At 40.9% G+C, this 245,745-nt stretch overlaps 4 protein-coding genes across 10 annotated transcripts; 2 read left to right on the forward strand and 2 right to left on the reverse strand.

Moving 5' to 3' along the window:
* Positions 1-10,227: 10,227 nt before the first annotated feature.
* Positions 10,228-17,720, reverse strand: si:ch211-125o16.4 (neuroblast differentiation-associated protein AHNAK). Its single transcript, XM_046402027.1, has 5 exons — positions 17,535-17,720; positions 16,229-16,312; positions 15,923-16,043; positions 15,600-15,775; positions 10,228-14,532 (listed from the first exon to the last, which is right to left on the reverse strand). The coding sequence occupies exons 2-5, from the start codon at positions 16,229-16,231 to the stop codon at positions 10,666-10,668; spliced, it is 4,167 nt and encodes a 1,388-aa protein (XP_046257983.1). The 5' UTR covers positions 16,232-16,312; positions 17,535-17,720; the 3' UTR covers positions 10,228-10,665.
* Positions 17,721-27,283: 9,563 nt separating this feature from the next.
* Positions 27,284-45,279, reverse strand: exo1 (exonuclease 1). 2 transcript variants are annotated; one of them, XM_046402028.1, is made up of 14 exons: positions 45,055-45,279; positions 43,428-43,624; positions 43,177-43,296; positions 37,139-37,262; positions 36,750-36,887; positions 36,163-36,375; positions 34,965-35,152; positions 34,714-34,816; positions 34,418-34,631; positions 33,605-33,791; positions 31,188-31,728; positions 30,929-31,018; positions 28,720-28,913; positions 27,284-27,538 (listed from the first exon to the last, which is right to left on the reverse strand). In XM_046402028.1, the coding sequence occupies exons 2-14, from the start codon at positions 43,586-43,588 to the stop codon at positions 27,427-27,429; spliced, it is 2,385 nt and encodes a 794-aa protein (XP_046257984.1). In that variant the 5' UTR covers positions 43,589-43,624; positions 45,055-45,279; the 3' UTR covers positions 27,284-27,426. The 2 variants fall into 2 exon arrangements, with proteins under 2 accessions (XP_046257984.1, XP_046257985.1); XM_046402029.1 differs by lacking the exons at positions 27,284-27,538; positions 28,720-28,913 and adding an exon at positions 29,004-29,380.
* Positions 45,280-47,977: 2,698 nt separating this feature from the next.
* Positions 47,978-59,710, forward strand: yipf4 (Yip1 domain family, member 4). The gene is made up of 6 exons (XM_046402031.1): positions 47,978-48,258; positions 50,790-50,943; positions 52,437-52,608; positions 57,721-57,798; positions 57,913-58,023; positions 58,894-59,710. The coding sequence occupies exons 1-6, from the start codon at positions 48,201-48,203 to the stop codon at positions 59,029-59,031; spliced, it is 711 nt and encodes a 236-aa protein (XP_046257987.1). The 5' UTR covers positions 47,978-48,200; the 3' UTR covers positions 59,032-59,710.
* A 35,265-nt stretch (positions 59,711-94,975) lies between these two features.
* Positions 94,976-227,596, forward strand: birc6 (baculoviral IAP repeat containing 6). Of its 6 annotated transcripts, none has more exons than XM_046402032.1 (73): positions 94,976-95,423; positions 105,273-105,454; positions 115,662-115,799; positions 117,337-117,530; positions 117,956-118,067; positions 119,580-119,662; positions 119,876-120,101; positions 120,228-120,397; positions 125,549-125,607; positions 125,775-127,427; positions 130,324-130,473; positions 130,590-130,815; positions 132,682-132,842; positions 133,044-133,175; positions 133,629-133,760; positions 133,913-134,079; positions 134,917-135,050; positions 135,305-135,466; positions 135,631-135,762; positions 145,489-145,586; positions 145,673-145,820; positions 146,043-146,176; positions 146,645-146,791; positions 146,873-147,060; positions 148,171-148,479; positions 150,662-150,761; positions 150,989-151,203; positions 151,302-151,510; positions 155,526-155,878; positions 156,007-156,226; positions 156,751-156,887; positions 157,081-157,218; positions 157,635-157,762; positions 158,452-158,583; positions 159,582-159,797; positions 159,884-160,067; positions 161,392-161,595; positions 162,877-163,010; positions 164,360-164,513; positions 164,607-164,723; positions 164,897-165,057; positions 165,426-165,552; positions 165,655-165,765; positions 167,222-167,480; positions 167,600-168,165; positions 168,916-169,091; positions 169,200-169,296; positions 172,719-172,913; positions 173,030-173,230; positions 173,357-173,636; positions 173,719-173,975; positions 175,062-175,170; positions 175,453-175,689; positions 176,198-177,053; positions 177,277-177,420; positions 179,893-180,022; positions 181,101-181,232; positions 184,723-184,884; positions 185,030-185,203; positions 191,226-191,425; positions 192,636-192,969; positions 193,737-193,954; positions 195,282-195,446; positions 197,412-197,583; positions 201,791-202,019; positions 203,257-203,402; positions 204,991-205,101; positions 206,200-206,417; positions 211,402-211,563; positions 215,942-216,019; positions 216,429-216,617; positions 221,506-221,640; positions 226,395-227,596. In XM_046402032.1, exons 1-73 carry the CDS (start codon positions 95,213-95,215, stop codon positions 226,572-226,574), a joined length of 15,000 nt encoding a protein of 4,999 aa, XP_046257988.1. In that variant the 5' UTR covers positions 94,976-95,212; the 3' UTR covers positions 226,575-227,596. The 6 variants fall into 6 exon arrangements, with proteins under 6 accessions (XP_046257988.1, XP_046257991.1, XP_046257992.1 ...); XM_046402035.1 differs by having other exon boundaries at positions 175,110-175,170; XM_046402036.1 differs by having other exon boundaries at positions 162,967-163,010.
* Positions 227,597-245,745: the final 18,149 nt, after the last annotated feature.

Raw genomic sequence — 245,745 nt, forward strand, 5'->3', positions numbered from 1 at the left:
CAGCAAACCAACTGTTCACAGCATTTACTAAGCGAGAAGCAACATGCAGCGGTCACTTCTCCATTATATTGCTTTGGATGATGTCATGCTGAAGGATTAAAGTAAATGAAAAGAACAAGAAAAAGAGGAAAGGAAGGTGGAAGGTAGGTAATGACAAGGCTTACTCCTGCAGTGAATTGGAGTTGACCCTTGGAATGGAACCAGACTTGTGTGCAAAACGTGGTTGAACGAGACAGAGGGTGTCCTTTCTGTCCTGTAGCTTTCAGATATGCCTCTACATAACATGTGCAATGATTACTGTGATGGCCCAACCATTAAGGTGGAGCCTAAGGCTACCAAACTGATGGGATGTTCTTGCTAAGAGAACACCCTGCCCAGGGGACTAGTAAACATGGTTGTGAGTCAAGTCAGTTTGAGACTAAATTGTTTTTGTGTTTTGTTGATGCAGTCTTAGATCTTAAGATCTCCAGAAAGCTTAACATCTTTTCACAACAGGGTGCATGATGATGATGATCAGAGAGGGTCAATGACTCACACATGCCCTCAACAACTCTTTTTAAAAATGGGTTAATATGGGATGGCATGTGTCAGAGTAGGTGAGGGCAGAAGAACATCATCTTTGGAGTGGAAAGCAGCTGTAGAATCTTATACAGAATTGATCTTAAACTTATTAAACTTATATTTCTCACTCCAAGAAACATCACTCAGGTGATGTTCATGTAACTACAAAAGCAAAATAACTTATAATTTTGGCTTTTTGCATAATCTCGACTTGCAGGAGCAAGTTGAGATGGGTACCAAAACCCAGCTTCAGACAGACCCAAGGCTACAACATAATTAAGAAAAAAGATTTCATGTATATTATTGCCACACAATAATTTTTTCACTTCACCAAATATGTGCATTTTCACTGTTGCCAACCCAGAAGACAATGCTGTCATTCGGGGCCTAGGAGCAAGGATTGTGAGCAGCTGTACATGCTGCAGCACACACACGGTGGAGAGAACTAAATGAACAAAGTTGTGGTTACACTTCACCAGAGTTGATCCCGACAGTGCGCATTGCTGCAAGCTCAACAAATCCTTTAACTTGAAGGAGCAATCTATTGATGAGCAATGAGCAATCTATTTAAACATCTAGTTTTTGACAGCCTAGCTTGTATGTCTATGTAGGCCCTTAGTCATTCAGATCATGGTAGTTAAAGTGCTAGAAGGAAAGGTAACTGGATTTCTTTTAGATTAGTGTTCTGATTCAAGCTGTGACCAAGGGTGTCCTGGTGTCAAGTGCACTTATGGATACCCTTATGTTCCAACATGGTGGTTCATGGTTCAAACTGTGACTAGCTCAGAAATCCAATAACTGAACATCCCTCGGATCAGATCAGGCAGGCCATTCCTCCCAACCACACCCCTTAGAACAATGGAGTCCCCATTAGGGACATCCTCCAGCACCTGTCCCAAGGACTTGAAAAAGGGTGAGTACTGTAATTATAATTTCAAATTTTGTTGTGTTCAACTACTTGAGATGCCCCATCTCCTGCTTTCTCACCAAGATACCAGGTATTTGTGTGTTTTAAATTGTGATGTCTAGACCTCTTAAACCTCCTGCCTGGATACAAAACCCTACAGGATACCCCAGGTGTGAGACACACCCTAGGGCACAGGCTGGCAACGACAATTTTCATTGACCTGCCAGATGATTCCAATCACATTTGTTTGTTTTTTTCCAAGCGCATTTTTTTTATTCCACTTCTTTCAATTCCTGCCTAGCCAACAAGGCCCCTGATATTAAGCAAAACAAACAGAATACCAGATGCAAGATTTGCCTTTTTAGTTTATGCTGTCTTTATTTCACTAAAACTAAAAAGGAAAAGTTGCATGACATAGGCATTCTGTGGTTTTAACTTTAACTTAACTCCAGGCCACCTTAACTTCAAGCCAACAGTCCGTCTTCAAAATATTTGTGTCAGAGCGACAAAGAAAACAATATTTCTAATTATTTAACAAGCCAATAATTGTGGCATAACTCAGTATAGTGCGTTTACACAAACTAAAATAAAATGAAGCAAGACGATGATGAGGCAGTTGCTGCAACAGAGGTGGTGGTCACGGATGCTCCTGAAATGAAAAACATGAAAAAGAAACATTTCAGACGATTCACTTTCATGTAATTATTTGGGATAACCTACTCACCTAATGGGAAAACTGGTATCTTCTACTCTTTGCAATGTTTTTAATGTCTGGTGTTACAGACGTCACTGTGTTCCGCAGTTTATTTTATTTATTTATTTATTTACATTTATTTATTAATAATTTATTCATTATTATTGCCAATATTGACCCTTTCACAGTTGCAGATGACTCAATAGAGAATTAAATTCAACCTAAAAGATACTACTGATGAGCTTGTGCATATGCCACATGGTTTGTTTATTGTCCATCCATCCATCTTCTTTCACTTTATCCGGAGCCAGGTCATGGGGGCAGCAGCTTGAGCAGGGATATCTAGACTTCCCTCTCCCCAGACACTTCCTCCAGCTCTTCCGGGTGGACCCCAAGGCGTTCCCAGCCCAACCAAGTGACATAGTCCCTCCAGCGTGTCCAAGGTCTCCCAGGAAGGCATCCAGGGGGCATCCGAAACAGATGCTCGAGCCACCTCAACGGGCTCCTCTCGATGTGGAGGAACAGCGGCTCTACTCTGAGCTCCTCCCAGGTGACAGAGCTCCTCACCCTATCTCAAAGGGAGCACCCCACCACCCTGCGGAGAAAACTCATTTTAACCGCTTGTATCCGAGATCTCGTTCTTTCGGTCATGACCCAAAGTTCATGACCATAGATAAGGGTAGAAACATAGATTGATTGGCAAGCTGAGACTTTCACCTTTCGGCTCAGCTCCCTCTTCACCGCGATGCACCAATACATCGCCAGACCACCTTTTTCCGGTCGAGACCCACGGCCTTGGATTTGGAGGTGCTGATTCGCATCCCAGCCGCATCACACTCAGCTGCAAACCTCCCCAATGCATGCTGAAGGCTACTGGCTCGAAGCAGCCAACAGGACAACATCTTCTGCAAAAAGCAGAGATGAAATCCTGTGGTTCCCATACCGGACACACTCCGGCCCCTGGCTGCGCACAGAAATCCTGTCCATAAAAATGATGAACAGAACCGGTAATAAAGGGCAGCCCTGCCAACGTGCACTGGGAACAGGTCTGACTTACTGCCGGCGATGCAGACCAGACTCCTGCTTCGGGAGTACAGAGACCACACAGCCCTTAGCAGAGAGCCCCGGACCCCATACTCCTGGAGAACCCCCCACAGGAAGCTGTGAGAAACACAGTCAAATGCCTTCTCCAAGTCCACAAAGCACATGTGGATCAGTTGGGCAAACTCCCATGAACCCTGAAGCACCCTACAGAGGGTATAGAGCTGGTCCAGTGTTCCACGACCAGGGCAATAACCGTATTGTTCCTTCTGGATCCGAGGTTTGACTATCGGCCGAATTCTCCTCTCCAGTACCCTGGAATAGACTTTCCCAGGGAGGCTGAGGAGTGTGAGCCCTCTGTAGTTGGAGCACACTCACTCGGACTGAATGTCCAAGGCCCAAGATCCCCCGGAGATGTGAGTTGACGACCCCTCTGACAGAGGATTCCACCAAACGTTCCAAGCAGACCCTCACAGTACTTTTAGCTCTGCCAAGTCTGTCCAGCTTCCTCCTCCTCCAGTGGATCCAACTCACTACCAGGTGATGATCACTTGACAGCTCAGCCCCTCTTTTCAACCGAGTGTCCAAAACATATGGCCAAAGGTCAGATGACACAACCACAAAGTCGATCACTGACCTCCAGCCGAGGGTGTCCCGGTGCCACATGCGCTGATGGACACCCTTATGCATGAACAGGGTGTTCGTTACAGACAAACTGTGACTAGCACAGAAGTCCAACAACAGAACACCACTCGGGTTCAGATTGGGCAGGCCGTTTTGTTTTGTTGCCCTTGCTCAAGGGCACATCAGTCAGCTAATGGAGAGGGGGAGCTTTTTTTTCGCATTTATCACTCCACCACACCCAAATCTTTCCTGCCTGTCCGGTGGGGGAATCAAACCAGCGACCCTCCGATCACAATCCGCTTCTCTAACCTCTAGGCCACGGCTGAGAGGAGAGGAGGTAAGAGGAAGAAAAGGAGGTGGGGAAATAGAGATGGTGGTGGTGTTGAGGAGGTGGGGAAACTGCTCAGTGGATCATGTTTGTGTCCCCCAGCAGCGTAGGCCTATAGCAGCTTAGCTATGATAGAGATTTAAAGATTAACAGTTAGTCAGCCCTATTCTACCTGTGGCTGTATGTCAAGAAGTGACTGTAACTATACCTATCAGCCCTACACACTTTATTTGAGGCTAACTATACGCTTTATTAAACAGAACGGTTTTAAGTCTGGTCTTAAAGGTGGAGGTGGTGTCTGCCTCTTGAACCCAGATTAGCAGCTGATTCCAAAGTAGGGCTGCCTGATAGCTAAAGGCTCATCCTTCCATTCTATTTTTATGAATTCTGGGAGCTACAAGTAAACCTGCGCTCTGTGATCTGAGTGTTCTAATGGGAATATATGAGACTATTAGATCCTGCAGGTATAGTAGAGCTAGGGCCTTATGTGTAAGTAGGACAATTTTAAAGTCTATTCTGAATTTTTTTGGAAGCCAGTGAAGGGAACCTCAGACGGGGGAGATATGATTCCTCTTCGTTTTTCAGCACCACTCTGAGAGAGGATCCTCCTAATCTTAGCAATATTACAGAGGTGAAATGAGGTGATCTTAGAGATCTTTTTAATACGATGGATACTGTAAATGACATGTCCTGATCAAAGATAACGCCAAGGTTCCTCACAGTCATACTGGAGGCCAAAGTAATGTCATCCAGAGAGAGTGAATTATAAGCTATTCTAGTTCTGAGATGTTTGGGACTAAAAATAATGAGCTTAATTTTGTCTGAGCTTAATAAAAAAAATTGAAGGTCATCCAGTTCTTTATGTCCTCAAGACATGCCTGAAGTCTGACTAACAGCTTTGTTTCTTCAGGCTTTATGGATAAGTACAGCTGGGTATCATCAGCATAACAATGAAAGTTTATGCCATTTTTCTGAATAATATTTCCTAGCCGGAGCATGTATGGGGTGAACAGGATTGGCCCGAGCACTGAACCCTGTGGAACACCGTGATTAACCCTTATACATGAAGAGGAAACATCATTAACGTGAACAAAGTGAAATCTATATGATAAATATGACTTAAACCAGCCTAGTGCTGTCCCTGTGATCCTAGTCTCATGTTCTAATCTGTGTAATAAAATGCTGTGTCAAGGGCAGCACTGAGATCCAGTAGAACAAGTATAGAGACTGTCTGTGGTCTGATGCCATGAGATAGTCATTAGTAACTTTAACCAGTGCTGTGATGGGCTCTGAAACACTTCAAACAGACTGTTCCTATATAGGTGTTCATTTAACTGATTGCAACCACCCTTTCAAGTATCTTAGCAAGGAATGGGAGGTTGGATATCGGTGTATAGTTTGTTAAGATGTCTGGGTCAAGTGAAGGTTTTTTAAGTAAAGGTCTGATAACAGCAGTTTTAAACCCCTGTGGTACATAACCTGTTGTTAAAGACAAGTTGATCTGATCTAATAAGGAAGCGCCAGTCAGAGGAAAGACGTCCTTGAAGAGCTTAGTTGGGATGGGGTCTAAGAGACATGTAGTTGGGTTAGATTTATTAATGCTGGAGGTCAGCTCAGGGAGGTCTGGGGCAGAGATCTTGATTGATTTTTTCTCTAATGTTAGTTATTTTAAGGGTGAAACGGTGGTGTAGTGATTAGCACTGTCACCTCAAGAGGGTTCCAGGTTCAAATCCCCGTATGGACCCTTCGGTGTGGAGTTTGCATGTTATCCCTGTGCCTGCATGAGTTTTGTGCGGGTACTCCGGCTTCCACAATCCCAAAAATATGCACATTAGGTTAATTGGCTATTCTACATTGCCCCTAGGTGTGAGTGTGAGAGTGTGGTTGTCTGTCTTCGTGTGTCAGCACTGCGATTGACTGGTGACCAGTCCAGGGTGTACCCTGCCTCTCGCCTGGTGTTAGCTGGGATAGGCTTCAGTTCCCCCCTCTCCCGCAACCCTGACAAATAAGCGGTATAGAAAATGAATGGATGTTAGTGAATGTTAGTGATTTTATTGGTGAAGAAAACACATAAAGTCTTCACTAGTAAGAGCTGCAGGAATACAAGGCTCAGCAGCGCCGTGACTCTTCGTCAGCCTGGCTACAGTGTTAAAGAGAAAACGTGGGTTCTTATTTTGCTCTATTAATGATGAATAAAAAGCTGTTCTGGCTTTATGAAGGGCCTTTTTATATGTCAATAAACTCTCTCCAGGCCCTCTGGGCCCTCTGGGATTCAACTGATTTGAAGGAGTACCACTTCCTCTCCATCCATCTTGATATGCTTCAATGTTTGGATATTTGAGTTAAACCATGGAGCTAGCCTCCTCTGATTTGTAACCTTCTTTTTCAGTGGGGCAACCATATCTAAAACTGTGTGGAGATCTGTTTAATGTGTGTGGAGAGTGGCTGCAGTGTTGTTGACAAAGCAGTCAATTTCTGCAGGAGTAATATTTAAATCAGCGCATTCTGTTGTAGTGGTACATGGTGTTGAAGGGAGCTGTGATGGGATTCCATCCCTAAATCTGTCTACAGTATTCTCAGAGAGGCATCTGCTATAGTAAAGCTTTTTGTTGTGTGCTTTTAGGTCTGTTAGAGTTAGTTCAAAAGTTATAAGTGAGTGGTCTGAAAGAAGAGGGTTTGGGGGGCAACTAACAGGTTCTTAGTTTCTAGGCCGTAGGTGAGAATCAGGTCAAGGGTGTGATTATGGCAGTGTGTTGGTTCATTCACTATCTGAAGGAAACCAATTGAATCTAAGAGTGAACTAAAGGCTGTCTTAAGACTGTCAGAGTCAGCATCCATATGAATGTAAAAGTCACCCATTATAATGATTTTATCTGTACTGAGCACTAAACTAGATAAGAAGTCAGAAAACTCAGACAGGAACTCTGAGTAAGCAGCAGCAGGTGGTCGATACACAACAACTAATAAAACTGGCTTTTCTGACTTCCTGTTTTGGTGAGAAAGGCTGAGAGTGAGACTCTCAAATGAGCTATACATAGATTTAGGTTTGGGGTTAATCTGAAGACTGGAGTGGTAGATTGCTGCCACTCCTCCTCCTCGGCCTGTGGCTCGAGGAACATGATAGTTAATATAACCAGATGGAGTTGATTCATTTAAACTAACATATTCTTCATCCCGTAACCAAGTCTCAGTGAGGCAGAATATATCAGACTGATGATCAATAATTAGATCACTGACTAGGAGGGATTTAGAGTGGAGGGATCGTATATTTAACAGTCCACATCTGATTGTTCTAGTGTGTGTTTTTATGAGGTTATTTTGATTAACACTTCTTAACTTTTGTGCTAGTTGGACCTCTGTGTTCTGTTGTGCTTTTCTTTTTGTGCTCTCTCTGTTTCCTTTTCTATTTTTGTTCCTTTTTTGCAGAGCCTGTGTGTGGCAGGGGGTGTGACTGGCTCCTCCTGTTGGCAGCTGAGGCACACCTGGGTTCCATCAGCCTATTCACTCCACTTTATAAACCTGGCTTTCACTCCTGCTTGCTGCCAGATTATTCCACGCGCTACCTCTACCTCTGTTCATCAGAGTTACCTGGATTCTCCTGCTGAAGATTTCTTTCTGTCAGCCAGCTCCCTGTCTCCACAGCCTGCTTTGTTTCTGAATTTAGTTTTGTGGAGTTTATTAAAAGAACCTTTGTTGACTCTCACCAGTGAGTTTGTCTCTGCTTTGGGGTCCTGGTCTTAAAAGAATTTAACATCTCCCATGGTAACGAAACGGGTAGTGGCCTTTTTGGGGAAAGGTGTATGTTAGAAGCAAGAGCACTGAAGTTGCTGTACCTCATACTCATGTTTCATGTGTATCATACAGAATAAATTCCCTCCTTCTGGCTGGCAAGATATTGGTGTCATTCGCTTTCTTGCTCCAAGAACAACACAGCGCAGAAGTTTTAGCCAGGTGGTGATGTGACAAGTCAGACCTGTTTTGTTCTCTCCTTGTCTTGAGCGTGTATGTATGTTGTCTGACTACTGCCTTAAGACAGGTTCCCCTTCCCGTAAATTTCATTTTCGAACTAAAACTAAATGTATGAAAAGTTTTTTTCAGTTTAAATCTAATTTTTATTCAGTTATTCATTTATTCATTTTTATTCTGAAATTCTTTTGAATACATTCTATTTTCTATTTGTAACAATATTGTCTATCAACTATTTTCAATTTTCACTTTCATATGTGTTTCAGTGTTATTTTTGCATAATAATTATTTTTTTCAGTCGCAGATTTTGTGTTTTCAGATTCTAGTTTTACAGTTTTAAATCTTGTTTTTTTGCTTTTAGAGTGTTTTTTTTCTGCTTTCAGATCTGTTGTTCACTTTATATGTATGTCTGGCCCAGCTCTGGCATGGGAGGGCATGGCATCAAAAACTGACGCCACTGATAAGGTTCTGTTTAGCAAGCCATTTTAAACCGAACTTGGCACCAATAGCAGTATACCAGCAATAGACTATACCACATGGTGCAGTTTGACGTATACCACACTTTGTTTGACGTTTCCCACTTCCACATGCAACTGTGAATACAGCGAAATATTGGCTAGCCATTGTTTGTGTCATTGTGAGAGTTTCAGTGGTAGAAGAAGTATTCAGTATTCAGATCATTTACAAGTAAAATTATCACATGGTCAGCTCCTCTGTTCTGCTCGGTTAAATGACTGTTTTTGTCAATGGATACTGCATTCAAGCTGACTTAAGTCATTTAATCAACCCAGTACAATAATTCAAGCTATGTTTGTTGATTCTAGAAGCAACTGAAAGTGCTTTTTAAATTATTTAAGTCACATTTAGGTTGACTTGAATCCAGAATCCACTGACAAAAACTATCTGAATACTTCCACCACTGAAAGTCTCACAATGACGGAAACTAACTAGCCGATTGAGGCAGGGGTGCTCCAGTAACTCCTGTGTTTACTGTTTTTTATAATGGAGTCTGGTTGCAATTACCAAGTACTCTGTTTTTGATCAATAGTTAACTGATTCCAAAGATTTTTATTCCTATCAGTCATTGACATAGGACAATAAGGTCCTTGTTATCCTTTCAGTTGTGAACATATTTCATTTGTCACACAATAACCTATTCGTTTGGGATATTTTCCACCACACATTTTGGCTGTTTGATGTATTCATCTGGTGAACAACAATGCATGACGCTGGCCAGTAGCAAGGATATGCCAGCTAACATACACTCTCTTAGTCCTTTGCTCTTATCCTGCAATTGGTGCCAAGTTTGGTTTAAAATGGCTTGCTAAACAGAACCTTCTAGCATCTAAGCTGATTTGGCTCCATACATTTCCAGCTGCACACCTCCAGTCTCTTCCCTCCAATCAACTCCACCCTCTGACTGCTGCCTTAAGACAGGTTCATTCTTCCCACCTCTGCCAAATTAATTTGTCACCGTCTGTGATACAATGTTTCAGGCTATGTACTTGTGCTTTGTACTATGTGCTTTTTCATAGTGGAAGTTTTAACAACTCTTACCTCTTTTGTCCCAGGTCTATTGTCCCTCTCTGCCATACTCTGCACCCAGTTCTGCCTGCTTTTTTAAGTTTTGTCTCCTATATCATTGAATTTTTTTGCCAAACTACTGAACCTCACCCGCCACACATACTTTATGGATTTTGGATCTCTGTTCATTGGAATGATCCTGTTCACACTATTGCCAAATCTTGTAATTAATTTATTTTTCAATATTCTGTGGAAACATTCTACTAATATTCTTGGAAGTTAACTTAGTATTGCCTTTTCTGTACAAGCCTGTTTAGTTATATCTAGTGGATTTGTATTCTTGGGAAACAACAAGTTCTTGTTTGCTTTACCTATCTTAATATCTAAATATCGTTTTGAGTAATTTATTTATTAAATCTTTAAAAACATCATCTCTTGACAGTATGTGGTGTTCAGTTCTTTGGGATCCCCCCTTTGTTACAACTAGATTATAACCTTTGCATAGATCCTTTTACTTTGGATACAAACAAGTGACAGTAGTTTTATTTCCCTTGTCTACCTTCGTAAAGAATAACAAGCATCTTGATAATAATGAGTTATTTATTGATCAAGAATTTAACAAATACATTCACACATGAAATTAGCATTTAAATTTTTTATGGTAAAGTATGCACTTGTCAGAAACCTAAACAGCTCACTATGATCACATGCAATACTGAGGAAGTGTAATTCTAAATCAACAATGTTTAGAAAAGGAGCTTATATAAATAACAGAAATTTACACATTATAAAAATAAGTCTTTTCAGGCTTTTTTTTCAGGCTTTTAGGTTACGCATAGTTATTAGACAAGAAGGATACTGAAGTTGGCATTAACTGCAAAAAACTGTGGCAAGTGTAAATTAAACAATTGTCTCTTTATGATCACAGGGTGACTGAATAAGTTTAGTTACATGTATTTACAGTGTTTCTGGACTGAAGCTTTATATATACATATATATGTCAGATTGCCCCAGCTGGAATCAGTCAGCATCTGAATCTTTAATATTAAGGCCAAGCATATTGGAGAGGCTCAACGACAATTTGTCATTTTCCTCTAACGTTGAAATTTCTGGGGCTACGAGGCCCAGAACAGACTCTTGCTTTTCCACTTTGAAAGTACCTCCTCTAACCAAAGAGAAATCTGCTGTTTCTGTAAAGACATCTAGACTTGGCGTGGCAAGCTTTAGATCAGTATCAGTTTTTGCTTCAGTTGGTGAGATGTTAGCTAAAGGTGCTTTTTCTTTTGCTATTTTTAATCTCTCCATAATGTCAACCTTTTCTCCTATCTTTGATGTTGCATTCACTATTGGCAAGCGGATTCCTTTGCTGAAAACATAATCCTTTGCCTCTGTGTCAAGCTTTGATAAGCCAAGGTTATCACCAATTTCTCCAGTACCATCAATGCTGTTCCTGGGTAGTTTATGGAATTTGAATGCAGGAACCTCCACTTCAGTGTTAGGTACATCAGTGTCAGAGTCAACACCACTTCCTTCTTCATCTGTACCTGAACTAGATTTTAATCCCCATTTGAAAGGCCATCTTAGCTTAGTTTTTGGAGAACTTTTAACTTCAGCATCTGCTTCAGCTGTGATATCCATTTCAGGGTTGTTGAGACTAGCCTTCACTTCAGGAACAGAGGCACTGACATGAGGTGAACTGATTTCTCCTCCAACACTGGGACCTTTGACCTTAACATCGGATAAGACTTCAAGATTTGCACTGGTATCAGCCTCTCGCGCTTTTATGTTAGAACCTGAAAAGTTAAGCTTTGGAAGCTTAAAATGTGGCAATTTGGACTTTTCAAGATTGGCATCTAAATTTGGGGCTTTCACGTCTATTTTGGATGCTTTCATATCTCCCTCTACCTCTGGTAGACTCAAGTCTACCACAGGAACAGAGATGTTGGCATCTGCTTTAGGAACACCTATGTTGGCCTTTGGTGCCTCTATTCCAGACTCAACTGAAGGATGAATACTGGGAACCTCTACTTCAGCACTTGAAAGACCAAGGTTTGGAAGCTTAAAATGAGGCAATTTAAAGTCACCCAAATGGGAATCAAAATCAAGATCTGGTGATTTTAATTGTGGTGATTTCACTTCATCCTTTGGCACTATGATGTCTTTGTTTGGTGCTGAGAGGTTTTCATTCATTTTTGGTGAAAACAGGCTGAAATCTGGTGCTTTCAAGTTGAGATCAGGTACCTGGAGGTCTGCTTTTGTTAAATCCTGACTTGCTCCCTTTACATCAGCTTTGGGAAAGTTAGGGTCCACATCTGGACCCTTAATCTTTGATGGTGAAAGATTTAAGTCTACTAAACTGATGTTAGTTTGGGGGCCTGAAAGGTCAATATCTTTTTTCAAATCAGCATCCAGATCTAGATCTGGTGTAGTGAGATCTCCTGTAATTGTGGTGGCAGAAAAATCCAGATCTGAAGTCTTGAGGTCAGCATCAACTTTGGGCAGCTTGAATTTTCCAGCTGAGACATCAACTTTTGAAGATTGAAGGTCCACATCAGGGCCTTTGGGGTCAGCTTTTGGCAAATTAATGTCAAGATTTGGTGCATCAAAACCACCTTCAACTTTTGATGCAGATAAAGAGAGATCTGGTGCTTTTAGATCAGCATCTAATTCAGGACCCTTCACTTTTGGCAATTTGAATTTTGGTAATTTAAATTTGGGTTCATTAAGCTTACCATCAGGTGTGTCAAGATCAAGATCTGGAACATTAAGATCTACATCTGGAACTTTGAGATCAGCATTAGGCATACCGATATTAAGGTCTGGAGCCTCAATACAGCCCTCAGTTTTGGGTGCTGAAAAATTGAAATCTGGTGCACTCAAATCCATGTTAGGTGCCTTTAGTTCTACATCTGGTACATTCAGATCAGCATCAATATCAGCCTTTGGACCCTTAAGTGTGCCGAATTTTGGTTTCTTGATGTTGAACCATTTGAATTTTCCAGACAGACCTTCAACATTTGGAGCATTAACGTCTAACTTGGGGCCTTCCAGGTCAGCTTTTGGTAAGTTTAGATCTGGTGCATTTATCTCACCATCTATCTTTGGAGCTGAGAGACTCAAGTCGGGGGTCGAAATATCAGCATCTAAATCAACATCTGGACCATTAACCTTAGGACCTGAGAGTGACAGCTTTGGCTTTTTAAGAGTGGGCCATTTGAACTTCCCAGAGGGAGGCTCGATGTCAACATTTGGTGCTTTAACGTCAACATCTGCTTTGGGTAAATTCAGATCAACATCAGGTCCATCTAGTGATGCCTGAGGACAGAGGCTGAGGTCAGGCGCTTTCACATCAGCATCAAAGTCAACATCTGGGGATTTCACCTTTGGCCCAGAAAACAGGAACCTTGGCTTTTTGAGTGTTGGGAATTTGACTTTTCCAGAAGGGGCCTCTATGTTAACATCTGGTGCTTTAGCATCAACATCAGCTTTTGGTAAATTCAGATCAATATCTGGTGTACTAATCTCACCATCAATTTTTGGAACAGAGAGATCAGCATCTGGTGTGCTCAGATCTGCATTAAAATCCATATCAGCTTTGGGGCTATGAAGTTTTGGTTTCTTCCACTTCAGATGAGGCCAGTTAATTTTCCCTGACAGAGCATCTATGTCATTGTCTGGGACCTGAACATCTACGTCAGGACCTTTTATGCCAGCTTTTGGGAGATTCATCTCTGCATTGGGTACATTTATGTCACCCTCAATGTTTGGAGTTGAGAGATTTAAATTTGGGTCTGCATCTATGTTTAAGTCTGCTCTTGGGCCTTTGGGCTTCTTCCATTTCAGATGAGGCCAGTTGATTTTACCAGGTGGAGCCTCTACATCAATAGTTGGGGTTTGCATGTCCAAATCAGGGCATGTAAGGTCAGCTTTTGGCAAATTTACATCTACATCTGGGGCATTTATTCCACCCTCCACTTTTGGAACAGAGATATCTGGTGTGTTCAGATTTGCATCTAAATCCAGATCAGCTTTTGTGCTATGAAGTTTGGGTTTCTTCCACTTCAAATGAGGCCAGTTTATTTTACCAGTATCGGTTTCAAGATTTGGGGTTTGAACATCTAGATCAGGGCCTTTGATGTCAGCTTTGGGTAAGCTAATATCAATATCTGGTGTACTTACATCCCCCTCAATCATTGATGTGGAGAGGCTGGCATCAGGTGCAGACAAGTCAGCATTTAAGTTGGCATCTGGTCCTTTAACTTTGGGACCTTTCCATTTGAGATGGGGCCATTTGATTTTTCCTGAGGGTACCTCAGTGTTTGGTATTTGTAAGTTTACGTCGGGACCATTCAGATGAGCATTTGGCCTATTTAGGTCCAAATCTGAACTTTTAAGATCTAATTCTGGAACCAACAGATTGAGGTCTGCTGTGTCTAGATTTCCACTGACAGAAGGGAGATCTACATCACCGGAAACATCCATTTCTGCTTTTGGTGTTTCAAGTTGAGGCAGATTGAAGTGTGGCATCATGAATTTTGGGGTCTTGTGTTTTAGGTTGCCAGTTTTCATTTCTGGTTTCTCGATGTCAAGCGAGGCACTGGGAGTGTTGAGCTGAGGAGTTGAGACCTTGACATCAGGAGCTTTGAGGGGGCCATCCAGATCTCCTTTTATACCTGGATCTGTCAGTCCTAATGAGGGCATTGTGAATTTGGCACCAGCATCCGTTGAGGGCTTATTTAGATTAGGAAGGTCTCCATTGAGGATGGGAGCACTTATTTCAGTCCCCAACCCTTGCGCAGAATTTAATTTTCCACTCTGGCCATCAAGGGAGACAACTGGTGCCTCAGCTGATGCATCCATTGACAGATCGTTGTTTATGGTGAGCATCTGTTGGTAATGAAGTGATAAATAATGCAGGTTAAAATCAATCAACATCAGACAGGGTCACTTTCCCAAAATTGCAAAAAATATATTTCTGTGTTATATATTACAATAAATAGCAATTCAGATTGGGTGTCGTACAACCAAGTTTACAGATTGGATTGGGATTGAAACTACTTCTAATTTTTTTCTTTTTAAATGAAGAATCAGCTCTCATATAACTCTTTAGAGTTTCCTAAGGCCTGTTGATTGTTTTTCTCCCAGCCCAATGAAGGAGCATGATGATCTAATCACTATCACGTGTTACTAGGGTGTGGTCTATAAAATGTACCAGTGCCTGTGTCCCACAATGATTGCTGACAATGAAGAGGGATTAAGGGCCAGAATATCATCACAATTAAAGAATTGCACATTGATTACCACCAATATTGAAGCCACTGACGGGTGAAATGAAGAAAATTAATCATATGTTCACAATGCATTGTTCTACAGGGAAACCTTGGGTTCTGGCAATCATGTGGATGTTTTATGACACACACAAACCTAAACCACACCTAAACATTACGGACCAAATCCCATAGCAAATACATCCAAAATTTCACACAAGGTGGGGGCCCCCCACTTTGCATGAGGGTGGATTCAGCTTATTCTGGTGCATCCCACAAATTCTCAATCAGGATGGGATTTTGGGCCATTGTTATGGTCCTTGAGACATTCCTGAACTGCTTTCAAAATGTGACAAGGTACGTTGTGGGGAAAGGCTGCTGCTGGTGGGAGTCATCACCATGGAGGGCTGTATTTGGTCTGCAATGTTTAGGTGGGTAGTGTGTGTCAAAGAGTCAAAGGGTAGTGTGTGTTTCCCTGTAGAACATTGCATTGTAAGCATATGATTCATTTTATTCACTTCAACCTGTCAGTGGTTTTAGTGTTGGAGCTGATTGGTGCATGTGGAGCGAAAGTGTGTGACACTACAAGCACAATTCTATTTGCCTCCATTGCAGTGAAGTAGTGGCAGGAAAATCAAACTAAAATAAAATTCGGGGATTAAAAGCTGAACCAATTGTTGTGTTTACCTCTCCAGGATTTTTGAGACCTAATCCAAAGGAGCCAAGGCCAGCACTGGCACTCAGCTCCTTTTTTGTTAGAACCTTCATGTTGTTATCATATGGCTCCAGGACCTTCAGGATGTTCAGCACTTCATTTTTGTCGAGATGGTCTAGATGTATAGTGGCTGCAACAATTTCATCCCCTGTTACAAGTAACAACAACACTTTAAAATCAGTAAATTTCTATATATCTTTTTTTCACATCATTTATCTAGAGACACTGGTTGAACTCTTCTAAATTGCACCAAGAATAAAACACAAGTGTCAGCATCCACTGACTTTTCTTTTACCTGCTTGCAGGCCACTCTTTGCAGCGATTTGTTCATCTGTGATTCTGGTGATGATGACTCCTTTCTCTGAGTCATCCAGAACCAGGCTTTCTGAGAAACTTCTATTCTTATTGTCTTCACTCTATGTATAATAATGAGTTACAACACACAAAATAAGACTGGTTTGTATCATTCTGACACTCTTGAATCATGGCTTACAATGCTTGCACTCCAACTATTTCTACTTATTAAGTCAAGGAAGCTTACAGATACATATATTTTTATAATTGTTATCATGTAATTTGTATGTTAATTCTTCATACTTACCATAATTTCTTGGGTGTATTTATATCCATGTATTTATGCTAAAATACAATAAACCATTGAAACGTCAAACCTCAGCAAAGTTATCTGTAAAATACCAAGAAAAGCAACGTTAGTTACTAACATTAAGTTATGTTAATATAACTAAAATCAGCAACATAACTATAACATAACTGTAAGTCTTCATTGTTCATAAGACCCCCTTTCTGCTTTCATTTTGATGTTTAAGCCTTCACAAAATGTGTTTACTGTTAAAGTACTGTTCATCTATACAAGATGTCTAAAATGTTAGGTAATTCCTGATATCTGACCCCAGATGGCAATAGCACAAACAACAAAAGTCGGTGTTGGACTGCAGCACTAGCTGAAGACTTTACAGACTCTAGAAATCTTTTCCATCAACTGTCATCAGCTCTCACTGAGGTTCAGTAAACCCCTCTATCTACACATCCCTGCACATGCTTGGAGTTCTTCACCTGCCTTTAGCAGCTCTTTTATTTTCTGACACTGTCTGACAAAGAAACTATAACGCCCACACAGTATAACTTCACACTTCAGGAATTCAAATCCTCTGCCAGGTTGGTTCAAGGGAATGTATGCATCTAAACCAGTTGGTTGGGATGCATTCTCAATGACTTGCCACCACTCAGAACACACACACACAAACACCACTCCTTTCAACCACACCTTGGTAGCTTGACATCTAAACCCAAATGTAATATATTTGCAGGCTTTAGGGTTAGCAATGCTGTGTTATGAAACAAGTCCCAAGGAAAATGGAATCAAGGATTATTTTTTCTTTCAAATGAGATCTATACTGTCCTCTAATAGTATAAAATTAAGTGCTTTTTAAACCCTAGCAATCACAGTTAGACACTCATCTGAACTCAGCAGCCTTGACATATTCATATGGTTTTGACAGAAAAATTTGCAGTGAGTCATGGCAGGCACACAAAAACAGCAAAACGTTTCTTGAAGACTTGGACCATAACGTATCAAAATCTCAACTTGTAAACACAGTTGGATAATTTTACAAGATCATATGCAATTCCAATATATGTCAAGAATATGGACCTAGAATGTACCTGTTTGACAATTTTAAGATTTCTTTATTATTATTTATTTTCCGTAAGATCAACCTCACAAGACTGATCTGAAGCTGAGTCAAGAATTTAAAAAAGCACCTGTTTATGTAATTTTCTGAAGTCAGTAGCAACCTACTTTTTGAACAATGTTAAAACAGTTATCCTCCCAAATAATCTCATATAAACCAAAGAGATTAAATAGATAATGTATTTGATGGACTCACCATATGCTGCTGCCAGAGATTCCTCCACCTAAGACAAGCCCAGGGAGAGATGTCTCCTCTACAGTGTGTTACTGCTGCTCTGTCAGGCAGGATAGGATGGATCTGTTGGTTAAATGCCTATAAGCTTGAACCCAGCCAGGAAAACTGGTTAGACGGCATCAGTACCGCCTCTCATAGTGCCCCCTTTTCCCCCTTACAACAGACATGCTCACACTCCCACACAGAGACACAGACACACACACACGCACACACACATACACGCCTTGACTTAAAACTGTCACAAAGAATGACTTGCAGGGCTTTTGGCAGCCGAAACCTGACTAGAAAGCACAAGAGAGAAAAATACCACTGCTTAACAGGACTAACCAGGTTTACAAAGAAACAAACATGTATCAACATTGTCTCACAAATGAACACTTCACTTACACACTTCATTTAACTTCCATTTTGACATCTGGCGTTTTGAATTTGAACATGTTTCTTACAGTCACTTTTTGACGTTGCCTGGTTAACACTCAAATTTTATAGAATCTGGGTTTATAGTGACTTTAGATACTTTTCCTGTTAAGATTAAAAATGAATTAAGATCCTATTAAAATACAAATGAAAATAATTGTTATGGATTAGACCATCTAAGACTTAATGAAGTAGTAAAAATTAGCTCCACCACAACCAATTAGAACAATACATAACTACAAAACAAGTTTCAAGGTTTATTTATTTGTAGTTCTACAACACAGGGTTGCATAGCAAAATGCACACTAAATTCCCTTTATTAGGGTGAGTTAAAGACAAGAGACAGCAGCAGGGTGAACAGGCCGTGGCTGGCATGAGTACTGTATGGATACCTCACCTCACTAATATCACACATACTCGCTGCGGTTCCTGTCCTGGGCTGTGCACAGATGATGCCAGTTTGTGATGTTTCCTGTCAGCATGATTTCCATCACTTTCATGTAAAAGTGTGTTTTCAAGTCATCTATTTTGTCTGAGGTTCTTCTCTTATGTAGTAAAGTATGTGTTGCAGTTCTTGTGTTAGCACACTAGTGTTCTGTTTGTTTTGGATTTGCTTTTGTCCTCTGTGTGCTTTTCTGAGATGTCAGTGATTACAGACTGGGCGAGATCGTTTGCTACTGCAAGATCAAAACTGGAGGTGATCTGACATGAATTTGTTTGTTCTGAATACATCCTCAAGATGAATGACATGCAACATAAACTTCTGGCGTGGGTTTGATTGGCTGATGTCATGTGAGATAATCTGGATTGCTGGGAGTGTTTTCTTGACTGTCCAGATTGCATAATACTTACATGCCCATCAAGTGACACATAGCTTCTTGAGTTCTTCTGACAATAAACACATTTATTAATTAGTCAACAAAACAATCTCACCACAAAGTTCAATTATTTTACTTTTTTTGTATTGTTAATAACAACGCTTGAGATCAGGAGTTCATTATTTCATAATCTTGAAAAAATGAGTTGGGGTATGTCAAGATAATAGGAAACAAAAGGTTCTTTTCTCTTATCACTGAGAATTTTCATCACTGTTTAGCAGTTTTTGTCAGCTGTTGTTTCCAAGGTAAAGAATATACTTTACTTTCATTGTCGAATTTTAAACAATGGATAAAGATTAAAACAGAGTCTATTTTTGTTTGTTAAATGGCTGTGGTATAAAAGCTATATTGTGTGGATGTGCTGATGTAAACAGTAATGTACTCTGTGTTGTGTTGTAGTGTTCATCTCCGTGTCATCCATTATTTCATTGCATTGGGACATCACTTAAATACTGTTTTATCCTCTGCATTTTCCTCTTTAACTCTGCAGTAGTGGACAATAGCTAAGTACATTTAGTAAAATATTGTTTTGACTCTAATACTGATATTGTTTCTGTTTTTAATGTTACTTTTTCTAAGTAAATCATCTGATTTTGATCTGATTGGTCTAATTTGTTTGCTCTGTGTTTGAGCAGTGTTTCAGTTTCACATAATTCACAAAAATATACAAGGGACACACAATAATATAAACGCCTATCACTCTAATGGAATACAATATGATGATACGGAGTGAATACTTCCTCTCCAATAGAAAGATAGGGTACCATTTTTTTCTGTGTCAAAGACATGCTGATTTAACCTTGTACTAAACTCTCAGACCATCATTTAAGGCATTTCAGGTATTTTCAAAATAATGTTACATGAACATTGGCTTTACTTAGAACCATACTAATATATGCATCATTAGCCACTACCCAGCCCATTCAGTCAGTTATTAAAATGTGGTGATTGTGCATCAGAGAAATAGAGAAGGGTGGTGTCAGTGAATACAATGGATAAACAATGAGCAATAGAAACTACGTTAAACTCTCACGGGCGAACCCACAGATCTCTTCTGTGGGTTCGCCCGTGAGAGTCTTTCTTTAATGTTAAGCACTTTTTCTAGCACAGCAAGTTCCTTAATGAAGGACGTGCTTTATTTAAAATAAAATCCATTCCCTTCTACATTAAGGTCAAAGAACAGTGATTAGAGGGAGACAACATCATGTGACTTTCTCATGGAAAGGTTCAAATCACAGCAAGATGTTTTTGTCATTATGGTGTATTTCTGTTCTTTTTTTGAAGAACACATTTTTGCTTGTCTTATTTGAGAGTTGGAGAATTGCTACTGTTATTAGATCATAAAGCCCTATGAGAAAATTAATGTGATATATACAAAAGTATTCAGACACACCTTATTATTACTGAATTCAGGTGTAGTATGGGGCTGTTTTTCAAGGACTGGACTAGGCTCTCTACTTCCAGTGAAGGGAAATCTTAATGTAAAGCTAAAGCTTTGTAAGCAACCTATTTAAAAGTGCATGAGCACGTGACCCTTGATAAGTAAATGAATCTGAGCAATTTTGAGTTTAGTTTCTGTCTTTCCAGTCCTCCAGGTAGACTTTAGTTCAGATAGGAGGAATGTACCATCACTGCATCATTGATCAGCATGCAAGCTGTAAGTGCTGATTGTTGGAACTAAATCTGTTGAACATACCTTATATAAAAATCTCTGGGGAAGCTTCCAGATGTAACGGACAAGACAAAGATGGTTTCATCATATCAAATCATGACCAGTAACATTAAAAGAATACAGTACCCTGCATTACAAAATGTGATGTCCCTATTTTTCAGACAATAATGACAAATTTGTGATTTTGTGTAATTCATATAAAATTGCAGCCACACCCAACGATGTAGTATAAAAATCTGTGGCTTATGTCTATGTGATCTCTGTGGGCCTCCAATACATCAATCAATTACTAATGAATGAATCTGCCACATATTGTGAACAACAATCTTCATAATTACTGAGATACTTGGAGATCAATCAGCCATTGGGGAATCCAAATTCGGTATGTATAATTTTCAGCAGAGGAAGCCCAGTATAATTTTTGACACCATTTTTTTTAATTAAGACCCTCCACATGCTGGGGTGCTGGATAGCTACAGACAGATTAGGAGTATGGAGAAAGAGCTGAGGGAGCACAACTCTGTCAATGCAAGGACGGCTTTCTCAGTTGAGAAGCCTACCTTGAATTGAGAATGACGGGTGGTGGTTGTTATTGAGGAATATGCAGACAGATGAAATACAGGTCTCTCTTGGGTTCAGTGTGGCATTATACAGTTTGTTCCACAGACTGGGAAGAGATGACCAGGAGTGAATGGTCAGAAAGCCTGAGTGTGAGGAATGAGGATGCTGGTGGAGTCAGAAGGGGCCAGTGAAAACCACCTCAGTTTTTAGTTCATTGAGCATCAAGTCCTAGAAATAGTCAGAGAGAGGCTGCATGCTCTCATGATGACTGAGGTCTATGGCATTTTAGTGGATATATCATCCATACAGCAAAGAGAGGAGATGCCATGCTTCCTGTTGAGATGACCCAGTAGAAGCATATATAGAGATGAGCAGAGGCATTAGCACAAAGCTCTGAGGAATCCCACAAGTAATCTGGGCAGAGGAGGAAGAAACATTCCCCACACTAACTTTTTTTGCTCGTATGACTTGAACCAATTTAGGACTGTTCCCTGGATCTCAGGCCATTGCTCCAGTCCAGTGACAGTCATGATCAACCATAAATGACATGCTGCACTAAGCTCTAAAAGTGTTCAAGTAACACAGTCCCCATCATTTGCTGTTTGTAGCAAATGACTCTGAACGTTTGAAAAAGCAATATTGGTGCTGTGCTGTTATCTAAGACCAGATGACTTTAGATTTTAAAGCCTTAGAGGTGTGATTCGTACTTGAAAATGGTTGAACTTGCTGGTGCGCAGCTTTTATGCTCCCTGGGCGCTTGATGCTGCCCACTGCTCCTGTGTGTTTCACTGCATGTTGCAGGGTGCATGTGTGTGTGTTTCAGTCAGTGATGGGTTAAATGCAGAGAAGTAATTTCCCAGCTTGGCATTAATAAAGTAACTTAAATTAAAAAAAAATTAAAGCTGAAGGTTAACACTAAAGATTAAGAAACAATAAAGGAAAAATCATCCAAAAACTATTCATTAAAATAAGGGCACATGTGGGTTTCTTTCATTAAAATCTTCATGACTTTACACAATAATTCACAGTGATTACTGTCCATAATTTTACTTTTTGTTGTTTTGTTTGTCTTTCATTTTACCAGGTTTTGCATGAAACCCTGAACAGGCACCGAGAGTGCAGCTAGTCATTAGACATCTGTGACATGTAAATATACAGAGAGGTATGATGGAAGTTACTCTAGTAGCAGTGGCTGAGAATCTGCCTTCAGATTGTTAAAGATGCACAGCAAAATTTCTCATGTAAAACTGATAATTTTCATTAGACTTTTCTTTTCAGAATGAGAAACAAGATTGTCTTCCACAACTCCAGACTGTCAGCATGGCACTTTTCACAGATTTTGTATTTGTGACACCACTGGATTTGGTAATATGCATAACTTGGATTTGCCTGTCAAATGATCAAAATACTGACTGCACATTGAGAATGAGGGGTGGATTTTGTTGGTATACATCTGTTAGCTGAGGGTGTTTCTAGAGTCAGAAAAAACATGGGTCCTCAATTCATGTTTCATTCACTGTCCTCACTTCAGGTCTAAACTTGTGCTTTTTAATGAATACCTGTGGATCAGTGCAGAGTATGCTGTGGTCTGTTAAACAAAGACACAGACAGATACGCCTCCTCTACAGTTACAACAGGGCAACTGTTATATTTGCATTAGTCAACTTAACTAGTATGTTGTTGGCTTTGCAGCACTGGATTTTGTAAGTCAGTCAACAGCATTGCTGGCATAGTTGGCTTTCCTCTTAGCTCAAAGCAAAATTCTTTGTTTATCAGTGCTGAACTGTGGTGCCTTGTTAGATGCAGTTTGGTGGGCGGAGGGTTTGTGTGTCATACGTGTCTCTGTTGAGGTGAGCGTTTAGACATTGCTGTCCTGGTTATGGTGTGCAGTGTGATCTGTCTGTGAGGAAAGGCATGTCAAGCATGTGGAGAAAAGTGATCCAGCACTGAACCTGACACAGACACCAGCTCATTCATTCAATCCAAGTGCCAAAGGTTATATACCTTGTTTGGTTCATTGGCTGTAAATTCTGGACAATTCTGAGTTTGGGCCCTTCAGAGCACCAAGATGGTCTTTTAATAAATAAATTAGGCTGAATACTGTAATCTTAGATTGAATGTCTTTAAATTTGATTTCTTTTAGGAAAACAAATTCATAATAATAAAGTTTTCCTGACAGTATGGAGAAAGCCCCCATATTTAGATGATGTTAGGAAATAAAATTGACAGGAAGTATGACTGAGCAGGTAACAGAAGGAATAAAACATGAAAAGAATAATTTCTTTAAAACATTTAGAGAAAGATTCTGGTCAAAGACTGGTGAGAAATGTTCTAAGGGGATGCATGACTTCAGTATCTGTTAAACCCCCACCAGAGTCCTGCAACAAAAGGGTTATCAGATAAACCTGAAGGGTTGCAAAGTGATTTACATTTATTCAAATGAAATAATCACAAAAGGGGCAAACACTCCTTTGGTGAAACTCCTGACAACTCACTGATATTTGCAAGGTGCTGAAAGGTTACCAGTACATTGTTTCACAGGTGTATTGTAAGTGGGGGTAGACATCATGTACATGCCAGTATGTAATTCAGATCAAGTGTGTGAGGGAGCCTCAAGTCCCAAACCAGGACTGTTAACTGTATCCAGGCCAAGGAAATCGCTGTTTTCTACACCCGATTAGGTTATTTCTAAATAATTTGTTATTTAGAAAAAAAGGTACCTAAATTGTCTTTAAAGTGTAATACTTTTTAATTTACAGGCCATAGGAGTATAGCCATTGCTAGCAATTCACCACATTTTTACGGTGAAAACTTACAATGATGTGGTTTCCTTCTGTGGTAAAAAGATGGTAAGAAATTGTTCTTCCAAAACAAGGTGTCATTAGACAATAGTAGACAAGACAAGACAACTTTAGCAGTTACATAATTTTGTTTAAGTAAAACAATGCAATTCATTTCTATACATTTTTTAAAGTAAGGGACCAGATGGCAAGTTGTAGCAATGGCATTAAAACTTAGCCCACCTGTGACCTTACACAAGACAATAGAAACTCTTGACGCTCGGTTGTGGAGTGAGGCTTTGCTCGACACAGATGTGGTAGGTGTATGTTTACTGCATATAGAGGCCGATATAACACAAGCTGGATGCATTTGAATATTTGGTGAAGTTGTTTATGTGAACAGCACCATTTTATATGAATATTTTAGGATATAGATGTTGCATATTGAAAAATGTGATCCCATGTGAATGGAAGAGTTTCTTTTATAACGGTAAGCAGAGCATTAAAGTTAGGGTTTAGACAGTCCTATAATAATATGAAATCCTGCTGTTATCAGCTTATGGGCCTTACAGTTTTGCATGATAGTCATCAAACTGTATAGTATCTATAAAGAGTATTCATCCCTTTGGATATTTTCTCGTTTTATTGCTTTTGTAAATGGAATCACAGTAATATAATTTGGCTTTTTTTGAAAAAAACCCCAACTTTTTTAAGTCAAAGTGAAACAGATTTCTACATGATAATGTCAATTAAATAAAATACACAATCAAGTGATTTCATAAATATTCACCCCCGTTAAAGTGACCATTCACAATTAGGGAAATGGAGATCATCTGACTGCAGTGAATTTGTCTTAAGTGACTAGTATAGAGAGACCTGTGTCTAGAAGGTCCAGTCACTGGTTAATTAATTTTCCAGGCTACAATTAGACCATAAAGACAAAAGTGCAACTCAGAGAAAATGTTACTGAAAGTATAAGCAAGGGATGGATACAAAAAAAACTGCAAGTCACTGAACATCCCATGGAGTTCAGTTAAATTAATCATTAAGAAATGGAAGGAATATGGTACATGAGTGAAACTGCCTAGAGCAGACTGTCCTCACAAACTGAATGACCATGCAAGAAAGAGACCAGTAAGGGAGGCCACCAAGACACCTACGACAGTATCTACGATATACTGACTAGAAGGGAAGGAATTTATGCACATTTATCACTTATTTTACATTATATATATTTAATTAATTGAAATTATTTTGTGGAAATCTGTTTTCACTTCGACATTAAAAATTTAGCTGATTTTTTTTTTTTTTTTGTCAAAAAAGCCAATTTATATTGACCATGATTCCATTTATAAAATGAATAAAAGGGGAAAACATTATAGGGGATTCATACTTTTTGGAGACACTTCACTGTGTGCAAAGTACCAAACTGCGTGAAAGCTTACCTGGTATTACATCATATCAGTCCTGAATATACTAATCATAATGACAATATATTTAATGAATTAATTAATCATTAGTTTTGATCAATCTGTCAAATTCCTTGAATATACCGAAATGTTAGATTATTTCACCTACTTCTTTTTCCTTCTTCCTAACTGCTGACATTTTCAGAGATCCTCTTGTTTATTTGAGTTTAAGCCCTTCAGAGAACCTCAGATTCCAGCAGTTCTTTGTTTACTGAACTTCAAACATTTGAAACTTTAAACAATTATTGTGTGTCTAAAAGATCTGCCTCAGAGTAATGTGTATACATTCTAATCCTTACAGAATAATAATTAATATGGGCACATATTGGTGTGTGATCGATTTTGGATTGTTTGCTCAGATATTGCTCCAACAACAAACTTTTAGTCAAAGAGATCTGGTCTTGATGCGGTCTCTGCTTGTGTAAAGTTTTCAAAAGGGAATGCTGTGAAACTGCATTCTTACCATACTGTCATGCAGAGGAGAGACACAGTAAACCCAGACGTCTAATTCTTCAGCAGTATTCCATACAGGTAGGGAGACACACCCCTACCAATGCTCAAAATGCTAAAAATGCCCCCACACGTTGACATAACAATATAAATAAATATATATATGTGTGTGTGTGTGTACGTATTGTTGTATTTGTTATACAGCAGAAGCTTTACTTACATAAATAGCTTCCATTTCTAAATCCATCTTCATTACATCTGCACAAGCATGAAGCACCTAAACATGCCACTAATACTGCCTCTTCGCTTGTATTGTTCTAGATTGAGTCCTAACTCGGAAACATGTGTCAAGGTTAAATCAGTCAGTGAGGCCACTGGCCCTTGTGCAATAGATAAAGCTGGTTTAAGAGCGACTGAAGCATGTCTGGTATCTGGATAAGCTCAGGTATTCTGCCCCACAGCAACACTGTGGAATGACTAATGTAATAAAATTTACTTTGCTTCTCATCCATCTTTTTGACAACACTTCAATACTGAGCAACAATTATCATTAACATTAAAGATACAGCTGAAATAGGGACTAAGGTCAACCTATAATTCTGCTCAGCTATCACTTCTCGTGCACAGATTGTTTTTAGTGGAGTTATACATTTAAATGTAAGTTGTAAAACTTTTGTCCTACAGAAATGTCATGGCCACGTTGGTGAGTATGGGAGAAAGGTAAATACATAATGCAAGTACCACAGGCAGTGTCAGAAATGTCAAAGAGACTTACTCATGACATCTATTTTAAATTCTCTAGTGTTAGCCACCATGACTTACTGTTTATTCTAGATAAAATAAATCTGTTTTTGTGAGTAAAATATTGTAGCGTATAATTATGTAATCTTGTATGATGACAGTGAATTAAACCTGACAAAAAGTAGAAATCAAACAGTTAATTAGGTGCATAAAATATGGGAAATTCAAATAAAGTAGCATTTCTCCAGTTTTGAAAATGTTGGCCACAACCAGTATATACCTATAGATAAACCTGAAGGGTCGAGAGCTGGTTGGCATGATTTGATTAGAAAGAATCTATTACACGTTTTTTTTTTCCTAAGATTTGTGTTATTAGTTTGTTTTTTTTCACCTTATGTAAAAAAAAAAAATCCAGTTTAACCTCATCACTTATAGAATTATTAAAATGAAAAAAATCTGGAAATGGAAAATTATTCCTTAATGGAACTGAAAAACTCAGTGTGCTCAGGCCGGCAGCTGAAGGTATTCGATACCGTTTTGAAGAACGCCGGCCACATTCCTCAACTTGCATGCGGGTAGGGCATCTTCAGTAAACACTCAAGTATGTATTGTTCATTTTTACAGCTGGGTGACACGTTCTTTGACTGCTGCGCTGAAGCAACAGACAATAGCAAGAAGATGTGATGTAACCTCAGTTAATACAACTTGTTCACAGTTAGAAAACTTGACACCAGTCATGAGGTACATTTGGATCAGAAGACAATTGCTTTATTAAAACTCTACATCAACAAATACAGGTTGGTGAAATACCTTTAACATAAATGGTATGTTTAAAAGCTTCACTCTCACACAGTGCAGCATTGGGGGAAACGTTAAAAGCATCTATCAGCAGCTGCTGATTAAGTTCATGTCTGTCTGTGATGAGATGGCTGGCAAGTTGTCTTTGACTGGAGACATCGGTTCAGCCTTCTTACAAGGAGTCATCTTCTGGGAATCTCTGAAAAACACAAGAGGAGTTGTTTTCAAGCAGCTTCACACTATGTCGGTGATAAAAGCTTGTGCATTGTGCAAGCGTTGAGTTTTGTAGACATGCAAGCTCACTTTCACAATTTGCAGCAACAAGACAGGTGTGTGTGCATGCAACTGACATATATTAAGATGGAGGACATTCTACTTCTTCCCACTGCACAAAAGTGAAGCCAAAATATCCCAGATACAAGAGCTGCCATCTTGTGCTTGTGGCGTCTTTCGGAGCTTGTGACTGTGCAGCAGTGATTGGGTGGTGGAGCCACAGAATCAGGTTCCAGCCCAAACACTCATCTAATCGCAAGCAGCTCTCAGCTGTCAACTGTCACACTTCACCTGAACATACGGTACTGCAAAAGTTTTAGGAGTGAAAAAATGCTGTAAACCAAGAATGCTGTCAAAAATATAAATAATAATTGTTTATTTTTATCAATTTACAAAATGCAAAGTAAACAAACAAAAGAAAAATCAAAATCAAATCAACATTCTGTGTGACCACCCTTTGCCTTCAAAACAGCATCAGTTCTTCTAGGTACACTTGCGCACAGTTTTTGAAGGAACTCAGCTGGTAGGTTGTTCCAGACATCTTGGAGAACTAACCACAGATCTTCTGTGGATGTAGGCTTCCTCACATCCTTCTGTCTCTTAATGTAATGCCAGACAGACTCGATGATGTTGAGGTCAGGGCTCTTTGGAGGCCATACCATCACTTCCAGGACTTGTTTATGCTGAAGATAGTTCTTAATGACATTGGCTGTATATTTGGGGTTGTCATCCTACTGCAGAATAAATTTAGTGCCAGTCCTACGCCTCCCTGATGGTACTGCATGATGGATAAGCATCTGCCTGTATTTCTCAGCATTGAGGATACCATTAATCCTGACCAAATCTCCAACTCCATTTACAGAAATGGAGCCCCAAACTTGCAAGAAACCTCCACCTTGCTTCACTGTTGCCTGCAGACACTCATTGTTGTACCGCTCTCCAGCTCTTCGGTGAACAAACTGCCTTCTGCTACAGCCAAATTTGTTTCCATGTCAGAGGTATGGCCTAGAAGTGTGTGTGTGTGTGTGTGTGTGTGTGTGTGTGTGTGTGTGTGTGTGTGTGTGTGTGTGTTTGTGTATCTTTGTTTATGAAATAATACAATTTTACTTTTTGAAGCTGAAGTTTTTCCAGAGGCTGCTGATGGTGGCCTGGACACCAGGCTTGTTCTCATCGTTGGAGGGGGTCTTCTTCCCAGAACCCACAGATTTTTTCCTCAGTCCACTGGCCCTGGCTGGACCCAGTGTTTGCACCTTTGCTGCTTGATTCTGGAGGCTGGACATTGGCTTTGACAGACCTGAAACCTGGTAGGAGATAGACCGTACACAGGGGACAATATTAAAACACAGGAAAATTCCATTCTATGTTTTACTATGATAAAAAAAAATGTGAATTGTAAATAAATTGTATTTATGAACTGTAAATTGAATTAAAAAAAAAATCCAAGAGTAAGATTCATCTATCCATCCATTTCTTTTGCTTATGCATGTCATCTGCAAAAGGTTGAGATACAACTATGTACAAAGTTGCATTACTTCTACTGAATGTGAGGTTCAACAATCTGGGAGCAGCTTAGAATAAACTTTCCCAGGAAGGCCAAGAAGATACCCCAAAAACTGGAGAGCATCCTCCAGTTCCCTTTATCAAAAATGGGAACCACTCCACAGGTACTGTGTCTCTGACCTCCATGTGACAACGAAGAGGCATGTTAGCCAAGACTGCTCAGCAATGTCACTCATGTCACTAATCACTGGCAAATGCAATTTTGTATCTGTGAGGGGTAAGAACAAGGACAAAAGACTAGTTATAACTGTTGAAATGATCAAGTAAAATTGTAAAATTTGTCCGGATTCTGAAGCATCACTTCCACTATACCAGGTGATATAACACACATTGAAAGTCAAAAGCTTGAGTACATCTGCTTAAAGCTATCGTTTTCATGATTAATATTTTATTGTACATGTATGCTTATACAAACTGACAAGTGAATTTTATCCAATTATGTAACAAAAATGGAAAAAAATTAGCATGATAGTAAGGGCTCCAAGGAGTGTTGCTCTCTCCAGACCTCATTATTCTTTCTTCTTATTATTATTTTTTCTACGTTCATACAGCAAAAAACTTTAAAACAAAAATTCACAAATCATCTATAGTCTTTGCTGAACTTATCCAAGAATTTTTTTTAAATTTTAACATTTTTAAATTCAACGCCTGCGTCTTTAGGCTCAGTTTATAGAACCATTCATAAGGCAAAACTGACTCAGAGTGACACAGCCCTGGCATATTCCACCCCTAGAGGGAGCCGCAAATGTGAAAAGTTTATATCTTGTAATAGGGTACTATAATAATTAAAGTGGGTGTGACTTTATAGAACCACTGAATTGTGACAAAGGTTTGCCTCACTGCAACTGCCTGTCACTATCACATTTTTCAAAAAGGCAAACTCAGTTAACATCTACAGTACATATCCCAACATCTTCATTCAAATGTACCAGAACTGACACAGACATTCTCTTTTTATATAGTTTAAAAACTGCATATTCAACTGAAAAATATCTAGGAATGTAGGCTTTTGTAACTACAAACGAATTTAATTTCACATTACTTTGTCAACTTAAATACCTGGTGAACAAGAAGGATACCTTGCAAATGAAGTAATATTAGGCTAATGTTATAAACTTTTATATTTTCACAAAGTTGGTCTACATTAATTTAAGTTAATAATTTCAACTTTCCACATACACCCCAGTCTGTTTACCTTTTGGAAATGAATTGAAAAAAACAATTCTCACTTGAGGAAATAGCCAGCCAGAGTGAAGAGGGGGAAACGAGAGGGGTAAAATAGATGTTGCAGTCTCTCGAAATTACAGTACGCATTTATCAATCGTCATCACTGCTTGATATTTGGGTAAAGGCAGGGAAATGAATCTGCCACTATGACTGGTCATAGTTACATAGTTACTTTGGTTAGATGCTGCTGCCTCATGTTGTCAGACTTACGTACTGCACATGATCAATGAAACTCACAGGCATCGCCAGCTTTTTGCATCGTTTGGAATGACAAGTTATACCAGCATACTTGATACACATTAGACAAAATGCATGGAAGGTTGGATGCATGCTAATGAAATTCATTAGAAATTCACAGCTCTGTACCACAGCCTAACAGGCTGTCACAAGCCTTCTATTCCTCTGTTCAATGGTAAAAAAAAACCTCTGATATATATTATTTCTATTTTATATTATATTCGGGATATTTATTATTTTTAAGAGTACCTAAGATTCAGCCAATTATCTGCAACATGTTAGGCAAACCCACCTTTGATTTCAGTTTACCAGGTTTCTTATCTGCTTCTGTTAAGTGTGTGGAACCTTGCACTGGCTCCATATCTTTGCTTGAGTTCATTTCCTGAGAAAGCACATGAAAGACAGAACACAGTAAGAACACAAATCCATGATACCAAAATAGCCTTCTAAACACTAACTGATGAGTCATGAAATGATGATGATGATATGTATGAAGACTGATGCAAAAAGACGGGATGTATTGACAGGGGTGGAGCTTTGTATGAACATACAGATGCAGCATCCTCCTGGTAGGAAAGGCACAAGTCATAGGTGGGAACTTCCTCTTTGTGACAGGGAGAGAGCTGAGGCTGGGACCGTGAGAAATAAATGCTGTCCTGGAACGAAGGGGAGTCTAGGAGGTTGTCCTTTCCCTCTGAGTCAGTGAAAGATGGACATGGGGGTGACATGTCTCCAGTGAATCTGTGGGTCTTTGTGAAAGAGGAAGAAGTCTCTTTCTTATACTGAAACTGTTGCAAAGTTTCCAGGCCTGAAGTGGGCTTTGTCAATCGTTCAGTCAAGGTGAAGCTGCCTGACCAGTGAAACAGTCTGAGGCCCTGACTGCTTGAACTGGGAGATGTGGTACTTGGTGATGGAGGTGGACTGGGGGTGTCCATAGGTGGAACATCAGGACCATCGCTGTCATTGCTCTGGGTGCTAGGAGAGTCGTTCTGAGTGGGAGTCACAGCTTTGGGCTCCACAAATGGAGGTAAATCTTTTTGAGCAAATTCTTCTGTGCTCAGATTGTCTACTGAGCTACAACTGCTGAAGAATCTACACAAGAGAAAAACACAACCACGTCAGGGTAATATACAGTGTTAACATTGCTACGTGCTAAGACTGTGTGACTGTGGCAAAAGTGATGATCTTGATTATTTTGGCATATTATTGCATACAGACTGCGGCTAAAATTAGAGTACCTGTCAAATAATGTGCATTCTGCCAACGACTGACTCACTGATGTAAATTGTTGGATGGCCCAAAACTTTATTTTTATTAAATTTATTGGTTTTAAATTATACATTTCCTTTTCTCTCTCTCTCTCTCTCTCTCTTTATATATATATATATATATGTGTGTGTGTGTGTGTGTGTGTGTTTACCTTATACCTTATATTGTTTATTGCATTCTATTCAGTGTACAATTTGTCAATTTTGTTTTTAATGATTGTTAAGCACTTTGGAAACCTGGTTTTTGAAAGGTGCTAAATAAATAAAGTTATTATTATTATTATTATTATTATATAGTGTACATTTCAACTGCTTCAATTTCATAAATTCAGCAATATAATCATGCTCAGTAGGAGATACGTTTTGTTTTTTTTTTGTTTGTTTTGTTTTTTATTAATGGTGAGGGCAGTTAACAGAAGTGTTGGACATAGGGAGAAAAAAATAAAAATCAAAGAAGTCCATTTAGAGAACATCATAATGTCTAATCTTGTATTATGATTCACTGACAAATAAAATATTGGTGCAACGGATCACTGCTGATTCGTGAACAGCAAGGTTCGCCCTACACGGTTCGGTTCACACGTGAACTGCGGATCGCTGTATTTAAGTATGAAATGCTCTGATTGATATAAAAAATTGGTTTTTCCGATGTGCCGGACAACACATGAACGCAGCATTACCTAAACAACAGTGTGGTAGCATGACAAGCAGAGGAGTGGAAGAACCTGAAAAGTCTTCCACATCATTGAAGTCGCCCGCATGGGAGCATGTTCGCTTCCGTGTAAAATATGACGACGATGAAAGAAGGGTGGTGTACCAAACTGTGTCGGCACTGTGGCCCCAGTAAGTCATACGAGTATGGTAATATTCAAATACGGCCACTCATTTGAGGCGACTTCACCCTGCTGTGTCACTGGCGGAAGCGAAAAAGAAAGAAAAGAAAAACCATCAATGTATCCCTGCAGCATTGAAGCAGCCCTCTTTACGGAAGCCCAGACCGGGCTGTTACCCAATCTCTTGGGAAAAACAAACTCATGTATATATTGTCATCTCAACGAGAAATGAACCAAACCTTGACTCAAAAACCCCAATAAGATCCAAATCGTGAGTTTTTCATTTTAATCAGAGTGGATTAACTGGTACTCTGGTACAGTATGGGACACACATAAGGTTTGGTTTGGTTTATAAGGTTTGGTTTGATTTGATTTAACTTATCACTGGACAAACCAGACAAGGATACGATCAGAAAGTCTTTCAGAGTTTGTGGACTGTCTGGAAACTGGAGAATCATCTTCATCATACATCAAGGTAAGCTGCAGTGATATTAATATTTAGACAATATCCTATTTTGTGAGATTAGATGTTGTTTGGAGCTGAATCTAATCTTTATTACATATTTCACCTTGCTGTAAATAGGAATAGCTATCAAAGTTTATATTTTGAGTACCTCAGTTATGTGTTGTTTTTGTGCTGTGACACCCAGGTATAGGTACCCTTCAGTACATGACTATTTGTACTACACGCAGGTTAACTGATCAAACATGTAGACTGGCTTGGCATTGTTGATACATTACTGAAATATCCTATTTTTAGGGTTCAAACCCTAAAGAGGCAGAACTCTACTGCGTCTGTGCAATTTATCATCATCATTATCAGGGTTCACACCAGAATACATTGGTGTGGAATTCCTGTGATGTCACCTGCTGCATGTAGCCTGGCTGTCCCCCACAGCCTCCTGGTTCCTTCTCTGCAGCAGGGTGGCAAAGGGGTTGCGTGGCTGAAGCTGCCGGGTTAATGTTTGTTTGTCTGGCTGCTGATCTGACCTGGATCGCTTCTGACTGAAGGCGGAGTACTGCTGCATCACACCCTGGTCTGATATACTGCAGTCTGGAGACAAAAGACAAGTGAACTCCACATGTCCCAATAGGCTGCTTTTACCTTTTTCTGTTGTATTATTCCTATTCTGCAGATTGCAGTATTTTTGCGAGGCCAGTTACAGAGGTGGATAAACACATAATGACTGATCCTTTATCAGCTCAGTTTATATCATTTCTATGATCAAATATTTCCAAGTGAAGAGAACAATCTGTGAAATAATGTTTTCTGATAATGCCACAAGTTAATGAACTTTCAGACAAAAACTACATCAGTATTGAGCAAACTAGAGTCAGAGGTGAAAGCGAACAGATACAAGTGGTAGATTAGTGGCTTCAGGACACAAAGACTGAGATGCTGAAGTTTTCACCAATTCTGTCTTACTAAATTCCAAATCCATTTTTTATGAGATTTTTATCTTCATTCTGTTTTTTTTTCCAATTTACGGATAACTTTTCGTTTTGATTTAAACTAATTTCTTTGAGCTGAGCTGTTTTATCCTGGAATCAATATGATCAAGTCACCAGAAATAACATCTAAATATATAAACAAATTAACGTAACCTTCAGTTGTTTAGTGTTATGTTGGTTAAGTTGATGTCTTTTTATTAAAAGGCATAGAGTAAGTTCACAGTTCACCTTCTCTTGGCCTCTTCACCTGCAGCTCTCTGCAGGGCAGCTTCTGACCTTCTAGGCAGATGACCCTCTCCTTTGCCCTGGTGGAGGTAGGCCTGGCTGGGGAGGCAGGAGACCTGGGTGTAGCTTCACATGCTGACTTGAAGCCTCTGCTCCAGATACTAGACCCAACGGGAGCTGCTGAGTCAATCCAGCTGTGGCTGCGGTGTTTTGAAGACTGAAAAGACAGTTGGAAAGTTGTTCTAAGTGAAATGTGATGCTTCATTTTGATCATCCTTTCATTGATTGTGATCTGATACCTGTGGAATGGGTTTGTCTGGATTAAAGTCATCTATCATCTCCATGGTGTTGATATCAATGTTTCCCATGGCCATCTGCAAGCCTTTGTCATCTCCCAGATGACTGAATTCATCAAGGATTCAATACTATGCAAGTGATGGAAAAGAATGTACAATTTCACATTTCTAAATCAAACAACAGCAACACTAAATCATTTCCATTGTTTACAAGGGTAGCACATTGTCAGTTGTGATTGAGAACAAGAGGATACAGTCCAGCATAACTGAGGGTGGACACATCAATGTGCTCTGGGTATGGGTTGAGGGGTACAACCTTCCTCCTCACAGGATCAAACACCAGCTGGTAGAGGAAGGTGTTATTGGCTCTGATGAATCCATCAATGTACTGTTCGGGAACCACTAGGTTCATCTTCAGGTACTGGCCCATCTTTCTGATCACCTGGCAGGAAAACAAGAACCTCCAATAAACACAGAAGCACTGCTACAAGTTTTTACTGAGACAATAATTTTTATGTTGATCTTATATTAATGTGATTACTGACTCCCTTCTGTGTACATCTGCTGACTGTTTTATCAAAACATACCAGTAACTGTTTAGACAACCTTTCACCATTCTTCAAAATGTTGCTTGACTTGAAATGCTTACTTATGATGTATACTTTTACCCTTAATACTTATTCATGTTTCATATTTATTGACTAAAACTAGAACTTTCAGGTTGTGCAACTCTTATTGTCTAACTGGAATTCTTGTCTTTTATCCAATATTAAACACCATTCTTTACTCTGTGACTAGATGTATTAGAAACATTTATGGTTTTGGTTATGCAGTAGCACACAAGTTGAAAATATCTGAACTTTTCAGAAAAATGAACTTTTAATCATACATTTGTGTTTCCAGAACTAGCTAAAATAACCACCTAAACGAAACCGCCTTTGGAAAAAAATTATAAAGTGTACTTTGAGTTTTTATTTTGGCAATGCCATCAGCTGACATCCTGAGGATGATTTATGACCTGTACTGCAGCCAGTCACCAGAGGACAATCAAGGTGTTTTGGCTTTCCTTGGGGAGCTCTCATGTTTTCATCTTCAGATGCAGTCAGTGATCCCAGCAGAAGGTATTGCTTTCTTCTCCACTTCGTTTCATATTAACTGGCTGCAGTAACTGAGCTGCATCTTCTCTTACTAGCAAATGGTTGATTTATAGATGGACGTGCATCAAGGACAGCATGTTGTCAATTCACTTCAAATGGTTGATTTATAAATGGATGTGCATCAAGGACAGCATGTTGTCAATTCACTTCAATTCCTCTCTCATCCTCTTGGAGAATAATGTGTAAAAATCTTTGTACATTTTTTCCAACTATCCCTATTGTAAATGTAGCACTTTGGAATACCAACCCCAAAGAGTTACCTTGCTAAATGCATAGTCCAAATTCATTGTCTCACCTTCAGAATATCAGGGTCTCTGGCCAGCTGCAGCAGCTTGCAGGCCTTGCCCAGGCCAATGCCATGCAGGGAGGGCAGATAATCACAGCCAGATAGGATGCACATGTAGCGAAATTTCTCCTCAGTGAAAATGTTCCCCAGAGAGCGACAGCGGCCCAAGTTACTTTGGTCTATCTCCAGGCCATTGCCGTGCTTGTCCATTTTAAGAATCACCTGCGCAATTGTGAAAGGCAATTGATTACTGAGTTGGTAGCAATGGTATGAGCAGTGATTCATGTGCCTATTTCTTAAAGATTGTGTTTGCTTTTTCAGTAATATGGTTTTCTGTAAACACTACCAACACTGAAACATTCTGATTAGGTTCTTTTAGCACTAACTAAGCACTTATTTAATATATTCTGTTTCTCTTTCATGGGGGTTAGCTAACCTTTTTGTTGTTTTTACCATAGCCCACTAAGTCTGCACCAGAGCCCCTCTCTACATATACAAACTTTTTCCAGTGTGAATGACACAACCATCAGGTTTCCTCTATCTTTCTACATTTGTATGCAGTTGGCAATGCAACCCCTGGGTCAAGAACACGGTACCTTTCTACAGCCGAATGCCAGCAGGTCAGAGTCTTCAGTGATGACAGCCTGGGCCAAACCAGATTTTGTGAGGTAAGCTAACTGAGCATCAGCTTCATATGGAGCCACAATACAGTCCACCCCTCTCGCCCTTGCAGCCTGGTTTGAAAAAACAAGACAAAAACATTTCCAACATAACTTCACCAAAATGCAACTTTCTTGATAAAACCACAAAGAATAAAATATAGTAACATTTTTGTTAGAAGAGAGCAGCACGTGAATCTGTAGGGTTCAAACGGTTGCTCTGTACACAATGACAGCTAAAAAAAATGCAGTGATTTGACTAACAAATTGACTTGGAAGTCTTCTTGACTGATGACTCAAATCAGCAACAATGACGAAGTTCTCACCTTAATAAGGTTGTGAGCCATGTTTGGTGTGATGTTAACACAGCGGGTGAAACAGTCTCTGGCCTCAGACAGCCTGCCTTCGCGTAGTAGCTGTCGGCCTTTCTGAAGGTTGGCTTCTCTGCGCCTGAGAGGTAAAATAAATGCAACAGAATCATGAATGGAACACGTGTAATGGCTGTTAGAAAGAAACTTAAGTAAGATTTTAAAACAAAATGAAAATTAAAAGTGAAGGCTGTGTTACCAGATAATGACATCACACCTAGAAAAAGACAATTCAGTGGAAATGACTAAGATTTTTTTTTTTGTGGAAGACATCTGAAGCTCAGTTGGAGTCAGTGATGATGCAGCAGCGAAGAGAAAAGCTGAACAGTCACAGATACAGCTCAGCTTCCTTGTTAAGAAAAACAGTGTCTTTAAGAGGTTGATGTTAGTGTTTCTGCAGGGGCTGTTTCTCACTTGTCTACAGGTCTGTACATTCTTCTCCACACTGTCACTCACAAACAATGCTGCACTGTTTTGGAATGCAGTGCTTCTGATAAAGGAGGCTTTGTCTTAGCATGCTGGTTACCAGGTATGAATCAAACTGGATTATTGTGTATGGCAAAGGCCACCAGCGTTTCTGAGGAAAACTGGATAACAATATAACATAGTTCTATTTTCTGTTATTTCTGTTGTTCACACAACCAAAATGGAGCACTCCTGGGAGTGCACAAACATGGCTTCCACCCCCACCTCCGACCCTGTTCTCGATGCCTGACAACACACAAGGCACATACTGTAATCCTGCACCCGAGGGTGAGCAAAACACATTCCAACCTAGAACATAAGATTCAAGAGTCTTTATTGTCATTATGCAAGCATAATGAAATTTTGTGCAGATTCTCAGCTTAAAAGCACACTTATAAATAGTCAGAGAAAATTAAAATTGCACACTTAAGAGAAAATATAAAAATCTAAAATACAAAATACAAAATGAGGTAGATAAAAAAAAAAGTGCACTTAGTGCCAGACTATGTGTATGCTGTGTGTGTGTGTATGCAGATAGACGGGGGAGGGTGTATGTGTGAAGTCTTGCAGGGTGGTGGGACGTGAGTGTTTCACTGTAGGGGGGTTATTGCTTTAACAGCTCTGGGGAAGAAGCTGTCCCTGAGTCTGTTGGTGCTGGTTTTAATGTTCCTGTACCGCTTTCCTGATGGAAGCGGTACAAACAGTTTGTTGCCCGGGTGGGTGGGGTCTGTGGCAATGTGTCTTGCCTTCTTCTGGACTCGGGCAGTGTAGACTGAGTCCAGATCTGGTAGACTGCAGCCCACAATCCCCTGTGCTGTCCTCACCACCCGGGCTAAATCTTTCCTGTCCTGTGCTGTGCAACTGCCATACCACACAGTCACACTGAGACACAGGATAAGAAGGTCAGGGAGGGACAGGATCAGAATCCTCAATTCCAATTCAGACCGCAACAATTCAACTTTCCACTAGTCCAGACGAAGATCTAATGCTGCCGGCTCAAGTGAACTGAAGATCATTTATGTGAGCCCACAAATGAATTTACCACCACCGTAGGTGTGTCAGGTGTTCCACAACATGAACCGTTTTCACAAAATTCTAATGTAAATGTCGAACGTGCTGATCCAACACGCTCATTTCTGATTTCAGATGTGAGCCCATCATGCAACTATACACTGCACACTGGGCAGTTTGTTTTTGACTCTCCCCGATGTAAAAGCTCCATTTGCATTTCAATTTTTGCAAAAAGCAACAAACTGTTTGTATTGCTGGTCTGTGCCAAATTTTAACATGCTCTCCACTTTACAGTCACCAACATTCAGCCAACTGCAAAAACCTCTCCTCCTTGTTCAGCCCTGATGTTGACCATGAGGCCTCTTCTTTACGGTTACTGCGCCGCAGCCCATAATCCTTCAACACAGTACGGGCAGGTGGCCGACAGCACCTTAAATCAACAAAAGGTGTTGGTGAGTGAGCAGTGTTTGTTTGTTGGTCTGTAGGAATGTGCTATGCCTTTCAATTGTCCAACTTACAAGGCACATTGTCTAACAGGACAGATTCTCGCCCACACATCACAGTTGCAGTTAGGGCTGTAGCGATACACTAATCTCACGATATGATACGATATACAATATTCAGCTCACGATACAATCACGATATTCAGCCAACGATACGATTCGATAAATAATTCAACATCTTAACAGAGTAACTTAATGCCCACAGGCTCTGACCTACAAGTGAACACAAAAGCGGTGACGTTTAAGGTGTGCTCAAAAGTTGGTTGTATTTCCTGAGTACTTAACATTGGTGTGGCACAACTTGCACGCCGAAAGATTTCAATCTAATTCGCCACTTCCTCTTTTCTTTTTAAATCCAGTGCCATCCAAGTACTCCCACACATCTGATTTTAATGATGAAGGTGCTGCGTTTATATTCGCCATTCTCAGTCATATACATCGGAGAATCGATAAAATCGTACAGCCCTAGCTGCAGTAGCTCCTGGCTGTGAACCTGTGAACATGGTTTCAATGTTGTGCACTGAAACAGGCTGTGCCGGGGACACACACACAATTAGTAACACATGTAGGAGGAATTTGTACATGTTAACCTTGGATGAACACACTGTTTTGCCACCAAACAGTTTTGTTACCAGCCAGGACCCTCCCTCTGAGGTTCCATCTATATTGTGGGCAAAATACAAATATCATGTGGGTCTTTTAACTTCAGCTCCCCTCATCAGGTCAAATTAAAACCAAATGCATCACTACCAAGGATCAAACAGTATTACACACCACCAAAAGCAGTTGCAGACATTGAAGGTGTCATTCAGTCCTTGATGGATCAAGGCATAATAATTTCAACCACTAGCCCATGTAACACACCTATTCTGCCTATTCCCAAACCAAACCACCCTAATGAGTGGCGCTTTGTTCAAGATCTTCAAGCCATTAATAATATTGTTGTTCCCCCTGCAGCAGTTGTGCCTGACGCAATACAATTTTGCACAGTTTTGACTTCATTGCCATCTAACTAAACTTGCTACAGTCGCTGACTTAGGTTCAGCTTTCTTTTCCTTGGAAAAAAACAAGTGATTGTGAGCAACCTCCCCGTGAAGAACATGAAGACGTACAAGAATACCTCAGTCGATTTGTTATGATTAAAGTAATTCCATGTTTATGTTGTGTGATTTACTTATTGTATTAGTTGATTGTTATGTTTGATTATGATTGATTGCATAGAAACACCCCTCCCAAACAGGTCTGTCTCCCTCCACACCATTGAGGGTTTGGCCTCCCAGCCAGCTGGTACCAGGCCAGTGATCACTCACTGGGCGAGTCTTGACACATGTGCATAACACGGTCTTGTTTTTGCGGATTCACCAATGAAGTAGACACTCAGTCCCTTCCTCATAGGGCTCAAAAGTGTGACCTAGCGTGGAGTGGGAAAGCCGCAATGCATTGTGAGCTTTGCGGGCAACTGAAAAGTGTGTTTACACTGCGCGCATGCGTAACGTTGCTTGTGTTCTGTTGTTTTGTTTTCACAAGTTAAAACATGCAGTGTCGTTATCCGCCACAATCGTTCACATGATCGTTCTGTAAATAAAAACAATGGGGTGAGATTTTTTTCATTTCCAACATGGAAGGAAAGCCAAGGACCTCAGATCTGTGAGCTAACAAGGAGACACCGAATGGCCTGGAAAGCAGCCGTGAGATGACAAAACATCACTTTCAACGCAATCACCCGACACATGTTGGTGTGTTCATGGCATTTTCAGACTGATGTTGGTGGTGTTTTTCTGGAAATAAAATGGATGGCTGCTAATCTTCCTCTGCTTATTTCTATTTATCCTCAACATCAGTCACTGATATGTCAGGCACAGGAAAATCTCCTCACCTGTTACTTGCTCATATGGTGACAAACACCAGGCCTACACTTTACAAATAAAGTTAATAAAACTATGCCTGATGGTGATAATAAATATTGTAGTTCAGTAGCAATGTATTAAACTATATTCCAACTACTTTAATTGAGCTATAAGAAGTCCTGTGAGACCATGCCATTTACTCAAACAGTAATGTCTGAACACTTCTTGTTTTAAAGCCTTTTCAGTTTATTGCAAACCTTTTTGTGCAGTGACTCTGTTAAAGTTCCAGTAACAGTGAAAGTAAGGTGCCAAAAGCAAAAGACAAAAGCAAACATAAATAACACTGCAAATGAGGTAACAACTGAAAATACAATGTGCAAACCCAAATAAATATCACTATCACTATTTTACTAATTTGTTGGAGGTACCGAGCCTTTGGAACAGGGTCCAGCTTGTGTCGGTACGGTCCATTTCCTGTCTCTTTTGTACGGTCCATTTTTTCATGGTGTGTGTGTGCGTCTCTCTCTCTCAGCACCATATCTAACGCAAAGTGATGTAAACAAAAATGACTCACTAATGAGTCACACCTTGGCTCATGTGACCACAACAACTACCGTGATGGCACGAAGTGTCAACAATCCTCAAGACCACTTAAAACGTGTGGTTATCCAAACTGGGCCTTCATGAAAGGTAACAAAAAGAGGACAACAGAGAAGGAGGACAACAGGAGGAAGAACATCACTATTCCATACATTGCAGGAGTATCCGAGAAACTCAGGAGGTTTTTAATAAAAAACAGATCCTGGTACATTACAAACCCAGAAACACTTTAAGACAGAAACTGGTACACACAAAGGACAAAACTCCCAGACACAAACTAGATAACGTGGTATATGCAGCGCAGTGCAGTCAGAGCCAACACCTCCGGACAGGACTCAGCAGTCCAACTGCACCTCAAAGCCAAGGGACACGCATTTGAAGATGACAAGGTTCATATTCTAGCCAGGACAACAGGTGGTTTGAGAGAGGAGTAAAAGAAGCCCTTTTTGTTAACCAAGAGCCTTCCCTCAACAGAGGAGGTGGCTCCACTACAACCTGTCCCCCACTTACAGGACCCTCCTGGCATCTCTGCCCAGGAGATTCACAGCCCAGTCTCATTCAAATGACCCTTTTTACTGTAACGACTCAGGTGGCCACAACAACCCAATTAACGACATGAGGGGTGGAGAGGCCATCAGAGCCCTTAACGACGACCACTTCAGGGATGAGCCTATAGGCTTACGGCCCCTTTTGTTTAGGCATTCAGTACCCACAGAGGTTAAATACTCTGCACTCCCCACCAAAATTTAGAACTGAAGAAGCTTCTTGGATGAGAGGTGAAACATCTTCAAGCACCCTAACAAGTCCAGATGCCCTAAGAATCTACTACACAGACCATGACCAGGATGACTGAGAACCTTCACCGACATGTCTCAACTTTCCAAAACAAAAAAGTTTAGAGAAAGCCCTTCAGGTAAAAAGCAAAATATCTTCAACTATTTAATAATCAGTCCTGTGAGATCATTAAAACACAGTCAGGTTGCTTACAATACTCCAATCAGTGAAACTTAATTATGTTATTTGTCAACCTTATAGGTCTCACGAGGGTAGAAAGCAAACCAGAATGACTTACAGTTTATAAGATCAACGTGGGTTGTTGTTGTTGTGCCTTGAAAATGAACCACAAAGGTCAAAGGTGAGAAATATTCATTATTTGGAGAAGACAACCTCTTGATGAGCTTAGTGTGAATAGTTGATTGTTAACTTCAGATATCTGGATTTTATGTAAAGTACTAGAAGAAGATGGATAGTTCTGCACACAACCCAGTGAGAAAGAAAGGTCTTCCAGGTTAAGACAACTCACACTTTTTGTTGTGTGATTAACTGTTAAATGAAATGTGCAAACATTTCATGTGTTATTAATACTTTTGACATCACTTTGGCATGTATCTACAGTTTGCACTTTAGGGACAATCGATAGGATGGGCTTTTCGATTTAAAATAACCATATGAATTCATATGAACGTTTGTATAGATTTTTAAAGTGTAGAACTAACTTGTGAGGTCATAGATGATTGCTCAGGACATGAGTCATGCATCCATACACTCATTGACAAATGTAAATACTCACTCTCTGCGAGCCTTTTCCACCCCTTGTTTTGAAGGCAGACTGCGTCCATCAAACACTAAAATTGGTTTAACTCTGAAGGTCAACAGCATGTCCACAAATTTCATGCAGTACAACACATACCTAGGATTTGACAAAATGACATTACAGTTAGTTCTGGACGTTCATTCTCCATTACAAGAACATTGTAAAGTGTTAACACATTTCTGAACAGATTTTCTTTTTCATTCAGCAAGACTAAAAGAAATAATTACTGATTAGTTGGTTCTCCTTTAGCGAGCTTCTCAGCACATGAAAATGCTCCTTTATGCAGCCAACAGTAAGTGTCCACAGCCACGGTCTGGTCTTTGTATTTTTTCACATTGATGGGCTCTGCTGCATCTTTGATGAACTGCAGCAGTCCAGAGATTCCCATTTTCAGCTGCGGATTTGAGCAACACTGATTCTGAAACTGTAGAAAAAAAGGAAAACACAGACAGAAACAACTTATCGCGTTTTCGGTGAGAAAAGATATATCCACCACTGTCATTCCTGGTATGCCTACAGCCGCTTCATTTAAAAGATAAAAAAGTGCAGGGGTCAATGTTGAGAACTGTATTTGATAAGTTTTGTCAGAATCTTGTCTGCCCACGTATGTTGACAGATGACAGTGACAAAGCATCTTCACAAGCAAATAAGTCATTCTAGTGTTTTTCTTTTAAACCCATATGGTTGATATTGACCTCCAATAATGTGTCTTTCTGCCTTCAAATCAGTTACAATAACGCAAGAACCTTATCACTTCAGATTAAAAGGGTCTTTATCTTTACATATGGATATTTAACACGAGACAGCTGCATGCGGCTCCATTCGCCCACATGTTATGATTGTTGACTGACAGATGCTGAAAAAGGCCACATCTTGGGAAGGAGCAAGAATTTTAGCATCCAAAGACTATGGATTTGCAGAACATATTGACGCTTGTCATGGATGACTGAGTCTTTGCTGTCCAGTTTCTCTGCACTGAAACACTGCGAGGTAAAATCTGAGGCAGTAATAACGTTTGGATCAGTTTATGCCTTTACACTTTACAGACTGCAACCAGTGGTTAACTTTTAATTTCCATCTCCTTTTATCTTTTAGTTTTTGGAATTTGTATGTTTTATGTTTGGGTTCCTGGTTCAACTGCTGATTCCTCACTTTTAAGAGATGCCATGTGTTATCTGAATACAAACCTGGGACCTGTCATCACGCTCTCTGATTCATGAACAGGTTAATGTATCGAAGAACACAACATTTTCTAGTGCCTTTAACGGCTGCTTTAGATGAGCAATGTTTATAACCGTTTGAAAATGTCCACTATTTCTACTGACGTGTCATTTAAATATGTTTGCTTTTAGACCCCAAATTTCGCATTTAATTTAGCTTTGAAGTGACCTCATACCAGTCACAGGTTACTTTTGTTCTTTTGTTAACTAATCCTGTCAGACCTCGCACAGAATTAAATCATCACTTAAACTCGTGTTATCTAGATTTAACCAGCCAAAGTTTAACGTATCAACGAACGTCCTATTTTCAGGTTTAGTACTTATCGGTTAACGTTATTCACGCCATCTTTACCTACCAAAACGCAAGAAAACGTTAATACCAAACACAGTTTCAAGTTGAAATTTCAGGTTACTGAAGACCTTCAAGGGGAAAATCTGTGCGCCGAATTTAAAGGAAAAACTCAAAAAAAGCACAGATGTTCCAGGCTTATTATAAGACCCGTGTGTTGTTATTAATAAACCAGTCACCATTAAATTGTAGGATTTCATATAGTAATCTACGTACGGTACCCCCCATCACAACATGCCAATAACTTAACTGTAAATGTGCAGAAGCGACAGTTTCTTTACTCACATAACGCTGACGCCGATGCTGCAACAGATGTCCGCAGGAATAATGCACACCCTGAAAGCGATCACAAGTAAAAACAATACTTGCTTGCTTTAAAACTCATTTCTTTTATTTTCATCCACACGGGCAGCTCGTCTAGGTACAGGCAGAAATGAGTTTAGTTTTAGCGGCAAAAGCAGCGATTTAGTATGAGCTGCTGCAATAGGTCAGATCATCGTCGTCATCATTATCATCATCACCATCTTCGTCGTCTGACGTTTATTAGCGGTTGATAAACAACGTTATGGTACATTACTGCCACCAACTGGTATGGAGTGCGCTAGCACGCTATATCTACGTATATAATAATGTAATAGGATTTGATAACAAACGTCTCCCGTGCTCTTCCTTAAAATGTCTATGAGGTCAAATTGAACTTTTACTTCCCTGAGACTTTTAACTGTATTAACTCTTTCTGTCTCGTATTTCTTACATAGGACAATTACATGTTTTACCATTTCTTCCTGTTCACAACAATCACATCTGCCTGTAGCATGATTCTTCTTTCTGTATAATGTACTGTTTAGTACAGTATGTCCCAGCATAAGTCTTGATATTACCCTTTCATATTCTCTATTTCTCTCTGCACTCCTCACTTCTCCCACTTTCCTTTGAATTCCATAAAACCATTACCTCTCTTTCCTTCCTCACTATTTTTCTTTATATTGGTCTTTACTTCACTTTCAGTATTGATAAATTAATTAAATGTTTTTATGCTTTTTAAATTCCTTGGCTGTCTTATCTTTCCTTTCATTCCCTATCACACCAAGAAAAATCACTATTTATCCCATAATTTGAATTCTGTGCAGTGATTGCTGAATTAAAATATCTGGTCTGCTGTCTGGGTGACTGTACTATAAACTGGCTAAATATGAACTTAATGAATAATAATGCAAGCATTTCTGCTGTGTAAACTGAAAAACTTTCATTCATTCTTTTCACAAACTGAAGCATGGCTTGTTTGTGTGGGGTGGTCTTGGGATGGTCTTGGGGAGGACTGTGTCCTTTTAAATGAATCCTATAATTTAATGATAGCAGCATTCTTCTCGTGTCTAGAGGCATTTCTCCCACTGAACTTGTAATGCTGCATCTGGGGTTGTTTTAACTCCGTACTAAGTTACAAAATTTCCTCCAAGAGTGCCTCTCCTCTCCCCCCTCTCCCCCCTCTCCCTCCCAGGCGGTCACAGCAGAAGGCCGTCTACACTGAGTCTGGTTCTGCTCGAGGTTTCTGCCTGTTAAAAGGAAGATTTTCCTCGCCACTGTCGCCAAATGCTTTCTCAGTGTGGGGTTTTGACCTGTTTTTCTCTGATTCTCTTCTTTTTTCTTTTTTTTTTTGAATGTGTTTTTTTACACACCTGTAAAGTGTCTTGAGATTACTGTGTTATGAATTGGCACTTTAAGTAAAACTGAATTGAATTGAATTACCAATTTCCTTATCATTGATATTGCTTCTCCTTTTGCAAAAGGGATTTTTTGCAAATTTGCAAGATATAAGTATTATTTAATCTCAGTGCTCTTTTAGCTGTCTCATCTGCTTTCAATTCAGTTCAATTCTTTCTCATTGCCCTCGATACCTGTGTGGGCTAGAATCCAACAAAATTGCACATCTATTCCAAGTTTCTGTATCCTCATCAGTATCATTAATATCTCCATCTTCAAATCCTCTCTGTTCTTTACTTTTGAATTCAAACTTAAGACAGCTGCTGAGTCTGAGCAAATAACTGCTCGCTCTGGTCTCACCTCTTCTATCCACTGTAAGCCAATAATTACAGCAGTGAGCTCTGCTGTGAACACAGATAGTTTATTATTCAGTCTTTTGCATACTGATATGTCAAATTCTGGTATGAACACTGCCGCCCCTACATGCTTCTAGCTCTTTAGATCAATCTGTATAAATCGGAATAAAGTCATAAAAATTATTCCTTAAATATTCTTCTACCAAGTGTCCAATGTTCTCCATCCCTTTTCCCCAGCCATTCACATCTCCTATTGATGAGTTTCATATGTTGGTTCTGGAAGGATCCATGGAGGAACATTACCCCAGACAACATCTAGGCCATATTTCAAGCTGTCTAAACCATGTTCTTTTGCCTGTGCATTAGTATGCCATCCAAATCCTTTCCCTTTGTGTTGTTTTGAATATTCCCAACATTCACATAGCACACATGTTGCCGGTGGTCCCTCCCCGGAACCTTTCACCTTCACCCAATAAGTCAGGGATAGATGTGTTCATCTGAGCCTCAGCGGCAGTTTGTTAGCTTCTATCAATAACGCATTTGTAGGAGTTGTTTTAACTGCACCTACACTCAGTCTCACTGCTATGAACTGGACTCTGTCCAATTTCTCCAGGTCACTTTTAGCAGCCGCACCATAAACAATACACCCATAATCTATACAAGACCGGTTTAAAGCTCTCTATATATTTAAAAGTGATTGTTTGTCTGCTCCCCACTTATATCACATAATGTGTAATGTGTTGTTTACATTTTACAGGTGTGTAAACAACACATTCAAAAAAAAAAAGGGAGGGGGGCACTCGTTAGTTAGTCCAGAAAGAATGAATGTGAGCTTATGGAGCTGTAACCTCAAAATGTAACTTTTATAGGATAAAAAGAATCCTGGCAATTTCTATTATGTTTTCTCTATAAGCAATAGAAACAATACATATAGTTCAATTAGATTCGATTTTCGCCGCTTACTTTCTAAGTATTTGTGGCATGAAGATATATGGGTCTGATATCATTTTAATAAATCAGAATTTGCGACTTCCTTTACAAGAAACTGTACAGATTGAAGGCTGCTAGACAAGGTCCAAGTTGATGGGAGCTGTGCGCCTGCGCGCCGTGCTGCTGCCGCCTGCTCTCGTCCGCTTTCCGCGCGAGGCGCAGTTCAGCTCGAGCGAGCCTGTCATCAGAGACGTGTCTCATTTCCCAGCTTCCCCTGCATTTCCTGCTTTGACTCCACCGCAGAAGCCAAAGCGACAGGATGAAAACAAAATGCTATACCTCAACTTCACTGATGAGCTGTGAACGGCATTATTAACACCGGTTCGCTAAAAGTTTATCTAAAACAGTTGTATCTGAGGCGTGTGATAGTAATTTAAATTTATCATGCAGTTCTCTCCCACCAACGGAGATTTCACGTTCGTCTCCTCCACAGACGCGGAAGGTAGGTTCATGCTAGCGGAATTCCATGGCTAGCAGGCCTTAAAAGAGCTAACGTTAACCTGTTTTGATCTTTTATTCTAGTTGACATAAAGTAACGCAATCACCAAGGTTCAAACGCATTCAGTCTAAAAACACGTCTGACACATGGGCCGACACTACTTTTTGAAATGACTAACGTTACTGTACATTATTTTAAATGAGCTAACACTTGCTGTTTGACTACTTGCAGCAACATTACTGATGCGCGTCATTGACGAACGTTGCTAATAATGATCATTTCTTATTCTTATTCCTCCCTAAATGGTTATGTGCTCAAATGCTGGCATAATGTCAATTGGGAAGAAGAAATCCATTTAGCCAAAAGCAGCAACAGACCAGATGGACATGTCAAGTGTTGTCATGTTTAGGCAGGTGTTGCCAGCTTTTTCCAAAATATAATAACTAGCTCTGGCTCAAAAATCAACTAAAGTCAAACAGTTTATAAACGAAATAGCCTAACAACACATCATCACCAGCTAAATTGACCAGGTGAAACCATTTTAAACATTAGGGTTACTCTCAAGACCATATTACTGCTGTAATGGGCTACTGGTGCTTGAATTTCCCTTGGGATCAGTAAAGTATCTATCTATCTATTTATGTATATAACTATTGCAACAAAGTACGAGTACATCTATTTGGATGAATTGATGTGCCTCACAACAATTCCCAATTCAGCCTGTTTATAAATAGGTTCTAAGGTTCTAGTGGTAGTTACTGGTAATAGGACCAGTAGTTGGAGTAGTTGTAATGTTATAATTTTACTTCTTACATGACAAAGTAGGATAACAAAAGTGTAATTTTGTTCCCCCAAATTGACTAAGAGACATTTGCTTAATTGCTTGGGGAGCTCTGGCCACACATGCTGACTGCCTGCACATAGCGCAAGAGAGAGGAGGGGAGTCTCAAAACAGCATGCATCCGATTGAAATACATTATCAAATATTTGAATGTATTTCTCACTTTTTTCCTCATGTCGGAATAAGTTACTTACTTACTTGTTACTTGTCACTTTTAGAAATAGAGTCTCTAAGAGGGTCTGACAACTGCAAATGTAGTGAGAAAGTTGGCAGCAAAGCTCAGGGTGGGAAGCTCTCATGTCCCACTGTTGTATTCCAGATGGGAAAAACATAAATTCTAAAATGCACATCTTGGATGCATTTTAGAATTTAAGTCAGCAAGGAAAACACACTGAATGTAACTCAGCTTCTATTTGTTCTGCCTCAAGCACAAGACTCTGTGCTTTCCAGTCCCCATCGATGAAATGGGCAGTCACCATCATATAGGACTCCATTTGAAGAGATGTCCACTCGTCTGTGGTTAAGCTCAGTGCCTCGCTGTGCATATTAACTCTTAAACTTTCTCTTTGAGTCCCTCATATTTTGCAGTTAGTGCATGCATGATTGTCTGGCATGCTGGCACTGTATATCCAGGTTCCAAAACTTTTAATAAGTTCTTAAAACCTTGGCCCTCCACAACACCAATGGACCTCATATCCTGAGCAATAAAATTGACAATTCCTTCTGTGATACCATTTTTGCATTTGGATGATACAGGAGGCTTACCATCCAGTATGGTCTGGGTGTATCTGAGGGATGCTGCGGATGGGTGCATCTGCAGTTATTGCAGTAACGATTATTAGACTAATACATTGAAATATGCCAATTCTGATGTGTTCATATACTCAAAACGGATGGAGCAACCTAACGCAGACAAGTTAGTTTACCGTTTTTAGGTGGTATGCCATGTTTGTTGTCGATCTATGATATGCAAACTGTTGCTTGAAAACTTTACATTCGACTTTTTTGCCTTGATCTATTTTTATAAAATACTGCCACACTGACGATGTCTTTGACACGGTAGAGGAGGACTGACTGTAAATGAATCGCTGAAAATTAAATAAATATTCTTCAAACCACGGGACCTAGGCCTTCTAGTATGTTCTTCAATCTATCAGTCGCTAGCACGATGGACTAAACCAAAAGAATAACGTCCTGTAGTTATTGCATATATTCAGACTCTGTGCTGACAATAGTTTGATTAGACTGCAGTGAGGGCCCTCTCTGCGTGTAGGCATCCATGCAAAAAACACAGAACTGCATTCTGTAGTTGGACCAACAAACTCAGAAGCCACGTAAAGGACTCCATTTGATGTGTTTCACAACATTTGGAGTCCTTTTACCAGCATACGAGTTGGGGGTGCAGAGAAGATCGACATTGTTCTTTTGTACGCACTGCCCACTTCGTAATGATACAGAACTGGTCGAAAGTCAGCATAGTTTGGTGCTTTTTAACTAAAGACATGGAAACGGTGAGCTCCCTTAGGCTGCATCCAGAGTTAAGAACTGATGGTCCACCATACTCTTTGATAATAATGTGATGCTAAACATTCATATTGTGTCTGTGGTGTCGTCATGTACTGCTTCTTTATGTATTTGCTCCAGCTCAGCTATTTGCTGTACACTGGTTTATGATCAAACATGTTCTCCACAGAGCTCAGTGGCACCATCAGTGCCCAGGACATTAAATTAAACATGGGCATGGAGAGCGGTAAAGACCCATATGCCACCATGTTCCTGAAGCAGAGAGGCTACGGCTGGCTGCTGGAGGTGGAGGAGGATGACAATGAAGAGAGCAAACCTCTTTTGTGAGTATATGTTGTGTCTTTTTGTAACTCATGCCTTTATTTTATCAGAGTTTAATGTTTTGTTTTGTTTTGTTTTTTTCATTAAAAGCATGGCTTTTGTCAAGTGTCATTTGTTTACAGTCAGGTGGTTGTGTTTAGTGGATGTGGCTATATCTTTGGTGGAGGTGCTAATAGCTGTATTAGCTACTAGTACTAGCCCCACCCTCAGAGATACTCTGAGAGGGGAGAGAAACTAGTGTGACCATAAATGACAGCAAAATGCAGTTCAGACTAATGTCGAGCTGATGTTGAGGACTGAATCCATGAAATTGTCAGAGAACACAGTCATCAGTTGAATCAAGGGTCTTTACTTCAGTTTTTACTTTACTTTAACTGAAATAGTACAAGCAGTACAATCAGTACAGCAAAATTGTGCATAATTCTGTAGTTCTCTGTAATTCATCTCAAGATCGGTTCAGATGGGTGTATGGGCAGGAACTTGATCCCGCGACTCCACCAGTGGATAACTACAGTGCATTTGCAAGTTCCTAATCAACTTCAATGGTCTAGTTCTCTTTTCCTCCCTTATGAGGACTTGTATATAGCTGTATATTGTACTGTGTTTACTGTACTTTGTAAATTGTTAATTTATTTTGCCTCTATATTTTTTTAACTGTTATAACTGTTTTTGCACACATTTTGCACTCTTTTTCTGTTCTTGTGAGCTGCCACAACAAGTGAATTTCCCCACTGCGGGATCAATAAAGTTCATCTTATCTCATCTTAATGCGCTACATGGCAGCACTTGTAACTGGGATGTTTTTAGCTTATATCATATTTGTATTTGGAGTAAGTGGAGACAATTGTCTTACCACTTCATGAGGCTAATTACTGATATCAACATTGCAGTGGTACAAAAATTACAAAAATATCAAGTAGACTGTGCAGTGTCATGAAATACAGCGAGAATCTCAAATGTGCTGCATAAACCTTATAACAGTAATACAGTTTACAGTTTACATCAGTAGTGAATTCTGCACTACTAGTAATGGCAGAAATAATATAGTAAAAGATAAGTAGATAGAAACAAACCAATAATCTCGAAATAAAATCTGAACATTAATTTTGCTGAACGTGACGAATTCACATCATAACATAAATCTAATTTCTAATGATACATCATTAGAAGGTGTGAGAATTGACAAGATTTTATTAATACATATTGATTCTGCTTACTGATTCAATTCCTAATTGAATCCCTTATTGATTCTTTTTCCTCCAATTTTTTGTGTGGAAAAATTAGGTCTACACAGGTTGTCACCTCCAGAACAATCTGTTTTATCATTTCTGAGTCTACACAGTGTAGAAATAAAAGGAGAAAAAGCACATGCAGGTGACTTGGGTGACTTGTTGTTATTTTGTCTTAATACTTTTTTGTGGTCAGACTTGTATTCCCCAGTCTGTCTCAGTGCAAAGCTTCTGTCATTGTAATTTTCTCTTGTCTGTGTGAACAGAGAGGAGCTGGACATCGACCTGAAGGACATCTATTATAAGATTCGATGTGTGTTGATGCCAATGCCATCACTGGGTTACAACCGACAGGTGGTCCGAGACAACCCGGATTTTTGGGGCCCTCTAGCCGTGGTGCTACTCTTCTCCATGATCTCCATCTATGGACAGTTTAGGGTGAGCAGGATGCAGTTAACACCCCTGTACCATCTGTTTTCGTTGAATTCAACCATGTTTCCCACAGCATTAAAATCATTGTGTTAAGTTATGGTACTAGGCTCTTCTTCAAATTAAGTGCTGTTTTGCAGAAAATTGAAAAAAATGGTTGTGGGACATACAACAGTGGAAAAGGCAGAGTTATCTTATTTCAAAAGAGTGCATAAACCACCTGAGATGCAGCATCTCGTTTTCCATGGGGGTCCTCAAACGCAAATCATCAAGTTAACAAACATTTAAGCAACTAAAATACAACCTAGTAACAACAATATTCATTTAAAGGCTCACTCACCATCCCATACCACACATACTACATCTGTGAAATTTGTAGGTGAGTGAATGATGAGTACTGATTTCCTTAGGATATTCTAATTCCACGGTTTGTATCAACTCAATGGTCCAATTTTTGTATGGTTTGTTTCTGTAGTTTTAAAGTGGTTTATCTGATAACAAAGGATAACAGGAGGATAACACCTGATATCAAATCTAGATATAATTCCTAATTTAAACTACTAACAACAAGGGAACACAACTGTGTGAACATACCAATATTCATAACTTTAATATCAACGAACAGTATAACAAATACATCAAAAACTCTAGAAAAAGTGTTGCAAAGGCTTTGCTACACATGAACTGGCTTCTTATATTGGCTCTGAAGCTCCACCCAGGATGCAAAAGGTACACTGGAAGAAGATAGAGGGGAGGGGACTATCCCCAGCTCCCCCTCAAATATATGAATCATGTTGAACTTCGAGGAAAATCCTTATGAGGTAGTGTGCAGAGGTCGGGGTCCATCCTCCTTATGACTATGTCACCACTCTGATGCTGCCCTCTGAACTTAAGAGACGTTTCTAAACTTTCCCAAATGGCCATGATGCACAGGTTAGATTGGGGTCCATAACAATGGCATTCAAGGTGAGACGTGGCTGTTGGTAAATAATGTTTCACAGAACTTGGAATTGATCAGCAAGCAATTTCCTTGTACCCAGAAGGTCAAGACGAGCATAAACTGCTTGAGGAAGGGCTGCCTCCAGCCGCCCCATGAGAAGATTAGGAATAATTGGGTCAGGATCATATGATGACAGGTATGTTTAACACTGCACTGATAGACTGTTTGATTGCCCAAGGTCATTTGTAATCCAGACTTAATAGGTCTCACCTCTCGTTCTCAAGTTCCCTCAAAGTGAGGAGCATGAGAGGAGTACAATCACTCCACCCCCACCCAATTTTTTTCTTGCCGGTCCAAGGGAAATTGAACCGCCAACCTTCTGGTCTCAAGCCTCTTCATAACAAACTGTGGAAACAAAGATAGAATCTCTAATAATGAATGCATGTAATGTTACATTTGTAGTGGATACTACATGTAAATGAATATTAAGCTCTCATCACCACTTCCACTGATTAATTAGTCGATTTATAAAGTAGGAGAAAAATGAATCACATCAAACAAATCAAACTTGAAAGTTGTAAATTCTGTTTACTGTGACCTCCATCTCTGTTATAAAGGAGCAATAGGGGTGAATACAGACCACTAAGTGCATGTTTGTACAACTAGAATGGATGAATGAATAGGTAAATTAACACATTAATGCTGTCAGTGAAAGAATTAATGAATGAATGCTGCTGAAGACAAGTCAAAAACACAATGAAACAAATAACTACAGTGCCTATAAAAAGTTTTCAGTCCCTTGGGTGCTTTCCCCTTTTATTTATTTTATCAATGGAATCATAGTCAATATAATTTGGCTTTTTTGACAAAAAAAATTACAAAAAAAACTGTTTGTCAAAGTGAAAATATTTCCACAAAATAATGTCTGTTAATTAAAAATATATAAAGTAAGATAAATGATTGCATAAATATTCAGTCCTTTCAAGTCAGTATACAGTAGAAGTAACTTTTAGCAGCAGTCACAGCACTGATTCTGTATGGATAGGTCTCAATCAGGCTTACACATCTGGACACGGCAATTTTACTACATTCTTTGCAAAACTCCTGAAGTCCAGCCACAGGTTCTTTATTGGCTCAAGGTCTGGGCTTTGACGCAACCACTCCAGAACATTCACCTGTTGTCTTTAAGCCATTTCTGTGTAGCTTTCGTTGTGTATCCTGGTTCATTGTCTTGCTGGAAAATAAATCCTCTCCTGAGTCATTGTTCTCTGAATCAGATTATCCTCTTGGATTTCCTTATACTGTGCTGCATTCATTTTACCCTCTACCTTTACAAGCCTCCCGGGGCCTGCTGCTGTGAAGCATCCCCACCGCATGATGCTGCCACCACGGTAGGAATGGTGCGTTTATGGTGATGTGCAGTGTTTGGTCTGGACCAAACATAGCGTCTAATCTGAAAAGCTCAATTTGGTCTTATCAGACAAAAGAACCTTCTTCCAGTTAAACTTGGAGTCTCCCACATGTCTTTAGGTGAACTCTTGTCAAATTTAATATAAGTTTCTTCACATACAGCTTTGGCTGGTGAAGAACCCAGGCAACAGTTGTATACAGAGCATCTCTTATCTCAGTTCCCAAAGCTTTTAAAGCCTTCAGAGTAGCTGTCGGTGTCTTGGTGACCTTCCTCACTAGTCTGCTTCCTGCATGGTCACTCAGTTTGTGTGGATGGCCTCCTCTAGGCAGATGAACACAGGTGCCATATTCCTTCCATTTTTTTAATGATGGACTTAACTGAACTTCAGGAGATGTTCAGTAACTAGGAAACGATTTAGTGTCCATCCACTGACTTAAACTTTCCAATAGCCTTTTCTCAGAGTTGCTTGGTGTTCATGGTGTAATTATAGCCAGGAATACTGATTAACCATTGACTGATCCTTCCAGACACAGGTGTCTTTATACTGCAATCACTTGAGACATATTCACTGCACTCAGGTGAGCACCATTTGACTAATCGTGAGACTATAAGACTTTGCTGGACCTCTGTTGAATTAGGTCAGGCACATTAAAGGGGGTGAACATTTATGCAGTCACTTATTTTACATTATACATTTTTAATTAACTGGCATTACTTGTAGAAATTTGTTTTCACTTTGACATTAAAGATTTTTTTATTTTTGTCAAAAAAGCGTAATTATATTATTATAATTTTGTATTATATACAAAGCAATAAAAGGGGAAAACATCCAAGGGGGTGAATACTTTTTATAGGCACTCTAACTATCTAACTAACTTATAAAACAAAAATATTTTTTTAACTCTGACAGTGCACATGAAGGATGGTTAATTGCTACTTTTTTGTGTTAATGAAGGCTAATGATATGGTGAGTTTCCCAGAAAGACAGTGATCTTCAGATTGCCATGGTAACAGGCAGATGATTATCGCTGTAGGTTCACTGAAGCATGCCATTCACTGTTAAGATGCTAGAGCTCAAAAGTCTTAAAAGTCAATAAGTTAACGTCACAAAAATAAGAGATAGCAAAATAATAGATTATTCATAGGGCCTGCTTGGCTTTTAGGTACATCTTTCTTCTCAGAGTAGAGTTTCTTATGGAGCTTTCTGCTTGCAGCAAAAGTGAAAAGGGACAGTATCCAAAGGGTTCGTGACGAACCCATGGCAGGTCAACACCAAGAGGAACGCACAAAGACAGTGGCATGGGAAAAAAACAAAAACAAAGTCAACATGTCTTATAAAGTGTTTTTAGTGTAGGAGGCAGGGTTTAGAAGACAGATTATCCTTGCTGCTCTTTTGAGGGGCTGCAGTGATTACTAATTCATTCCTTTGTGGAGAGAAAAAACTTGCCTCTGAGTTTGAAGGGGAATAATTTTATTTCTGTAGATTATTTGAAGGACATGCGCTAGCAAGTTGTGGACTGCAAATGTATGTGACATAACAAGCAGTGGAAGCACTTAAAACTTGTAATATTAATCAAATTACACAGAAGACCAATACTAATTTTTTTTTCATTCATGGCTAAGACTATACAGTGGAACAAATCTAAAATAATACAAATCAAACTCAGACCATTGTTAAATAATTATACTGGTCAGTATCAGATATACTCAGATAATAATAGATTTTGATTGGAGTTTTAATTTCACTACATCAAAATGATAACACATTTTAAAAGACAGTTCTGACAATGCCAGACACTGGTGACTAACAGCAACACAGAAGGAATACAGCAACCACAATTTATGTCTCTAAAGAGGGTGAGCTAGCAGAAGAATGGAGGATAGGTCATCCAGGTTGGTATGGTCTGTATCTGATGAGAAAACAAAGGAAAAGTTCAATTCAAAACTTGTCCATTTTTCTTCTTTATTTGTGAGAAGAGGCTGGATTCTTAGTCCTGTTCAAGGTCTTTGTCTGACATTCTTTGTTCCTTTAGGTCAGCGCACTTTCACAAACAGACTTATTAGAGTAAAAATAAAAAATGTCTCTGAAAAGATTTCGATTTTTCTTAGATTACTGGGTCTGTTTCGCAATACATTTGATCAGTTCCTGCAGTGGAAAAGCCTTTTGCATCCCTCACAGTCTGGAATAAAATGGAGAAGAAATCAATAACTCCTGACATGTTCACACAGTTATAGAATAACTAAACTCCAGAGTCGTGACTTAATTTCCACTATCCTTGAAATTCAAAAAAATGTGTGTAGAACGTGAAAGTATCAACTTGGGCCAGATGGGGGGCGGCTGCAGCGGCAGCGTGGGGGGTGGCAATCCAGTGGTGTTTTTGGAAAGTAAACAAAGTTGAACTACAAGCTGAAGCTAGCCTGCTACCTAACAACTGTGTCAACACAAAACGGAAAATTCAAATGCTTTCTGCTAAAATGTCCAGATTTGGACCTGAATCAATCAGTAAACCTACTAAATACTTATTTATTATTGCTTAAATACTTGTTGATTTTCAACAGAAAAAAAGTGGTTTAGGTTTAAATTATATTTATAAAATTTCAAAAGCATTAGCAAGTTCAATTTAAAGACGTCAGAATTCATTTAAAGACATAAAAAGTGCTGTTCGTTAGCATACATTTAATTGTATAAATTGTATGTTGTGAATGTTACAAAATTGTGGTGGTAACCTCTCACAGTTTTCAATCTTGACACTAAAATAATACTCTGCAGGTTGTGTCTTGGATCATCACCATCTGGATATTTGGATCACTAACAATCTTCCTGCTGGCTCGTGTTCTTGGTGGTGAGGTAAGTTCAACAGACAGCTGCTCAGCTTCTACGGCCAGTCTAGATTTATTTAAACATAATTCAAACTTAAAACGTAAGAAACATTTTCTTATGGAGTTGTGTTCTTTTGAGCAGGTATCCTTCGGCCAAGTTCTTGGAGTGATTGGATATTCCCTTCTTCCTCTCATCGTTATAGCCCCTCTGCTCGTAGTGATCAGATTTGAGTTGGTTTCTACACTAATCAAAGTGAGTCAGAAAGCAAACATTTACGGTCATTTGTTTTTTATGTGGTATAAAGTCTCATCCCACTGTCCTTGGAAGTGATTCACTTCTAAAGGCAACAGAGGGGATGAGTATTAAACACCTGTATCTGTTGTTTTCTGTGTGAAATCCTACAAAACCTGTGGTACTGACATTAACTCTAAAGAAAACTTTTTTTCATGTTAAGTACGCAACATGGTCAGTGGGGTTTTTTTTGTTTGTTTTGTTTTTACACTAGTTTTCCTCATGTTTTTTGTATAACGTCTAAGGTTCCAAGCTAGTGTTGTTGTTTTTTTTTTTTGGTTTTTTTTTCAGGAATCTTTTTTTTTGCAGCCTTTCTTAAAAGAAAAAAAAAACTTGTTTCCTTGTATTAATCAACCATCTAATGACAGATAGCAAAGCATTTGATATGCTTTATATTGTGTACATAGGGAGTGTATGGCTGAGCAAGGGAGATAGTGAAAATGAATGCAAGGGGAACAGAGATAAGTTGTTGATCAGGCAGTAAATCATTTGTGTATATTAAAATGTGTCAGCTAATAAATACTAATGTAAATTAGTAAGTTAACATGTAAGTTCATCAAACCTTCAGACATACTGTCCAAAGCTAGAACTTGATAGTTAACGTACAGATTGCAAGACTGAATATCTTTTGTCCAAAAACAACATCAAAACACAGAAGCAACCAGGAATAGGTTTGTTGGTAATTTAGCAAGGTAAAGATCTCTAACAAAACAACTTTCATGAAAGCACCAACCTTCTTCATGTCACGTGATCTGAGTGATATTTGTCGTTCGATTACATATATTGATGAATATGTGTAATGATATTTTCTGGTCTGTTCCCATCTTTCAGCTGTTTGGAGTGTTCTGGGCTGCTTACAGTGCTGCTTCACTGCTTGTTGGAGATGAATTTAAAACGAAGAAGCCCCTTCTCATATATCCCATTTTCCTTTTGTATATCTACTTCCTATCACTATATACTGGTGTGTGACTGGATGAATTGAAACTGGACCTTTCCATGGACCCTGACCCTGGAGCATGGGGTAAAAAAAAAAAAAGTCAAGCTATGGAATCAGAATTTTTATAAACAGTGTTTATTTCTTGTTTAAACTCTGTTAGATGCTGGGGATGTTGGGAATATGTCTTTAGTCAATAAAGTGCATATGGCTTTACAGTTTAAAATATGGTATGCATACTTTTGTTCACCAGTGCAATACAGCACCCATAGTCCAACATTTACTTTGTAGTTCATGAAGCAGGAATAGTCACAGGGTTGTATACCAATTTAATGATGATGTTTTTACTCCTTATCCCACTGAAGAGTGTGGTGCCAAATATTTGTGTGTATATGTTTTTGTATGAAGAAAAGAAAAAGACACGGCACCAAACAGATTGTTGAGCATAATGTTCACTGTTATGAACTATATGTACAGAATTTACAATGAAAAGTGTTGATTTATGCTTTTCATTTTTCACAGACTTGTTTTCTTAATTTCAGCAACAGAAGCAGGTTGACTGAGGCTGTTAGTGTGAGATACAACAGTGCATTAAATGTGGTGCCTTGTTTCCCCACCCCTCTATCCTGTTTGTCAGCTGTTTAATAGAGAAATATAATCATTTGATCAACAATTTCGGGGGATGAATAAATTAATAGTTTTTTGTCGCTTGAACATGTGGTTTTTCCTGACTGATTTGCTGCATTCTTGCACAACTAGTCACACTAATACATTACCCAGTGCAGTATATTGCAGCACTCTTAAGATGGTCTCAACAGGTTGGTTTCACCAAAAACATTCCATTAGTTGACTATTAGAAATTCAAAAATAGCTATATCTCAATTCCATTGTTCACATGAATTCTATAGGTAAGATAAGATGTGGAGAATGTAATATTGTTACTGTACAAGTAACTCAATTAAGCATACTCAAATATGCATACTAATTAAGACTTGAAAGAATAGATATCCTGCTGATCTGTGCTTTACCAGCAAAATACCAATGTTAAAGTACATAAAGTATACTGTTTACTGCATGTTCGCTCTAGGCATAGCCTACTGGCATGCACCATTTGCTTATTAGTATTAATTCCTGAAGTGCAGCAGAGGGTGCTGTGAATGTTATGTTGGTCAAAGTGAAATTTTGATCCAATAACCTAAAGTTAAAGTTATTATAATTCATCCTGATGGAAACATAAATGTCTGTACCAAATTTGATGGCAATCCATCAAAACCACATGCAATCTTCTTAGTGGTGCTGGAGGAAACTCTTGAAAATCATTAGGACACACAGTCTGGGAACCACGGGTACATCTCAGTTCCCTTTTTCGTATTTTCTTGCTCCTGGCTTGAACCGCAGGTCTCTCTGCTCCGTGACCTTGGCATGAGCAAGGATACGTGAGAGGAGCCCTATCCACATCCCTGTCCAACAGACTCGGATAAATGGCCCTTTGAATTGGAAAGGCAGAATGCTGTACTCCCCCCAAAACTTTCCAAAGCAGGATATGGATATGTTTGGGTTGCCCTTAGACAAAGATGAAAGCCCAATAGCCAGCTGTGAACTACTAAATTTTGGAGGATCATTTATTTCAACAAAAAAAAAAAAAACAACCCAGGATGTGATTTTATGGGAGACAAAAACATGAAATAAGCCTGCATAAGTAACTGAACAAAGAAATCCACGACCCTGCTAAAACTATGCCAGAGTCTGAGCCGTCGATCAAAGCACATCCCAGAATAACTCACGATAGGGTAGCCTGGCATGAGTGTCAAGAAAAATGGTTGGTAGACAGACTCAGCAGACATCTTGACTTCCAGCTGCTGAAAATGTATTCACAGTGTCCTCCATTACATGTGTAATTCAAAATATACATATATACAAAGACAAATTAACTCAACAGAAAATAAAGGCATGTGATAATGGCAGCACAGTCTCATCTTCGCTCCCGAGCAGCAACAACTCTATTGCTTATATAGGATGTTCAATTCACAACGATGTTGCCTCAGCCAGTACCATAATTATCGCAGTATGCTCATAACCAGGAAGCCACATAACATTATAAGACTTACTTGAATGCTCATGACACTACTCAGTGACATTGTACAGGAGAGTAATTTACACACATTCAAATTTTCAACTAAACCAAATCAGACATTGCCATCAAACAGAAACCCCCTTCACTTAGTTTAACCCAGCGATGTTAGCATGACATCACCAACACTATAAAAACCAGGAAATGCAGGGCGGCTTTCTTTTCAAACGGTTAACCTGCATGGTGGGTGTGCACAAAAGAACAGTGGTAAGTATGAGCAAAGACACAACTGAACCTCTAACAAAATAAAAGTAACTTAAACTAACATATGACTTTGTGTTTGCTTTAACTGATGCCACCTATGATGACATGATGACACCTATGCTTTGATATAAACTGTAACGTAATGCTAACACAAAAAACCTGGGATAATCAGGTCAAATCAAGAGGTTTTATTGTCATTCAGCCATTTACAGTAACAGTGAACAGTGAAATGAGACAGCGTTCCTCCAGGGACCAGGTGCTAAACTAGAAATTAGATACACACTGTACAAAGTGCAAACCAATGCAAGACTTTACATAATGCACAGGACTATACATAGTGCACAAGGACTGTGCAGAGTATACACAGCACAGAGACAATACAAGACCATACATACTGCACAAAGACTATAGATACAAACAACAAGGGGCAACAGTGACCAGAACATGGTCCTGTTATGGAATGTTTGAGACAGCCATAAAGTGCAGGTAGGGACAGTATTGTATACAGTGTAAACAGTACAAAGTGCAAACATTAGTAAACATTACGAGGTAAGGTGACAATGTGCATGCTTTGTTGTGTAGTGAACTCAGTCCAGCCTCTGACAATTGAGTAGTCTTATGGGTTGGGGGAATAAGCTATTGCTTAGTCTGGTTGTAAGAGCCCAAATGCTTGGGTATCTTTTCCCAGATGGAAGAAGAGTGAACAGTTTGTGTGATGGGTGTGCAGGGTCATCCACAATTCTAAGGGCTTTTGTGGATGTAGCATGTGGTGTAGGTGTCCCTGATGGGGGGAGAGAGAGACCTGATCTTTTCAGCTGTTCTCACTACCTGCTGCAGGTCCTTGCGATCCACTGCGGTGCAGTTACCATACCAGGCAGTACTGCAGCTGCACAGGATGCTCTCAATGGTCCTCCTGTAGAATGGGGTGAGGATCCAGGTGACTTCTTGGGCTTTGGAATGATGGCAGTCTCCTTGAAACACATAGGAATGATGTCACAGCTCAGGGAGATGTTAAACATGTCTGTGAGAACATCCACTAGCTGGTCTGCACATCCCTTAAGCACTCTCCCAGGAATGTTGTCTGACCCAGCAGCCTTCTGTGGATTTTCCCCCACCTCTTCTTCCTCTCCCCTCCCCTTCGCTCATCAGCTCGACCTATGATCCAGCATTTTACGTCAGTAACTGTGTGTCCAGTTTTCCTCGTAGTTTTGTGTCTCTCCCTCCCTCTCTCTCTCTGTATCTTTCTGCAGGTCTCTCTCAGTCCAGATCTACATGCTGACCTGCATCCAGCCCTCTGACAAACCCAGTGTCTACTGTCAACATCTGCCCATGTTGTTCTTCTATGTAGTGCTATTATAATTAGCTTAAACAACATATCAGCTAATCAGCTTTCTAATGTATGATGTATATTTCTCTCTCTCTTTCTTTCATCCTCTCTGTCCTGTCTACCTCTTCTTCTCCTCTTTTACCCGGTCGAATATCAGCAGGATGAAGTGCAATAGTTCAGGCAACTGGACGTGATGTTTTTCCAGAAGACGTTTCACCTCTCATCCAAGAAGCTTCTTCAGTTCTCAGTGATGGTGGGGAGTACTTGAATATATATACTGTAGGTGTGACAAAAGGCAACTGGGAACAAAGGTGCCTCAGGTGCCTCCTATTGAATGGACCATTAGGGTCACCTGAGGAAGTGTTAACGGTCGTGAGGGGGTTCTGATGGGTCGTTAACACCCCCGTCAGAGTGGTATTGGTCACATGCCTCTTTGATGTGTGAACCTGGTGGGAGCAGGTGAGAAGTGAATCTTTCTCTCTCTCCATCGTGTTTTCCCCTCTCGCTGCAAAGTCCACATTGATGGAACTTAGGGAGGACTGCCTTGACATCCACATGTTTGAGATCTCCGGTCATAATAAAAAGTCCATCCAAGTGTGAGTTTTGAGCTTCACTCACTGTCATGTAAAGTTTATTTAGCGCTACCTTAGCGTTTGCACCAGGGAGAATATACACTGCAAATAAAATGGCCTGCATCTGATCATGAAGAATTCCACCGCCATAGAACAAAATGTGGAGACTAAGACAGTTCTAAGAGTTCTTGCACCGTTTTGTGTTGATGTAGATACATAAATCGCCGCTGCGAGTCTTACCGCTCAGAGTTGCGCCCCTGTCAGCACAGAACAGGGCTAGTGAATGGTTGTTTGAAGTTGGGTGTAGTCCAGTTTGTTTTCCAGGGATCCTGCATTGGTGAGTATGATGGATGGGAGAGCCGGCATGGACTTCTGCCCACTTCCCGCGCTTCTGCTTCCTCTCACACCGCTTCTGGTGTCTATAACCCCAGCCAACAACATCAGATAACGCAGAGGACTTAGGGGATGGCCTCCGTAGCAGGTGACGGCTGCATAACGTTACGAGCAGATCACTTTCTAGATCAGATAGTGATCCATTTCTGATCTGCAGCAGTGTCTGACGGTGTCAGGCATGAACAGTGACTGTTCCGACATTCATGTGACCAAAATCGTGCCACAGACCAGGGTTAATACACAAAGTAGCACCATAGTTGACCCAGAGAGGCTGCTGCATTCTACTGACACACCACCATCTTGGATATCTACCTTAGTTAGTAAAGCAATGTTACTGAAACGATGGCAAATTAAACAAAATGAGAAATATGGTGTAATGTCTAAAATAACCGTGACAAGTTGTGAAAGGTTCTCACCCACTTTGTGACACACTTCAACCTGAATCCCAGTTATGAACAAATGCAGCCCCTTAAATATTCAGCATCCTACAATAGCAACTCTGGGAGGACGAAGTAACAGTATTCCTGCTGTCACAAAAAACCTAAAAACAGAAATAGAAACGATGAGATGCAGCAAGAAGAAAGAAAACAAAACAAACAAAATTAGAACACCTAAAGGTCAAACTACCCAAACTACACCTGAAGGTCAAACTACCCTTAGTATGAGATCCTAGGATAACAATACAAAGTAGAGGTAGAGTTTTAAAAACAGAAAAAATGTCCCAACAGTACAAAGCCAAATACCAATGATAGAGAGTATCTGTCTTGGACGGGCAAGAGGAAATAACTTTTAACAATTCAGTTTATTTTCAATTCACTTCATTTATATAGCGCCAATTCACAACAAACCCTGACCCTATCTCATGACACTTTCCAATTAGAGCAGGTCTAGACCAAACTTTAATTAAATTGTAATATAGAACCCAGCATTCCCTCTTGAGCAAGCACTTGGTGACAGTGGTGAGGAAAAACTGCCTTTTAGAAGGCAGAAACCTCGGAGCAGACCCCGGCTCAAGATGGGCGACCATCTGCCTTGACCGGTTGGGTTGAGAGAGAGAGAGAGAGAAAGATAGACAAAGAGAGAGGGGGGGGGCTTAACAAACAGGCTTAACAAATGCAGAGATGCATAGCCACAGTAATAATACCAGAAGTACTGGAACTGTAGATAATGATAATGACAGTGAAGTATACAGGAGGCACTATGGTGATTATGATAGCAATATTAGTAATGATAATAATGGTAGCAGCTGCAGCAGAGTAGTAATACAATTAAAATAGATTATGACTAAACAGTAGTAATCGCAGTAACTTTTGAGCAGGAGCAGGTCCAACCACAATCCATGGGAACCTGTGAGACGAGAAAGCACAAGGACTCCAGGGAAGAAGTTGGGTTACTGATATGCATTACAGTTTTTCACAATTGTTAAAACACATTTTTTTGAATCCTCCTGTCCTTTTCTCAGAATTCTAAACACAAAACTTTTTTCTCAAACTACATTCACAAAACCTCTGATTTTTTTTGCAAAATCATACCATCACCTCAAAATAGTAGTTTTACATGTGCTCAAAACTGAGCAATGTTGTCAGATCTTGCACAAATCGGACAAAATAGAAAAACTGCTGAGCAGTCATTAAACACTACACCAAGAAAATGAAAACACAGTGGTCAAGGCATGTTGCTTATGGAGAAATGTTTATTGGTCACAATAAAGTATAGCACATGCATTTTGTATCTCCAAATGTTGTGGCCGTGCTTGTTATTCAATGTTCTTTAATGACTCCTGCTGGTTATTTACCACAGTGCAGTGTTACTGTTCTGGGTTCTCTAGTGACTCCTGTTGGTCATTTACTATAGTGCAGTGTTTGAGCACTGATTTGTATTTCCTGTGTAACAGGAAGTTAGTCCAAGCAAACTAAAAATGGCCTGTGTGCTCTAGTGAAGCTGATGTGTGTTCATCTGTTGCCATCCTTCGTTCATAGCCCTTGAGAAAGCATCACCTGTAAATTCATGCATTGTGAGATGATGTATCTTTGATATAAGCACATTTTCTTGACCACTTTTTGTTATGATGTCTGTGAATTTAGTGGATCACTTGGGATAGCCTTTTTTGGTTTATGTATACTAACAGATTAGTTCATTAATTCTGTAACACTTATTTTGTTTAATACTTACCTGCTGATCATGCTTATGTTATGTGATATGGTGTAAGTGAAGTTTACCAATATTGTTGTTTATGTATTTTTCAGTTTCACACTTTTCATATGAGTAAAGCATCTCAACATCACTTCATGGTCCTGAGAGTTACTGTATGGATCTGTTTAACTTGCTGGATAACTGAAGGGGGAAAATTCAGTGAGGCCCATAAACCAAAAGTAAAGACAAAAAATATTTCACAACTCAGTGGATTTAGCATTTACTCTGCATTCAAACATAAACTATAGTATAATAGGTACTGTGGGAAAAAAATTATGCTGAAATTAACAAATACAAATGAAAGTGTCCAGCCTACGTTCAAAGGGCTCTCTGTAAACTTGTTTCATTCGTATCCTGTTGCAATAGAGGATACGGTCAGTGGTGGAAAGGCCCACACTATTGATTCCCTTGAAGTCTGTGCGTTCCTCAATAATTAGTTGCTGTATTTCCTGCAGTGTAATGGCATTGTTTTAATGGACAATATCAGCTATAATGGCCTCCTGCTGGGGTGTGAACATGGGTGTCCTCCTACCCCTGTATGGCAGTCTTGCAATTCTGCAGAAAGTGAATGTGCAAAATATATGTAATGTAATGTTCTGAAATATATATACAGTATACAGTAGTACTTTAAACTTTCAATGATAAAACAGTACAGTAAAGTAGACTGTTCTCATGTCTGAATCTCTGGATTATGGTGGACCCAGAATCGGCTGATGTTTGGCTGGACTCTTTGGCCTGCCTCCCTCATGGTCATGCCATGCACCTGTAGATGGTCTATGACTGTAGCCCGAATTTCATCAGAAATTGGAACTCTTACTCTTCCTCCTCCTCTTCCTCTTCCTCCTTCTTGTCCTCTGCCTCTACCTCCTCTTACACGCACTCGTCCTCTGTGTCTCTGATCCATTGCTGTCATGAGCTTGCAGGACCAACCTGCTTGCACTCCAAACTGGCTTATATTGGTTGTCATGTTGTCATGACATGATGAGAAATAAGTGTGATCAATTTTGAATTGTTGTGTTCAACGAATGACACGTGTTTTATTTGTGTTCATATTTTGCCACTTGTTGTTACCGTTATGCATCACAAGTGCATCACAGTGACAACTGTGTTTTATTGCATGAGAATGTGTTTAGAGTTTTGCAAAAGGAAGGACTGAGATCTGCAAATAGTGTTTTACTAGTTGAAGATAGTTTATGGTTTTGTCAAAATGATGCTCAATTCAGCAAATGAGTTTAGACAACTGAGCAATTGATTCACACAACAGAAATTATTGTTACAGTAATGAGACATAAATGTATGCAGAAGGAGAGGGAGAGGAAGAAAGAGCTCAGTGCGTCATAGGAGGACCCGCCGGCAGTCTAAGTCTATAGCAGCATAACTAGGGGCCGGCCTAGGCGAGTCCTAACTATAAGCTTTATCAAACAGGAAAGTTTTTAGTCTACTCTTAAATATAGAGAGGGTGTCCGCCTCCCGGACCGAAACCGGAAGATGGTTCCATAGTAGGGGAGCTTGATAACTAAAGGGCCTGGTTCCCAATATACTTTTGAGGACTCACAAGTAGCCGTGCATTTTGGGAACGCAAAGCTCTGGTGGGATAATAGGGACCTAGAGGTTGAGGGTCAATGGTGGGCTTGTGCTTCCTCCGTACAGTCACCCAGCCTCCCTGGTTTCCTGCCTGCTCGGGAGCTACCGGGGGCAGGCTAGGAGTTACACTAGATCACTCCACACCGGCTAATGGGGGCTGACTAATTACAAGTAGACCTTGTTTCCATGGTGCGGAGCTGCATTTCAAATTCACTAAACCTCGCCTCCAGTGGCACAAGTAAACTACATTTATGGCATTTACCATTTTCACTAAAGTAGGCAGAGTAATAGTTAAACATGTGACACACCAAGCAGGAGAGAGCAGGAGAGCGAGAGGAAGACAGAGAAGCCATCGCTAATGAACAGGCTAAACTAGCTTAGCGGAATTTAACACATGCTAATCGGTTATAAGATTAGCGTGAAATTACTAAAGTGAGTGATAAAATGTATGACTAGAACAGGCGGTCAAAGTAACAATGTGAAATTACTAGCTATAATGAATAGTAGAACAACTTAAGCGATATTAAAGTAAAGCACAGACGGAGCTACTGAACACCAGTAACATCCAACAACTTGTTCTGCAACAAGGCTAACCTTAGATGCAGAACTAAGCCCTCTCATCAAAGAAGAGATAGAGAGGAAGATTTTAACTGATTATGCATTTTAGCCTTGTTCAACAAAGTAAGTTAGAAGAATCTCAAAATAATCCCAAAAAGACAGTGGCTCAAGCCTCATAGCTGTGGTATAACTTAAGAAGGTCAGGAGGCCCTCACTAACAAGATCAACAAACAGAACGAGCAGGCAGCATCATTTCACCAAAATCACGAAGAGAATATTTCATACATTTCAAACATACTTCAAGGTCCAAGGCATCCCTACCTCCCAACAGGGCAGCAATCTCCCTAGCATATAGGACCAAAAGGACCTTAGAGTCATCGTTGAGTAATCGTGATTAAATTGGATGGAATTGAAAGTGAACATATTGGGAAAACGCAACACAACATCACAAACCTTTTATAAAGAGAAACACTCACAACATGAGAGAGGAAAAGATTAATTGAGAGTCTTTATTCAGAAAAGATTTAATCAGCATAGCATAATAGAAAATGCTACTGCAAAGAAAGGAGCAGTAGAATGAGTACCACTAACTCAGACTAACAAAAGGTTGACTGCTGGCATAGGTCACTCCCATAAGCCTATCCCTCATTCCTGTCATTGGCATAGCCAAATATGCAGAGCAGGATGGTTACTACTTCCTCCAAGTGAGGGGAAGTCATTTTTGTTGCCCAACATAATGGAAAGACGGATGGCCTGGCTAGCTCCAGGCGGAGCATGATCAGGGCCCTTAACAATGTGAACGTTGAGAAATAGCTGCTGTCAGATTTGGCAAATGCTACTATCTTTAAGGGAAGTAGGTTAACAAAAACCTCGGGTGTGGATGATAAAACCTACATGTGCATGAAAAAGGTCACTTACTTATGAGGGACTTACCCACCCTTCACCACAATGACACTGTGAGAGTTAGCCAATTGACTAAATACACTCTCCATGTGGTTATATGGAGAATGACCTCATTGATGGTCTGGACGACACCTTCACCACTGGGTCTGTCCTCCAGTGGGCCCACCACCTGCATGAGGAGTCAAAGGTGTCCAGTGCAGTGTGGATCTGACAGCAAAGAAAGGCAGGGACCTTGGCGGCCCTATCCCTGGTTGGTGAAGCTAGCTGTTGGGACATGGAATGTCACCTCATTGGCGGGAAAGGAGTCTGAGCTTGTGCAAGAGGTTGAGAGATACTGGCTAGGACTCTGGGAAGGGGGCTGGAAGATGCCTATCAATCGGTCAGAAAGTCACCAGTGCTAGTCACGGTGGCAATCCTTGAACCTGCTTGGTGGACACTGAGGGTGAAAGGTGCCATCAAGCTGAAGAAGGAGTTCTACAGGGCATGGCTGGCTTGTTAGACTTCTGAGGCAGCTGACAGCTACCGGCAGGTGCACGGCTTGGTGAGACCATAGAGAAATACTTTTGGGTGGTGTCAAAGATATTGTGGCAAACTGTCCAACAACGCAGGAAAGGGAAGCAGCACTTTGTTCACACTGTTTACAATGGGAGTGGAGAACTGCTGACCTTGACTAAGGACATATCCTGGCAGTGGAAGGAATACTTTGAGGATCTCAACAAGATTTTCAAATTTTTTTTCAGTTTATTTATATAGCTCCAGTTCACAACAAAAGTTATCTCATGACACTTTCCAATTAGAGCAGGTCTAGACCAAACTCTTTAATTTACAAGATACAAGATTTTATTTGTCACACACACAATCATACCCGGTAATAATATGCAGTGAAATTCTTTTTGTCCCTGCTACCAAAAAATAAGTAAGTAAAATAGAATTAATAAAATTAAATATTATAAACTAGAAACCTTATAAAAATGACAAAATTAAAAATGTGAAAATGTGCAGTATTTACATGTACAGTACAGTATTTACATCTATCTCCTTAATTCTACCAACACCCTGGAGGAAACATAGCCTTGGGGCTTGGGGGAGGCTCTCTCATCACTGGGCTGGAAGTCGCTGAGGCTGTTAAACGACTCCGCAGTTCAGATAGGGTGAGGAGCTGAGGAGGGTGGGCATCTGGGAGGGGCTCAGAATAGAGCCACTGCGCATTCACAGCAAGAGGAGCCAGTTGAGGTGGTTTGGGCACCTGGTTAGGATACCTCCTGAATGTGTCCCTGGGGAGTTGTTTCGGGGAAAACCCAGGACATTATGGAGGGATTATAGCTCTCATCTGACCTGGGAATGCCTTGGTATCCTCCCAGACGAGTTGGTGGAAGTGGCTGGGAGAGGACAGTCTGTGCTTCCCTGCTGAAGCTGCTGACTCCGCAACCCAGATTCGGATAAGCGGAGGAAGATGAGACTAAAAATACTTTTAACCTACCGTATTTTCCGCACTATAAGGCGCACCGGATTATAAGGCGCACCTTCAATGAATGGCCTATTTTAAAACCGTTTTCATATATAAGGCGCACCGCATTATAAGGCGCATAGGATAGAAGCTACAGCAGTGGTTCGGGTTGCGTTTTGCGTCCACTAGATGGAGCTGCGCTAAAGGGAATGTCAACAAAACAGTCAGATAAGTCAGTCAAACTTTATTAATAGAATACAAACCAGCGTTCTGACAACTCCGTTCACTCCCAAAATGAATAAACAGCTGTGTTATTATTTTTCCCGATGTAATGTCAGTGACGTAGTATTTTCGCGACACAGTTTATCTTTTAACAACAGCACGGTATAACAGGTAGTGCAACATTTTTATCACGTAGTGGACGTGAACTTTTCCTCGATTCAGTAAACACGTAAAAGAGTCTGATACCGTTACGGTAACTCAGACGTAAGTGCAATAACAATATAGTAACTCTCGAAATATTGCAAAGCAATAACCATTTGACAATAACTCAATGTTGCTCAAACGTTACTGTCCATATTCACAATATGACCAACCTTGTTCAGTTGTGAACACACAAAAGAAACACGTAAAGCTCACTTTATCAGTTCATTCCTCATCCACGAATCCCTCGAATTCTTCTTCTTCAGTGTCCGAATTGAACAGCTGGGCGAATACGGCATCCAACATGCCCGGCTCGTTAACGTCGTTAACGTCGTAAATTTCTCTCAGCCACTCACTCATCTCTTCTTCGTCCATGCATCCCTTCGAGTTAGCCTTGATAATGACGCCGGCTGGAAAGTCTTTTGGCAAGGTCTTCCTCTTGAAAATAACCATGGGTGGTAGTTTCTGGCCATTAGCCTGGCAAGCGAGAACTACAGTGAAGGACGACTTCTCATTCCCTGTGGTGCGAACATTCACCGTAGTGCTCTCGTTTTATCCACAGTGCGCTTAAATCTGTTACTTCGGCCACGCCCCCTGACTACGGTAGCCACGATTGACCAATATTGATCCATAGATAAGGCGCATCGGATTATAAGGCGCACTGTCGGCTTTTGAGAAAATTTAAGGCTTTTAGGTGCGCCTTATAATGCGGAAAATACGGTACCTTTGTCTGGAACAGTTGTAGTCAAATATTTAAGTTTAAACAGAAATTATTCAGCATTGCTATTCCTATTTGTTTTTTTTGTTTTTTTTTGATAGTGTTAGAAAAAACAGGCTTAACAAACTTTTACTTAAATTTTACTATTGTTAAGCTTAACAAGAACATTTAGCAAGAACAGATCCACTTGCTTTAAAATGTCAGGTCAATGAACCTTGCACATATGTCAAACTGGTCCACAGGAGGGCCGCTGTGGCTGCAGGTTTTTGTGCCAACCAACCAAGAGCACACCGTTTGACCAATCAACTGTCTGAAGACGGAGATCAGTTGATTAAATGAGTCAAGTCTGGTGTGCTGCTACTTGGTTGGAAAGAAAACCTGCAGCCACACCGGCCCTCCTGTGGACCAGTTTGACATGCCTATGAAGAGCACCCTTTTTTCTGTCATATGGACAGATATGTTATGTATAAGTAATACTAAATAATACTAAAATATACTAAAAATACTAAAAGATAAAAATTGTGACTGATGGCTCCTGTCACACCGTGATGAGGCATTTTGTCTTGTTTTAGGTTTATGTCTCGTTATTTCCTTTCTGTAAGAACAAGAATTTCCCTTCAGGGATAAATAAAGGAATTCTGATTCTGATTCTGATTCCTGTTTTATTTTGAAAAGTAACTCTCCTCTCGTTTCAGGTCACTTGCCCTTCCTCATGTGTCTTCCTCATGTGTCTGATTGTCTCCCTGATAACCCGACTGCATCCACCACTTCCCCATTACCTCCATGTGTTCAAATAGTCTGCGTTTCTCGTCTTGTGCCAGTGTTTCGTCCTCGTGCGATCACTCCAGCCTTTCCTCAGCCACAGCCATAGCCTTGTCTTTGCCTTGTTTTCTGTGAAGTGAAGTGAATTTTTTTTTGTAATTTTCATAGTGTAGGTTTGCTTGGTTTAGGATATATTGATAGACCTTTGTTCTTTTCTTCACTTATTTTCATAGCCTTTTGTTTTTATTTCCTTCGAGATAAATAAGGTTTCATAGCAGAGTGTCTCTTATTAGAGGAGACACTCTTCAGGAGTATTTTTTATAGTATTTGGGTTATTCTCACTCTGTCCTGGGGAAGTCCAGGAAGTGCTCCGCATCTGAGTCCTGCCTGAGTCTGAAACTGACAGTACACGCTGGCCAGTATGGACTTAGCGGAGACACCCCAGATGGTCACGTAGATGCCGCAGATGGCAGCTGCTTTACGGGAACAGGAGGCTTGTTTGAAATGCCAAGAGGAATTCCAAACTGCTATGGCATCTCACATTAGTATCCTGTCCAACAGAGTGCAAGACCTTCTTGAGCTCTTGGTTAAGCCCTTGACTGATTCCAATGCACTTGAGACCCAGGCGACTCTCGCTCCAGCATCGGCTACACCCATTGGGGAAATCGGAATCAGACTGGCCCCTCCCCGAACCGTACTCTGGAGAGGCGAAGCAATGTAAGCCTTTTTTAACTGATTGCTCTATTCGTTTTGAATATTTTCCCCAAGCTTTCCACACTCTGGCGGCGGAAAGTGGATGAAACTCCGCCATCCTGTACAACATTTTTCAAAGGTCTGGCTCATCCTATCCAGGAGTTGATGGTCCCTCTAGATCTACCCTCCGGATCTGGACTCTCTCATAGCCCTTGCCAGGAACTTGGTGCTCAGCGGACGAGCGGGTTGACAGGTGTGAGGAAGTTTCCTTGCTCTCAAGCTCCGGACGGGTACTTTTTTCCTCGTCAACCTCCGGGGCCGCCTTCCCACTCACCATTGGAGGGAGGTGAAGAACCCATGCAATTAGGGCGAGCTCATCTCATGCAGGAGGAGCGGTGGCGTCGCCATCGGGAGGGCAGGTGCTTCTACTGTGGGGAGTTGGGGCATGTGGTTGCTGCCTGTCGGGTCAACATATCCACAGTGGTGAGTCAGGTCTTGTCCATTGGATCCATATTATGTAAACTCCCGCCGGTTAAGGTATGGCACCACTGACCTCAGTGCTCTTATAGATTCAGGGACAGATGAGAGTTTAATGGACTGGAGTCTAGTCTTAAAGATCGGACTCAAGACAGAACAGTTAGCCAAACCATTCAGGGTTAGTGCTTTGGATGGTAAAGAACTTTTTACAATTACAAACCAGACTGAATCACTAGAACTATCCATCAATGAGTATAAGTTATGAACTTTTACGTGTTCGAGTCTCCTTCTCAGCGTTAGTCCTGGGGCACCCGTGGTTAAAAAAATACAATCCTCACATAGTGTCAGGAAGGTCAGCGTCGCTGACACAGAAAATGCAGAACCCCAATGCAGAGTGAAAAAAAGGGAGTTGCAAGGCAGAGGTCCAAAAATGTTTAATTAACTAATCAAACTCAGAAAGGCACACTTACTGTGACAAGGGAATGGCATGGCATGGCAAGGGTATCCTGGCAAAACATGAAGACAATGTGAAACATTCTGACACAGGTGACTGGGAACACGAGGACTAAATAGACAAGACAACGAGACACAGGTGACATACATTAGGAGGGGGAAGGCAATCAGGAAAACCAAAATCAAAGCTACATGAAAACAGGACACACAGAGGAAGAGACGCTTTCAAAATAAAACAGGACATGACAAAAAACCTTGAACATAACACATGGAACACAATACACACATGGAACGCAAACATTGCCAACTGAAGCTTGTCTAGTATGTCACAACTCACATCCAATGCGACACTAAAATCCTAACAGGCTTGAAGGTCTGAGTGCAACTGTGATTCAATAGCCATGTTAATGTCCGATATTCTGTGTTCAACCGTGTAGCGGGACAGTTGGAGGTCTGATACCATTCATTTTAGCTTGTTTTCAGGAGACAAGATGGTATGTGGTATGAAGGTATGTTTTGACGACTACTCGTCATTGTATGGCTTTTTAGCCCGTACAAGGTTCCAAGCAAATTGATACAATGCAAGCGTTACGGTGCTTCATAGTTTTTGGAACAACTGTGTCAGCTTTTCTGCCTGACCTTTCAAAGTGACCAACTTGTGCTTGTGAAGTTAAGTCCCCTTTGGAAATTCCTGGTCGATGTTAGCATGGAGTGAACTTAAGTGCCGCTGAAGAGTTGAAGCTTTGAAATGTGCTAATGATGCCTGCCATAAAAGGCAGAATGGCCTGTCATTACGTTCAACAATAAAAAAAAAAAACACTCTCCCACTCTGTTGAAAACATCCTGTGTTCATCATCATATGCATTTTTTCCCTGCTATTTTGAGAACGAACTTGGTAGGCCTACACTACTCAATGGTTTTTCCCTCCAAGTCATTTGCATCAACGTGCATGCGTGAGATGCACGTACCATTAAAAACACAAACACAGAATTCAACATGAACGTAAGAGCCGCATGAAACCGGGCAAAGAGCCGCATGCAGCTCGGGAGCAGCGGGTTGGCCAGGCCTGTCCGAGAGTTTTCCCTGCTTTTGGCTTAATTTCTGTCTGTATCCCAGTGTGGTATGCATGGGTGTTTTAATAAATTCATAGCACTAATCTGTACTTTGACAGCTGCTTCCAGGTCTCTTCCACATCCTGCTCTACCTCATTGGCAGACACACTGCAGAGATATAGAAAGCCTATTGCATGATTAAAGAGCTGTGTGGGGTCACCTGATGCAAGTGCCCTTGGTCTGAAATCTGGCTCAACAAGCAGTTAAGAGGATCGGCCTCAAAATTGAACTTCTTGCTAAACCATTCCGGGCCAGTGCTCTGGATGGGAAGGAATTATTCACTATCACGCATAAAACACAGACTCTGGAACTAATAATCCAAGGGCATAGGGAACTCATGACTTTTTATGTTTTCAAGTCTCCTTCTCAGGCTCTGGTATTAGGCTATCCCTGGCTGAAAAGACACAATCCACATGTAGATTGGAGATCTGGACAGATTCTAGGTTGGGGAAAAGATTGTGAGGGTCTGTGTTTGGGCTCACTCACACCTAAGATCACTGAAACCTTGATTAATGTTGTTTCTACTGACTCTGCCACAGACCCTGAGTGCCCAGACCTAAGATTCATGCCCACCTGCTACCACCATCTCAAGGAGGTGTTCAGTAAGTCCAAGGCTTTGTCACTTCCTCCTCATCGTCCCTATGACTGCTCCATAGACTTGGTTCTGGGATTTACTATTCCCAAGGGACGCCTGTACTCCGTTTCCGGTCCGGAAAGAGAAGCTATGAAGGAGTATATCCAGACCTCTCTCAAGGCTGGTCTCATTCGCCCATCCTCATCACCAGCTGGAGCAGGCTTTTTCTTTGTAGAAAAGAAAGATGGGTCACTAAGGCCATGTATTGACAATAGCCCTCTGAATGAAATAACAACAAAGAACCAGTATCCTCTGCCTCTCATGACCTCTGTATTTGACCAGATTCAACAGGCAAGCATTTTCACTACACTAGACCTATGTAATGCTTACCATCTGATTAGGATCAAAGAGGGTGATGAATGGAAGACAGGCTTCAACACACCCAGTGGTCACTATGAATACCTGGTCATGCCACTTGGTCTAACTAACGCACCTGCAGTTTTTCAGGCCATGATCAACGATGTTCTTCGTGACTTTCTTGACCAGTTCAACATCTTGATTTATTCAGCGGTGTGAGAAGGTGAGCACCCTCCTTCTCACTGTCTCCCACGAGGGACGCGTTTTGATAACGTGGCCTGCGAGGCAGCGTCGGACAATTAAAATTAAAAAGACTTTTCGGACTTTGTGCCGCATGTATACGCGGATGCGTGTGCGCACACACATACACACACTCGCACGCACACAGAGAAATGGACTCTATCGTCAGTTTATGTATGTTTTAAATGCTTGGTGACATGTTTGGCGTGGCATACGCCATGGACGCTTCGGCGCTGTAAATTCAGCCCGCTGCGTCGCTCACACACTACAACCACAACTCACCCATGTCAGTTTTCTCCCCGGTTTAGCATCCAGGCGTGTGGTGAGGTACCCACTACTCGTCCACCTCTTCAGTTCAGTTTGCAAAGACTCTGGTTTGTCATACACTCACAGTCACCTGCACTCCTGGTCCGGCTCCACTGCTCCTCTGCGGAAGCACTCGCCGCTGCAGGGGCGGACTTTATTGGGCACGGGGCAAGGGGGCACGGGGCAAGGGGGCACGGCCCATTGCACTCAAGGGGTTTTTATTTTTCTATGGTATTGGCTATGTGGTGTTTGTGAAAAATTATTGTATGGTGTGTAAATATTTGGTGTGTGGATACATTTAATAATGCCTTATTTATTTTTATTTTTGTATTTATTTATTATGATTAGTGTATTGAATGAACCATTATGTTTGTTGGTAGTCCCCTCTATAATGGTTTGGACCGTTTGGGCTCAACAAGCAGCCCTATTTAAAGGAGCCTCATTTTGCTCTTGTTGTTCCTTGGGAGAACTACTATGTGCTGTTGTGAGAGTTTGTTATCGGTGTTTTTGGTTCCTGCATTGTTCCTGAAAACCTTGTGTTCCAGGAGAATAAAAGGGCATTTCCTGGCACCTGACGCTTTGCTGTCTCCTACTTTCAATCTCTTCTGCCTGAATCCGATCTTGCCGAGACCACTCTGGTCCCTCACAAGCGGATCTGGAAACTCACAAGGTTCATGTTTCTAAAGTATTAAAAAGACTCCTAGATCATAAACTGTTTGTCAAAGCGGAAAAAAGTGAGTTTCATGCCGACACCATCTCCTTCCTGGGCTTCATCGTAGCCCCTGGCAAGGTGCAGATGGATCCGGCTAAGATTAGCGCGGTCGCTGACTGGCCCACACCCGATAGCTGCAAGAAGGTTCAGCAATTCTTCGGGTTTGCGAACTTCTACCGGTGGTTTATCAGAGGTTTCAGCGCCATAGCTGTGCCACTTCACGCACTAACATCCCCCAAAGCTCGCTTCCAGTGGTCTCCGGAATCGGCATTCCAGGTCCTCAAACAGCGCTTTACCTCAGCACCCATCCTCACCCTGCCAGACCCACAACGACAGTTTGTGGTGGAGGTGGATGCCTCCAATGAGGGCATTGGGGCTGTGCTCTCCCAGAGGTCTGAGCATAACGACAAGATGCATCCCTGCGCATTTCTTTCACAGCGGCTGTCCAAAGCGGAGCGGAATTACAATGTGGGCAACAGAGAACCGCTGGCGGTCAAGCTGGCTTTGGAGGAGTGGCGGCATTGGTTGGAGGGAGCCAGCCACCCGTGCATTGTCTGAACGGATCATGAGAACTTGGAGTACATCCGCAAAGCCAAGAGGCTTAATTCTCACCAGGCCAGGTGGGCGCTATTTTTTAACAGATTTAATTTTTCTCTGTCTTACAGGCCGGGGTCCCAGAACATCAAACCTGACGCCTTGTCTCGGCTATACGACCCCGAACCTGTTGCCAAGGAACCAGACTCCATCCTTCCGTGGTCCTGTGTGGTCGGATCAGTAACTTGGCAGATAGAAAAGGAGGTAGAGCAGGCCAATGGTGTAGTTCCACCACCTAGTGATTGTCCTGAAAATAAGCTGTTTGTCCCAGCAGAACTACGATCACGGGTGATTCATTGGGCTCACACCTCTCTGCTCTCCTGCCACCCGGGAGTTCGACAGACGTTGTTCGTCATCTCCCGGAGGTTCTGGTGGCCGTCCATGGGGGCGGAGGTCCGGGAGTACGTTGGAGCTTGCTCGGTCTGCGCTCGCAACAAGACTTCAACTGGACCTCGTACGGGACTGCTACAGCCTCTGCCCATCCCTTCTAGACCATGGGCGGAAATTTCTTTAGACTTTGTCACAGGGCTCCCGGTCTCCCAGTGTAACACCACAGTGCTCACTGTAGTTGATAGGTTTTCTAAGATGGTCAGGTTTATTGCTTTGCCCAAGCTGCCGTCTGCAAAGGAAACTGCAGAAATTATGATGTCACATGTCTTTAGGATTCACGGGTTCCCACAGGACATAGTTTCAGACCGGGGACCCCAATTTTTGTCTTATTTTTGGAGGGAGTTTTGCCAGCTCATCAGAGCTAAAGCCAGTCTGACCTCTGGTTACCACCTGGAGGCTTATGGCCAGACCGAGCGCCTAAACCAGGAACTGGAAACCGACCTCCGCTGCCTGGTGTCCCAGAACCCGTCGACATGGAGCAAACACCTGGTCTGGGTAGAGTATGCCCACAATTCCCTCCCCACCTCAGCTACTGGTCTGATGCCTTTTAAATGTGTATTTGGCTACGATCCTCCTCTCTTCCCGGAAGGAACGAGCCAGAGGGCTCAGTTCCTTCTGCTCATGTTCTGCTACACCGCTGCCGGCGGATCTGGGCGGCTGCCAAGCAGGTTTTGATTCGCCGGGGGAATCGGGTCAAGAAAGCTGCTGACCGCAGGAGGAGACTAGCCTACCAGCCGGGCCAGAGGGTCTGGCTATCTGCCAAGGACCTCAACCTCAAAGACTCCTCTAAGAAACTGGCACCGCAGTTCGTGGGTCCTTTTCCCTGTGAATCCCGCCGCTGTTCGTCTTTGCTTGCCTCGTTCTCTCCGAGTTCACTCCACGTTCCATGTCAGTCAGGTCAAGCCCGTCCGGGAGAGTCCCATGGTCCCTGCGGCCCCTCAACCTCCCCCTCCGGAGATTGTGGATGGGGGGCCAGTGCACCAGGTGAATCGGTTGCTGGCCGTTCAAAACCGGGGCTGCGGTAAGCAGTATTTAGTGGATTGGGAGGGCTATGGTCCGGAAGATCGGCTATGGGTTCCCTCTCGTCACATTGTGGACAAGACTCTCATCACAGACTTTCATCGGGACCATCCTGGTCAGCCTGGGTCACTTTCCCTTCCTCGTGTCTTCAGTCGGATTGTCTTTCCGATTACCTGATTGTGTCCACCTGTTCCCCATTATCCCTTGTGTTCAATTAGTCTGCGTTTCCCTTGTCTTGTGCCAGTGTGTTTCGTCCTTGTGCATAGACTCCAGCTCTATTCTCGCCACAGCCACGAAATCAGTCTTCGATCACCTTTCTGTTCTTGCCTCTGTTACACACTGATTTTCTGTTGTACTTTTCATAGCTTAGATCTCTTTTGTCCATAGAATAGTGTCAGGTTTTTGTGCTTTGCTTTTGTTTTCCTCCTTAAGAGTGATTTTTAGTTCGTTAGTAGTTCTCTTTGTAGATAGTAGTTTTGTCCTCAGCTTTGCGAGTGATTTTTGGTTCTCCGGTTAGTTTATCATTTCTAGTTATTCTTTCCTCCTATGGGAGCGTTTTCAGTTGAAGATAGAGTAGATATTGCCCTCGGTAATCTTAATAGCTCTTTTGTTTTCTCTCTAGTAGTTTTCATAGCCGCGCTTCTTCTAAGGAAGACTGCCACAGGTAATTTGATAGCCTATTGTTTTATCACTCTGTGTGAGAAACTCAAGACAGAGAATACGAATAAAGACAGCTGTTGTGCAGCTATCTCTGCATCTTAGTCCTGCTTGAGCCTGATTGTGACAAAAAGTAAGAAATAATATTTCCACAACCAAACCACCAACCGTACACCATCTGTTTACTGTTTACACCACAATGTCCAAGCCCGGTGTACGTGAATGGTTGTGTGATGTACCTTTGCAGGCGTCTATGGACGTGTATGGATAGTACGTATGAAGATTTCTTTTGAAACTGTGTTAAAACACTTGTCTAAATAGATATCATTTTTTTGGTTTAAATTCCTGTTTTCAAAAATAACAGTGTATGCGTGGACTAAGCCCGAAAAAGGAGATGATAGGTTGGAGAAAACAATGGGAACAGGGCACATGCAAGGCTAACAAGGTTACAAGATACAAGAGAGGTTTATTTGTCACACACACAATCATACACGGTACAATGTGCAGTGAAATTTTTTGTCCCTGCTACCAAAAAATAGGTAAGTAAAATAGAATGAGTAAAATTAAATATTATAAAATAGAAACCTTATAAAAATTGTACATGCAGTATTTACATGTACAGTATTTACATCTAGTGCAGGTGGGAGTAGGACTGTCCAGATTCACGCTCACTGTTGAGCTGACGGATGGCCTGGGGGAAGAAGCTTTTCCTCATCCTCTCAGTGTTGGTTCTCAGGCAGCGGAACCGATGGTTGCTGCAGGGAATGTGAGGAACTAAAGTGTAAAGGGAAGGAGAACAGGAAGACAGGATGGAACCCTGCAAACACAACAAAAACCAGAAAGAACCATGACAGAATTAACCTAAATACATTTCTCAATCATGACATCGCTACAGAAGTAGTTAAAAGAGCTGCAGACAAAGCTAAATGAAAGTTTCCAAAATATGCATCCAAAATGAAGATTTGAAATCTCCACATCTCTTAGAGGTCCTCTTTTATCTTTTCAAGACATGCTTTCATATGGTGTAATCCATTGTTAGTATAGTATACATGGGGAATTCTAATATCCTGAACAATAAGCTCACAAAGTATTAACACTCAACAAAAATAACAAATGTAACACTTTTGCTTTTCCTCCTATTTTTCACCAGTTGAATGAAAAGTTTTAAGACTTTTTTTATGAACACAAATACTTATTTCTCTCAGATTTTAAGCACATATTTGTTATAATCCATGTTAGTTTGCATTTATCCTTTACCGAGATAATCCATCCAGTGGTAATAAAGCCAATGATAGCTCATGGAGCAGCATTACACATCATATCCACATAATGAGTCCAAATATAAATGCATGCTAGTTTTACTAAATAAATAATAATAAAAAGTCATCCATAAAACTTTTATTTTGAAATTATATTCCATGGTAGCAGACACCACTGTAAGGGCCTGTCAGTTCTCTCTCTCATATTTCCTTGTCTGTCTTCCCATTTGTTGTGTTTTGGTTTATTATATCTGTCTAGAGCTGGGGTGTGGTGACCTACTTACCATTCAGCCTTCCCAGTTGCACACCTGTTGCTCGTCAGCCTTATCAGCTCCACCTCAACTCTGCAATGTAAGAAGGTGGCTCATTCTTGACATTTCTGTCAGCTAAGTGGCTTTTAGTCTGGTTTAGCCAACCCAGCTCATCCTCTGCATGATGAGCTGTGGCAGCTGAGCAGCTCATTCAGCCACCTACTCATACCACCCATACTTTGGGAATCAATAAAGGGTTATCTTATTTTATTTGGTCACATAACAAATTGATGACAGTAATCTTGTTCTAATCTTCACCACCTTAAAATTATGCTGATAGATCTTCTGTGCTGCTGGGTTGAAGATGCATGTGAAGCATACACATTTTAGAATTTGTAGCTTTTTTGTGTTCTGTCAGGATTGGCCTTATTGGCCAAGCATGTGAACACACACAGAGTGTACTTTATCAATCAAAAAATGTCAGGCTGGTATGATGCAGTTTATTTTGTTTCTGTTGTGGTTCATAGACTAACACAAGCTAAACAGTATTTAATCAGAACACAAAATAACACATTAAGTTATTTAGCAAAACAACATGAATATAATGCATTACTATGTTTGCACCAGAAAGTTATAAAAATCTATAAAATAAATTCAACATTGGACACAAATAAATTCAATTAACATACCCATTTCCATTCTCCACTGAAGCCAACTCCTGTTGTCCTACTCTTCACATTTATCTCCATCACTTGTTTCTCTCCTGGTGTTTTGTTACCTTTTATGCACCTACTGTTTTTTGATGTGTTTATACAATCCTTTCAAAATAGACTTCAGTTTTCACGAGAAATAATTTGTGTGTGATTGCAAAAATAGAGAGAGCGCGCGAGAGAGGGAGCGAAAGAGAGAAGGTAAGTTGTTGAGCATGAAATGGTTCAAGTTTAAAATGAGTCTTCACTAAGGATTAATTTGCAAACAAAAGTAGAAAAAAAAAACGAAAAAAATAGTCCAAAGCACAAAACATCCAAAGATCCAGCCCAAGACCCAACACAGAGAACTCTGTCCAAAGAATCCAACGACAGGCGCAGGCAGCAGCACCCACACGGAAAGAAAATATATGAACATATATGTTTTTTTAATCTATGCTACATATATTTTCCTACATAAATGCATATATTAGAAATTAAACCCCTACATATATGTCTTTGCATATATGCACACGTGTATTTGCATATATGCTATACATATATATATATGTAAATATATGTGTGCATATATGTATATATATGTACAAATAGTCGAAAGACTGAAAGACTAAGATATATGTGAGGGGGGGCAATTGTACACATAAGTTGGAAACTATATGTGGCACAGATAAAAAAACATGTATGTTCATATATTTTCTTTCGATGTGGGACTGTATAGTGAAAAAGGTGTAAACAGCGCGATGCAACAGTGCCGCTCTGCTGTTGCATCATGTACATCTATCCATCCAGTCTGATAAACTGGAAGACTAAGTTTCCATTTTCAGGGGACTGAATGAGATACAGACATTAGGTTGTTTGATTATGTAATCTTATTCCACTTCCTGTTACAGATATGAGATGTAGTTGAAAGCTCCAAAAATGTCGTAATTGTACTTTTAAATCTGTTATGTTATGCATAGTGTTTTCATGGTCTAGAATGAACGTCCTTACTGAACAACATACTTCTGTTTTGTCAACCATATGGGGATATTTTTTCCAGCAATATATATGTATATGTAAATGTAAACAATGGCCAGTTGCATGGAGATACCAGGAGCAGCCGAGGTTCTTGGCTTTGCTTCCATGTTGGAAATGACAAAAATCTCATCCCATTGTTTTTCTTTACCGAAGTGATCATGTGAATGATTGTGGCAATTAACAACACAGCACGTTTGCACCAAGTTTTAACTTGTTTAAACAAAACAACAGAACACAAGAACAGCGCCACACATGCAGCCAGCTTAAACACACTTTTCAGTTGCCCGCAAAGCCCATAATGCATTGCGGTTTTCCCACTCAGACCTATAGCCTTCTAAGTCGGGTGTCTCGCTTTGGCTTTATGAGTAGGTAGTTCACCTGTCGCTGCAATGTGGATTGAGTTGATGATAGATGAACGAGTGTGAGGCCACTTTAAAAATTGCTGCATGCAATAAAACAATCAAAAGCTATTGTCTTATACATTGAATTTTCTTCTGCAAACCTCAGTCTGCATTGAATTAAAATAAGTACAATTATAAATACATTTTGTTTGAACATATATGCACATTACATCATTTTCAAATAAAGTGAGATATAGGCATTATGTATGGCATATATGCAAAAAGTCATAAATGAGCTATATATAAGGCATTATGTATGATATACATGCACCAGACTGTGGCATATATGTGGATATATATAAGTCATATATGGCACATATATTTCCTATATATCCACATACATGCACATATATGACCCTAAATATGGCATACATGCATCATATATATATTATGCATATATTTGGATATATGTTAATATATTTCCTTTCCGTGTAGGCAGGCCAGTGAACCTGGCAAGAACAGGGTTTAGTTTACACCCAACAGTTGTAAAATACAAATGTGAGCCTAACTAAACACCACTGAAGTAGACAGGATGATCTGAAAAGGTGGCAAGGGAAAGCCGGCCTTAAATATCCGCAGGTAGAAGTGGATGATTGGAGGCAGATGAGAGTCAGGTGTGCAGGTTAGCAGCTGATAGGGAGACAGGTCCAGATACAGATACACTCACTCAAAAAAGGGGGAGGGAAAAAAACACAGAGACAACAACAACTGCAAGAGAACAATCCTGACACTGATGCTAGAATTGTTCCTGATTTGAGGGACAGCATTACGAAATCTGAATGTGAAATTAACATATTAAAGAATACCTAAACCACCTTTTCTGTTGTAAATCAATTTAAATAGATATTTAGCAGAGTTACTGATAGATTTAGGTCCAAATCTTAACATTTCAGTGGACTGTATTTGAATTTTCCATTTCATGTCAGAAATATGCGTAGCAACTGACCTTTACAGGTTGAAACCCAGTTATTACTACAGCCCATCCCTCCCTCCTCTGATAAAAACAAGGTTTTGCTTTGCCAACCCTTGAGTTAGGAGCAGTTTGAGTGGATTATGTGGAGTTAATATTGTGACTGACTTGTTTTATTGTGACGTTAGCATAGATACTTTGGTGTTAAATTTATAGTTAGTGTTTATAGTATTCAGTAGGTTAAGTCAGCGATTTTACTCTGTTTTAGAGAGTTGTTTGATTTAGCTTCAGTTATTTTTAGTTTTCATTGGCTAGTGGTAAGATGGGTCAACACTGTTGCTTTCTTGGCTGCAAAAACACCACTGAACTGTCACCACATGCATTTTTTTTTCTTTCGTGTATAGCAGAAGTTAAGTCATGACTCTGGGGTTACTTTTTAAGCTCTCCAACTGAAAGACTGAACTTTTACTGAACATCTTTTTCATTCAATTTTTCACTTAACATTGAATCTCCCTCTAATGGCATGAAAGCAATTGCCCATGACCTCATCAGGTCCAATCCAAAAACAATGCAATATTTATTACATTACACCACATCCCACTTTCTCAAAGTCGAAGAGAACATTAGCTGTGACTCGTTAAGGTTCTTTTCAACATAAGGTTATCACAATACATATATTCCTTAAACCTCTAAACTCTTTTCTTTTGCATACTCAAATAAAGTCACACAGCATTCCATAACAGCGTGGTCTCTTATTTAAACATAACATCCAAACCACATATCTTAACCTATATTACCTTAGCATTTTATATCATTCAAATTTGCTTTTTTTCTCATATATATATATATATATATATATTTTCACAGGTTTAGTCAGTTTGGTTTCTATATTTCTCTGCCTGACCTTGATCTCATGATGTCAGGTGTGTTCACAGACTTTATAGCTGGCAGAGGAGTCTCTACACCAGTGTCTGTTTCAGGTAGGTGTTCAGGTTGTTGCTCACACTGTGACCCTGACTCTGGCATTGGAATCAGGTGGCAACAATTCCGCCTCAGTGTCTGTCTCTTGTGGCCCCTTGACCAGGTAGGATCATGGGCTGCTGTGTATGGATGTCACTTTACTATGTTCTGCTGCATCAGAAATCTAGATGCTGAGCTGGGATATCTAGATAGATAGATATTTTATTGATCCCGAGGGAAATTCAATTCTCTATGTATCAAGAGAAGTAGTCAACCATTAACAGGTAAGTCTTACCTCTTAAGATGAAAAGCTCTATGTTCCCTATGTGGAACTTTGGTTGGCATCAGGGGCTCTTTTGCATTAACTCTCTCTTTGATACATTCTCTGCAGTTGAATACCAGCTCCCTTATCTGACTGCTCAGTCCAGGCCACCATACAGTCTAGCTAGCCCTCTCCCTGCATTTCACTACACCCTGGTGGCCTTTGTGTATTTTCTCAAGCACAATATCTCATATTAGCAGGTATGACTAACCCTGAACCACACAGGAGTAGTTTGTTATGCACACTCAGGGTTGTAGGGTCAGGTAGTGTTTGACTGGCCCTTGTAGCTGAGTCCTGTCTGGCCAGCCTTCCACACAATATTTCATGACTTGTGTGCAGACTTTATTGTCCTGTAGCTGTTCACTGAGCTCTGTCAGATATCTGTTGCTAGTCGGGAGAATTTCCAGCAAAGACTCCACACAGATGTTTGTCTCTTCCATTAAGTTATTGTCACACTGGTAACTGCATTTTTCAGTGTGGAAAATGTGAGAGAGTATCAGTGTGTGTGTGAAAGATTGACTAGGAGTACCTCATTTGGTGCATCCTGAACCTCTGTATTCGTGGTGGCAATGCATCCAGAGCCTCCAAGTAGGCTCACCAGAGGTTGATGGTCAGTTTCGAGCTCAAAGTGTAATCCTGATATGATATCGCTAATTCTCTTCACAAGTCCATGTCAAGGCTAGTGCTTCTTTCTCTACCTGGACGTATTGCTGTTCTGTCTCAGTCAGCGACCTGGAAGCATATACGACTGGAAACCACATCTACGCAGCAGTACTCCCCCTAGCCAATAGGATGCGGCATCTGCTGATATTTTCAATGGTCTGTTGGGATCATACAGTTGGAGAACTGGTGCAGAGGAGAGCTCACGCTTCAGACTGCAGAACACCCTATGCTGTTCGTGACCCCAGCACCACAGGTTCCTCTTGGATAGGAGGTCTTTTAGTGGCTTGTACTTTTCAGACAGGTTTGAGATGAACTTACCAAGCTGATTCACCATTCCAAAGAAGCTCCTCAGCTCAATTATGTTTGCTGGCTCTCTCATGTCTTGTACAACTTTCGTTTTATCTGGGTCAGGTTTCACCCCGTCTGCTGAAATGATTCAATTCAATTCAATTCAATTTTATTTAAAGTGCCAATTCATAACACAGTTATCTCGAGACACTTTACAGATGTGTAAACAAACAAACAAACAAAAAAAAAAAACAACAAAAAAGAAGAGAATCAGAGAGAAACTGGTCCCAGGGCAAAACCCCACACTGAGTAAGCATATGGCGACAGTGGCGAGGAAAAACTTTTAAAACCTTTTAAAAACCTTTTAACAGGCAAAAACCTCGAGCAGAACCAGACTCAGTATAGACAGCCTTCTGCTGTGACTGCCTGGGAGGGAGAGGGGGGAGAGGAGAAACAGGGAGATGAAGAGAGACAGGAGAGGGGGAGATAGAGAGAAAAAGGAGAGGGAGAGAGAGAGACAGGGAGGATAGAGAGAACAGTGCAGAGCAGGAGCAGCAGGATCCGTGCAGGACCATGGAGAGGGTTCTGGATCCAGCAGCACTATCAGTGCAGTAGGGAGGGCCATAGAGGGCTCAGGATCCAGCAGCGGTACCAGGCCTCAGGAGGGCGGGGTAAACGCTTCTGGGTCCAGCAACATGCTCCGGAAGTGCTGAGAAAAGATGGAGCACAAGAGCTTCGGGGGAGAGGTCGAGTTAGTGCAGTACCGGTGATGGGACATGATGAGTGAGTCCCCCTGCTCTGAAAGCTCGGTGTCTAAGGATCTCCCCCAGCAATCTAAACCTATAGCAGCATAACTAGGGGTTGGTCTAACTATAGGCTTTGTCAAAAAGGAGGGTTTTAAGTCTACTCTTAAACATAGAGAGGGTGTCTGCCGTCCAAACTGAGGCTGGTAATTGGTTCCACAGAAGAGGACCTTGATAACTGAAGGCCCTGGCTCCATATTTACATTTGGAGATTCGTGGTATTACCAGTAAGTCTGAATATAAGGAACGCAGTACTGCAGAGGGCTGATATGGTTCAATGAGATCAGTTATATATGATGGTGCCAGACCATGCACGGTTTTTGTAGCTTAGGAGGAGGATCTTAAATTCTACTCTAAATTTTACTGGGAGCCAATGTAGAGAGGCTAGCACAGGTGAAATGTGGTCCCGCCTCTTAGTCTTAGTCAGGACACGAGTTGTGGAGTTCTGAATGAGCTGGAAAGTCCTGAGGGACTTTATAGGGCATTATGACAAAAGAGAGTTACAGTAACCCAGCCTAGAGGTAACAAAAGCATGGATGAGCTTCTCAGCAGCATCTAAGGAAAGGGCATGCCTGATTTATGCAATGTTATGAAGGTGGAAGTAAGCAGTCCTCGAGATTTGCTTTATGTGAGTGTTGAAAGACAAGTCCTGATCAAAGCTAACACCCAGGTTCTTTACAATGATGCTAGAGGCAGGAGCTAGTCTGTTATGCAAGGCTATATCATTAGCTAAAAATTGTCTAAGGTGTTCTGGACCAACTAGTAGAACCTCAATTTTGTCTGAGTTCAACAGAAGAAAGTTGTGGGTCATCCAAGACTTAATATCTGCAACACAGGATTGCAGTTGTGTTAGCTGATTGCTTTCATCTGACTTCATTGATAAATACAGTTGGGGGTCGTCAGCTGTGAGAAGGTGAGCACCCCTCTTCTCACTGTCTGCTGCGATGGACACTTGGTGATGACCTGGTCTGCGAGGCAGTGTCGGAGAACATAAGACTATTTGGTCTTTGCACATGTACACACATACATACACACACACACACACACACACACACACACACACACACACAGATGGACTCTTTATCAGCTTGTACATATTTGCTTGCTTGGTGACATAGAGACTGTGTCTGTTCCCGACCACTTAAATTAATTGAACCAAATTCAAAAAGAGGAGTTATACATAAAAATCTAATAAAGATCAACACCTCCACAGCTACAACAAATAGGAGAATTAAATGTGGACTGTTAAATATTAGATCTCTCTCATCTAAAGCTGTACTAGTGAATGAGTTAATATTGGACAATAATATAGATTTATTTTGTTTAACCGAAACCTGGCTTCGGCCAGAAGAATATGCCAGTTTAAATGAATCCACTCCCCAAAGTCATATTAATACTCACATTTCTCGAGACACCGGCCGAGGAGGTGGAGTTGCCGCCATTTTTGACCCAAACCTATCATTTAGTCCAAAGCCCAAAGTCAACTACCATTCATTCGAAAGCCTTATTCTTACTCTCTCACACCCTACCTGGAAAACAATACAACCAATTTTTATTGTTGTAGTGTACCGCGCTCCTGGTCCATACTCTGAATTTTTACTGGAATTTCCAGAGTTCCTATCGAGTCTGGTCCTTAAAACTAATAAAGTTATTATTATGGGTGATTTCAACATCCACGTGGATGATAGTAATGATAGACTTCGCGCAGCATTTATCTCTCTCTTAGATTCAGTCGGCTTCTGTCAGTGTGTACATGAACCCACTCATTGCTTCAATCACACTCTTGACCTTGTTCTGACATATGGTATAGATGTGGAACATTTAACTGTCTTAACTGTATTTAAAGAAACAGTTCTATTGTCATTAACTTCAGTATCATGCCCCCATACTAGTGAACAATACAATAATCCCTCTCAAATCGACCATTTCGTGGACAGTGCTGTAAGTTTACTAAGGACAACTTTAGACTCTGTTGCTCCGCCAAAAAAGAAACTCATAAAGCAAAAGAAACTTGCACCCTGGTATAATACAGAGGTTCGCAAATTAAAGCAAAACGTGCAAAAACTTGAGAGGGAATGGCATTCCTCCAAACTTATTGAATCTTGCTCAATCTGGCAAGACAGTCTTAGATCATATAGGAAGGCCCTACGGACTGCCAGAGCAGCCTATTGCTCAAAATTAATTGAGGATAACAAGCATAATCCCAGGTTTCTCTTCAGCACTGTAGCCAGGCTGACAGAGAGCCATAGTGCTATCGAGTCTTGTATCCCTGTGACCCTTAGCAGCAATGACTTTATAACCTTTTTTAACGACAAGATCTTAAACATTAGAGACAAAATTCAGCACCTAATGACCTCAGCTGGTACTGATGTAACATCAAACACTAGTGTCTTAGAACCAACAGTAGAAACAGATAATCATCTTGACTGCTTTTCACCTATTCCATCAGCTATATTCACTTATATATTCATCTGGTACAGAAACTTTCCCCCCTTGGTCTGAGTCACACACTTGGTAACTGGGTCCTGGACTTCCTGACCAACAGACCTCAGACTGTCAGGATTCACAACTTCACCTTCTCCTCCATCACACTCAGCACTGGTTCCCCCCAGGGCTGTGTGCTGAGCCCCCTCCTGTTCACTCTGCTGACGTACGACTGCTCGGCATCCTAGCTGTCACGTAGTGAAGTTTGCAGACGACACAGCAGTGGTGGGACGCATCAACAACAATGAGTCAGAATACAGAGAGGAGGTGGAACACCTGGTGCAGTGGTGCAGAGAAAACAACATCTGCATCAATGTGACGAAGACCAAAGAGATGGTGGGGGACTTCAGAAAGGACAAGTGCCCCACCCCTCCCCTGCACATTGGAGGAGTAGCTGTGGAAGTGGTCTCCAGCTACAGGTACCTGGGTGTGCACCTAACCGAGGACCTCACCTGGAACACCAACACTTCCCGGCTGGTCAGGAAGGCCCACCAGTGTCTCTACTTCCTCAGGAAGATGCGGCGAGCTGGGCTTGGGAGCTCAGTACTGAGGAGTTTCTACCACTGCGCGATGGAGAGCGTCCTCTGCACCTGCATCACTGTGTGGTGCGGCAACTGCACCGCTGCTGAGAGGAAGGCTTTGCAGAGGGTGGTAAAGGCTGCACAGAGGACCATGGGGGGCAGCCTCCCCACCACCTCAGACCTCTACACAGCACGATGCAGGGGAAGGGCCCTCCGTATCATGAAGGACTCCACCCATCCTGCACATCGACTCTTCCATCCCCTCCCCTCAGGCAGGCGGCTGAGGAGCATCCGGAGCAAGACCACCAGGCTCAGAAACAGTTTCTTCCCCGACTGCTGAACTCCATCCGTGCCCTGTAGACATAAGACATAAAAACCTGGATGACTTGCAATTTCTTACTTCTAAATTCTGACAAAACTTAAGTTATTGTTCCTGAACACCTTAGAAACAAATTATTCAATGATATAACAATGCTAGATGGCTTAGCGGTGGTCTCAAGCTCTACTGTAAGGAATTTAGGAGTTTCCTTTGACCAGGACATGTCCTTCAACCCACACACATCGAATATTTCAAAGACTGCATTCTTTCACCACCGCAAAATTACAAAAATTAGGCACATTCTGAGTCAGAAAGATGCAGAAAAATTAGTCCACGCATTCATTACCTCCAGGCTGGATTATTGTAACTCCCTTCTATCAGGCTGTCCAAATAAACCTATAAAGACTAAGCTAATCAGCTAATCCAGAATGCTGCCACAAGATTACTCACAAGAACTAGCATGAGAGATCATATTTCTCCTGTACTGGCTTCTCTACATTGGGTACCTGTAAAATTCAGGATAGATTTTAAAATTCTCCTCCTCACATATAAAGCCCTGAACGGTCAGGCGCCATCCTATCTTAAAGAGTTGGTAGTTCCCTATTATCCCACCAGAGCTTTACATTCCCAAGATGCAGGGCTACTTGTGGTTCCTAGAGTCCTCAAAAGTAGATTGGGAATCAGAGCCTTTAGTTATCAAGCTCCTCTACTATGGAACCATCTTCCGGTTTCGGTCCAGGAGGCGGACACCCTCTCATCATTTAAGAGTAGACTAAAAACTTTTCTGTTTGATAAAGCTTAGTTAGGACTCACCTAGGCCGGCCCCTAGTTATGCTACTATAGGCTTAGACTGCTGGGGGACCTCCCATGACACACTGAGCTCTCTCTTCCTCTTCCTCTCCTTCTGCACACATTCATGTCCCATTAATGCATATCACTAACCTAATTTCTTCCCTGGAGTCCTTGTGCTTTCTTGTCTCGCAGGTTCCCATGGATCGTGGTTGGACCTCCTGCTGCGGTCCTGCTCGAAACTTACTGTGATTACTACTGTTTAGTCATAATCTATTTTAATTATATTACCACTCTGCTGCAGCTGCTACCATTATTTTTGTTAGTAGCATTGCTATCATAATCACAGTAGTACCTTCTGTATACTTCATTGTCATTATCATTATCTACAGTTCCAATACTTCTGATATCATTGCTGCTGCTATGCATCTCTGCTTGTGTGCTCCTTCTCTCATGCCCCATCCTCCTCCCTCTCTCTCTATTTGTCTGTCTAACTTTCTCTCTCAACCCAACCGGTCAAGGCAGATGGCCGCCCACCTTCTAAAAGACAGTTTTTCCTCGCCACTGTCGCCAAGTGCTTGCTCAAGGGGGAATGTTGGGTTCTCTATATTACAATTTAATTAAAGTGTTTGGTCTAGACCTGCTCTAATTGGAAAGTGTCATGAGATGACTTTTGTTGTGAATTGGCGCTATATAAATAAACTGAACTGAAAAACTGAAACATATAATCAATACTATATTTGCAATACCTAAATGAAATTTGACTGTTTTGGTATAGAAGTAGGCGTAAATAATTACTTTAGCCACTTAGCCAGCTCTATTGACTCCTGTTCATTGAAGACTACCTTGCGAGTGCCCCCTAGTTGAATTGCAGCCAACTTTCGGTACAATGGGATTAATAGGTAGTTGACAGGCTGTCCATACAAGGCCTGTGGTCTCAGTCACAAAAATGGGGAGGTTTGTGGACATCCGAACTTAACCTTTGATGATAAAACTTCACGCCGACCCTTACCTTCTTGTGTACGCGTAAAGTATGCTCAAATTTGGGCTTTAAAGGCTTTGATTGTACGCATAGAGTCTGGGGTTATTATTGTAAGATGAGATTTATTTTTGTGAGGACATACTCAGTACATTGTCTTATTTTTCATTGTTTAGTATTTTGAGTCTACATAATTAACTGTTATTACATTTAAATCTATGGTATTTTGCTGTTTAAGTTTCAATGGGAACTATGTAATATTGCGCACTTTACATGCAGGTATGGTTAAAATTAGCGGAGTGATATGAGAGGGATTCTTTTCGGTGGGCAGTGTTGAGTGTTGGTACGCTTGGTTCGGGCATGAAAAGAAATAATAAAGAAAGGGATTGAATGCTACAGAAGAGGTCGTCTCCGTGCTCTGACTTCACCCACAGCCCTTCAATAGCTTAACGACCTGACACGTAAGGCAAGACTTACAAACCTCCAAAAACGAACCAATAACTGTGCCTATAGGACGATGAAAGTTGGTGGGGTCTGCGGTTGTAATGTTGTTGAAATGTTTATATGTTATATGTTTATATCTTTTTATCCTGGTTGTTTTTATATTATATAGTGTTGTTTTATGTTTTTTTTATATTTATAGTATTATGAATTTGTAGGTTATTGGGCTTATACCGGGACCAGGGAAACTAATTTCATTCCACCTCATGTTTCTACATGTGTGAAATGACAATAAAACTCCATGAATCCTTGAATCCTTGAATTTGTGCCCTGCCAATTTACTTTTTTCAACCTTGCTGCAGTTTTAGAATCAGAATCAGTATCAGAAAGACTTTATTGCCATTGTAAGTGAAGAGGTTTCACATTACTAGGAATTTGTCTTGGTGATTGGAGCATACATAGAACGTAACAAGTAACATATAATAGAAGAATAAAATAAAATAAAATAAAATAAGGTAACACAAAATAAAATAAGATAATTAAAATAAATATGTTTCTGGAGGTAGTCTAAAAGTGAGGTAGTGCAGGGTGGAGTGTAGTGCAAGTGGGTGAAAATCAGTGCAAATGAACAGCAGGTGGATAATGACATGAGCAAAAATCAGTTACTAAAGTGCAGGGCAGCATGTTAGTCAGTTGGTGTTCAACAGTCTAACAGCACAGGGGAAGAAACTGTTCTTGTGGTGTGAGGTTTTGGTCCGAATGGACCGTAACCTCTTGCCTGAAGGGAGTTTCACAAAGAGTCCATGTCCAGGGTGAGAAGGGTCAGCTGTGATCCGACCTGCACGCCTCAGAGTCCTGGAGGTGTACAGGTCTCGGAGAGATGGAAGGCTGCAGCCGATCACCTTCTCAGCAGAGCGCACAGCATGCTGCAGTCTGTGCTTGTCCCTGGCAGTGGCCCCAGCGTACCACACGGTGATGGAGGAGGTGAGGATGGACTCAATGATGGCCGTGTAGAACTGAACCATCTTCTTGGTTGGCACCTTGAGTTTCCTCAGCTGCCGCAGGAAGAACATCCTCTGCTGGGCCCTTTTGATGAGGGAGCTCCCACTTGAGGTCCCGGGTGATGGTGGTACCCAGGAAGCGGAAGGAGTCCACCATGGTGACGGGGGTGTCTGTCAGGGTGAGGGGGAGCGATGGAGCTGGCACTTTCCGAAAGTCAATGATCATCTCCACTGTCTTCTGGGCGTTCAGCTCCAGGTGGTTGTTGCCGCACCAGGACACCAGACGGTCCACCTCCCTCCTGTAGGCGGACTCATCCCCGTCCGAGATGAGACCGATGAAGGTGGTGTCGTCTGCAAACTTAATCAGCTTGACAGACTGGTGGCTGGAGGTGCAGCAGTTGGTGTAGAGGGAGAAGAGCAGAGGGGAAAGTACACAGCCCTGGGGGGTACCAGTGCTGATGGTGCGGGTGTCCGAGACATTCTTCCCCAGCCTCACATGCTGTTTCCTGTCTGTCAGGAAGTCAGTGATCCACCGGCAGATGGGGTCAGGCATGTTCAGCAGGGACAGCTTGTCTTGGAGGAGAGCTGGGCAAATCGTATTGAAGGCAGAGCTGAAGTCCACAAACAAGATCCTAACGTAGGTTCCCGCGGAGTCCAGATGCCGCAGGATGAAGTGATAGAAATCAGAAATAAAAAAGTGAGATAAATAAATCAGTGATGAAAAAATACTCTAAGTTGGAGACAACCAACAACCTCATAAAGCAACTGCAACTTGCAGTCCTAGTAGACATAAAGGGAGCCCCTGCAATCCAGAGCAAAAATGAATGTGTGAGGCTCCAGTGTGAGGTTTTGCTTGAGTTAATGGTTGTAGTGTTATTTCATTGGGTTACAGCAGTTAAATGTTACATCACTCAGTATACATCAATATACAATTGCTGGCCACAATAAAAGAAACATTGTATGCGATTGTTATTGATTTGATGCAGAACTGTTATTTTTATTTTTTCTATTACTCTGTCCATCTCTTGTTCTCGTTTGCACTCTGAGTTATCGCGGGAGGTGACACAGATACGCTAGCTCCGTTCACTTATCGTGTATCTGTCAGAAATCCCTCCCTGGACTTCCTCAGCGGTGTTGGTGAATAGCCACTGCTGCGGTAACGGGCGGTGGAGAAGAAGCCGCCGAAGGAGTCAGCAGTGGCAGAGGACTGATAGCTCGGAGTTAGACATATACATTTTGTATTATTACGTGTATTATCGGATCCTTACAAACCTAAACAGGGACGGGAAAAATAAGGAAAGATGGCGGCCGCGGCCTCGCCGGGCTCCGGCTCGTCCACCTCCTCAGACTGGATTGTACTGAGAGACGGTTGCCTGCGTTGCGACGAGGAGGGCCTGCGAAGCCTCTCCTACCACCCGGCCCTCAATGCTATCTTGGCTGTTACCAGCCGCGGCAGTATCAAAGTAATTGACGGGACTTCGGGAGCGATTCTCCAGGCTTCAGCATTGCATGGTAATGATAGTCACCCACACCCTTTCTCAAGCCATGACACCAGTAGTTTCAGTTTTGACATACCAACATCTGATTGTCAACAGACACTAAACACGACACAAGATGAGTTGTAACCTGAGGTAGCTAACATTAGCTGTTTATAGCAGTTATCATTGGCCTAGTTAGGTTATTTGGTAGCAAGATTTTATTAGTCTGTTCTTCTTGTGTCAAAACAAAGTCTCTGGACGTTGAAGTGTTTGTGGTGCATTTTAAACTAACGCCCATGCTTGCTACCGTTCACTACATTTGCGACATGATGGCATATTTATCATGCTAACAGCTAGCTACTTAACATAGCACAACGCTAGTTAGCCGGACAATCGTTCCTGTGTTTTTTCATTATTCTAGTAGTTAGTCACGATATGTTGTTGGAGGTGTAATTCATATCTTTTAAGGAGCAGACGTTACATGATATAGTTCTTGGTAGTGCAATGTGTGTCAATGTCAATTACCGTGATGGCCACTAAGCTAGCTTGCGGGTCATTAGCTGCCTAACTTTCCAACCGTGCGCATTCAGTCATTAGAGGCATTGGTGTGATGCTGATAGTAAGCTGACTCTATGTTGTAGTGTTGGTGTAATGTTTCCTGTTTGCTTGGCTAACCTGTCTAATTCAGTCAAATAAGCTGCTTAAGAATTGTCTTTTTGATGAATATCAATACCCAATTTCCTGTCACAATGTACTCATGTAGCAGCTGTAGGATGGTTGCTTATAGGCTGAAGAATACATTCATATCAGGAATTAAGGTCTGCGCATTTATTCTAAGAGTAACATGGGCACAGTAAGTCAACACATATATGGCAGGTGTTCTCCTGGTCCAAGCATTAAGAGAAGTCTGTGTTTTTTTGTCATAATAAATGTTCCACCAGATTCTGGTATGATCAAAATCTGTGCACAGCAAAACACAGTGTACCGTAACAGTGGTTATATATGTGTATTTGAAGTCAGTAGTTACCATAAAAGAAAAAAAACAACAAACAAACAAAAATTATGTCCAATAAAACAAAATTTGTTTACTCACGTTCTAGTTACATATAAATATAAACATCTCTTCAGAAGAAATAAGTGCACGTTAAACGGAGAATTTATATAAGCCTAATTATTCAGTGCAGTCCTTCCATGAAAGCACACAAGAATATGACAAACAACAAATAACAACACACTTATAAGAGTAGTAAAGGGCACAGTCAGTACAGACACAGTAGCAGGCTCTCTCCCAGTCCCTTGCAGCAAGTCAGAAATTCAGAGATGTGGACTCAAGAGTCAAGTCAAAAAGACTTGCAACATGACTTTAACACCAGTGACTTGTGACCTTACTTGGCCCTCACTTTTTTGGTGTTTTTATGGGCGCACTGCTTTGCACTGTAATCGCTACAACACATAAATTGTTTGACTGCTTTTTGTTTTTCAATGACTTTACTCACTGCATCGGCATGCATTATACTGAGTCAAGCTGAGCCATACCCCGCAGTGGAAAAATGGCTTATGACCCTCAGTAATTGTATGGCAGTTCTTTGATGGCTGCTTGCTGTTCACTGTCAATACAATTATCTAGCTACCTAATTGTTTCCACTGGTAACATTCATCTGTGGTAAATGGTGTTTGTCGCGAAAAAGTAGTGAAGAATGCATGAAGATGCTATGGTAACTTTGGATGAACATGGCCTCTTATTAACTATCATGCTTATGTAGCTGATGTAACTGTTACACTTGCCTAGTTTATTAGCTATGCAATTATGGCTAACTAAATCAACTGCCACTTACAGCATGAAGTGAAGTGAGAGTCTCATTTCACTAAATTAAACATAAACAATCACACAAGGCCTCCTTCCTTATAAGGAATTAGTATTATTATAAGTTACTGTAATAGATTTTGCTGTTGTAGTTGGTTGAGGTGAAGCTAATATTAAATATTTTGTGTTGGAGAGCAGCGAATTATTATTTTCATTACGGATAAATCTGCTGATTATTTTCTCCAGTAATCAAAGTGACACCTTCATAGAGGTTGTTTTGTCCAACCAACAGTCCAAACTTCAGAGTTATTACAAATACATTCAAAATAATTAAAGTAATTAAAAGTAATAGCAGCTCAGTGCAATCAGACAGGTAATGCTCTCCTGGCATGTGCCAAACCCAAGTTCACCAGTCACTCTGCCAGACAGAGAAGTGTAATTCGTCACTCCTCTGAAAATGTTTCTGTTGAGTCCAGTGACGGTGGGCTTTGCACCACTCTTGACACTGTACTTGGTGATGTGGGGGGGGACTGTGCAGTCATGGAAACCCATTTCATGAAACTTCCACCACACAGTTTTTGTACTGATATTGATGCCAGCGGAAGTCTGGAACTCTTATGCTATGGAATCGGCAGAGGGTTGGCAACTTTTACACACATCATATCATACAGTTTTATGGCTTACTAAAAAATATTTTGGCTGGTAAATTGCTTCCCAAGTTACTGTGTGATTGTTTTTAAATGGTCTCGTGGAGTTATGGCTCCATATAAAACACAGTGTGTCTATATCACATCTCTTCTAGCAAAGTTATATAATGTCTTTCATTGAGTGAAAAGTGAAAAGACCTATACAGTGAAAAGACCTAAGCAGTTACAAGGAAAATGATGGAATTCATGACCCTGGATGATCAGCCATTCTTCTTAGTTGAGAATAGAGGCTTCAGAAATCAGATAAATTGCCTCAGCCCTTGTGAATTAATAAGCATACTGTAAAATGATATAAATAATGACATTTGTTTTGTTATATAAATCTGTTGCACCTGCTTTTGTATGGTAAAGTAAAATATGTCAGATAAAGTTGTCTGTACAGCTCATTTTCATGCAGTTGTTATTTGCAGAGCAAATTTCAAAGTATGACAATTTCTTTCATTATGAAAGTAAAATTTGGCATTTTTTTGTGTACGTGCTGTCAGTAAGACAATTATATTTCTTAGAAAGAAAATACAATACAATATACATAAATAAATAAATAGATTTAAAAAACAGCCTTTGAAGTACAGTGTTAAAAAGTTATTTAAAAGTGAGATGGCGTCCATAACATGGATGTTATTGTCATGCCTAGTTTAACAGCTTGGGACTAAAATTCTCTGTCCATGGTATTGGCTATCCACTGTAACTGTCTGGAATACATGGATGCCGAGTTCATTTGTGACTCGCCAATCAATTTACTTGCTTTACAACTTGATTAGGAGAGTTCCTGTTCTTTACAGAGAGACGTCTGAACCATGACACAAGGGAAAAGGATAAGATTGATTTAATAAACGCATGATAAAATAAGATCATCATGGTTTTATCTACATGGAAGTAGAACAGTTTCCTCAGACAATGTTATTGCTGGTGCCCCTTTTTACACACAGCTACACAGTTCTCTACATAATTCAATTTTGAGTCAATAATTGTGGTATTTATAAGACAGCACACATTGCACAGATTGGCCTTTCATGCTTGTGACATCACGAGTGTAAGCATGCTTCCTAAAGTCAGTTATCATATCTTTTGTTTTGGATATGTTTAGGTGAAGATGTGACTCATCACACCACTTTACAAAATCCCTAATGATGAGGCCATGTCCACATTTATCTTCTGGACTAGTCATAAAAAAAGTGTCATCTGCATGCTTGTAATGGTCCTGTTTCAATACTTTCTCTGATGCATGTTGGTGTAGAGGATGAGAAGTAAGGGTGAAAGCACATTGTGGGGACCAGTGGAAGAGCAGAGCTAGCCAGACAACACTCCATTTACTCTTACTGTCTATGTCCTGTTGGTTAAAAAGTTCAGAATCCCATCCACAAAAACAGAATCGGGATCAAACTGTTCTAAAAGCTGTAGGTTGAATTATAAGTACACTCACTGAAATGCTTCAAATAACATGACCATTTTACTCTTGTAACATTTTGAAAATAAAAATACTTTCATGTAATAAATGAAGTTGAATGAAGTGACCATATATGGGTCCTTGCCCGTTAGAGGTTGCGTCATGGTAAACAACAAAAACAGTAACATTAGGCCTTTGCGTCATGGTATGCAAGCAGTTGCACTCTGCGTTCATGCAGAGGTGGACCTTGCCGACCCTGCAGGCCACATTTGAACGTAAAATGTTCCCTTTCTGGCTGCAGTATTTGCAGGTCTGCTGGGTGTGTACAGGGGCGTGGAAGAGGGACTGGTCAAACCGAATGGCATCACTTGGGTTGTGGCTGTGGTGTCCCCTGACAGGTGTTGGGATGTCAGCAACGGTGCCTAGGCTCTCAACCGGTGATGATGAGCTTCTTCGGGAGGAAGAGGCTGCTTTCTGGGCACTGGCACCCTTGAACACCTCGATCCTGAAGTGAGACAGGCCATTCTCACCAAGGGCCTTGCAGTCCTGCTTGTAGATCACCCAGGCATTTGTGAGGCTGACATCAATTGCGTATGCAAACAAGTACCACCTCTTGGACCTCACGGGGGTGCAGAAGAGGTGGACCAAAATGTCACTCTTATCAGATGACAGCTGGACAGCGAACAGGCTCCTTCCTTTTGGTGTCACTGCTGTACCTGGTGACTGATGACATAGGCTCCACCCCTATGTGTGTGTGTGGACAACAGAGTGACAGTACTGTTGTCCTTCCATCTGACGACCAGGATCCCATTGTCACTGGTGACAGAGTCACATGTACCACGAGGGACAACCTTTTTGAAACGTGGGTGGGTGGGACAAAGTCTGGGTCCGCCACGTCGTCATCTTCCTCCTCGTCATCATTGCTGATAGCAGGGTGGTCTGGCACAACCACAGTCCTCATCATTTTTGCCATAAAACTGCTGAGCAGATAGCTGCAAAAAAATTTGATTGGATTACATTCAGCTTTATTGTAAATAATTATAATTGTAAAAAAATAACATATTTAATTTCCCTCAGGGGATTAATAAAGTACATCTATACAGAATAATAATATTTAATAATTAATCTATATAATATGTCTAAATGAATGTCTTTTGCTACATGCATGTACAGCCTCTGAACTGGCTCTGACTAAGACTAATAAAACATAAAACACATGCAATAAAACCTAAAACAAAAAAATGGGTATAAAACAAACAAACAAAAATCACTCATATTCACTATTTATAGCTTGAAAAGTTTTAGAAATGGGTTAAACATCTCACTGAACCTTTGGCAACATTATCCCCTAAAGTCCCAAATTTTATTGTGTTATTTGTGCAGAAAATGCGGAAGTAATCTGAATCGGGTGTATGTCCACAAACGGACATACAACACTAACGCTAGTTTATCAGTGAACAGAGCATATGATCATGCGTTGTTCTCTAACCTGTTGGGATGCGTGCACACTCCAGTTTTCAACATGTGTGCAAGTGCTCAAATATGGTCACTTGCCCGATAAGGGGTTAAAAGCTGGTGAGAATTCATTGAGAAGAAGGGCATGAGACCAACTTCCTTCCAAGTGGCTGAAATCAAAAGTATCATAACAAGTATAAAAGCAGTTAGGAGCATTAGCAAACTCTGTGTCAGACTTGAATTCCTCTAGAGAGTGATGACTGCTACTTCTCTGCTTCTTCTTCTGATTTTGAAGGCCCATTATGGTTTATGCTGGCCAAGGCTGAACCGAGATTGTTTGCAGCCATCTTATTTCAAGTTGTCTTATGTTCCTATTTTGCTTTTAAAATTTCAGTTTTCATCTCCTTGGTTATATATCAGAAACTACACCCTGCTTAAAAGCATGCCTTTTTTCTGTATGCTATACTAATGACTTACATTGACTTACAAGCATCTTTTACTGAGCAAGTACCTTTAAAATTGTATGTCACTACAGTACTTGAGTTGTCCATGGTTACATTTGATCAGTGGATATTCTAAACTTTCAAACCAACAGACAGACATAATTTTTTACTGCAAATATATGGTTCGAAATATCAATTGTTTGTGTCCTAGATTCCTAATAAACAGTATCGGTACTGGCCTTGAGAAGAACCGCATTGGTCGATCCCAATAATGCCAAATTTCCTTTATTTTGAAATTTTAGAAATTGCGAGATTGTTTGTTCTGACCATGTTGGTTCTAATATGAATGCTGCAAGGTCCATGTAGCACAACAATTTGATCCTATCATTGTACGCAAAGTGGAATATAGAACAGTCTTATTTGTAATACTGGTTCCTGTAGTTCACGTGTCACACACCAGTAAACTAAGAAAAACAGCCCAATAATGAGTTATGTCTATAGTTTCGTTTGTATGTGTTTCTCATTATATTACATCCATTAAACTCTGGAAAGGCAATGCAGCAAGAACAAACACAGCCAATGAAAATATAGGTTGTCTTTTCCGTGATAGAGTATAGCAGTCATGTGTATCTTAGAAACTTTGATAGAATTTCTGTTTTTCAAGATGAGTTCCATGGTGTAACTCAGTGACCACAGACAAATGTAATAAAAGTTCTCAGTTATTTTGTTACTTAAGGGATTTTCTTTTTCTTAATTATGAAGCAGCAAAGGAGGAATACAGAATCAAGAAGTGTTGGGTTTTCACCAGCAGAAACTTAACAAGACACCTATAGTTGAATGTGGTCATGATTAAACAGTAAAATAAAACCAGACAGGCATGCAGGAAGCAAACTAAGCTTCAGACCACAGAGATTCAATTGTAAGCTACAGTGCCGATAAAAAGCATTCACCCCCTTGAATGTTTTCCACTTTTATTGCTTTTATAAATGGAATCACGGTCAATTTAATTTGGCCTTTTTTGACTACATTTTACAGAAAACTCTTGAATGTCACAGTGAAAACAGATTTGTACAAAGTAATGTGAATTAATAAAAATATATATCATAAAATAAATGATTACATAAATATTCACCCCTTTTAAAGTGATTGGCCGAATTCAGCAGACGTCCAGCCAGTTGTGCTAGTAGCGTCAACATTAGTGAAATGTAGATGACCTGAGTGTCATGGATGTGTCTCAAGTTATTGTTGTATAAAGACTTTTGTGCCTGAAAGGTCCAGCCGCTGGTTAATCAGTCTTCCTGGCTGCAGTTACACCATGACGACAGAAGAATCCTTCAAGCAACTCAGAGAAAATGTTATTGAAAAGCATATGTGGAGGTGGATACAAAAAAAAAAAAAAAATCCAAGTCACTGAACATCTTTCATTATGAAATGGAAGGAATATGAAGCACGTGTGCAAATCTGCCTAAAGCAGACCATCCTCACAAACTGAGTGACTGTGCAAGAAGAAGACTAGTGAGGGAGGCCACCAGGACATCTATAACTACTCTGAAGGAGTGAAAAGCTTCAGTGGCTGATATGGGAAAGACTCGTATGGCAGCTGTTGCCCAGGTTCTTCACCAGTCAAAGCTGTGTGGAGAAAGCCACTATTGAAGAAAGCTCATATTAAATCTCGACTAGAACTCGCCCAAAGGCATATGGGAGACTCTGAGGCCAACTGGATGAAGGTTCACCGTGAAGCATGGTGGTGGCAGCATCATGCTCTGGGGATGCTTCTCAGCAGCAGGTTCTTGAAGGCTTGTAAAGGTAAAGGGTAAAATGAATGCAACAAAATATAGGGAAATTCTGGAGGACCGTCTGCAAGAGAACTACGACTTTGGAGAGGATTTATTTTCCATCAAGACAATGACCCTGAGCATGCAGCAAAAGCTGCACAGAAGTGGTTTAAAGACAACAAATTGAATGTTATGGAGTGGCCGCGTTAAAGCCCAGACCTTAGTCCAATAAGGCACTTGTGGCTGGACTTGAAAAGGGTTCATTCCTGACCCCCTTTCAGCCTGACAGAACTTGATCAGTTTTGCAAAGAAGTAGTGGAGTGGAGTAAAATTGTGGTGCTCTATATGTTGTGCAAGCCCTTGCACAATATATAGAGTGATATATAGAAAATTTATCTTCATCGTGATGTTGACGTGTGATAATGATATCGCAAAAGAGTCCTTGAACTGCGATTATTTCACATTCAAGGCATTTACTTTAATTGCCCATTGGGGACTAATAAAGGTTTTTGAATTTAATTGAATTAGATGGAGGAGTTCAAAAAAGCTAGTGTTAGCCACTGCAAAAAAGTTAACGTCAGGAAAGATACCTGATTCCATCATGGATTTATTTTTCCCAAGTCACCATTCCAAAAATGTATGATGCGTGTGACGTGTCGGAAGACGGTGAAAGATGAGCTGAGTCAAGTGGAGAACTGATGAACTAATGAGTCATTTCATTTAATGAACTGCTAATGCACAAAACTAGTGGTATTTCTTGGTCAGATTTGCTCAAGTCAGATGCATTTTCTTTCAGTAAAACTGGCTTGTTATAATGTAAATGACCCTTTTCATTTTTTTACTCAGTGTTCATTTACTCTTCACCTGTCAACAGAGCAAACCTAAAGCAGAAATATTTAAATTAAACTTCAACATTTGTTTATATTTTGCGAATCATATCGCCATTGCAAAATTTAAATGTGTAACGGCATATCGCAAGTTTTCCTGATATCGTGCAGCCCTACAAGCCTGATTGAGACCTATCCACACACACTCACTGCTGTGATTGCAGCCAAAGGTGTATCTACTAAATACTGACTTGAAGGGGGTGAATACACTTAGTTTTTAGAGAATATATTTTTCATTAATTGACACTACTTTGTAGAAATCAGTTTTCTCTTGAACATAATGGAGTTTTCTAAAAGGTTTTCTCAAAAAAAAAAAAAAGGCAAATTACTATGATTGTATTTATAAAAGCAGTGAAAGGGGAAAGAATTCAAGGGGCTGAATACTTTTTATAGGCACTATAAATAAAACTTACAAATGAACACACAGAGACTTTTGAAATCATGATGTGAAATTGCTGTCTGTAAGAGGTCAGGTCAAAGGGAGTCCATCTTGGCCACCATTTGGCACAGGTCACTGCAGTAGAGCTGGTAATAGAAATGGACATCAGTGTAGTGGTTTATTCAAATGTGTCAATGTAATGAAAGTCCCATCTATATACTTTTTTGGCACAGCATGTGTGGTTGTCAGTGTGGTTGACTCATTAGTCAACTGTCTTTCTCCAGAATCACTTAATGACTGGTTACTATTGTCCATTCATGATCCATCACCACACATCCTTTTCACAGTTGCGGGTGGCTGGAGCTTATCTCAGGTGACATTGGGTGAGAGGTGGGGTACACCCTGGACAGGTTGACAGTTCATCACAAGCTAGTATATGACACTCACATTCAAACTCACTGGCAATTTAGAATCACTGGTTAACCTAATCTGCATCTCTCTGCACTGTGGGATGAAGCTTGTTGTTTCATTGTTTTTCTTCTTCTTTCTTTTTTGTTTTTTGTTTATCTATGTTAAAAAAACTAAACTTAACTTCAAACTTCAAAGCTAGATTCCCTGGAGGGAATCCATGCAGACAAGGGGAGAAAATGCAAACTCCACACAGAAAGGCCCATGCCATGGTTCAAACCAAGAACCTTCTTGCTGTGAGGCGCCATTTATAACCACTGCACTGCCTACAGCAACCAACAATTGCTGTATTTTCTGCCTTTAAGACAAGTTTCAGTTTTATGAGTTTCACGTTCTGTCATTAGTCAGTTATTCAGACAGCAATGTATGAATGTAAGCTTATGAGACTTGCTAGAACCAATGTTTGAAACAAGATGGTGTACCCAAAATATCTGAGGATTCCCTGTAGTATTAACTTATGTTTCACCACAGGTGAATGTAATTCACATTTTGTATTTTTGGGTATTATTGCTCCATGATTCTAACCTTTCTCATTGAGACCTCCTGACACTGTGTGCTGTCCTCTGTTTCTATTGTAGCTAAACCTGGGGGTCATGTCAGGTGTCAGTACTTTCCCGCAGTGGACAAAGTGCTTTTTGTGGATGACTATGCAGTGGGATGTAGGAAGGACCTGAATGGCATCCTACTCCTGGACACAGCTCTTCAGCCTCCAGTGGCCAAGCCTGAGGATCTAGTTCAACTGGAGCTGCCAGTCACAGAGGTAAGAGAGGAATGCATATGTTATTGTTCAGAGCCAAACTAGGAAGGACTTTACAGAGACTGGTGTTGTCACCTGATATTTGGGACCAGTTTGTGTTTGGCTTGGATAGGTGTACTTACACTTGTTGAGTAACTGCTGAGTAACTTACCTTAACTTATCTAACAGAGCCCTGTATCAGCAGTTTGGACTGTACAGGATACTGGTCCAGTCTGTGCAATAACAGTTGCAGGAACCCACTTAGGTTCACCTCTAGTTCCTGGCTAACACAGATTCTCTTGCATTTCAAACTCTGTCTTTGGCACGATGTTTTTGGAGCATAATCTGGTTCTCTTGTTGCTTTTGAACGGTATCCTTCCTGATGAGGCTTTCAAAAGGTCAATTGTGGTGTACAGGTCTCTCTTAAACATCAAACTGGCAGGAGATCTTAGCATGTGGGCTGTTGTGGTAGGTTAGCAGAAAATGATACAGTCTCTGATACAGTGTACCTTGTCTTTGTGATGCTTTCAGTGCATGTTTCATTGTTTGAACAAGCCTTTCTGCAAGGCTGTTTGTTGCAGGAAGGTATAGACCTGATTTGATATGTTGCACTCCTTTAGTACGGAAAACGACAAATTTTTATTTTTCATTTTTAACAACACAAAACACCTAATTTTTTGTGCTTTGAGAGAAAAAGACACTGGCATTTATACATTTAATTTCATAATAATTTCATTTTTAATTTCATAATAATATATATTAGGGCTGTGGCAGCATTAACGTGTTAACGCATTAGGGCTGGGCAAGTCAACGCATTAGCAACTCAACAAAAAAAACCCTGAATAAATATAATGAAATCAATTTAAAATAAGTGTCCATTATTTATTCACATCATTTTTTCACCAAAATATGCTTGCTCTCTCTTAGCCACGGGAGCCACAAAAGATGGATGAAAGAGCTGCATGCGCCTCCAGAGCCACAGGTTGCCGAAACCTTATCTAGGAGATCCAAAACGGCTATACATTTCTCCTTGCATCTCTATTGTCTTCTCTGTGGTGATGAACCTCATGATAGCCACTTCAGGCAATGTCAATGTGCGTACGATGCCATGGCTCCTGTGGGAACTCCCAGGGGTGCAGAGGCACTGATTGCTTGGTTGTTCTGGACTTGGAACAAGATGAGCAGTTTTTGGCCAACTCGTTGATTTCTTTGTCCATGTTTGACCACCAAAAATAGCTTCTTGCTATTTCCTTGTTTCTCACTATTCCACTGTGTCCTGCATGAAGTTCCAGTGGAATAACCGCTCTTCTCCCACACAGCAAACATCCATAGGGAGTTCTGTCCACCTTGTGAACAAAGGCTTCAAGTCTGTGTCATCACCTGCAGGTTGACCCTTGACAATTACATCCATGCTGGAAAACAACACTGGGTCATTTCTTTCTATTCTCCTCTTTTACCTGAACAGCGGAGATAGGTGCTTTTTCCACCTTCCTGAAGTAACAAATGTCCACAGTGTTGGACACTGATTTTGTGATGGGGAGTGGCAGTCTGGATAACCCATCTGTGTTACAGCGAGAGTCTGACTTGCGATATTTAATTTTATATGAGTGTTCTGACAACAGCAATGCCCACCTCTGCAGTCGGGAAGCAGGCAGAGATGGTATTCCATTGTATGGTCCGCTGATGGTTGTGAAAAGCCTCTCTGCAGCTGGCTGTACACTGCCATGCTTTCACTTTGTGTGGTAGGTCATGCAGCGGTTTCAGAAGTGATGCCAAGTTGGAAATGAAATGTCCATAGTAGTTCCACAATCCTAAGAAAGACTTTAGTTGACTGACATTGGGGGGGGGGTGGTGCCTGTGATTTTTGATGGTGCAGTGTGTAGGCCTTTAGCATCAATCGCATGCCACAAATATTCCACAGATTACTGAAAAAACTCACATTTTTCCTTGCGAGCCATACTCTTTCTGTCTTAGGAGAATTGTTCATCATCTGCCCCAGTGCAAAAATATCATCCAGGTAACACTGCACTCCCGACAATCCACTCAGGATTTGATTCATGGCTCTGCAGTATCTGAAAAGTCCTTTGTTTGCATCTGAAGGTAAGCCTAATTGAGGTCAGTTTTGCTGAACTTTTGTCCCCCACTCAGTCCAGCAAACAAGTCACCAGTGATTGGCAGGAGATACTTTTCAGGTTCTAAAACTCAATTCTTGGCAAGAGCATCCAGATCAACTTCAATCTTGGGTCGGATAGCGTATGGCACTGGTCTTGAGATAATGCTTTTCACTCAGGCGATCAGGTGGCCTACTCCACAGCCAGGGCCACCCTGAAGAGGGGTATCGGGGAAGCTAAGCGTTCCTGCAAAGAACAGCACTTTGAGGACCCTGACCCCAGACACATGTGGCAAGGCATTAAATCTCTCATTGACTACAAGAGCAACAACTCCTGTCTGCCCAGATCACACAGCCCAACCCTCCCTGACGACGAAAATTCTTTGCGCGCTTCAACAAGGGCACCAACCACCACCACCACACTGGACTTATGGAGGCCACATCACATGTCCTGGTGCTGAACGAACACGAGGTGAGGCAAGCTCTCGGCAACATCAACCCTCACAAGGCACCTGGACCAGACAGCATTCCCGGGCGGGTTCTGAAACACTATGCAGGCCAACTAAATGGAGTCTTCACGAGCCTCCCCCAATAACAATTTGCATACAGGGCGAGCAGCTCAATGGAGGATGCCATCTCACTGGCTCTTCACACTGCCATTTCACATCTAGAGGAACCAAACAGCTACATGAGGATCTTGTACTGTACATCGACTACAGTTCTGCTTTTAACACCATCCCTCTGTCAAGCTGGCCGTTAAGCTAAACAACCTTGCACTCAGCTCTCACCTTTCCGGATGGATCCTGGACTTCCTGAGCAACAGAACCCAGTCTGTGCGCATGGGCAAACTCTGCTCCAAACCCATTACCCTGAACACGGACGCACCCCAAGCATGCGTGCTCAGCCCCCTCCTCTAGTCCCTTTTCACACATGACTGTGTTCCTATGCGCAATACCAACAAGATTGTGAAGTTCGCAGACGACACCACTGTGATAGGTCCGATCTCAAACAACGAGGCAGCCTATAGGGAGGAGGTGGGGCACCTGGGATGCTGGAGCCATGACAACAACCTATCCCTGAACTCCAAGAAGACAAAGGAGGTGATCCTGGATTTCAGACAGTACTGCATCATCACATACTGCATAACAGCTTGGTATTCCAGTTGCTCCTCGGACAATGAAAAGGCTCTACAACGCATCATCAAAACTGCCTAGCAGATCATTGGCACCCAGCTCCCTACACTAGAGGAGATACACCACGCACGGTGTGCAGACAGAGCAAAAAGCACACCGAAGGAGCATACCCACCCGGGTCACAGACTCCTTACTCTGCTGCTACCTCTACATGCTTTTCCAGTACAGCCTGCAGGTGAGTTGAACTGTGTGATAGCTTCCTTATGGCCAGTCAACTTGGCAGTTTGGCCATTGCACTGAACAGTCAACTCTGTCATTCCTTTCAAGGGCACTCGATGTCCTGTGTACCCCTTAAAAATGGCTTCATAAACTTTTTGTAGACTTTATATGACACTAGTGATGCTCTTGATGTGTCTGTCTACATTTTTACAGCATGTCCTTCTAGTTTGGGTCTGGCCCAGAAGCCTTCTGAGTTTTCAGTCACATTTATTATCAACACCTCTTCCTCTGAGGGATCTCTGACCTGAGTGCTGAACCCTGTGGAACACTGTGAAATCTATCTCATAAATATGATTTAAACCAGACTAATGCAGTCCCTGTGATCCTAGTCTCATGTTCTAGTCTGTGTAATAAAATTCTGTGATCTACAGTGTCAAGAGCAGCACTGAGATCCAGTAGAACAAGTATAGAGACAAGTCCGCATATCTGATGTCATGAGGAGGTCATTGGTAACTTTAAGCAGTGCTGTTTCTGTGCTGTGATGAGCTCTGAAACCAGACTAAAACACTTCAAACGGACTGTTCCTGTGTAGGTGATCAAGTGAACTGACTTGCAACCACCCTTTCAAGTATCTTAGAAACAAATGGGAGGTTGGATATGGGTCTATAGTTTGCTAAGATGTCTGGGTCAAGAGAAGGGTTTTTTTAAGTAAAGGTCTGACAACAGCAGTTTTAAACGCCTGTGGTACATAACCTGTTGTTAAAGAGAAGTTGATCTGATCTAATAAGGAATCAGAGGAAAGATGCCCTGGAGGAGCTTAGTTTGGATGGGGTCTAAGAGACATGTGGTTGGGTTAGATTTATTAATGCTGGAGGCCAGCTCAGGGAGGTGTAGGCGCAGGAAGCTGTCCAGAGGTGGATTAGGACTTAAAGAGATTTCTAAAGATGGCAGTATATTGACTATCGTGGATAGATCTTTGTTTTTTTGTCTCTCATGTTAATGATTTTATTTGTGAAGAAACTCATAAACTTTACTATTAAGAGCTGCAGGAATACAAGGCTCAAGAGAGCTGTGACTCTTTGTCAGCCTGGCTAGTGTTAAAGAAAACGCGTGTTCTTGTTTTGCTCTGTTAATGATGAATAAAAAGCTGTTTACGAAAGGCCTTTATACGTCCATAATCTATCTCTCCAGGCCCTCTGGGATTCAACAGATTTGGAGGAGTACCACTTCCTCTCCATCCATCTTGATACCTGTTTCGATGTTCGGATTTTTGAATTATACCACGGAGCTATCCTCCTGTGATTTGTAACCTTCTTTTTTTTAGTGGGGCAGCTGTATCCAAAACTGTGTGTAGAGTGGCTGCAGTGTTGTTGACAAAGCAATCAATTTCTGCAGGAACTAATATTTAAATCAGTGCACTCTGTTGTAGTGGTACATGTTGCTGAAGGGAGCTGTGATGGGATTCCATCCCTAAATCTGTCTACAGTATTCTCAGAGAGCCATCCGCTATAAATCTTTTTTGTTGTGTGCTGTTAGGTCTGTTAGAGGTAGTTCAAAACTTATTGTGAGTGGTCTGAAAGGAGACCATTTTGAAGGGCAACTAACAGGTTCTGAGTTTCTAGGCCGTAGGTGAGAACCAGGTCGAGGGTGTGATTATGACAGCGTGTTGGTTCATTTACCATCTGAAAGAAACCAATTGAATCTAAGATTGAATTAAAGGCTGTCTTAAGACTGTCAGAGTCAATGACTTTATCTGTACTGAGCACATTGTCACACTGATACTAATGGTTCTTTCAAGAGTCAAATCACTTTCTGTGAGTAGTTTCTTCTGTGCTCCTTTCTTATTTTCATTTAAAGCGTCCCTAAATTCACAGTGCTCTGCCGACTTGCATAGCGCTGTGACAAACATGTTGACAGACTCTTCTTGATTAGGTCTGTGAAACCCAAATCTTTCTGCTATCACCAGAGGCTTGAGCAAGGTGTTGGCAGGGAAAATGCCAAATAAAACACTCACACTGTCGCAGCAGCAAGCATCTGTCCGTCCTCATCGCCACTTTTGTCTTTATTTTCTTATGTCACAGACTTTACCAATCATACTGAACTGAATGTTAACCATTTCTTACCGGCTCAACAACATGGTTATACTGACCAGATTGGGGCTGACAAAGAATATCCACAATTTAACTGGTGTTCCCACTGAAGGTCTCTTACTAGCCCAGAATACACAACAGTATGACAGAATAAAGATTCTTAAACTGGTGTCACACACTGGCTTAGAGAACACAAAAATCTGGTGATAATAAAAAGTGTCATTTTGACCCCATTAACATTCATTGGAGAAATCTGATATGATCTGCAGATGCCCAACTCAAGCATCAGAAAAAACACTGAAATTATTTTTTTACTAGGGGTGTAATGAACCTCATCATTTTCATTTACCTGTTTTGGGAACTCTGACCCTGTTAGTTGCTTCATCGTGTTGCCCAAATCAGTATGACAGAAGATGCTGACAAATAAGAAGCAGCATACTGGGCATTTGCTACCGCTTTAAGTCTGCATTAATCTGAAATTTGTGTGAGTCCTCAAGGATGTGGCCTATCTGGCAAATCATTTCATCATTCTCTGTCTGGATTCAACAGTTGAATGACTTTCAAGACACTAGCAACTAAACAGTTCTGTACCCTGGTACTTCGAGTTGACAAAAGCTGGGTACCGTGTTTTCCGCACTATAAGACACACCTAAAAGCCTTCAGTTTTCTCAAAAGCTGACAGTGCGCCTTATAATCCGATGCGCCTTATCTATGGATCAATATTGGTCGATCGTGGCTACCTTAGTCAGGGGGCGTGGCCGAAGTAACAGATTGAAGCGCCGGTACGGTGAAGAGGAATTCCTGTACAACACCATTTGTGTGTGTGTATGAAGACCCCGAGATGGCTCCTTGCAAGAGACACGCTTACGACGCAGAGTTCAAGCTGAAGGCTATCAGTCATGCAGTAGAACATGGGAACAGAGCAGCGGCGAGACACTTCAACATTAACGAGTCAAAGGTGTGGAAGTGGAGGAAGCAGCAAGATGACCTGCGCCAGGTAAAGAAGACTAAACAGAGTTTCCGAGGGAACAAAGCAAGATGGCCACAGTTAGAGGACAAACTCGAATAGGGGGTTGTTGAACAGAGAGCAGCAAGTAGAAGTGTCTCTACAGTCACTATTCGAGTGAAGGCAACAGTGCTAGCACGTGAACTTAACATCGATGAATTTAGAGGCGGTCCTTCTTGGTGCTATCGGTTTATGAAAAGACGTAATCTCTCCATCCGCACACGAACTAGTGTTTTGCAGCAACTGCCAAAAGACTACCAAGAAAAGCTGGCCACTTTCCACGCATACTGCAAAAACAAGATCGCTGAAAAAAGATCCGGCCAGAGCACATCATCAACATGGACGAGGTTCCACTCACCTTTGATATTCCTGTGAACCACACTGGATAAAATGGGAGCACGTACGGTGAATGTTCGCACCACAGGGAATGAGAAGTCGTCCTTCACTGTAGGTCTCGCTTGCCAGGCTAATGGTCAGAAACTTCCACCCATGGTTATTTTCAAGAGGAAGACCTTGCCAAAAGAAAACTTTCCAGCCGGCGTCGTCATCAAGGCTAACTCGAAGGGATGGATGGATGAAGAAAAGATGAGTGAGTGGCTGAGAGAAATTTACGTCAAGAGACTGGGTGACTTTTTTCACACAGCCCTGTCCCTATTGATCTGCGACTCCATGCGCTCCCATATCACAGATGGAGTCAAAAAACAAGTGAAGCACACTAATTCAGTGCTTGCCCTCATTCCGGGTGGATTGACAAAAGAACTCCAGCCGCTAGATATTGGGGTCAACAGGGCATTTAAAGCTAGACTGCGAACTGCATGGGAGCAGTGGATGACGGAAGGCTAACACACGTTCACCAAGACAGGGAGACAGCGCCGAACGACATACGCCACTATCTGCCAGTGGATCGTAAATGCCTGGGCTGATATATCAGTCTCAACTGTGGTCCAAGCTTTCAGGAAGGCTGGAATCGTCGCTGAACTACCAGACAACAGCAGCGACACTGACTTGGATAATGACGACATTGATGAGACGGAGCCGGGCATGTTGGATGCTGTATTCGGACACTGAAGAAGAAGAATTCGTGGATGAGGAATGAACTGATAAAGTGAGCTTTACGTGTTTCTTTTGTGTGTTCACAACTGAACAAGGTTGGTCATATTGTGAATATGGACATTAACGTTTGAACAACGTTGAGTTATTGTTATATTGTTATTGCTTTGTACTATTTCGAGAGTTACTATATTGTGATTGCACTAATGTTTAATGGTATCAGACTGTTTCTTTTACGTGTTTACTGAATCGAGGAAAAATTCCCGTCCACTACGTGATAAAAATGTTGCACTGCCTGTTATACCTTGCTGTTGTTAAAAGATAAACTGTCGCGAAAATACTACGTCGCTGACATTACCTCGGGAAAAATAATAACACAGCTGTTTATTCATTTTGGGAGTGAACGGAGTTGTCAGAACGCTGGTTTGTATTCTATTAATAAAGTTTGACTGACTTATCTGACTGTTTTGTTGACATTCCCTTTAGCGCAGCTCCATCTAGTGGATGCAAAACGCAACCCGAGCCACTGCTGTAGCTTCTATTCTATGTGCCTTATAATGCGCTGTGCCCTATATATGAAAACAGTTTTAAAATAGGCCATTCATTGAAGGTGCGCCTTATAATCCGATGCGCCTTATAGTGCGGAAAATACGGTATCATTTGTCCTTTTTTTCTCCTTTTTTGTTTTGCAAGGGCTCTCGGGATTCATGGTTTTCTTTTTGTTTGTAGGTAAACTTAATTGCAGCAAGGAATACTTCTTTGCTTGAGTTTTGTTTGTTTGGATTACCAGTGAGTAAGTGAATTTAAGGGGTTGTTGGGAAATACCATAGTGGATTAAAATTTTGTTACTAATTAAGTGAACTGAATGCTATTATTTATCTTAGTCCCAAACTGATGGTGTATTGAGTTTGTTAAATTAATTAAATTAATGGTGATTTCATTGTCTTGCACTTTGATTCAAAGCTTGTTTTATTTGTTTATTGGGTAAAGAATAACAGGGTTAAAGTGTTTTTGAATGCATTTATCCTTTGAAGGATTTGATGTACTCATGTATGAACTCAAACTTTTTTACTGAATGGTGCCTAGTGACAAAAGAAGCCAGATAAATCTAAAGAAACTTAATTTTCCTTTAAAAGAAGAAATGGTTTGGTGAATGAGTTCTCATGCAATCAGCATAGGAATCTTTGCATGGAAAAATACAAGAGAAAAATAAGTCTCGAAGTGAAGACAGCATATTTCTCACCTGAATCATCAATTCTAGTTTTTCTGGTTGAAACACATTTTACTGCTGCCCTTGTCCACAGAGGTACATTGCTTAGCTGCATAAGACATTCACATATAGCTAGTGGAGTGACGGTATTCCCAAAATCTATGATTTGATTTGAGTTTTGATTTTTTTCGTTACAGTCCCGTTGGGTTTTCAATGTAAAAGTTTTTTTTTGTTTTTTTTTGCCTCTGGCAATGCTATTGTTAAATTATCAAGCCTTCATTGTTTGGGCTTCACTGCAATTCGAAGTTAAAACCAGTAAAAAATTTTCGCATGATGCAATCAGCGCAAGATGGCAGTGCTTGTATCTGGGATATTTTCACTTAATTTTTGTGTAGTCAGAGGGCATTGAGATGCACGTCCATCTCATTTGTTCAGATCAGTTTCATATGATTATGATATGATGATCGGCGCAAAAATATCAGATAAATAATAAATAACTAAGGAAGGCATGCACTTTGTGTCAGACACTATATGTAATGTCTGACACAAATTATGTAACCATGAAAAAAAAACAATAAGATAAAACAAAATATTGCACGTTAGGGTTGCACACTTGTGTAGAAATTTTTTTTTTTTTATTGCACATATGTTTATTGCACCCATCTTCCCTGCGGCTGGGACACACTGAACTTCCCGATTATTTCTCAACAAAACTGAAAACAAGGAAGTATTCCCAACTCTAATTCAGTTCAGCTAACTCACAAACAAAAATCCACAAACCCCTAAAAAGAGGCAAAAAAGGACAACAGACCAGACTTTGGCCAGCTCATGGTTACCGTGTTGAGGGATTATTAAGAAGCAGTTGAGTCTCCGGAGTTTTTCTGTCAACGATGCATTTGTTGTTGACATAACTCACTTGGAAAGGCAAGATGTTGGCACATTGGTGACTTCAGGGAAACGGGAATTTTCAACTTGTTTCTCTGCCGTCTCCAACCCCAACAGAGGCCCTGGTGTCAAGCTGTGTGCAGTTCTTGTTATCTGTAAGCTACACTGTATCTTTGAAGTGTTGTTGATGGGTTTTTTTTCTTTCCTTTGGACGCTCGTAAGGAGATGGGGGTTAAGAGAAAAATAAAATCCTTGAAAAGTCGTTTCATTTGGATGCTTGAAAATTAAATTTCATTTCATTATATTTATTTTCGAATATACTTAGAATCAAAATTGCGACAGTCCTGTACCTCATACAGTCCGACTTAAAAAAAAAAAAAAAAAAAAATCCAAACTAACCCTAACTATCTCTGGTTGCATCAACAGAGTGTGATGTGTGACTGAAGTTCACTGTAACCATTTTATCAAGACAGTACCAGTGCTAGTGTTGGTTAACAATAACTTATATATGTTTGTGTGTGTTTTCAGGCCCAGCAGATTCTGTCAGCCTGTCAAGAAAAGATTGATGTGTCCAGCACAGAGGGCTATGAACTTTTTCTCAGCCAGCTCAAAGAAGGCCTGAAGAATACCTCACATGAGACAGCAGCTAATCACAAAGTGGCAAAGGTTAGTCTGTTTTTCAAAGGGTACTTTTGTTTTTTTTTCTTATGTCCCATATGACTAGAAGTCTGTTTGTGCTCATATCAGCCCTGGATAGTGACATTTTCAGGATTTTTAATTTGACTTTTTGTGACATCAGAGAATCATGACCAGCAGCAGCGTGTTTCAGCAGGTAGGATCAGAAGATTATGTGAGAAGTTAAGAAGGAAAACCAAAAATGCTTCATCATACTTCACTGTAGGAGTCATTCATTGTCATTCACTAAACTTTTTTGTGAAATTTTTATTTTTATTGTAATCCAAGAAACCATCCAAAACAAAGATATGCGGTAACTTAATGAAGTATAAGATTACAGAAATACTGAAGAGCATGAATACCTAAATAACCTTTAAAGACATACACAGGCACATCACACACAGAGACAAAACAAAGAGAACTGACAAAGCTAGAGCCAGATCACTTAATGTGTTCTCATTAACAACATTAATTTGAGCTTGTGAGAGCTCTGTGTATATGACCTCTGAAATAGAGAGGGCACCTGTCCTTCAAACAGGTTAATTTATCCTTCATTTGTTAACGCACAAAAGTCACTTATTCAGGTAAAAATGTAATTTTTTTCGTATTTATTTTGATTGTATATAACTTTATTAGGGGTGAGAATCTCAAGGCACCTCATGATTGGATTCTGACTCAGGTGGCTATGTTGCCGTGATCAAACAATGCCTTTTGATGCACACTGATGCATCACTGATTGATCTCTATAATTTGCTTAATCAAACTGTGACTACTTGCTACATTTAACATATAGGACGTTTGTAATAATCTATAATTAGTTTAGACATTACTTACTCCTGTCTAGGTCTCTTTTATGTTCAGCTGCAAAAAGTCCAAAATACTACCATGCACTAGCTTGATACAGACTCAGCACAGGGTTACTTTTTAGAGTTTCACTTTAGTTGGCCAGTTTTTTTTTTTTGGATGTTCGCTGCGCTGCTAACATTAGTCTCTGCATGGCAACATATTAACAGGCATACCTGATGTTCACATGTACTTATTTAGACATTGAATCAACATGCATACCCCATGCTGTTGAGTGCTGCCTTTTTCATCAGGGCAAAATGGTATTTAATTTTATTTAGAAAATTATTTTTTGTCGTTAGTGAATCAGTCCCAGGTCTTCCATATCTGCATATTAAGACTTTCACAAATCCAAAAACATGGAAGAGTTTGAGGTAGACTTAGAGTAAAAATCGAGAGTGGGTGCCAGACTGTTGTTTAAAGTGTTCAAGGTCAAAAATGCTCATATAATGAGTATTGCGAGTGCGATGAACGCAGATGAAAAGTATGGTTTCTCAAAGACTGAAAAATAGGTCTTGACATTCTTCTGTAAAAAGTGAGTTGGATCTCTATAAGGAAAAAAACGTACTTAATTTTAAAATAACATTCATTATTTTCACCCTTTTTCTGATCTGCTTTTTTTTCACTATCCTGAAAGCAATCTCTCTTTTCAGACTGATCTTATACTTCTACTTTCTTGCTTTAGTGGGCAACAGTGACCTTTCATCTTCCCCACCATGTGCTGAGGCTGGTGGCCAGTGCCATTGTCACTGAGCTGAAGAAGATCAATCAGAACGTAGCTGCCTTGTCTGTGGCCTCATCCATCATGGACAGGCTCTCCTACCTCTTGTCAAGTGCCAGGCCAGAACTTGGGGTGGGCCCCGGCCGATCTGTGGATAGGTGAGCAAGCTGGAAAACAAATGATAACTGGTCTGTTAAGGAACTGGCATGAAAAATATATTTGCACAAATTTTACTAGTAAAATTGTAATGTAATACTTGAAGAGCACAATTACTAATCAGTGTTAAAATCTAAGAAATGAACAAGAACAAGTTAGTAATTTCTATGTGCAAAGTACTTTTTCTCCATGACAGAAGTATTAACAGCCTTTAATACTGTATTGTATTAACACCCTTGACTAGATTAATCTCGCCATTCCATAAGTAACATTTTGTTATGTCATGACCAATATGATTGTTGAGGCGTATATGAATGTGTGATAGGCATATGTCAAAGATTTCTCACACTACAAAATAGATAACCGATACATTGCAGACCAGCACACAGAATACTGAGCATGTTTCTTTCTGTGTTGTTTTGTGTAGGTCTTTGATGTACAGTGAGGCCAACAGGAGGGAGACATTTACATCATGGCCACATGCTGGGTACAGGTGGGCTCAGCCTGATCCAATGGCTCAAGCAGGGTTTTACCACCAGGTAAGTTTGAGAGAACCCTGTAGAGCACATTAGTAATGAGGCATATCCTCAATTTCTAGTGAAAAAAAAAAGCTCAACCAGTGAGTTAAACATGTGTAGCCTAGGTCTTGAAGTAAAAGAAAGTAGAAATAAAGCAAATGGTGACCAACCGTGGACTGGATGTTCCTTTGGTGGCTGATTCACGGGGAACAGTCTGGAGTAGCTCTGGTAGCAATAGCAGCGCACCGGAAAGAGCATGGAGGTGCAAAGTGGGGATGCTTTTATTACCTGGATGACATCACCGGAGGGGACTGGGGATCCCTTGGGGTTCTGGTGTGTCTTCCAGTGAGAGACCAGAGTTTGAATTTAAACTAAACTACACACCTAGGTGTGATGAATGGAATTGTCTTGTTTCGCCTGTCATCCTACGCTTATTCGTGTCCGGGTCGCAGGGGCAACAGCCTCAGCCGGAAAGCCCAGTTCTTTCCCCGGCCACCTCCACCAGCTCATCCAAGGGGACCTTGAGGGGTGCCCAGACAAGAGATATAATCCCTCCATCGTGTCCTTAGTCCGCCCCTGGGTCTCTTCCTAGATGGACATGCCCGAAACATCTCCCCAGGGAGACGTCCGGGAAGCATCCTGACCAGGTGCCTGAACTACCTCAGCTGCCTCCTCTCGACGCAAAGGAGCAACGGCTCTGCTCTGACCCCCTCCTGAATATCCGAGCTCCTCACCCTATCTCTAAGGCCTGGCCACGCTGCGGAGGATCTTTTGGTCAATACCCACAGCTTGTGACAATAGGGGATGACTGGAAAGTAGATTGACCGGTAAATTGAGAGCTGAGCCTTTCGGCTGCTTTACAAACACAGGATTTTAAAGAATAAAAGTGGACAGTGGGAGTTGTAGAAAAACCCATTTCAGACCAAAGATCCTCAGTGAAGCAAGATCATTATAGAACATTGCATTAGAGTGAACTGACTTTGACTCTAACTTTTCTGCTCGACTCCAAAGCCAGCTGATGGTATCGCTTATGACTCGTAGGAAATTCAGCTATTCTAGTCAGTTACAAACACTCAAGCTTTTGAAATGGCAGTTTGGACGGAGAAGAGAGATCATCGTTTGAGGAACAGCTGTGTCTGCATAACACAGGCCTTAAAATTTAAATTTGTGTCTTAAAGTAACCGCTTCAGTGCTGACCCTTTCCTCTGCTGCAATTGCATTCATCTCGATCTGCCACCACACACATTTTGTTTTTGTTGTTTCATCAACACTAGAATTGCTGCTGTAGCAAGTAACTCATCACTATGGTCATTCATATTTTAAAACGCTACAAATTGCATCCTGCCACAAAAAAGTCTTAAAAGCCAACAGTATAGTGAGTTGTTGCTATCGAAATGATATGCATTCATCTGGTCACATTGGTGTAAATGGTTTTCATAACATAGCATATTGCAAGTATTAGCATGTTTTAAGTCATTGCAGATCTTCACTATGAACTCGGCTTCAGCTTTGTTCACCCCTGTCTTTTCACAGCCTGCCTCAACAGGAGATGATAGAGCCATGTGTTTCACTTGCAGTGTGTGTCTGGTCTGTTGGGAACCTACAGATGAGCCTTGGTGAGTTGAGATAACGATGCATTAATTTTGCTGCTGTGAGATGTCAGTGATGTCCCAGTCTCTTACTTTGGGAGCCCAAACATGGATGCACATGCACGCTTCAATGCAAGTCCATTAAAACGAAACACTCCTGTTGTCATGGTTGCCGTCATCACCACCATCGCTTTTAATTTTAATATTAACGATGCCCAACATTTCTCCTCTACTCTCCAGGTCTGAACATGAGCGACATTCTCCAAATTGTCCATTTGTAAAAGGCGAGCACACGCAAAATGTGCCTCTGTCAGTGACGCTGGCAACCAGTCCCGCTCAGTTTCCCAACAGTCTCGACAGTTCAGACAAGATTGCTTGCTATGGTTTTGGTAGCTGTCCGCAGTTCCTGGCTGTTGCCACCAAGAGAGGCAAGATCTGTATCTGGGATGTGTCCAAAATGATGAAGGTCAGAACTTACTGTAAATGTCTGAAACAATATTATCTTGTGTTTGACTTTCAAAGACGTTGCAGTCATCGAACAAACATTACTGTTGACCATAGATTTAAGAGTTTTTGTCTGTATGTCGAACAGGTACACTTGAAGTTTGACATCAATCCATACGACCCGGCCATCCTGAGGCAGCTGATCCTGTGTGAGGGTGAGCACAACCAGCAGACACTGACTGAGTCGCGGAGACCAACTCTTGCCTGGCTCGAGGAGTCTTCGTCCTGCTCTGACCTGCCGAAGCTAGAAGGAGACAGGTAAAACACACACTTTCAACATACAGTATCAGCACTGATTAGCTGTAATTGTTGAAATTTAATATGAAAATCTAATAACTGCTTTTTAATTCAATTTTTTTCCATTCAGTTTATTTATATAGCGCCCATTGACAACAGAAGTTATTTCATGACACTTTCCAGTTAGAGCAGGTCTAGATCAAACTCTTTAATTAAATTGTAAAATAGAGAGAGCCCAACATTCCCCCTTGAGCAAGCACTTGGTGACAGTGGCGAGGAAAAACTGTCTTTTAGAAGGCAGAAACCTCAGAGCAGACCCCGGCTCAAGATGGGCGGCCATCTGCCTTGACTGGTTGGGTTGAGAGAGAGGGAGAGAGAGAGAGAGATAGACAGACAAGGAGAGAGAGGGAGAGGGAGGTGGGACATGAGAAAAGGAGCACACAAGCAGAGATGCATAGCAGCAGTAATAATACTAGAAATACTGGAACTGTAGATAATGATAATGAAGTATACGGGAGGTACTACGATGATTATGATAACAGTATTAGTAACAGTAATAATGGTAGTAGCTGTACAGAGTATTAACAGAATTAAAATAGATTATGACTAAACAGTAGTAATCGCAGTAAGTTTCAAGCAGGACTGTAGCAGAAGGTCCGACTGCGATCCATGAGAACCTGCGAGACGAGAAAGCACAAGGACTCCAGGGAAGAAGATGAGTTAGTAATATGCATTAATGGGACATGAATGTGTGCAGAGGGAGAGGAAGAAAGAGCTCAGTGCGTCATGGGAGGGCCCCCGGCAGTCTAAGCCTATAGCAGCATAACTAGGGGCCGGCCTAGACCAGCCCTAACTATAAGCTTTATCAAAGAGGAAAGTTTTTAGTCTACTCTTAAATGATGAGAGGGTGACCGGACGAAACCGGAAGATGGTTCCATAGTAGGGGAGCTTGATAACTAAAGGCTCTGATTCCCAATCTACTTTTGAAGACTCTAGGAACTAGGGATGGGCATTTTAAGAAATTCCCTTGGTCAATCATCGTAAAACATCGGTCAATCATCGATTTAATCGTTTTTTTTTTTTTTTATTAGAAAAAGGCAGAAAATACTCGCGTGTTTTGCCTCAATGAAATATTTATTCAATGCACTTACAGTTCAACAACAGTCATATTACGACAGTTTAAGTTTAACAAAACAGATGTGTGTGCTCGTAAAGGCAGCAACTTTCAAATTAGCGAGCTAATAAAGATAAGGCACGCTCAAACACAATTGAGCTTTCTCGGATATAACTCCTCAGCCGAAAAATCCAAAATCCAAAAAATATATTTAGGAACGACATTTTTTCTCAAAATTTAACTTCAAAAACAAATGCGAGTTGCACCCAGCCGAGAAACACGTTACTTCAGAGAGCCTCATAACAAATAGAATGACTTGCATAACGGCTACGGCTGGTGACCTTCCAAACTAAAATAACTCCAGGCAGCTTATTGATTCTTGTTGAGGAAGATGGGCATGTTCAGAGGTGAGACATGAACGCAGCCTGGTGGCAGTCAGACCCGCCGCTGAAAACACCTGCTCTGAAGAGACTGAAGTTGCAGGGATGCAGAGGTATTGGCGCGCTGACTTAGCCAGCCTGGGAAACCTCGCTCCATTCACTTTCCACCAGTCTGTAAGGTTTACATTCCAGGGATGGATGGATGGATGGAATTTGCAGATCCCTTGGGTAATTTTTTCCGCGCGCTGTGCATCGCTGGTCCTCCGTGCTAGCACTGAGGTGATGGTCGGTTGAGAGGAGGATTCATTAACCTCTGTCGGATGTACTTTGTTCAAGTGGTATATCATTGGGGTCGTTGTCGTGTTGTACTTGTACATTGCATCGCAGTGTTTGCAAATGACTTCATCATTTTTTCACTCGAAATGGTCCCACACAACACTTCGTCTTGCTCTCTTCATGTTTAGCCTAGCTTCAACTTCTACGGCAGCTCGCTGAGTATAAATTTTTCTCTGTCTCCCCCTGTTGGTGAAATGTCAAAAACCCACAGCGCTGTTTCTGTCACTGCACTGCATCAACACACACACAGAACAGGTCGATCAAACTTTCACGTGATCGACGTAATTCTTAACGATCAGTCATCGATCATCGATTAATCGTGCCCATCCCTACTAGGAACCACAAGTAGTCCAGCATTTTGGGAACGCAAAGCTCTGGTGGCATAATAGGGAACTATCAGCTCTTTAAGATAGGATGGTGCCTGACCGTTCAGGGCTTTATATGTGAGGAGGAGAATTTTAAAATCTATCCTGAATTTTACAGGTAGTCAATGTAGAGAACAGGAGAAATATGATCTCTCATGCTGGTTCTTGTCAGTAGTCGTGCTGCAGCGTTCTGGATTAGCTGGAGAGTCTTTATAGATTTATTGGGACAATCTGAAAGAAGGGAGTTACAATAATCCAGCCTGGAGGTAATGAATGCATGGACTAATTTTTCTGCATCTTTCTGACTCAGAATGTGCCTAATTTTGAAAGAATGCAGTCTTTGAAATAATTGATATGTGTGTGTTAAAAGACATGTCCTGGTCAAAGATACCTCCTAAATTCCATAGGAGCATATAAAGGGTGAATAATATTGGTCCAAGGACAGAACCTTGAGGAACTCCGTGACTAACTTTTGTGAGTGTGGACGATGTATCATTAACATGAACAAATTCAGATTGATCTGATAAATAGGACTGAAACCAGCTGAGTGCAGTTCCTTTGATGAGAATTAGGTGTTCCAACCTGTGTAATAAAATAGAATGGTCAGTGGTGTCAAATGCAGCACTAAGGTCTAACAGTACAAGGACAGAGATAAATCCCTTGTCTGATGCCATTAGTAGGTCATTTGTGACTTTGACCAATGCCGTTTCTGTGGTGTGATGAGCTCTAAAGCCAGATTGAAAATTCTCAAATAAGTTATTATTTTGAAGAAAGTCACACAACTGATTGACGACTGTTCTTTCAAGGATCTTGGAAAGAAATGGAAGGTTAGATATTTTATATTGCTTAAAACCTCTGGGTCAAGTGTGTGTTTTTTAAGGAGAGGTTTGACTACAGCTACTTTAAAGGACTGGGGTACATAGCCTGTTATCAGGGACAGATTGATCATGTCTAATAGACAGGTGCTAAGTAAGGGTAAAGCTTCTTTGAGTAGTAGTAGAGTTAGTAGGGATGGGGTCTAAGAGGCATGTTGTTGGCTTGGATGAATATATAAGTGAATGTAGCTGATGAGGGTTAATAGGAGAAAAACAGTCAGGATGATTATCTGTTTCTAAGGTCCCAGTGTTTGATGGTAGGTCAGTACCAGCTGATGTCAGTAGGTGTTGAATCTTGTTTCTAATATTTAAAATCTTGTCATTAAAAAAGGTTATGAAGTCATTGCTGCTGAGGGTCACGGAGATACAAGGTTAGATAGAATCAGAATCAGAATCAGAATTCCTTTATTTATCCCTGGAGGGAAATTCTTGTTCTTACAGACATTGCACATGCAGTATTCCCGACCAAGAAAGGAGAAAAGTGCGAAGTATGAAAATATAGAATAAACAATAAAGATAGGATAAAGAAAAACTAAAATCTCAAAAAGTACAGGTATTTACAAAAACTGTATTCAAATTTTTTAAGAAAAATTTAAAATGCAGGTATGTACATGTGTAGAAAACCAATATATACATGGTATATATAAAGTGAGTGTGTCCGTCACAGTGCTGAGTTTAACAGTTTGATGGCGACAGGCAGGAATGATTTCCTGTGTCGCTCTGTGGTGCATCGTGGCAGTAAGAGTCTTTTGCTGAACGAGCTCCTATAGCTGATCAGCACATTGTGGAGAGGGTGAGAGGGAAAGTCCAGTATAGTCCTTATTTTGGACAACATCCTCCTCTCAGACACCACTGTCAGAGAGTCCAGTTCCTCTCCCACAACATGGCTGGCCTTCTTAATGATTCTATTGAGTCTGTTAGTGTCCCTCACCCTCAGGCCGCTGACCCAGCAGGCAACAGCATATGTGATGGCACTGGACACCACCGACTCATAGAACATCCTCAGCATCGTCCTGCAGATGTTGAAGGACCTCAGCCGCCTCAGAAAATAGAGGCGGCTCTGGCCCTTTCTGTAGACCATGTCCACGTTCTTGCACAGACAGTATTATGGCTCTCTGTCAGCCTGGCTACAGTGCTGAAGAGAAACCTGAGATTATGCTTGTTATCCTCAATTAATTTCGAGTAATAGGCTGCTCTGGCAGTCCGTAGGGCCTTCCTATATAATCTAAGACTATCTTGCCAGATTGAGCGAGATTCAGTAAGTTTGGAGGAACGCCAAGGAACGCCTTGGAACATGAGCATACAGCTACAGTTAAATTGTTCTTTAACCAGAGACATTTATATACCATCTTTAATTTTTCACGTAATTTTGTCGATCTAGGCACTTTGCGATTTATTATGATGCATCAACCTCGGTCAGATTTTTGATATACCCACAATTCATGACAGATGCACCATCACTTCGTCATCTTCTTGATCTTAACTAATACATGTCCTGGTAAACAGACTGAGCAGGTCTGATATACAGTGATCAGAACCAAGACGACGTTCCCTTTCTTATGTAGCCATAGAGCAGCGGAGTTCAAAGGCATGGCTCAGCTGAATTGCACACTGTACACTGCATCTCCTCTTCTCACCATATTATAGGGCAAATTCTTAATAATTCATGCCTTCTTGTAATTTTGACATTAAATGCAACAGATCAAGTTATTTCTTTCCTTGCAAAAAACATTTTGTCAGTTTGTTGTGGTATTGCTGCACTGTTTTGTCTGCTGTCCCATGTCTTTTATTTGAAGGTAGTTCATTTGCAAATGATTGCATTTTGTATCTATTTACAGTGTACACATTGTCACAATATTTTTGGTATCAGAGTTGTATCGATACAGTACCTGTGGAGAAACAATTTTGTGAGTTGTTGAGTTAGGAGAAACTTTATTAACCTTGTGAATCACTGTGTACAGCAAATTCTTACTTATTTCTGGCTTGTAAATTCAACAAATGTTATAATATGGTAGCGGCCAATCTATTGGCTATTGGTGAGTGAGTCACAGCTCTAAGTTTGTATTTTATCTTGTTTTCTCAAATTGCTTTTTCTCTTCCAGTGATGACCAGTTGGAAGATTCAGATAGTGATGAACATTCCCAATCAGAGTCAGTAACAGGTATGAAAACATAACTGTGACTGTTTGTCATTTCTAAGGGCTGGTGAGACCCTGGATAGACCATATTTGAACCCATGTGGATACATTCAACTTCCAGCTTGATTAAAATAGTGTTAGTGCTTCATTAGACATTTAATGCCTCCTACCTCTACCTGCTCTTCTTCCAGGCCAGCAGTCCCAGTGGGAGAGCATGGATCTGAGCCTAGGAGTAACAGCGCTTAGTGTACTCCAGCAGCCAGAGAAGCTCCAGTGGGAGGTGGTGGCCAGTGTGCTGGAGGACACAGTGAAGGACCTAGAAGAACTGGGTAACAACCCTTCACTGAACCAAGCTAAGGCGCACAACCAGGTGAAAGGAAAGGTCTCTGACCACCACACCATTCCCTTCCCCTGCCTTCTAGCTGGAGGCCTGCTCAGTTACTGCTCAGCATCCAGCATCCCCATGGCTGGACCCCCACCCACAGCCTCAGCTCCAACATGCAGGAGCACAGATGGTCCCCTCAGAACTCAGGGCCCTGAGCCCTTCCACTCAGGGCCTCTACAGGACCAGGGCCCCATGGAGATAGAAACCTGTAGCTCCCAGACTGTAGCTCAGGAGCAGGCCTTCTCTAACGTAGCAGGTTCCCAGTCTCCAAGCCCTTCTTCTCTACAGGCTGTGCGAAACACTATACCTGTGCTTCTGCTGTATAGTGTCAGAGAGGTGGATGACAAGTCCTCGGGCCAGGTGTTTGCTCAGATGAACAACCTAATGAGCAAGGGGCTTCACGAGGAAGGCTTCACTGTGCCACAGATTATAGAGATGGAGTTTGACACACATGAGCAGCTTCTTCTTCAGGATCCTCCCATCACTTACATTCAGCAGTTTGCTGATGCAGCTACTAATCTGGCAGGGTTAGATGGTCACATGGCCAAATGGAGCACACTACCTGCTGCAACTGTCTCCACCCCACCTCGACCTGGAACCCTGGTGCAGTGCTTAAGGCTGCCCAAACAGCTAGAAGAGGAGAATCTTTATGTGGACTCTATCACACCCTGTTGGGACGGTGTGCACCTTCTGGTCGGCCTGCAGCAATGCAGTGCTGAATCTCTGAGCGCTACAAACCAAGTGGAGGCTCTTAACAATCTCAACCGCTTGCACTCTGCCCTGTGCAGCCAGCGCAAAGGAGACCCCCTTCCTCCAGTGACCAATGGAGTGGAAGGCCACCACACAAGTGGATCAACTCTTCAGACGCCCCTCATCCTGCCCCCAGGAGACCAACAACAGCAGCAGAGGTCACTGAGTGGTGGGAGTGGAGGCTATCTTGCACTCTACAAGCTCAACTACTCCACTCGCATTGTCACCTTGGACGAGGAACCCATCAAGGTGCAGCAGATCTGGGACCCTTGTGATGCCATCACCTCATCTATATTGCTTCCTCCTGATGTGCTTGATACCAGGGAGGATGATAGTGAAGAGACCCCAGAGGAGACTGTCCCTTCTGGGTCAAAGAGTGGCTCATCTGGGTTTGTAGTGGGCCCAGCAGGCTCTGTTGGTTCTGGAACTGGGACTGCATGTGAAGCAGCCACAACCAGCAGTGCTACTATCATCAGTCCCGCCACCTCTGTCTCGAGCCACAAAGAAGGCAAGCAGTTAGAGGTGTCAGGCCTGGGCCATCTGGTGGTGACCACACGGGGTGGGTACATTATGATACTGGACCTGTCAACATTGGAGGTCCTGGCCAAGGTGGAGCCACCTAAGAAGGAGGGGCCAGTAGAGGAGACAGATCCCTTTGTCTCAGTTACCTATTGCTCTGGGACTGACCGCCTTTGTGCCTGTACCAAAGGTGAGTGTTTTCTTCTTGGACCTGCAGCCCTTTTGACTGCTGGGATGGATAGGTTGGCTTTTGCTCTGATGAAGGATTTTTTTTCTTGCATGTGGTCCTGTTTCTTCATGTATTCTGTTTTACTTGCTTATATTTAATGTATTTAATGTAATTTAATGTTTGACTCACAGGTGTTCAGTAATAGTCAGGCCTTATTGACAGACTTCTCCAAATCCATTCATTGCTACTGTAGATGTAAATCTTAAGTTTGAATTTAAAAAAATGCTCAGTAATTTTCTAAAACTGCTGACCATTGTAGTTTTTAACAAATATTACTCAAAAGAGAATTAATAGTGCATTTGTTTGGGATTATTTTCTGTGGTAGATGTGGTGCCCTATTGAGCCTTTGGGCCAGCAGTGTGTTCATGGTAATGATGGAGCATGTCACCCAGTGCAACAGTGAGCCTTGTTGATGTGTTTTTGATAGTTTTCAATATTCAAGGAGCTTTATTGTCATTTCACACGTTAGAAACATGAGGTGGAACGAAATTAATTTCCCTGGTCCCGGTATAAGCCCAAAAACTATAAATATAAAAACAACACTATAAATATAAAAACAGGTACAATAAAGTGTAAGCAATGAATTGACAATATAAGCAATGGAATGACAACAATATATACAACAGTCCTGTACAGTCCTTTGAGGTGGTGTGCAAATGGGTTTGAGGTGGTGTATTGTGCAAGAGTCAGTGCAAAGTTCTGTGCAAGACAGCTGCATTTGTGTAATATTCCATGGGTGGTTGTTAGGGAAGGGAGAGGGAGGGTGATGTGTGTGTGTGCAAGGGGGGGGGGGGGGGGGGGGATATGGGGTAGCAACAGGGGCTACAGAGGACCTCCAGAGTTCAACAGTCTCACAGCTTCTGGGAAGAAGCTGTTCCTCAGTTTGGTGGTTCTGCTCTTAATGCTGCACAGCCTCCTGCCTGAGGGGAGAGGGACAAACAGTTTGTGTGAGGGGTGGGGTCCTTCATGATGCAGGAGGCTCTTTTCCAGCATCTGGAGGTCCGTGGTGGTGGTGGATAGGCCGTGTCACATAGTCTTCTGTGCAGCTTTCACCCCCCTCTGCAGAGCCTTCTTCTCTGCTGCAGAGCAGCTGCCGTGCCACACAGTGATGCAGGAGCACAGGACACTCTCCACTACACATCTGTAAAAAGATGCCAGGACTGAGCTCCCCAGTCCGGCATGCCTCAGCCTCCTGAGGAAGTAGAGGCACTGGTGTGCCTTCCTGATCAGGCAGGAAGTGTTGCTGCTCCAGGTGAAGTCATCCACTATGTGGCCACCCAGGTACCTGAAGCTGGAGACCACTTCCACCACTGTCCCTCCGATGTGCAGGGGAGGAAGTGGGAGATGTCTGCCCCTTCTGAAGTCCACGATTGTTTCCTTGCTCTTATTCACGTTGATGCAGAGGTTGTTTTCTCTGCACCAACCCTCCAGGTGTTCCACCTCCTGCCTGTAGTCGGACTCGTCGTTGTTGGCGATGTGTCCAAACACAGCTGTATCGTCCACAAACTTCACGATCAGGATCTGTACAGACTGCGGCCTGTCCATCAGGAAGTCCAGGACCCAGTTGCAGAGGGTGGAGCTCAGTCCAAGAGTGTTAAGTTTGTGGATCTGTGTCTGTGGAATGATGGTGTTAAAAGCTAATGTAAAATCCACAAAGAGCAGTCTTTGTTGTCTAAGTGGTTCAGAGCTGCGTGGACCACAGAAGGTATGGCATCCTCTGTGGATCGGTTTTTCCTGTATGCGTATTGGTGTGGGCAGCATCCCTGGCTTTCAGCAGAGACCGGACCTCCGCATTCAGCTCGGGTTTCTGGTTTGGGTAGTTGGTTACTGTCCCTGGTGCTGGTGACATCCTCTGCACACTTGTGGATGTAACTGTGGACAGCAGATGTATAGTTCTCCAGATCCACCTTAACCCAACAGTTGGTTACGGCCCGCGTGGAAGAGAAGCTGGCTGTGGATCTGGAAGGCTGGGTCCGGCATGCTCTCGTTTAGCCATGTTTCCGTCAGCCAAAGCACTGCGCAGTTCCTCATTTCATGTGAAACCCCCAGCCTCAGTGGAAGTAGGCCTATCTTGTTGTCCAAAGAGTGCACATTGGACAGGAACAGGGACTTCCTCTTGCCCTCTGTCTGGCGTGCTCTGCTACGCCAGTCCGGTGTTCTCAGGAGCTGCAGTCTGCCCAGCAAGGCTCTGAGTTGGAGCGAGGCCGCTGCTGTTGTTGTTTTTGTCATTGTTGTCGTCGTGGGTGAACTGTCCCTTCTTCTATGTAAATACATGTATATATATGTATACGTATATGCACACACACACATATGTTATAATAATATATAGTTGGCCTTAGGACCGACACAAAAAGTAAAAAAAGGGGTCTTAAACCCGGGAGTGCAAGAAGTCACTGCACTACTGTGTGTCGCCATCTTTTTTGGCAACAATGCCACAGAGGGAGAAGATAAACCAATCAGTCAAACCCCTTAAAACCACTGTTAGGTGACGTGAATAACACTGACCATCTTTTTACACTGCAATGTTCTTTTGGGAAAACTTTGATCCTGGCATTCATTTGCCTGTTCTTTGACACATGAAACCCATCTAAACATGGCTGCTGACTAAGTACACCCCTTCATGGCTATGGCATTCCCTGATGGAAGTGTCAGTATCAATATAGATCTTAAAACTCCAGTTTTGGATGAACCAGTGTCTTAACCGTGGTTTCTTTAAATCTAAACATTCTGTCTGGCTTAAAAGTTTCTAGGACAAGATGGGTAAAATTGTGTTGGATGCAGGGGAAAGAAAAAGGGTCAAAATATGAGAAGCTGTAAAAAATTGTAGGTTTTCATTTAGTGTTTTTCTCATTTTAAGGTGGAGAACTTCATTTCCTTCAAATTGGAGGTGTGTGTGATGATATAGATGATGGAGACATGTTTATTGATGCCCCCCATTCTAAAGGGGCTGAACTGATGCTTGAGGGGCCCAAGCCTTCTTCCAACCCCTCTAGTCCTGGGATCACAGGTAGAACTAACACAAAACATCCTCAGTTATTAGCTGAATTTCATGTTTCAGTCCACAGTGATTTGGCCTCTCTGTGATACTGCTGATCTGACATTCCACAACCTGCCTTTTTGTAGGAGTGGACCTCCTGGTTGACCAGCCTCTGACCACAGAGAGCTTGATGTTGCTAGTGGAGCTTACATGCTTTGAGACATTGACACCCCGGTTCTCAGCAACAGTGCCGCCATGCTGGGTGGAGGTGCAGCAAGAGCAACAGCAGCGACGCCACCCACAGCACCTTCACCAGCAACACCATGGAGATGCAGCCCAACACACCCGTACCTGGAAGCTTCAGAGTGATAGGTAGCTTCTTGTTGCAAAAAGAATGGGCTGACGTGGTCAACGTGGTACTTGGTTAGGAAGATGGTCTTCCAATGCGATATGTCATTTACATCTTAAGAGTTTATTCAACTGACATTTACAGTCCAATCAGCTTTTGTTGGAGGGTTTGCCCACAGTCATTGCCACATGATGTTTTCTTGCTAAAATAGTGGATAAAAGTATTTTGAAATCATTTTGGTAAACCTTTCTATCAAGACCACATCTGTAGTGCATTATGAGGGCATTAACACTGTATTATGCTTTATGACTTCATTTATGCTTACACTTAATGCTTTCTGATGTACTTAATCAACAGTCCTAAAACAGTACAGATACAACTTCCAGACACAGGTGTCTTTATACTACAATCATTTGAGGTGCATTCACAGTCAGCTTATCTCCATTTCACTAATTGTGAGACTACCAGACTTTTCTGGACCTCTGCTCAGTTAGGTCAGTTACTTCAAAGGGAGTGAATATTTATGCAATCAATTCTTTTAGTTCAGTTCAATTCAATTTATTTATATAGCGCCAAATCACAACGAAAGTCCTTTTTTAGGACAGAGAGAGACCCAGTAAGACCCACATTAGCAGGCCATTGGTGACAGTGGCGAGGAAAACCATCCTGTTAGAAGGCAGAAACCTTGAAAGCAGTCCCCGCCTCTAGGTGGGCGACCATCTACCTTTATTGGTTGGGTTGTGAGACAGAGAGAGATATGAGGTACACAGACAGACATGCATAGCAACAGCAGTAATAACAGTATTGGAACAATTAATATCATAACATATAACAATATTAGAAAAATAATACTACTTGATAGTAATAGTAGTAGTAATACCAGTAATGTAGAAATATGACTAAGTTGTAATAATAGTAGTCAGTGTCAAGAAGGACAACAGCAGGAGGTCCAAACACAAACTTTGAGAGACGAGAAAGCACAAAGACTGTGGCCAAGAAGATGTTAGTGATATGCATTAATAGGACGTGAATGTATATGAAAGAAGAGTTATAGGAGGAGAAAGAAGCTCAGTGCATCATGGGAGATCCAGTCTAAGCTTATAGCAGCATAACTAGGGGCCAGCCTAGGCTGGTCCTTATTATAAACTTGGGACGTTTTAAGCGTAGAAATACCTCTTTTACATTCTGTATTTTTAATTAATTCACATTACTTTGTAGAAATCTGTTTTCATTTTGACATTCAAGAGTTTTTTTGTATGAATTTCTATGTCAAAAAAGCCAAATTATATTGACTGAATAATTGTCAATATTAACTAATTATTGTGTTAACGCATACGTGATAATAACATGTTAACGCAGTGCCAGCCCTAATTATAATACACTATGAATGCCTACGTCATGGATTGTATATAGGCTTCATAGACAGAACAGAAACCTCTGTTCATCTTTTCATGGTCTCCCTTAATGATCTTAATAATAGGTACATCTTTATTTTCCTAATTTATGGAAATTTTGTGGGAGATCCAAAATCTTATGTATTTATTAGAGGACAAATCCCTTTTGAATCAATTGGACTGATAGCTTTAAAAGCAAACATTTGGATGGCTGTAAAATTACACCTTATTATTAGTTATTAGTGTACATAAGTCAATTGAAAATTGTCTTTTCTCATATTCCTTCTTGTTACACATACATACAGTACCCTACACATATGCATTCCATCAGAGTGGTCAGAGCTTGCAGTGCAGCAGCCCTATAGCAGTTTTGGAGTTCACGGCACTTAGGCAGACATATTGTGATGGAAAGGAAAGGAGGGCCTCCTCCTGTTATTGCTTCACATTGCTTTAGCTGAATGTCTAAGCAGTTGTCCACCCATGTTTGTTGCACAGCTCCAGCTGGGATGAACATGTGTTTGAGCTGGTGCTGCCCAAGGCCTGCATGGTGGGTCATGTGGACTTCAAGTTTGTCCTGAATGCCAACATCGTCAACATTCCTCAGATCCAGGTCACTTTACTGAAGAACAAAGCACCCGGACTGGGCAAAGTCAGCGGTGAGGACATTGCTTTGAGATATATTCTTTATGTTCACTGTACAGTACTGTACACATAGATCCAGGTTAATTGATCATTTTTAAAGTTTGGTGTTCCAAGGTTTTCTTTTTCTCTTTCCAGTATCAACTAAAGCAAATTTGAAGGCTGGGGATATGGAAGCTCTATCCGTTTCTGAATCTTTCTTCTCATGTCCTTAACAGAGACAGCAGTGGACAGACAGATCTCTTTCCCTCTTTCCAGTGTCCTCCATGTCAACGGGGAGAGGAATGGCCAGCCTCTGCTGCATGACTTCACAGAAGACATCCAGTTTATGGACGTAGAGGAGACATCAGGTAAAGAGTATAACCAGTTTGGTTTGAGATTAGTTTTCCTTCATTTTGAGTTCATACAGTTTTTCTAATAATCACAAATCTCAAACACTTCCTCATCAGTAAGCACATGACTGCCAGCAAAATGACATTTCCCTCTATGAGTGTTGATACTAAGACAATCAAATGCCCAAAGAACTTGAAATGCCCAGAGAAGACAAAAACTTTCTTTCTGTATCTATGTTTGTGTACCTATAAAAGTGTAAAAGTGTTGAGAAAACACTTTTATTGTAATAAGGTGACAGTACATGCATCTAGTTTCAGGTTTATCGTGGACTGTTCTGGCTGCCAGCTTATATTTCATAAAGTTACAACTTCTACTTATCCTTTAGGGCAGAAGGATGTTGTTCTACTTCTGAAACTTGAAATATGAGTATCACCTCCTCTCAATAAAATAGTGACCCATGTTTATTGTAGGCTCCGTGCTGTGCCCATTCCTGGAGGACCATAAAGAGGACATCCTTTGTGGTCCAGTGTGGCTGGCCAGTGGGCTGGACCTCTCTGGCCATGCAGGCATGCTCAGCCTCACCAGCCCCAAGTTGGTCAAAGGTAAACAGTAAATCTCACATTTCCCTGTTTCTGTGAAGTCACACACCGATCCCTGACAGGGTTTTTGTGCTACAAGATATTATTGAAAATCAACCATGCAGTTGTGAAATTGTCTGTGTTTTTCAGTTGTTTTTTTCCTCTTTCCACTGAAGGCATGGCAGGAGGGAAGTACCGCTCCTTCCTAGTTCACATCAAAGCTGTGAGTGACAGGGGTATGGATGAGAGCCCCCGACCTGTGTTAAGAATGCCCAGTGCCAAGCCTCAGGGTTCTAAAGCCCACTCTTTGTCTACCCTGCTGCAGAGGACTCAGACCTCCAAGGTGCAAATTCACAGCATCTCACCTTTTTGAAAATATAGGTTTAATATTTTTTCAGATGAATATTGAAGTAGTTCTTATATATTTATAGATACTGGGACTCTGATATGAGTCAGAGTTTTAGTGGTTAAAATTTAAGATGAAAGATGAAAGTGACATATTTTGTCATTGGAGGGAACTCACTCCAACGAAATTCGTGCTCTGCATTTAACCCACCCAAGTGACGTGCACACACACACACAGCAAACCCGGGGTAGTGGGCGACCGCGTGCAGCGCCCGGGGAGCAGTGGTGGTTAGGTACCTTGCTCAAGGGTACCTCAGCCATGGACACCGGTACGGGGAATCGAACCAGCGATCCACCGGTTACGGGTCCGACACCCTAACCGCTGATCCACGACTGCCATTTCATTATCACTGAAAAAACTATGTTTTTCACATGCATATATATATATGTGTATATTCCATATATTCCATATTAGGTTATTTACATCGTGCCAAATGACAACAAAGTTGTCTCATGACACCTTCCAATAGAACAGGTCTAGACCAAACTCTTAAATGTAGTTATTAGTACAGAGGGACCCAAAAAAACCCTCATGAGCAAGCACTCGAGGAAAGTGGCGAGGAAAACCTTCCTTCGTCACCGATAGAGCACAGACAGATGAAAGGAGCCGCAAAGTGTAAAACTGTGTTTTGGACAAAGTACTTTGTCAGTTGTATGCAGATTGCATGCAACATTATGAACAATGCTTTGTGTACCAGATGAGATGCGATGAAACATCTTTCTCACTGTCGCATTCGCTGATCTGTGTTTTTTTTCTTAATGTGTGTGTGTGTAGGAAAAGGGCTCTGCAGTGAAAACAGATAGCCCAGCGCCCTCAAAGAAAGTTGAAAACCTGCGAGGCTGTGACCTGCTGCAAGAAGTTTCAGTCACAATCAGAAGGTTTAAGAAGACATCAATACCCAAAGAAAGGTCAGGTCACTGTTGGAATGAAGCATTAGACAAACTCTGTTTACACTAAACAGTAAAAGTACAAAGGCAACAGGAAACACATCTAATAGAAGTGGTCAGATTAGTGTTAATAGTAACCCTTATTCAGTCATTTGACAGTGTCTGCTTAAATCGTTTTTATCCCTACTGTACATGTTGCAGAAGTTAACTTTAAAATGTCTTTTCTGATCTACTTCTTATTCTTATCTATCCTTTTGATCTTCTTTGCTTTCCAGGGTCCAGCGCTTTGCTATGTTACAATTCCTAGACTTCCATGAAAAACTACTGGATGCGCTGTGTCAGCGGACAGAGGAAACCCCAACAACTGAGCACGACCAAAGCCTCATCCTAGACATTCTCTGCTGGCTGGCTGGGGTTCTCTCTAATGGATCCTGGAGGTAGGACTTGAGGTTGCAGCCCAGCAAATCAGATAGTATCATCTAGCACAACTTGGTCGCACATTACTTCCACTTTGACATTTTTTGAAGATATATATAAGTGTATGTATAAGTATATAAGATATATATATATATAAGTGATATATATTGTGGCTTCTTTGTAGTTTAAGAGAAGGAAAGACGGGTCTGCTGATGAAAACCCGGACAAGGCTAACAGACATTGTGCGGAAGTGTTTCTTTGAGGCTGGTCGGAGCATAGCCCACAAATGTGCTCGCTTTCTTGCACTTTGTATCAGGTAAGAAACATGGTTGATTTATATTGTCTTGACACACCAGAACATTTTGGATGTACAGTATGTCACTGAAAAGGCAACGCCATAACTATGATGACATTAGCACCCAAGGTTGTAAATGTTGAGTACAGTGTGACAATGATATGGTGCTAGAGAATTTTTTATATATGTACATGCGGCACCACACCAGCTCTTCAGACCTGGTTGTGTCCCTCAGACAGAATGGTGCACTGATAGCCAATCCTCATCATGGTAAAGAATCTTGTTGGGAACACATTGCTTTTCTGAGCCCTTTATTTCCCTTCAAGAGAAAATAAAATTTGATTTGGGCTGTGCAACTGATTGAGTTTTGATTTCAGTTTCAGTTCCCAACAATGACAAAAATTGTGCAACTGAGAAAAACTATTAATTTGTGTTGTGTTCTTGTGTTCTGAATTACACGTGTATGCATACTTTCACCCCTCCTGGAGCCTACACTTGCTCAGTCTATACTGTTAGTGAAGCAAGTCCTGTCTGTTATATCAGTGGTGGTATTTATAAAATCAGCATGAGCAAAGATTTTGGAAGGCCTGCTATGTGCAAACAATACTGTGCTAAAGCGGCTAATGAAATGTCATAAACAGAGTATGCTGACACCACCACAGACATATGGCCTCCTGCTTGGGCTCATGTCTGAAACCAGTTCATATAAACAGGCTAGTATCTCTGGCTAAAAACCTTTCAGGGATGATTAGAGCAGCTCCCTGCTCACAAAACAACTTTCATAAATGTGGAAGACAGAATGGCGATAACCTTTAAAAATAAAAGTCCAACGATCTCAAAGCAACATTGCCGTTTTTGTTTTAAATCTGTTTTCTGATCATGTCACATCTGAGTCAATGGGCAAGTCCAGTACCAAACAGACAGAAAATGGACAAACATACTCCACAACTTGTATAGTAAAGTGACATTTGACATAGACATAGACAATAATGGATGCAATTTTAAAACCTTTTCCATATTAAAAATATTAATGATTAACACATAACATTGCACAAGAGTGTTTTATTTATTTTTTAAACAACACACAATCATGTTTCTACCCAATTGTCAGGTTCTTTTAGCAACAAAAGTTAAAGGAATTTCTGCAAAAAGGAAATTGTTCAAAACTGACCCAAACTGAAAAACCTGGGGATTACACTGGAAATTAAACTGACTCTTTTGACATCATATTTGAAATGAGTTTCTGCAGTACGTCCCAAAACACATTATTAACTAAAACTGCCCAAAACGCAGAAACCTGGACACATGTTACTTGTCTGCATGCGCAGTGGGCAACAGCTTCCCCTTTCAAATTGGGAGTAATCGCTGCCCGACAGCGCTGGGTGACCTCTGACATCTTCTCCTTGTCAGGCTCCCATGCAGCCACAGCTTTGAAAGCTTTTGAGCAGACTAAGTGTAGTTTGGCTAATGGTGACGTTCTGGCAATTGTTTTGCGGTCCACTGCAATGGTTGTGAATGCCCTCTTCATCTAGCCAATTTCCTGAAAATTCTTCTGAGCCCTGCGATAGCGCTGCAAAATTCCGTTAGTTGTCAGTACTACAAAAAAAGAAAGACTTAATTACTACGAAACAGACTTACTGCACTTTCTGGACAGAATAAGCCTAAAAATAACCATCCTGATCTGCAAGTGAGTTGATTTCACTCTGCAGTTCTGTATGGCACACCAGACCTATTTGCACTTCCTTTTGCTTGTCCGAGATAGGGAACCAATCAAAAACAGGCTTTTACCCCTAACATGATGGAGGCGAGCTTAACTAGAGAAACTGAAATCAAAAAACACCAACAGAGGCATTTTAATCTACGTTTTTTGATCCCGTCTCAGAGAAATGGAAGGTGATGGCTAGGTGTCCAGACCAAACTCAATCTCAGATTGTAATTGTCTGAGAAAATTAGGCTGAGATGCTTGTCTAACTTTAAATTAAGTTTTGTGCTCAGGGTTCACTGCATTTTAGTGTGCATTAAACTCTCACAAGTCAACAGTAGATCAGGGAAAGTAAGTATTGAACATGTCAATTTCTTTCAGTAAAAGTATATCCAATTGGAACATTGACATCTGAATGTGATGTATGTCCATGTTGATTTACTGAGTTAATACCAATGGTTTTTCAAAATTTTGTGTAAATAGCCCAATTTTGATACCTTTACTGATAAAGAATGTTCGCACATTCAGTACTTACTTACCTCAACCTTTGGAGCAATTCTTTGTCAGCAGATAAATAGATAGATAAATTTTTCCTCCAACAGTTGTATTTTGAACTTCATGCTGTCAAGTTGACAACGCAGCTTTGCAATTTCATGCATAGCATGAAAGTCTTTCAAACAAGACATTTTTTTGATACCAATGAATGCAAAAACAGATCTTTTAATCAGAACACAGTTTTAGTTTGATAGCTAAAGAATCACTGTGATATCATGATATGGTATGACATGTACATGCTACACCAGTGATTCCCAACCCCTGTGCTGTGGGGGGCCATCTCGCTTCAGCTGATCGGCACTCTGGGCATGCCGCGTGCGGTGTCGGGCGGAACGGCCAACTGATCCAAACATTTTTGCCCAGCGGCACGCCACGCCACGCGATCTTTCTAATATAAAATATGTGCCGTAGCTCAAAAAAGGTTGTGAAACACTGCTCTAACACACATGGAGTTGTAGGCAAAATACCACAACTACTACCAATGATAACAATACATATTATGATATTTAGATAAATTGAGAAGCATGATTATTTTGAGAGAGAAGGTTTAGGGGTTGGCATTGGCATTGGTTTTATATCTATCTATATATATATAGATACCACAAAATACAGGGTCTGTTTGAACTCATGCTTGTAACTAGCTAGTGGATGACGATCTCGTTTGGATGTGATTACACTAGTTCAGTAGGTTAAGAAAATCAACACCCATTATAAAACTATGGTATGAATAAAACCGTAGCTAACTTTAATGCTAACTAAGAAATTAAACCATAGCTAACTTCAGTGTTGTTGTCTCTCTTCATTCAGTTTTAAATCTATGTTATCATAGCTAGTTAGAGTCTGGTGGCTGGCTAAGATGACCGTAGCTACAGCTATGCTAGCCATAGTACCGTTTTACGTTAGCTATATTCTAGCTGCTAAAATATGCATGGTTAAGTTCTGTTGGTAACTTGAATGATTTATCTTGTTGTTGTTGTTGGCCCGCCCTCTCGTGTCTGAGTGTAGGATGCGTTGCATTCCAGCGTTTCTCAAACAAAGTGAAAGTACTTCTCATTTCTCACCCCAACATGTTCAACAACACAAAAGATGAATCATTTTTAATTAGTCAAAAAAGTACATTAGAGAATCAACTTTATTGGCAGTATATATATTTTTACATACACCTACTGAATTTGACTACTGCATTTATCCCATCCTTAGTTGAACACACACATGCAACACCTGGCAAATTACATGCAGTGAAACACACACAGGAGCAGTGGGCAGCATCAAGCGCCCGGGGAGCATATTGGGGGGTTAAGTGCCTTGCTCAAGGGCACATCAGCCGGCTAATGAAGGGGGGGGGGGGCATTTTTCGCATTAATCACTCCACCACACCCAAATTTTTCCTGCCCGTCCGGTGGGGGAATCGAACCGGTGACCCTCCGATCACAAGCCGCTTCTCCAACCTCTAGGCCACGGCTGCCCCCATTAGAGTGTATCTAATTATAATTTATTTTTATTGTCTTTCCGTGAATTAATTCCAATACAGAATTCATACATACATAGCAACACATCCATTATCAAAATGACACCAGATCACAACCCTATCATATACATTGTTTCTCTTCAACACATCTAAATAATAATACAGAATAATTACATAAAATAAAGGAAATATTTGTGCCATTTGCCTGACAAGACCTTGACCCTCTCAAGCTGAAATTCATAGTTCAACAGTTTGAGTCCACTATATCATGGAGCAATCTACCCAACACATGGTGTCTGTGAGTTTCACAGAGCCAGAATTTCCACTCAATCATTTTCAAGTGCATTTTGAGCATCTGGGCAGTGGGGCTTCCTCTGTGTTGCCAAACCTCAACTTTATAAGATTGCCTGGCTCTTTCTATGTGTTGTGTATGTGCAAATGTGCGAGAGTCCGCAAAAGTCTGCTTGTGACAAACGGAGTAGTGTCTGTAGCCTATCCTCTTCAAATGTCCCCTGTATGCTCGCCATTCATCAGTGACAATATGGCTACCATATCTGACATGCTTTCTTATCAAATTACACAGTACATCTCTAGACCGATTCTGGACCAATCTTAACACAGGTTTACGGGAACTGGCACCAACTTCAAACATTCCAAATACCCACTGTCGCTCTCTTCTCTACGTGTTCCCCCTTCTACCTTGATTGTACTGCAAAGAGAGACAAGAGCTCCAAGAAGTAATGTATTGTTGTGTACATCAATAATTTCAATAGAAGGGAAGATACTTCCAGTTTCTCAAACTCCCTCATTTGCCCTCCCCGTCCCCCGTCCCCCACAGCTCTGCCCTTTACCTATGCCCATCATCAGAAAGCCCTCCCCATTTCCATGGATTTTAGCACTTTTTGCCCAAACCCCCCACTTTGTATCCTTGTTTAAAGAATAGCCTATGTTAAGGCACTGCCTATATATCTCACAGAATTGAGTACACCCCTCAAATTTTTGCAAATATTTTGTTTATAGGTGCTCAAATGGGTTTAGGTCTAGAGACATACTTGGCCAGTCCATCACCTTTATCTTCAGCTTCCTCAGCAAGGCAGTTGTCATCTTTGATGTGTTTAGAGTCATTATTGTGTTGTAAAACTGCCATGCCATGCGTGCAACCCAGTTTCCAAAGAGTGGGGATCATGCTCTGCTTGGAATTCAAGTTTCCCTCCAGCACTCATGCAGCTCCAGACCATGACACCATGCTTGACTTTACACATGACACAGTTGTCTTGCCCTTGAGCTAGGGACTTAACCCCAATTTTCTCTCTGGGCACCTGACATGGACGCCCACTGCTCCTGTGTGTGTTTCGTTGCATGTAATTTCCTGAGTGTTGCATGTGTGTTCAACCAAGGATGGATTAAATGCAGAGGAAAAATTCAGTGTGTGTATGTAAAAATATATATACTGCCAAATAAAGCAGATTCTTAAGATTGTTAAGATTCTTGATGCTTACCACCAAGCACCAAGACATCTGTCATTTGCCTAAAGTCAAGCATGGTGGTGGTAGCATCATGGTCTTGGCCTGCATAAGTGCCATAGAGGGAAACATGAATTCCAAGCAGAGCTTGATCCCCTCTCTTCGGAAACTGGGCCGCATGCATGGCATGGAACTTTGTCATAGAGGGAAACATGAATTCCAAGCAGAGCTTGATCCCCTCTCTTCGGAAACTGGGCCGCATGCATGGCATGGCACTTTTGCAACACGATAATGACCCTCAACACACCTTGAAGATGACAACTGCCTTGCCGAGGAAGCTGAAGATAAAGGTGATGGACTGGTCAAGTAGACCATGTCTCCTTGAAGAAAATTTAAATTGTGTGCACCAAACTTATGGTTGAGCAGTCCTTCACTCAAGTTTTGCATGTTATAAGCGTGCCACAAAGGTCAACCAAACAAAGAACTTGGGTGGCGCAAACAGACGTTTTTATCCAAAGCAATGTATAATGCATAATACGTTAACAAAATATGTTAACACTGAAATTTTTGGGGTGCCCTACTTTTTTAAACACATAAATAGCGACCTAAGGGTTTGGTAATGATTACAAAATAAATTAATAAATAAAAATCCAAAGTCAATAGCCTGCAGTCCTGCACCTGCACCTTTTCCACTTTGAGGGCCTTTCTGTGTTAGGATAATCGAACTATCAGTTGATTAGTTAACACTGTAAGCTGTATCTTTATACCACATAAATACTAAAACGTAACTATCATGTCTGTGACATGTTACAGGCCTGTCTTACCGCTGACAACTGTGGGAATTTGTCCACTGTAATGTCATATCTTGCATGCAGTCCTGGCAGCGCTTCCGAGTAACAGTCCTCTATGCATCATCCATCTAAAAGTGTCTTTTTGTCTGTTCTTCTTTATTATTTTAATAATCTCTGACTTTAAGTTGGTCATTGCCACGCTGTTGCAATGTTCCACCAATAGCCTTGTGCGCATGTGTCTGCACTACGCTTCAGACGTGGTTTCTCTCTGACTTTGACAGAGCTGGATCGTGCTTCTGTGGTAGGTGACATTATCTCAATTTACCCTTTCTAGTGCATTCCTTAAGATAAATTTTAAGTAGGAAGTTATCGTAACACCCTGAATGGTTCCGAAATTCTTTTGAATTATAGTTGGTGGCTTTCATATTTAACATTAGTGTGGATTCATGCTAACATTAGCTCAACTAGTCACTAGCCCTAACTGTTCGATAATTAGCAAGCTAATTAGTTAGCAAGTTTTGTTAGGTGGCATTATTAATTAAATGAGTTCATGGCAAAGCTAGTTAACACTAAGATAGATAGATAGATGGGTACATACATAGCTGGGAAAGGGAGAATTTCTCCAGGAGGGAATTTGGCCATCCAACAGTTTGTAAGACACATACTCAAATGCTATGAACTAGCGAAGTAAATTAACCTGTTTTTAATGGAATTGCAATTTTTGTTACGTGCAATGGATGTTGTTTCGCATTGTTTCGGCTTTAGAAAATGAAAAGGCGACCTAGGAGGCAGGTCCAAGTTCTTCAAGAGGGGAATGATGCAGGTACCCTGCTGCCAGGTCTACCACCTCCTCAAGATGAATGTAAGTAGATCATTACTATTTTGTTCATAGATCCACATGTTTTGCAATCAATATACCTTAATCGTAATGTAAATTTTCTTGTTTTTTTTTTTAAGATGCAGTAAAGTCTCACAGGCTTGTGGTTTGATTCAGGGTTTCCAACAAAACTGTAATGAAACTAACATCTCTTTATTCCTATAATTATTATGATTCCCTTTTTCCTAATTATTCTTTAAAATATTAATACACAGTGTTGTAAGAACGCACATAAGTAAGAAAAATAAAAACCACATCAATTGCACGTAAACAATGCCTTTGCACTCCTATTCATAGTCTGAATATCTTAAAGTAATACAAATAACGAATGAGAGAATATGGTACAACATGCAGCAGGTAGTGAACCGGCAACTATCATTAATAGTGAGTGTTAGAGTAAATGTATGCATATATAGCCAACTTTGGAAGTAATTACACAATATAAATATATCGGATTGATGACTGTAAGAACTTACAGCAAGTCATAAGTTAAGACAACAAAGGTTGGCTGGTGTTTTGACATTTGAGTTGTTTGTTCCTTTGCACTCTATTTTAAGATTATTCAGTGGCCTTAAAAGAACATTACCGTCAGTGTTTCTCTTAAGATGAAAAAGGTATATAACAATAATACAGTATAAACTTGGTAACAACTATCAACACCAGTTAAAAGAATTCAGGATTTCAGTTGGGCTTCTAGGCTAAAATCATTCAGGAGGCCCTAAGGGACCCTCATGTAAAATTTGACACTTTTGTCAGCTCGGTAACGGTTGTTCTCGTTCCTCCTTCTAACGACAGCACTTGATGAGCTTGAACACAACAGGGCTATGGTTGTAAGTGCTCCAGACTCTTGCTTTAAGTTGCCAACAAAGCGCAGTTAATCTTTTCAGATGAACTTATATTGTACAGCTCATGTATTGTTAGCCTACTACTATTTTGTAACTGTATGTACTATGAATACCACTGTGGTTCAAAATCAGTTATACATTTCGTGAGTTATAATCTGTAACATGTTGAAAGCAGAATGTTGTGTGACCTTCTTTTTCAGGCACCTTGCTGAAGCTCCAGTTTAAAGCTGAAAAGGAAAAGTCAGGATGCTCCAGTAGGCCTTTGAAGACCTTAAAAGGGACAAGAACTGCAAGGACTGCAAAACCAGAAAGGCCTGCTTTCTATGGAATTGCCTGTATTGTAATGAGTAATGGCCTTTGTTTATTTACATTATTTTTGCATATTTATTGCAGATCCAAGACTAATGGATATCACCACCTCAACCGCCTCCACAACAATTAGTTCTGAGGGTGATGGTTTATCTTTTATTTTTTTATTTTTTTACAATTTTGTTGTCTATTGCCCAGTTTTTGTTGTTAAAAGAACCTGACAATTGGGTGGAAACATGGTTGTGTGCTGTTTAAAAAATAAATAAAACACTCTTGTGTAATGTTGTGTTGATCATTAATATTTTTAATATGGAAAAGGTTTTAAAATTACATCCAGTATTCCGTATAAGGGATACTAATAAAATAATCCTCTCTAGCCTTTGTAAATATTTCATGAATATCTTTTGATGTCTACATCAAATTTCACTGTACTATACAAGTTGTGGAGTATTCATAATCACTTATGAGTTTAACACTGGGAGGTAAACTACATTGAGCTAACCAGTATTTGTAGACCCTGGAGCGGTTGGACATTCCCATTTACGTGTAGGCAAGGTAACAAAAGATGAGAATTACCTGCAAAGGTTACATTATGAAACATAAAAACATTTTTGCGAAACATAAAAATTATATGCTTGTCCGTGTGCCATCTCTTTGGCACTGGACTTGCCCATTGACTCAGATGTGACATGATCAGGAAACAGGTTTAAAACAAAAACGGCAATGCTGCTTTGAGATCGTTGGGCTTTTATTTGGAAAGGTTATCACCATGCTGTCTTCCACATTTATGAAAGGTTGGCTATGAATGTTGTGTAGTGTCTTACGAAACAGTCATGAATGCTTTATGAGCAATTTATGACAGCTGCTATGAATGTGTTATGTACTCACTCGTCAAGTAAAGTGTTACCTATATTTTTGGATTGAGTGGTTAACTGCTGTTTGTTGAATAGAGTTTGCCAAAATGTTGAATGCATTTTGAGAACCTTTCAGTATGTTGTGGCAGTGCACCAAATATATGAGAGCAAATTTATATTGGTCCAGTTATTTTAGTTTTTATTTATTTGTATTTTATTTGTGATGTGTTTTCTAGAGACTGTTAGAAGACCACTAAATTGTTGATCTTTTCATTTGTCTTTATTATTTTATACGATTTATACATTTGAATATATATTGTAGATTATTTATTTTAGGAGGAATTCAGGAAGTTCAGTGGGGAAAAGTATTAAGAGACATTTCAAAGTTCAAGGAAAGTCATGGTTAACAGATGATTTTTAAGTTCAATAAATGCAACTTTCCAAAGTCAGTGAATAATCGTGTTAAAATAATTTCAGTATTGACCAAAATAATCATCATTATGATTTTTGTTTTCCTTAAATGAGCAGCACTAATTGTACTATAGTGTAACAGGGCCAATATCTTGTTGGCAAAAATAGGTCACCACTTGAAATGTTACATGATTATGAACATGCCAACTCTGCCTTGGGACTGGGAATTCTGAATAATGATAAACACAAATCCCCAAAACTGTAGCAACAATGTAGCAAAACATACATACATTCCTGAGCAGTATTAAAATGTAGCTTCAGGAACTTCCCAACAAGGAGAATACAGTGAAAACAGAAGCATAAGCCATGTAGCCAAGCCACTACAGATTTGTGCACTGATGAAGTTGTGGTTCTTTCTTGATCAGTTTATATGGAAATAATAACGAACATCCTCTTGGATTTCTCACTGTAGCAATGGCAAAGGGGACCCAGGTCAACAGGGTTTTGGTGTGAGTCTTCTGAAAGCTCTGCTTGACAATATGCCTTACTTGCCTGCAGCAGCAACAGGTGGTAAGTAACTGAACAACATACAGCACCTTTCCCTTGTTTCTCTCCATTATTTATTTTCTCTCACTGACTGTCCTGTCTGGTTTTAGGCTCTGTGTTCTGGTATTTTGTATTGCTGAACTATGTGAAGGAAGAGGATCTTGCAGGCTGCAGTACTGCCTGTGCCTCCCTCCTCACCGCTATCTCTCGCCAGCTGCAGGACCGACTCACCCCGCTGGAGGCATTGCTTCAGACCAGGTACTTATTCAGTTATTCAAAACATGAGTTGGGTTAGACCTCTGCAGGCTGCACAAATGCCATTTTATTCTGATACTTACATTTAGTAGATGCAAATGGTTTCAACTACTGCTGAAGTAACACTAATTTATACTGTTTGGTATTCTCTGTTAGTAGAGTCCTTACTTTTTTGGTGTTTCTGCCTAAATTTTTCTCTCCAATCTTTTGTCCACTTCTTTGCAGATATGGCTTGTACAGCTCTCCATTTGACCCAGTGCTCTTTGACCTGGAAATCAGTGGTTCCTCCTGTAAAAATGCTTTCAGCAGCAGCATTGGAGTCCAGTCAGATGAGATTGACCTCTCTGACATTCTCTCAGGTATTAACTAGGCACTGATTCATGCATACATACATGTTACATATTATTTTTACTTTTTAACTTACTCTCTGTGGACTGAAGATTTTGGTCATTTAACTCTATGGGACCCTTCATAAAAACTGTTGAACCTGATATGGATATAAACACCCTTCATCTAACCACAAAGTCAGCACATTTACAATGATAAATGATTTAGTTTGGTAGCAAACATCTCGTCTTGTTTCATCTTCTTCCACTTATGCGGGTCCAGGTCGCGGGGGCAGCGGTCTCAGCAGGGAAGCCCAGACTGTTCTCTCCCTGGCTGCTTCCGCTAGCTCGTGTGGGGGAACAGACAGGGAGCAAACATATTATGATAATTTAAGCAAGATTTTAAATTCCAGCTATTAAAAGCTATACAGTGTAACTGAAATGGAAGAATGCTGATGAGCTTTTAAAGGAGCCTCCTGAAGAATGAAGATGTTTTTGCAGGGAATGGAAAAGTGAGCAGCTGTGCAGCAGCAGAGGGCAGCTTCACAGCATTGACAGGACTCCTGGAGGTGGAGCCTTTGCACTTTACTTGTATCTCCACTAGTGATGGCACACGGGTGGAACGAGATGACGCCAGCATGTTCACTGGTAAACATTACTTTTCTTTCATTTTGCTTGTCTTTGGCTTACAGACTTAATATTGTCTGAACTTCTGTTCTTTTATCTCAGTGAGTACTTTTGGCGTTACACCTGCTATGGGTGGTCTGGCAACAGGAACGGTTGGTGAGGCTTCTACGGCTCTGAGCTCTGCAGCCCAGGTGGCTCTCCAGTCGTTGTCCCACGCCATGGTGTCTGCAGAGCAGCAGCTGCAAGTCTTGCAGGAGAAACAACAACAGCTGCTGAAGCTGCAGCAACAGGTGAAAGTCCAAGTCACAAACAGAAACGCACACACTTACACTGTTGATTTCATTTTGGTGTGGTGGACAAAACCTTTATTCTGCCATTTAATCATCAGCACCCACAATTCCTGGCTACCGAAATATTCTTCTGACTTGATTTCACAGATAAATAATTGTGATTGGATGGTGAGGCCCACATTGTGGTTCTATAGTTTTACTTGTTTTCTTCAGTGTTTTTTTTTTTTTTTTTATTTACCAACACTAATCAACCAATCCAAAATATGAGAACTGAATGAAAGTATTGTTTGAGTAAATGTACACAATCCCAATTCTAAAAAAATGTAGTGCTGTGTGAAAGTACATTTTATACAGCATTGTTGTATTTTTGTGCATCATAATGCTCCACAGATTTTCATGGTGGACAGTAGTGAGGCCAGTCTCACACACACACACACACACATGCTCTTTCACTGTGAAACCATACTGTTGTAGACATGTACATGTCTAGTGTAGACATCTATATGTAGATATGTGACTTCATCATCTTGGTGGATTAAGTAGGGACATCTCTATGAAAAAGACTTCATCTCGGCAGCAGCATATGTAGCTCCAAAACCTGTATGTACCTTTCAGCATTAATGGTGACTTTTACAGATGTGCAAGTTGCCTGTGCCATAGGCAGGCCATGATTTAAAAAAAAAACCATTTTGTAACGTGACTCATCAGACTACCGCTCACTTTGCCACTTTGTGTCAGTCCATCACAGATGAGCTTCGATTCAGAGAAAGCGTCAGCGTTTCTAGATGTTGTTGATATACACTGAGCAACCAGAACATTAAAACCACGTACAGTTGAACTGAATAACCACTAATCACGTGACCTGTCGGGGGAAGGGACACAAAACCTCTGGGGGTATTTTGTGGTCCTCCTCGACATGTTGGATCCTTTGGGTCCTGTGCATTGAGTTTTTGGTTTCTTAAGGTTATTGTTCTTGCCAGATATGATGAGATTTGTATGATTTTCAAATACCATTGGCTTATATATACTTACAGAAAATATGATCCTATTATAATGCCAGTCAGTTGTTTTTATCTTGTGGTTTGTAATATCTCTTTGTGCTGAAAACAGAAGGCCAAGCTTGAGGCCAAACTCCATCAAACAACCTCTGCAGCTGCTGCTGCCTCTGGTGTGGGACCCATCCACAACTCTGTGCCTTCAAATCCCACCACTGCTCCAGGATTCTTTATTCACCCCTCTGACGTCATCCCACCGACACCTAAAACAACACCGCTGTTCATGACCCCTCCTCTCACGCCACCTAACGAGGCCGTGTCAGCAGCCTTTAGTGCTGAACTGGCCCACTTGTTCCCCGGCTCCATGATGGACCCTGGACCTGTGAACCTTGCAGCGCACAAAAACACACAGAAAGCGAAGCCGGTTAGTTACTTCATGCTTGCTAGCTTGTAAACCACAGTACTTTTTAGTACTTTTTAGTTACAAACTGGCATCAAAATGTTAAATGTATTCATGTTCTTCCTGATACCTATCAATATTTTGCCTATTTAAGACTGTGATTATTTTTATTTTATCACAAAGCTTTAGCCTTTTTCTATAAAGTTTAATAGCATCTACTGAACATTGGTACTTAATATCAGCTGATAAGTAAGAATAAAAGTATTTGGAAAGAAAAAATGATGGTATAATGTCTGTACATGACCATATACTAAAAGCCATCATGTAGCAGCAGCAAAGCTGTCAGTGACCAATGATTGTGCAGTGCGTAAGAATTACAAACACAGGCACAGCAGTGGTGGTTGGGTTAGCTCAGTGCTTCTCAATTATTTTCTGTTGCGCCCCCCCCTAGCAAGAAGAAAACAATTCGCGCCCCCCCCCCCCACTCTCCGCCGCGACTATAAATAATAGTAATAATAATATGTAATAATATTTAGTAATATGTAATAATATGATGCTAACAGTGCTCGCTGGTTTACTGAAGTAAAATTCACAAAGCGGGATGATTGTTGGCAATATTCGGCACGTTTTCGCTGAAATAACTCCAGCGGCTTATCAGCATGATTGGGATGTAATGTCTTCAAGTGACGCCTTAATTTATTTGGCTTCATGCTGTCCGCTGCCAGCATTTTTAGACACAGTAAACACACCGGTCTTTCGTCTCCCACTGTAGTCACTGTAGTGAAGCCAAGCGCTACATATGCTTCGTCATATTTCCTCGTCTTGTCTTTCGGGTGAGTTACTTTTGTCTCATTATCTTCGTCTCTCTCCGCCTTTCTTCTCATCCCTGTTAAAAATTTCTTCATGTTGTCTCTTAAGGGTTCGTTTACTGCACTTCATATCGCCTGCTCGGTGCAAAAAAGCCGCTACACCATAGAGCTAATACTCCCTGCGCACACTCTGACAATGAGAGCGCCACTGCCAACTACTGTAGTGGATGTGCAATTACACTTTATTCTAGTACGGCAAAAAAAGCATGTTCCCCAGGGTCACACTGGGGCGGCGCGGTGCGATGTCAGGGCGGCGCGCCCCACTATTTGAGAAGCACTGGGTTAGCTGAATACACTGCGTGCTGTTGACTGATATCAAAAGCCTGATAGTAAGAACGAAGAAAATGGACACTCTTTTAGTGAAATCTTAATTTGTGGGCTCAGCTCAGTTGAGCTGGGCTCAGCTGAGTAACATACACTATGTTGCCAAAAGCGTTCACTTACCTATCCAAATAATTGAGTTCAGATGTTCCAATCACATCTGTGGCCACAGATGTATAAAATCAAGCACCTTGGCATGCAGACTGCTTCTACAAACATTTGTGAAAGAATGGGCCGCTTTCAGGAGCTCAGTGAATTCCAGCGTGGTACTGTGATAGGATGCTACCTGTGCAACAAGTCCAGTTGTGAAATTTCCTCGCTGCTAAATATTTCACAGCCAGCTCTCAGTGGTATTATAACAAAGTGGAAGCGATTGGGAATGACATCAACTCAGCCACGAAGTGGTAGGCCATGTAAAATGACAGAGCGAGGTCAGTGGATGCTGAGGCGCATAGTGCACAGAGGTCGCCAACTTTCTGCAGAGTCAGTCGCTACAGACCTCCAAACTTCATGTGACCTTCAGATTAGCTCAAGAACAGTGTGTAGAGAGCTTCATGGAATGGGTTTCCATGGCTGAGCAGCTGCATCCAAGCCATACATCACCAAGTGCAATGCAAAGCGTCTGTTGCAGTGATATAAAGCAAACCACCACTGGACTCTAGAGCAGTGGAGACACGTTCTCTTGCCAGGAGAACGGTACTTGTCTGACTGCATTGTGCCAAGTGTGCAGTTTGGTGGAGGCAGGATTATGGTGTAGGGTTGTTTTTTTATGGTTTTTGGACAATTTCCCAACTTTCCCAATTAAGAATGGGATGTCACTTAAATTCATATATGTATAAAGGCAGATGAGCGAATACTTTTGGCAATATAGTGTAGTTTGAAAGAAACAAAGAAAGGACTACTTTAAGCAGAGTCAATGTAATGACTTCATACATCATTTCAAGCTAGTGGTGGAGGTATTTTTGATGTTCTTTCAAATTTTTAATTTGTGTAATAATGGTTTCTTTGTGCTACAGAGCCCCATTGGTAGTGGTCTGGCTTTGGCTATTTCCCAGGCATCTCACTTCCTGCAGCCTCCTCCACACCAGTCCATCATCATAGAGCGTATGCATTCTGGTATGTCATGTATATTCCATATTTATCACCTAACTGGTGCTTAAAAATGTTTGAAATGTTTGAAACAGGTTTGACTAAAGACAGGTCAAGACAGTGCACTGTAATTGTATTTTTAAGTCATATAAAATTTATACCTTCATGAATCTAGAGGGTGACAACTTCATTTAGTACAAATTTCATTTCATTTCATTTCCAAAGTTAACTGTTCTTGCATACTTCCCTTGTAGGAGCTCGTCGCTTTGTCACTCTTGACTTTGGGCGTCCTGTCCTGCTGACTGATGCTCTTATACCGACCTGTGGCGACCTGGCCTCTTTGTCCATAGACATCTGGACACTAGGGGAGGAAGTAGATGGCCGCAGGCTGGTAGTGGCTACAGACATAAGCACCCACTCCCTCATTCTGCATGACCTACTGCCGCCGCCTGTCTGCAGGTTCATGAAGGTCTGTACTTTGTCTGTTACTTTGAATTGTTACCGGATGACTAGCCTGATATGGCATACCACTGTGATGTATTCTCATGTGTTTCCTACAACTCTCAGATCACTGTGATTGGGCGCTATGGTAGCACCAATGCTCGTGCAAAGATCCCACTGGGCTTCTACTATGGCTACACCTACATCCTCCCATGGGAAAGCGAGCTTAAGTTGATGCACAATCCTCTCCGAGGAGAGAGTGAGACAGCTCGACAGCCAGATACGGATCAGCACTTGACCACGATGGTGGCGCTGCAGGAGGACATCCAGTGCAGGTACAACTTTAATTAAATCAGCAGCACTTTAATTTTTCAACTGCATCCCAAGTTGCTTGGTTTTAACTTGGATGCTATGTGTTCAAATTTTTGTTAGAAAAGATTATTTATTCCTCCAGAAGCTCCATCTCTGCCAGTGGCTGTCTGTTCCAGAGTTTCACTGGTCTCAGCAGCTGAGCAGTGGCTCTGCCCCTCCACTACACTCGGTCTTCCCCACATTACACTCTGTAAATCCTCTTGACATGCACAAATTCTCCTCTATAGCTGAATAATTCTGAGCTATAGTTGAATAATTTCAAATTGCTTTTTGCTTGGTCTGAACACAAGGGAATTGTTTTCACTGGACATAATAACTGGAGAGATTTAAATACAAATAGGTACATATATATTGAGACAAGTACAAGTTTTTTTTGTTTTTTTTTTTTGAATTTGGCGACTGTACACCACCACATTAAATATGAAATGGAACCACTCAGGACGTGAGTGAAGACTTTCAGTTTTAATTCAAGGGGTTTGACAAGAGTGTGGCGTTAACCATTTCAGAATTGTAGCCATTTTAATACACCCACCCCCCATTTTTTGTGGCTCACAAATGATGGAAAACAGTAACATAATTACAAATTAAAGAATTGTTTTTAATACCTGAATGAAAATTCTTTGCAGGCAATGACTGCCTGAATTCTGGACCCCGTGGACATATCCAAATGTTTCCTCCTGCGAGATAATTTGCCAAGCCTCGATTGCAGCTGCCTTCAGCTTTTGCTTGATTGCCTCTCTTTCTGCCTTCAGCCTTGTCTTCAGTTAGTGAAAAGTGTCCTTTATTGTGTTGAGATCAGATGTCTGACTTGGCCAGTGAAGAATATCCCATTTCTTTACCTTGAGAAAGTATCGGGTTGCCTTTGCTGTATGTTTTGGGTCGTTATCCATCTGCCATACGAAGCAGCGCCCTATCAGCTTTCATCATTTGGGAGAATCTGAGCACATCTAGTCTAGCCCTAAACATTCCACACACACAATTCATACTGCTACTTTTATCAGCAGTCAGGTAATCAATAAATACCAGTGACCTTGTTCCATTGGCAGCCATACATGCCCATGCCATAACACTGCTTCCACCACATTTGACAGATGATGTGGTGTTCTTCGGATCATGAGCTGTTCCTTTGCTTCTCTGTACTTCTCTCTACCCATCATTTTGTTACAAGTCTAATCCGGCCTTTCTGTCGCCAGTGGTTTGCACCTTGTTGCGAAGCTTTTGTATTTACTGTACATTCATGAAGCCGTCTCTTGACTGTAGGCATTGACAATGACATGCCTACTTCCTAAAGAGTGTTCTTCACTTGGTTAGATGTTGTTAAAGGGTTTTACTTTACCATTTCTGTGGTCATCCACTTCAGTTGTCTTCTGTAGTCTTCTGGACCTTTTGGTGTTGCTGAGCTTGTGTCTGTAGTTTTGGCTGCTCCCAATAGTTTTGCTCTCTCTCTGCTGGGTGTATTTATTGTTTTGTATTTTTTTAGCCTAATTATGACTTTCACTTGCATAGACACCTCTTTGGACCTCATGTTGAGTGTTTCAGTGAACAGCTACCAAATGCAAATATAACACCCAGAACCAACTCCAGACCTTTAACTGCTTGATTTGCCATGGACTAATGAGGGAACAGGCCACACCTGTTCATGAAACTGCTTGTCAGCCATTTATCCCATCATTTATGAGCCAAAAATGTGGGTGGGTGTATAAAATGGCTGTAATTCCTAAATGGTTAATGCCACACTTTTGTCAAACCCCTTGAATTAAAGCTGAAAGTCTTTGCTTCGCTTACATCTTGAGTGTTTCATTTCAAATTCAAGGTCCGATACCAAGAAAACCTGTGCTGCTCTCAGTATATACAGTCATAGTCAAAATTATTAGCCCCCTTTTAAAATAAACAAAACCCTTAACTTTTCAATGGATATGACTGTAGCCAAAAGTGTTTAGAATTCATTTGCTTCCCAAAGAACAAAGACAACATTGTGCTTGATCAAAATATTTTACTGATGTACTGAATTGAAACAGGAAATCACAAGAATGACAAGGGCAATTATTAGCTCTCTGACAATTTATAGTCAGTAATGTACAAGTACAGTCAGACAGCGTCTCATGGTAGTTCCTATCTAGGTTTGCACATGTCCCTTGAGGGATCTTCCAGGTTCCCTGTACTTTAAGTAGCAAAACAGTCCCACAGCTGAATGTGGGACCATGTTTAGCTGTGGGTACTGTGTTTTTAGGGTTGAAGGCCTCTCTCTTCCTTCGCCAAACAAAAGTGACATCCATGTGCCCAAACAGCTCAAGTTTAGTCCGATCAGACCAAAAAACAGACTTCCAAAAGTCATCCCCATGCTTCAGATGTTCACCATCAAACTTTAGTCTGTCTTTGATGTGCTGCTGTATGAGTATTGGAGTTCTTCTTGGAGGATATCCTTGAAGCATACCATGATGAAGACCTGGTGTTTCTTTTGACATCTCTAATTATTTTTTTTTATTAGTTATTAGTTTTTGAGATCTTGCATTTTTTTACTATGCCCAGGTAAGACAGAATTTATCTCTTTGTGCTTTGCAATAATGCAACATATGAAATGGCAGCATAGCCTTCCCCTTTAAGGTGAGCGTCCACTAGTTTCTGAGTGGCAGACAGATTTCTCTACATTTTGGCATGATGAAGTGAATTCTTAGTTCAGTAACAAGTTCAATGCTGATTGATTGCTCAGGTGTGTTTTGAAAGCTGACTGTGCAGGTGTGGTTTAAAAGCTGATTCATTAGCCATGTGTCATTTGAAAACAAAAAAAACACATGGGGGCCACCTTTTTTTTTTTGGTCACTTAGATTTTTTCGATGTTTTATTTTTTACATTCAAACACAAAAAAAGGATACATATTCTCATTATGGATTCCGTTGTAGAATTATAGAGTTAGAACATATATGGTAAAAAGGTAACAATAAACAGAATAACAGACATGGTTACTGCTGATATCTATTATCCAAAATAAAGTACAGACATTTGGATCAGTCAATCCTTATGTATCGTTTACTGTGTCGTACTGCATCCATTTCTCCCACTTAATCATGAAGGCATTTTCTCTCAATCTAAGGTGATAAGTCATTCTCTCCATAATGTAAACTTCTCTAAAGATCTCTAGCCACTGATTTGTAGTGGGAGGTTCGGCCTTGCAACAGTTTCTTGTAATTACTTTTTTACACGCGACTAATACAATTTTGGTTAAATATCTATCTTTTTCTGGAACATAGTTTTTCAAGCTTCCGAGATACATAGCTTTACATTACCTTGGTATTACATAGCCCAAAATGTCTTTCATTATATTATGCACACTTTCCCAGAATGAGTTAAGTTTTTTGCCACTCCCAGAAGATGTGTGTGTGTTTTGCTTCTCTCTCTCTCCACATAACCGTCAACATGTATGATGAGAACTGGTGTAATGAAGTAAAGGGTCGAGTTTTTCTATCCAAATTCCCTCCATGTTCTTGAATTTGACCACCTCAATTTTTACCGTATTTGGTATGAAGCAAACCTGAAGATTCTTACACTCCAGAAAATACCAAATATGATTTACCGTATAAAATTTTATGAATGATGCAGACATTGAGCCAAATTTTAGGGGACTGTTCCGTAGTTCCTTGGGGGCTAATAATTTTGACCTTAACAGATTTTCTAGTAAATGAACAGCAATTACTACATAACAAATAGTCTTGGCATGGAAAAATGAGACATTACATCACATTACTTTCTTTCTACCCTGTCGGTGGGACTCACCCCCAAAGCATTGGTTCTTACTGAAGATGAAGTGTATAGGTTAGTTTAAAAGGGCTCAGTAATTTCCTAAAGCATCTATTTATTATTAAGGTATTGCAAATGTTTGTCAGATAGGAGAATATAGTGCACTTTTCAGGGACTCAGTATCATCAGTATTTTTAAGGTGTACTGTTTCTCATTTGGTGCTCTCCTGTTCTTGTTTACCAGGTACAATCTAGCTTGCCATCGCTTGGAGACCCTTCTGCAGAACATTGACCTTCCACCTCTCAACAGCGCTAACAATGCCCAGTACTTTTTAAGAAAACCGGACAAGGTGGTGGAGGAGGACCAGCGTGTTTTCTCAGCCTACCAGGACTGCATTCAGCTGCAGCTGCAACTCAACTTGGCTCACCACGCTGTCCAACGGCTGCGTGTGTCATTGGGCGCCAGCCGCAAATTGCTACCCACAACAGAGGCTCCAGATTCCCGGGAGTTGGTCCACAACTCCTCCACTGAACAACTGAGGACCATCATCCGCTACCTCCTTGACACACTGCTCAGCCTCCTGCACTCCAACAATGGTGAGCAGGGACCCGGATGTTGCTGAGTGTGTCAGTCCATAAAGTATTGTATTTTTGAGATGACAGGGTGAAAAATGATTTGTTTTTTTCCTCTGATTCATTCATTCATATGTTTCTCATATTTTCAGGACACTCGGTGCCCTCTGTGCTCCAAAGCACTTTCCATGCCCAGGCCTGCGAGGAACTCTTCAAACATCTTTGTATTAGTGGGACACCGAAGATCCGTCTCCATGCTGGTTTGCTGTTGGTGCAGCTCTGTGGGGGCGAGCGCTGGTGGGGCCAGTTCCTTTCCAATGTACTACAGGAGCTCTACAACTCAGAACAACTGCTCATTTTCCCTCAGGACAGGTAAGGCTATCACGTTCCATACATTTACCAGGGGTTTTGGTTTATATTTTTTTAATTTGACATTAAATTTAACAAAGAGTGGCTAGGTGATTGAATAAATGTCCGAAAAGGACTGTTATTTTTTATGAGAGCTCCTTAATAAATTTACTATATGGTTGACAAGATAAGATATAATTTACTTTATTGACATCTTTGTTGAAATCAGGCATTCTTTCGGCTGAACAGGTGTTGTTAAAATTGTCTGTACTTGGTCTCACTTCTTGTTTAAAGAGAATTAAACTTAAGTGACTTTCTAAAAGAAAAGCAAACGGTTGTTTTTTTTTTTAATTGTGCAAATGCATAAAGGTTTTAATGCACTGCAGTGCCGCGTTTCAGTATTTGGTACAGATTGATTTATTTACCGGTCTATTTTGGAGATAGATCAGCACAGATTCTGTAACCCAGGACAACTCTTTTCACAGAACAATGTTCTTGCTCATCTAAATTTCTGTAATTGCAGTGTTTTTCATCTTGTTTGATCCCAGGGTGTTTATGCTCCTGTCCTGCATTGGCCAAAGGTCCTTGAGTAATAGTGGAGTGTTGGAGGGGCTCCTGAACCTCCTGGACAGCCTGCTGTCTCCACTGCAGCAGCCACAAGCTGCTGTTCAGTGCAGGACTGAGGGTAAATGGATACTCACTCTGGCAGTTTTGCGAATGCACAGCAAAGCTTTCTACACGTCTGATATATGGGATGCCTGAAGTTTGTTGTGGAGCAGAAATTGTACATTGACTTGTATGTCTTTTTGAATGTGCACATGTACAGTATTCATTTGGCAGATTCGGCTAAACCATTTGTGTGTGTGTGTGTTTTCAAGGAGTTTTGGATATCCCCATGATCAGCTGGGTAGTGATGTTAGTTTCCAGACTGTTGGACTATGTAGCCAGTATAGAAGATGAGGCCTCAGGAGGGAAGAAGCACCTTGGAGGGAAAGAGCGGGAGAGAAGCTTCACAGGTATGTGAACTGCATAGCTGTCCTTCAGTTTTTCTTTCAGTAGTAAAATTCAATAAAACGAAAAAAAAAATGTTTCATCAGAACTTAATTAATGTCATTTACAAATCTGCATTTTATATCTTATGCTCAGATCTTATTCCAGTTGAAGGTGCATGTTCTGAATGTTAAATTACTTATAATACTTATAATAAATAATGCAATGAACAGATTGATTGCACGCTTGATCAGCTTTTGATCTCTGAATGATCAATTTTTTTTTTATACAAGACTGTAGATTTTAATTGTTCTATATTACACATTTCAACTGATCATAATATTTTTAATTTCTTTTACGTGTCTACTTCATATAGTTCACATTTCTTTAAGTGCTTCTGTCCAATCTGCCCCTACAAGTGTTTCGTTGGTCTGTCGTTCAGGTATTCAGTGGAGCTTCATCAATAATAGCCTTCAGTCTCAGAACTACAACAGGTCAGCTAAAGGTAGCAGCAGCCTGGATCGGCTCTACTCGCGCAAAATCCGCAAGCAGCTCGTCCACCACAAGCAGGTAATTGTCTTTCACTCAAATATCAACACACCTTTAAACTAAGACTCACAAATATCGTCTTTAAACTGCACAGATGCTACATATATGAATATAGCCTTAACATTGATTATTTTGTTAGAATGGCTCCTGACATATTAGGCAGCAAGTGAACATTTTGGTACTTGAAGTTGATGTGTTGGAAGTGGAAAAAATGGGCAAGTGTAAGGATTTGAGCGACTTTCACAAGGGCCACATTGTGATGGCTAAATCACTGCGGATCTCCAAAACTATAGCTTTTGTGGGATGTTCCTGGTCTGCAGGGGTCATGATGCTTTGGGCAATGTTCTGCTGGGAGACCTTGGGACCTGCCATTCATGTTGATTTTACTTTGACACATACCACTTACTTAAACATATTGGGGGGGTTAAGGGCACATCAGCCGGCTAATGAGGGGGGGCATTTTTCGCATTAATCACTCCACCACACCTGAATTTTTCCCCCGTGGGGGAATTGAACCGATGATCCTCCGATCACAAGCCGCTTCTCCAACCTCTAGGCCACGGCTGTTCTGGCGGCAAAAGGGGAACCTACTCAGCATAAGGCAGAGATCGGGATACAAGTCCTCTATTAGAGACCTTAAAATGTTTTTCTCATCTCTGATTCTTTTGCCACATCGAATGGTTGTTTAGAGCAAATGCTTTTTATTGCAGCAGTTAAATCTATTGAAAGCAAAACAGAAGGCTTTGGTGGAGCAGATCGAGAAGGAGAAGATCCAGAGCAACAAAGGCTCCTCCTACAAACTACTTGTTGAACAGGCCAAGCTCAAGCAAGCCACATCCAAGGTGAGAGTTTTGTCATTCACTACTGTATATACATTATTCTGCACCACATTCTGAATTCAGGCATGACATCTTAAAGAGTAACTAAACCCCAAAATCATGACTTAGTCGGCTGCCTCCAAAATGTCATGTGCCTCCAGCTCAGCCACTCATAGAATTCAGTTGTAATAGCTGGGTTTCAACCTATAGAGGGCAGTCGATATGCATATTTATAGCACAAAGTGGAAAATACTTTCCACTAAAATGTCAAGATTTGGACCTGAATCGATCAGCAACACTACTAAATACCTATTTAAATTGGTTTTCAGCAGAAAAAAGTGGTTTAGATGTCTATTTTTTCTTTAAAGAAGGGCCACTGTATGTTTTGTGATTTTCACACAATTTAGAACAACTGTCACAATCAACAGAGATATAGCCTATGTAACACTCATATTACCCTTTTCAATACATTTGAAGGTAATAAAAAGCTAGTACAGTGCTTGACATTGATTGTACCCACAGTTGATTCAAGCTTGGTTTCTTCTAGGGTACAGCAACACCATTTGAACAAACAGCATTCTGCGTGCTGCAGTGGTCTACACTGTAATGCTTGAGCCGGTAGTAATATTATTGTTGATTAGCGTTAGAACCACTAACGTTACGTTAGTGGTTCGTTAGAACCACTTCTCTTATTAACGATGGATCAGCTCTCTCTTTATGGTGTCAGACATGTCAGGTGATGTTGGTGATGAATCTGCAGAGAATTATTGGTCACCTCTGCAGTTTTTGCAGCCCGTAACCATTGTGGTTTAATCTTGGTGTTCCCAGCAACTGCAGACAGCTGTTCTTAACAACTGTACACTACTCAGAAGCAAACAGCAGACAGAATACGCTAGATAATACTTGGAATATGAATTGAGTGGTGCATGAAGTGAAAGAAGGGCTAGTTTGGAAAGGAAATATGTATATCTCCTCTGATGCAGTATATTATTGTCTCTTAATTCCATCCCACCCTCTTCCAGCATTTTAAAGACCTGATCCGTCTGCGGCGCACTGCCGAATGGCCTCGCTCCACGTTGGACACTGAATCCACAACGGTCAAAGAAGCCCCAGAAGTTGAACCTCTCCCCTTTACACTGTCCCATGAACGCTGCATCTCTGTGGTGCAGAAGCTGGCCCTCTTTCTCCTCTCCATGGACTTCACCTGCCACGCTGACCTGCTGCTCTTTGTCTGCAAGGTATCTGATTGTGGTACTTCTGGACTTAAATTCTGTAATCTCTTGAAACCCTTAACTACATAAATACCTTTTTCAAACCCTGTCAGGTCCTTGCTAGAATAGCCAATGCCACAAGACCCACGATCCACCTGTGTGAGGTGGTGTCTGAGCAGCAGTTGGAGCGCCTCCTTCTCCTTCTTGTTGGAACTGACTTCAACCGGGGGGACATCTCATGGGGAGGAGCATGGGCACAGTATTCCCTCACATGTATGCTACAGGACATCCTGGCAGGTGTGTTTAATTTGTTTGTGGTTTAGTGCAACGTCTGTTTTGAATTGATAAACTGTGCGGTTGTATGGACTGAAATGACTGGTGTTTGATCATTTCCAAAAAATATTCAGTGGCACAAATTGTTTCTATTTTTAGAGCCGCATGTTCTACTTCAACTTCTATTATTCATCTTTCTTTATCTTAGACAAAAGTGTGATGAAGAAAATCACATTGGTTTATTCTCTGCATGATTTGTAGATGATATTCCAGCTGCTGTTAGATGTAAACCTCAATTGTGTGTAGGATTTATGTTTGGGTTAAGGTGACCAATGAAATTTCAATGTAAGCAAATTGTTTTTGTGAGACTTCATGTTGTGATGTACTTTTTTTGCTAATTTTTACTGATGTTGCTATGGTTTTCATACTCCATGCTAGCGTTGTGGCTGTTAAGGATAGCAATGTCTGCCTTAGAGAGGTGAAATTTAGATAAATTCAATACAGACTTTTAAGGCCCATTGAAGATACACTCTTATGATTTTGGTGACCTCCTGACTTTTCCTCTGGTGCCACCATAAGGCTCTTGAGGCTTTTGAGTTTTTATTGAAGTATCTTATTTCATACTGCACAGATTGTCGTGAAATGATGTACACACAATTCTGGTCCCCTAAGAATGTATTTTAATAACTTTGGTCATGCCATGACTTTTCATCAGGTTCCATTATCAGGTCAAAAATATAATTTGTCCAGTAATTTGGTTTATAGAGTGTCCAAGGTTATTTTATCTATCATTCTACAACACAATGTTGTATTACAAAAAACTAACGGTAGTCTCTAAAAATTATGCAATGTTGTATGATTTGATAAATCAAAAAACTTTTTTTCTTTTTTTTGTTGTTGAGTATAGAATACGACATGAGAAACAAATCTTGTAGTCGGGTGGTCTTGGTTGAACATCCAGTGGGTGGTCCAGAGGTTATGGCCAAATACTTGCAAAATGATTGACTTCTGAGTTTGATTATCCTTTCCTGTGCTAGCTACGGTGGTGAACATGTTAAACATACCTGCAATCTAGTACCATTGTTATTGTCAGCTTGTTGGCACCTCACTCAAAGCATTGTTGTGTGGTCTCACATATGCTAGTATGGCTATAGATGCAAGTTTATTATTGTAAAAAATTGTTCCCACTTTATTATTGAAATGTTCCAAATGCAAATACTAATATTTTGTACAACATTAGCCTGGACTGGCTGACTGCTATATATACCTGAATTAGTTTATTTAATTTGTTCACTAAAAGTATCTTAAGTTCATGTAATTGAGTGTAAACTTTGCTGTTCCCCCTCAGGTGAACTGCTGTCTTCGAGCTCTTTAGATGTCATGGATGAGGTGGTGGTGGGTGAAGAGGCAGGGACATCTTCCTCCTCAGCAGGGGCTGATTCAGATGACTCCTTGCCCCAGCCTACCTCCATCCCCCTGGTTGAAAGCATTGATGACGCCCTGGTGCCAGATATCATCGCAGGTACTACCGGGACCTCCTCAGTATTTCAAAGTGCGTGGGTAGCCCTGTCACTTCTCCACACTTCCAGCAAACCACACTATTGTTGATGTGAACTTATACTTTTTATCATCACAGTTTGTCTATGAGTATTTGTTTGCTTTACTGTATTTCCACATTATGGCTTAATATAATTTTTTTGATAGTTTTGCCTTTTGGAGTAGGAGTTCAAAGTACTGTTAAGAATGTAAATAAGGTTCTTTGAATTCTGAATGACCACCAGAGATGGTATGCGATTCCCTGATATGCGTCACACACAAGCACAGGAAGTTGAGACTTAATACCAACAAAATCAGCAGAATCTTCTTGTCAAGACGAGGATCAATGAACTTTGCCCGTTATCTAGGATTCATAGAACCTTGATTATGCTCAAACTTTTATTCTGTTTCACTCTTCCTAACTGCTAAACAGTATATAATACCTGGATGAGTCATAAAACAAGGTCACGAGAGTGTGTACTCAATATGTCTCAGGAACAGACAAGTTTGCTATTAGCTCAGGATGAGGTAAGGACATGTTAACTTAAGTTGCAAGCAGAGATGCAGGAAGAAGCCCTATTAGCTACAGCACAGTTGTCATTCAGTGGATCGCCCTTCAAGGCAGCCCAAAGCCCTGCTTGAATGACATTTCACAGGGGAGAGCTGGAGGCCTGAGAGTCTTTATGCTTGTGATAAATTATTGCCAATGTAGTTTGAGAGTGATTGTTAAGACAAGGCACAACCCTTCCTGTGCTCTCCACAACAAACAAATAGCTCAGGCTTGTGGTATCCAGAGTAGGGTAAGAGTAGTTCAGTTACAGTTGCTCCACTCTGCAGCTCTACCTTTGATCCAGATCACTGCGGGGTGCAATGAAAAGTTAGTAGCCAAGGAGTGGAAAAACAGAGTCTTGACATCCTGTGTGCAGTGTATATCCAGCAGGCAGTCAGGAAGAATGAAATAGAACAGGTAGCTTTCAAGCCATTTTGGGCAATTTGTCATGTGAAGCAGTAATGTCATGATGGCTTTTATATTGTTTTGGTGTAAAGTTAATATTTCATGGGAGAATATATTTTTTCAATTTTGGCACCAAATTTACTGTTTTTCACATATGGAAACACTTAATTTGGTTGTTAGTTTTTTTTTTGACTCTGCCTCCAGCATCATCGGTATTGAAGCTAACGACTTTGAAATTTAATTAAAATTGCCCAGTGATGTGAAAAGAGAAAATTTCTTTTGCTTGTATGTTTTCCTAGTGTGCTTGCTTGGCAATATTAAAGCTGTTTTCATTATCCAAAGGTGCTCCACCTCTGTCATCTTTGGAAAAAGATAAAGACATAGACTTTGACTTGCTACAAGACCTGATGGATGTTGATATTGATCCTTTAGATATTGATTTGGAAAAAGATCCTCTTGCTGCCAAAGTGTTTAAGGTAGGTTGTTTACAATGTATTCTTCATTCTGTTTTTTTTCTTTTCTCATCTCCATATTAGAACAACTGAGAAGGGGAAGATTGTCATGTATTTACAGGAAAATGTTGTAACATTTGTAGAATAGAGTAAATGATTTTATCAGAAAAATATGAACAATTACTCTATAAACTATAAACTCAAAATTCAAGAAAAAAAGAGCAATTTGTAGTTGTTGAATATAAAGTTGAATTTTTATGAAAATGTTTTAATATTATGAATTAAAATAAGAATTTCACAAGAAGAAAATTGTAATATTTTGAAAATACTGAACCCAACTAGTAGTCCTAATATTCTATTGTAAAAACATCAACCTGAACTGGCACGCTGCCGTACTGGCCTGAATTGTTTTTTTATTTGTTATTTGTTGTTAACAATAATGGTTTCAGGATTTTTTTAAATCTATAATTCATTATTAAATCATTAAATCAGTATTTAGAATGTCTCAATTATTCACAGATAGTTGATCATTTCTTTTCAGAAAATTTGTGCTTTTGAACTGTTGTTGTAGATTAAGTAAAGGCTTAAATAGTTACTAAACTAGATATTTTAACATAATAGTTAAAATCTTATCTCTCTCTTATGGAATAGCTTCCTTCCCTCAGTTTCTTTATGCTTAATCCATCAATCAATCAATCAGCTTGTGACCTCCCAGTGCAGCAGTTGCTTATGCAACAGTGGGATGGCTAGTTATGGACAGATTGAAATATTGACCATTTACCCTCACTTGTTCTGCACATGAGGAAGGCCAAAATGTAGCAAACAGTACTTATGTCCAAGCCAGACTTGTCTGTGATCTTTTGTGCTAATAGGAGTGGCTGTACAATATCGACTGGTGTAAACACAAACAATAGTAGATAGATTGTTTTACTGTTACTGTCTGTTGTCAGAATTATGAAACGCTGATCTTTCTTGATGTCTTTAAATGTTATTTCATGATTTAAGATCTTGCTTTCATCCAACATTCAGTTGTGAACTATTGTTAGCAACAGAGACAGCATAAAAGTGAAAAGTGAGAAATGATCATTGTCCTCACATTACTATCTTATCCTGCGGGGTGCCAGTTTGTTTGTTAAATAAATAATAAGGATGAATTACAGAAAATAAATGGATGCAGACACAGTAAAGGTATTTTTCTGCATCCTTCAACCTATTTTGAATTCATGTATAATTGGAATTGAAGTGTAGTCAAACAGTAGTAGCAGTTTTTACTTTAAGAAATATGATCAGAAGTTGGAGATTTGAAAGTGGAGTGACTATAATCCTATTTGCACTCATGTTTGTCATCCCCTCCTTCTCTTGTCCATTCCCAGCCCATAAGCAGCACCTGGTATGACTACTGGGGTGCTGACTATGGCACTTACGGGTACAACCCATACATTGGAGGGGTTGGCATCCCTGTGTCCAAACCTCCAGTTGCTGTGGAAAAGCCTGGGTCACAGGGTCTGTCAGTCTCTGTGTCACAGGGTGAGTAGGGGCTGGATATTGGGAGTGGTATTGATCCTTAGAAATAAACTTTTTTCCATCTAACATTTGACATTTTGACTCTGTGTTTCACAGCACTGGATGCCCGGCTGGAAGTGGGCCTGGAGCAGCAGGCTGAATTGATGTTAAAAATGATGGCAACTCTACAGGCCGATTCCATTTTGCAGGCCCTCACTTCAAGCTCATCAACAGGTAACCAAACATAACCAAAAAAAAAAGCAGGTCATCTAAACTGCTCATCAGCAATTGGCCTTAGTGCTTAACAGTCTGTAGACAAAATATATTCTTCAATGCCTCAGTGCCTGTTGGAGTTTGTATTGGTTTGTTTGTACATCATGCTACAACACTTGTTGGGTGGCTTCCAGTGAGCCAGGCCTCCAATGGGACAGATGACTCCCTGCTGAGGGCTCTCCATGGAGGAGGCTCTCCTTCAGGCAGCAGCTTAATGGTCCAGCCCTTGTCCATCCCCATGTTGAGTGCTTGCTTCAATAAGCTCTTCTCCATGCTCCAGGTCCATCATGTACAGGTCAGCACAGTCTTGCATCAGCATTGAACATGCAACTCTGTTGAAACTTGAAAATGTACCAGTGGAAATGCTACTGATATAAAGGTTGTAATTCTTAAGTCTTATGACCTGCATATCAACAACACCACATCTTGCTGTGCTGTCCTGAGTGGACTGTCTGCATACATTTGCTGGATGAAATTCCTCTTCTTCAATTACACGTTTTTCAGATTTTCATTAAATATCTTTATCATACAAAATCACCTTTTGAGGTCACACCGAGGCAGTCGATTAATGTTAGGTGCTCTCAAAGTGTGGTTCTCTAATTTCATACTTGATTTTTGAGACTAAACAACAAAGTCAATGAGAAACCTTTACTTCTCTCACAGCTGGAGTCCCTGCTGCAGCTGTGGTTAACACTTAGTCTCAACACATCTTCTGGTGGCAGTGAAGAGAGTGGCTCAGATGTCTTTTTGTTCAATGCCAGCCGAGTGCCCACCATCCCACTCAACCAAGGTCAGGATTCCAGACTGTGTCTGTTACTTTGCGATACATTGGCTAGTGTATTAAATCATATTTAGTAAGTCATGTATTTTGTGTGTCTGTATGTGTAACCAGCATCCATCAGCAGTTTCCTAACAGTGCTGGCGTGGTACCCCAACACCTCCTTGAGAACTTGGTGTCTGGTGCTGCACTCTCTCACCCTGATGACTAACATGCCAGCGTGCGGTCAGTCCACTCCACTTTTACTGGTTTTGTTCTGTGTCATCAACATCTGTGAGTAGTCTTAGATAGTCTCGGTCTTCGCAGCCAAGAGAATTTCTGTGGGAGTCTGTTTCATTAAAGAGCTTGGTCGTTATGACCACAGTGACTGTTTGATCAGACAGAGGACTGTCTGAAATAAAATGCAGAAGGTACATAGGACAATACAGTCATTTTGACCTATAGGACAACACTAATGAATATGTCAGACAAGTTTTAAGTCATTTCAAGTTGATTGAAGTTTCAAGTTTCATTGTGTATTGTAATAATTGGAAACCTGCAGCTGAGTGGAAGAAAAGAATTTAAACTGCAAATGTACAGCTTTCCTTAAATAATAAGCAGTCTACAACACAACTAAATATGTAAGGTGAAACACGAGATCTTAATACTTTAGCAATGCCTCTATACCAGATATTTTATTATACTATATTATACCAGTCTTTTTGGACTTTACACAATTATTAGGCAAGTTGTATTTTTGAGGAATAATTTTATTATTGAACAACTACAATGCTCTTGGTTAATCCAAAATGCAGAATTGTTATGCAACTAATGAACTACGAAAAATCTTACTTGTTAATTTTCATTTGTTAAAGTGAGAATAATAAACAAACAACTCAAAATTTTAAACATTAAAATAAACATTTTTGACACTTCCAAAAAAAAAAATTAGTGACCAAGACATCCACGCTTCTTTTCAATAGCAGTCATAAGCCTTCCATTTATGGAGTCTGTCAGTTTCTTGATCTGTTGACTATCAACTTTTTGTGCAGCAGCAACCACAGCCAGTGTTCCCAGACACTGTTCAGAGAGGTGTACTGTTTTCCTTCACCGTAAATCTCCCATTTAAGAAGGGCCCACAAGTTCTCAATAGGGTTTAGGTCAGGTGAGGAAGGGGGCCATGTCATTCGTCACTGGCAAACCACTGCATAAAAAAATCATGGTCTTCTTAAAAGATACAGACTTTTTCCTGTGCTGCTGCTTGAAGAAAGTGTCTTTTAAAAACTGGCAGTGGGTTTGAGAGTTGATTTTCTGTCTTCAACCCAAAAAGGTCCACTTAGCTCATCTGCTCATCTTTAATAATACCAGCCCATACCAGTACCTCCACCTTGCTGCCGTCTGAGTCGAAGTGGAGCTCTGTGCCCTGCTTTGCCTAATAACTATTCATACTTTGATATAGGGTGTTGATCTCCTTAGGCCACACCCTCCCTCATTACTCAAATACACATCACCTGATATGCTTAAATCCATTAAGCATTCAAGTTTATACAGCTTAGAGTTGGAAAATATGCATAAAAATGATGATATGGTCAAAATACTCGTCTGATAATTGTGCACACAGTGTCTGTTTTTGACGTCATAATACTATGCTTGATTATTAACAGTTGTCTTATGTTTCATGATTTTTTGCTTGAACTTCCAGCATCCAGCAATGGCATGAGCTCTCAGGAAAGCACAGCGCAACAGATGGTGTCTGATCCCACCCTGGTTCATGTTCTTGTGCGCTTCCTGTCTGGCAGCAGCACTAATGGGACAAGCCAGCACAGCTCTCAGGTGGGACCCACTGCCACCCAGGCCATGCATGAGTTTTTGAGCCGCTTGCAGGTCCACCTGTCCTCCAGTTGCCCGCAGATGTTCAGCGAGTTCCTGCTCAAACTCATTCACATTTTATCTACTGAGAGGTATGTGGGGAAATTTAGTAATGTTTGCATGTTACAGTATGATCAGTAAACAAGAATCAAAATAAGAAATTTTAGTAGGAGTGATCTTCAGAAACTAATCGTTCATCCTAACCATTTAGGGGTCCGTTCCAGTCAGGCCAGGGTCCTCTTGATGCCCAAGTGAAGCTGCTAGAGTTTACTCTGGAGCAAAACTTTGAGGTAGTATCAGTGGCCACCATCTCAGCTGTCATCGAGTCCATCACATTCTTGGTTCATCACTACATCACCTGCTCGGACAAATTGGTTTCCCGCAGTGGCTCAGACAGCTCTGTGGGAGCTCGGGCTTGTTTTGGCGGCCTGTTTGCCAACATAATCCGGCCAGGGGACGCAAAAGCTGTATGTGGAGAGACAACACGTGACCAGCTGATGTTTGACCTCATAAAACTGGTAAACGTGCTGGTGCAGCTGCCTCTGTCAGGGGACAGAGAGTACAGTGGACGGGTGCCGCCGGCTGGCAGTGGAGCAGTTGATAGCAGCGTGTCAGACGAAGAGAAAGTCTGTGGCAGCAAAGAAAGCATGGCTGGTGGATCCAGTCAGGGTCCTTCCGCAGGTGTGGCCAACCTGGTGCTAGCCAATCAGCAAATTATGAGCCAGATCTTGTCTGCACTGGGCCAGTGCAACAGCAGTGCCATGGCCATGATCATAGGTAAGATGAATCCACAGAAAAATTTTAAGCTCAGTGTCTTTCAGCTAAGTGGTTCAGTGTTACCTTTCACAACTTTGTTGTTTTGGTTCATTCTCACTACTTTGATCAGCATTGTTTTCAGCAGCAGCAGCAGGCAGCTGTTTTCAGTGAAAAAGCTCTGATCCACTGTACAGTACCTGCTCAGCACCAAAGTTAGAGACTTGTTGGTCAAAGAGCAAGGTAGTTTTCTCAGGAGTTGGCAGAGACCAAAAGGTAAAAATGAGAGTAGAGTAAATATTGTAACACTGACCAGGTGGAGACAACTCTAAATAAATGCTAGATGTTTATGGCAGAGTGGAGCCAAAAGGGTAGAGCTACCCTTTAACAACAAGAAATGCAAAACTGGTGGTTTGAATAGTCATGAAGCCTAGTTATATTATTTAATTAATTTGATTTAATATTTTATTTTTAAATTTTCTGAATGAGAAAATGAATTTAGTCACTGTGTATGGCTACAAGTGACATTTATGGTATAGCTAGTGTTGTACCCATATAACCATGTTGGTTTTGTGTGTGGAGTAGAGCAATTCTTCTCAGCTTTCTCAAGAACCTCGCATCTAAACTAGTTCACATGCGACACTGTACTTCTTTGCTTGCTCAACAATACACCTTCCAAGTATGAAGTGGATCAAATTAACCTAGAAAAAAGAAAATGAAACATCATAAGGATAAATCTCTACTACTGCTTGCTGACACTTCGCTGTTCCTCAGGAGCCAGTGGTCTCCACCTGACCAAACATGAAAATTTCCATGGTGGTCTAGATGCCATCTCAGTGGGGGATGGCCTCTTTACCATCCTCACCACCCTCAGCAAAAGGGCCACCACAGTCCAGGTCATGTTACAGCCCATCCTCACTTACATGGCCTGTGGTTACATGGGGAGACAGGTGAGCATCAGACTGTGGTGTGGCTTTGACATTAAAATAGGTTTTGAACAAATACAGTACAATGTCAAAACTTAAGTTTAACTTTAAGTACTTTTTTAATGTTTGCAGGGGTCTCTTTCCACCTGTCAGCTGTCGGAGCCTCTTCTGTGGTTCATCTTGCGAGTGTTGGACACTAGTGAGGCTCTCAAGGCCTTTCATGACATGGGTGGGTATATATCTAACACTTAACTTTGTTTCCTTACTCAACGTAGCTGACCATAATCTTCAAAGTAAGACCGTGCCTTTTAGACTGTGTGCCAACAAAGAGCACTTGTCGCCGATGTGTTGTCGTGTCAACGCATTGGTGACAGCCACAGAGGCATTATCTTTCGCATTGTCCATCTATCTGTTCTGTTATCCTTAACATGTTATCTCAAAAAAAGTAAATTTCTTCAAAAGTTGCACAAAGGTTTTCTATTTTTCTTACTTGAGAATGATTTACTAGATTCACTGTGACCCCAAGTCCTCATCTTTCTTTTGCACTCTGGCACTTTTCTCTTGTTGTTGTCCTGAACTCAAATGTTAATCAGGATGCACTAACCACTCAAGCACTGATATTAATGATATTAATTTACATAGAGGCCAAGACAGTCTCTTGTGTTCCAAACCTTGGTATGGCAAGCTGTAATACCCAGCAGATAAAAAAAAACAAAAAACAAAGGCCAAAACTGAAAAACAAATGTAGGTCAACCCTTGCATTATTCATTTCTTGGTCTTCTCTTGGGAACAAACATGGCAGAGGGGGAAGAAGAAGCAGATATTTCCCTCAGTGCACTTGGAACCAAAACATTGACAAGAACACAAGAAAACAGCAGATCTTCAAACCACACTGACCAGAATAGAGATGTCAGTCACTACATTGTTGGGAGAAGTGCAGGGGATGGAGACAAGAGTGCCAACAAGAATGCATTAGAGAAACATGCAATTGTTTGAGGCTTGTAGTAGCAATTTTCTCTTGAAGAAATCACAGAGTAAACTCTTGTCTTTCTGTAAGTTTCATTTGTATGCTTGCAAATGGACCCACAGCTCTCTCCAGCACTGAACGAAGGCATGCAATTGTTTTTATATAGTTTCTGTTACTTGTCGTGGTGACATGTCATCCTTCCCGTGTGAGCCAGGCTGGCATCTCAAGACGTATTAGGGTGGTTTGGGTTCCTCCTTGTCGGTCCTGCCCTTAGATATGACGAGAGGCTCCTACAATCTTCCCATTTGGACCATTTGATGATATGCAAGCCGACTAAAGGTTTTTGTGGAGGTGGATGAACACTGTGGTATCTGGCTTCCTCCACCTGCAGTGTTAGTGACACAGATTACGCAACTATGCTTCATTCAGTGCAACTAATTCTGTGGCTTGTGCAGAGAAATTTGAGGGGAGTGGTCCCACCTTCATAGTGTCATGTTGTGTTGTTATAGCATAGCCCACTTGGTTTTTACCAGTTGCTTCTTCTTCTCAGATTTCTTAAGAACCTCGCAACTAGTTCACATGCGACACTGTACTTCTTCGCTTGCTCAACAATACATCTTCCAAGTATGAAGTGGATCAAATTAACCTAGAACAAAAAAAAAAACAAACATCATAAAGATAAATCTCTACTACTGCTTGCTGGGAAGACAGGTGAGCATCAGACTGTGGTGTTTTGGCTTTGACATTAAAATACGTTTTGAACAAATTTAGTACAATGCCAAAACTTCAGTTTCCCATTTGGACCATACCACACTTTGCCCATAAAGGAACAACCTCCTTTCTTCCAAACAAGTCTATCTTCAGCAGTGCCTTTGCTCTGCAGTTCCTGCAAATCAGCTGTAGGTGTTAGTAGTGAGTCAGCTATGAAAAGACACAGAACAGTGTCTTTGTTTTGTTTTTGGTTTTTTTGCAGCTGCCTTTGCCTCTGCATTTGATCTGACATTTCCCCGTGAAACAGTCAGGATTATCAGTGTGTGCTTCACATTTGCAGAAAGCAACCTGTGTGGGTGGGGGGACAGCATCAAGAAGTGCAGCCAGTTGAGATGTTTCCTGTAGATGTCCTGTAAAAGTTTCTGTTGGCCCACGGGTGCTGCACCCCATGCATATTTATGGTCAGTGTTGATGTTGACAGTTACTTAGGGTTAGGGTTTGGCCAATTTGTATGCTTCAATCAGTGCAGCTAATTCTGTGGCTTGTGCAGAGTAATTTGAGGGGAGAGGTCCTGTCTTGTGTAATTACTTGATCCTTTTGTTTGCTTCTTTGTATTGCAACCCTGGCACAACAATTTCCTGCGGGATCAATAAAGTTGTTATCTTATCTTATCTTAATAGTGTCATGTTGTGTTGTTATAGCATAGCCCACTTGGTTTTTACCAGTTGCTGGGTCTCTTGACACTGACCTGTGCACAAGCAGTTTTAGGTCAGCGTTCTGCAAAGTTGTGTCCTGTGGATCTGGTATGGGGGTGTAATCAGTTCGAATCCCGGTCTGGGCCCTTCTATGTGGAGTTTGCATGTTCTCCCTGTGCCTGCGTGGGTTTTCTCCGGGTACTCCGGCTTCCTCCCACAATACCAAAAACATGCACATTAGGTTAATTGGCTACTCTAAATTGCCCCTAGGTGTGAGTGTGAGAGTGTGTGGTTGTTTGTCTTTGTGTATCGGCCCTGCGATTGACTGGCGACCAGTCCAGGGTGAACCCCGCCTCTTGCCCGTAGTCAGCTGGGATAGGCTCCAGCTCCCCCGCGACCCTGACGGATAAGCGGTATAGAAAATGGATGGATGGTATACATTTTACCCTCAAATGAGAGTGAACCACTTAACGTTAAAGTGACTGTATGGTTAAATAAAGTGACAGTATAAAGTGACAGTAAATATATGTTGAGAAAAATATAACGCCTAAGTACTGATGAGAATATAGATTTCTTCCAAAGTTCTAGAAACTAGAGAACGGTATGCAATCAAAACAGAAAATAAAAAAATCTAACACGAGAGGTTACCATGACAACGCCTAAACAAATGGATCAGGCTGTGCCCAGTTACAATCATTAGGGGCTTAAGCTAACTTCCTTACTGATATAGAGGAAAATGCTGGACCAGTTTTTCAACTGCTTTCTATCCTTAAATGCCATGAGATTATTTGGTAACACATCTGAGTACAATAGTGTAGATAGTCCGTATGTGAATAGATAAACCAAGAAAATGTTAAAAATGTCAATATAGCACTGGCAGGAAATTAATATTAAGAGGAAACTAAGAGCTTGCTCTTAATTTCAGTGAATTTAGCAATGTGGCTCAATAGGGCATCCTCAAAGTCTGAGATGGCTGTCTGCTTAGATTATTCATGTGTCATCTGTGGTGATTTTTGGACAGGCAGGCCTGTACATGCTTAAAAACCATTCTGCCAAATGAGGCACCTACATCTGTGTGGGTGTGCTTATTCTTTCCACCTCACTCAGCATGACTCAAAAGTAGCAGTGTCTTGTCTGCCACGTTGGCTTGAATGTTTTGGAGCAACTTCACTTCACCAGATTGCAGATTTCAGTTCAGATTTTCAGTTTATCTTTACTGTAACATGCCTTAAATGAAAATCAAAAAGAATTAAACCAAACATTCTTGTGTTTTACCAGGTGGTGTGCAGTTGATCTGTAACAACATGGTTACCAGCACTCGAGCCATTGTGAACACAGCACGCAGCATGGTGTCCACCATCATGAAGTTCTTAGACTCAGGGCCTGGAAAGGCAGCTGATGGCAACCTTAAAGCCAGAGTGATGACATCAGAGCCCGACAATGCAGAGGGACTCCATAACTTTGCTCCTTTAGGTACTTTCTGTGCCTTTATTCTCTGTTACATGCTACGTTTTTACAATATTTTTACAGTATTGAAACCTTGCATTAACTCTTTTCTAATTCTGAATGATCCATTTATCCCCTCATAGGCACCATCACATCCAGTAGTCCCACAGCGCAGCCTGCAGAGGTCCTCCTGCAAGCCACGCCGCCCCACCGCCGAGCCCGCTCGGCAGCCTGGTCCTACATCTTCCTTCCAGAGGAGGCCTGGTGTGACCTCACCATCCACCTGCCAGCTGCTGTGCTGCTGAAGGAGCTCCACATTCAGCCACACCTTGCATCTCTTGCAAGTGAGTAGCAACGTAAATTAAAAATAATATTGTTTGGAATTTTTTAGAAAGTGTCACTGTTTTTGGAAGAGAACTCAGTTGTCATTTCTTTGGGTTTTGCTATGTCTCCTTTTTCCTACTGAGCAGCCTGTCCATCCTCAGTCTCAGTGGAGATCAGCGCTGATGGGGTCAACATGTTGCCGCTCTCTACGCCAGTAATCACCAGCGGCCTGACATACATAAAAATCCAGTTACTGAAGGCGGAGGTTGCATCAGCTGTTTGCCTGAGGCTGCACCGGCCTCGTGATGCCAGCACCCTGGGTCTGTCTCAAATCAAACTTTTGGGGCTGACGGCTTTTGGTAATACCTCCTCTGCAACTGTCAACAACCCCTTCCTGCCTTCTGAGGACCAGGTTTCTAAAACCAGGTACTAAAAATTGATCCCAGACTGACAATCCAGTTGTATTTGATTTGGGTGGTTTTTTAATCTTCTCCTTCTCCCCGTGCAGCATCGGGTGGTTGCGTCTTCTCCACCATTGCCTAACCCATGTCAGTGACCTGGAAGCCATGATGGCCAGTGCTGCAGCACCCACCGCCAACCTGCTGCAGACCTGTGCTGCACTGCTCATGTCACCTTACTGTGGCATGCACTCACCCAACATTGAAGCAGTTCTAGTTAAGATCGGCTTGCAGTCCACTCGTGTAGGACTCAAACTCATTGATATTCTCCTGAGGAACTGTGCCGCTTCGGGCACCGATCCTGCCAGTAAGTCATACGCAACTGCATCACTGTGTTAATCATTTGCCGCAGATCTACAGGACCATAAAAACACAAAAGTGAAAAATTCTTTCCCTTAAGAGGACTGAAAGTTTGAATTTTAGTTTGAAACACTTATACAAGGGCGTATTTCAGATATTATTTGCTCCAACAGGTAGTAAAGATGTTTTGCACTGTGAAGTCTGACAAAAATGCTTGAATAAACCTTTGTAACACTGGTCTGTAATTATAATGTACTCTCCCATTTAATGTATGTTAAATAGGGATGCAGTTCTTCAGTTTATTAATTCTGTTTAATTGGCATTGTACAAGATAGACTTCAAGTCAGTGCACAGCAGGTCACTGAACATGGTTAAATGAGAATATAGTATAGTTTGGTAGTACCAAAAATACACAACAGAATGGTTTTTATCAGGAAACAAATTAGGACAATTTTCTAGTATATGGCTATGAAAATATTCAGACATTAATGACCCTTAAAATAAAATGTTTCTAAATATGTTCATACAAACCTGCTAACATACAATTGGTCATGACAGTAATTAATTATCAAGAAATGAAGTAAAGAAGCTTTAGTGAAAGCATCTTTAAGACCTGGCTAACCTGATTGGTTCTGCCAAATTTGAGCCCCAAGCCTGACTTGAGAACCAAAACTATATTTTTTTGCTTATGTGTTTGATTTCTTACTTTTTGCTTAGCAGGCTAAAGCAGCTTGTGTTGGACTTTTCATTCTGTGTCTGTCTACAACACATGCCATGCATTAACACATGTGACTGGCCCAGTCAGAAAGAGAAAGAGAAATATCTTGATAAATTACATTTAGTAGCTACAACTGACTAAACTTGAGCCTGAATTTTTGCCCCCCCCCTCCCAACAAACACACAAGCACTTGTACTGTGGCAAAGTCTCTTTCTAATATATCTAATGTAATTTTTAAATGTAATGTAATGTGATTTGGGTCAGTTAGCAGAATGTAGTTTGGAGGATCAAAAATAACCTGGAAAATAAAATAAACTTGTTAACCATCTGGCATGATAGCTATGCTTAGTTTAGTCTTTGTTTCTGTATTTGTAGACTTGAACAGTCCTCTGCTTTTTGGGCGACTAAATGGCCTCTCCTCAGACTCCACCATCGACATTCTGTACCAGATGGGCACCACGCAGGACTCTGGAACCAAAGATAGGTACGTCAACACTGTGTTTTTTTTTCTCCTTGAATCAGACTGTCATTAATCTTCCTTCAGTAGGAATAATAACTAATGAGAAACTGGCAAGGTGATTTTCCAGGCAGACGGTAAAAAGTGTCAAAAAGTTACTCTTCTTGTCATTTTTTACTGTTATATGTTACATATAACTTACACTGTGATGTACCTGACCATGAGAAACTGAGGAGATGATGCCATGTTTTCCAAACTATATGTTGAGTTCATTTATCAAAGTTTGTATTCTGAATTTTACCTTTTCAGAATCCAGGCTCTTCTCCAGTGGGTCCATGACTCTTCACGGGTGGCAGCCCACAAGATCAGTGTCCCTGTGGGATCCTCTGGTGCCGGTGCTGGTTCTTCCTCTGCTTCCTCAAGGGAGTATGGCCTCCTCATGCCTTCACCGTCTCACCTCCACTGTGTGGCAGCCATCCTGTGGCACAGCTATGAGCTGCCTGTTGACTACGACCTCCATGCACTGCTCAACAGAGAGCTCTTTGAGTCAGTCATAGTCCTTTCCCATATTTTTAAGACCATACATACTTGCATATGTTTAATTTAATATTTAACTGTTGCTAAGATGAACAATTTCATTCCCTGCTCCCTAGCAGGAAAATTAGAATAATATGTAATGATATTAATAATAAGCCTATGTCCAGGCTGAACTGAAATATTTAACTGCACAGTTGTGTGGTAACATTTGTGGTGTTTGGTTTTTTGGTTATGAAGGATTCATGTGAACATGGAACTTTCACAACTTTCACAACTTTTTTTAAACTGTCTGTACCATGGAGGTACAGACAGTTTAAAAAAAGTTGTGAATTTGAAATCAATTGTGTGCAGGGTCATAATTGATTTTAAATACTTTTTACTTGATCTATAAATGTACATTAATATTGCACAAATCAGGTCTTCTTCTTCTACTGACCATGAAGATAGGGTTAGTTATTTTGCAGCTTTTCAAGGATAGAGAGCATTATGTGATTTCATTTATTTTCCTTTCCTCCAGGCTGTTGTACAACTGGTCCATGTCATTGCCATGCAACATTGTGTTAAAGAAAGCAGTGGACAGCCTGCTGTGCTCCATGTGTCACATCAACCCCAGCTACTTCTCCCTGCTCATGTCTTGGATGGGAATCGTCTCAGTTCACAGCACCAGTCAATCTCAAGTCCAGCACCACCGCCTTGCAATGACTGACGATGGCAAAAAGCAGCACGACACCAACACAGCAGGACTTACTGACGACTCCAAGCATGCAAGACCCCCCATTAATCTGTCAGAGTCCCAATTAACCACACTGGCAGCTGCCTCCCAGTCTCCAGAAGCCATAGAACAGCTGCTGGACTCAGGATTACCCTCACTGCTGGTTCGCAGCCTGGTCCAATTCTGTATTGGCCTCCTAGCCAGTGCCGACCTGCCTCTGCCCGCTTCTCAGGCTGAGAGGCGACACCACCCTCACCACTACCACTTATCCTCCTCATCCTCACACAGTCGGCTGCCTTTGGCTGCGGACCTGGCCGCTCCAGTGCTGCGCTTCCTGACTGAAGTAGGCAACAGTCATGCCATGAAAGACTGGTTAGGAGGACCAGAGGTCAATCCACTGTGGACAGCATTGCTTTTTCTGCTGTGCCATTCCAGTGCCAGTGCTAGCGCTGGCGCAGGTTGCCAGCTCCTGGGCTCAGGATCTGCAACAGGTCCCCCTCAATCCCAGTTTCACCCTCCAGGGTCACGCTTCTCCCTGGCATCTTCTGGGCAGGCAGGAGGACTTACCACCCAGCAGAGGACAGCTTTGGAGAATGCCACTGTTGCCTTCTTTCTCCAGTGTATCTCCTGCCACCCAAACAACCAGCGGCTCATGGCACAGGTCAGCTCTTGCACGTCACTGTTTTGGGAGAATGGCAAAGACCAAAGCTTTCAGATAGACTGTGTCCACTTAAAATGATATCATTGGTCATGTTTTAAAAATGTATAATAAGATAATTTCTCAGGGACATATCAGTGTTAGTGGTATCAGGGACAAGCTCTTTCCATTTGGTTATATTCACTGATCTCAGTATTGATTTGAAGCTTGTATGTTCTGGCTGCAGGTCCTCTGTGAGCTCTTCCAGTCTGCACCCCAGCGTGGCAACATGCCAATCTCTGGTAACATCTCAGGCTTCATTCGAAGGCTTTTCCTACAGCTCATGCTGGAAGATGAGAAGGTCTCAGTCTTCCTACAGTCTCCCTGTCCGGTGGGTAACTTTGTCTGTTGTTGAATATCTGCTCTCTGTCCTTTAAATGTCCATTAAATTAATTCTGGCTCTGTGTAGCCTTTGAGCGCTGCTTGCGTCGAGGCGGACTCTTAGTCTTCATTTCTGTGACAAACCCTTTCTCTGCTTGATGCTCACATTAACACAATGTGTTTTTGACACAGGCTCTATGCAGGAACATTTACATTTCTCGTCAGAGAACTATAATATTTGCTTCAGTGCCATGCCAAAGCACCAATTCACATCTCATGACACTTTCCAATTTTTCCAATTCTTTATCAAAAGAGGAAAAGAGGAAGAGGAAAAGAGTCTACTCGTAAATGTAGAGAGGGTGTCCACCTCCTGGACCGAAACCGGAAGATGATTCCACAGTAGAGGAGCTTGATAACTAAAGGTTCTGGTTCCCAATCTACTTTTGAGGACTCTAGGAACCACAAGTAACCCTGCATCTTGGGAACGTAAAGCTCTGGTGGGATAATAGGGTGCTATCAACTCTTTAAAATATGATGGTGCCTGGCCATTTAGGGCTTTATATGTGAGGAGGAGAATTTTAAACTTTACAGGCAGGCAATGTAGAGAAGCCAGTACGGGAGAAATATGATCTCTGTTGCTGGTTCTGGATTAGCTGGAGAGTCTTTAGAGGCTTATTGGGGCAACCTGGTAAAAGGGATTTACAATAATCCAGCCTAGAAGTAATAAATGCATGGACTAATTTTTCTGCATCTTTCTGACTCAGAATGTGCCTATTTTTTGCAATATTGCAGAGGTGAAACAATACAGTCTTTGAAATATGTGTTAAAAAGAGCATGTTCTGATCAAAAATAACTCCTAGATTCCTTGCAGTGGAGCTTGAGGCCAAGGCTCGGCCATCTGGAGTTGCTATATCATTGGATAATTTGTTTCTAAAGAGTTTAGGGCCCAGAACAATAACTTTAGTTTTGTCCAAATTTAGAAGTAGAAAATTGCAAGTCATCCAGATTGTTCTGACTTTAAGACACAAGTACAGAAGTAAAATAAGTTTTAAACTTTAAATTCATTCCCAAAACATATATAACCCATCTTTTTTCAGAGATCATCAGATCATCTCAGTGAAGTAATAAACCATAGCAGATCATAGTATGTATGCCAAAATACGAGTCCTCCAACATGTTGTTAATGCAGCTTGTCATGGTGTGAGACTGGTTGGTGAAGTTTGGTTGGCCATTACAAGGTATTTTGGCTGTCAAGATCATGCAGACATGGGTTGTAAAATTTCAAATAAGTGACCTTTGTTTTCTGTGTGTAGTAGTGATATTATTCTATAGAGACAGGAAGACCACAGTTGGCCCCGTATGACCCCCAAAAATGCTTCCAAAAACAACTGACTCCACATCTGCTTTAAAAAGACCAATATCAGTTATACAGTGTAGCTTTTTTGTGACATTTTTAGAATGTTCAATATTTATGCATAAAAATGACTACAAACAGCAAATTTCCTGAAAATAGACAAAGAGAACCCAATCAAACAAATGAGACAGAAATATTAAGATAAGATAATCCTTTATTACTCCCATAATTGGGAAGTTACAAAGTTTTTCCCTCCAGGGATTAATAAAGGAATTCTGATTCTGATACAGCAGCAAACATGATATAGAGGGTGCAAAGCATGCAAGGATAAGGGAAGGATGAGCATTCAAAAAGAATAAATACACAGGAAATTATACTTCCATCCATCCATTCTCTATACCGCTTATCCGTCAGGGTCGTGGGGGAGCTGGAGCCTATCCCAGCTGACTACGGATGAGAGGCGGGGCTGGTCGCCAGTCAATCACAGGGCTGACACACAAAGACAAACGATCACACACTCTCACACTCACACCTAGGGGCAATTTAGAGTAGCCAATTAACCTAATGTGCATGTTTTTGGTATTGTGGGAGGAAGCTGGAGAACCCGGAGAAAACCCACACAGGCACAGGGAGAACATGCAAACTCCACATAGAAGGGCCCAGACCGGGATTCGAACCTGGAACCCTGTTGCTATGAGGCCACAGTGCTAACCACTGTTTGAAATAAAACAGGGCACTGAATGATACCTGAGTCATTTCAAAGTCATTGACTGGACACACTTCTGAACTGAAGGCCTTCAAATTAAATGCTAATTTCATATGGTCATATACTTTTTCAACTCACAGATATGTAATATTGGATCATTTTCCTGAATAAATAAATGCACAGGTATAATATTTCTGTCTCATATGTTTGACTATTCTCTTTGTCTACTTTCGGGACTTGTGTGAAAATCCACTGATGTTTTGAGGGATTTTTATGCAGAAACACAGACAATTCTGAAGAGGTCACAAACTTTTAAGTGGCACTGTATTTGTTCCTCAAATTTTCAATAGCAAAACCAAAGCTTTTTATGTATTTATACCACTCTAACACAAAACTGTTTTATCTTTTTTTCCCCATTTTAGTTGTATAAAGGACGCATCAATGCCACCAGCCACATGATCCAGCATCCCATGTATGGAGCAGGTCACAAGTACCGCACCCTGCATCTGCCCATCTCCACCACATTAGCTGAAGTTCTGGACCGGGTGTCTGGTATGTTTCAATACAGAAAACTTAAACCTTCCACAAGAATGAGCTGCCAAACAAAAAAAAAAACACAGAACAAGAGTTTCATTAGTACCCTGGGTTGTGGAGATATGAAAGCCTCACAGTCAGGGTTTCTATTATCCTATATTATAAGCTAAAAGCTAGCTTATGCGATGAACTAAATAACCGTTACAGTTGTATCCTTGAAACTTCCCTCTGATGAAGTGTACTTGTATTGAAAGTTGTAGCTTGCCTAACAGCTGTGAGGGTTAAACTGCAACAAGTGAGAGATATCAGACGTGACCAAACAAGCAAACAGTGTGCATTTTCTGAAACCAAGCAGGCCTAAGAATAATGATGTGTAAAGATGTGTCTGAGATACAGTCTGAAGTTTGAGAACTCTGAGATAGTTGATTGTGGATTCTCATTCCCAAGTCGCCAAATACCAGCGGTTTTGGTTGCTTGTATGATGATTTCCCAGATCAACCAGACTTGTGGTCTGAGTGGTGAACCTTGTGAATATGATTTAAATGATGATGATGATGTTGAATGAAACATGATGCTGTGATATTTTCGCACTGAACCACAGTGAGATGAACCTAAGGCTCTCCTTTGGCGTCTGGGTAAATCTGAATATCCCCAAATACAAGATGTTACATTTTTCTTTGACACTTACGTGTCTACAAGATGATCACATCATCTTGCCTAAATATATAAAGCCTAAGTAATTAACAAAATGTATTCCAGACATCAGCTCTGTGGTTTAGCCACATATCCTTATTGTATGAATACTCTCAGGCTGTCAAGATCAACAGTATACCACTGATACAATGAGCTGCAGTATTATTTTTAGCCATCCATGTGCGTGATGAATGGCTCATTTGCTCACTTTTTGGGACAATGACCATCTGATATAAGGCCTACACTGCTGCTGTTAAAGGTGTGTGTGTGTGACATATCATCTTCTGCCTGTCCCTCTTAAGAGATTTTCAGCTTTCCAACTTTTTTGTAAATTACATGCATAAATAAATAATGTTAAAAAAAAGTAATGATATAATTTCATGCTTTTTATTCAACCAACCAGACACGCCCAGCATTACAGCCAAGCTGATCAGTGAGCAGAAGGAGGACAAGGAGAAGAAGAATCATGAGGAGAAGGAGAAGATGAAAGCAGACAGCGGCTTCCAGGACAACTACAGTGTTGTTGTGGCCTCAGGTAAGATCTGTTCCATACACTTTCCTTGTTAAATGGCAACGCAGCCATCAATTTTCCACCACCTACATGTCAGTCATATTGGAAAAAGGAATTTTGTCAGAGGCACCAATAGGAAACACTAAAATCATACTGCTATCTGGAAATATGGTTTTCATTTTATCTTCAGAAAGCTATTCAGTTGTGATTTGTTTTTGTTGTCTGAAGGAGAGTTGACTTTGATGGTGGTTATTTTTGTCTTAGAAAGATCTGTCTGTGTCTGTATTAGGTACATATAAATTGGGACAGTTCTTTTTGGCATCTGGCCACTGCACACCACCACAGTGAATTTGAAATGAAACACTCAAGTTGTGAGTAGAGTTAAGACTGAATTCCATGGAGGTGTCTATGCAAGTGACAGAGGTCATCATAAGGCTGAAAAAACAAAATATACCCATCAGAGAGATGGCAAAAACAGTGGGAGTAGCCAAAACAACAGTTTGTAACACCAAAGGCCTGGAAGAACATGGAAGACAACTTAATTGGATGACCGCAGAATTCTGTCAACGGTGAAGAAAACCCTTTCACAACATCTAGCCAAGTCAAGCCAACACTCTTGAGGAGGCAGCTGTGTCGTTGTCACAGTGTAGAGTCAAGAGCCAGATTAGACTTTGCCCGAAAACACCTAAAAAAGCCTGTCCAGTTCTAGAATAAGATTCTTTGGACCACATGTATGGTGATGTATGGCTTGGATGCAGCTGCTCGGCCATGGAAACCCATTCCATGAAGCTCTCTACACACTGTTCTTGAGCTTATCTGAAGGCCACATGAAGTTTGGAGGTCTGTAGCAATTGACTCTGCAGAAAGTTGGTGACCTCTACGCACTATGTGCCTCAGCATCCACTGACCTCGCTCTGTCATTTTACGTGGCCTACCACTTCGTGGCTGAGTTGTTGTCATTCCCAGTCACCTCCACTTTGTTATAATACCACAGACAGTTGGCTGTGGAATATTTAGTAGTAGGGAAATTTTACAACTGGACTTGTGGCATCCTATCACAGTACCACGCTGGAATTCACTGAGCTCCTGAGAGCGGCCCATTCTTTCACAAATGTTTGTAGAAGCAGTCTACATGCCAAGGTGCTTGATTTTATACACCTGTGGCCATGAAAATGATTGGAATACCTGAATTAAATTATTTGGATAGGTGAGTGAATACATTTGTGTATATATATGTATATATATGTGTATATATATATATATGTGTGTGTGTGTGTGTGTGTGTGTGTGTGTGTATATGTATATGTATTCCACAACCCCTCCAGCACCCTTGCAAAACAGCAGATCTGCTCCAGTGCTCCACCGCGGTTACGAAAACCACATTGTTCCTCTTGGATCAGAGTTTTGACTAACGGGCGGACACCCCTTTCATGCACCTTGGCGTAGACTTTCCCAGGGAGGCTGAGGAGTGTTGTCCCTCTATAGTTGGAGCACCAAGGGCGACCACCACCCTTTCCTTGTCACTCCAAGGCCACTGTCCCCGATGACCATGCAGTGCTGCCGAGACGTGTCAGCCATGACAACCTCACAACATCCAGAGCCTTGAGTACTCTGGACGGATATCATCCACCCCTGGAGCACCGCTGCTGTGGAGTTGTTTAACTGCCACAGGGACTTCCACCCGAGTGATGGGAAAGCCTCCCTCCGCCACACTCTGTTTTGTCCAAGGAATGCATGTCGGTGGAATTAAGGAGATCCTCCACCGCCCAACAATATCCTCAATAACCTCGAGGTCTGCAGCTCTCCACTCCCACTGTAAACAATGTGAACTAAGTGCTGCTTCCCCTTCCTGAGTTGCCAGAGGGTTTTTTCGTGACTTTTTTTTTTTGGAGTTTTTTCATGACTGCCCCAACCGCACACCTGCCAGTAGCTGTCAGCTGCCTCAAGAGTCCCACAAGGCTGCCATGCTCTGTAGGACTCCTTCTTCAGCTTGACGGCACCTTTCACCCTCGATGTCCACCAGTGGGTTTGAGGATTGCCGCTGCGAGACTAGCACCACAGACCTTCTGACTGCAGCTGTGAACAGGCGCCTCTGCAATGGCAGTGTGGAACATGGCCCAACTGGACTCTATGTCCCCCACCACCCCTGGGATGCAGTTGAAGCACAGCCTTAGGTGGGAGTTGAAGACCATTCTAACCAGGTCTTCAGCCAGACGTGTGCCTTTGATACTTTTTGTTTCGCTGAGCTCACTACTGAATAAGGTCAATGAACTGACTGTGCTGGTGAAGAACGTTAAGACCTTCAGGGAGTGCAGTTTGTCAGGGCAGACAGAGACACAACAGCGGAGAGGAGAAGGACTCGCTATATTTGTGAACACAAGGTAGTGTAATCCTGGGCATGTGAACACCAAAATCTCCATCTGCTGCAGGGACATCAAACTTTTTGCTGAAGGTTTGCATCCCTATTACTTGCCCAAAGAGTTTGGACACAGCATTATTGTCATTGGTTGCATCCCGCCAACGTGGAGGTAGCGTATGACGTAGTCCACTCCGCTGTTGCTAAATTACAAACACAGCACCCTGAGGCGATTGTGTTAATCTCTGGGGACTTCAATCATGTGACTCTGGACACAATATTACCTGCTTTTTCCCAGTATGTGGACTGTAACAGCAGGGGACCTACTGTATGCAAACGTAAAGGACACATACAACGCCACCCTGCTGCCTGCACTGCGGAAAGCAGACCTCAACCTTATTCAGAACGGTAGTCCAGCACTACAAGACTATTAAAGTTTCTTTCTCCAAGCTCCTAAACTCCCAGGGACAGGACTGTCGCAGTCATTCACATGCACAAACATACACATACCATACACGCAAATACATACGCACACCCAAAGCTTGCACTACACGCACTTTAACAACCATATCCAATGTCTTATTGTATTGCACTGTCTTGTCGGCCTTGTGCTTAACTGTGTGTGTACTGTGGATATCTGTGCATTTATTTTTTATTTTCTAATTTTGTATATTTTTTGACTCATGTATTTCACACATTTCTGTTTTTATTTATTTATTTATTTTTTTTTGTATTTTTATTTTAGTTCACTCATATCGTCTGTGTAGCACCATTTAGCATCCTAGAAATTGCTCTATTTATTGCACATACAAAGCTGTAATTAGGCTCCTTGAATCCTTGAATCGTCCTTGAATCAATGGAAGCAGCTACAGAGTCAAGTATGGCACTCTAAAAATAGTGTATACTTGTGCAGTGTGGCATTTGGCTTGACATTAAAGCTTTTTTACATGGGCCTAGCCCGAGTATTCTTATGATCTATTGGTCTTAGTTTGGTATTACAATTAATATGCATTATATAATCCATTGAGTGCTGTGTTTGCTTTGCTTTTTTATGTAAGTCTGAAATTTGATCCAAATTAAATATTAACCTGTATTTCTGTCATTGAGAACAAGCATAACAGGCTTTTGATATTTTCATTTTGTCTGTCTCCTTATCAGGCTTGAAGTCCCAGTCCAAGCGAGCTCTTTCAACTCCTCCCAGACCTCCCTCAAGGAGGGGTCGCGTGATGAGTGACAAGCTGACTGCTTCATCTGGTGTGGACCCTTCAGCCAAAACCATCAGTGTGCCTGTCTTCCACCTCTACCACAAGCTGCTTCCAGGTACTACATGTACAACTGCAAGGTTGTAGATGTATTGGCCACTCAAGAACATCGAGCTGTTTGGGTCAAATCCAAAAACCAACCAAACCATAAAGTCCATGTATTATTGAAGTGAATTTTTGTGTTTGCTCTGTCGTCCCTCAAGGTCAACCCCTCCCACCTGAGATGACTCTGGCCCAGCTGCTGACACTCTTATATGACCGCAAGATGCCACAGGGCTACCAGTCCATCAACCTGACAGTTAAACTTGGCTCCAAGGTTATTTCTGACCCGAGCCTTTCCAAGACAGACTCTTTCAAGAGGCTACGCACTGAGAAAGGTACCAAAAATATACAGCTGTACAGAATTGGAGGAATTGTCATATGTTGAAATAATAGTCTTGTCAGCAAAAGTGTTATTTTTCTTTGACACAGGATGGTGTAAACCCTCACTATTTACCATTTTTCAAAAATGTATCTTGATATGTTCATGCTTACTCAATTCAACATAATATATGTCTGTGTTTTTTATGAACAGTTCCCATGTCCTTTCAAATATACGTACAGCTATAAATGTGCAGGAGGCTGACTCAGTTTCACTCCTCTTTGACATCAGGGAGAGCTTTGATCTCCTGTTTCATTGACAATTAGCAGGAGATTTATCGATAAAATAAGATAAGATAGACCTTTATTTGCCCCACGCTGGGGAAATTCACAATAAAGGTTATCAAATAGATTTATGGTTCAACTCTGCAGTGCAGTTAACTAGGGAAAAATATTGTTAATATGTTAATACAATACAATTAATATTGTTAATACAAGTGAACCAAGAGGAAGCATGTGCACTGATGGGTAGAGGTGAGCAGTCAGGCTGAAAATATCTCAGTTAATATAGTAGAAATATTTAATCAAAATTTGCAATCTGAATTGTGACCTTTGTTCAATTTTGAAATACCCTGTAGGCTGTAGTCATACTTTAAATAATCTATGAATTTCTACACTTGACCCATTAAAACACAATATTGCATGAGACAGTCCCTTTTTTGGCACCAACTCTCCATCCACATTGCTGCTAGCTATAGCTCACATTACATTTAATATGTCACCCTGGAAGAACCATGTAAGCTAATCTACAATTAGGTACATATATATTGGAACAAATATAATTTTTTGCCATTTGGCCTCTGTACACCACCACCACATTGAATATGAAATGAAACACTCAAGTTGTGAGCTGAGTTAACCATTTAGGAATTACAGCCATTTTTGTACACCCACCCCCAGTTTTGGTTGCTCATAAATGAGGGGCCACTCTAACATAACTGCAAATATGAGTATTGTTTTTAATACTTGGTTGGAAATCCTTTTCAGTCAATAACAGCCTGAAGTCTGGCCTGATTGTTGTTCTTTCTGCTTTCAGTCTTGGATTTCAATAAGTGAAAAGCTTGCTCTATTGGGTTGGGATCAGGTGATCGACTTGACCAGTGAAAATTATCGCATTTCGCATTTCAGTGCTGTATGTTTTGGGTCATTATCCATCTGCAATATGAACCTGCATCTTCTCAGTTTTCATCATTTGGCAGAATCTGGGTAGAGAGTATAGTGCTAAACACTTCATAATTCATATTGCTACTTTCATCAGCAGTCAGGTAATCAATAAACACTAGTGACCGGGTTCCACTGGCAGCCATACATGCCCATGACATAACACTGCCTCCACCATGTTTGACAAATGATTTGGTATGCTTCGGATCATGGACTGTTCTATTCCTTCTCCATACTTTTACAAGTTCATCTCATCTTGGTTTCATCAGTCCAAAGAATCTTATTCTAGAACTGGACAGGCTTTTAGGTGTTTTCTGGCAAAGTTTAATGTGATCTTTCTGTCAGTGAGCATTACCAGTGGTTTGGACCTTGTAGTGAAGCCTCTGTATTTACATTCATGAAGCCATCTCTTGAGACTTTGACAATGACACACCTACCTCCTCATGAGTGTTCTTGACTTGCCTAGATGTTGTGAAAGGGTTTTTCTTCACCAATGACAGAATTTTGCGGTCCTCCACTTCATTTGTCTTACGTGGTTTTCCAGACCTTTTGGTTTTCCTGAGCTTGCCAGCTAATTCTGTTGTTTTGGCCACTCCCAATGTTTTTGGTCTCTCTCTGATGGGTTTATTTTATTTATTTATTTGTTTTTTCTTTCTTCAGCCTAATGATGTCACTTGCATAGACACCTCTTTGGACCTCATGCTGAGTGTTCCAGTTTAAGAAGATTAAGAATCAGCTTTATTGACAGTATATATATTTTTACATACACACACTGAATTCGTCTTGTGCAGTGGGCAGCATCAAGTGCCCGGAGAGCATATTGGGGGGGGGGTTAAGTGCCTTGCTCAAGGGCACATCAGCTGGCTAATGGAGGGGGGGGGGGGCATTTTTCGCATTAATCACTCCACTACACCCACATTTTTCCTGCCCGTCCGGTGGGGGAATCGAACCGGTGACCCTCCGATCACAAGCCGCTTCTCCAACCTCTAGGCCACGGCTGAAGAAAAAAAAATAAAATAAAATAAACCCATCAGAGAGAGAGCAAATAGACCAATTAGCTGGCAAGCTCAGTGACTAGCTACCAAATGCAAATGTACTCCAGACCTTTATCTGCTTGATTTTCCATGGACTAATGAGGGAACACAGGCCACACCTCGCCATGAAACTGCTTGTCAACCATTTTTCCCATCATTTATAAGCCACCAAAATGGGGGTGGGTGTATGTATCTATAATTCCTAAATGGTTAATGCCAGTCTTTTGTCAAATCCCCTGCATGAAAGCTCAGAGTCTTCATTTTGCTTACAACTTCAGTGTTTCATTTTAAATTCACTGTGGTGGTGTACAGAGGCCAAATGCCAAGTCACCTACACTTTGTCCAATATATATGTACCTAAATATAATTGGCTGGACCGCTGTTGGCATACTTATACGGCACATATCTGCTTGTCAGTGAGTGTTTGTGTAAAATCAAACTTAAAGACAGGTTTAAAAATATTTAATTTCAAAGCTATATGAAAGATTAGAAGTCTGAAAAAGTACTTGGTCCAGATATGCTATGTAACTAATCTGATGCAGATTGCTCAAAATTTGTTGAAAGAGTAGGGAAAAACAGCTTTGTCTGAACCCCCATTCAAGCTTTCAAAAATTACAGGCCGCCTCCTTGAGTTTATTGTCCTAGTCCTCACCATTACTGTCCATTACCTGCATAGCAGTGAACAGCATTCAGACACAATTAGAGACTAGCTGGTCAATAAAGTAGAGCATTTAGTGACTAAAGAGACAAATATTTTTCTAAGAAGTTGGTAGAGACCAGAAACAACAACAGCAACAACAAGCTTTCAGCTGGTGGCCAAAAACATGACTTAAAGTTCATGCTAATGTCACTTTAGGATGTGTACAAAGGGAACTGCTTTTCATATTAAGTTTTTTGTCGGTGCTATATTCATAGCTTGTTTCTTTTGCCCCCAAGTGGCCTAAAGATCAGTTGGTGGAGGTTTAAGAGCGAAAGTTTCATCTTTCTTTGTAAATTGCCTTTTGAATTTGAGTTTTTAACTATATTAAGTCTTCATTTGGGTTGGGTATTGTTACTGCTTATCAGTGTGATACTGTTATCAGTACTCTTCATTATCCTGTATGGAATATTAATTCTTTCCAATAAGACTGATAATAAAATTAACACGTTTGTTGAAGAACATTTAGTCAGGAGAGGTTGCTGCTGGGATCAAACTGCAGACTCCAGCATATGTGAGTATATGATAGGTGAAAAAGGTCCCCTGTGTCTCCAGAGAAAGGCAGGGACTTATGATCTCTGTCAGTAGAAACTACAAGGCAAATAAAAGCAATCTGCGAAGTCAGAAAGAAGTGAGTTTACCCCAAATGTTGATCCTGCTCCTCATCTCAGGTTGAGTTTACATTAACAAGGGATGATATTGTCAAGATTTTAAAGGTTCTACTACTACTTTTACTGGTACCTCTCATCTGTCCAGTACCTCAACAATATTCTTATTGGTTCTTTTTGATTATTTTTTGGGGAAAAAATGAACAGAATTAACATTGCTATATTTTCCTGTAAACCTTGTTTATGGCTCCAACGGAAAGATCGCTCTTCTGGATTGGGTATAGCATAAATGCATCATAGACAAATGTCTTAATTAGAAACAGAGTTGGTGAGATAAAGTGTGCCAGATAACTTTTTATTTAACTTTTTAAACAGCAGTAAATATGAATTTTTTTGACTTCTCTAGTACTGAAAGCAGAAACTGTAACGTCAGAGCTTGTCAATACTTTCCTCTTTAACAATTTAGTTCTGAGGCACATTAAATACTGGATTTTGGTACCCCTCCAGTATATTCAAGTATAACACACTTGAATCTCCAATCAATCTACAACTGAGTTGCATCATGGGAAAAGTAGGCACCAATTTTAATAAGATGCAAATGAATGGAATAAAAATAATACATCTCTGGTTCTCGTCAGGTCAAGAGTTATTTGCCATATGTACAACAGTGATAAATGTGGTATTGGGGTGCTTTGTGAAAAATGAGTGACAACCGGATTCTCTGTCAAAGTGTTCATGGCCTCTGTGTTCTGTGTTCATGGCCTCTATGGCTTGTGGCAAGAAGCTCCCTCTCAGTGGCTTTTGTCCAGGCCATGAATGTATGGAGCTTCTTCCCAGGGGGCAGCCACTTGAACAGTTTATAGTTTGGAATGATGAATGTCCTCAATGATATGCTGTGCCCTGGACCCGCACCACCTGGTGTACATGTCCTACAGGTTGGAGAGTGTGGTACTGGTCGTACGCTCAGCACATTGTATGATTTTGTGTAGTGCATTCCTTTCCTGTGAGCTGCAGTTGTTGTTATCAGGGGGTGAGGTTGCCAGTGAGCACGGACTGGAGGGTAGCAGTGTAAAAGGTCTTTTGCAGTGCTGCAGAAATTTTGAATGTCTTCAGCTGCCTCAGATGGTATGGGCACTGCCTGACTTTTTTCACTATAGTGGATATGTGGTTGTACCATGTCAAATCTTAAGTGATATGTAACTCCCCACTCAAACGGTGAATGCTGAGACCTCTGCTTCACTTTCCTGAGGTCAACCACGACCTCTTTGATTTTGGAGATGTTCAGGTCCGGGTTGTTGTCTCTGCACCATGAGTGTTGTAGCAGCTTGGGCTGTACAGTTGTGTGTCAAGGGAGTAGAGCGGGAGGCTCAGTCTTTGGGGGGCACCAGTGTTGAGGGTGATGGTTTTGGAAAGATGTTGCCTGATCTTCATCACCTGTGGTCTGCCAGACAGGAAGAACAGTATCCAGGAGCATAGTGAGAAGCACGTCCCTAAGCTTGGCAACCAGTCTGGGGGGTACTATGGTGTTAAGTCCAAATTTTAGTGGATAAACAGCATTGGTGCATAGTTCCCTTTGCCCTTGTCCTGTTGGGAGAGGGTGATGTGTCAGATGTGTGTGATGGCATTATCAGTACTCAGACTTGGGTGATAGGCAAATTGGAGAGCATCTGTGGAGCTGGGCAGTGATGAACAGAGCACTCGAAGCACTTCATCCGTACTGATGTTAGTGCCGAGCTCTACTTATGTCACGCTCCTTGAGCTGGTGGTCTTCCTCCACCAGAAGACACATTACAGTTGCACAGGCACTAACTGCAGTGCTAGTGGTGCTAACAGTGTTGTTGTTCATGTTACTGATCTCAAAGCGAGCATAGAAGGAGTTCGCTTGTGCTTGTGATTCACCACTTCCCCTGCTCCATCTAAGGGGAAGCACTGTCCTCTAAACCTATAATCTGTTAAACATCTACAGACTCATAAGTTGTTACAACTAATATAGTCTTTGTATATAAATCACTGAACATTTGTATAGCCAAGGCTGAGGGTGTACTTCAAATTATTACCAAATTATTCAGAGAATATGTAGATATCTTTGTGAATTGTGACATATCATCTATTAATAATTTTGGCCTACAGACAAAGTGAAACAGTTGAATTCTATCCAAATACTGTTTCCAAAACTATAAACTATAAACTACCAAATATAAAATCAAGCTTTAGTTAAACCAGAACCCACAAAGAATCCACTGAAACAAAAAAAAAAAAGTATTTATCCCATAAGAGACATAATCTTCACAACTTCAAGTCTGTCCTTATGATTCTCAAATTCAGACTAAATACAAACCAAATTAAGCTAAACTGTAAAAGACAAATGCTGAATTCTCATTTCGATGCCAGGATTCTTCTCACAGTACTCTTCAGGTTTCAAACAAATACTGCGCTAACAGTGTTTCAGATGCCAGTCCTCTCTTTGCTCTTCTTGCAGTAGATCACTGTGATGTCCTGAACAACTGTCCTGAGGATGAGCCAATGACAGCCAGTGAAGAATGTCTGGACGCTGCCACTGACGAGTCCTTGCTGGAGACCAACCCCATCCAGTCACCACTGCAGGTCTTTGCAGGCATGGGTGGCCTGGCCCTCATCGCAGAGAGACTTCCCATGCTCTATCCTGATGTCATTCAGCAGGTGAAACAGACAGGGCATGTGGGTGGGTGTAGGCCTTATCAATACCATAGCGATATGTAATGTCAGAACACACTTCATCAGTAGTAACAAGAAAATTGTTTGATAGTTTATCCAAACCACTTCATTTAACAGCTGGACTTGGCTGCAGTGGTTAGGTCACCACTTTCACTTGGTTGTTGATGAGTAACTTTGTATTAGTAGGAATAATAAAGTATGTTTCAGGTCAATTAGAAAAGTACAGTTCAAAGTGAAGGCTTGCAAAGTTGTTGTGTTTGTTTAAATTAACTAAATGTTAAAAGATAAAAATAGTTAAATTCAAAGCTAGTTGGTTAAGTACAGTTAATAAGTTAATAAGTGTAGTTATCTCCTAATTGTTAGTTATTGTTTTATTTTGGCCGTTATCTCTTTCTTTTTCTTTTTACATTTTTATGACTTTAAGGTTGCATTTGTTGTTAAAAATGGGCATGTCACAGGTATTGTAGAATGCAGGAACTTTCATAAGATTGTGTTTTAGGATGATATTAAAACACAAATTTTGACAAGATACCATCTTTTTTTCTTAGCCATCATGGCTGAGATCTGTTCACAAGTGACCTTCCTGAATATGAGTATTTTCTGGTTTCCTCCATCTGTGATTGTAAACTAGATATGGAAACATGAACCTTCAATTTGGGCTCTGAGAAACTATTATGGACATTTTTCTCTACTTTATAATGATGAAATCATAACAGCTCCTGAGCAGGTATGACAACAGATCCGCCTCTGGATTGCATAATATGGTATGAAGTAGAGCTTGTCCAGCACATCCGTCAGCTCATATTTTTGGCGGAAATTGGCCTGTCACACATAAATCAGTACATATTGGTAATGGAGATATGGTTTGTAATGCAAAAAAAAGTGCTTGGAATAATGTATGTATGTATAATTTGTGTTTGGATGTGTTTGTAGTTACGTTATAATGTATGTGTATGTATTTCAAAATTATATCATGCTAAATATGATAATAATAACGTAAAATACATATGCACACTTTTACTTTGCACATTAAATGTTGGCCAGAGCAGGAATTGGTTTTATATTTTAAATACACGGTACTACATAATTACCACATCGAGACACTGCAGAGTTCCTGCTGTCCTAATTTCACTGCTCTCCTAAATTCGCTCAGCATTGTCTCATTTACACTGTTCTCTTTAACTTTGCTAATTAGGTCAGTGCCCCAATGGTGCCCTCAACCACACAGGAGAAGACCAAGGACAGTGACCAGTTTGAGTGGGTAACAATTGAGCAGTCAGGCGAGCTGGTGTATGAGGCGCCAGAATCCATCGCCACCGAACCACCGCCCATCAACAAGCAGCAGTCCCAGTCGTCCTCGTCATCATCCTCATCGGTTCAGACCATGTCACCCATCCCTGCCCACTCACTGGCTGCTTTTGGCCTGTTCCTGCGCCTGCCAGGGTATGCGGAGGTGCTGCTAAAGGAGAGGAAGCATGCCCAGTGTCTGCTTCGCCTGGTGCTGGGTGTCACAGATGATGGCGAAGGCAGTAAGTTTAAAAGCAGGACACAACTGCCAGCACTGACAGTCACTGTGGTCTTACTGTGTGCAAAAGTGGAGCTTTCAACATTTATACATAGTTCACCATTACTATTTCTTGTGTTGTTAATATTAATAATGAATTTTCTGTTACACCTTTGTATCAACCTCTATATATATACTACTGTTTCATCAGAAGGTGTGATCAGAATCTTATATTAACATTTTTTGCTTATATGAGTTTGTTTTTCAGTCCCCTGAAATGAGCTTTGTTAGAGACTGCCCATATTGTTTAGTGATACAGACCACACACCACACCAAATGTCGTTCACGCCGTGTCGTTTTAACGAAAACGTAACACATTTACAACGTAAATGTAAATGTGCTTTTTAATATGATGCATTTTGTTAACTTGTTTATTATTAATTTCTAAATTAAAAGTAATTTCCCATCTTGGGATTAATAAAGTAAATAAAATAAAAAAATAAATAAAATAAAAATTATTAGAAATTAGAAGTTAGTTTGTCTGTTCCATAAAGAAGAAGTGTAGTCTTAATACCAACAGCACACAGCATGGGCCACTACAAATACCAAAATGATTCAATGAGTAAATCCAAATCAAAGCAATAGCTCTGTATTTTTGTCATATTTTATGATGAATTTCATGCATTTCAACAGTGGTGCAATAACGCTTGTGTTGGCAAGCCAAAAAATAAATCCCTCTCAAACCCAAACCTCAGACCTCTGATTGAATTGTGTGCATTGGTGTCCTCTTAGGTCATATCCTGCAATCTCCGTCAGCCAGTGTATTGCCCACCCTGCCATTCCATGTCCTGCGAGCGTTGTTCAGCAGCACTCCTCTGACCACTGATGACGGAGTGCTTCTACGTCGCATGGCTCTGGAGATCGGTGCCATCCACCTTATCCTGGCATGTCTGTCGGCTCTCAGCCACCATGCACCCCGCAACCCCAACGCCAGCACCAGTGTGTCTGAGGTATGGTCCCAACACACCCACAGTTACATTTATATTCATGTTGACTTTTAGTTCACCACAGTTCCCTGATCATTTAAGCAAGTAAAGACTTGCGACACTGGCCTCAGAAATGCCGATATGGCCTCAATGTTTGTTTGTCAGTGTCTCTAATTCCATCTTGAATACAAAATAAAATGAAAAAGAAATTACAGTTGCTTTCATTCACACACATACACAGAGAAAAAACAAAAATCAAAGAGCACACTAGATGAATAATGTTTAACGCCTCATTTCCACATAGTTCTGTGTACATACTGTATGTGAGTCAGCCTGAAGTCTAGTAATTTTTACCTCTGTGATCTCATCTTGCTCCTACTTACATTTTTTTCAGTACTGGATATGTCACAAACACCTTGCAAAAGTTCGACTTTTGCGACACATTCTAGTTAGTTTAAAATGAATTTACTAAATGATTGTTGACTCTAATAAAGCTCTATTTGTATATTTTTCCTCAGTTAAAAATTCATAGCATTCTAGTTCTGCAACACATGTGAAGTTCATGCACAGTGATTCAAAACTGGCAGTCCAACTTTCTCACTCCATGTGCATATAATCTGATTATTTCTCCAATAACTGACTGATTGTTTGTTTTGTAAAAAGTCAGAAAATGATAAGAAATACCCAGTGCCCAAAGTGACCCCAGTGACACTTTTACGATGTTTTTTTGTTTGTTTATTTTTTACCAACCAACAGTCCAAACCTCAGAAGTATAAGAAAAAAAATATTTTTTTTTCTGTTTACTAGTCATTGGCAGAAAAACCAAAAAGTTTCTGAACATAGTTGCACATGCATTCAGTTCTTTAACATATGACAATCAAGACAGTTGGCTTTACCTGCCCCACTCTCATTGCATAGGATCCAAAGGAACCAACATTTTGATGCAAGTGACCAAAAAATATCCCCAGAGGTCCTGTGTCTTTTCCCCTGACAGGTCAGAGCTGTTATGGCAGCACAAAGGGGACGTAAAAAATAATAAGCAGATGGTATTAATGTTGTGGCTGATCACTGTATGCTGCTCTGTTCCTCCTATTTGGCAGATTGCAGTGTTGACTTTCACTATTCAGTCAAATGTAGACTTTGCAAATTAAACAGTGACCATTTTAATTTTAATACATCTGCATCTGCTTTCCTAAAAAACATAAAAGGGAAATATAAAGAGTATTACAAGAAGTGTTCGGCATGAATTAGAACATAATTAATAATGCATATAGTCAGTATTTATTGAAGTTCAAGAAAAATCCCCAAACCAAACCCACCCTTGTACATTATCTTATGTCTGTACTGACAGCCACAGATATCCAGTTGTCATGGTGGAGGGACCAGTGAGGAGCAGCAGCTGTACTGGGCTAAAGGAACTGGTTTTGGTACTGGATCCACAGCTTCAGGATGGGATGTGGAGCAGGCCCTCACCAAACAACGACTAGAAGAGGAACATGTCACCTGTCTGCTGCAGGTAAGTCTACTCATCAAGGTCATATCATTTTAAAACTGAGACTGTAAAAATACAGTGGTTGTAGAAAGTATTCTTCTTAAGTAAAAATGTCAATGCCTAGCTTTATATGAAAAAAATATATTGGCTTACTTCCCTGTCCTTGTTTTTGGGCTTGTGTGACTACCATAGTGTACATATCTAGAAGAAGTATTGGAACTATAAATAATGATAATGATATAAGGTACTATGATGATTATGATAACAATAGTAGTAACAAGAATAATGGCAGTAGCTGTACTGAGTAGTAAGAGAATTAAAATAAATTATGACTAAATGGTAGTAATTACAGTAGGGTTAAAGCAGGAGCGCAGCAGGAGGTCCAACCACGAGCCCTGGGAACTTTCAAGACAAGAAAGCACAAGGACTCCAGGGAAGAAGTTGCGTTAGTAACTTGTATTAATGGGACATAAATGTGTGCAGTCTAAGCCTCTAGCGTCATAACTAGGGCCAGCCCTAACTATAAGCTTTATCAAAAAGGAAAGTTTTGTGTCTACTCTTAAACGAAGAGAGGGTGTCCGCCTCCCGGACAGAAACCGGAACATGGTTCCACAGTAGAGGAGCTTGATAACTAAAGGCTCTCGTTCCCAATCTACTTTTGAAGACTCTAGGAACCACAAGTAACCCTGCATCTTGGTAATGTAAAGCTCTGGTGGGATAAAAAGGTACTATCAACTCTGTAAGATATGATGGTCCCTGACCGTTCAGGGCTTTATATGTAAGAAGAAGATTTTTAAACTCTCCTGGATTTTACAGGCAGCCAGAGTAGAGAAGCCAGTACAGGAGAAATATGATCTGTATTGCTGGTTCTTGTGCGTAATCGCGCAGCAGTGTGCTATGAAGAAAGTCACGTAGCTTATTGGTGACTGTTCTCTCAAGAATTTTCGAGAGAAATGGAAAATTAGATATTGGTCTATAGTTGCTTAAAACTTCTGGGTCAAGTGTGTGTTTTTTAAGGAGAGGTTTGACTACAGCTACTTTAAAAGACTGGGATACATAACCTGTTATTAGGGACATTGATCAGTAAGTAAGTAAGGGTAAAACTTGTTGTTCTACTTCTAAGAAGCATTTTGTTGGTTTGTTGTTGTTGTTGATGAAAATATGAATGAATTTAGCTGATGAAGTTCAGTGGGATAAAAACAGTCAAGATAATTATCCATTTCTATTGCTGTTTCTAAGGCTCCTGTGTTTGAACGTAGATCAGTACCAGCTGAGGTCAGTTGGTGTTAAAAAAAGGTCATAAAGTCATTGCTGCTGAGGGTTACAGGGATACAAGGCTTGATAGCACTATGGCTCTCTGTCAGCCTGGCTACAGTGCTGAACAGAAACCTGAGGTTAGTCTTGCTATCCTCAATTCATTTTGAGTAAATAGGCTGCTCTGGCAGTCCGTCCGGTCTTCCTGTATGATCTTAGGCTGTTTTGCCAGATTGAGTGAGATTCTGTGAGTTTGGAGGAATGCCAATTCCTTTCAAGTTTTTGTTTTATTTTATTTTCATTTTGTTTTAATACCTCAGCAGTATACCGTGGCGTTTTTCTCTTTTGCTTTATGTGCTTCTTTTCTAGCGGGGCAATAGAGTCAATTGTTGACCTTAATGAGCTTGCAGCACCACAAAATGGTCGATTTATGAAGGACTGCAACTGGCATAAGACTTTTTTTTTGGTGTTTAAATCCTCTGCGGTACTGGGACATTATGCTAAAGTAAATGACAATAGAAGTGCTTTAGAAGTTTAGCCACAGCAGTATGAAACAGGTATCTAGTATTGACTATTAAATGTTCTGTTTTAATGCCATATGTCAATACAAGATTTGTAGTCAAGTGTACCAAGTTTGGCCTTACTCTAGAACATGTCATGTAAGGTATGTATCACATCAGCAATTTTTAAGTGTAATTTGCCTTAACCATGTGTCTTCATTTTTCTGTTCCCTAGGTTTTAGCAAGCTACATCAACCCAGCAGGCTCCAGCAGTTGCCACAGTGCTGATACCACTTCAGCAGACAGCAGAGGCCACAGCAGTTCAGCACTCCCAGCAGTACTACAGGAGCTGCTGAGCCAGTCCTGCCTCATCCCTGCCATGTCATCCTACCTACGCAATGACTCAGGTAGGCTTCCTGTTTTTACAGAGAGGGGTTGTGATACACAAAGCGAATAAAAAGGTAGCATTGTTGGATCTAGTAAAGATGAGAATACTAGCAAACGCCACCAGTTTGAGCCTTGTATTTCACATGGGTTGGCTTCAGAGAAATGCTTCAAAACTTGATCTATTTTAGTAGAATAGAATTGTCAGCGAGTATTAGGGAGAAGTTTAAAATGTTTCTACTATATAAAAAGAAAATGCTATGATGTGGTCCGTAAAACTGCAATGAACAACTGGTTTGTATTGTATCTCTTGTTCCCTCAGACTCAAGTCTCTAGTTGATCAATGAGCTTCCATCCGAGCTCTCAGTACAGAGTGAGCTTTAGCATTTTTCAGGTCAGGTCAGACCATAGCCTATATGCTGCCTGAGTTCCACAGGGAGGGACACCTTGTGGAGAGGCTACAGTCACACTTCTCCTCACTTGTCATCTGTTTCAAAACTTGTATCTTACAGGACAAAATGATCTTAATATTGTAAAGTTAACCTGTCAGTTAAGATTCTTCTGTCAAATTCCTGTTTCCTGGACCACAACAAACGGGGCCAGCATAACAAATGCAAAAGCGTCTAAGTAAGTAAGTGACTGATGAAGTTACACCATTAGGTGGTTTAGTGATGGAGCATCCCCAGTGGCCATTTCAAAATTAATAAGCGTAAATTTGCATATCATAAGTCCAGATACTGTGGGAAGAGGTGCCGCCCACAGCTTTGAGGCCTGTGTCTGTATTTATAGAATATGGAGTTATGAAACATTGCAGGCTATTGTAAGGGGAATAAAGGTGAAGAAAGATGTGGTCCATGCCCCACTGGGTCTGAAAACAGATCTCCATGCACTGAGCCCCCCCAAATGACACTCTGAAAAAACACTACACAATCCAGAGTCAGAGAAAAACAAGACACATCTGCAGATGGAAACAAATGAAAGAGCTGTTGGAGATACTTAGACATGTGATCTGCTATTTTAGTACACCTTAAAAACAAATATTACTGAGACCACTAATGAAAATTACAGATTATAAACATGTAATATTCAGGAATTGACCCTATAGACACTACCAGCCATGTATTAAATAGTAGTAGTTTGACCTAGTCTTGTTCTCTTGCACGATCGCTGCCACATAGTAACTAATACTGTAGATTTACAACAGTCATGTAAACTGCACTGTATACATATAAATATATATAATCATGCTGGTGTCACAATTTTAAAGTAACTTAACACTAAATCCACTATTTTAAATTATGAAGTACAGTAATTTCACTGTATCATTAACTGATTCTATTTTTTTCTAACGCAGTTATTTGCCTTTTACCAAAGAAAAGTTTTTGTTGAAAAGAACACTGAACATTAAGTTTCCTTGTTTTAAGCAGAAACTTGCTTCAGCTGTAGTAATCCAGGGGTGACATCATAATGAAGTCATTACCAGACAGTTAGGTAATTGAAATCAAGGCACAACTAGCTGAATGAAAGCTAGCTGCTCTCTGTATGAGAGCCGATTGCCCATTAGCTCTAAGCTGTCAGGAAATGTGAAGAATAATGTTGTAATGAAAACAAGATCTGACAGCAAAACTTTCTTGAGATCACAACATGTCATAACAACTTAACTGCAAGTTTGTAGTTACATGATTTCTTTTTTTCCTAAGCTTCACAACTCACAAGTTTTCACTTCAGAATACAGTAAGTGTTGAGATTTTATTAGCAGCCTGAATGCAGACTTTTAACAGGGTATACAGTTGTGTTCATAACAATAGAAGTTCAACGCCTCTAACCACCTAATTCAAATATTTAGAAAAGTTAATACAGCTGACACTACATTGAACTCAATATTATTAAATGAATAGAACCTTTCAGCCTCAACTCCACTAGAGTGATCAGTTGATTATTTGATTGGTCTTTTTTGCAGGTATAAAGGATCCATTTTATATATAAAAAAAAATCTCCCTTTGTTTTGGGTTTTCACATTTCAGAGCTTTCTTTAAATAGCTTTTTCGCAATGATGTTAGCGAAAACAAAGCAGTGAAATAGAGAAATAAAACATTACTTTCTGAATAATTCACAACAAGTAATGGTTTTGGCTGTCACCTCAGTGTTTGGTTGTTCATAACTAGGCAAATGGGCATAAATGAATAAATAGAAGTTGAGCATTTTCGGCATTGGCTTTGAATTCAGTACTGGATATGCTACGGTTGAAGAAGAAGAAGAATAGCTTTATTGGCAGTATATATTTTTTTACATACATACAGTGAATTTGTCTTCTGCATTTGACCCATCCTTAGTTGAACACACATGCAACACCCGGCAAATTACATGCAGTGAAACACACACAGGAGTAGTGGGCAGCATCAAGCAAAACTGGGGGTTAAGTGCCTTGCTCAAGGGCACATCAGCTGGCTAATGGAGTGGGAGAGCATTTTTTGCATTCATCTCTCCACCACACTCAATTTTTCCTGCCCATCCGGTGGGGGAATCGAACCAGCCACTTTCCAATCACAAGCTGCTTCTCCAACCTCTGCTTTGATTATTGGCAATTCTTCAGTGAGCCAGCTTAACACTCACTGTGAGCACAGAGGAGGTCAGGAGAGTGTTCTGTGGTGTGAACCCCAGGAAGGCTGCTAGTCCTGAGTTCTAAGGGACTGTGCGAAACAGCTGGCCAGGATATTGCTTCAGATCTGCCAGTACCTCAACTGTTATGAAGTACTTTCAAAGGCTGGTTTTAAAGCACATAAAATCCTCCCTCCCTCACAGCATCAGTTCACATATAAAGCCAACAGATGGAAACACCTAACACAACCTGGCCCATATGTGAGAATGATGTTTGTGGATTTCAGTTCTGCGTTTAACACCATTGTCCCCTGCAGAATAGTGTCCAAACTTCACAGTCTGGGTGTCAGCCATCACATATGTACACATATGTAGATCGATCAAGGACTTTCTAACAGACGGTCCACAGTCAGTTAGACTGGGATGCCATCACTCGCTCCCCCAGGGCTGTGTTGAATCCTCTGCTTTACACGTTATACACTGTACACCAACCCATGACAGCAACACTATTATTAAGATGCAACTGATACTGCTGTGGTGGGACTGATACACAATAACATCAAAGCTGCCTACAGAAGTCCAAATACTCACACTGCCTGGTGCTCACATAACAATTTGACAAGCCCTTCGAAACAAAAACACTGGTCATAGATGTCAGAAGGGAGAAGGAGGGTCGCCGCCCCTCTTTACATCAAAGGAGTCATGGCGGAGAGGGTCAGTGACTTCATATTCGTGGGAACGTACATCTCTCAGGACTTCACGTGGACAATTGAAACCACTGCCCTTCTTAAGCACAGCAGTCACTGCACTTCTTAAGGTCTCGGAGAAGAGTAAATCTGTCCCAGGAACCTCTGTTGCCTTTCTATAAATGTTCAGTAGAAAGTATCATCACCCACAATATACTGGTGTGGTTCAAAAGGTACACTGTGGCTGAGCAAAAAAGCTTCTGAAGAGAGTTACAGTCAGCAAAGGATATTATAAGGACACAGCTTCCCTCTCTGACAGACATATACAGTGTCGAGCCACAAACATAATCCAGGACTGCTCCCGCCTAAGCAACACTCTGTACACTCAGCTGCCCTCTGGGAAGCGCTGTTGGTCCATTGAGGCCTGCGCATCCAGATTCATGAACAGTTTGTCCAAGGACCATAAAAGAACTTAACTCTTAATCAATATTTGGGACTGTGCAATACATTTCATTTTGTAGTTCTTTAGAGGGACTTCTTTTTGCCATAGTTTACTTTCTGTCTGCCTTTTTTGTCATTTGAAGTCAATGTAAATCATTTACAATCAAAGTTAACACAGAATGTGCTCCTTGTCACTGACTAGAGTCCTGCTCAGCAGCATTGTGCTTAGTGCTGCAACTACAGACCTTGATAAAGCTTCCGACCTCCAGCAACGGCAAACTAATTCAGCTTTTTGTTTCTTTGCATGGACTGAATTTTTCATATTTTGCGTTTTTAATATTTTTATTACATTAGTTTATGAACTAATGTTATTGAATTGTTGAAGTTCTGGAAAAAGTGGAGGTACAGGCCAAGTTTATTTTCATTAGTAATCTGTCTCCCTTAAGTTCCCTGTTTCTTTGAGCATCACTTTATATCCTATATCCTATATCCTGTCCCTCTGCAGTTTTGGATATGGCACGCCATGTGCCCCTATATCGATCACTACTGGAGCTGTTGAGAGCTATTTCAACCAGTACAGCCCTGGTTCCTCTGCTGCTGCCTCTTTCTGGAGAACCGGGACAGGACGAGGAGGAGGAGGAGGAAGATGAAGAACACTCTGAAGGACAGACCTCTGTTGGGATGCTGTTGGCCAAGATGAAGATATGTGTGGATACATACACCAATCGCCTCAGGTGAGACCGAGAAAATACATATAACTTAATAGTGGTTAATGGAGCAATAATAATAATTTGTTTTAAAATTTTAAATGTGAAACCCAAATGTCACTCAGCTCTCAAGTGTGTACTGTTACATATACTTATCTTTTAAACCCAACATTTTTTTTCACTTAAGAAATGATGTGTTACTTACTACTTTATTACATCTATGACCATCCATCCATATTGTTCAACGTCCACCTCTCTGCAATGCTGGCATTCTTAACATCTTCCATCCTGTGCAACCCGTGTGTGTGTGTGTGTTTCTAGTAGGGATGGGCGTTATGGACTAAAAAAAATTTCCCGATAATTTCTGGTATTAATCACGGTAACAAATAAAAATGACGATAAATAGACACCAATTCAGCCTAATCATTTTGACTATAAATCTATCACCAAAATAATAATAAAGGCTACTAAACTACATCAATTAATTTCAAGTAGTACACCTGTACTGCTTTATTCTTGTTTTCGTTTGTTTCTTTTGGGAACCTCTTAGTCGAGTACCAGCTTGGGTGACAGAGAACTCCGCTCTAACTCTCTAGCTTCCCCGGCATGTCAAACTTGTCACTCAGGTTGATAGACCCCTGACATGGTGGAGTATGGGTATTCCTACTTTGTTAGTTATGCTTTTGGATGACAGTCCAGGAATCCAAAGGGCAAGGGAGCTAGAGTGGTCATCCATTAACTATATGGTTGTGTGAATTGTTATGCCTCCTGATTGGAAGCCAGTATCTTGCATCATAGCCTCTGCCACCGGTGTATGAATGTGTAAATGTGTGAATCCAGGTTAATTTTGTAAAGCACTTTCAGACTGCTCAACTCGAGGAGATTAAGTTCATTCTTGCTTTGGGACAAATCCCCTTCACCTTCACAACATATGGGAAACAATACACATGAACTTCACCTGGGTCTTGATTTGAGATTTCATGTGGAAACCTTAATAGGTTGGTAAAACAAAAAATACATTTGAGGAGTACGGATTTGTTTTTGTTTGATTGGCACTGCTAGGTGTGAAAGGTGTTAAATAAAGAGAAGTGAATAAGTGGAAAGGGGGGCATTCGAAAATGAATGTGTGAACAAGACCATAAAGGGAAAATGGTTAGCTTTATATTTTTAAATAATACTCACAAATTTTGAATTTTGAAGTTATCATGTAGCACCCAATATTACTTTGGCTGTGTATATATTTAAATATATATTTGTGTTCTAGGTCAAAGAAAGATAAGAGTAAAGGTGTGATGAAGACAGACAGCTCTGATCCAGAGCCTGAAGGTTTGACTCTGTTGGTGCCTGACATACAGAGGACAGCTGAGATAGTCTATGCTGCTACTACCAGCCTACGGCAGGCCAACCAGGGTATGTCCACAACACACCACGCAATAACAACTGCTTTAACACAGAAATTTTATGTTTTGTCCACATTATATGGGGTGGAAGTGTGCATGTGGGGTTGCGGATACAGATAAAGATCAATGTCATGTCACTTCACATTAAGAAACTCATTTGATAAAGGTCTTGTAATCACAGATAATACAGAGCTGTGTTGTGTGGTGCATACAACACGAGAGCCATGACAGATGGATAATCATTTAATTAGTGCAGAGACTTTAAGAAACATTTGTAATTGTAGCATCAAAATATCTGTGCTAACTGAACAGACCAAGTGGAAGTAGGTTATATTACTGTTTTTTACGCAACTTTATTGTCATTTTTTAAATTGATGTAGCATCAAATCACAACAAAGGTTATCTGATTTCACATTCCAAATAGAGTCCGACTAGACCATACTCTTTAATTAAGTCTTTAATACAGTGAGAGCCAACATTCCCCCACAAGCAAGCAAAAATGACAACTAATAACTGCCTTTTAGAAGAAAGATATCTCAAAGCAGATCATGGCTCTAGGTGGGTGGACATCTGCATTGATTGATTGGATTGAGAGAGAGAGAGAGAGAGAGAACAGGAGAGTGAAAGACACATAGAAGGAGAGAGAGAGTGGGAGAGAGACGACACACAGATGCATAGCAACATTAAAACTGAACTACGGGTACTAATAATGATGATACGCACATTAACTGTTATAATAATTTCAATAACAACAACAATAATAATGTGACTAAATGTGAAATATGTTACGTTCATTCTTTACCTCAGAAATAGTCTGCCAAACAACAACCCACTGTACCCACAACTTGTATCATGATGAACAGGTTGTTAGTAGATTTAGATTAAGTACAGTGGCAGCTGTCGCAACAACCAAGCGCAGCATGGCAGAAACCTTAGCAGTCCAATCGCTTATGAATAAAAGCAGTATAACCAGATTATCTAAACCACTTTACTTGGAGGTAAAACCAAAAGTGAATATGTCCACAATGAAAACTAAAAACTAATTAAAGCCATGGTTTTGGTTTAATTTTGCAGTCTTTGTCTTGTCTCTGTTTTCTCTGTCAAAGAAGTTTGGCCTATCCAGGAGCTATGTTATTTTCAGCAATGTCACCACATTATGAGATTTAAGACTTTACTCTGGTTAGTACATTATTGTCGTAACCAATGCACTCGCAACAAAGTAAGATGTAATACACTGAGAAGCAAGACATGTTCGTGAGCATTGTATACAAGCAATTTTTACGTCACATTGACAGATCTAGTTCAGGTTTTTGTCATAGTTGATTGCACAGATTTTTCTGTGTTGCCTCTTTATGTGTATGCTTGCATCTGTGTTTGGCAGAGATCATTGCGAAGATTAAAGCCAAATGCTTGCTTAGTTGACTTTTCTGATAAATAGCCCTGTGGTAGGCTGGATGTGCAGGGTTTTCACTAGGGCAGACGTTCTGAAGCTGATGCCTCTTTGTTACAAGTATTCTGTGAATGTCCCCACCCTGTTTTTTTTCCCCCCACTTGTCTTCATTATTTTTGCTCCCACTCAAAATTCACCTTCTTACCAGAGAGGAAGCTGGTGGAGTCTTCAAGGAAGGTATCAAGTCGGCCCAAGCCCCTGTCCATTCTACGCTCTCTAGAGGAAAAATATGTCGCTGCCATGAAGAAACTGCAGTTCGGTGAGTTTGGATGTCCATGTTCTATAGACTTTCCCCTTTGCCCATGTGCACACACTCTTCCATTTTGTGTCTGGGACTGCATAAAAGCTTGGTATTTCGCCCAGACAGGTGTGGCTTTGCATTATTTTGGTGAGCAATATGACCCTCTCAGCCTATGCTCTGAATGCAGTTGTGGGCTAGTGTTATTTCTAAAGCTTAAAAATTAGGCCAACCAGAGAGAATACTCACGATATTGTATTGTATTATATATTGTATTTTTTTAGCACTCATTAGCTGTACATACTTAGCATTATAATGTTATGATGATCAGTTTGAGAAGCAGTCAGGTAAAAGTTATTTAAAATTCTACCTATAAGTCCAGTCGCAGCTACAGATGTGCCAACTGTAGAAGGAGCAAAAATCAAAAGCAAAAAAAATCATAGAAGTTACAATTAGGTGATTAATAAATAAACTTTTTAGGTTATTTGGGTTAAGATTTTGTGATCCTGTCGAAAAACTGACAAGACAACCCAGCATGACCGTCACTCTCATTCCATTTGTCTTGTCCATCTCTCTCAAGTGAGAGCTAGACTCACTATAACAAGACTTTGTAATACAGTATGAGAGTGTTTTTTTAACAAAGGTGATTAAGACAGGCAGCATGCTCAGTTGATTTTGACTGCTGAGTTGATTCCTCATTTTTCGACATATGTTGTTTTCATGGTTTGCCCAGTCTGTAGTAATGGTAGTAAAATGATTTGATTTTTGCTTTACAGGAGAGTTTAGTTAGTTTTTTAGCTAAAAGCTAAACAAAATTGCATTTGCAGTATAATTTTCATCAGTATTACTGTGTTACCAGAGAGCAGTTGCGCTAGGGAACAAGTAAAATAAAAGCTTGTATATTTCTGGGGGCTCAAGAACATGCAATCTGATTGGCATTTGACACAAGCTTTTAGAGTCATTAGATTAATCAACTGACTAACAAAAAAAATCATCATTAGAATTAGCAGAGAAAAAAATTACTGGAATTTAAATAAATTTTAAATTAAACTTTAATTAAATTTAACTAAAAAAGTGATTTTCTGATAACTTTTCCGCTCTGGTCTTTTCTCTTTGTAGACACCTTTGAAATGGTTTCAGAAGACGAGGATGGAAAAGTGATGTTCAAGGTCAATTACCACTACATGTCTCAGGTGAAGAATGCCAGTGATACAAACAGCGCAGCTCGATCCCGCCGGCTCGCCCAGGAGGCTGTCACCCTGTCCACTTCGCTCCCCCTGTCATCCTCTTCCAGTGTCTTTGTCCGCTGTGATGAAGAAAGACTGGACATCATGAAGGTAAAGTACTATTTCAGCTTATCAATTACATTATGCCTGGAAGCACAGTATCAACTTTTTGGTGTAAAAGCATAAAACTGAGGCATTGAGAGTGTGTTAGCCAAACTACAGTACTGAAGAGGAATCTAGGATTGTTTTTGTTCCTTTCTATTAATGAGGATTAATATGTCCTTCCGGTGCTACGAAGTTCCTTTTTACTATTTACTGTTTTTCCAGGTTTGACGGTCTTCTACACATTGACAGGAATGTGATTTTCTTTCCAGCTATCTAGTTTTCTGTTTCAAGATGTGTAGATTTGAATTGTACCAGGGAGATACCAGGAAGACAGGTTAATGACCTTCATTTTCAGAGGGGCTACCGAATTAAGGGTCCCAAGAAGTGATGTTGCAGTGCTATCTACAAGATCACGTCTTCAGTATAATAACAGCATTTTTATTAGTGTTAGTTCTAGGCATAGATAGCCCAAGGAGCAGCATCAGCAGAAAGGAACAGTGAGTGATAATGTGGAAATCCTGCAGTCTATGTGGGGTCAGTACATCCTTACCCTAGTATTAAAACAAGGGTTCACCCATTGCATTAATTAAGCCCTGTCACAGTGGCACAGTTGGCTTCAGTCTCGAAGCTTGCATACCGCTTTTACCAAATGGTTTGGTTAGATTGGAATGAAAGTGTTGGGTCTGCATGTTCATGTTCAAATAAACTTCACGCCTGAACAACTCTCACTGCCCGCACAAGAAATATCGCTTATGTGGTTATGGAGTTATCTCAGTGTTACAATCCCTGACATCATTACTGAAGACAAGTGTACTGGCTTAAAGCAAACTTCAGGATGTTTACATTTCTCTGAAAGAGGAACACATCCATGAATGTGACCTGTAGAGCCCAGCAGACCCTCCACACTGTTAGCAGGGTAGCATTTAGCTTCCAGCCAGATAACTGGCCTTGGTGCACAAGTATCATTTTTCACAAAGTTTGCTGCTTCAGTGTTCTTAGATCTGTTTGTCTGATGTTACTATGGTATACTGAAGTATTATTACAAGCATTTCGTAAGTGTCAGACACTATTGACAGTTACATTAAGTTTATGCAAAGAGTCCTAGCATGATGTCAATCAACTTCTGGGACACATCCAGACTGATGGTAGCCCATTCTTGCATAATCAGTACTGTGCAATTGAGTTTTTCAGAATTTTGGGGTTTTTGTTCATCCACCCAACTCTTGAGCATTGACCGTAAGTTCTCAATGGGATTAAGGTTTGGGCAGTTTCCTGTTCATGGACCCAAAATTTTGATGTTTTGTGCCCCAAGCCACTTTTGCCACTCACTTTTGCCTTATGGCAAGGTGCTCCATTGTGCTGCGAAAGGCATTGTTGGAAAGATGGCTGCTGGTGAGGAGAGTCTGGTGTGTCAGCTCTGATAATCCATCAAATATTTCCTGAAGGAGTTGCCATCCATCAGTTTTATGTAACACTTACACTTTATTGTAGTGTAGTGCTGCTTTAATTCTTGGAAATATTTTTGAGAATATTTGCGCTACAGGCTGCTTTTTTTGATAAAAATATTGCGGCATGCCACACCATTCCTCAAAAGCAAAATATACCAAATATAATCATAAGATTTTCCAATGGGAAACACAAAATTGAACTGTTAAAGCTAACAAAGAAACTCAAAGGCACTGGAGTATATGTAAATGAACATCTGACAAAGAGAAACACTGAGATTGCACGCCAGGCAAGAATACTGAAGAAAGAAAAGCAGATTCAAGATACATAGACAAGGAACTGTAAAGTAATGATCAAACTTAATGGAACTCTTATTTTGCTATTGTGGTCTGTTTTTTTTTTTTTTTGGTTTTTTTTTTTGATGGAAAATTCTAAATGCTTGCAGGAACAAAAAAGTCAGAATGGATGCACATTTTTCAACTCCGAAGCTTCAAGAGCACTACGATTTAGAAAATAGTATTGACCCGGGTGAACATCTCTGCCAGAACTTTCAATGGGAATGTGGCTGTTATTCAGAAGATGAACTTGAATTTACACAAGAATGTTTTTCTGTGATCCACTTAAACAGCAGGAGCCTCTACAGCAACTTCTCTAAAATTAAGGACTATTTACAATAGTTACTATTTAAATTTAGTGTTGTAGTCGTTTTAGAGACTTGGTTGTATGAAGTTAAGGAGATGGCCACTAAACTGGAGGGCTATGAATTATTTAAACAGAACAGGGTGAACAAAAAAGGGAGGATGTGTTGGCTTGTTTGTAATGAATAGTATAAAATGTAAAACCATTGATCATATGAGTGCAGTTATTGATGATTTAATGGAAAGTGAAATAAGTAATGGAAGATCAAAGAACATGATAATTGTATTTATAGAACTCCAGGTTCTTGTATTGATCAGTTTAGTAAGAAAATAACTGTCTTACTAAAGCTATATCAGCTATCTGAGCTATATAAAAAGCAAAGTGATAAGTTGATTTTGGTTTGTGGTGACTTCAGTATTGATTTGTTAAAATCAAATTAACACAGAAAAACAGCAGAATTTGTCAATAATATGTTTAGTTTAAGTCTGTACCCATTAATATTAAAACTTGAAGAATAACATAAGAATAATAAATAAGTAAAATAACAAGTGATAGTGCTACATTGATTGATAAGATTTTTGTAAATTTAACAGATAAAAGTATAAAAAATGGATTACTAGTGACAGATATAAGTGATCACTTGCCTGTCTTCGCAGTGTTTGAGTCTAGGAAGCTAAAACCAAGAATTAAAGAAACTTACAGGCTGATTAGAGTGAGAACAGCGGAAGCAATAGAAACTTTTAAATCTGACTTGATAAGTCATAACTGGCAGGATGTTTATGTAAACAACATTAATGATTCTTATAATGCATTTTTGGAGATGTTCTTGTTATTTTACAATCAACATTGTCCAGTAATAAAATTGAAACTAAAGCCCAATAAGATGAGGAAACCTTGGATAACAAAAGGCTTGGAAAAAGCTTGGAAAAAGAAACATCAGCTGTACAGAGAATATATAAAGCATCAAACTAAAGAAAAAGAGAAAACCTGATTTTGTAACTGTGGGTCCAAATTTAGCAAAAGCAATTCCACAAAATGATGGAATAGTAAAAAACTTTAATATTTCTGTCAATAATAACGGTTCCATGTTTCTTGGGGGTGTGTGTGAGAGTGATATGTAAAAAAATCCACAGACTATGGAATATGGAATAAGAGGAGTGGCAAATAATTGGCTACAGAGTTATTTGAGCAACAGATTTCAGTATGTGGAAATCAATGGTACAGTATCGCAACAAAGAAGGATATCTTGTGGAGTGCCTCAAGACTCAGTACTGGGGCCTAAGCTGTTTATACTTTATTTAAAGGATATTTGTAAGGTGTCCAGTATCCTAAAATTTGTTATGTTTGCAGATGACACTAATTTATTTTGCTCTGAGAATGACTTGAAACAACTGGTAATTAAAGTTCAAGCCGAATTAAGTTGCTTAAAAAAGTGATTTGATTTAAATAAATTATCTTTAAATGAAAAGAAAAGAAAAGTCATGGTTTTTGTGGCTGTCAGGCAAAACAACATCCATCCATTTTCTATACCGCTTATCCGTCAGGGTCGCGGGGGAGCTGGAGCCTATCCCAGCTGACTACGGGCGAGAGGCGGGGTTCACCCTGGACTGGTCGCCAGTCAATCGCAGGGCCAACACACAAAGACAGACAACCACACACTCACACCTAGGGGCAATTTAGAGTAGCCAATTAACCTAATGTGTATGTTTTTGGTATTGTGGGAGGAAGCCGGAGTACCCGGAGAAAACCCACGCAGGCACAGGGAGAACATGCAAACTCCACATAGAAGGGCCCAGACCGGGATTCGAACCTGGAACCCTGTTGCTATGAGGTGACAGTGCTAACCACTGCACCACCGTGCCGCCCGCAAAACAACATAAAGTTGCTTTTAAATGGATTTGAAATAGAAAGGGTTTATGAGAATAAGTTTTTAGGAGTTATAATAGACCATAAGCTTTGTTGGAAACCACATACAGAATTTATTAAAAGCAAGCTATCTAAAGCTATCAGCATAATTAATAGAATTAAGAATGTATTACATAAGAAATGTTTGTTTATTTTGTATTCAACACTCGTGTTACCATACATGTTGTATTGAGCAGAAATTTGGGGAAATGTTGGTAAAACAATTACAGATTCAATATTTAAACTTCAAAAAAGGGCAATAAGAATCATTAACAAACCTTCATATTGTGAACATACTAATAAGCTTTTCATGGAATCCAATACTCTAAAATTTAGGGACATTGTGTACTTGAAAACCTTGGAAATACAATTTCGTCCTACAAACAAAAATCTTCCTCTTTGCCTACAAAAGTTATTTAAATTCTGAGATGGGCTTTATAATTTAAGAGGTTTGATTATTTTTGAAAGACATAAAGCCAGAACTAATGTTAGATGCATATGTATTTCTGTATTCTATTATTTAGGCATAAAACTGTGGATTGAGCTTAGTGACAAATTTGAAACAAGCAGTTTTTTGTTAAAGTTCAAAAAATCTTTAAAATATAAGTTAATTAACAATTACCAGGGGAAATAAATCCTGGTATGTAATTTCATTTAGTAAGATCTTTGTTTGGCTGACTTTCTGGGTAATTTAAGAAAACTTCAGGATAGGCTACAGTAAGCGAGGTGCTTCAGCCTACTCCTTTTTTTTTGTTTTGATGTGAATTGTTGAAGTAAGCAAGCCCTGGGGGATTTATTGCTTCTGACTATTCTATTGAACCCGTATTGAATCGTGACCCCAAAACCGAAGTACGTATCAAACTGTGACATCTGTGTACTGTTACACCCCTATTATTTACTGTTATCAGTGTGTCCATCTTTAATTAACTAACTTTAAGTGTATGCTTAATAAATACTTTCTACAGGAGTCTGTATTAAAGCCTTTCCATTCTTTTTTCAGGTTCTCATCACGGGTCCAGCTGACACCCCATATGCCAATGGCTGCTTTGAATTTGACGTTTATTTTCCCCAAGACTATCCCAATTCGCCACCTCTGGTCAACCTCGAGACTACTGGCGGACACAGTGTGCGCTTTAATCCTAACCTCTACAATGATGGCAAAGTAAGTTGGAAAAGGCTTGCAGTCTCTTAATGAATTATTCTTCCTAGTGATAGCAGTATCTCTGTATGTCTACTGCTGCTACTATTATAATTATTTCATTTTGTTAGCATTTGGCGAAGCGTTCGTTTTAGTTTCAAATAATCAAATATCAAAATGAAAAGTAATTTTCCATTGTCATTCCCATTACCGATGCATAAGTTAAAATTTTAGGTGGTTTGAATTCAGTTGATCACTTTCAAGGACTTCTGGTCTGAGCTGCGTCATGTGAAGACTCGGCCACTAGAGCCATCTTTTTACATCTTATCTGTTTCCTCAACCCACCTTATGTGAGTTCATTTTATGAATGTTAATTCAGCAAACCCTACTGGTTTCATAACTTGTATTTCAGTTGACTATTCTCATGCCCAGGCCACAAACACAAAGCAAAAAGACAAATGCTAATGCATGTAACACTAAGGCTACCTTGCCGACACTATCCAGTGATGATTCTGGACAAGAAGCAGTCCTGCAAGCAATAACAGATCTGAACCGTTTTTAAATATCAATGAAATGTCAAAATGTCTGCTGTGGGGGGCACTGTTGAACAAGACATGGAGTAAGATGTGTTTGTGAGTGCCCCTGCAGAGCCACTAATAATTTAACGTTTAATCAGAATCAGAATCAGAATTCCTTTATTTATCCCTGGAGGGAAATTCTTGAAATTTAATTGAAATTCTTAAATGGCATACAAACCACAACATACTACTTAAATCATATACCACTGTCATCAACAACCATCAACGTTTGATATCAGTCGCTTTCGCTGCTGTACATGGCGGCAAATCTCCGAAAATATAAGTTTGCTGTTTCCTCTAGTACAAGGCCTGAGGCCTCGCTACCAGGTACTCAAGGTAACTCCAACCGACCTGATACGCAAACAAAACCAGGAGCTAGTAGCGTGGATCTGGACGTGCTAAAGATGGACATCCTCTCTTCTCTGAGATCAGATATCTCTATCGTGGCAAGGCAAGAACTGAAAGAATTGGAATTGGGAACAACGCCACTGCCATCCAGTCCGAAATTGAGCTAATGGGAGGAAATATCAAGGACATCAAGGGGGGCTCTCAGCATGGTCGGATGAAGTTGTTTCCCTTCAAACCACGATGAGCACTCTTAAAAATGAAGTGGAAGACCTGAAAGGAAAATGTGAAGATCTAGTTGGGCGGATGAGACGAGGGAATATCTGGATTGTGGGAGTCCCAGAACAGCCCGGCTCAAGTTCAACCACGGCAGTTCCTAAACTACTGAAAGAGTTACTACGGATGGACAAAGATATACAAATTGATCACTCTCATCGCAGTTTTGGGTCTTGGAAGCCGGGAGACAAACCTCTCGTCATTATTGCAAAATTACAGTATGACGCAGACTGTATGGACATTTTAAGAAGAGCTCATGATCAGGCCCCGCTGAGTTATAACAGAAATATGGTGGCCATCTACCTGGATTACACGGCAAGTGTAGCCAAAGCAAGAGCAGCTTTTACAGATGTCCGAAAACTACTCAGAGGGCGACAAGGAGTCCGGTATGATCTGCTCTTTCCAGCCAGATTCCAAGTCACACACAACGAAGAAGAGAAAGAATTCCGGGATGCACCTGACGCGATGGACTATGTGAAAAGGAGAATAATCCCGAGGACAGAGACCTAGACCTGATAAACGCATCACTAACCTGGTGGGGAAAGAACACCGTCGATAAGTATCTCTTAGTCTTTATAAAGAGTAAGATCTACTCCGTTTCTGAAATACTGACTCTGCGTTTCTTTTTCATATACAATTATGATATATCTGTCATGTAGGAAAAGTAGCGTGACTGTAACGACACGTTGAGAATGCAACTTCAGTATGTGTATGTGCACATTTGTGTATGCGTTGAACTAACCTGACACTTCTTGAGTCCAAGAGAGTTCCCCGTTGCTCTGTTTGCTTTGATCCCAATGTTCTCAATGAGAGAGAGAGAGAGAGCAATGAGAGAGACAGTTTGTTCCGGAATACAAACTTATCAATATCCTAATGCCTAGTGGTGATAGTATGACTTTGTCACACAGCTGCTTGTCATGTAATTATTCATGTATTTTATGTATTTTTTTTCCCTTTTCTGAATTTGTTCTTAATTTTAAAAATTCTAAATTAGCATTTAATAAATTAAACAAAATGGTTTCAAAATTTATTTGGCAAGGTAAATGACCAAGAGTAAGAATAAAAACATTGCAGTTAGCTAAACCAAAGGATGGTGTGGGACTTCCAAACCTCAGATATTACTTCTGGGCCGCACAACTGAGACCTCTAATTTCTTGGATTAAGGACTTGTCACATACACGATGGCTTAATATTGAAAAAGACCTCAGCCCAATACCCCTCAAAGTACTGCCCACCCTAGACACTAGTCTTGAAAATACCCAAATGGGGGAGTGGACTAGAGTAACCTTATAAATTTGGAAAGCTGTACAGACTGCCTTTAACCTGCTAAAGGAAATCTCATCAGTGGGCAATATAGCTTACTTAAAAGGTTTTTTACCAGCACATATGGATGCAGGCTTCAAAAAGTGGTCTGAATATGGACTGTGTTATGTACAGTATATTAACTCATTCATAATGGAGAGCTTAAGTCATTCAAACAATTAAGACAGGAGTTTACCCTTCCAAGATCTGACTTTCTAAGATATTTACAACTGAGGCATTTTCTTACAACACATAAGGAATGGGCAAAAGTGAAAAATCTGAGTCTAATCAAATAATTTTTTTCAAAATTACAAGCTGGAAATGAGGTTAGAAAGGTGATCTGTGAGTTATATTCAATTTTCTTGTTAATGAACCCAAACAACACTATACAAACAAAGCAGAAATGGGAGGCTGAAATGAATGCAGATATCTCATTAGATACCTGGACAGAGATTTGCAGGGAGGCACATCAGATGACTAATGCAAATATCAGCAAACAACAGCAAAGTGGATCCTGTCCTCCTCAGACAAATGTTGGAGAAACTGTGGACCACAAAGTGGGAACCACACTCACATTTTCTGGTCATGTCTGCAGTTCGTTTCTTTTTGGAAGGAAGTGTTAGACGCCATAAGAAAAGTGTTTCACCAAAATATCCCTAATGACCCAAGGGTAGTCCTCCTTGGTTTGACCCCAGAAGGTTTTGAGGGAAGAGGCAAAATTGATCTGTTACAAATACTCTTGGGGGCTGCTATTACTGACTTGAGACTTGAGAAGTCAAACACTGACACCCCCAGCCCCCTCACACCAACACACACACACACACAGAGTCACGCACTCTGTATACTATGTATACGGACTTTTGGCATTTAACTCTTTATCGTTTTTTTTCTCTTTTCTTGTGTTTGTCTGCTGCACTAGATGCCAAAAAAAATCCTTGTAGGTGGAACCTACCTGGCAATAAAGGTTTTTCTGATTCTGATTCTATTAACAATAAGATGGTTGAAACTGGAACCACCAATATATAATATATGGCTTAAAAAGTATGGGGACTATATGAGATGGAACAAATTACATATGCAATAAGGCTACAAAGACCCACATTCATAAAGAGATGGAGCCCTGTAATGAGTTTGTTAATGCAATAAAGCGTATTTTTGTCTTATTTATTATTGTTTTTTATTTTTATTTTGTTTATTCATCTTTTTTTCGTTTTTCTTTTTGTTTTCTACTTATTTACGTGTGTGTTTTGTCTCATTTTTTATATGAAGTTATATAGTGAAGTGGATATCAAGCAGCTGAAAATGTGTATAAGGTAAAAATGCAAAATTATATTGTATGCATGAAATGGAATATTTTGGTGAAAATAAGAGTTCCAAAAAAAAAAAAAAATCAATGAAAAAGTAAACCAGCAAGCATCAGAGTTGCTGAACCAAATAATGTGCCTTAAGGAGGAATTGAAAACTGCCAGTGGGCTGTCTTCAAATGCAAGAACATGGAGGGCAAAGAGAGGACATTAATTCTTGGCAGATTTCATCAAGAGATGCTCATTGAGGCACTGGTTTTGGATGAACTTCCACTACTGGACCAGCAGCATCCGGTTCTGCATCAGTGACCAGAATATGATTAGCCACCATGAGCTTTTGTGGTGAGATGTCATAATTTTCAGAAAAGGGAAACAATCCTACCGCACCACAGGAACTGCAGAGAGAATCTGCAACCTACTCAGGCAGACGGGCAAGCAAGTGATGAGCAGCTTTTCAGAAGATCAGATCAATGCAATGAGACTGTGAGGGAGTGCAGTATGGACTGTGGTATACTGCATTGCATAGGCTTGTCTTAAACGTGACTATGTCTGAGATGGATTGTTTACTTTTTTCCCGTGTGTATGTGTGTCAATCAGGTATGTTTAAGTATCCTCAACACATGGCATGGGAGACCAGAGGAGAAATGGAACCCGCAGACCTCAAGCTTTTTACAGGTAAGCCAAAAGTTTGGCTAGGGGTTTTGAGTGCAGGAGGATGTCCTTAGTCTCCTTGAGACAGGTCACAGCATTAACTGAACTGTTGATAAATATGTATTATATATCATATATATATATTGAAGGATATATGTTTATGTGGCCAGAATATTCCATTAGGAGAATACCTAAGGTATGTTCGTAAGTTCGTAAATTCATCAATAGATTGGGATTATACCAGACTAGTTGGTGGCATTGATTAGTTTGTGGTTTTCCTCCCAGCTCTCTTGGAAACCAGACCATTTAGATCCTTTAAGTGCTTAGAACTTACAGTGGAATTATCTGTTTGGATCACAGTGAGATGCCTGGATATTTTGATCACATAATTCCATTTCTCCACAACTCTTTTCTAATTTTTAATCTTCTATAGGTGCTAGTGTCAGTGCAGTCTCTCATTCTGGTGGCTGAGCCGTACTTCAACGAACCAGGGTATGAACGCTCTCGCGGGACTCCCAGTGGCACCCAGAGCTCACGGGAATATGATGGTAACATCCGGCAGGCCTCTGTCAAATGGGCCATGCTCGAGCAGATACGTAACCCTTCACCATGCTTCAAAGAGGTAGGAATCACTCTATTATGAAGTGTTTTCTTGGGGGCTGGGGACTGTTCCAGAGGGGTGGGGCCTTCACAGCAAAAGTTTGGAACACCCTTGGATTGGGCACAAGGCATGAATAAGAGACCTTGTTCTGCTGATATGAGTTTCCTATATTAAATATTCCATATTTAATATTCCATGGTTCTAACAAATCATGTTGGAACTATGTTTGTTGTCATGTTGTCTTCTCTGAAACTAAATAACTTCCACACTGGCAACCACATTTACCTTTCTAGTCTACGTTGCATGGCTCTGTCCGGGTCCAGCAGATGTCATGAGCATGAGAACGACGTACTACACTTTCCCATCTTCCATCTTTCTCAACATAGTCTTCTTCTTGTTCTTCTCCTTCCGTTTACTGGGTGAATTGCAAACCAGTTTCATAGGTACATGCTGCCACCTACCGATTTCAAGTGAGCAGATGCTGCACTTGTTATAACAATGAAAGCAATTGGATGGATTCATAAAATCAGCTCTGTTTATCATAAATAAATTCATTATTCCCAATAAGATCTAATTATAATTATGCCTCATGGGATCTGAAACTAGCACTTTTTAAAATTGTTCTGAGCAGTTTTAATCGCTAATGCAGCCACTTTATCCATGGCTTTGCACAAACCATATCACTTTATTCACAGTCAGGATGGTTTCTATTTAGTTCTTGTTGAAAGAACTTTCTTTACCAGAGTGGAAATATGTGATGACCCTGGTAGTTTCTCTGTGATGTTGATTCCCAGGAACCTAAAACTGTTCCCCTGTTCCACCTCAGCTCAAATGATGTAGACAGGGGTATGTGTCTTTGTCTTTTATCTCTGTCTGCACAACTCTTCAAGATTGCTGATTTATTTCTGAAGTGAATGTAATCTGTAACTAAATAACTTCCACACTGGCAGCAACATATTTACCTTTCCAGTCTATGTTTCATGGCTCTATCCAGGTGGTGGCCAGGCTGGAAAAAGTCCCTGAGATGTTTAGGTCCAAATAAGACTTAATGTCTTTCAGACAGTTTTCCAAATTGGTAAGGTGGCTTCTGTCATCTGGTTTTATAAATAAGTGTAGCTGAGTATCATAATATATAATAATGAAAATTGATGGAGTGCTTCCAGATAATATTCCCTAATGGAAACATGTGAAAAGAGTGAAAAGTATCAGCCCTAATACTGAACCCTGACGTATACCATAAGTAACTTTGCTATACTTGGAGCATTTTTGATTAATGTTAACAAACTGATACCAGTCAGATAATTGTAACTTGAACCATTGAAGGGTGGATCCTTTAATCCCAATTTCATGGTCCAGTCTCTGGAGAAGAATGTTGTGATCAATGGCATCAAATGCAGCACTGAGATCTAGAAGTACATGTATGGAGACACGACCTCTATTGGATGCCAGGAGAAGGTCATTAGAAACTTTTATCAGTGCTGTTTCAGTACTATGGTGTTCTCTAAATCCATATTGGAATGCTTCAAAAAGGTTGTTAGAGTGGAGACGTCAATGTAGCTGCTCTTGGACAACCTTCTCAAGGATCTTGGAGATGTATGGAAGCTTGGATATAGGTCTGTAATTAACTAATACATCTGGGTCAAGGGAAGGTTTCTTTAATAGTGGTTTGATGACAGTCACCTTAAAGTCCTGTGGTACATAACCTGTGACTAAAGAGAGATTGATCTGGTTCAGTATAGAAATGTTAACTAAGGGAAAGAGGTCCTTAAGCAGTCTAGTTGGGACCAGGTCAAGTAGATGTGGATGATTTGGATGAGGTAATGACTGAAGTTAACTCTGAGAGATGAATAGGGGAGAAGCTGTCCAAACATATTTTAGGTTTGGAGGGTGTTGTAAGAGAAACTGTATTGGTGGAGTACCTATCCTTGCTCTGATGTTCACAATCTTATCAGTGAAGAACGTAAAGAAATCATCACTGCTGAGAGTCAGGGTGGGGGATGCATGGCGTGATGGTAAGTTCTGCTGGAATGAGTTCTTTAAATTTAGATAAAGCGGTGTCAGAAAGGCATCTTCTGTAGTGGATTTTTTATCAGACAAAGTATAATTTGCTAAAGTAAATTCAAATGTTATTAAGGAGTGGTCAGACAAGACAGGATTTGGGGGGAAAAGTGTAGGTGGTCAGCCTCAATGCCATAGGTTAGCACCAGGTCTAGGATATGATTAAAGGAGTGAGTGGGTTTATTTAGAACAACTCTGACTAATTCTGCCTAAACTTGAGCAGTTTTCTTTGTACAGTACTACACTGTACATACGTATGTTAGGTGTGACCTTCAGTACTACTTTCGCTTTTGGTTCTTGATGTCACTGAAAAAGATAAGACATTATGGTGAATATTGTCAGGCTGGTGAGTATGGGGAATGTTTGATTTTTAAATACCATTGCCAAGGTTTGGGACTGATAGAAGAAAGATAATTTTTTTTACCTTACTTTGAGAAATATTAGTTGATAGTTTTGCTGACTCTTTATTTGAAGGTTTGCATATAAAACCTTAGGTCAATTCTGTAATTTTCGAAGTGAAACTCACATTCAGCTGCAGTATTCTTTTGCCCGTTATTGACTCACTCTGATATTCTTTTCTTAACCTATCTCATCCCTTATCCCTAATCTGAACAGCTCAAGCAATAAGGACAAGTTCTAGCCACTCAGAGGCCTTTTAGGGCAGGTCATGAGTTAGCTATCATGAAAAAAAAAAACTGTCTGTTGTGTTCACTGGGAGCTAACGGCAAGTTATGTGGTTTTGCGTATTACTTGATTTCAGTAAAATCAGGATGTTAGGGATATTAAGGATATTACGATATTAGCAGCAGCAGACACTGACTGGCATTTACAATAGTGAGTGGCTCTGAATGTGCATTAAATTCCCCTTTCAGCTATTGGTCCTGTTAGCTGACCAGTTCCTAACTCCTTCAATGAAGATGCCAACCATATGAACCATTAGATACCACCATCTGTAAACATTACACATGGTAAATATCACCATGTTAGCACTTACATTGCATAGCATTGTAATGTTAGGATTTAGCTCAAAACACTGCTTTGTGTTTCCTAAAAGGTTATTTGTCAAGACACCCAGTGTTTGTCTCATAATTGCATAATTGAAGAGTTTGCATATAGAGTTCTCTTGCCTGCTGTAAATGATGACCATTTCCAAATATCAAAAGTTAAATGGCTGCTAACCCTCACTGCTAGAATTGAGGAAAATGACTTCTTTGAACAACCACATCTGTACATGTCCATGCATAATGTCAGGCATATGCTTCTATTTTTGTGTCTCTTACCACTGGTTGTCTACAGACTTCGTGTCCCTATATCTGGACCTTGTCTCAAGAAAGCTTGAGCAGTGACTGATCTCACCATGTTTACCACACTTTTCCCTCTCAGCTGGGGACTGTTGCCCACCTCGTTGGATGTAACTTAAGCAGCTGAGAGAATGGGGGTTTATGCTGGAGGAATAATCAACAGAGCAAGGGACTAGAAGTACTGGCAAAGATGGAATGAAGATACAGAGAGCAGATGGAGATGAAGAAAGAGGGATTAAATCCAACTCCCAAACCCTTTTAGCTGCCTCTGTGCCTCTTTCCTCTTGGTAAACAGTAAATCAGCAGCTACCATAATAACTAATCCAGTCCCTCCGCCAGCAGAGGGGCAGCTAGAGACACATTCCCTATTGCGCTTACGGCATACTGATACTGACTCGGCTCTAGTGACTGTTGCTAGGAAGTTGACTGGAGGGGCAGGAAAGCAGGGCACTTGGGTGTAAATAATTGACATCACCTATTGAGCTGTATCCTTCATAATTATGGCAGAGAGATGAAGCACCTTTTATGATAAACAGCCTGTCAGTAAGATAGAAGTTGATCTTGTTTATTCTAGGTTTGGTAGGGTTCTATTTTATGCAACAATAAAACTGGTATAACTGGTAAAAGTGCAAAGCAACACATTTAAGTAGTGTTGCATCATTTTAGATCTTTAAAATAACATATCAATAAAATAAATTGCTGTCATGTTAGCAGCATAAGGGTCTTTTTAGCCATTCCAGCGCGTCTGTAGGGCTGTACTTATGCACAGCAGTGCAGTCAGTAGTCAGCAGCAGTCAGTTTGCTCATACACCGATCAGCCGTTGTTGTTACAATGGCACCTGGCAGTGGGTGGGATATATTATATTAACATTTGTCCTTAAAGCTGATGTGCTGGAACAGAAAAAATGTCTTGCTCAAGGACACTTCAACATGCAGATCGGAGGAGCCAGTGGACAATTCACTCCACCTCCTGAGTCACAGCTGCCTAAGTGCAGTTGACATTCACTCTTTCATGTTCCTGGAGTGGATTTACTTTAAATTACAATTTAATTCTGTGATTGTTGCCAAGCATATGTTTTTCCCCCAAAACACCCAATATATAGACTGAACTACCAATGTATCTGTGTGACAACTCGGACTATGTCTGATTTCAACACTTCCTGCAAACATAAAGCTTTAGGAGATACACTGATTATTTGCCCAAGTTGAAACATTTTGAAATGCTACTTTGCCTGAGTTTCAAACACTGAGATTATACTCTCAAACATTTAATCACATAGTGTGAGAATAAAGTTGTGTCTAATGGTTTTTTGCTGTGAAAACCCATTCATTGTTGATAATAATTGAATGAGAATAAAATGTGCTGTAACTATATAACTCTTCTCAGACTGTAAATGCCACAACTGCACTCCAAAAGATTAGAGAGAAGTTTGTCACAGTAATTTGTTTCTTTTACCACGGTCACTCTTATCTTTTTAAAAGTACAGGAGTGGAAGGTTCCTTTGTTCTGTTGCCCTGTTGTTGAACACAGTTGTGTCATGTGTTTGCAGGTAATCCACAAACACTTCTACCTGAAACGAACAGAGATCATGTGTCAGTGTGAGGAATGGATTGCTGACATCCAACAGTACAGCAGCGACAAGAGGGTCGGCCGCACTATGTCCCACCATGCTGCTGCACTAAAGGTAATGGTATTAAATATACTTTATGTAATGAAAATGCACAACATCTGGTATTATGGGCTCTTAAACCAAATTTCCACTTAAATGCTTCTGTATAAATATCGAACATGTAAGGCCAGTCTGATAAATGAGCCGAGGTTTCCTGTTTCCATGTGGTGAAGGAAATGAGGTTCACAGAAAACTGATAAACAGTGAGTTAGATAAGATGAACTTTATTGATCCCGCAGTGGGGAAATTCACTTGTCGTGGCAGCTCACAAGGACAGAAGAGGAGTTCAAAAAGTGTGCAAAAACAGTTACAAAAAAATATAGAGGTAAAATAAATTAACAATTTACAAGGTACGGTAAACACAGTACAGTATACAGCTGTATACAAGTCCTCACAATGCAGGGGATAGCAGGCCTCACCTTCAGGTTCTTAGTCATCTTCACTCTGCTGTTGAACGCACACTCAAGAGCAAATAGCATGCTTAATTATACAAAGTATAGCACAAACTCAGCATTACCACTATGTCAGGGAGCATCTCCTCTCTTCTCCCTCTCAATAAATGAGTACAATTAATGCCCATTTTAAATAACCTCTATTGATAAGAGACATGAGCATAGCTAACTGTTACCCCACAGCTGCATTCCACTGGATACAAGATTCTTGTCATTTAGCTTCCATGTACAGAGCACAGTACAGCTGAGACTGATGGGAATGGCTTCAGTTCATTAGTTCTGTAGGTCTCCAGTATGAACTAAAGTATTGGACAAATTATACTGCTGACCTCATGATGAAAAGTCACTTGTTTTATTCTCTTTGGACCATGAATATCAATAGGTCACTCAGGACCCAGATGGCCATTCTTGACCTTTGACCCACAAACTGGTTAATGTGACTCTGGAAACTGGTTAATGTAATTTTGACTCAATCCCACATACACCATTGTGCTATCAAAACTAGAGCCCCAAATGTGAATGCCTCTCTTGCCATCTTCAGTCTTACATCATGTCCAATTCAATTCAATTCAGTTTATTTATATAGCGCCAATTCACAACAAAAGTTATCTCATGACACTTTCCAATTTGAGCAGGTCTAGACCAAACTCTTTAATTAAATTGTAAATAGAGCGAGCCCAACATTCCCCCTTGAGCAAGCACTTGGCGACAGTGGCGAGGAAAAACTGCCTTTTAGAAGGCAGAAACCTCGGAGCAGACCCTGGCTCAAGATGGGCGGCCATCTGCCTTGACCGGTTGGGTTGAGAGAGAGAGAGAGAGAGAGAGAGAGCAGGAGAGCGACAGAGAGAGCAAGGGAGAGAGGCAGAGGGGGTGGGGTTTTGATTTTTCCTAACCAACCAGATAATCTAGAGAAAATAGAGAATATCTACCAAAATCTAAATTTTGTTATATATAAAAATTATTTGTTATAAAGTTATGTTGTTAATTTATATATATTTGGACATGTAAACGTGAAGGAACGTCTCTGTACCCCGGACAATGAACTGCTAGGGAGAGTTCACATCTACCATTGTTATGGCTGTTTACATCCCCCCATCAGCTGAAGCGGCGGCGGCCTGTGAAGTCGTCAGCTCCACCGCGGCCAAACTACAGACTGAACACCCGGATGCATTCATGGTTATTACAGGAGATTTTCATCATGCTTCACTGGACAAAACTCTCAATAACTTTAACCAGTATGTCGACTGCCCCACCAGAGACAATAAGAAGCTGGATCTCCTGTATGCTAATGCCATGGATGCATATGACGCCACAGCCCTCCCTCCCCCTCGGCAGGTCAGACCACAACTTGGACGTGATGACTCCCAAGTATGTCCCTCTTGTGAAGAGGCAGCCTGTGCACACCAGGACGGTGAGGAGGTGGACACAGGAGGCTGCTGAGGCACTGCAGGACTGCTTCGAGTCAACAGACTGGGATGTACTCTGTGCGCCGCATGGGGAAGATATCGATATGATGACTGACTGCATCACCCAGTGCATCAGATTCTGTGCGCACACCACCATGCCAGCCCGGACCGTGCACTGCTACTCCAACAACAAGCCCTGGATCACCAGTGATCTGAAGGCACTTCTGAATAAGAAGAAGAAGAAGGCTTTCAGGTCTGGAGACAGAGAGGAGCAGAGGAGGGTGCAGCATGAACTCAGAGACATGCTGAGGACAACTACAGGAGGAAACTGGAGGCCAAACTCCAACAAAACAGTGTGAGGGATGTGTGGACGGGAATGAAGCACATCACGGGGATGAAGGGGTAAAGTAGGCAGACATTAGGGAGCCTGGACAGAGCAAACCAGTTCAACCAGTTTTTTAACAGGTTTAGCTCATCTCCTGCCACCCCATTGACACCCCCAGCCTCCCACACACCCACACTGTCCCGAATGGCTCGACCCAACCCCCAGCATTCTCCTGTACAACACCTCTTCATCTGCCCCTCCCCAACTCCTCCTCCACAGAAGACATCATCAGCCCAATGGTGACTACAGGCCAGGTAAAGAGGCAGATGGAAAAACTACATTAGCAAAAGGCTGCTGGCCCTGATGGCATCACACCCAGGATGCTGAAGACCTGTGCCAGCCAGCTGTCTCCTGTACCGGGACATCTGTACAACCTGATTCTGAGTCAAGAGAAAGTCCCGACACTGTGGAAGAAGTCCTGTCTTGTTCCAGTCCCCAAGAAGTCGATGCCATCTGACCCGGCAGACTACAGACCAGTCTTCCTCATATCTCATCTGATGAAGGTCCTGGAGAGACTGGTCTTAGCCCAGCCGAGGCCACAGGTGAGGATCTTTCTGGACCCCTTACAATTTGCCTACCAGCCCCATTTAGGAGTCGACGATGCTGTCATCTACCTGCTGCAACGAGTCCATTTGCATCTGGATGGTGTGGGAGGCACGGTGTGGATCACATTCTTTGATTTCTCCAGTGCTTTCAACACCATTCAACCCCTGCTACTGGGTGAGAAGATGGGTGGATGTTGACGACGCAAAGATCTCCTGGATTACTGACTATTTGACAGCCAGGCCACAGTTTGTCTGTCTGGGCAATGTCTGATGTGATGGTCAGTGATATAGGAGCTCCACAGGGAACTGTGCTTTCTCCCTTCCTCTTCACCTTATACATCACTGACTTTCAGTACAACTCTGAGTCAGGTCACCTGCAAAAGTTTTCCGGTGACTCAGCTGCTGTTGGGTGTAATAGAGAGGGAGAGGAGGGCGAGTACAGGACACTGGTGGACAACTTTATAGAGTGGTCTGAGCAGAATCACCTGAGACTAAAGAAAGATGGTGATCGACTTCAGGAGGAAGAGGACGCCTTCACAGCCACTACGGATCAGGGGGAGGTGGTGGAAGCTGAGGATGCCGAGATCCTTCAACATGTGCAGTCTCAGACTAGACACTTTTAAGACCGTGGTGGAGAGGAGGTCGCTGAACAAACTGTTATCCATCATGGACAATGATCAGCACCCTCTCCATCAAGCAGTTGACAGACAGCAGAGCACCTACTCCCACAGGCTGCTATAGCTCCACTGTCGAAGGGACAGATACAGGAAATCTTTCTTGCCACATGTCATCACACTGTACAATAACAGCTAAAACTCTGCTCATAACATACAGTCACTAGGCACTTTATATGTTTTACACACTCCGTTCACTGCACCTTACATTCTACTTTATTTTGCACATTACACTGCTTATTTGTTGTATATACGCTTTTTTTATATTGCTTTGTATGTTGCTATTTTAACATTTTGTGTATAGATTATTGTTTTTCTTTCACGGTATCGTCATTGTGTGTAATGCTGCTGCTGCACTGTAATTTCCCAGCCTGGGATCAGTAAAGCATACCTGTCTATCTATTTTAAGTTGTTAACTAATTGTTTTAGAAAAACCTCTGTAGCAGCATCTGTTTTGTCTGTAGCAGTTCCCATTGTTGTTTTTACTCCTTGGTTCTGGTGACAGCTGTGTTAGTCCTGCCCATGACGCTGATGCTGCATTTGATTTGTACTCGTAGGTCTTTTTCTAACTTCGAACACTACCCAAAGTCGGAATTCCAACCCGATAACTTGGTCAACCTCAGTGGATACCAAGTTTGCAAAGCAAGATGGTTTGCCCAGAGTATCGACTGTAAATAAAAGCTGTGGTTTTGCATGCTTTTTTGCACTTTTGTTTTTTTTTGTGTCCAATTTAGTAAGCCGCATACACAATACTGCCTTACTACTGCCTATAGGCATAAAGCTATGGTCTTGTTAGATGTGGAATACAGCGTAATGTGTTGTTTAGTGACTGGTGCTGCTTGTAACCGGTCAGTGGCTGAATAACGTCATGTTAAACAAGCTGTCTTGTGTTGCAAATAGGATGCATCCAGCTCAGTTTTAACGGATGTAATGTCGCTCCAAGTCCAGAGTTACAACTCTCTGTAACCGTTTTAACTGTCTGTTTCACTCTCTCTCACACACAAGCACAAACAACACACAGCCAATTGTCTTAACTGTTCTTGTTCTTATGATATTTGCTGCAGTGACATTACTGCTTGCGTAGAAGTGTTTAAAATAACTGAAAGCAGGCTGTCTAATCATTAAAGTAAATCACTAAAGAAAACACTCAGACATTTTGCTATATAAATAAATTGAACTAAGATCTTGAGTTGGTGACTCAAGTGGGTTCAGTGTTTTTTACCTTTACAGACATCATGAAAACAAAGACAGCCATACATTATGTCTGACTTTGTATGTGTGTGTATGTGTGTATTTTCTTTGTGCAGAGACACACGGCTCAACTCAGAGAGGAGCTTCTCAAGCTGCCCTGCCCCGATGGTCTGGAGCCTGACTGTGATGAATTCTCTGAGGGGAGTGCCACCCTCATCCTCAAAGAGCTGCCCAGTCAGGATGCAGAGAAGCCGGGCAGCAGTCAGGACAACCACTGCAGTGAAGCAAAGCTATGAGTCTTCACTGCTCCCTTCCCTTCAAAGCTTCTCCAGCCCTCCCCGCTGCCCCTTGTGATTATACTCTCTAAAGACTTAATGGCTTCAGAGCACAAGCCTCCACTTTGTCAATATTTGTATGTAAAGGTCAAATAGCAGAATAGAAGAGGACGATGGGGATGTAGGGAACCAGAACTCTGAACTATGCTACTCCCGAATTGAAAAATGTCATCAAAAACTTTTATTTACCTGTAAAGGAGTGTAAGGAGTGTAAACATTTTGTGCTTTTTCCAATTGTGAAATAACCACTGATTGGTATGTTATGAAACTTGTTTATGTATACATAACGGAAGAAGAAAATTACAAAATATATAAGGGAAACTACCTTTAAGGAAGAATGTTTACTGAATGTTAATTTCTTTTTTGTTCTGTTTTTTTTTTGTTTGTTTGTTTGTTTTTTTGACTCTTAGACATTTTGGTCATTCTTTAAGGATACTATTAAAAAAAAACAATCTCAGATAAAACCCCTCTGGTCATTTGCTGCTTCATTTGATTTCCCTAGTTGAATAAAGGCTGAGATGGACATTCTTAAATGCTATGTTATCCATTTTACAGGTTCTAAATTAAAAAAAAAAAAACACATGCTCTGGGATGAACGTTTGTTCCCTCTCAGAACTTCTCCGTGACTATTTTTATTGACATGACTGTAGATTGTAAGACTGTGTCAGAGCCACAAAGGAAATGTATTTTGAAGGCTTGTGCATGTGTATGTGTGTTTTCTGTGTGTGTGCAACATTCCCCAGTGAGATAGAAAGCTGTGATGTGCCTTTGATATACACCATACCACCAAATTCTAACTAGTACCTTAACTGATTTCTTTGCTATTTCTACAAAATTAATAATTCTGCTCAGTCTGACATAAAATTGCTTTGATCTTTTTTATTATGTTGAAATCCACAGAACAAAAATGCACTTTCTATTTTGCTCACTCCTTAGAACAGTCTTACTCCTTTTGCTAGTACATTAAATGGAGCTTGAAAGTATGGATTGATTGTGCAAATGTTTCTTTCTACATTTAAAAGAACATCAAGCTTGTTGCCTCAATGACAGAGAGAGAGCAAGAGACCAGAAGAGATGGTTAACACTGATTGCCTGAGCAAAGTTTTCAGTTAGAAAATAAGCTGGTACCATAATAATGACCTGTCCAATAGGAGGTGCAACAGTGAGCATTTTTTTGGTCAAGAAGCTTAAAGAAAAAAAATTTAATTTTCAGTGTATTTGAGTATTTCTTGAAAGTGTCTCTCATCAAGTGCGAGAATAACATAAATAAGCAGACTCCCTTCTTTCCCAGCTCCCAAGGAAAGCCATGGTGGGTGCAATCCAAACTATTCAATTCAGTTCAGTTTATTTATATAGCACCAAATCACAACAGAAGTTGTCTCATGACATTTTCCAATTAAAGCAGGTCAAGACCAAACTCTTTAATGTGACTTTTGGTACAGAGAGACCCAACAAAACCCCCATGAGCAAGCGTTTAACAACAAAGTAGCATTATTTTCTGATCAACAGTAAACTTGCATCAGGGTGAACATGGCCCAAAATAATGATCAAAACAAATATGAATAATCCAAATTAACTTCCTTAATTTTAACAGTGTTAAACAAAGGCTTCCTATTCATACAGCTTCCTGGACTACTTGTTTAAAACATTACAGTATGTGCAGAAGAAGAACATGCTTTTATATCTCATTCATAACTAAGAGCTAGGGAGATGAGCAGCCCTAATGGCACAGACAGTTCTCATTTTAAAGAAGGTACCAGAACTTAAAATGACTCAAAAAATTATTATCAAATTTATTATCAAAAATTACGACTCCATACCAGAGCAGTTTGTTATGCAGCTTACAAGAAAGACATTGATGTGATTTGTGAAAATCTTAGTTAGCTTGCTTAATTTTTCTGTTTCTTTCAAGAGAATCCCACAGTCTGACATGACCGAAGTATGTAACTTACTCCTCTGGTTTCCAATTATAGTTACTATTATTTATTAAAGGCTTAGAATTCTTATTGTACATGTGAAAATACCTGTAATTGTCACCTTATAAAAATTACGTGTCTTGGTGACTAACCCTGCACCACATTAGGAGCTGCTTTCTCTAATATCTTTATTTTCTTCTTCTCTTTATCTTTTTTTTTTTTTTGATGACATCCGGCAGAGCCCTGTAGAACAGCAATTCAGCAGTGTAGCTGTGAGCTAAACTATGAAGTGCTTTAAAGGTGATGAGCAAAATCATGAAATCAAATTCTAGAACTGGCAGACTCTGAGGGACCAAAAAGAATTATTTCTGATCTATTTTCATTTAGCCAGAGAAGGTTAAAAGATATTCAGCGCTTTATTTCTGAAAGGCAGGATACAAGATGATTACATTTTTGATTTGATTTAAATAAATCAGTAAATCTGTGTGTCATCAGCATCAGGAACACTGGTACTGGTTTTTCTTTTGTCTGATGCATGAATAGCAAAGTGCCAAGGTGGAGCCCTGGGGAACACAGGTCAGAGGGACCACAGAAGAGAATGGATTACCTAGAAAATTCCTGTCTGCTAAAAATAATTTAAACTACTGGAGAGCAGTGTCCCTGATGCTGATGCACCTTTCAAGGTGATACAGTAGGATAGTGTGATGCACCACGTCAAAAGCGGAGATCAAATTCAGAAGAATTGAAATCAGTTGTAAGTAAGAGGCAATTTGAAACATTGATGAGAACAGATTTAGTACAATGATGTGGCTGGAAACCTGATTAGAAAAATCAAAAATATCAAATGCATTCATGAAAATGTTAACACTGAGTAAACAGTCTTCAAAGAAACCTTTTATTAGAACCTTTCTAATCGGTTAGGTCAAGGATTGGTTTCTTGAGAGCAGGGTGCACTATTGCATGCTTGCTGTCATATTTTGAAGTGTCTTTTAATTAGTTTCCTGTTTTATTTTATAGTTTTTCTCCCCTTGTGTCCTGTTACCTTTTCATTTCCTGTCTTTTATCTGTTTTTCTTTATTGCTTGCCCCACCCTGACTGTTTTCACCCGTGTCTTGTCCTCTCTGTCTGTATATACCTGTGCTCTCCTTGTGTGTGTTGTCAGTTTGCCTGTTTTTGCTGCCTTCCTTGTTATCCCTGTATTCTGTGTTTCCCTGTTATCCCTGCATTTGCTTTGTCTTTTGGATTATTCTTTGTTTGGACTCTTTACCTGAGTTCCTAGCCTTTTTTTGTTTGCTTCTGTTCCCTTTTGACTGAGTTTATTTATTAAAGTCTTTTGTTCACCTTATCCTCACGTCAGTGTCTGCATTTTGGATCCTCCATTTTGTGACTTAGAACACTTCTGGCAGGAGGAAACCCAGCCAGAGGACAGGGAGCTATTTAACACAACTTGTCCACAGGTAATTATATTTAGAATGGAGTAGGGTGAATAAATGGACCCAGGAAATACTTCTGTGCATGCATTTTAGAGATCAGGCAGCATTTTAGAAGGCATCTAAATTGTGAAGAACTGTGTGTCTCTTCGGACACAGTTTACCGGTAAATGGAACTAAGTGCCTCCACTCAAGCACATTACAGGATTATTCTATTTACTGCACTTTATACTTCTATTGCACAACATTTCAGTAAGAAACATTGTATTGACTGCCCTGCTACATGCATCTGACAACATTAGTGTCGGGATTTGGGTTTTAGTCTCTGGACTTTCTGGTGTTCTCCCTGTTTTTCCCCTCCAACTCTGTCTTTTTTTGTAACTGCTTTGCTGTCCTTGTGTGTTTGTATCTTTAAGCACAGCTGGATGGGGTTGACCTACTTTCACCCAGCCAATGCACCTACACCGCTGTTCCCCATCTCCTGTAATCAACTCTATCCCAAACCAGAACATTTAAACTCTGGTTCGTTCCTGACATCTGTGCCAGATCATACAGTTCTCTTTAATGCTATTCCCTTCAGCCCAACATTTTCTTGGATTCTTAATGTCTTCATTTCTTCTTTGTTTAATCTCCTTTGCTCCAAGTTCAATGCCTCCAGGCCTGGGGCATTCCCGCTCTGCTCCCAAGTTATTTCTGTGTTGCCAGTAGTTTTATGTTTCTCCTTCCTTTCCTGGAAAACTGCCAGTCACTATGACCACACTGCACTCACCCCGCCACACAGCTCTCACATTCATACTTATTGCAAACTCTCAGCTAAGGCCCACTTCTGATTAAAAAAATGTGATAACTTGGAATAAACAGGACATGACATAAAAAGAAGAAAACAAAATAAATATGTATCTAAGTGTTATGCATTTTTCCAAAAATCAGAAGGTCAGTGGTTCATTCCTGGTCAGTCTGCATGTCAAAGTGTTTGTGTTGTTATTGCTCCTGATGAGTAGGTGGCACCTTGCATGGAATCTTCAGTGTATGAATGTCTGGGTGAATGGATGAATGCTGGCTTGTGATAAACTGCCTTGAGTGGCTGGTTACAGTCCAAGATGAACTTTACTGAACTCACAGTGGGAAAATTCACTTGTCATGGCAGCTCACAGGAACAGAGTAGATTGCAAAAAGCAAAAGTGTAGAAAACAGTTTCAAAAATAAAAGACTTAAATTAACAGTTTTAAAATAAATGCTGTACAATATACCGCTATACAGGCTATATACATATCAGCTTAGTGGTGGAAGGTGATGATTCTTGGTAGGTATTGCACAGTTCTGTAAGGATATGGGGGGAAAGAGGACTAGACTGTTCAGTTGTACAGCCTAATTGCAGTGAGAATGGAGGACCTGCTGTAGCTCCTTCCTACACTGAGGGTGTAGCAGTCTGCCGCTGAAGGAGCTGCTCAGAGTCTCAACTGTCTGATGCAGAGGGTGAGAGGTGTTGTCCACGATGGATGTCATCTTGGCTAACATCCTCCTCTCACCCACCTCCTCCACAGAATCCGGTGGGCAGCCCAGGACAGAGCTGGCCCTCCTGACCAGTTTGTTCAGTCTCTTCCTGTCCCGGTCCCCAACAGACCACAGCCTATTGAATAGCAGAGGCTACTACAGAGTCATAAAAAGTCCTTAGGAGGGGCCTGCACACTCCAAAGGACCTCAGTCTCCTCAGAAGGTGGAGGCGACTTTGTCCCTTCTTGTACAGGGCGTTGATGTTATGTGACCAGTCCAGTTTATTGTTGAGGTAAACACCTAGATACTTAAAACTGCGCAATGTCTGAGTCCTGGATGTTCACTGGTGTATGTGGTAGGGCTCTTCAGAAGTCAATCACCATCTGCTTCGTTTTGCTGGTGTTTAAGCTCAGCTGGTTGTGCTCACACCAGTCCACAAAGTCCATGGTGACTGACCTGTACTCCATCTCATTCCCCTCGGACACAGAGCCAACAATGGTAGAGTCATCAGAGAACTTCTGGAGGTGACATCTGCTGGTGTTGTAGGTAAAGTCTGAGGTGTAGAGGGTGAAGAGGAAAGGTGAGAGCACTGTTCCCTGGGGCTGTTCCCATGCTGCAGACCACCACCTCAGACACAGTCTCACATACTGTGGCCTGTTGGTGAGGTAGTTGATGATCCAAGGAAGGTCAGTTACTGAAACTGAAATTTTGAATCGGGTATTTGGTCTTGCAGATTCCAGACACAAGAGGTAAATTTAAGCAGCCTAAAAACAAAGGCGAGACCTTTTGCCACACATGGCAAAATTAAAGTGACCTAGAAGAGAAGCAGTTAATTAACCTAAGCAACAAGTAAAAGTCCCTAAATCACCTTGATGCTCCCTGTTGTCAAACTGACCTTATAACATGTGATGACATTTTAATCACAGTCCCAAATTGCACCTCCTCCAGCACCACAGTCAGCGACAGCTCCATCCCAACAGAACGAAGCAGGGGCCAGCGGCGAGAGGCCAGCAGACAACACCAGAAGCAACACAAAGAAGGTCGAGCAACAAAAGGCTGAAGAAGAGGAGACAATGTCACATGACCCCAGGCTCTCTTTGCCAGAACACCCCACTGAACTGTTGTGCCCAATGGTGGATGTGGTGGGGCCCAACAGTGTGATGCTGGTCCACCGCCCTTGGGCAGAGGCAGACCTCACTGACACCATTTCTCACCCGCCCCTGCCAGAGAAAAATTCTACCCAGTGGGTGAGAGAATTCGCACATTTTTGCAAAGACTATAGACCAACCATGAGAGAATTGCAGAGGGTACTGCAGAAGAACTTTGGGACTCAATATCATAAAATCAGGGGTTATTTTACTGAAGCCAGACTGCCTCTGTGCATGAAAAACCCAGAATGGACACATAATGGCAAACAAGACTACCAAAACACAGTTACAGCACTCTGTGCAGCAGTCCAGGTAACCGCTCTGGAGCTAATGAATCAGGGCTCAGAAGAGACTGTGAGCGCATTCCTGGCGCGCCTCACTGTTGCCTTTGACTGTCACAGCGGCATGGAGTACCCAAATGCTATGGGAGACTCCCCACTTTCTGCTTACGAATCATACCTGAAAAGCCTGTTCCTTAGCAGAATGCACCCCTCACTGGCAGAAGCCTGTCGCCGACACTGCATTACCTGGAAATTATGTAGCTTAGCAGATATTTTACAACATGCTGAGCACAAAGAAGATATTCACAGATGTCATAATGCACTGAAGAAAAAGGAAAGACAGGAGAAACTGGAAGAGGCCCATGTACAATGTGCAATGACAAGCGGGGGGACAAGAAGAAGGGCGTGAAACGGGGAAGAAGCAGGTTCTGAAGTAACGTGCAGGGCAGAGGCCACTGGGACCCAGAAGAATGTTTTAACTGCAGAGAAAAAGGACATAGGGCAAATTTACGATAAAATTTAGAGTAGAATTTAAGATCCTCCTCCTAACCTACAAAGCCGTGCATGGTCTGGCACCATCATATATAACTGATCTCATTGAACCATATCAGCCCTCTAGGCTGCTGCGTTCCTTAGATTCAGATTTACTTATAATGCCACGAATCTCCAAATGTAAATATGGAGCCAGGGCCTTCAGTTATCAAGGTCCTCTTCTGTGGAACCAATTACCAGTCTCAGTTTGGGCGGCAGACACCCTCTCTATGTTTAAGAGTAGACTTAAAACCCTCCTTTTTGACAAAGCCTATAGTTAGACCAACCCCTAGTTATGCTGCTATAGGTTTAGATTGCTGGGGGAGATCCTTAGACACCGAGCTTCAGAGCAGGGGGACTCACTCATCATGTCCCATCACCGGTACAGTACTAACTCGCCCTCTCCCCCGGAGCCCTTGTGCTCCATCTTTCCTTAGCACTTCCGGAGCATGTTGCTGGATCCAGAATCTCCTACCGCGCCCTCCTGAGGCCTGGTATCACTGCTGGATCCTGAGCCCTCTATGGCCCTGCCTACTGCACTGATAGTGCTGCTGGATCCAGAACCCTCTCCATGGCTCTGTCTGAATCCTGCTGCTCCTGTCTCTCCTCCCTCTCTTTCTCTCCGTTCTCTCTCCATCTCCCTGTCTCTCCTCTCCCTCCTCTCCCTCCCAGACGGTCACAGCAGAAGGCCGTCTACACTGAGTCTGGTTCTGCTCGAGGTTTCTGCCTGTTAAAAGGAAGTTTTTCCTCGCCACTGTCGCCATATGCTTACTCAGTGTGGGGTTTTGCCCTGGGACCAGTTTTTCTCTGATTCTCTTCTTTTTGGTTGTTGTTGTTTACACACCTGTAAAGTGTCTTGAGATAACTGTGTTATGAATTGGCACTTTAAATAAAATTGAAGCTTTACCATTTGCTCCAAAACGCAGTGGTAGAACTTGTTCAACTATTGGTGCTAGTGGGCAGACATGCAGGGACAGTTATTCGGCCCCTATCTGGTGTGAATTGGATAATCAGATGACTAAACACTCATTTACTTTTTCAAAGAACTGCCCAGTCAGTCTACTGGGCAGGGACCTCATGTGTGGCTTTGGCATAATTCTCCACTCCACACCAGATGGGGTAAATGTTTTGAAACAAAGTGATCTAGGCCATCAACACGCAGCATAAATGGTTAAGTGCAGCCCATTAGGACTGCTCTATATCTATGAATGGCAACTGTTACATAACTCGCTCACACATACTTCAGAGAGCTTGATGTCACACACACACACAGCACACAGGATACTACATGACACCACAGAAACTACACTGCACTGCACGTGTCAGTGAGGGCAGAGACAGATTTTGAGGAAGATTGGTATGGGAAAGCTGAGAAGCCAGAGAGGTTAACATTGACACATTTGCTGGGCAAAATCAGTAGCTGCTGCTTCTGTTACACTCTATGCTACCCAAGACAGACTTTGTCGGAAAGTCCTTCCACACAAGCTTTTCAGATGACAATCCTACACATCTCACTGGTGAACACTGCATCATGGAAATAACAGGCTCTGGGTCCATGGTTCCAAGGCAAAAGCAGGTGTTCAGATTTCTGCAGAAAAGGGGATCCTAGGACAGAGTACAGCAAAATCGGTGATGTATTTTGCACAGCAGTTACATCTGCTGTGCAAGTTAAAAGAACAGTAGAACTGTGAGAGAACAAACCATGTGGTTTATCAATGTACAGTCATGACTACTAAAAACATGCCAACTGAATTAACACAGGTGCTGGATTGCCTTTGGGCAAAACATAAGTACAATGTCGGGCTTGTGAAAGATGCGGCATCTCTGGTAATTCACCCAAAATCAGACTACAGGCCTCGTTTGAAACAATACCTCTTAAAACAAGAAGCCATAGATGGTATAACACCGTTGTTTGAGTCATTACTTAAGACCGGCATAATTGTCCAGTGTGAAGATTCACCAGTGCGCACTCCAATATTTCCAGTTAAGAAAGTCAAGGACGGGGGTCAACCAACAGAATGGAGATTTGTACAAGATTTGCAAGTAGTGAATGCTGCAAATCACCCACACGTGCCAGAAGCATCAAATCCACACAACTTTCCACCCCTCATTTCACCTAGCACCAATCGTTTTTCTGCCGTCAACCTCGAGAATGCATTTTTTTCTGTGCCAGTCCACCCTGAAAGCTGGTTTGCGTTCACATTTCAGAGGTAGGGTTACACCTGGATTAGGTGCCCACAAGGATGTTTAGAAAGTCCAACAGATTTTCATCAAAAACTGAGCCAAAATTTGTGAAATTTTGATTTTCTATTAGACTCCGTACTACTGCAGTACGTAGATGACCTAATGGTATGCAGCACCTCAGAGGAGACATGTAAAACAGACACAGTTGCATTGCTGACACTTCTGGCCAACAATGGTCATAAAGTTAGCTGGTCAAAAGTACAGTTTGTCCAGACTGAAGTCATTTATCTGGGGCATGCGATTACAGCAGAGGGCAAATCCATCTCTCCCATGCATATTGCAACTATCCAAAATGTTCCATGACCTACAACAAAGAAACAAGTTTTAAGCTTCCTAGGAATGATGTCATATTGTAGACAGTGGATCCCTAACTACTCAGAGCGAGAGGCACCTCTCTCAGCTACAGTCTATGGTAAACAATCGGCAGCTCATGACAAAGTCACATGGACTCCAGAAGCACAAAAGACCTTTGAAGATTTGAAAAGTGCACTTGCTAATGCTCCCACACTTGGTTTGCCAAACCCAAACAAACCATTTGTGCAGTTTATGGACCAGAAAGGTGGATATGCCACTTCTGTTCTTTGTCAAAAACATGGGGATAAACTCAGACCTGTTGCTTATTTTTCAGCAAAACTGGATCCAGTAGCTGCAGGCCTACCCCTCTGCCTAAGAGTTGTAGCAGCTGCAGAAAAGGCAGTGACAGCCTCTAGAGATTTAGTAGGCTATTCTGAACTCACACTCATGGTTCCACATGCAGTGGCTCATATTCTACATACACAAAAGACTTCACATCTGTCTGCGCAGCATTGGTTAAGATACCACAATACATTATTGGAAATGGCTAAAATCACTGTTAAATGCTGCTCCACACTTAATCCAGCTTCTCTTCTCCCAACACAGGTTCTGGAATTGGAGTGTACGCCAAGGGTTGATCTGTCAGACATACCTCACCCAAGTGCTGACTTTGAACTGTTCCTGGATGGTTCTGCATTTAGGGATAAAACAGGTGTCAACCAAACAGGTTTTGCTGTTGTCACCCTACACACAATTATGGCGTCGAGTAAATTACCATCTCATTTTTCAGCAGAAGCTGGAGAGCTAGTAGCGCTTACTGAAGCATGCAAACATGCTGAGGGCAGAACAGTGAACATCTACACAGATTCTCGTTATGCTTTTGGGGTGGTTCATGACTTTGGTGCCCTTTGGCGACACAGAGGTTTCCTCACCTCCTCTGGCAAACCTGTAGCTAAACACCACTTTGTTTCTGTTCTTTTAGATACTATAATGTTGCCAGGCAAAATATCTGTGATGAAATGTAATGCTCACACTAATGATTCTGACCTTGTTTCTGTACATGGAACGCCCCTGCAAATGCAGCAGCAAAAGCTGTGGATGGTGGATGGTGACGCATGGTGATGTTTCATATCTTCCTTTCCTCCTCACAGCCTGACACCAACCCATGTGCTGACATGGCCACCATCCAACAATTGGCAACCACCACCAAAAAGTTGTCATGGTCAGTAGCTGGAGCCATATATTCACAACAAAGTCTGGCTTGGGCCTGATTCAAAACCACGTTTGTGGTCTTCCCATTTTATGCTAAGTTATCACATGGGAAGACCATGTGGGCAAAGGGTGGATGAACATAGCCATAAATGCTAATTAGTATACCAGAGGGTTTTCAGCTTTTGCCACCGATTACTGTAAAACCTCCCCTACCTCCCCGCCACTGTATGGCACTGTTCCGTGGTCCTAGTGTGATGATTGTGGGGCGGCACCGCAGCTATTTAAGCTGGCAGGTGGCTATGCTCCTGCCTCTCTTCTTCCTCTGTGTGGCAGTAGCCTGCAGCAGTATCCTGCAGAGGTAGCTGTGGTGGACATGGTGCTCTTGCATCCAGTGTGCATTGTGGTGGTGTGTGTGTGTGTGTGGTGGGGCAGCCGTCTCCTCCTGCCTGGATCCCGCCTGTGGTGTTGGCACACGGTGGCGACAGGAGAGCCTGCCATAATTGCTGTTTTGATCCTGAGCCGTGTTTGTTTCGAGTGGACGCTGTCAAATGATCAACTCCTTCTGTGGACCCCAGGCCTACTAGTTTTTAATGTAGCAGCAGCCACATTTTAGTGGGACTGTGTTGTTTGGGATTTGAGTTATGTTATTTTGTGTGACTTGTACTTAAATGCTCTGGGATTACTTTTATCTTTTAGGTTAAATGTAGGCGGGTAGTGACAGACAAGACAAGACAAGACAACTTTATTTGTATAGCCCATTTTTACAAGCAGTTTGTCTCAAAGGGCTTAACATAACATCAGAAACATCCTCTGCCCTTCGACCCTCACATCGACTAAGGAAAAACTCCCAGAAAAACCTTTAACAGGAAAAAATGGAAGAAACCTCAGGGTGAGCAACAGAGGAGGGATCCCTCACCCAGGACGGGCAGACGTGCAATGGATGTTGTACAGGCAGGAAAGCAGTTAACAACATGAGAACAACATTACTAAAAAGACAACTAAAACAAAATCTCAATCTCAATCTCATTTTCATGTGATTCATCCGTTTAGTTTCACTTTCCATACCACCTCAATATGATTTTAACATTTCACAAGACTGAAATTATAATAGTGAAATTATAATGAAATGCTGTATCATTCATGTATTTTTCATATTCTGTTGAAAACCACTATCCGATCAATTCTATTCAGTTCGATATCAATTCGATTCAGTTAGCGGTTATTTCTTTTTGCTTTCCTTTTTGACTCGTCTGTGTTGGTGTGTTTTTATTTCTTTTTATTCCTTCATTGGAGTGTGTGTGTATGTGTGTTTTTATGTTGCCATGTTGTTGATGTTGTTGGTTCCTAGGATCTGTGATTAATTTTCTTTTGTTTTGCTGTACAGGAGCTGTGGCCCAGCAGTGGTGGTCCCCTTTCCTTGGTGGTGGGTTTTCTTCACGTCCTTATTTCATTGGATTATAGTGTCACGGGTGTGTAGGTTGTTCCCCTTTTGATTTGTTCCTCTGCCCTTGGTAAGCTGCAGCCCTGTCAGTTGTTACTTTTATTTTCCAGGACCTCAACTCATCTCATCCTGTGAACTGGCAACAAATTTTAGTATTTAGTATTAAACTTGACCTACTGCTGGTTATTATTTTCCTTTTTGTAATTGAATAAAAATTGTTTAGTGGTACACATTCCTGTGTGTGATTCGTACCTGCGTGCCTGTCCATATTTCCTGGGGTTGAGACTCCTCTCCCTCAGGTGTCGTTGTCAGCAACCTTTGCTTCTCCTCCTTCCGTCCTGAACTCCGCCACATTACCATCCACAGAGTGGCGATACTGTTGGAAGGGAAAATGGCACAATAAAGTTGAAACTCTGCAAATGCTGTGAGGAAACTGGTTTGACGTCTATAAAAGCACTTCTCCCATGCTTTTCCACATGCGCACATGAATCATTTGAGCCCATTTGAGGTAGTTTATGGGAGACCTCCAAATACAGAGCTTAGACCAGGGACTTTTCTTTAGACTCTAAGCTGTATGATGATGACTCGCAGGTGAAAGCAGTACTGCCCATGCCAGCTGATGCACTGCAACACCACTTCAAGCCTGGCAACTGGGTGGTTATCAACGATTTCAGGAGAAAGCACTGGAAACAGTGGTGGTTCCAAGGCCCCTTCCAGCTTCCAGGTCCTCCTCATCACTCAGACTGCAGGCAAGACTGAAGCAAGTGGAGAGCAGCGTGTCAAGCTACCAACAAACCCGAAGGTGACTTTCCACCCACTATACACACACCCAGATTGCCAATAACAATGAATAAGAGTGGGGCTGCGTGGACCAACATGGCTATTGGTGGCAGTTGAACTCGCCTTAGCCGCACTGGTGATTGACACAACACTCATACACTCCTGAGATTTACAATTGCACACAAATAACCTTGAGTTGTAACCACAGGATGATGACTTTGTGGCTGCTAGGCGTACATGGGGATGGTCTGATGTTATGAAAGAATCTGTGTATATAAACGTGGAATGAATCTTGTATTGTTATCTTTTGGCCATTGCACTAGGATGTCTATGTCTCATTATGTTAATGCATGTTTCCCCTCGCAGGATTATGATGTGTTATCTTAAATCTCGATGACTTGATATCACTGATATTTACATTACCTGTGAATTGTATAATCCTTTTGGCATGAGTTCTTTTCGTCGTTATTGTTGTGCTTGTTACAACATGTATTAAGCATTATCTTATCCTTGCATTTGTTTTTATCTACTGTTCAAGTTCAAGTTCACGTTTTTATGTACTGTTTTATCTACTGTTCAAGTTCATTTATGATCAAAAGAGGGGTTAGTTATTGTGCAACATATGGTTACTAATGAAAGATTTGATTAGCCTGTACTTTAAGTGAACTCCTGTACTGTACATGAACTGTACTTTAGGTGAACCTCTGAACTTTACATGAACTGCATTTGTTAATACAGTGCCTGGCCAGTGTATCATCTGTCAGGGGAATTACCCAAAGATCCCGATGGACGATTCTAATGACATTCAACATTAATAGAGAACAACAAGAACAACCCACGTTTTGTCTTTAACACTGTAGCCAGGCTGACCAAGAGTCACAGCTCTGTTGAGCCTTGTATTCCTGCAGCTCTTAGCAGTGAAGACTTCATGAGTTTCTTCACTAATAAAATCAATAACATTAGAGAAAAAATCAATAAAGATCTTCCCAGAATAGCCGATATAGTGCCATCTCTAGAAATCTCTTTTAATCCTACTCCATCTCTGGACAGGTTCCTGCCCATAGACCTCCCCGAGCTGACCTCCAGCATTAACAAATCTAACCCAACTACATGTCTCTTAGACCCCATCCCAACTAAGCTCCTCAAGGACGTCTTTCCCTTGATTGGCGTTTCCTTCTTAGATCAGATCAACTTATCCTTAACAACAGGTTATGTACCACAGGCGTTTAAAACCGCTGTCATTAGACCTTTCCTTAAAAAACCTTCACTTGACCCAGACATCTTAGCAAACTATAGGCTGATATCCAACCTCCCGTTCTTATCTAAAATACTCGAAAGAGTGGTTGCAAATCAGTTGATTGATCACCTACACAGGAACAGTCACTTTGAGATGTTTCAGTCTGGTTTCAGAGCCCATCACAGCACAGAAACAGCACTGGTTAAAGTCACAAATGACCTCCTCATGGCATCAGACCGCGGGCTTGTCTCCATACTTGTTTTGCTAGATCTCAGTGCTGCTTTCGACACTGTAGATCACAGCATTTTATTACACAGATTAGAACATGAGACTAGGATCACAGGGACTGCGCTACGCTGGTTCAAATCATATTTAACCCTCTGAAGTCATGTGTAATTGTCAGTTGTTGACTATTTTTGATTCTAATTTTATATTTCAACTTAGAATTTTTTTTATCTTGCCATTTTTGAATCATTTTTGATCAGCACAACCTCACAAGTGTGATTTACTGTTGTTTTTTTTCATTTTGACATACTGTATTGACACACTGGACCTAAAATCACACAAAACTCTAAAATCCGACTGGGGAAAATGCGCTGAAGTGCGCTGAATGACGTGCGCTCAATGCGCTGGTGTTTACTGCGTCTTCTTGCATAAAATGCGCGCACCAAACACGCACCAAACGTGATGGCAATGGTCATGAAAAAAACAGTGCGTATATTTTTTTTATCATAACTCGGGTTTTACTTGACATATTAACAAAATTTAAAAACTGGTATATAGTTTGAAGTGCCCACTGTCGAGCGAGGCTGCATCTTGCAGCTATGTCGTCTTAAAGTGGTCTTGTGATAAGGACGCGCCGGCGCGTCTGTCGACTCCTGAGGGTTAACAGATAGATTTCACTTTGCTCAAGTTAATAATGTTTCCTCTTCATATATAAGGGTTAGCCTCGGTGTTCCACAAGGTTCAGTGCTTGGGCCGATCCTGTTCACCTTATACATGCTCCCTCTAGGAAATATTATTCAGAAACATGGCATAAACTTTCATTGTTATGCTGATGACACTCAGCTGTACTTATCCTTAAAGCCTGAAGAAACAGAGCCGTTAGCCGGACTCCAGGCATGTCTTAAGTACATAAAGGACTGGATGACCTCCAATTTTTTATTATTAAACTCAGACAAAACTGAGATCATTGTTCTAGGCCCCAAACACCTTAGAAATAGAATAACTGATAATATTCTCTCTCTGGACGGCATTACTTTGGCCTCCAGTACGACTACGAGGAACCTCGGCGTTATCTTTGATCAGGACGTGTCATTTATTCATCACATTAAACAGACCTCTAAGACCGTCTTCTTTCACCTCCGTAATATTGCTAAGATTAGGAGTGTCCTCTCTCAGAGTGATGCTGAAAAACTTGTCCATGCTTTCGTTACTTCTAGGCTGGACTACTGCAACTCACTATTGTCAGGATGTCCAAATTACTCTATTAATAACCTGCAGCTGATCCAGAATGCAGCAGCTAGAGTTTTAACAGGAATCAGCAAAAGGGATCATATCTCCCCCATCTTAGCTTCTCTTCACTGGCTTCCGGTAAAATTCAGAATAGACTTTAAAATTCTCATATAAGGCCCTAAATGGACTAGCCCCATCATACCTGCAGGATCTAATAGTCCCATATATTCCCAATAGATCACTCAGATCACAGAGTGCAGGTTTACTTACAGTTCCCAGAATTCATAAAAGTAGAACGGGAGGACGAGCCTTTAGCTATCAGGCACCCCTGCTGTGGAACCAGTTGCCAATCTGGGTTCGACAGGCAGACACCACCTCCACTTTTAAGACTAAACTTAAAACCTTTCTGTTTAGTAAAGCATATAGTTAGCACCAAATAAAGTGTGTAGGGCTGGTAGGCATAGTTTCACTCACCTCATGCTATATAGCCACAGGTAGAATAGGTCTGACTAACTGTTAATCTTTAAATCTCTATCTTAGCTAAGCTGCTATAGGCCTATGCTGCCGGGGGACACAAACATGATCCACCAAGCAGTTTCCCCTCCTCCTTTTCCTCTTCTATCCTCTCCCCTCGTCAGATTAACATGCAGTTCATTATTTTATGTCACTAACTGTGTGTCCAGTTCTCCTCGTAGTCTTGTGTCTCTCCCTCCCTTTCTCTCTCTCTCTCTCTGTATCTTTCTGCAGGTATCTCTCCATCCAGATCTTCAAGTTGAACTGTAGCCGGCTCTATGACCAACCCATCTGCCTGTCATTCCTCTATGTACCGACTCTGGGCGGGGTGGTTCTCCCTACGGGCCGAAATCGAACTGATAGGATAGTGATTCTCAACATCACATAAAAAAAGAATACATGAATGTTACAGCAGTTCATTATAATTTTCATTACTATGTCATTTTTCATGTTGTTAATTGCTTTCCTGCCTGTACAACATCCATTGCACGTCTGCCCGTCCTGGGTGAGGGATCCCTCCTCTGTTGCTCACCCTGAGGTTTCTTCCATTTTTTTCCTGTTAAAGGTTTTTCTGGGAGTTTTTCCTTAGTCGATGTGAGGGTCGAAGGGCAGAGGATGTTGCTGATGTTATGTTAAGCCCTTTGAGACAAACTGCTTGTAAAAATGGGCTATACAAATAAAGTTGACTTGACTTGACTTGACATCGAGTCATCTAATTGCTTGTTGATTGAGATAATCATGGTGTCTTTGTCTTATGTATATATAAAAACACTGATGAGGATGCACTCCTCACCAACTCCTTCAAGAGTGTTTATTGTCACTTTGTTGGTTTTGGTCCTGTTGCGCAAGAGCTAAAATAAAGGCACTTGGATGGTTTCTTCTTTTCCACAGTCTCTTCATTTCTTCATTTTTCCACCACACCACATCCACATTATACATGCCACAATTTCAGTAAAACATATAATGTTAACGCTAGTTCCTGTTGTACTTCTTCCACTAGCGCTGTATAGAAATTCTGTTTCAAATATAGTGCTACAAAATAAAATCACGACTATCTAGTAAGCTCCTCTTCATTAGTATCACTAGTAATGAAGAGCTAAATTACTAGACCATAAAGCTTACTTATTGGGGCTTAAATTGCATTGGTAAAAATTGCAGTAATCTAAAAATGTAATGAAACTGAGGTTTAAAAATTGGATACAATCAACCCTTTTAAAAGGCTCCATAATACACTGAACGAGATCTACTCTGTTAAAAATCTTCTGCTGGATTGTCCCACTCACATTTTCAATGCTTTGTATACCTGTGCTCCCTCATCACACTGGACATCAACAGTAGATTTTCCCCATTCCTTGAATGGTGCCAGATAACCCTCTAGCTAACAATTGACTGTCACACCGCAGGGGGTCTTGTCTTGTTTTGGCTTTATGTCTCGTCATTTCCTGTTTTATTTTGAAGAATAACTCTTCTCTCATTTCAGGTCACTTGCCCTTCCTCATGTGTCACCAGTCTGATTGTCTTCCCTGATTACCTGATTGTGTCCACCTGTTTCCCATTACTCTCATGCGTTTAAATAGTCTGCGTTTCCCTTGTCTTGTGCCTGTGTGATACGTTCTTTGTGAGGTCATACCAGCTTTGCCACAGCCATAGTTTTGACCCTGTGTTGTCTTTGCCTCTTCTCAGAGTGATTTTTGTTCAGTTTAGTTACTGTAGTTTAGAATCTCTGCTTAGAGTGATTTAGTGTTCTCGTCTTGTAGTTTCAGTTTTTGTTTCCCCCGGTTGGAGAGTTTTTTTCTTCTTAGGATTATAGTATTAGGTTGTTTCCCCCTTTGGAAAGATTTTGTTCATCAATTTTTATAGCCTTTTGTTTTACTGTTTCATAAGAGATTAACTTTTCATAGCCGCGTGTTCTCTAGTAGAGAGGATGCATATCAGGAGTTTTTTCATAGCTAGTTTAGTTTAGTTTAGTTTCGTTTCACTTCACTCTGCCAAGAGGTTTTCTCTCACTGCCTACACTTGATAAAGTCTGTTGAATTTCACTCGTGCCTCTGCATTTGAATACTGCCTTGAGCTCAAGCCTCATATTGACATTATGTGATAAGGAAAACCAATTGCAGAGAGCTGTCTTTCTGTTGTCTATTTAAGCGTGATACCACAACATAAGTGCAAAAAGAGGAAATGGAAAGGGAGTAAAATGTTTTTCACTAGATAAGTTGAGTCCAATCTGTGTTAGACCTTCAAATTACAGTGATGCTGAATTTTGTGTCTTGTGTTCAAATCCAAAAGGATGCCATAAACTCATTATGACACATCCAGGCAAGGGATGCATGCTTGATTTTTTTTTTTTTTTTTTCCTGTCAGTCAGTGTTAAATTCAGCTTGTATCTGATCCACTAGCATGCAGAATGCATTTTAGTAAGAAATCCTAATTTTCAAATGTTTCGCCTCTCAAACCCATAATCCTTTCCCATTAAAGGAGTGCAGCTCACCAACGGAGGCTGATAGGGATTGAGACAGCAAATTTCACTACAAACCTTTGGGTTTTGTTAACATTTTGTCGCAACACAAACACTAGGTAATTGCTAAACAACAGAAAAAGTACTTGTTAATGCATCATGTTTCAAACTGTAAAAACTGACAGGCCAGCCAATATAAATGTCTCAATTTGTAGTTTATTACCAAGGGGTTTAATGTACACTGTAATATGAATTCATAGAAAAAGCACAAATGTTCAAATTATTCATTCTACATTCTTGTCCAAACTCCAAGATGCAAGCTGTGGTGTACAAACAAGATTTTATGTCAGACAGAAGGATGGCAATAGAGAAAAAGAGGAAGCAGAGTTATAGCCTCTGTATTCCACAGAATTAAATGCTCACTATGAGAGTGACTGGGTAGAAAATAATTGGATCCCCCAGCAAAAGTTCATAGGGTTTGTCAATACATTAAATGAGCAAAATGGACTCTTATGACAAGCATAAAGCCCCTTTTAAAAACAAAATAAGACACAACATTAGAAAAGCAACAGATTAAATTCTGTGTTTTATCCCCCACATATTAGATTAATTTGAATGGTCATCTTAAGTAAATTACTGTTTGCTTTATTTAGTGTGTATCTCATACAGTACAGAACATATGAAATATTTATTGTTTTTAT

The sequence above is a fragment of the Scatophagus argus genome, chromosome 10, assembly GCF_020382885.2.
Source record: "Scatophagus argus isolate fScaArg1 chromosome 10, fScaArg1.pri, whole genome shotgun sequence".
NCBI lineage: Eukaryota > Metazoa > Chordata > Actinopteri > Scatophagidae > Scatophagus > Scatophagus argus.

Coding starts and splice junctions, on each gene's coding strand:
- si:ch211-125o16.4 (XM_046402027.1), bottom strand. Junction 15,776..15,922: donor AAAGAGTGGCCTGCAAGCAG/GTAAAAGAAAAG, acceptor TACTTGTAACAG/GGGATGAAATTGTTGCAGCC. Junction 14,533..15,599: donor GTCTCAAAAATCCTGGAGAG/GTAAACACAACA, acceptor CATTACCAACAG/ATGCTCACCATAAACAACGA.
- yipf4 (XM_046402031.1), top strand. CDS start 48,201: ATGCAGTTCTCTCCCACCAACGGAGATTTCACGTTCGTCTCCTCCACA. Junction 50,944..52,436: donor GAAGAGAGCAAACCTCTTTT/GTGAGTATATGT, acceptor CTGTGTGAACAG/AGAGGAGCTGGACATCGACC. Junction 57,799..57,912: donor CTCGTGTTCTTGGTGGTGAG/GTAAGTTCAACA, acceptor TCTTTTGAGCAG/GTATCCTTCGGCCAAGTTCT.
- birc6 (XM_046402032.1), top strand. CDS start 95,213: ATGGCGGCCGCGGCCTCGCCGGGCTCCGGCTCGTCCACCTCCTCAGAC. Junction 157,763..158,451: donor AGCTCGTCCACCACAAGCAG/GTAATTGTCTTT, acceptor TTTTTATTGCAG/CAGTTAAATCTATTGAAAGC. Junction 202,020..203,256: donor ACATACACCAATCGCCTCAG/GTGAGACCGAGA, acceptor TTTGTGTTCTAG/GTCAAAGAAAGATAAGAGTA.
- exo1 (XM_046402028.1), bottom strand. CDS start 43,588: ATGGGAATCTCTGGACTGCTGCAGTTCATCAAAGATGCAGCAGAGCCC. Junction 31,729..33,604: donor AGCCAGGCTACATGCAGCAG/GTGACATCACAG, acceptor TCTCTTGTGTAG/ATTCTTCAGCAGTTGTAGCT. Junction 28,914..30,928: donor CTGGTAAACTGAAATCAAAG/GTGGGTTTGCCT, acceptor ATCTCCTACCAG/GTTTCAGGTCTGTCAAAGCC.